Raw genomic sequence first — 288358 nt, forward strand, 5'->3', positions numbered from 1 at the left:
TACCTAATTGTTGATTGATGTTAAGTTTAAACCACACACAAACATGCTGTACAGACAGATGGGTGGCAAATTAAAGGAAAAGCCAACATAAAGTGTCTTAATAAGGTGTTGGGCCACCAGAACAGCATCAGTACACCTTGGCATTGATTCTACAAGTCTCTGAACTCTACTGGAGGGTATGAACACCATTTATCCAAAAGATATTCCCTCATTTGGTGTTTTGATGGTGGTGATGGAGAACGCTTTCCAACACATCAGTTCAAAATCTCCCATAGGTGTTCACATAGGTTGAGATCTGGTGACTGTAAAGGCCATAGCATATGATTCACCTCATTTTCATACTCATCAAAGCATTCAGTGACCCCTCGTGCCCTTTGAATGCGGGCATTGTCATTGAAATTGAAACATATACATAGACTTTATGATCTGCTTCCTGTATGAAAATGTTCCTAACAGGTACTGTCAAAGGTGAAGTACGGGACTCAGTCACTGTAACTTTAGAGGGAATGTCCAGGGAGGAAAGGCAGATAAGGATTTATCCTTCAACTCTTAATTCTAAGTGGAGACCGAAAGAAACTCCCTAGAGATATGGTGAATTAATTAAAAATAACTGTTAGTGTGATGACTATGGGATGATTGTGATGCATGTGGCTATATATGCAAGTACTAACACTGAACTTCATTCAATATCTCTTCAGCCTAGCAAACTGGGAGATCTGGACTTGCAAATGTGTATTCTGGATGTTGCAATAAAACTCTGAAAGACAACTTGCTCTCTGTGAATTCATCTTAAATTTCCACTACAGTCATCCTGGAAGAAACAACTCACATAAAGGTAGAAATGTTTCATCATAGGATAAAGCTGATCACTCAGAACAACTTTGTATTGATTCACAGTGACCCTTCCCTCTAAGGGGACAAGTTTTACTGAAAAGTATGAGTTTTTGCCTTTGTTAAATTGATGGCATTAATAAAGTTCAAAATTATCTCAATTTATCTTTATTAATTTATCTCTATTTGTTTGATTTTGTGTAATTTTTATATCAGTATTTAATGGTAACACTATTTACCCATTGATGGCTCAATTTACCCCATCCCCATGCTCATTTTACCCCTACCTTGGGGTAAGTTGTGCCATAGGACCAACTTTTTTTGATGGGTCATTGTTCTAAAACCATAATAAGTAGATAACTTGTTTTAATTTCCATGAGTACACAACAACCTGAGGTATATATAGTTACTATTATTTGAAACAAATACACTTTCATTTTGCAGTAAAATCATCTAATGTAAAAAGTGGCTCATGTTACCCTGTTCTCCCCTACTGTACACTAGGTTTAATACACAGTACAAACTTATTATATATTAAATACAAAACAGACATTGCTCCCTAAAGTAGAGTAAACTATACCATCTAAGGAAACATATTCCTTTAGCACTTAATTTAAAACAGCATGAACCATATGAGTTTACATTCTGGACACAGAGGTAACTTGCACAACTTTGCCAAATTCCGCCTACCATGGCTCTGACAAGCATCATTGCCAAGGTACAGTGCTCTACATGTGAAAATGTTCTACCTGTATTTGTGGTGCCATCATGCTTGTCTTTTGCTTGTTTTTTAAACGAGTATGATGGCAAGCTTGTTATTCACTACTACAAATTATGTAATATCAGAATAACTTGAAACTATCATTTTTGATTGTGGGTGTGTGGATGGGGGTGTGGGGGTAATGTAATGAATGCTGATATGTAACAATTGTGTGCATGTGTGTTTTAGACTTCACTATACTGTAATATACTTCCATAATTGTGATTACAGGTGGATATAGCTTCAGAAGGGGAAAACTTTGGTGTCTCCACCTAAACTGAAGGGACAACCCTAAAAGATTTCGCATTGCAGTTTAAAGGATTTGTGGACTCCTGCCCTGAGCTGAAGAACAAAATAAAAAAGACTACAAAGAAATGATGAACTCCTCCCACTAAAGTGGCGATGTAGAACATAAGAACAAAGTACCTGAAAATTGTTTTTTTTTGTTGTTGTTGTTGGTCTGTTACATTTACAATTTAAACATAGTTTCCTGTTTTGTTCTTGTTTTTTTGTTTTTTTTTTACTAAAATTAATCATTTTATAACTACATTTTGATAGATTAGTTAAGATAGATAGATTAGTTAAGAGTTATTTTGTTGTTTAAGTTTTATATATAGTTATTGCTAAGTTTTATATAGTACAATTTATATAGAATATTTATATTGTATCATAGTAGTTTATATAGTTATAAATGAAACATATTATATTTAATCATGTTCAATAATGTTTTCTCTTTGTCTGTTCAAAATGTTGGTCCGGTGTGTTGTTAATGACATGTTGCATGTTGTTAGATTGTGACATGAAAGGTAACGGAACTAAACAGCTAAGTAAGGATGAGAGAACATAATCCAGCGGGCACCCTGCTGTAACTATGTACTTATAGGGTAAGTAGTCTGTACTTACAGAGTAAGACTGGGAGAACAGCACATACGTTGTGGTTTCTGTGTAATTAAAGAATAAAATCATTTTTCATAACTTCCTGCATACCTCATTATTGTGTAATTAAAGATGTACTACGTATATTATTACATTACTGTATTGTTATTTTTTCATCCTCAGATGACAATACAAGCCTTCCATAGCTGTGCACATGAGAGAGGTAAGTTTGCTTGTTATGAGCTGCTGCAGTGCTGGACCAACATGCCTGCTAGGAGCTAATTTTCAAAAGTATAGACCCATTTCTCGACTTGTTCTATTCAAATTCATACAATGAAGCAGAAGACATAATCTCTGGAATGTGGATGAAGCTTGCCTGTCAAACACACATGAGCAAAAACATTAGATTTTAGTGCACATATACATATGTAACGTACTGATTCATACGAGGAAGTTACACTTTAAAACCCCAATTGTTACTCCCTTGTTTCTCATTGTTTTGTTTTCTTCCCCTGTACTTACATTTAAGTATCAGTGAGAACTTGTAAGTATTTTATATGTACGGATTCATACAAGGAAGTTACACCGTAAGTTCCGGGAAATTACACTGTAAAACGCGGGCTGTATTATAAAGTGTTACCGATTATTGTTTTAAAACGAGTCAGATAGAAACAATAAATCGTAAGCAGGGGACAATGTTATCAATCAACTCATGTAGCTTAAGTTAGCTTAATTGACTAGCTAGATACAGCTGATAAAATCTACCAGTGAGCAAAATCGACAGTCGCCGTCTAGAAATGAGAAGTCTGCTTTTATCCACTCTATCTGGAGTAAAAGACTTCTTTAAAAATACCTATAAGTTTTGAATGGTAAATGTGTCAGCATTTTGATTGCAAACTGTATCAGTACCTTGTCATATGGGATGAGGAAGTGTAGAAATAGTGACAAAGGAGGAAGGGGTTAGAGAATGGCCAACTGACACATGCCCTCTGTTGAAATTTAATAGTATGGGCTTAAAGTAGAGAGATTTGGAGAAGTGTAAGAGGTTGACCACAGTTTGACTCTGTACTCCATACAGATACACTGTAAGTTCCAGGAAATTACATGGTAAGTGATGAGAAGTTACACTGTAGAACACCGGCTGCATTATAAAGTGCTACCCAATAATCTCATAGAAAGGGGTCTTAAACATGTGCTTGGTGGCTACATACATGATATTCTGCTAAAAGACAGAGGCTAAAGCTGCATATTCCAGCATTCTCACCAGTTGATGATCCATGTAGAGGACATAAAAAGAAACAGCATTGTTGTAAAATGGCAGTGTAGAGCTAGTTAGCTCTAGTAGTATAAGCATAAAATGGAAAAATGCAAGATCAAATTGATAGATCTAGCATAACCCTGTTTGGCTGCTTAGCTTGCATACTTGTATTTTCAAACAGTATGTCTTCACTTTTAATGTTAAAAAAGAAATGGATTTTAGGATGAAGAAACCAATCTTGAGCAGTGTTGGCTGGGTTTTCTGAAGTGTAAAATGGCCTAAATCCATTCAAGAGCAAGACAGAGCTGATAATGGTACCCTAAGTGTAGATAGCATCCAGGATAATTACGGTTGCTATATGATTGGACAATAGCTTTTGGTGGGAGGGGTTAAGCAAACAGTCAGTTTCCTCCTCCCTCCCATTTCTGTCACCTGCTTTGGTGAATACTAGGCTGAACTTACCTTTGTGTTTGGCCAACTAAATTTGCAGTTGACTTGGCTGTCTGTCTCTCTGCCTCATTCCTTTATAGTCTTACTCATCCAAATCCAAATTAACCTAAACCTGACTGGGCAAATGCACCGCTCTGGGATTACAAACTGGAAAAAAAGTGCTGGCTGTTCTTGAAATCTCAAATTCAGTCTGATTAAATTTGAGGTGTGAAATACGTAGGCCTGTAATTGCTAAATCATCCTTCACTTCATATCTCCAATTTAAAAGTCTTTATCAAGGTTTGGGAGTTTGAATCTCAACGTTCAACACATAGTTAACAATGGGCAGCATAAATCTGACTGATTACCCTTTTCTAGATTAAAATCTTTGTACCAAAAAACTGAGCTCATGAAGTATGTAGTCTGTCTGGCTGTGTTAGGCTGTAAGGTGGACGTGTCCTGGCTTGAATGCTGTCCAAAGTATCCAGAGTCTGATCCAGCCAGGCAACATACCTCCAAGTGTGATCTATACTTGACAGTCTGCAATGAGTAAATTAGGTAACAAATCAATTTCTGTGACTTCTGGTTATAGAAGCATATAGAACTTACTGTGCAGTACCAACCTCCGCTCAATAGCTCACTAAAATTAGCCTTCTGACAATTCTTAACTGAAACAAATCGATACCACCCTTACTTTCATAAGTGAAGATACTGAAAGCGGCATTATGCCACTGAAAAAGAACGAAGGTACAACAACAAAGGTAGGCTAGTACTCCCACTGAATGCTAGCTACAATGGCAGCGGACCAACTGACAGACCTCCAAAATGGTTCATATCTGAGACAGAGGAAGGAATACAGAAGATTGAGTCCATGGTTGAGGGACATTTAACTAAACTTTCTGAAATTATGGAGAAAATGATCAGTGACAATGAAGCCATCAGGTATCGAGTCAAATGCATCGAGGAGAAAAATTAGTTTGATGACTCCTTAGCCGCCGTGCAGCTTGAGCTCGACTACAGAAAAGCAACAGATGGAGAACTGAGAGAGCTCTAAGGGAACAACTGGATGACCAAGAGAATAGAATCCGTAGACAAAATCTGAGGCTGGTTGGCTTTCCAGAAGGAGTGAAGCGGAAGAACACAGTGGCATTCATACAGGAATGGCTACCCAAAATACTCGGTTTAGAGGGGGAAACTTTTGAAGTAGGACATGCCCACAGGTCATTGCAACAGCACCCAGCAGACGGTGCCAGACCCCGTGCCATCGTGATCTGACTCCTCCGCCTTTCTGACTGTCAAAATCACTGATGCAGCCTGGAACAAAAACTCATTCATTACATTGTGGCAATTCGACTATCACAATCTTCAAAGATATATCTACAGCCCTGTACAATCAAAAGGAAAGCCTTTGCTCCACTGAAAAGGAAACTCAAAGAAAAAACGTCATTTCCAGGTTGCTTCATCCAACCACCTTTATTATGGATCTAGAGGGCAGCCGGTGCAACTGGACAACACCACAAGCTGCTGAAAACTACCTTAGGAAATATCTTTCAGACATGCTGCAACACGACTAACACCCTTGGCTAATTATCCATGTTTTGTTTCATGTTTCGCTATTGTAACTTTTCTCTCAGGAGAGAGGAAATAAAGACTTTTGATGGCCAGGAAGCTCTTCTCCCTCCTCCCATTTTTTCCCCCCTGCATACCGGAGCCGATATTTACCGTTTCATTGCGCCTGGTTAACATGGACCTGCATTGCCTGAGGACTTTGGTGTTTGCCCAGACTTAACTTGATTCTTCAACATGGGATTGTTGCTTTCTTGGGATACTGAGCATTGGTTTCTCTCATATTGGTATGGACGAGATGCCTGGACGATCGCTATTCTTTCTTTGGACACTGTTCGGAGTTGTTCATTATTTACATCATGTGTCCCAAATGTAAGTAGTTTACTGGTGGGGTGCTTAACATTTACAAATATGTGTTAAGAGAAATTCTTAGAAAATGTTCAGAAAGAGCCACAACATACACATACACCCTCTAGCCTCTTAAAATATGCTGCTAACTAATCTTCCCATGGTAAAACAAAACTGATCACTCTCTTTTCTACCCTGCTTAGGCACCTGTTTACTTTTAGCTATATTTATTTTCCTTTCTCTGATCATCTCTATAGATCAACATGATTTTCAACCATGTTTTATTCATCCTTTTGACTGTAAGATTATTTTGTGTGTTTGATGTTCAAGGTTTCTCACACCAGGCAATTAGCCAAATAGTTTCCCCTGGTGTTATTTTAGGGAACTGTTCTACATTGTAAAACACTTAAAGTGTGTTTTCACTTAAAGTGAGTGTAATTTTTTTTTTTTTTTTTTTTGTAAATTTGAGGTGATTGAAAATGCCATGGCTAGAACTAAACAACAGTACTACAAACACAGGGATAAAAGTGGTTCATTATTAGCCTGGCAGATCTTATACCCTTCTCAGGGTGTAAAATGAATAACTTCTTAGAGGGAAGTTCCATGGGTGGCTGCAGAGACACGGGAAAATCTAGAGGCTGACATTACTAAATAGGAAGTTCTAGATGCAATAGGAAAGCTTTCGGGAGGAAAATCAGCAGGACCAGATGGGTTCCCTATGGACTTCTACAAAGCTTTTGCATTTAGTCTGATTACGCCACTAATGAATATGTTTAAGCATGCAATTGAGATCTACCAGTTACCCAAAACTTTAGAACAGGCTCTGTTTACAGTTCTGCTAAAACCAGGCAAAGACCCAAAACTCTGTGGATCCTATTGGCCCAGTGCCCTCCTCTCATCAGAATATAAAGTGATTACCAAGGTTATAGCCACTAGACTATGATACCTAGCCTTATAAATAGAGGTCAGACAGGCTTCATTCAAAATCACTTTTCCTCTGATAATATCCAAAGGTTCCTCAACATAATCCATTGTGCCAAATCTTCAGTACCTTGGTTATTTAGAATGATCCATTCTTTTCGCAGTTTTACAAAAAATGAATTTTGGTCCATCCTTAGAGAATGTAAAATTCTTAATGCAAAGGTTAAATGGGAAGACTCATAGAATTGGAGTTACATCTAGGTAACTACTATTTATGCTAATTGTAACTTCACCCCCAGGTCTGAGCGTCATGGATGTGTGAGACAGGAAGCGAGAGTTGCTCAGCGACATCCCCTGGCCAGAGGAAAATGATAATAATAATAATGAGAGGAAGACAAACAGTGTGACAACATTTAAACAAGCCAGAAATCATTTTTAAATAAACCTGTCTGTGTTTAACCTGGTTTATTTTCACATGAAGACAGTTTTAGCTTCAGGAGCTAACAGCAGCACGGACCTGCTGGGGGGAAATCTCTGTCTGTGACTGTCCACATGAAGAAGAGCTGCTGGCAGTCACAAAAGCAACAGAAATCCTTTTCGCATTTCATCCTTTAGCTCTTTAATTCTTCAGCTGTCTGATCCTGCAGTTAATCAGCTGGTAAAATCTTGTTTTAAAAATATAATACAACACACTCGACTCACAATAATAACACAGGGTGTTGAATCCTTAATGTAGTGAAAATGAATAAAGACGGGCTAAGACAGCACACCTAGTTTACATATTTTTAATTGCCACCCTAACCCTAACCCTTTTTTTAATTCAAAATCTTGTTCTAAAACATTAAATCACGGTGTAACTGGAGCTCCACCGTTACTGAACCTGTCCAATGCAGAGCAAGCCTGCAGTCTGCTGCTGCTATATATAGAGTATATGTCTAGTATACTTACTAAATCCCCTTTGTTTTGGAGACACTAATATTATTTTCTTCCGAGCTTCATAGTTGAGATAGAAACTGACTGCTCAGTCCAAAAAGTTAATTCAAATAATGTGTCGGAACAACTGACATGACAAAACCGCTGTCGTGATCAGCGTGGCCTTTCAACTTTTGTTTGTTTTGACAGACAAAGAAGTCCTGCCACAAAGGTTTCACAGCCATAACACAAGGAGAGGGAAACATAAGCATCTGTGTGCACTGGAAGCTCCACCACCCAAATTCTCCCAATGGAAACAGTTGTACTCCTGTCATGCAGAGTTCTCAGTACGCAAATATCTTTTTCCCAGAACACAAGATCACGCACATCCAAAGAAGCGAGATAGAGAGAGCTCTAATGTGTTTAACCTGAGGTGAACCCACCTATCAGACAAATAAATTTTGAGACTGAAACTTAGGTAAAGAGGTCTCTCTCTCTCTCTCCATCTCTCTTTATACATTCTATCTCCTTTGGTTTTTGTCTTTCTTTTAACAATCACAAGTTGCAGGAACTAAATATCTTTCTTCACACACTGTACATGTTTTGTTTCTTTCTATTTTGAATATTTGCCCATTTGCAATTGTTTACTACAATAATAAAATGCACAATTTTGGTGCCAGAACCTAACTTCAGCTCTGTCAGGTCTGTGAAAAAATAAAAACAACAACAACAAAAAAAACAATTAAAATTTTTTTTTAAAAGAGAACAAGAGATCAGTTATTTCTAAGCTGTCTCTCTACTTCTTTCTCTCTCCCTATTTTTCACTGTAATCAATGGTTAATCCCATTTTGACCAGATGGACAGATAGGAGGTCTGGGCTTCCTTTCTAATCACCCATATATTTTTTTAATTCATATTTTATAATGGCTGTTGTGTTGTTTTCCAACACACTCATGTTAAGACAAGTTGGATTGGATAAAGACAAACTAGAATAATTTTTTGGAGACAGGGTTGATGATGGAGATTTGCAAAAAAAATAAACACTCTACGCAGTTTTCTCTCCTCTGGATGTTACTCCCACACACACAGGAATGTGTGTAGGAAATTACTAAGTTACAACAGCAGGAACAATGTGCACACAGTCCTTGATAATGCATTTTCTTTTTCTTTTTTTTTTTGAACTTATTTTATTTCCTTTTCTCAAGTGCAGTCATACAGTACAATCAGCTTTTCAAATATTTACATTAATACAGGTGTAAATGAAGCAATGTTAAGGGTCCATTCATGAGTTTTGACCTTCCATCATGTATCAATAATAAAAAGGTTAAAAAAAATTAATTAATTAAATAAATAAATAAATGAACACATTTTAAAAAACAAAGCAAAACAAAAAAAGTTACAAATACATACATATGTATATATATACACACACACAAAAAAAGTAAAACTTCAAGTAAAACTTGTTCACACTTAAATAAGAAGACAAATGGGAACATCATTCTCCTCAGAGGGAAAGAAAAGAAATAATAGGTGACCATTTCGTCAAGAACACCTCTGTCTTTAGTTGTAACCTTGGTGTTATGTTTTCCATATAATAGACATCCTTTATCCTCTCTCTCCATTGTGTCACTGTGGGGGGCTGAGGTTTGATAATGCATTTTCTAGATAAACAGGATCGAGGAGGAAAACATTAACAGTCCCCCATGTAATAAGGTCCATGCTATTAGTTAATAATAGTTCATTTATACAAAGTTTGTAAAAGGGTGTGTCAAGAATGCTAAAATATATGATTTACTAGACCACTGTTAAAAGAGAGTGAAACCTGAAAATTTGTGATTGATGGGACTGAAGTTTTGCACAATATACAAAGTTAACTGGCTAGCATGTAGTGTAGCCGTGTTAGCTCACAGCAGAGTTGATCACTGCGGCAGGTCTCTTTTTTTATAGCTTACTATTGGATTGTTAGCACACCATTCAAAACCTCAAGCAAATAAGATATGTTCATTGTCAAATTGTAAATGCACTTTACTCCTGACACACAAAACTTGTCGCTAATTTAATTTTGATCTTTTCATAGTTATTATAACACCTGAAATGTAACATAAACTTATTAATTGGTGCTTGGGGGCATCAGATGCACACACAATGTCACCCCTCAGTAATTCATTAATAAAATATTTTGCAGTTAATTGTCTACTCTTCATTATCTACTATGTTACTGAAAAAAATATTTGCTTTCAATTATGGATCCAGTCAGTTGAAGGAAAGAATGTATAATGATTAACCCTCGTGGTTTGAGGGGTAAGAGGATCCCAACAGTCACTCATTACCACACATCAAAGAGTCCTCTGTTTCAGCAGAATTCCAAGCAGCCATTCATATGCTGCCATCTTGAATAAGCAAATAGGAACAATCTGCTCTAACAAAGAGTAACTGGACCTTCTGTTAATTACCATATAACGAGCCAAAGGCCCAAATATTGTGTTTTAATTGGGGGCATTATCTGCAGTGGCAGGCTTTGGGAGAAGGGATTTGGGTTCACCAGTCAGGTTAATTGGATATTAACTGTACTTGGCAATTAATTCTCCTCTCTGATCATCAGATGAATACGGCAGTTTTGGGAGATCAGCCAAAGTATGACGTGTAGTTGAAGCTGAAACAAATCTAAAAGCTAGCGATCTGGATTGTGACATGTGATTACTCAAGAGGAAAAATGAGGTGTTCAGGGAGCACTGGATGATTGGCGTCCCGGCCCAGCCAGTCTCCTGGGAGTTGCTATGTTTTATCAGATCATAGAACAAATTGATGTTGAATCATGATGAAAAACACCCTGACACATTCTATAGTATGATTTCATGTAATGATTTCATCATTGGTGAAACCACTTTGCTGCTGTCACTCTCTCTCTTGATGTAAGATCCAACACTCCCATCTGACCAACACCCGGACAATGTCATGTGCAAGATTAAAAAGATGTCCCATTTTAGTAAAGCTGGATGAGACCAAAAGGTCACTCTATCTACACCAGATAAAACCACTGAGCCACAACCTATGGTGTGTTCATTCAGTTTTTTTTTAGTAATTCAAGACTGGAAGGAGAAGCGTGAGAATGTTGTATTGCCAGCAGGCATTCACTTCACTGCTGCCTGTCCCATCATGTGGCATAGGTGTACTGGAAAAACATGTTAGTTCATCTGTACAATATGGACAGTGTTTTATGTCTTTTACTCACCATTTCCATTCTGATTCTCATGTTACAGTTTATAGTTGCACTGAATTTATTGTACTGACATGGCTTGCAGCAGAATTGTGTTAATCTTTCTGAATTTTGTGAAAATCTCCAGTCTTCAGAGGGAGCTTTTGGTTACTTTGGCCCTGCTCTCTGGAACAAACCCCCAGATGACCTGAGATCAGTCGTCACTGTTTCCACTTTTAAAAGAAAAATTAAAGCCAGCTTTTTATCATTTTTATTTTTATTTTTATTTATTATTTGTGTGTGTGCGTGTGTGTGTGTGTGTGTGTGTGTGTGTGTGTGTGTGTGTGTGTGTGTGTGCTTGATTTGGTGTTTATTTTCTAAATCTAAAAGCTAGCAATCTGGATTGACATGGTATTACTCAAGAGGAAAAAGGAGGTGTTGAGGGAGCACTGGATGATTGGTTTCCTGGTCCAGCCAGAGAGTCGCTATATTTTATCAGTTCATAGAACAAATTAATGTTAAATCATGATGAAAAACACCCTAACACATTCTATAGTATGATTTCATGCAATGATTTCATCATTGGTGAAACCACCTTGCTGCTATCACTCTCTCTCTTAATGTTAGATCCAACAGTCCCATCTGACAAACACCCGGAAAATGTCATGTGCAAGATTAAAAAGATGTCCCATTTTAGTTGATCCTCTCTAGAACTCCCCAAAGGATTGTTACAGTAAAGCTGGATGAGACTAAAAGGTCACTCAATCTACACCAGATAAAACCACTGAGCCACAATCTACGGTGTGTTCATTCAATTGTTTTTTAGTAATTAAAGAGTGAAAGAAGTCAAGCGTGAGAATGTTGCAATACAACATTGTCATGCATGACATAGGCATTGATTTAACTGCTGCCTGTCCCATCATGTAGCATAGGTTTTAGTGGAAAAAACACATCAGTTCATCTGTACTATATTGATGTGTGTGGCTGGAAAACTGTTTTTCAAGTTTTTATTTTAATTTATTATTATTTGTGTGTATGTGTGTGTGTGTGTGTGTGTGTGTGTGTGTGTGTGTGCTTGATTTGTTCATTTTTTACTGTATTTCTTTGCTTTAAAACATTTTTTTATTATTATATTGATCAGTTGCTTTTATGCTGATCTTAAACACATTGAACTTCCACTGTGGATGAAAGGTGCTATACAAATAAAATTGACTTGACTTGCCTGGAAATCCTTCCTCCTGTGATTTGAGATTAGAGATTAGATTTCTATCTGTCCCGGTTAATCTTTTGCAGTGACTGCTTTCTGCCTTAAAAAGCTCATTAACAGTTAACTTGGCATCCTTTCCCCTACTGGGTTTTTAGAGCTACCCTTCATTGCTGTGTGGTTCAACTTATGCATGCAGCTGTGGAGGAGTCAAGACACTGGGCGGGGGAGGTGAGGAGGGCTAAAAGAAGAGGGCAGAGGGGATATGTGGGAGTCAAGAGACTACAAAAGAAATCAGCTCTCCTTCACTTCAAAGCTCTGTTCTTAGGAAATGTCAGAGGAAAAAAAGCTGGCGCAGAGGTGAAGCATACAAACCAAACAGTTCAGTTTAAAAAAATGGTATAGCAGTTTTGGAAATAATCATTGTCTAAAATTGACTGTTTAATATCGTCAAGATAAACCTTTATATTGATTGTTGTCATCAATTAAACACTTTATAGCCTACTAAAGAGAGTCAGTCAGTCCTTACCACTTTGGTCACATGGACTGTTCATTTCCTGTTATTTGCAAACTATCCGGATATGACAACCTTTCTGAGGAAATTTCTCTTCCTAAATTCACTGAACTGCATCAACTAATCAAGCCTGGTCTTGAAGGAAGATGACACATGGAAGACTTTAAAAAAAAAAAAGTCATCATGGCACAACTGCTGACTAACAAAACTTATTTACTGTCATTTCGCATCCAATGTATAAGAGAGGTGGAGTAAAAGATTGTTTTTTATTAGACACCGTGCACTATGTTAAGACTGGTGGTCTTGTTACAGCTAACAAGACCCTATTTTTTACTGTGTCTTTCCCTGGTGTTGTTGTTTTTTTTTTTGTATTAATTTATTTTTCATTTAGTTTTTTATGTCTGCAGGAAAGTTAAGAGTTAAGTTTTTAAAGCATAAAAAATAAACAAGATAGCACAGCATATACAAACAGAAAATTGTCAAGGCCTGTTTTTTTTTTTTTGGAATTGCTGCACTTTCATCAACTTGACTTGTGTGGTCCATAAGAACAACACCCAAATGTTTTGGCCCAATACAAGTTTCTCTTGAATCTTTATTCATTCAATTTTGTCCATGTGCGGTTGGCCACAAGGAAACTGTGGACAGTTTGTAAGTTTTGACACTCTTTAAACAGTCTTAATCACCCAATACCAGTCATCCTGAGCTTACAGTTCACAAGTTGAAGTTTGACCATCAAAAACACCCACCCACAAATTTACTGGATGGCCTTGAAAAAATCAGTTGTCATCAGGGATACTGCCTTAGACTGGTTTCAATCATATTTATCTAACAGGACCTTGGTCTTATTCTTATAGTTGTGTTTATTCTAACTGTAGTTCATGTCAGATTTGCACTTGGCACCTTTCTTGTAGACATCTAGCAATCACAACACAAGCGGAACTATATTGAGTCAAGGAGCATAATCAATATAAAGCTTTCCAAAACATGTCAAGTTTACATAAACAATTCAAAACAGCAAAGGTAAACATAAAACAGACCAACCAAAAGTAAACTCAGAAATTAGACCCTAGATGGTGTTGTGACAATGAACATAAGAATCTTCTTACAGGACAACTTGCCAGCTAACCAATTAGCTGCCTATTTATCTGTGCTTGCCAAGATAAGATGGTTTTAGCCTGCAAGGTTCTGAAAGGCAACCACAAGATACACACCATGCTCTTTTATGGCTGTTTTCTCTACAAATCGATCCATAATTCCAAAGGGGAGAGTGTATACGCATGTGTCAGCGTTGTCCGGCAGAAGCTCTGTCATAAATTGACTTTTCCTTCAGTTTTAAGCCACATTTTTGCAATACATTTTTTAGATCTTGGTTGTTTTTAAACCATATCTTTTAACCAGATAAAGGAATTTAGTCATCAGATGTCTTGATCTTAAGATATAAGAGAAAGTAGGCATGCTAACATGCCAAACTAATGTAGTTTTTGGTATTTTTGAGGTTTCCTCACTGAGTTTTGGAGATGAACTCTGGTCTTGACTTTTGGGTCTTTTTGACTGCCCTACAGTTTGGCTTTAGTCTCTGACTTGCTGGGCCAGCTAGCTGAGCTTACAGCTAACCTCCACGCTGTGTGAATGGGCTCCAGTATGCCACCGCTTACCTCTCCACCATCGTGTTACAGCTGTGTCCATCTAGGCAAGAAGATTGCCAAGCTGGAGGGTAGAATCTCTGTCCTTTATCAGATTAAGGATGACAAACAGCTCCTCGACTCTCTAGTAGCCCTGGGTCCCACTGCCAACGTTACAGCCTCCTCCTCCAGCTAAAGCTCCGTGGACTCGGTTGGGAGCCAAAGCAAAGATTTCTCCAGTTAATTCCACTCCATATCCCCCTATGGGTCAAATTGGGATTGCTGCTACCACCAATGGAGGTGAGCTCCACTTGACCGTGCCATGCTTCACTTCTGCCACTTCTTTTCCTACTACCGGAGAGGAAGAAAGCGCACCCAACATACCCTGCCCAGTCCTTCCACCAGCACAGCCAAATGGGTACAAATGGGGGCAAAACCCAAGGTTCCAGCCTGCTCTACCCCAACACCATCGAAATCCTGGTCTTCAGTCTGCAGAGCCAAATCTTTGTCCACCTCATCCTCCTCCTCCCGCTCCAATGCCGGTTCTCCAGCTATCAAACAGATTTGAAGTCCTTGACATGTCTCTCATGTAATCACTATTTGTGAGCCTCTTGGACACCCGTCTCGGCGGAACTCAAGGAATAATATGTCCTATAATGGCAGGAATATTAATTTTAATAATATTATCTATGTTACCTCAGAGTCTCCTCCTACTGCTGTGAACCCTACATTGTTTAGTCTAAATGCACCGCACATTCTCAAATCCAGGAAAGGTTTGGGATTTCTACATTTAAATACCAGACGTTTGTGTGGTATTGAAATGTAGCATCAGGATTTAGGTCATGAGAAGATATTAGTTATTGGTTCTTATTGAGTCAAGGTTAAAGAAGAGTAGTAGTGACTCTGATGTGGCAATAAATGATTATAGTTTATTCAGAATTGACAGAAGTGGGAGGGGGCGTAGCCGTATATATCAAATGCTGTTTTTCTGTGTTGTTCTGCCTTGATACATGCTGTTTCTGTGTCAAATTGTTTGTTCATCGCTCTCTTATTTTGGTGTCTAATGATTCTGTTGTCGTAGCTGGTATGTACAGTCCCCTTTCAGCTGTCACTAGCTCCATTAATGATCTGACGGATATACACTCTAGATATGTTCATAGTGAGGTAATTGTCATGGATGATTCTAACATTGATTAGCTTTCTGATGCCTCTGATTACTTTAAAGACATCTGTTGCAGTCTTAATCTGTCACAGCTAATCACTGAACCTACTAGACATAATCTACAAAAACCCTTTGAACTCAATGCTAATTGATTTTATCCTATCCAATGTAATTAATAAAAAATTTTCTGCTAGTGTATTTGATCTTGGGATTAGTGATCACTTTCTGGTGGCCTTTAAGAGATCACAATCCCTAATTATTGATAAGCATCACTTAAAAAAATTATTAAACAACTCTTTTTAAATTATTTCTATCATAGTGATATTCATCTTACATCCGACATTCTGGATATTGAGCTGGTTTTGGACCGTTTCACCAAGACCTTCCTCTCAGTCATAAACAAGCATGCCCCCTTTAAGAATTGCAAAGTAAAAAATAGATCAAACCGTTGGTTTACCAATGATCTATCAGACTTGTTAATCAAAAAAAACAAAGCTTGGTCCCTTCCCACTCTGGGTATAATTCCCATTGGACTGCTTTCAGAAAACTTAGAAACAGATGCACATCCATAGTGAGGAAAGCCAAATCGGAACAACTTCTGATTTAATCTCTCTTACTCAACCACTGCAAATTTTTGGAAGGCTGTAAATTCTAATGGAGCTTAGTGTAAATCCAAGCAGGAAGACTATTTATTAGTCGTCTCCCCCCACCTTTTCCTGCTCTCATATCAACTGAGTAGGGGCATTATTCTTAGTCAACAAATCAGATTCTGCCACCATATCTATCAGCCTATCATGTTAGCTGTTTGTTAGCTGCCAAACTTTAAATCTGTTCTTCTCTGTCACTGTCAGCTGCCATTTCAGCGCGAAACGTCGTGACCCTCCTCTACCCCATTCACCTTCATCACATCAGCTCCCAGGTCCGAGATCATGAGAAGCCTGCTCCTCTTCTCATCATCCAGATATATTATATATATATATATATATATATATATATATATATTCCCTTATTCATCACCCCACCAGTGTCTGGACATCGGGGGATATTCTATTGACATCACAATGGGCTCTAATCACCAAAGACTTCACATTTTCATCTTATTATGCATGTTCAATAAAATTATTATCACTTATAAAATTGAAGTCTCTCCTGATTGAAATAAAAATAACTTTTCCTCAGTTCCTAGGTCCTAAACCAGGTCAAAGTCAATGATTGTTAATTTTCTGACCATAAAGAGATAAACTTTTAATAAACATTTTGTAGTAGCTGGTCTGCTCTGTTTACCCTAGATCCTGTCTCTTCAAGTGTAGTCAAAAATGCTCTCCTTGCCATCGATCCCAGGAAGTGAACTGGAGAGGACAATTGGGATCCCTTTTTTCTTAGGCTCTTAGCGCAAATTATGTTAGAGCAAATAACTCATAACTCAAATTTTCTATCTTTCTATTTCCTCCGGTTTGGTTCCCAGTTTTAAAAATGGTTCATGTTATACTACTACACTAGGGAAGTGACAAGACCAATCTTAACAACTATAGACCAATATCCAAACTGCCTTGCCTGGCAAAGGTCCTTGAATCCTTAGTAAATTATCAAATAAAGGTATTTCTGTCTAGAGCTTCTGGGGTGCAGTACTGTAACTGCTGTTACTATGGTCCTAAATGACGTTGTATCAGCTTTGGGTTAAAAAAAGCACCATGCGGTACTTTTTGTTGATTTATCCAAAGCATTTGATACTGTAGACCATTGCCAGCTCTTTCAGAGGCTACATAATGTTGGATTTGATATCAGTGCATGTAATTTGTTTCAGTAACTACCTATCAGAGAGACAACAAACTGTTAAATTGGGAAGCTAACAAAAGTAGTAACAAAAGGTGTTCCACAGGGTTCAATTTTAGGTCCACTTCTTTTCACTATTTATCTCAACAATGTTGTTCATCCTTGGCAAACTGTGATGCCCATCTGAACACAGATGTCAGTTTTATGTTGCTGATTCTGTACATCTGGCAGTCAAAAATTTACAGCATTCCATTAACATTATGCAAGCTGCTCTTAACGACCTAAGATTTGTACTGAATGCGGATAAAAACAAAGTTCATGCCATTTTCCAGAGTCAGAGCTATAGACTATAATGATCTTAATGTTTCTACTATGAATGGACTTTGATGATTGAGATAGTCAAAGAATATAAACATCTCAGCATCTGGATTAATGAAAAACTCACATTCATATTTCATATAGATAATCTTGTATGCCAACTCAGGCAAAAGGTTGGCTATTTCTACAAAAATAAAACCATTTTTCCCACGTTTTGTAGAAAAAGGTTTGTTTAAGCACTTTTCATGTCAGTCTTGGACTATGATGATGGGATTCACAGATACGCATCCTCTTCCATTCTTAAACTCTGTCTATCACTCTGCTTTGATATTTTTTACTGGTGATGTCTATGGTACACATCATTGTATTTAATATGATAGGGTTGGGTGGTCTTCTCTCCAAGAGAGACGTGTTACTCACTGGTATCTTTTTTTATCTATAAAACCCTTATTGGAAAATTACCATATTACCTTTCAGATTGCTTTGTTATTCAGATGGGCTCTATCAGACCCACTCTACTGACCGGTTCTTGCTTTATGTTCCACAAGTTAGGTCTGAACTTGAAAAGACTGCTTTCAATTTCAGTGCACCTGATTCCTGGAACAAAATACAGCACCTCCTCAAAATTAATACACTTATACCTTTTGGACATTTTAGAAAGTTGATCTTAAACCCAAGGTTAATTGACTGAAACACCAGTACGTGTCAATGAACTCCACCTGACACGCTATTATGTATGTAGTGAGGGTTTCAAAAGGGATGACTAGATACACCCAGCTTTTCTAGTGGGTCAAGGAAAATGTAAAAACAGACAATCTATTACTCTTTATTCCGAATGTCTATGTACATGCAGAAGCCTTTCCAAAAATTGAAAACACATGAAGCTGATCTCAGATAGTAATTTGTGATGCTATCGATCGACTCTGCCTGAAGCTGCTCCAGTGACAGTAAATGGGAGACTGACTTTGCACACCCTGTTACAGTACATAAGAGACAGCAGAGCAGGGGGAAAAAAAGTGTCAATGGCAAACAGTTGGTGAACGTAGCTGATGAAATGAGGGGGAATCTTAGGCAGAAGTCGAAGTCACATTTACAGAGTGGAAATTATTACAAACATTATTACATCATCATAGGTCAGCTTAGGTTGCTGGGGACAAAATAAATGAGTAAGCCGCTGTGTCAGTGATTGTGCAATGGATCAGTTACACCATTACTTTTAAAGGATTCAAACTGGGTTTTTTTGTTTCTTGTGCTGAGGTAATTGGATAATGTGGGATGTTTTGTTAGAAGTTAAAAGCCTGGTTTCATATGCTTCTAATTAGTATGTATATTTGCTGAGCACGTCCCTCCCTGCATTTGTTGCAAATTTTTCCGTCCATAAAATTGACCACTACCGCTGGTCTCACTCTCTAGTTCATTCATTTCCCCGCATTCTTCAGTCACTGCACTTTTTGGGGGCATTTTAGGCCATTATATTCACGACTGTGAGGCTGTACGGAGGAGGAATGGTGAGACCAAATGGAAATATTTGCAGAAGTCAGGACCCAGGCCTGATTCCTTCTACCCTCATTAGCTGCAGAGGGATTAGCCCTCATGCTGGCTGCGCTCAGAGGGGTGATGGGAGCTGGGGGAGTGTAGAGAGAAAAGCGATTAGGACATGTTCACCTCTTCCCAGTAGTAAGTGACAGAGACTATGAGATTAAATGAAGAGGGCTAGAAAAGTGCAGAGGGAATGACAAAAGTACCTAGCATGGCTTCTAAAGAATTGGCTAGTGAATAACTAGAGGTAGAATACAAAATATGAGGTATGAGGTTTATTTCCTTGTTAAAAAAAAAAGAAATAATAATAGACTTCCTTTCACATTTTCAACTAGATTTTTTGCCCTGTGAATTCCTTTGTGGATCATTGTTCATTGGTTTTATGAAATGCACTCAACTGAACTAGATCACCCAAGGGGGCGGGGGTGCAAACTCCATTTGTGCCCAGAGGATCTCTGCTTTGAAAAGGGGAGAATTTGCATCTTCTTGCAGCCTCACTGCTCCTTTTATACAGCAGCCCTGGAGCTGTCAGCCTTGTCTTGCTTTCTCAGTTTGATCTGTCTGAGGCTCTGAATCCCAACACTTCAACCCCGCTCTCCCTTTTTTTTTTCTTCAATCATTCAACCATGCCCACAGCAAATCAAAGGGCTGGAGATCATGACACAGATTGAAGAGAGGGTCCCTGATATAGAGGCGGAGAGATTGATTGATATAATATATCATCACTCAAAGTAAAAGTGGGCAAATCAAAGAGTGGGTGAGAAATAGAGAACAGAGTGGGTGAAATGGAAAGCATCGAGCTGTCACAGCGCACTGTTCTGAGAGATCGAGTTGATGTGTTTGATGAGTGACTTGATGTCAGTCGTGTCAGGGCAAGTGACGCTTTGATGACACAGTCAGAACTTTTCAGGGTCAATCAAGATCTATATCGACAGCAGAACAGCCACAATTTTTTCCATTACATCCTGACTTTTGGTGAAAGCTCAAACTGATGCTCTGATATATAACTGACAAGGAAGAACTTCAAGAACAGAGAAAACTGTACTGTATCTTATATGGAAGCGGTATTTACATCATGATTAAAAGGGGTCAAAGTTACAAAGAAGCTTTATATATAAATACTTCACACACATTTTCAGACTGACATATTTGTTATCTTCTTCACAGCATGAGTTTGTAATTACTGGCCCAGTGGTGGGTCGGTTAGATTTAAAAGGCCATAACACTGAATTGTGTCATATTTCAGCCCTTTAACTGTAGATTATACATACTTTACATTTTTGGCAATCATTTTCAAATACAGTCTGTACAGTCAAATATTTCTGACCAACTTTCCAGAAAGCAATTGGTTATTTACTGCTTTACTGTATGATTTTGCTTGAGTTGTGTTACCATTCATCGTGAATAGCAAGTCTACATGACTTTTAGCCAATGTTTCATTACAGTAACATGTTACACATCATCTTAGATTTCAGATTAAACATTAGAAATTGATCATCAGCATTCCTCTCCAGACCTCTACAATAAGAGGATCTCTCTCCAATCAGATTTTGACCTCCTTTCCACTGATGAATCGGCTAAGATACTGCAGACCAGACATAGATTGTATGAGCAACATGAGAAGGCTGGGCACCTATTGGCTCATCAGATTCATCAAGCAGCCACATCAAGATTTCTAGAAGAAATTTGCACAGAATCTTGTGAAATTCTTACTGACCAACAGGAAAATAACAATGAATTTAAGTGACTTTCACTTATTCATTTATAAGTGACAACAAATTCCAATAATACAAGCAAGCCACAAGGCCAGTCTTGATGATACTCTCTTGCTTGAAGGCTTTACACACGCAATAAAAAGTATGCAAAGCTCTAAAACCCCTGGCCCTGATGGGTTTACCTCTGAATTCTTTAAGGCTTTCTCTGAATTAATCTCCCCTGTATTACTTGATGCCTTTAACGAAGGCTTTGCTGCTAAAACTCTTCCTCCTACATTTTATCAGGCATCCATGTACACTCAAAAAAAAAACAACCTTGTTTTTTCAGGAAAAAAAGTATTTCTGTAAAAAATATATTTAAAAAAAATGGTAAAAATGTAAACAACTTTATAGAACAACCTGTAAATCTTACAGTCTAAAACTGTTGTAATTTACAAAGAAATTATATTTTAAACTAGTAAACCCAACAGCCTTTTTCCGCTGAATTAGCATGACCACGCTGCTATTAAACTAATTCTTTCAGTGAGATTTAAAAGTTGTAACTTATTGTACATTGAATCCCATTCAATTTCACTGAAAAATAAATTTTACTCAAAAGTTCTTTATAATGTAGTGTCTTTTGCAGTATTGATGACAAGAGTTTTAATAATAATAATAATAAAACTTTACTTATATAGCACCTTTCACACAGGGGTGTAGCTCAAAGTGCTTTACAATAAACTGAAATCAACACCTAAATACTGCAGTTGAATTTTCTGTAAAATTTATTCATGAAAATTTAAAGGCATAAAATCCTGTTCTTTGACTCCTGTCATCCTATATCAATCTCAAATATAAACTGTAAAACTGTCTAAAAGTATTTTTCATTGCCTGTTAGGATTATTACTCAGTGAAAAATAGAAGCTGTTTCTATACATTACAGGCAGATTCAACACTTCCATCTTAGACGATTTCATTTAAACTGTACTGCTTTCTTATAGATGTTTGGCTTTCACCAGAAATGTGAAAAATGTATCCCAGTGTACACAGGTTAAGCATTTAAATCTGATAAGCAAAGCTAGATATACCTTAAGAGCTACTGTACTGAAAGATTAAAAAAATCCAATAATAACTTGCCTTTCCAAGAATTTATTAACCTCAAAGCAGTGAACAAAAACATCTGTCATTTCTCAACATACATATCCGTAATATGCACTTTGCAAACATCAGAATAGGGAGCATGTGACAGATTAGTGATCATCCTAATGGAACTGAAAGAGGAAAGATGGAGAGAAAGAAAGGGAAAGAAACAAAGATGAGAGAAAGAAAGTGAAAAAAAGAAAAATAGTGAAAGAAGGCAAGAAAGAGGGAAAAGACTTTCCTCTGAAAAATGTCTTAAGGACAATAAAGGGGTTATTTTTTATGAAAAATGTAAGAATTTTAACATCCTTTAAGGATTATTGCATTTCCTTATTAGAATATATAGAACAAATGTACCAGTATCTTCAAACAAGCTCTTTGAGTTGAGGTACAGGCATGCAAATGAGGAAATACAAGAGCAGTAAAACTCAGTAACAATTACATACCACCTCTGAAACTTTTACTTGCTTCTTAAACTTGAAGAACTGAGCAGATAATGAGCTGGAACAAACCTTCAAACTGTGAGTGAGGCATATCATCACATGCCATAAATCTTGCTGAGTTTAGTTCATATTCAGACATCATGCCACTCATAATCCGAAAGTTCCTGAATCAAAGAAAAGACTCTAGGGTTTACATGAAGACAGATGTGTTTGTTTTCCCTTCTTGGTAAATAGAAGGAAAACAGACAACTGTATTAATAAGAAACAAGCTCCATTCAGCATTTTTGTTTTATTCAAGCAATTATTTTAAAGCCACTTATAATAGTAAAAAGGTAAAATAACAAGTCCCCTAACCCCCAAGTCACTGCAGCAGCTACTTTAGATTTGTTTCAGTTAAATAAAGACAAAATGTTGGATAAAACCAATCCAAAAAAACAGGCCTGTGCAAAAACTCCAGGGTTGATGTCAGCTCTGATGACTAATGGATCACGCGCAAGGTGCAGGGTGTAAATCAAAACATTATACATGACATCTAACTTCCCCTTGTTTTGCATCAGTTTGCTGAGACATCATCTTCAGTTCTTCTTTCTTGTCTCTGTGGTCTCTCTAAGGGGCAGGAATTTTAAATCCCAGTAAATGCACCCAGAAGTGTCCTGGATTGCTGCTCTCTCCGTTCTGGAGGGACTTCATCTGTGTCAGACAGATCACTTCACATTCTCTCCCATTTTGCAATTGCTTGACTAGACCCTGGCCTAATCACGTCATTATGTCTTGCAGAGATTTTGGATTTTTTGGGGGGAATTTCAGTTGAGTTCTTTTTACTTATGCAAGAACTTTTTTCACATCATCTCACAAACCACAATCCAGACCATCTCCCTAGTCATTCGTGGGCTTGGTAATATTCCTCTCACCAATGACTGCATCAGTTTCTCTGAGAGCTTATCATATGATATCATAAAGATATCCACCCAGAGCTTTTGCAGCTGTTGGAAAAGAGGGTGAACTTCTGGGTAAAAGAGACTGCAAGGGTGCGGGAGGTCCTGGTGAGGCACCAACAAGAGTTATCAAGAAAACAATGTGAATGTTTCTTTATTACCGATTGATCTTTTATGCAGGGTACATTTGGCACTGGTTGCATCCTGTACTGTATTACTTGACTTACATCTCAGTATTCTTGCTAGTTAGCTAAGTGCCGGGGTCAGGAGGGAGAGTGGGGGGTGGAGGGGGTGGGTGACGTTAGCTAACAACTTGCCATTCAGTCAAAACTGTCATCAGGCTATTTGGAGCAAAACATAAAAAGCGCAAGTTCAGCTATACAGTAATTTGCATCGTCTTTGTTGTGCCATGAAATTTAAATTTGAGTAAACAACGTTAGACTAGTTTTGGTGTATTGTAGGGAGCTTTAGCCAGTGTTTGTGGTATAAGGTTAGCGTTAGCTCAGCTCAACTGGTGGCACTTGGAACCTGGAGGAATCTGAAAAAGTAGGATTGCGGTAAATTAAATTTATTTCACAGTTGTTCAAGGGTAGAAATTTTTTATCAATTTGCAGCTGCATCAATCTCATCCACACTTCTTGGATGTAACTATGTTGGAACATGACTTTCCATTTCTTAAATTCTTAAATAAGGTAAACAGACATCATTTGGCACAACATCAGAAATATCTGAGAAGAAGTATGCAGTGATTCAGATGTCCTGAACCAGAGATGACTTCCTGGAATGGTAGATAAAGTACAAAAAACAGCTCAGGAATGATTACTTGTGTTGTAAAGCAGATATGATTTGTAGTAAATGGGCTAAAATGTAAACTACTGGTGTGGTCCTTTAAACTGTTAACAGAGAAATGCTACAACTACAGTACACTAGCCAAGGACACAATGTACATACTGGCTGCAGAAAAGGATGGTCACATGGGGAGAGGCTTAAGACATAGAAAATTACAGTGTCTCTGGTATGCAGCATTACACATGGCTCCATAATATGAACTCACCAGAAACCATGGCTTGCTTGAGAAAATTGTACGTCTGGTGAGGCTGTCTCAAGCCTTTCTATAGACCTGACTCGCTTCCGGCTGAAAAAATGAGAGTGACAAGGGACAAAGACTTCAGCAGCTATAGTTCTTCACCTGAACTGCTTGCCTTTATGGTTGATGGATTGAGTAGCAAAGCTTTGGCAAGGTGACCACTTACAATACATACAAGATACCACCAAGGCCTTTTCCTGGTTTCATTTCATCAGCCATTTAATCATTTTAGAAAATAGTAGGTTTCATTATTCTGGAAAAAAAAAAACTCCACTGTGAGTCATGTACAAATGTATTTGAGAGGAAGAGGATGTTGGAGGTTGAAACCTCACTTGATTATTCATGCCATAAAATCTGATACCCAGTGCCATCTATCTCTAAATATAGAACACAAGAGATAAAACAGGGTTTACAGGAAATTGATATTTGGCTGCCAAGAGGAATGGAAGAAAAATCCTTATCAGCAAAGGAAGTTTACATAAAAGCATAAAGTTGGTCCCCCAAGGCCCTTACCAGACTCCAAGCAGCCATTATATATGCTGATACTGAGATTGTACAAGTGACAGTGTGGGGATTTCATTTCATACCAGTTTAAGATAAACCTCCCCTTTTCGTGCTTCAGCCACCATGTGTCCTCCTCTGTTTTCCCAGTGACCACATGATGCCAAGGAATGCTTCATTCCATTCACATTCTTCACAAGCCACAACAGAACAGATGGAAAAGTACAACATATGTTGTATGGCATGCTATTTAGTGCCATACAATATCAGATATTTCTGGGGAGAGGTGGGAGAAATCATAAATGTGTTTTCACTTTGACCATGTGATGACGTGTTATCTGTACAGTAGGTCAGTAGCCTTTAATTGGTCTCATATGTCAAAGACTCCTCTTTTTTCCCTTAATATTCAGTTCTTCTAACGTTTTGCTTCACTTATTTGTTTAGTATTGTTCTGCAGAATAGTCAGAGCACTAACACAAGAAATGTTTAAGGATAAGGAGAAATTGAGAGCAACTATGTATGCAGGGAATCAAAATAAAATCTCATAAATGTGCATTTTGGGGAAGTTGAAATGTTGCAGCAAAAAAGACAAAAGATTATCAGAAAACGAAGACATTTCCTTTATTGGTTAAGAGATTGTACAACTTCTGTTATTGGACACAGATGATGGTAGGTGGGCTTTTTCAGTGCTATTTGTAAGTATGCACAAGGTGTTTGACAAATTATCCATGATATCTTTTACTTTTGTGTCAATTGTACTGTACATTCAATTGCCTCTTGTTTCGGCACAAAATCTGTCCTTTGAAATATAATTTCTTTTTGAACACATCATAATTACATGAGAGATCTTTTGCAAGCTTATGAGGTAGATTTTGTTATCTGCACATTTTTAAAAATTGAAACGTAATCAAACATTTGCAAAGCCAATGTATCTATTCAAACCTAAAGGGTTTACATTAACAAAGAGGTTTAACAGGTCAAGTGCCTAAACAGTGGTCCCATGATGAAAAAGGTGTAGAGTAAATTAGAAGAACAGCAAAATCTGGAAATGTATGACTGGTTTAAACAGGGTTATTAACAGGATGAGGGCTGTTGGGGGAGGTCAGCACAGAATTCGGGTGACTGTGAGAAGGGCAACAATGGTAGAGAGGACGGGGCGTAAACCGGTTGTCCCATCCTGCAACATACAGTGTTCCCTGTTCTGGCCGATACAGGCTGCATATGCCATTACGTGGGGGATGTAGTTCTGCTCGTGGACCCCGTGTAGCAGGTGAGCCAGCGGACCTTTAGCAAACACGGCCACGTCCTCTCCTCCGTGAGTCTCCATGCTCAGAGGTACAGCTGACTGGGCCTGGTAGTTGTTTTCCTCTGAAAGGAAGGAACACAGGGAGATGATGTAAAGATATTATTGTTTTTAACTTCTGTGATTGTGATGTTATTTATATAGTTATGATGTCAGATATTGATGCTAAACAATGGTCAAAGTTCCAAAACGTGAGGTTAACATATGTAGAAATGCTCCCTGCAAGTTAAAAGCCAGGGCTTCAGCCTGCTCTGAATGCTTGTGACATTTTTTACTACCTTGTCGACAAGCTGACGTCAGATCACTGTACATGCCCATAAACGGCCGTCCATTCCGGAGCCTTGGTTGCTACAGTTGTTGCTAAGGTTTTTCCCATGCGTTGTTTGCATTGTCCATTTGCATATTTCAGATAGTAATCCTACTATTATATAGTTATTATAGTCCTACTATTCATAGTCTGTTGACGTCAAGCACACAGGAACAGTGCCGGGCTGTGAGGCCAATTTGACATAATGGCCAAACCATGTAATTACAACTTCCAGGTCCATCATGTGATGCACACTGGCCCAAAAGGAATCCCCCCCTTTAACACAATCATTGGAAAAAGAGCAGCTAAATCAATGAATACATTTTTTGAGAGTTAAACCCCTGCATATGAATTGTTTTACTGTCAGAATTTGATCCATTCGGTCCAATAACATTTGGAAAGTCTAGAAGAGCTGCATGACTAAATTATTTTATCCCCATTAAAATGAGCAGAGAGCCAACCGGAAGTTAGCCGCATCGGCCAGCGGAAGTCTCTAGTGCACATGCTCTATATGGGCCCAACAATCAGGAAGCATGAGCAACATCTGGGTAATTTCTTTACCGCGGGAAGTCGATTTTTTGGCTTCATGCGCCACTGAGCAACTTTCATAGGAATGATCAGACGCCATCTTTGAGTCCGGTATCTAGTTCTTCTTAATACATCCATGCTTGACATAGCCTCTGACGCAGGAAGCTAACCAATCAGAACAGAGTGGGCTTATCGCGAGGGGGGCCTTAAAGAGACAGGAGCTAAAAAGGCCTGTTTCACACCGAGGCCAAAATGAGGGGCTTCATAAAGGGTCAGTGTAAGATAAATAAGGAGGTTCTTTTTAACTGTAAATCCACCCTTTTAATCTTAGTTATGTAGCATTAATCCAAGACAAACCTCTCAAACTTATACTACAGTATAACTAACTCGTGACTACACAGTATAACTCCTGTACACGTTATTTTGTGATCTACTCTAGTTTGCTGTTAGTGTTCTCAGTTGTTTCCAATGAAAGATGCTTGTTTTACATGTGAAGGTGGTGCAATGCCTCTTATAGTGTCATATTCTTTACTAAAACTGTAGTATTGTCTATTGTATGGAATCTTATATCGTTCATAAAGGTGTGCTTGAAAACAGGATTTTGTGTCTGTAATCTTAGTTTGAGACCTTTACATTGAAGTTTCTGCCTGCACACTCAGTTTTGCAAGTCAATCATGTGACAATCAACAGCTAGCTGCTAGCTAATACCCCTTTTCGACCAAGGCAGTTCGAGGACCGGTTCAGAGCCAGTGCCTAATCTCATACCAGTTCTTTGCGTTTTGACAGCCAAAAGAACCGGCTCTTGGCCAGGAAAACTGGTTCCAGAGTGGCACCAACTCTTTGTTATTCCTGAAGAAAGAACCACTTACATCTGGGGCTGGGGGCGGGATTATCGTGACCAACCAAAAACAAATCTCAGCCATTGTGGTGGAGATATTGGGCCAGGCTAAAAATTATTAATATGTCACTTTATTAAGTTTTAATATTTTTTCAGGTTAGAAAGTAAGTATGTAGATTCCTAATATGTGGTCAGTTTATCCAAATAACACCTTTTGTGAAGGAGCTGCTGGCTGGTGTTACACCGCATTGGTGACCCATCAGATTGTGTGACCTGCAGAGTTGGAAGAAGTACTCAGATCCTTTACTTAAGTAAACTTATCTGATGTATTAAATACATTTAACAAAGTACATCATTAATACTGATGAGTATGAATGCATAAGCAGTATTTTAATATATCAGTCACAGCCTGATCTGAGTACTTCTTCCAATACTTCAGGTCACACAGTCTGATGGGTCCCCAAATATGGTGTAACACAGGGCGAGACAGCCGTCAGTCATGTGATACAGTCCTTCTTGCTTGAGTATACTTCAGTGTGATCAGTCTGCTGGTAATGGCATACTTAATCATTCATTTAATAGGCAGTATGCAGTATCTACCAGAGAAAATAAAGCTGTGATGTACATGGATGGTAATGTAGTCCACCATTGTTGTTGTGCTTGAAGTTCTGCTTTTTTCCATTTTATGGCGGGTGGCAACCACTGTTATGGTGCATTACCACCACCTACTATCTTAGAGTGTGAAGTGCTTGAAGTTAGTGTTGCTAGGAAACTGGAGGCGTGTACAGTTACATAATGGCTTGGCTCTCTAGCCCGTGGAAAAACAAAGCAGTTCTTAGAGCGTTCGTTAGTTGAACCAACAGCCAACCAGCACCAACACCAGCCCAGCACCAGCACTAGGTTCCAGTTGGTGGAAAGGGGGTATAGGAGGTCCCATCTGGACCTCAGACTTCACACCGATGGCTGCACAGCTAAAATGAATACTTCAACATTTAACATACTGATCTATATAAACCCTAGAACGGATAACGTTAAAGGTGGACAGAATTAAGATTATAGATGGTTTTTTTATTTATTTTTTTTATTTTAGATGCAACGACATAAAGGGTGAAAATCCACCATAAATGCCTTAACCCTGCTCCTGATAGAATATATCTAAATCTGGTAGTTAAATCATTTCACTTACGGTAGTCAATGGTGGAGACGTTCTCCCTTGCACTGTTGACAATTTTGTAACCAGGTCCGTTCCCATATAAAATGGAGGTGAAGGGCTTCTGGTCAACATCACTCAACATGGGGGCCAAACCTGTGGATGCAGACAGAGTATTTGGCTTTATTATCACAACTTAATGAAACTGAAAATGTACAAATATAAAGTATGTGACCTCCTATTACATCATCATTACATACCAAAAATTGTGTTTCCTCTGGCTGTGTAACCTCCAAAGTTGAACATATGAGAATGGTCAGCAGTAACTATGGTCATTGTATCATGGATACTGGTAATGAGATCTGCCCTGCCGATGGCCCGGTCCATTTCCACGGCTTCATGCAGAGCCTGCTTGGCTTTGCCCTCATGGTGTCCGTGGTCGATACGTCCTCCTGATAGAGAGGAAAACAATACCAGTCAGTGGTCTCATTCTCTCAGTCTGACTAAACAATCATTGACATACTTGCAGGTGTTTGTCAGTCCCTCCACAGCCATTGACTGTAACCGTGCTTCTTTCAACATACTCAAATACACATTGTTATCAATACCAAACTTCCTGCACCTACTCTAACATTCTGTTGACATCGGTCATTTACAGATTTTTCAGTACTTTTTCCAATAACAATGATGTAGGACGACAACCGCTTGTTCTTTGATTGTGTTAACTAATCTTTGATTCTTACGGAAAATAAGAGACAGACTCCCTGGATTCCTAAATTTGTATGAGCGCACCCTCGGCCTGCAGAACTGATCTTTGTAACCTTTTGAGTGGGGGTTTGATCAGTGATGCTCAACAGACTGACAGGAAAGACCTCCTAATGAACCATTTCGATAAGTTGAATTATGACACAAACTAAAAGCATGAACTGACCCTAGAGGCCACTTGGACCGGGGGAAAACTACTCCCACCTTAGAGGGAAGACAGACTCTTATCTACAACGCCATAATCTAACCCAAATTCCTGCAGACTTTGTGTATACTGTCTATTGACAAGAGTTAAATTCCCTTATGTGAAGAGTTAATGAATGTTTGATAACCATGTATTTGTATTTTAAGTGTTTAACCTGTGATCCATTAACCTCATAGACAATCATATTCTAGTAGTTAAATTAGACAAGTAGTTGTGTTGAAAGAATGAAGTTTCTAAAATAATGTAAAGATAATATTTGAAGGATGTGAGTTTAAAGTTTTCTCTTATTGTTAATAATAATCTTATCACATAAGTGTTGGCTAACTTTATTTCCTTTCACCATAGTTTTAAACTTTATTTCAGTAGATGGTTTAAGATGTGTAGGTAGTTTGAGAAAGTTGAATCAATGACGGTTGTATGCTTAGACATCATGAAGTGTTAATATGAAGGTTAATGTTTGTTATTAGAAGAACTGATTTATTATGAATCATGTAAACTGCTTAACTGTTTCTTGAATGGTTTTACAAATATGATACAAGCTGACAGGACCGTTATTAATCAGAAATATCATGAATGCTTGGACATTATGAAAAGAATGTGTTACAGCTTTTATGTGAAATAACAGGCAACAGTGACTTGAAGTGTGAGTTTTTGCATGTAAAAACTCAGAATAAGATTTCCCCAAATTCCTTTACTTCATGAGGCCCAACCACACCTAAAGCACCTAGAACAAAGAAATTGAATATTCATCAATAATTCGGTGCGAAATCCGTTAGAACACACCCAAAGCTCCTCCCGTGTTATTCTAACTTATAAAAACAGCCTCAGAGAGATTCCTCTTTGAGCTGGCCTCTAAGAACTCAAGAAAGCTCTTAAGACGTCTCTTTTATTTGTTTTTCAACCAAATATATCCGTGTTAACCTTTTATTGCAACAAGTTAATTTGTTTTGTTTTATTAGTAACATTAAGTCTCGTATTTCCATTTAATTTAATAAGTAATTTAATTTGAAGTAAACGCGTTCAGTATTTTATTTTGAAGTAGATGCCGCTGAAGACTTGAGTGTAGTCAGACTAAACTTTATTCGACATTCAACTTAAGTTACTACAAGACAACCAAAAGCCTGAATCTGCAACTTCAATTCTTGAAGAAGAAGAAGCAGAAAAAGAAGAAGAACACTTGAAACTGCTCTCTGAGAGCAAGACTGCAACCCAGAAGTGAAGCCGGCCTGAAGGCTCTGCCAGAGCAGCCTGAAACGGCTCGATTCTTTACCGGCATTCAATGCCTCTGCATCCACTGAGATGCGCCACAGCCCACAGCTGATCTGGGCTCTTTCACAGCAACATTGCTAGTGATGCTGCGTCAAACAACGTTGGACCTGCCAAGATGACGCCCTTACCACGACAAGACACCTCAACAGTTAGACATAAAATAATTTATTTAGAGAAGTTGAATTAGCTTTACCTTAGCATTCCCCGATGCAACACGTTAAGCCTCGAGTCGCGCACTTCGAGCCACTGAATAATTTTCTTTATTATTTTTATTATCATTCATAGACCTTATTTATTTATTTAATTTTATTTGTTATTTTATGTATATCATCTATGCTTTATCATGTATCCTCAAGACTTTTAGCTATTAATAAATGTCTTCATTTATCCTAAAAGTGTTTGGTTGTTTCTTTGAGCTGCAGTAAACAGAGGTCACTGTTTGGGACAAGAACTTACGATTATGAGGCTGATTCATTAATTAAATCGAACAAGGATTAGTGCTCCCTCCTGGCATTAACAAATCCTAACCAAAAAGGAGGTGGTGCCCCCAATAATGAGGTAATTAAATAATAAAGTATGAATACTCCAACAATCATGATGATAAGACCAACACTCTCCTACAAAGGCTGCCTAGAATAATAAACAGCAACAGATAATAAAAATTCCTTCATAGCAAAAAGTATTTTGCATAGCTGATATGTGCAGTTTTATATTCTGTGCCTCCAACATAGTTGTCCACTTCTCTCCTGCCTCTGAGTCATTGGCTGCTTTGATGTTTTCTGGCTTTTATGTTTTTCCCAATCTATTCTGCGTGAATGTTACCGAATGTTATATCTTTCTCATTGTATTTTATTAAGTGCTGCAAAATACATTTTCCCTTGAAGCGACAATTAAGTGAAGGGAAGTTGGCAGCATGGTAGAAGACTGGAGAAATACTTGCCTTTGAACTAACTCTAAATGCGGATGTTTTATTGAGTGTAAGTGCTACTCAGTGATATGTTGTAATATAGAGTTCCAGAGCTACGGAAATAATATTGAGTCATTCTATGATTCATTCATTCATTCATTCAGATTCATGCTGGCACTGTATTTGATGATAAGGTGTGCTCTCATTGTAGGTGTGCCCCAGTAACCGAAGGGTTACTGCGCCTGCAACATAACCACAACGTCTCTTGTTCGATTCCAGTCAGGGACCTTTGATGCACGTCATACCCATCTCTTTCTCCCCTTGTTTCCTGTCTGACTCTTCACTGCCCATTGTCCAATAAAGTCAAAAATGCCAAAAAATAATCTTAAAACTTGCACATTGTAAAAGAATTTAGAGGTCTGAAGGACAGTTTACTTGGAAACTGAATGATAAGTGTGCCAATGGATTCATGCTCAATAGCACTGTTAGTGAACCACAGCCTGTGTCATGTCTCCTTTGTCAGTCAGCAGTCATCCATGACCTTACTTTATTTTTGAGGAACTGTACAAGTCACATCAGACCTTTGTAACAGAACAACAGTAATCATGTCTTGTTGTGTTGGATCATGAATGCAGTCAGTTGAAAAGTGACACCAACATATTACAGTACTTAGCATCCTAGCCTGACTCTGTCCAAAGTGGAAAAAAACACTATCACCTCTAAAGCTCACTAATTAACACACTGTATCTTGTTTGTTCACTCTATATACAACTCTGTGACTGTTGCTGTACCTCTACAGAGACATACCAACCCCTGTGTTTGACAGAGCCAGGCTAGCTGTTTACCCCTGCTTCCAGTCTTTATGCTATGCTAAGCCAACTATATGTTCCAACTCCGGCTCTGTACACAAACTTGAGATTCGCCTAAATTTCATGTCACTTTCCGAAAGAAACTGTGTTTTTCCAAAAACAATTTAAATACTCCTTTAACAATCTAACCTAACACATAACAAGATTAGGTAGCAACTGTGTCAAAAGGCAAACAAGCCAAATCATTAAATACCACACACAGCTGTCAACACCAGCTGGCCCTAGACTGTAACAGACGCCGTCAAACAAACCATATAAAGTAATAACTATAAGACAAGTCGGTCATTGCAGATATATCAGTATCAGTGTGTATGTCTACCAATAAATAACTGGAAATTAAAGTATAGAAATGCCAAACATATGCCGTGTCACCATTCTATATTTTGTCTAAAGTTTATTATTATATATTTTTCAGCTGCCTAGTACATTCCTTAGTGGCAATTTAAAAAAAACAATTAAAGCGAACCTCATCCAAAAATGTTTATTTTATGTTAGTGGTTGTGTAAAAAAAAATAATACTGGAAGATATACAGTATTATACAGTATATCAGGTTTTTTAAACTCTCAAATATCAATATCAGTATCAAAAATCCTGTGCCAGTCAGGCTTTAATAACTATAATCGGCCCAACAATCTCAGTTTGTATTCGCACCTTAAGGGACATTCACTGTCCACATTGCGATGTCTAAGACACATACTAAGACTTAACTAACTCAGTAGACCTTACAGCTCTTTATAAAATCATCACGATAACAAAAGACGACTGTCCAACCATGACAGAGGTACCAACTCACCTTCTACCAGCAGATAAAATCCACTGGGGTTCTTCCTCAGGATCTTGATGGCAACATCCACCATGTCTGTAAGTGAAGGGTCAGTCTCAGAGTTCCTCTCCAAGTCATACACCATATCCCCAGGTTCAAAGAGACCTGATGCAACACAAAGCACGGTTCAGGGAGAAATAGGATGTTACACACAGAAAATAAGCCTACAGCAGATGCATACACACATGGCTCTTCATTTACACTTCAATGAGAGTTTCATAATGCCACAAGACTCAAGACTCACCCAGTAAGTAATTCACGTTGTTAGGGTTCAGTGATAAGAGCTGCTTCTTGTTCCATACATAATGGCCTTTCTGCACAGTTAGAGGTAGAAAAAAAAAAAGACACAAATGTAAAGCACAGTGCGACTTGTAACACTTTGAACTCCTAAATATGTAAATGTAATTGGAAAGATAAAAGAGCTTGCAGAGAAATGAAAAGAGCAAAGAGAGAGACGAGGGGGAGGAATTTACTTTATCCTTCATCCTGTCAATCCACTCCTGCACCAGGTTTCTTCCGTCTTTTCTTGTGCCGCTGTGCTTCGCCATGCCAGGGTACTCTTCATCCGACTGGTTTTTGGGGAACATATACTTCCTCCCTCCACCCATAATCACCTGTAAAGCAACAACAGAACAGAAACATACAACCTTAGTCATATATCTGTTTTAGGACCAAATGATCCTGTGTATTATAGAGCAACAATTTAAACAGAACATCATCATCAGCTTGAGTACTGGTTACACTATAAATCAGTGTTTGTATTTAGCAAGTGACAAGTAGATGTTCGACAAAGTATCTGTTACATATTTGTGCATCTTCTAGGTCACTACAAGCCAAATCACCTGATACTCTGAGCACTTTCCAGTGAAACCTCATTTTCATCATCAGAAAATTCCCATTTCTGATTTGCTGGAAAGTATGGATTAACTTTTAGGAACTGGACAGTATAATTGGAGTCCTGTAACTGTTTTTTTTTCTGGCTCTATGTTCCTAGCTGCCGTTCTCCACCAGTCCTCCAGTTTGTTTAGACTGGACTGTGTAGGAGAAGACTTGTTTGAGTTGGACTTTTAAAGGAGACGATCTGCCATGATAATTATTTAAGTTGCCTATATAAGTTAGTCTGTCTTTGTTTTCATTCTGGTCTGTACACACACAGCTTATACTCTGTCTCAGTTATTACAGTGCATGTAAAGCAATAATAAATATGTGTTCTGAGTTTTTCCACACCACAGAAAAATGTGTTATTAACCACCGAGCCAAATAAGAATGATTAAAAAAAATAGCCAAGTATATAAAATTAGGTTTCATAATCGTGAAAAACATGCAGTATTCTAAGCTCTGAAATGCTGGAGGCGCTGAAACCACACCCTGAACTTAACGCTCATGCCCAACTCCCTTAAAAAAAACAAAAAAAAACCTTGTTTGTAGGTGTAAGACAAGCAACATGGATGATATTTTAAAAAATAAAAGTAACGCTAGAAGCCACTGTTTAATTTGTGAAGAAATAACAGTTTTGACATTATGCCAAAGACCTATATGTATTGTGTTGCAAAGATATCTACTGAAGTTAGCATGCTAACCAGCTAGCTAGGTTTTCTGTTTATTACAGATGAGAGAGGTTGGAGTGTTGTCGGGTTATTATGAAGAGGATTGTGTTTCTGGGATTTTGGTTTTCTGTCGCTCTGTTTTTCCTCTTGTGTTCATATGCTCCTCTCCAGCCTGCTTTTCTCTCTGCCCCTCTACACACCTGTCCTGCATCAGTCTCGTCAGCCCTGCCCTGCTCCCCTTGTTTCCCTCAGCCCATCAGCTCCCTGCCTGTTCTCCTGTTCCAACATCTCATTCTACTCACCTGAGCTTCTCCGCCCATCTCCCTACCTGCACCTCATCTCCTCGTCAGTTCAAGGAAATCTTTATTATCCCCAATATGTACAATTTGTTGTACAGCCAGCAGTACCACACAACCATCACACAAAAGAATAAATACAACAAAACACGTGGAGTATTAAAGGCAATAAATACAACACAATAATGCATTGTTTAAAAGGCCAATGGCAGCCAGAACAAAAGAATTCCTAAGCCTATTGGTCCTGCATGTAGGCAGACTGTATCTGCAGCCAAACAGGAGCAACTCCCTGGACAGGGGATGGCTAAGATCAGCCAGGACTGACTTGGCCCTCCTCAAGTCCTAACCTGATACAAAAGAGTCAAATCATTAAGGGTTGTGCCTGCAATATTGCTGCACACTTTGACTATACTATGCAGCTTGTTTCTCTCTTTTTTTTTAAGGGCAAGTGACCCATACCAGCTGCTGAAGGAGAAAGTCAAGACGGATTCAATAAAACATTTTCATAAAAGTGTTGTTCACATTGAATCTACAAAGTTTACGATAAAAATACATCCGCTGGCGGGCTTTTTTGCATACAGCATCCACATGAAGATCGAAGGTCAGCTTATCATCAAATACAGTGCCAAGATATTTGTTCTGCTGCACAACCTCAACAGCCTGATCATTAATTAACACAGGGGAGATGACCATAGGATTCTTCCTGAAATCTATTGTCATCTCTTCAGTTTTAGACACATTGATGTTTTAAGGACGTGCTGTGCCATTCTGTGAATCCTGCCACTACAGGGTCATGATCAGGGTCATCACTGCTGAGGAGAGACACAATCACTGAATCATCTGCGAACTTGAGGATATGACGCCTCAAATATTGGCTTTGGCACTTTGTTTGTGTACAACACAAATAAAAGAGACGAGAGGATGCTCCCCTGTGGCGATCCGGGGGAGGAAAAAACAACATCAGATAAAACACTTAACTCTCACATGTTGTGACTTCTCAGTTAAAAAGTCCATAGGCTAACATATCAGGCCAGGATCAATGCTGTGGATTCTCCTTAACCTTTCTGCTTAAAATATGTGGTTGGATACAGTTAAAAGCTGAGGAGAAATCAATAAAAACTAGATGTACAAAAGTCTTTGCCAGAATCATGTTAAGTTGGGTGCCTGTCGCATCGCCAACACCCCCTGCCAGACCTGTAAGCAAATTGAAGCGGATCCAAATTTGCTAGCATTTTCTTCAGAAGTTCATCCTTCACAATCTTCTCAAGTGATTTGATAACCAGAGACGTTAAGTGCCACAGGCCTGTTGTCCTTAAGTGTCTTTGCAGAATTGTTTTGGCAAAGGTACAATAATGGATTTCTTCCAAACATAAAGGAACCCTGTGAAGATGGAAAGACAACTTGAAAATAAAACAGAATATACCTACCAACTGTTCGGCACAATTTTTAAGGATACGTAGGGATACAGACAAGAGTTCAATGTCGGGGGTCCACAGTGTCTCCCTAGCAATCACAGTGTTACACCAGTTTTTGTTGATAGAGACACAAGCCCCCACCGAGTGATTTACCAATCACTGTGGAGTCTCTGTCAAGATGAAATGGTATTCTAAAGCCCTCGATTTCCAGATTGGACTGTGAGTCTTGTTCCTCGAGTCACGTTTCCGTTAAAGCAAGATGACAAGTGCTCTTATACTCCATCAGGAACTTGACATTTGCCTGAAGCCTATCAACTTTTTTCGGAATAGCTGGACATTGGCAAGGATCCCCGTGGGAAGGGGCATCAGACAGCGGCCTTGTCCCCCACAGCAGGATCCAGCTGGGTGATCTACATGGGAAGGGCTGTCAAGAGATCTACGGTGCCCACACCAGAGTTGCAGGGAAGCAGGGGGGGACTCATGGCTATAGTGGAGAGGCTCCCGGTATTCACAAAGTCCGCACAAGAAGTTACATAAAAGCATTAAAATGAGGAGGAAGCCAGTCAAACAAAGGTGAGTCATTTTTGCTTCTGTCACATGCTGATCAGTTAAAAAAAAAATGTAGACAAGACAAATCAAACAAGTTAAAAACCACAGCACACACAGCACACCGCCCAACTGCTGCTACCTGTCACCATTACCAGCAGAGTCAGAGAGGTTTTCAGTTAGTATTTTAGTCCTGTGTTTCAGTTCAGCCTTGTTGGATCCTTTGTTCTGTTCTGTTTGGTTTTCAATGCCTGTAATCCTGTATCCTGTTCCTGAGTCTTGAATAAAGATTTATTCTTCAAGTTCCTGTTGCCTGCAGTCTCCTGCACTTGGGTCCATCTGCACCGCTTCACTCTTCATAACAGTTTGCAGTTATAAATCAACATACCAGTGCTAAACTCTATGTGGTGACGCATAAGAGCCTGGAACTGGTTGTAACCATCACCAATAACAACCAAAAAAAGATAGATAGATAAAGTAACCCTAATCCTAACCAGCTGCTAAGTCAGAACCATGCATGTTTAATTTAAAATGTGTTATTTGTGGGAATCTGAATGTCTGAATCAATGGCAGGAGGAGGAAAGAAAGGAGGTTTGCTGCAGTGAAGCTGGTAGCCTGCAGGTCTGAGCAGCTGTTGCAGAGGAGAGAGGACTGGAGAGAACATGTGACCGAAACTAAACAGAAAATAAAAAAAGGTGCGGAGAAGTTGCCAGTGAGAGAGAGAGACAGCAAAGGAGAGCTAATGTGTCTGTCTGTGTGAGACAGAGGGAGACGGGAGTAACATTAACTCCATGAAACAGGACGTCTACTGGTAAGATTGATAATAATACTGTGCAGTGAGGTAGGTTATGTTCAAGATTTGAGAGCAATCAGTAAAATACCTTTAGCTAATTATTTAGTTTAGCTAGATGTTGCCTAGGAACACAAATGGCAAGAATTTTGAGGCCCAGGTAAAGTGAAAATTAACAGATTGTATTTTTAGATGTGATTATATGGCATTTTGTTGGCAAGTGGCCGTGGTATAAACATGACTATTCCACAGAGTCCTTTCCTTTGTCCGGTTGTTCTGAGCCCCTGAGTCAAATCTTTACGAACAACCAACACTTAAACACCAAACAATATTGAGTTTACAATCATAAGACAAAGAAAAACAAAAAGGCAACAACTGAGAAGCTGGAACAAGGAAATGTTTGATTCACTTATGCCGATTATTTTTCTGTGGATCGTCTAATCAATCAAATCGTCGTTTCAGCGCTGATCACAATAAATACTTTTGACTCACATCGATGTTGGGAATGTTTTCGAAGAGTTGTCTGGCGATATCCCTGCAGCCGTCCTGCAGTGCTTCGGCTGGCATCTCGTTGTCAGAGTACCAGTCTCTGTCCACGCTGTGGGCATAAGCAGCACTGGGAGTGGCATGGTTGACACGAGTCGTAGTCACTATTCCCACTGACTTGCCTGCAGAGGACGGACACACACACACACACACACGCTCAGTTTTAGTGTTTCACCAGAAAGTGTATTCTTGCACAGCTGGATACAAAGACGGAATATTGTATTAAACCGTGGCTGTAACCTGGAAGATATTCAGACTGCTACCTCATTTTAGTTTTGGCTTAACTTGAGAGTGCGTCGTTGCATGGAACAAGAACAGCCAGTTATGACAGGAGGAATGCTTACAAACAAACAATAAATCTTTTATTGTACATGTGGGCATGATGTGAATATTGTGTATTGAAATAGAAAAAGTCTGAACCTATCCTTCAAATCATGTGAAAAAAAATCTCTACTTGCGTGTTGCGACTGCTCTCTGCTGGAATTCTAGGAAAATATAAAAAAAAAAATAAAAAACAACAGTAGTGGCTATGATTCAGGCAAATGTTTTGTCTTGGCAAATGTTAATCTTCAAATTTTAAGTTTTTTTGTTTTTAAAATCAGATGGTCTGTTTACTAATCAATTGTTTTTTTCCACTTAGGGATATCATAATATTATACATTTTGATTCGGTTGTGTAGTCAAATTCTCCACAAGAAAACGCTGAGACTGCTCAGCCCCGACCTGAATAACATTTCTATTGAATCATTTCTCCCAGTGACCTTTCTTATGTGTCTTGGAGGTGTCACAATAAATTAGGAACCAGCTGTCTTAAAATGTCATAAAATGATCACTTCTCCATTTCTGTTTGCTTCGTAAAGGAGGTCTGCCGCTGCCTGCCATATTCACTGAGAACTAACTGGATCTCTCATTATCTGTGACCCCTGAACCCCACACCCTGACCCTCACCCACCTCTAACTTATCCCCAACCTTTGCCCTCTGAAAATCCACTGTATTCATTCCTTCCATATCTCTGTCTCCTTTTCTTCTGTGCCTCTTGTTGTTTGGTCTTTAAAGAGTTACGTTACATGCACTTAAGCAGACAGCACAACAGCATGAAGTAGAAAAAGTAGAAGCACGTTCTTAAAGAAAATCAGACGTCATTCATTGGAACTCTTACAAAAAGGTAAGAGTTCAAGATTTTCATTGAAACTGTTTAAATGAGATGTAGGTGTGGGATGTATGTTGCCTTTTGGCTCCATGGAAACAACATTAAACTGATGAATTTAAAATTAAACACCTGTGTGCAACTGTTTTTATATGTACTAACAACACTACAAACCACTTGAATCAAGGATACAGACACATCAGGGTTCAGAAAGGTGAGAAAAAAAAAAAAAAAACCTGATGAAACTTCATAGCAAAGATGTGCAAAAAGTTTTGTTTTTTTTAAAATTAGTATTAAGTTTACTCCTTGTCGTCTCTAATGAGAATACATAAAAAGTAAACCTTTGGATCAGGTGAATGTCACTTACAAACTGCAGAAGATAACTTTGGTTCAAAGCTAAAAATTGGAATGAGCAGAGTGGAAAAAAAAAAAAAAAACACGTACTAAAAGCGCCGCTTTCAAAACCACTTCAAAGTCATTGCTTTGAGCGATTGAGACACCCCAGTGAGAATTCCCAATTTGCAGTAACACAGCATTAGCCACAGCCACAATTAGGCTTCCTCTGACTTGAAACGCACGCTACAATTTGCAAACAACTGTAAAAAATTACAGTTCTGCATCCCCATAGACAAAGACACAGCCTGGAAAACGGCTTGTGTTGTGTTATATCATCTCACTCTACCTGCGTCTTTCGCCCATCTGAGGATGGAGGTGACCTCATTGCCCTCTGTGGTGTTGCACTGGGATCGGACAGCAGCTGCGCTCACTCCCACCGTGCCCTCGTTGGCCTTGACCCCGCAGAGGTAAGCTGTGGCTGTCCCCGCGCTGTCCGGCACCTGTGCATTGGTGTTGTATGTCTGCAGAGATAAAGGCCGTTGACATGTCATTGGGATTCAAAAAAAGGATTGTGATCATTCTGATATGCTGGTGATGGGATGTTATTAGTTTACACATGACGCTGGGCTGATGCTTTCCATACAATATGTATGTAAAAGGTGTGAATGAGTTAAAGGACGAGGCTGGCAGTATTCTTTATTTTTCTTGTTGTCAGCAAATCCACAATCAAAACCAACTATGCATTTGTTTGTCTCTCAGTGCTTTTTGAAACCCATTTTACACTTCACGTGTCTTGCAGCAGACAAATTCCTGCAAGATGTTGAAAAGTTGTAAATGCAACCGTCTCTCTAAGACACATACGTGAGCGTTAAAACCTCCCACAGAGCACTGAACTGTGCAGGTGAGGGAGCGTCGTGAATGAGGAACCCATGATGATAAAACGTTTGGCTCGCTGATAGTTTATATATGTTTGTGTTAATTTATGTATGGTTGTTAGCTAGCTGACAGACCTGTTATTGTAACTAAACTGCTGGAGGGCATAAGACTTTGGCAGTTACCAAATAGCTTCAGCTGCAATGGAGTAGAGCCAGGAAATCAAGACGATTGGTTCAAAGGATGACAGATTTATCAGATCCGTTATCGTCTCTGTTGGCAGATTTATGATCTCCAAACAGAGATGCATATATGTGGTTAAGTGTGATTCAAAGTGTTTTAGATCTTATTTGGATTTGGGGACGCCCTGGTAACCGAATGCTTACTGTGTGATGCATGTCATACCCATCTCTCTCCCCTTGTTTCTTGTCTGCCTCCTCACTGCCCACTATCCAGTAAAGGCAAAGCAATTCCAAAAAAAAGTCTGATTTGGATTTTATCCAAATACGAGAAACTTTGGGGCTTTGACTTTCCACCCTTGTCTGTCTTTCAGTTCAACAACCCTTGGCTCCTACTGTAATAAATATTTAAAAAAAACACAACAACAACTGACAAATACTTGCCTGGATACAAGCCTGGAGCACGTGGATTGATTTTCAGCCCTTTGATAGTGTAAACAGACCGATGTTTCAACGCCACTGTGTTTTCAGAGTCAACGAGGGCATAAGGAGAAGAAGAAGCACCTGATTCAGCGGCATTTTGCTTGGAAGACATGTGGAGAAGCCCTTTCTATTTTTTGTTTTTTAAAAAAAGGCTCAGTTTATTTCCTAAAACAGCTGGCCACTGCAGTTTTCAGAAAACATTATGCAAACAGGAGTAAACAGAAGGGGTCGGAACTTTTTTTTCAACTGTGGATTAATATAGATTTGTTGCAGCAGCATTAGCCGTAAGGGGTATTTAGGCAGCAGGACAGTGTATGTAGGATTCAAAATAAACTAAAGTGCTTTTGTTCATTCAATAAGTTAGTCAATATGTTAAATCACGCAATGGCTACACAGCTAATAATCATTAGTAGGATCGATTCGTGTGTTGACAGTAAGAAAATCTAGAATATCAACTTGTACTTTTACTGATACGTATAAAGCCATAGTTGCTGATGTTTTGCAGACCTAAGGTATAAATAATAAAACTACTCTATGATGTCTGGTAGGCTTTTTCATCATTTCTGTAATATAATACACAGCCAGTATGGCATCACACTATGAATGACCTTGTTTACGGTCACAGACCTTGTCAGGAAGCCATTACTGGCAACAGTAAGATCAATACATTGCGCTATACTGTGTGACATAATAACCGACTCGGACCTTGGCCAAAGAGACAAAAGGGAACTTGTCCATCTCCAGCTGTGTCTCTTCTCCGCTCTGTCCGTTCAGCTGACCCTTCAGGATTCGAGCGGCCGTCACAGTGGGAACGCCCATCCCTTAACACCAAAAACAGGTCAACTGTTAGTATTGCATTAGTTTTCCCTCAAGGGGGGTTGACAGGATGAGCATTCACGTAACAAACAAACACTTTTCATTGTACTGATTCACTCAAATCGCGCAACACAAAAGATTTGCTTTCTTTGACATAGAAGGAGATGACTGCTGTTAGTCCAAACTAACAACTCAGTGCCAATCTGACTGACAACCTGAATGGGCCTTAAAAAAACTTCAGATACTGGCAGAACAACAAAAAGCAAAGATAAACAAAACGTTCACTTTCTAGGTCATGTAGTTAATCTATAACATGCCAGACTTGGATGATCTTAATTTACCATGACTTTCTGTTGTTTGGTTTTCTAGACTGAATGCTTTTTTTTTTTTTTATAATAAATTAGGAGAAAGCGTGTATTATACTTTTCATGTCTCGGGAAGCAATCTTTCCTCTGCCCCACGTGGGTGAATTTAATTTTCCTTGACTATTTGTTGTTTGGTTTTGTAAACTAAATGCTTGAAATTAAAGATGATCACAGGAAAGTATAAGAGCGGTAAACCACATCATTCTTGTATTGTACACAGGAAGAAAAACAAATGAGGGAACTATCCCTAAGCACATTTTTTTCCCCCCCTACGTCTTTCCTGGTAATTAATTGTTGAGAAACTTTTTTTTTTATTTTCCACTGAGACAATCATTTCCTGTTGTATCCACAGTTAAAAACAAATGTTTTTTTAAAAAAAAAAAAAATCATAAGATGCTGCCTGTTGTTCTCCAACTCCACTGACATGACCATGCATGCAGCACTGCGCAAGAATGTCATGTTGTGCCTATAGTCCAAACAGAGAGCAGGAGGCCCGATGGAGGATAAAAAGTTATTGTGCGACCAGTGAGCGACGAAGCACAAACACAAGCTCAGTGATGTGATGGCAGCACAGTTGTTTTGTGGCCCCATTATTCATTATTCACCTTGCGTGTTTGAAAAATCTCATTCATGTTCTCCTGAAATATATCCGTCCTCTATCGCATAGTTTCGGCTTAAATTAAACTGTTGGCTCTGCTGGTTTGTCCGTACTTAATCTTATCTAACAAAAACTGACAGGAAGTGCGGTCAAAGCTCTGCACTGACAATTTTTGGTCTTTAATGAGGAGCTTACTGAAAATCAAATCCCCCTGCAGCAAGGTTACCTTCTACCTTTAAGTGGACTTACGCAGCGTTTTGCTGGAATTTCATCATTTCTTGCCACACATTAGCATGTAGAGAACATGGTGTCGTGACTTACCGTCTCCAAGGAAGAGGATGAGATTCTTTGCTTTGTTTTTATTAAGATTTTGCAGGGTCAGAGCGTTCTTCAGGGTCCGCTGGGCCCACGCATTCCAAAATTTGGGATCCTTTTCTTGTTCTGTGTATTATAATAAACACGTCTCATTAGCTTTAGTTCAAGGAATCACCAGATAGATAAAGGTTTAGGTTTGTCTGTCAAAATGTAACATGTTCTATGTGAATTTGGACAGATTATGCATTGACACTGACTGTAATTTATTTAACATTTCAGTGTTTTGCAATGATCATACAAAAGTCTTATCCACTTGATCCCATATTGTGTACATAGAGGAAAAGTGTAAGCTGTATGTCACACTATGTGAGCTCTATGAACCACAGTAACAGAAACATACAATTCCACATCTACACATTTCACCAGGTTCATCTCTTGTATAGTCTTGAAAAAGGCGACGACACAAGTTGTTGCAAGACAAATCCACATCTACCTCCTGCAGGGAAGTAGGTTGAGCATTTTTTAAACAATGAATTCCTGTTATTTTCTGGTAACAATACCACCCAATGTTTTAAAAACAGGAAAACTCTTCTGAAGTTCCTGAAATGGTTCCAAGACTAACACAGGAACTTACCAGGGAATTGTGGCTTCCCCAAACTCTCCAAGAACAGACAGGCGCAAATGATGAGCAGGGCTGTCACCTTCATGTTGTCGTCTCTGCGTGGCTGACGTGTTTCTCTACACAGCCATAACATGCAACTCTGAGAAGCTGAGGAAGCCTGTCTGCCGTCGCCTCACGGCTACAAGAGGGAAAAAAAAGGACACTAGTAATTAAGTCTGTGTCATCTCGTCATACATTGACTCTGACACAGTGGTTTAATATTTATTTACTCTGTGATGGCTTGACTAAGCACACTTGATTCAGGCAAATAACACATTTCTTGCTCATGCTCTACAAATATTCACATTCTGTAAATGACCAGTATAACCGCAGGTTTGTCTTGTTGAATAGGAAACTCCACAGGAGTATTGGTTCTTTGCTTAGTGGGATCTCCTTGTGGACTTACTCCCCTCTCTCACGTCATAGGTTTCTCAAATATAGAAACAGGCCAAATAAGGTTGTTTAGGAATGGAGGCTAGAAAACAACCAACAGACTGTTTTCATGTTTTCAAAACTGTGTAGAGGAAAGACATGCCTCTGCATTATTGAACCTGGTCTCCCTTTTTAAAAGTGGATCTCTCAGCCCACCATCAGGCTTTGCATCGGAAACAAAAGCAAAGCTTCGTAAAGTTAAGCTGGAGGCCTTGCTGTGAATGTAAGTAGTCACAACGGGGGCTCCTTATGGGTCCTGGCCAGTCAGGCTTTCATCTATAATTATCCACACCCTCCTCCTTTCTTCCCCATGCTTATAGTCAAGGTCATTTTAATGGGATTGAGCTCCATAGCACCGAGAGGTTTAAGGGCCATAACAAAGCCGATTAACACTAAATGATTGACTGGACACATCCAACCATGAGAAAAGAAACTTAAGATACTGATACTTTTATCGCAAAAATCTTTTAATTCCGACAAGAGGCTTCTGATTCTTTTTTGCTGCGGTTGTGTGCAAATATTTGTGTTGTACTCTCCAAACCGCAAGCTAAGTACAACACTATATGATGATGAATGACAGCCTGTTTTGTTAGATGTGTTTACCATCAAGTCCCAGCCTGTTGTCATTTAACCAAACACGCATCATACCTTCCCAGTGCTCTTACTGACTATAATGAAACTCCTTGCAAAGATCACCTCATCATCAACACCTCCAACCGCTTGCTCAGGCTGCCAGGCTGCACCATCTGGTTTAATAAGAAACAGGTAAGACTGAACCAACCAGGACATAAAAAAAAGAAGCACCTCCACCAATCAGATAGACATTGATGGATATTACAACAAGGTACAGCATTAATTAAAAATGCCAGAAGCTACACGCTTTTACCATTCCTCAGATGCAGTGGGCCAGTTGTGCTCAGCGGCATCAGAAGTTGCCAGGTCCACCCAGAGGCAGTGAACCGGCCAGTCTGCAGGTGAAGAAGCAGAGAAGTGCCACCACCGCTACCAGCAGGATGGCAGACAGGGCAGTGGTCAGTAACACGTGAAGTCCCGCTTCAGTCATGGTGTCACCGAGCACTGGACTGCACCAGCGTGCCCAAACCAAACTGGTTTTTTAGATAGAGAGCAATAGTTTCAGCCCACCCTCCTCAGCTCTATCCTGAGCTGCTGTTTGAGCCTGAGGCAAGTGTTACTTCACTCGGGTCCTCTAGCAAGTAGACGCATTGGACGCAAGGATTAAGATTTTAAACTGTGCTCAGAGCTGTAGGGCTGACAGGCAGGCAGAGGCTCACCTCAGGTGATCCGGATTTCTGTGTGTTGAGTCTTAGTTATTGACTATGTTGTCTTCCACTGTGTGTGATAATTGGTTTGATAAGCCAATTATCACACATAGGAGTGTCATGTCTCATTCTGTTAGGTCGGTTAGTCAAGTTAATGTCTTGTTTTGTAAGCCTTTTTTTTTTCCAGTAGAGTTATGTTTTGTTGACCTCTTTTTAACTCTTTTGACCTCTTTCACTTAACTAAGTTATCTCTATTTATTTGTATTTCTTGAATCTTTGGGGGGAAAATAAAACCCAATTTTGAAATTTAAACCTGTGTTTCCTTGTGCTTTGATTGCTTGGCCAATGACACTACTGTTTGTGTGGATATTTATTAGCTAAAAAACTGAATTCATCATTACTCTTCCAACAACTGATTTCATGGGGTTGCACTACTATAAAGTAGAGTCTCCCAAAAGTTTTTCATGTCCAAAAGCCCTCAAATAGATCTGCAAAAGTCCACACCACGTCTGAAATTCTGTCCTTAAAAAAAACCCCATGTGAGATATACGTACAAACATGGCATTTATTGTAACTTCCAAAACATTAAGGGGTTAAAGGGAATTAAAGGAAAACTCATGAACCTAAAGAAAGCACGTGTACAATCTCCCACTTCCATGATTTACAGGTCACAATCAGGAATTTGCAACATCAAATCCTGTATAAATTAAATAAAACTATACTTCTGAATCCCATCAAGGACCAGTATTTAATCCCTACTGAAAAACAGGATTCACAAAAGACCTGCTCTCGGTGCAACAGTTGATCAAATACCCCTCTCTTCCAAAATCTACAGTTAAAGGATAAACTCGCAGGAATACTAAGAGCGGATGCTGAGAGGAAAGATGCCAAAAAAAAAAAAAAAAAAAAAATACAAAAAAAAATACACGATTCCGACGGCACGTTTCTCCAAAAGCAACCTGTTTTGTACAGAACAAGACAAAAAAAAGTTGTATTGTAGTTTTACTTACTACAAGTATCGTTCCGGAGCAGAAATCTAACTCCAAATGTGCGTGCAGTTCATTCAGTCCTTCACCTTGAAATGTGTGTCCTTGTCGCTGCTCTCTCGGTCCTTTTTATGAGGCCACAGTTGTTCGACTGTTGCTGCGGGGGCCTGAGAATAGAGGTCTGTATCCCACGAGGGAGAAAAAAAAAAAAAAAAAACCTTAGAAATAACGATGCTGTGCAGCTGCAAGTGGAGTACATGAACCGAGAGCTCCGCCTGCCTGACGACCGATGCACTGCTGCAAGGACAGTACTGAATACTGTGTCCATTGACTGTATAGAAGTATTTATATACAGAACAAAACAAAACTCCATTACAAAAAATACTAGTTTCAAATGTTTACTGAAGTTAAAAATAACGACACAATTGTTTACATTTAACATTTAATTTGCACATTAATAACATATCTGCAATTTGCACCATGCACATTTTACATTTAATTTATTAATTATTTTTATTTAGTATAGTAGTCTACCTATCTATAAAATGTGGCCTGCTTAAAGTAGGCTATCAAAAGTAAAAGTAGTCATTTTACAACATAATGTGTCCTCTATATGTCATAATGTGAAAAGGTTCACTAAGTCCTGGTTCCCAACATTAATATTGTTTTTGTGTGTTAAATCATTCATTTCAGTCTAATTTTTCTGTTAATTTCAGTCATGTTGCGCAAATGTAATACAGTTGAGTATGTTGTGTTTCACAGTGTTATACTTTGTTGAAAGGCTTCAGTCCTGTTTTTTTTGAGGGTTGTGATGGTAGCGCAGATCGTCTGATTAATCAGTGGTAGTGACAACAGGTGTGCATCATCAGCTGCGCTCAATAGTGAGTCACTAGGCTCTGGGAAGTTGAGGTGGAAAGGATAAAACTGTTCTGTAGTAAATGACATTGTGTATTTGGTGCACTCGTAGCTGTGTGTGTAATCATAGGAAATTGTGATTGTCAGCAGTAACAGAAGTTTAGAAGTTATATTTTAAGGCTTGATATCAGTCTTGCTCACTCGATGGTAACCTGAGCAAATGATACATTCCAGTTAGGTGAGGCTGAGAAGGTAAAAGGCCAGTCGCTGATCAGTTGAGATGGAGTAGGGAAGAGAGTAGGTGGCAGCTTGCTGTGAGGCTGCAGATTTTATTTGTTTGTTGGCATGGCTTTAAGTTATTTTTGTAAAAATTCCCAGAGTTCTCAGAGCTTCTGTTTCATTCATAGTTTTAATAATAAATATCACTTCTTGAGCCTGCTGACCTGCTTCTTGGTAACATCCCTTTAAATGTTTCCAGTGCCAAATACCATCCTCTGCCTTTTATATGGGGTGGTGGCATTACACATATATTATAACACTGGACTATAATTACTGATAACATGTAGTGCTATACATAGATTAAACAGTTTAAGGGAAATCAAACTTTAACTACCTTATATAAAACAGTTGCATGTAGTTTATTTTTTTAATTTAGTGTTTATTATATAAGGACAAGTACGTAGTATTTATAGCCTATACTACTTTGCAATACCAGTCCAGGGACTGGCCTTTAAAATACACAAAACTCAAGAAAATACATAGAGAACAACAAAATACAACATTTTGAAAAGAAATGTGTGTGAATGCTGACAACTGAAATAACTTGCAAAGCATTGCTGCAAATACAACACACTCGTTCAGCATCCCCATCTCTACAACTTTGCAGAATTTGGCTAACATGATATATTACATTTAAGAGATATGACAGTTAATAAGTAGTATGGTGGTGTTTTACTCATGACCACAAGGTGGGGGCATTGGTGCCATGATTCAGTATGTCGTACAGATTCTCATAGAGAACTTGTGTACCAAGTTTCATTTTATTAAAGACAACAGAATTGCAGAAATATCATGTTAAAATGTTACTTTACTGTGGGTATAATTATATCAAATGTTACACACTTGTGCAGTGTGGCTTTATGTACAACATTCCCAAATTTGGTTGCAATCCAATTTAGCATTAGAGAGTTCTGGCCCGTTGAGGGCATCATCCACACCTTCAAAAGTTTGGCAACCAATTACAGACAAACAGTAGGTGACACCCAGAAATGAACTCATAAGTTTTGTCCAGGGTCATCTAAATGTGGTATTTACCAAGTTTGGTGAAGATTACATGAAATATGTGCCAACAGAAGCAAAAAATCCTAAGTGGCAGATAATATTTCCAGGTGTAAATGGGCATGGCCTATATCAGTTGAATCAGCATTGTCCAAGGAACACACTCTGCAAATATTGTTTTGATACGCATCACGGTTTGTGAGTTATGTAAAAAACATAATAACTGACCACATGATGGCGCTGCTGGTCCATGTAGTATGAATATTTTAGCACTTAAAGTTTTTGAGATACCACCTTGCGAACATTCCTCCCATGGACTTTCTGTCATGGACTCTGTGTTTTCGGACTTTTTGTGTTTTGGGGTTTTTGGTTTTGTTTGTTGCAGATGAGAGATTACAATGTTGCTTAGGTATTTGAGTTGTATTCATGTTTATTCTGTGGTAGTTCTATGCAGGTCGGTTTATTATGAAGAGTTTTGTGTTTTCTGGGTTTGGGGTTTTTTGCCCATCTGCCCTGTATCATAAATAAACCTGTTAGCCTGATTGCTCGCAGTAATCACACTAATCATCAGCCTTGACCTACAGTATTATATACACACATGCTGACATTCACACAGTTTAGACATGGGGATGAAAGGATTGTTTTTAGTACAAAAGTTAAGAGACATTACAGCACCATAATGTAAAGCTGCCCGTTCTCTTCTACTCTGTATCTAGTGATCATTACTGTCTGTCTCTCACCCCTCCTCTCCCTTCCCCACTCTCATTTGGAGACCCACTAATGTTCTGTTCATTTTCTTATATGAATAGATAATGGGCAAAAAGCAAATCTCTTCATTTGCATGAAACACGATTAAAAAAATGTAAGTAAATTAAATTAAAACCTAGGATTTTGGGTCAAAAAGATGATTGATGAGATAGGAAACAAGACAAATGAAACATTTCTGTGACCCTTTCTGGCTTTTTACAATTATTTGCAGTTATATTGTAAAATAAAGTTTTACCTGTGAGGAATCTTTGCCAGAGTGTCAAGGAAGGTGATAAGAGACAGACTCAGAGACTACTAAATTAAATCAAGCATACTCAAACTCACCTTAACACAGCTACACTGACATCCTCTTTCATTTCTGCTTTTTCTCAAACCAACAGCTCTTCCTTTAAATAGGCCCTCCAATCTCTCTAGGCAGAACCATATTCCTAGGAAGGATGTCCTTTCCCTTATACCAACAACTGATATATAACAATGTCACTTGTATCAGTTAACATTGTTTACACACACATCAACACACAGCATAGCCATACCATAAACCAAAATAAATACAAATAACATAAATACAAAACCAAAGATTTAACTAAATGAAATTAATACCCCCATACTTGGTATAACCATAGACTGTATAAAAATATGGACGTAGTTACCATGACGTCACCCGTTGGTTTCTGAAGAGCGGTTTTGAGGTTCAAAGTGAGCCGCTCCGGCCGTCGCCATCTTGGCAGTACGTGACGCTGCCTAACTCCCAGCCAATCAAAAATGGACAAAGAGGCGGGCCGAATGGCTGAAACAAGCCACTTAGCGGCTGGCGGACCTGTCACTCAAAGCAGCCATGTCCTTCATTATGCATAAGTTTACGGCTTAATAAAATTTAAACGGGTGAGTTATAGTACAGTTGTCATGAAAGGGAAAATTAGCTATAGAGACCAAAACCATTTTTTGTACTAGGCTGTAAACATGTTTATTTCTGCTGTAAAGTTGGGCATTTTAACATGAGGGTCTATGGGGATTGACTCGCTTTTGGAGCCAGCCTCAAGTGGCCATTCAGGGAACTGCAGTTTTTGGTACTTCTGCATTGGCTTCATTTTTCAGCCCCAGAGGTTGCCGTTTGGGTATAACACATATATATTATTATTTATATTATATTATAATATATTCTCTTTATACGTCCATGGGTATAACCCATGACATCTCTGGCGATTTCAGCAAGTCTTAAAATCAGGAAGTGGTCCAGTGCCTCCCAAGCCTCCAGGAACAGCGCCGGGATGTGAAGTCAATTTGACATAGAGGCCAAACTGTGTAATTACAACGTCACGTGATGCTATTGGGCCCAGAAAGACTTTTCCCCAGAGACTTACATTGTGAAAGAGATGTCTGTAAATCAGCAGATTTTTTTGTTTCGTGAGCCGCACAATCAAATTGTTTCATCCCCATTCAAGTTAGCAGGAGGGCTAAACCGGAAGTAGCTGGCTCAGTCGGCAAAGTCACTAGTGTCCGTGCTCTATGGGGCCAACCATGGATGTATAAAGAGAACTGAATACAGCGTCAGAGGCGGGGCCCCGTTCATTCCTATGAAAGTTGCTCAGAAGAAGTGGAACTTCTTCTGCATTAAGAAGATGTATGAAGAGTTTTCTGTATACATCCATGGGCCCAACAAATGCAGAAGCAATGCAGAAGAAGTGGAACTTCTTCTGCATTAAGAAGATGTATGAAGAGTTCTCTGTATACATCCATGGGCCCAACAAATGCAGAAGCAATGCAGAAGAAGTGGAACTTTTTTGGCTTCATGCGCCACTGAGCAACTTTCATGGGAATGAACGGGGCCCCGCTTCTGACGGCTGACGCTGTATCCAGTTCTCTTTATACATCCATGGTGCTTCCCCCTGTTGTCTCCTGGAGAGCATGGTGGATATATGGTAAGTTACAACATAAGTGAATCTATCACTCAAGAAACTCAGCACTTAAATCAATAAACAATAAATAATGACTTAAATAATTTTCTGAAGGCCAAAGGGAACTTCTTCAAATGTTTTGTCCGATCAACAGTCCCAAATCCCAAGATATTCAATTCACAGTGATATAACATAAAGAAAAGCAGCAAATCCCCATATTTAAGAATCTGAAACCAACACATTTTTTGGCATTTTTTTCTTTAAAAAAATAGTGAAACAATTATATAAAATTAAAAAATAATTGCTGATTTATTTTCTTCCCATCAAGTTTATCAACTAAACATTGTAGCATTGTAGCTCTACTTCAAACCCTGCCCATATTACATTTTTGACATTTTTATTTGGCCATAAACTAATCAAAAGTTCATATTCATGTGTTTGGTGCAAATCTAGGACTAAAGAGGCCTAAATCACCTGACTCACCAGAAAGCAGCTATTGTATTGGTATGTCAGATAAATAGTTAAACTTCGTATTTAAAAAGTCACTTAAGCATTGTGAAGTCCTTGTTAACTGGAAATGGGTGAATACAGACAGCTGAAACGAATCACAAAGCATTGCTGAAAATGCAGAAATCTGAATTTTTAATTTTTTTTAAAAAAGCTGAAAGCTCAAATGCATTTTGTCAGCATTTACACTAATGACAAACCCCAGATCATCCATAATGCATCATATTTTACAAATTGATCTGTTTTGATGTTAAAGTCAAGTTAATATGGAAAGTAATTAAAACTGGGTTCCAGTAGTCAGATAAATGTAGTGAAGTACAATATTTCTGAAATATAGTGAGAGTAGCCTGAAATGTAAGTAAAGTAAAAGTAGCTAAACTTGCAATTAAATAGCCTAAAGTACTTGAGGAAAATGTACTTACTTCCACCACTGCTAACTAATTCACCAAATATATAGCCTATAGCATTGGGATTTGTTTTAAGTACCAGTAACTTATTTATGATAAAATAATTATTTTATATGACCACATTTTCTTTATTAAATCCTCAAAAAATTGGACAATATTAATGCAGTAATTTCATATTGTATGTAGGCTATATGGAGTGATTGGCAAACTGACTTATCTAAAATATAGGTTGTCTCCTGCTTACTTTGGATTCTTTGGATGTGACTGTACACCAAGAGCTGCTTTTGCTCCTCACAGTTGTAGGTTAAACTGAGATGAGCCTCCTCAAGTTAAACCATCATTATGTGGGCTGAAAATCTGTAACATTGTTTAATTAACTGATAGTTTTTCCTCCTTACGTTCCCACCCTACAACCTAAATGGCGAAATTAATCAATCAATCACCACTCTAATAACCTGGGGGTCTACTGTCTGCTTCTATACTGTCAATATTTGTTCAGAGCATTTAATGGTCTGCCTGCCTAGAAAATCAATATTTACAGAACAGAAGCAGAAAGTCCAAGAAAGGGCTGTGAGCAGAGTGGAGATTCAGATCCAATACAGTACCAATACAGCAATATAAACATTACAACTGCATTACAAGTAAAAGTCCTGTATGAAAAATCCTACTTCAGTAAAAGTACATAAGTATTAACAATATATATATATATTAAGTATATATATTGCAGTAAAAGTAGTAGTTTAGTCCCTCTGACTGATATATTATTATATATGACATCATTAGATTATTAATACTGAAACATCACTGTGTAAGCAGCATGTTACTGTTGTAGCTGCTGGAGGTGGAGCTAGTTTGAACTACTTTATATACATTTAGCTACTTTAGTCCAGTGGTTCCCAATGTAGGGGTCGGGCCTCTCCAAAGGGTCACCAGATAAATCTGAGGAGTCATGAGATGACTAATGGGAGAGGACAGAAGAAAAAACAAAATTCTGATACACAAATCTGTTTTCAGTTTTTGGACTTTTTCTCTGATCTTTGATTTTTGGTGAAATATTGGATCATTTTAACATTTATTGAAATGAAACCATGTGAGAGGTTTAGAGAGAAAAAATCACTATTTGGTAGAGCTGTTAACAACTCATGGACATCTGAAATGTGACCCGACTACACACTGCTTTCTGTAAGACGTCAAAAGCCAGAAAGGTTGGAAACCACTGGTTTCATCTTAATTTATTTATTTTTTATAATTTTGTTATTAATTATTTTGTCAAATATTCATCTGAAAAGTGACTAAAGCTGTCAAATAAATGTAGTAGAGTAGAAAGTACAATATTTCCCTCTGAAATGTAGTGGGGCGGAAGTATAAAGTAGCATAAATTAGAAATACTCAAGCAAAGTACAAGTACCTCAAACTGTACTTAAGTACAGTACTTGAGTAAAATAGGCTACTTTCCACCACACTGAAAAGCTAGCATTAACTGCTTTTCAGGTTAAAAGTTAAATTTGCAGTTAGTAACCGTTAGCAGCCGTTAGTATCCATACAATGGAAATATACAGTCAATGGGAAAAACCAGTGCTCAAGTAACGGTACCATGGTGCTAAAGGCTTTACTTTGATGACTAACCATATTTGACATATTGGGACATTAGCTGGCTAGCAGATCAGTTTATATTAATATCAGCAATTGAACACACACCATAGTAATTTTTCATTGTTTTCTTGGGGTGAGCGCCTGTAGGTTTAAACTGATTCTACCGTTAAGTGATGTGGTGTATATCAGTATTAAAAATACTAAACGTTGACTATAAAATGTACTACTCAGATTGTCATAATACTGCCCACTGCCTATATTTAGTGTTGTTTGGGGTTTTTTTTTAGAAACGTTTACACGAATACGAGGATTTCCGGTGTAGCGGTTAAGCGGAGAAAGTCTCAGTGGGACGTGAACTATCTTGACAGTGCAGCGGAGTCTCTTTGGTTGTTTTAGTTGAGGCTCAAACACTGTCCCCGGTCAGAAAGCACAGCGGAGTCACAGCAGCTGCGGCGGCGGCGGCTGAGGACCATCTGATTGCAGAGTAAGTACATTGTATGTCCTCTGATAGTAAACGTTAATCTCATTTACCGAAAAGAAAACCATTAAAAGTTAAAATAGCTTAAAACGTGTCATCTTTCTGGGACTGACACATCACATCATATGTAGTCAGTCCTACTGTACGCTGCAATGGATTACTACAGGTTTGTTTGCGGTTGTTGACATGAAAGTAAATGTTTTTTTTTCCCTAACTAAATTTCCCAGTAAACATCTGTAATTCTGTGGTTATATTTGTTATAAAACTACACTGTGCAACGTTGGCTATATAGGGACACTCACATGAAGTTCAGTGACCTTTGCAGCATTGTTTAATCTGTTTTATAACTCTATTTTCCAACCTTTAATTGAGGTTTTGCTGCTATACAGTAAGTCTGCCTTATGAAATATGTTTACTTTCCTGTCGTTTTTCACTTAGTCATATCCAGTAAGAATTTTGAAACTCATGAGGTTTCCTCATCTGAGCTGTTCACATTGACTCAGAGTGCTTTCAGTGAGCTTTATAGTCAACATCAAACTACCTCTACCACCTCACAGACTAATATTTCAATCATTTTCAGTGACCTGCATAACAATTTAGATTGCATGAAGAATAAACAATACACCAGCTGTAACCTACCACATCATAGCCAGGATTACACTGTTGCCGCAAAGCTGTGCATTGTTTGTTTTGCTTGATTTAATGTTTACAGTGGCATGAAATTAATGTTTACTTTCACTGTCAAAATGTTTGCCTGTGAGTTCATTTATCTTACAAGGTCTCAGAGAGGGGGGGGGAGGGGGGTTGTAAGCAATGACCTAAAAGAGATCATCAATAAAGAAAGTTTCCTGGAGCAAACAGTAGGTTTCAACATGACCCATGCAGCGTAGAAAACAGATAGCAGATGCAAAATGTCATCAACTGGTTTGTTAGAATAAATTTTTTTTCTGAAGTAAACAATTATGCTTGGCCACACAGGCCTTTCCCGAAAACACATAACAAGCTGTCATTTTGTTAAACTAATAAAAGGATGAAGAAAGAGAGGGGGGGAAATGTAAGGGAAACAAGATTTTATCCTGCTTTATTATGTGTGTATTCCATCTCATGAAGCCATTAAAATGCCAAAAGCGCGGTACTATAAATTGAAACCTATTGACCCTTTTTTACTGTGCATGCATGAAACATGAGGGACACCTATCGTCAATTGTACAAGCTACAGCCTGAGTGATGGATTAGTTTAATAATGTTACACAGCTCTGGATGGGTTGCACACAGGGAGCTCGGTCTACTCTGCAGTTATTCGTTACCCAGGTGTGAGTGTGCTGCAGGGCGCCATAACAAAAGCAGGAACAGGTAATCTCCTGTTATCTGCCTCTGCCTCGGCTGGAAACCTCATTGTAAGCAAGCTTCCAATGTGCCACTCCTTTAATTCTGACTTTCCATAGAGGAAAATCTCAATAGGAGCTCTTCTCATTATAATCTACAATTATTTTTAAATATCATTAAATGGCATACATTCCATCATGTCATATTTGACTGTACTGTGCGTGCCAGCTTGTGTGACTGATTAAGCATCAAACTTTGGCTGTTTTTGAGTAGATAGGGCGCATGACGCTGACACAAGACCTGACTGGATGATATTTGATCATTGCACATACGTCAGAGCGCCTGAAACGTGCACAGAAGAATGACTTAGAGTCCTCTGTCAATAAGGAATCTGAAGAATTTAAGAGCTGCAGCCTGTGTATTAATAACCACGCGAGAGAAAATGCATGCAACAGTGCACATGCATGACTAAAAATAAACCCAAAGTGTTATGATTTTGGTAAAAGTCTTTCAGCTTATTGTAACAATCCTACTCCAGAGCATGGTGGGAAAAAAAGTCGATTGCTTAGGAAAGTAGCTTTGTTGTTGGAACGCTTCTTTATCAGGGTGTTTTCTGCAAAGGAAACATCTCTGAGCTGTGAAAGGAAGAAGTATCCAGAGCTGTCTTGACGTCAGAGGTCAAGAGCTAAAGCCTGAGCCAACTCTGGTTTATCTGTAAACTTCAGGGAGCCCACACTGGGGGGACGAAAAATAACGTATAAGAGCTGAACTGTCTCCAGGCTGCATCATTGAATGCGTACACGTTGAGTCATCGTCCCAATTTATTTGCTTCATGTGATACGGGAACATACAGACAGCTTATATACACACACACACACACACACATAAGCACATACTGTACATGGCACAGGGTCAAAACCTCACATATAGGTCGAGGGGTGCAGTACATGCTAACAGATTGCACGTGTCCAGTAAACAGTCGCAGTGTGTGCAACCCAGTTTACCTTCAGGTGACGGTCTGTTTGTGCTGTGCTGGTTTAATCTTGTCGTGGGCAGAAGTGTGGTCGTGTTTGCATTTGGCATCATGGTATTCCTGGAATGTTTTGACAACCTCAGCAATCTCCACTGGGACTCACTTAAAAAAAATAACTGATAGTTTTAAGCCTTAAGAGGAAGTCTTGCTGTAGTTGCGATTTGTGGGTCATATTTATGTTACAGGAAGGTCACGAACGCGGTCAAAAGTGAAAAGCAGAAGTTAGGCGTACGTGTAGTCACACATGTATAGTAAATCGTCAGAAAGGATATAAAGCTCTTAATTGTCGGCTTGTGTTTTGCGTCAAATGTTTAATTACTGTTCTTCTGTGGTCTTAAACCACATCTAGAGCTGGAATCTGACTGGTTTACCATGGCGGTTGACTGAGCCTTTCTTCAGATGCAAAATGTGTTTACTGCCGGCTTACATCAAGCACGCCTGCAAATCACCTACAGTCTCCTTCCTTCCTCTACTGTACTTTATGTTTTGTCAGCATTATTATTTTTACACTACTCATCTTTTCTTTTCTTCTCTTTTTTTTTTTTTGCTCTACAAATTCTTGTCCTGTTCTCATTTTTCTCTTCAGAAATAAACCGTCAAACACTGTGCGCTACAGTACATGCAGCACCCAATCCCAAACACAAACACACTCCAGTTATTCTTGGAGGAATGCCTCCACGCTACAAATAATTGTCTGGTTTTGCAGGATCAGTGACGAATTACTGACGCATGTTTGTGGTTTACAGCCTCGCTCAAAGGCCGTGGCCTCCCGTCCTTCCAAGAATCGTGGGATACTAACCTCTCATAGTATTAGCTTTTCTTAAGGAATACTTGTTGGGACACAATGGTGAGATCTGCTACAAACTGTCCAGAACGGGCCTTGAACACCATTTAGAATGAGGTCTGAATCATTTTCTATTCTCAGATGGCTCCCGCTTGCCACTTAATGTGACTTGAAGAAAGTTCAGGACATCAACATGAATCCCTCAGCACTTGCAGGATACAGTTTTTGCTGATTACCTCACATTTAGATCATTTATAAATGAGTCATCACATCAAGGTACAAAGATTTGTAGGCTTATTTCCTTAAGAAATGGTTTATAGGCCTATTAGTCAGAGAATGTGATTAACAGGAAAGGGAAGGCGGTGTTGTCATTGAGCATTGATTCAGCTCCGGGGGGTGCCGGAGGGGGGTCAGTCTGTGTGGCAACATGTGCGATTTCTGCGAAGCACATCTGCACAGAACCCAATGCCAGGAAAGGGTTCAAAAAACAGTAAATGTGCGCTGAGGAATGTGTGTGTGTGTGTGACAACAACAACGTCTGTGCCAGCACCCTGCATTGTGAACCGAGGCGGACCATATCATTAAACGAAAAATATTTTGACCTCAGCTTTTCTGGAGCTCTTCCAGTTTGACAAACTCGGTAAATATCCGTTGTTTTGTTAAATGGAACAGCTGTAATCCTTTCATGAATTGTAGGTTAAATATTGATGATGATGAAATGGTGTTGAGGGAGAGAGAGAGAGAGAGAGAGAGAGAGAGAGAAGCAACCAAACATCAATATCTCCATTTGGTCCTGTTTGCTTCCAGCTATAGGTCATTTGACACCATTTATGTAATTGAAAGTGTCCTAAAAACATTTGGTGGCCTCCCCCTCCTCCTCCCTTTGTGTCTCTCTGCATCCCTCATCACTTAAGTTCTCCATCTTTTGTCCCATCGGGCCTTTTATAAGCTGATAATGTCACTCGGCTGCCGGCTGCTGGGCTTTAACAGAGTTTACCAAACACACTGGCGCAGGAAGGGTTTTTTCTGTAATGTTTGTTGTCGTTGTAGAGTTAAGGTAAGGATTAACAGCAGCTCTCTCTCCTCCTGGTGTTACTGCGTTCGATTTGCAGAATCTTGCCTATTAGAAAACAAGATTTAACAGGAATCTGTGCTCTTGGTTTGCCTGGAATTCTCTGGAATGCTTGTGGTGGGATGATGATTTTTCCTCTGTGGGATGTTTACATGAAACAAGGGTGAAATAAAATAAAGCGTGGGTCCACAACTGGGTTGCCTTCTGTCAGTGTTTACAGGAACATCTAATTTGTCTTTATCAAGTAAACATTTATATTCAGTCACATTGTGTTCAGTGGATTTTAAACATGGGAAGATGCAAGTCAGAGCATGACGTTAAATGTCCAGAATTACAGAGAATGAGGTACTGATAGAGCAACATGAGCTCCTCAGCTTCCCTTTTTAGCATCTGGCTACACATCTGATATAAGTTCATACTATTTAAGTTGGCAAAAATACAGTCGGGATTCTTTCTTTTCAGTTACCTCTGTGTGTGTATCACATTGTGTTGAGAATTCAGTCAGGAGTGCGCAGTGTCATGCTAACAGACAGGTTAATCATTGCCGTCCTCATGGTGCCGGCACTGGGGTGTAAGAAAATCAGATGCAAACTAGCCTCAAACAAGCGTCAAATGTCAGCTTTAACGATGCAGGTCAACTGGTGTCAAAGGGACATTTATTTTGTTTTAAGCCAAATCAGGAATTAGTTTCACAAGCACAGTAGATTATTTACAACTGAAGTTTGATGAGATGAAAAATATGAATTTTGTATTTATCGGTTGATTGTTCAATTTAAATACTTTCCTGTGTTTTAAACAAACAACATCAAAAAGCGTGAATACTGTACGTTGAGCTTGAAGGTTCGTTATACACGGTTCCTCAAAGTTCACACAGCAGTGTTGTAAGAACGTGGTGGTGTATCATGTGAGATTAAGTTGTTGTCTGTTGTTAGTCGATATTTTTGGTCAAGCCGCAGGTTTCGGTCTTTGTGTTTGGTTTGTTTCACATTCAGTTCACAGATTGTATCTTTAAATGCTTTACTGGAACAGGCCAGTTTCTGTATTAGTGTTATTTATTTTTTGAACTGAAAAGATAGGTCAGTTGTTTGGGTAGTTGATCACCTGAAAATTAATCAGAAACAATTCTGATGATCAATTAATCTTGTAAGTAAGTTTTTTTTTTAAAGCAAAATGCTAAACTTTAAATATTGGTTTGCATATTTGCAGTAAAACATTCTACTCTATGTGCATCTATGATAATACATCAGAAAATAAGATTGTTTTACACGAATTAACTTGAATTTTGAAAAGATACGTACATTTCTACATCGTCGGATGGATGTGAAAGTCACTATCGGTGACGTTTGGAAGTGTATGAATGCGTTGACTAATGTGAGGTTCGTGTTGTCAGTGTAAAACAAAACCAAAAAAGGTAATGCAAAAAAACACACAAGGCTCAGAGAGTGGGGAAGAGATCAGAGAACTGGAATCAAAGCAGGCGGCTTAACTAAGTTCTGGGACACTGGCCAGGTGTTCCCAGTTAGTACTCAATGGCACCTCGGCTCCACCCGTCCAAAGACCTGCTACGTACCAACACACACACACAACAGGACAAAAGGGAGAGAGAGAGCGAGACACTGGAGCTGTCATAAATGGATGTTTGCTTATTAATTGTAACATCTGGTGGTTTCTTATTAAACCTATAGCTTTTATATTAAATTAACTTTAAATACCTTTCAATAGTCTAACTCATTCTTGCTTTTAATAAAGAGAAAACAGTTTAAAATGCAGTGTTTGGGATGGTGTGTTAGTGGCCGTGCGGGTGAGGGGTTAAACAGGAGGGGAACTGACTGTCATGCCTATCAGGTAACGGTTACCATGGGCAGCGACTACAAGCATGTAGTAGGAGGAGGGTGTTTTTTTTGTTTTTTTTTTCTGGGCTCCTCCCCCGAGTGTATCATGTCCTATAGAAAAGACACAGGGTGTGAACTACAACTCTGAGGGCCCCTCCCTAAATCTAAGTGAAACCACATTTGGGAATGCATACACACACACACACACACACACACACACACACACACACACACACACATACGTAATCACACACATGTAAGTTGCTCAAGTCACTGCTCCTTCCTGTTTTTCACTACTTCCGTCTTCTCTCGTGCCGTGTTTGCATAGACTGGGCTGAGAAGGAAGTCCAGGAAAAAAAAAAAAAAAAAGAAGTTTGCCCACAAAAGAGGAAAAGAGGACCCATGAGGAGAACTTACAAGGATTTTCGTGAGGAGTGTGTTGTTGGTGTCGTGACGTTTGCCAGACGCCATGGGGGCTATTAGAGGTGTTGTTAGGGTTGAGGGGACCATAAAAGTGCCTTGGAAGGGAGAGGACTGACACATTCTTTGATAGTCAACTCAGTGTATGAGTGGAAGAGCTCCAACCAGACAAACCAGATTCCTCCTGATGGATTTTAGAGGGAAACCCTACCCTGAAGCCTCGGAGACTGCCGAGGAATAGACGTCACACACACACACACACAAACATTCTCTCACACACCTCAGTGGGAGAGCGGAGGGGCTAGAAGGAGCATGGAAGCACTGAGAGAGTCTTTTCTGCATTTGACTTTTCAGATGTCAACGTATAAGAGAGCCACGCTGGATGAGGAAGACCTGGTGGATTCCACCGGTGACGAGATCTACCCATCATCACCCATGCAGGTAAACAAGATAAACGCCCTGTGCTAAAAATAAACTAATGGCTTTGTGACTTTGCTGTAGTATTATTATTATTAGAAAATAAGTAAAGGCGTTTTAAGATTTCACTCCTTATGAAAACTGACACTGCTGTCAGGATTAAAGCTTGCCTTTGCAAAAAATGTCAACAGCTTGAACTGCAGATGAACTATTTTTGTGTTATCATGAGTGCCATCTTGAAAAGTGTTAATAAGACATTAGTCGATGAAACCAGCAAAACACATAAAGAAATAATTCAACTAAAAATGTGGCAATCAATAAAACCCTTCTCACAGCATTAAACCCATCAGATGGCGTTTTCTGCTGAAACATTTCACATTTTACATTCTTGTATGTCCATAATTTGTTGGTTTTGATCTGTTGGCTAATGTTTGCAGTATAATACAAAGTGTTTTGTTTCCTCTCGTTGAAAGACAACACGTTTCTTTGGACACCTAAATTTCAAAAAGCCTTCCTAATATGTTACAGAGGCCAACCTGCTAAACAGATGCTTCATGTTGAACAGTGAAGCTTGACATGCAGAGGCGAGCTAGTAGTAATAGTTGTAGTGTATTTGCTTTACTGCTAATGCATAATTAAGTGCTCACTTGGATAACAGAGGGATGAAAAAAATAAGCTATGGGATGATGATGTTAAGTGTTCTCCACACTGGTATAAGGGATAAAAACTACATTATTACAGTTAATGCAGTTATTTTTGTCTGTACCATTTACAATGATGTTACTCAACCGTCCTTTGTTTTACACGGCTTGTTTATTATCACTCATGCGGTGTACAATATGTGTGTCGATGTCTGTTGCTGCACAGTTTACAGACCCTACAATAAACCTCATTCTGTGGTTTGTGTAGAATCAAGCTCCTTGAATTAAACTCTTGTTTTGTCAGAGATGTAGGTCATTTTGCAGATGGTGGCACACAATCCACTATTTAAAAACATTGACATTTCTTTTAACAAAGGAATGGCTGTCACTGAATATAAGCCCAACACACGTAACTGTTGTTTAATGAGTCATTATACTGTAAGACCTTAATAATCTTAAATCCTTTATAATTGTGATGTTTCTGATCAAATAATCTGAATTTCTACTAATAAACCTGAGAATACAAATGCTTTGTTAAACATCAAACTGTACACATCCAGATGCACCAGGCTGCTATCATTTAATCCATCCTAGAATAAGTATTACATCAAAATTCATATTAAAACGTGCTTTAGTAATCTCTATTAAATTGTCTCACAGTGTTTTCTGTTAGTGTATCTGTTATTTAGGGTTGTAAAAGATGGCGCAGCAAAACAGTGTTCTCTAGAATCTCTGTTCAGTCTTTTAAAGGCGGTTTCTTCTACTTCTGAACGTCAGAACAAGGCGCTGAGACCCCTTAGCAAAGCCATTCCTTACATACTTTATTTGACCATAAATATACCTGAAGAGCTCAAACAGAGTGCTTGAATTCAAGACTTTGACATGAGTCTCCCTTCATCGTTTTGCAGTGGTTTTCGGAGTAATAAAATGCGGTTTCAAGAGACTGCAATGAAGTACAGATGGAAAGTGCAAAGGCTTGGCAGTGGGATTTTCTCAATTACACTTAGAAACAGGGTTTAGGTCCAAACCAACCCAAAAAGCTGAGCTCCTGGGATTAAGAAGCCACTGAGGCTTTGGCATTTGATTTGGTCACATTAAGTTTGACTGTTGAACTCTCATCTTAGCTAATAGCAGAAAACTGGATCCTTATATACACTTCAGGGGTAATTGACTTCCACAGGATATATGTGAGGTCTAAGATCTGGCATTTATTTACAGTGGGGATACTCAAAGAGTGGCCAGAGTGCTAAATGTGTCCTGTGAACGATTTGTGAGTGGCTCTTGGAATCATTCCTGTAGGAAATAAATTCCCTTGGCAGCTTTAGCTGAAACAGCATTCACTACAAAAAGTGCAGGAGCAGGGTGTGCTGGTTTGAATCACTGATTTAAAAAGAAAAAAAAAAAAGTATGGGCTGAAATTCTTGCATGCTGATGATCAAGGAGCTTTTATGATGTTGAATATCTGTAAACTGGCTACTTGTCTGTCCTTGGTTAGCTTCATCATCATTTACAGGTAAAACACAAAAGCAGCTGATATGGTTCAACGTGATCATTGTGTCTTTTTTCCATATCTGGAGCAAAAGGAAAATATCCTTTTTATGAGAGCATGTTAAACTAGAAGTTAGGGAACAATAGAAGAATGCATAACCTTTTCTGTGTATGAGGGTTGAAAGCACAGCGATTGAGAAGCCATTGTGCTTTGAAACCAAACCTGTCATCAGATCCCCCAAAAGCTGACTACACACCACATAATATTTTCCCACACTGTATTAGTTCAACAAAATATCATTATTAAGTGTCTTTATGTGTTTGTCAATTCATGTCTTGTCATATTTGACTAATGGATTAAATTAAGCACTTAAAGGTCGTTTTGTGTGTTTGCGTGTTTGCGCAGGTGACTCTTCTGCACGGCCGCGGTCCCTCGTGTTGGCCAGAGAGGACACAGAGAGAGAGGAGGCTGCTGTTTTTAGTGTGTGTGGTGTCTTTAGGCCTCTTCATATCCCTCATCACAACCGGTGTCTTCTACAAACAGAGTGAGTCTGAGGTTCTGTTTAAACTTGACATACACAGCAAAGAAAGATCTGCGGAGCCCAGATGAAAGCTCAGGTTTTTTTTTTCTTTTTATTATGATGTTTGTTAACTAAAAAAAATAATCAAAGAACAAAGTTTACCAAAAAGAGAAATATTTTAATGTAAAGATACAGTACATAAAAAGGAGAAGGGCTTAATTAACAATACTTTTGTTTATATTAGTATTAAAAAGCCATAAGTTTATCTTGTCTTAAGCTAGAGGTGCCAGAAATTGTGAAGGACATGTAGACTGACAATTCAAGTTTTTAAAAACGCTAAAATGGAATAAGGAGTAGAAATACAACTAATGAGTCTCCAAGTTTTTCCAAATGTTTTACAGAAATCATTTATTGTAACCATCTTTGGAAACAAAGTGGAATTGCTGTTTTCTTGTCTTGACGTTTGTCCTCCAAGCATTCAAAAATAACCAAGTATAATTATTTTGTATACATTATATACAGTCAAACATATTTAACTAAAATAAATATAACATGGGACACCCCCCCAAATAATCGGACGATAGTCACTAAGTATTGCCAGTTATTGTAACTGATATGATCACCAAAGTGTAGTTTTATCTGAAGAAAAAGACCAGTTAGAAAAAGATCTGTACGCCACGAGAGGGTGTTAATGTGGTGGTGTGATGTGGTTTATTTTTATGAAACCAAAGCCACACCTTAAGCTAAGCTGCCTAAAAACAACTCTAAATCTCTCCCTTGAGCTTGTTCATTACGGAAAAAGGGCTTGTGGATTTACCATCACAGCCAGGCGGCGTCTCATCTGTGTTGGTTTCCTCAAATTTACCATGGGAAACTTAATGCTACTTCCTCCCATTCAGACCTGCATGTCTGATCACACTTTGAAATAATAAAAGGAACAAGGATGAATTCTCCTTGGGGTAATAACCTTTTCACTGGTGATAACTTTGTCTCTGCCTCCTGCCTTATATGGGCTGACGGTGAAAGTCTTTACAGTATGTCAAGTGTTAGAGCTGAGTCGTCTCCTGGCATTGTGCTCTGTGCTATACAGGAATTACAATGACTAGCTCTTAAACTATTCAAAACACTTATAACATTTTCTAAAGCTCTTCCTGTGAAACAGCTGTTGTTCGAGTCAAGTATTCCTTATGTTAAGACTCTAAAAAAATAACACAGAGCAGTGAAAAGCCTCTGTGCTGATCCTCTAGTCACTTCTTAACAATATTCTAGAAAACACAAAATGTCCTTTTTCTGCAAAAAAAAGTATTTTTAGAAGCCATATTTAGGTCATTACCGAGGCCAAGGAGCAATGAGGTTTGTTCACTAGCCATGTTAAAAGAAAAGTGAGTCACCATCATCTGGGTATCTGTTGTCTATTCATTTATCAGTTACACGATTAAGTTGCCAATAATTAACTTGTGACATTCCTTCCTCTGAAGACATCACAGTTAATTATTTATAAAGGACTTCAACAAGGAGAAATATTCCCTCCAGGTTGTATATCTTGGCTTTTACCTCTTATAAAAATAATCCTTTCCAGATGCTCTGAAAACCAACACGCATATTTGGATGTCCTACTGTGAAATATTTTCACATTATCCACTGTGGCCCTCAAAAATGTTTTTTACAGAGAGAAAGCGTTTCCCACATTTGAGGGGTAATAAAGCTGAGGGTTTACAAGAGAAGTATCTGTGATGCAAACATCTTTTTTTTTTTTTAAAAAAAAGTCTCTTTTCTCTTGCAGCTCACCCAGGCGTGTGCCTAACAGAGCCCTGCATTACTGTGTCCAGCGCAGTCATGGGAGCCCTGGACCGCTCCGTAGACCCCTGCCATGACTTCTACAGCTTTGCCTGTGGGGGCTGGGTGAAGAACAATCCCCTCCCTGAGGGCAAGTCCCGCTGGGGACCTTTCAGCAACCTGTGGGAGCACAACATGCTTGTAATGAAGCATTTATTAGGTAAGGGTTCTTACTTGAGTGCTATTCAGTGTCCTCAGCTGCCTTTACTCCTTTTCCGGCTCATTTTACAGAGCTGAGGAAATCAGCTTGTTTTTCATTCAAGTCATTTATCTTTTTTATTTACTTGGGCAGAAAACACAACGATGAAAGGTTTGAGCAAAGCTGAGGAAAAGGCTCAGCGATATTATCAAGCCTGCATGAATGAGGCCAAGATTGAGGACTTAGGAGCTAAGCCACTACAGGAGCTAATCAGACAGGTATGCTTATTTCTTAAAGCGGTCAGACATCAAACATCACTAATTTCCAGTAAAAAAAAAAAAATCAAGTTTCCTTACCTCCAGCAGTCTCTGAGTGTCTACCCCCCAACACTGTCTGTTTCAGATAGGAGGGTGGGCCCTGACTGAAGACTGGGACAAGGACAACTTCCAGCAAGTTCTGCGTAAAGTGTCAGCAAACTATCGCACCTCGCCTTTCTTCACAGTGTTCGTCAGCACTGACTCCAAAAACTCCAACAGTAACATCATCCAGGTGAGAGGGTCAGAGATATTTGTATACAGGCTGCTTTTAAGGGCTTCTTCTGTTTGAATAACATATTCATCTGAAATCATCAGAAAATACATCCCAACAGACTTTTCACATTCACATTGAAATTCACTTCATAAGCAGCTTTTACAGGCAACACTAAGGTGACCGATTCTATCTCTATCGATATTCTGGGGACAATCCATTCATTATCGCAGTGCCCTTGGTTTCACGCTTCCTTTGTATGGTGTCATAAGACCGTAACAAGTGGTAGAGATATGATCTTTGTAGAGCATCTACTTTTAGCCCACATGCTGGCAGCGCAAAAATGAAAACAAAAGCTTGTTTGTGAGTGATGAAATGAGGGAGCGAGCTGAACGTCATAGGATGTTTCTTTTTACTTCTTTACTGTAGGTGGATCAGTCCAGCCTGGGACTACCTTCACGGGATTACTACCTCAATAAAACAGCAAATGAAAAGGTACTGTGGGGAATTTGTTCACAGCATTACACTGGTTCCACAGAGGCTAAAGTTGGAAAGTAGAAGTCATCATATTGAAGCTCAATCAGATCAGAAATCTAAGATGGCTTTGTAATGAAAATATAATTCAGTTAGAGTTTGAAAAAATACCCAAAGGCTCATTAAAAGAAAGTCAAGAAATATTAAAGAGAAATATTTCCCCCTCTGCATAGTAGCTTTTATTTGCATAGTTTAGGATTACTTTCCTAATTGAATTCTATCACACACACACTCCTCACTGCGCTGCTTTCTTGGACTTTGCAGTATCTGACAGCATACCTCAACTTCCTAATGGAGTTAGGGACTCTTCTCGGTGGCCCGAAGGAGAAGACTCGAGCGCTGATGGAGGAGATTGTGGACTTTGAAACCACCCTGGCCAACATAACAGTCCCTCAGGAGGAGAGAAGGGACGAGGAGCTCATCTACCATAAGATGCAGGCCAAAGACCTGACGGTGAGCGTCTCCTGGTTTGACTGTATCAGCGTTTTCTACACATCGTGACTGTTCCTACGCCTTTGCTGCTTTCCTTTAAAGAAACTCTACCTCTGTGTTTGTTTTGTGTGTCTGTGTTTTATCCGTGCCTTGGCAGACTCTGGCTCCTGCAGTGGACTGGATGCCGTACCTCACAGAAGTGTTCGCTCCCGTACCGCTCAACGAGTCAGAGCCGGTGGTTGTTTATGCCAAAGAATACCTCCAGAAAGTTTCTATCCTCATAAATAAAACAGATAAAAGGTCAGACACTTCATATGTAATAGTTTTTCCATTTATGTGTCAAATACAGACTATATACTACTATGTAAATGTAAATATGTGTTCACTCTTATGTATAATGAAAAACAATAAGATGGAAAGGAGGAGGTTTTTCTTGCCATAATCATTCCTCCTGTTCATACTGGCCACTAGAAGATCCCTTCATAATGCGCTTACAGTGTAAGTGATGGAGGCCAAAATCCACAAGCCTCCTTCTGTGCAAAAATGTATTTAAAAGTTTATCTGAAGCTAATATGAAGCTTCAGCCCTCCAGATTAGTCAACTCAAGTAGATATCCTTCAATGTTACAGTGTTTTTAGCGCCGAAGTTCCTCTTTTTGTTACTATTCTTCCACCACAGCTCAACAGGGAAACACTATCCGAGGAAACACAAAGAGGGAATTTGATGCTAAGAAGACTGTAAATGTATCAGATATCCACCTTGATATGATTAACTCAGACTGCTGAAGCCTCATATAAGTTTTAGATAAACTTTTACACGCATTTTTGCACAAAATGACTGTGTGGACACACTGTGGATTTTGGCTCCCATCACATTGAAAACACATTTAAAAGGGATCTCTTAAGAGCCAGTATGAATAAGAGGAATGATTACAGCGAGGAAAACCTCTCTCAATGCTCATTTGGGCACCTGACTGTTGTTTTAAGACAGACTTTTGTGAACCTATCCTGTAAGCAGTATAAGAGGAGAGTAAAAAAAAAAATAATTAAATGTTTTCTTTCCAGCCTACTCAACAACTACATGATAATGAAGGTGGTGAGGAAGATGGTCTCCATTTTGGATCAAAGGTTCCAGGATGCTGAGCAGCGCTTCCTCGAGGTCATGTACGGAACCAAGAAGGTGAGAGATGAACATTTAGACCTTTTACAATCACTATAATCCAGCGTGACACAGATTCAAACATAGCTGTAGGATTAAGCAGATGAAAAGTGAAATAAAAAAAAAAAACAGCAACGTACATGTTTTGACCTGCTGGCAGATTCTCATCCAGATACAGGAATGCATTTTTACCGAATAGAAACATCTAAGTTCACTCAAATGTTTTTTGAGTTGTTACCAGAAAAGAAAGACTAGAAGTAGAATTTTACTGAGAAGTCTCCAGTGACCCCAGCTCTTATCTGAGTAAGATCCTGTTCCTCCGGCCTTGTTTTCCACTGGGGTCAAGCTGTAATAACAAACGCAAACTTTCTACGTGTGTGTCTCTTTGTGTATCTGTTTTATGTGAGAGTGCAGCTGTGTCTCTTTTTCCATCTGTGCCTATGTGCACAGATTTACAACTTGCCGTCGCTTGCTCAGGACACTCCTCATTTCCTCACTCTGACCTTGTTCCTCTTTATCTACGTATACATGCAGCTCCATTTGTCTTTGTCCTTCCTTTCACCTGATAATAACTTTGTCATATAGGGACTGGTTTTTTTTTTAGCAGCTGTCAAGTGATTCGCCGGTTGAGCGTGAGATTTTGATTATGAGGTTAACATGTAGAATAATTGTTTTAAGATAGACGGAGAGATGGTTGCTGGACATTGAACGTATTTAACTTTTGTGAATATAATTAAAAAATTGTGATGAACATGCACATTTTCCTCAATAATTCTAGAAATTTTGTCCTAAAAAAAATCACATTTGATCATAAAAAGAGGGGAAAACTTTTCTGTTTGAACTTAATGAAAGTTTTAGTGTGAACAACTAAGATATTAGATGGTTTTTGTTGATTCAAATTTAGAAAATGGCCAAAAAAAAAAAGGCTTTTCAAGGCTTTTTGGTGGGTGGATGTCACTCAATAGTTCATCCCTAAGTGAAATGGACCTTTACGTATTAGGATGCAACTCGTTTCCCCAATGAAATCACTTCCATCCGCTATTCATTGCCACTGGTGTTCTGCTGTCTCTGTTACCTCCGTTTGCATCGCTTCAGTTCATTGTTAACAGGCCAAGAGTTGGTATGTCGGGAGTGTTGTTGTCATTTTGTCTTTAAAAAAAAAAGAAGAAAGAAAACCAAACACTTAGTCCTTTAGAGGGAACACTGTGTCTTTGAGTCTGCAGACAGATAACAGCTCTGCTTAGTCTCAAGAGCACTGAGCTCAGAGGTCACCAATTTCTCAACAACATCACCACTATTTTCTGTGTTTGACAAATGAGCTGCGCTATAGCTCCTAAGGGTTTTTTCAGAATGTTAATGGTAGAAGTTACAGCTTATGTTTCATGTATTGTATATATAACAAAAAACTTGCCGTAACCAAAAAAAGAGCATTATGTATGCTGGTATAGTTTTGTAATTCTATCACAAAGATGTGTCAATAGCGTAGGCGTTGGTTTACATGTTTCCTTCCTGTATAGAGATTGAAAAAAGTCTCTGCACACTTGAATATGTGATACATAAGTTGGAGGAAAGTGTCACTTGAATAAAAATGAGAACAGCTCAGTCAGAATAAAACTTTTTAAACTGATTAATACCCCAGCAGTAAGCAAGAGACAGTGTGTGTGAAGGTTTTTCTCGTTTTTAAACGACAAGTGTTAGAGATCTTTTTTTAAACTATAAAAAGAGAAATTCATCCATCCATCAGTTCTTTATACACACTCTTCCTCTTCAGGATTCACTCTCACAGGGCTATACAGAGAGACATAGTGGTGTATTATTAGAATAAGTACTCTCAATAGACATACTCTCACACTCTTGCTCTGCTACTGTCTCACTATCACTACTGTTCTCTCCACCTACACATTTTGCCCACAGCAGAAAGCAACAAGTCCACCCACGTTCTCTGCTCTTAGTCATCCAGTGTGGGAAATGTAGGAAGCGACTAAGTGAAGCAGAAAAAAATGGGTTGAACTAAATCTGACGTGACGTGATGATATCTAACATTGTAAGAAAATGTGGGGGATGTATTTATTCAACATGTCCTGATGTGTTTATTTGACGTTGCAGAGCTGCACTCCGCGCTGGAAGCTGTGCGTCAGCGACACCGACAGCGCCCTGGGCTTTGCTCTCGGAGCCATGTTTGTCAAAGCCACCTTTTCTGAGGACAGCAAGGCCATTGTACGCATCTCAAAGTCCTTCAATCACAATGGCTTGCTCCCACTGTGTGTGAAAATGTGTTTCTGACTTCACTCTCTTTTTTTGTCTGTGTTTAAGGCTGAAGATATGGTTGCAGACATCAAATGGGCGTTTGAGGACAGCCTGAAATATGTGAGCTGGATGGACTCTGAAACAAAAAAAGCAGCAAAAGAAAAGGTGGGAGAAAGATGTTGACAGACGTTTTCCTCCTCCTGCTTTATTCTGTTGAACTGTGCTGAAGTTACTGAGAAATACAGCAGTGCCACCTGGTGTGAAAATATTTCTTGGACAGTTTTTAAAAAAATTTTTAATCTCATTTTTCACAGGCAGATGCAATATACAACATGGTTGGATATCCAGAGTTCATCATGAACGCCACAAAGCTGGACAAAGTGTTCAATGATGTAGGTAAATGTGGAACTGGTCATATGTGCCAAATGTTATGTCACTCTTTTGTTTCATTAAAACACTTAACTCTATTTTTCTTTCTCTTTTGATTCCTTTTCTGTTAGTTTGAAGTGGTGTCAGAACTGTACTTCCAAAATGTCATGCAGTACTACAACTTCTCAGCCAGAGTGACGGCGGACCAGCTGAGGAAAACTCCAAACAGAAACCAGTGAGTTGCTCCCTGCAGCCCTCATCCCCCACCGTTCTGCTTGTCGGAGAGGAGGTTGCTCACTCTGACAGGGACAAATTCCCATTATACTGACTCAGCAGAATACTGCTGCCATCCACAAATGTTCCCAGGCAACCAACTTCTCTCCGCTGAACTGATCCTTGTCTCTAATTAGGCTATGGGGGGAGGGGACGGATCAGGGTTTCCCATGCCTTCCAAACTGATCTGCAGTCGGCATGGCACAGCAGACCAGGCAGAATCAATATTCTGAATTTGTTGTGGCCTCGATGTCAGCCTCATGTGGTGGCTCTGTGTTCCTTGTTTTTGCAGGTGGAGCATGACTCCTCCAACCGTGAACGCATATTACAACCCGACCAAGAATGAGATGGTTTTGCCAGCAGGAATCCTTCAAGCTCCATTCTATAGTCGTTCCTGGCCTAAGTATGTCTTCTACATTGTTTTTCAAGTTTATTAAATCATGTATTAATATTACATATATAATATTGAAACATATTACATATATAAATATATCCCCATAGAAATAAAAGCACACAAAAATGTAAAAGAGGCATAGAGCAAAGAGTATTAAAAAACCATTTAAGTATAAATCACAATAAAGAAATATAAATACACTGCATTCTACTTAAAGGATTAGTTCACAATTTTTCAAGTCTGTCTTAAAACAATAGTCAGGTACCCAAATGAACATTGAAACAGGTTTTTCTTGTCATGATCGTTCCTCCTGTTCATACTGCCCATTAGAAGATCCTTTCATAATACACTTACAGTGTAAGTGATGGGGGCCAAAATCCACAAGCCTCCTTCTGTGCAAAAATGTATTTAAAAGTTTATCTGAAGCTAATATGAAGCTTTTCCAGATTAGTCAAACCAAGTAGAAATCTTTCAACGTTACAGCCTTTTTCGTGCCAAAGTCCCTCTTTTTGTTACTACACTTCCGCTGCAGCTCAACAGGGAAACACAAAGGCTGAGGACTGAGGACACACTGTGGATTTTGGCCCCCATCATTGAAAGCACAGTTGAAGGGGATCTTTTAATAGCCAGTATGAACAGGAGGAATGATTACAGTGAGGAAAAACCTCTTTCAGTGTTCATTTGGGCACCTGACTGTTGTTTTAAGACAGACTTTTTGAGATTGTGAATCTTTCCTTTAAGATTACACAGGGAAGTTTTTGTTTTGTTTTTGTTTATTTTAATTAGACATGTGTCCTGTAGATATACCCTGATAATCTGACTGATCTAAATTGCCATTTTGTTTCACTTCATTCATTCATTTTATTTGAATATTCTATTGAAAAAAATTGAGATGTGGGCAGTAGTTCAGAGGTGTAAAACCAGGCTCCTGTAGATATAAAGGCCTAGTTGCTTGGCAAACTCACCATGACAACAAGACTCCAGGAAGTCAGCCAAGAAATAGTCCAAAACATGACTGCTCACAAAACCACAAATTGTATTTTTTTACACTTTGGTTTTTGTACAAAATAAACAAACAAGATACAACATTTGAATTAGTGAACTTTAGAGATACTGGTAGGTGGAATTTGTATTCTTGGACCGAGCCAGGCCAGCTGTTTCCCTCTGTTTCCAGTGTTTATGCTAAGCTAAGTGGCTGTAGCTTCATATTTACTGGACTGATATGTGAATGGTATTAATGGACTCATCTAACTCTCAAAAACAAAGCCAATAAGTGTATTTCCAAAAACGTCAAACTATTGTTTAAACAAAATTGCAGTCTATACACACAAATGGAATGTGATAGGATGTAATACATATAACTTTACTTGTCTGTTTCCCAGAGCTCTGAACTTTGGTGGAATTGGAGTAGTGATGGGACATGAACTGACTCATGCTTTTGATGACCAAGGTTAGGATTTTTTTTTTTTTTAATAATTAACATTTCAGGGGATGACAAATAACATCACTCTTCTGATACTAAATAATTGGACTAAATGTATCTTTCAGCATGACGTGGCAGGGAAAATAGTAATATTTCACAATGTCATTCAAAGGGAGGGAATATGACAAGGATGGAAACCTGCGTTCCTGGTGGAAGAACTCGTCTGTGGAGGCCTTCAAGAAGCAGACCCAGTGCATGGTGGAGCAGTACGGTAATTACAGTATCAACCAGGAGCCTCTGAATGGAAGACACACCCTGGGAGAAAACATCGCTGACAACGGTGGACTCAAGGCCGCCTACAAGGTCTGATGTCAGACAGGAAACATTACTCACCTTTCTGTTTGTGGTTGAGGAGAATTACTGTAAACATGGGGGGAAAAAAGCTTTCTGTCAGCAATGTAAACAAACAGCTAAATGCCGGTACAAGAAATTATTTACATTATTACGTAAAGGACAGGCAGTGTGAGCTGACATGTTTAATAAAATCGGGAAACTATCACACAGATCCGAGATAATCCGCTGCATTAGTTTATTTGTTGGGGCTGTTATGGGTCACGTCCATTAATCTGTATTGGAAAAAGCAGGTTGTCTGGTTTACTGTGAAGCCTGGAAATGCAACAGGTGGTTATGAGCGGCCTTGTCCGCCTCTGGTTACTTCTTCACATGCACACATTCTTTCCATGTAATGAAAGGTCATAAGCTATGAAGCAGATGAGCAAATCATATGGAAGTAAAAGCAGCTTCGATTCAATTTAGGTGAAAATAAAGCTGCGGAAGACCTAAAATTTATGGGTTGTTTTTTTTTCTCCTTGGTCTATATTGCTCTGTATCCATGTGGAGAGAAAAACATTGAATGCATGTGTGTAACATGATCATTTGTTGCTTTGAAGGCTTATGTGAACTGGATAAAAAAGAACGGAGAGGAGGCCACGCTGCCTGCACTGGGAATGACTAACCATCAGCTGTTTTTTGTGGGATTTGCACAGGTTTGTATCAGTAACAGTGTTTTCTTTCTTTCTGATTTGAACGTTCTGTCTTCATACTAATACAACTGTTCATTTGTTGGTTCTCACCATATTTCTGAAGTTGGCTATCAAACAAATAAATGCATGATGGACAGGAAATTTAAATTTTCCTAAAAAAAACAAACAAAAAAAACACTTACAGGACAGGTTCAAAGTTTTTCCAAGTCTGTCTTAAAACAAGTCAGGTGCCCAAATGAACATTGAAGGTTTTCCTTGCTGTAATCATTCCTCGTTAGATCCTTTTCAAATGTGCTTTCAATGTAAGTGATGGGAGCCAAAATCCACAGCGTGTCCACACAGTCGTTTTGTGCAAAAAAAAAATGCATTTAAAAGTTTATCAGAAGCTTATATGAGGCAGTCTGAGTTAGTCATATCAAGTGGATATCTGCCACATTTACAGTCTTTTTAGCATCAAATTCCCTCTTTGTGATTCCTCAGTGTTGAAGTATAGTAACAAAAAGAGGGACTTTGGTACTAAAACAACTCCAACATTGATAGATATCTACTTGATTTGACTCATTCTTCTTCAGATAAACTTTTAAATACATTTTTTGTGGATTTTGTCCCCCATCACTTACACTGTAAGTGCATTATGAAGGGATCTTCTAGTGGCCAGTATGAACAGGAGGAATGATTATAGCAAGAAAAACCTATTTTAATATTCCTTTGGGCACAAGACAGACTTGAAAAACCTATCCTTTTAAAGAGGTGTAATGACAAGAAATGAATACCAAGCACCTTAATAACACCTCATAATAATCTGCAAATTCTTTATTTGTGTCTCCTTCTCATTTACGTCTTTATTATGTTTGCAGGTATGGTGCTCTGTCAGGACTCCTGAAAGCTCACATGAGGGTGTCATCACAGATCCTCACAGTCCATCAAGATTCAGGGTCATCGGCACCATCTCCAATTCACATGAATTCTCAAAGCACTTTGGCTGCAAAGCAGATGCTCCTATGAACCCTAAACATAAATGTGAGCTTTGGTGATGCCTCACTGCTCAGTGCTGTTTATCAGCAAGGAGTGAAACTGTTTTTTGTCAAAGTGAGATGCTGACAAAGTCTCTCCAGACGAGGATCGCAAGAACCACTGACAATCCTACTGCCTTGCCACTCAATGCTTATCAGGCTGCTTATCAGGACAAAATGTGCCTGCTCTATACGGAGGATTGCAAACTTCAGTGCTTCTTGACAAGGACTTGTGGTTTAGCAAACTGCTTTCCCCAACTTCTGATGTTAAATGTAGCTATAAATGTGCTTTTTGAACACTGGAAACCCAACTTATGGTTGCAAAAAATGGGCGAACCACTCTCAAATTTTGTAAACCGCTTGTTTGTCACATAAAGTGATAAACAAAGTGACGTTTCTTTTTCTTGTAACTTTTCACTGTGCTTGGATCTGCTCCAGTTTACTTTTATTGTATTTTATTTATGTTCACAATTTTTATATGACATTGACAGTGAACCAGGAACCCGCAAGATGTTTAACTTGATGGGAAAAAATGAAAATCTGGTCTACGTTCAAAGACTTTTAAAGCCATGTTTTATGAATGGGTAGAAATGTTTTAATACTAGAGCAACAGCTTGTCTGTGAAGAACAGAAATACTTAAATATTTTGATATTTTGATTTGATACGTCTGTTTAAAGACAAAGTCATTTTTGGACCTGGTATCACATTGCTGGTATTTCATTTTTATAATGGAAGACCAATACAAATTCAAAAAAGATTGAAACAACTTAGAAATTCATACAAGGAATTAACTATTTTTTCATGCAGAAGCTATAAAGGCTAAACTATGATGTGTCATACCTCTTTTTATGAGTAAGAGTCTGTCACAAATTATTTTGTATAGTAAAACCAATCATAAAACATCTTTGTCTCATGTCCACAGTTTGTTCAGTTGGTGAGCTCTCACTTTCTAACACACACACACACAGTGTTTCAGAATATATTACATAAAGGACAGGTTCACAATTTTTTCAAGTCCGTCTTGAAACAACAATCAGGTGCCCATATGAACACTGAAAGAGATTTTCCTCGCTATAACCATTCCTCCTGTTCATATTGGCTATTAAAAGATCCCCTTCAAATGTTTTTACAATGTAAGTGATGGGGGCCAAAATCCACAGTGTGCCCTCACAGTCATTTTGTGCAAAAATGCATTAAAAAATTTAGCTGAAGCTTTATATCAGGCTTCATCAGTCTGAGTTAGTCATATCAAGTGGATTTATGCCACATTTACGGTCTTTTTAGCATCAAATTCCCTCCTTATGTTTCTCTGTTTAGTTACGGTGGAAGTATAGTAACAAAAAGTGGGACTGTCTGTCTTAAAACAACAGTCAGGTGCCCAAATGAACACTGAAAGAGGTTTTTCCTCACTGTAATCATTCCTCCTGTTCATACTGGCTATTAAAAGATCCCCTTCAAATGTGCTTTCAATGATGGGGGCCAAAATCCACAGTGTGTCCTCAGTCCTCAGCCTTTGTGTTTCCCTGTTGAGCTGCAGCGGAAGTGTAGTAACAAAAAGAGGGACTTTGGCACGAAAAAGACTGTAACATTGAAAGATATCTACTTGATTTGACTAATCTGGACTGCTAAAGCGTCATATTAGCTTCAGATAAACTTTTAAATACATTTTTGCACAGAAAGAGGACTGGATTTTGTCCCCCATCACTTACACCGTAAGAGCATTTATGAAGGGATCTTCTAATGGCCATTATGAACAGGAGGAATGATTATGGCAAGATAACCTTATTTCAATGTTCATATGGCACCTGACTGTTTTAAGACAGGCTTGAAAAATTGTGAACCTATCCTTTAAGCAATTACAGTAAATCGAATGTGGAAATTGTTGCTAACTCGCAAACCTGTGAATCAAGAATAAAAACAGTAGATGGCGCCACTAGCACACATGTCCACGTTACGATCCTGTTGCTGTTGCTGCAAAGTGCAGAGTACGAACCATTATAACTGTGTAAATAGCTGAATATTGGGTGTGAAGGCTTCTCGCCGTACCTACACGCGAATTTTTAGAAACATTTGAGCAACTTGATATAATTAATTATATATTTTTTTTCTTATTATTTTGTCTATCAAAATGTAAGGGCGCTGCACATGACGTGTTTTTTGGACTGTAATATTTTAAACTATATTTTAGACTTGGAAACGGCAAATTAAAAAAAAAATCGGAAAAAAAGTATTCAGACACTATAGGCTATAGAAACTTAGTATATGTGTGTCGGATTGTGTCTTGGTTTGATTAGCCGAGCGACTCCGTAACTGGCCGAGAATTGCCGAATCATCTGTCCTGCCCGGACTGCTGGAAGCGGCCGCAACGCCATGTTGGCGAAGTGTCTCATCTCTGTGAGAAAAAAATGATAGAAAACATACTTGTCGAGAAGAAAAGGTAGATTGCCGAAGGAGGCTGAAGATCGTGGCGATTATTTCTTTTGAAAGAAAGGAACCGAGCCGGATCCGCAGAGGTTCCGGACGGGCGAGGGAGGCTAAACCTCCCACCGTCCCCATGAATAGCACCGCTGATCCGAACAGCGACTTTCCATGAAAAAAAAGACGTTTGTATTGCTATTCGAGCTTCGTTATCCCAGTTCGTTAAAGGGATTTTGGGGCCTGCTTCAAGAATCTGCTTACGCTTGCTCCATGTATGCAAGCTAGGCGTTGTTTGTATCAGTATTTATTAAGGTATTGTTTTTATTTGTTGATTTTTTTGCGATGAGTTTGCCACCGAAAGTGGTCCCCAAACCCGCCGCTGTCGCAGTTAGCGGACCTGGAAGTGGCCCCTCTCCGTCGAGCCAACTGCGGGCTACCCTGACCTCCGTGTCTCTGCCGCCGGGAGCCCCGACAGCTCCTCAGCCCGGCGCTGTACCGCCATCTCAGTATCCTTTGACATGGGTAACGTGGAAATGACTTGTGATTTTTTTTTACACATTTCACCTCCCCATATGACAGAGCCATGCATTGATGTGTTATTAGTGATAGATAGTAGAGGTTAGATGCGGGGATGATGGTTTCAGCAGGGAGGGGAGGGGACAATTAGCTAGCTAGCTAAGTATGCTAACGTTAGCTTATCAAGCCGGTTTTTTAAAGCTAACGGAAATGTCAGTTAGGTTTTTGGTAGTTGACGCTTCACTACTGCTCCCAGCTACATTTCTTAGTAAATATGCATGTTAGTTGGGTTTTGTGGCATTGTATATTAACGATAAACGAACTGACATTATTTGGTGTAGGAAAGCTCCATCACCGGCGAGCTATCCGCCTTCCTACACCGGTAACCGGCTTTGTTCAGTTAACGTTAACGTTGGTGGCTAGCCAGGTGCATTAGCCTAGTGACTGTAAGTTATCAGCCAGCTAGATTAGCAAGTACACAACTCCGTGTAGGCAGCGTCGCAGAGCAGCAAGCTTCGCCCATTTCTGGGTGGTAACCTGTGGCTTAATAATGGGGCTAATGGTAGCCTGTACAAGGCCCAGCATTGAGGACATTGCACCTCCTGCCTATACATCCATGCTCCTGCCCCATTTCACATATCATGAGCTGTTTTCGGAGAGGGGGGGCTGGGGGGGAGGCCTGTCAGCACTTGGGCCGATCAGCTCTTAGGATAACAGCCTGCAGAAACTAGCTTTAAGAAAGTAAATGACCCAGCTAGTTTAATGACAGTTAATGAAGTATACTTTTGTCTGAACAGGTAGTTAAAGCATCATAATTTTATACACACGTGGTTAAATTGCTCCACTTATTTTACACTACCATCACTGTTTGTGTTTTGTCTTGTGTGTTCTTCCAAAACAAAATGTGTCTCCATATATTCAGCATGCAGGGTAGAGTTCTGCAGGCCTTTACTGTCATTGCATGCTGTCACTGCCTCCAAAATATACCTTTACCTGTGAGTTGACGCAGAGACTGACCGGTAACCTATACCCTTTCTACCACCTCTACCCTACTTTTGGTGGAGCGGAATCACTGTGGTTATGTCACCTCCTGTTTTATTTACAGCATGGTGGCAGTATAGTGTGAGAGAGAGAGGATTAGGTTGACATCTCCTGCCTGCCAGTGGCAGAGAGGTGTGTCTTTTGTGATCTGACAGCTTCTGTGGTGGCTTAGCTTTAGAGTTTGATGTCTCAACCTGATTTCCTGCCACCCACGATCACAGCCGCCCTGTGTCTTTGACATCTTCAAGGGGCAGTACATAGCTGGTTATGGCAGGTGGCAGTATGAAACGCTCCCTTGTTTTAAAGTGTGTTGTGATGCTTTTGAATTGTCTGTGAGTTAGATAAGTAAATCAAACGCAACAGAGAATATAATGGTCTCTTTATGTGTTGTGCAGTGTCCTCTTTTGACTCTCCTGACTTTTGAAATGACTGTTCAATTTGCTTAACCTACTTTCAGTCGAGTACAGAACTGCACCCTCTTCACTTACTCAATGCATGTCTTGTTTAAGGGATAGGGATTCATTATAATGACTAGGAAAAATCTGTTTTAAAGAAGTGACTGTCACACCTATTGAGCCAAATTGTTTTGTTTGCTTTTTCGGGATGTTGTGATCCTCTTGCATAGCGCAAGTGTTAGATCTACTAAAGCGATATGTCTGATTTGTATTACGTTAAGGAGTATCTGACCTCTCTTGACAAAGTTGTGGCTATTGATCCCACTGATGTAGTTGTACCTATGTCCCTGTTAAATATTCAGGGACAAACTTGTGGCTGGCAGTAATGTAGCGCAATAGCTGGTTACTCTCTTAAGGTCAAGTCAATTTTATTTGTATAACACAATATCACAAATTTGCCTCGCGGGCTTTACAGTCTGTACAGCAATACAACATCCTCTGTCCTTAGACCCTTGATTCAAATAAGGAAAAACTCCCTAAATTAAACCCTTTTAATAGGGAAAAAATTGGAAGAAACCTCAGAAAGAGCAAGAGAGGAGGGACCCCTCTCAGAATAGAGCACAAATTACAGAATACAGCATTGAACAGGATAACAAAATTATAATGATATATATGAAGAATGTGATGAAGAGGACACCAAGTGGCATTAGAGCAGAATAGGACCTGAGCCACGCGACCTCCATCACTATGAAGGCCTGGCTGGAGGAAAGACTACACATGCGCACAGGGGAGACTCACATCACAGCGTTCACATACACGGGAGAAAAGGCAAGAAAAGACATTATTCACAGAGGAGAGAGAGAGAGAGAAGGATAAAGACATCATTCAGATAGAGAGAGAGAGGGAGAGAGACATGAGGTGAGGCTGAACTCCTGCAGGATGGGGAACCAGATCCAAAACCTCAGGAAATGGCAGCGACAGCCAGGGAAGCAGAGCGGTTCCAGGATGGGTGCTGGTCCAGCAAGAGGTGCCTGAGACAAGAGAGGACAGGAGGAGAAAATAGGGAGAGAGAGAGGGAGAGAAGAGAGAAAAAGGGGCACACAGCTTGGACGCTCATGTGCTTGTGGAACAAACAAACAGAAGGTTAGCGAAGGTACATTATATTTTGTCCCAATCGGTATGCATATGGGGGTTGAGAAGGAATATTAGGTACAGTTGTTTGCCAGTTGATGAGGTACACCTAGCTACTGTACATCCAGTCCTGCAATAAATTCTACTTTTATGAAGCTTATATTAGTTTAGTTTATGGACAAAGAGGTGGTGTTCCAACTAAGTAGTCGTTTTGGACTCTAGTTTGCGGTGCAGTCGAATTTAATTGGATTGTATTGAATTGTTGAATGTCTCTTAGTGTAATGAAGTGTGATTTATTCTCGCATTGCATAACCATCTGTGCAGTAGGTGGGGAGTTAACTGTAAGAATAAATTTTACCGACATCAAATTGGAGAGTTCATAGGAAAATTGAACTAGTCTGTTTTGTGCTGGGACTTACATCCAACTACTAGAGTCCCCTTGATGCTATCTGGACCCTGTTGTTGTAAGCACGGCACTAACTAGACCGCACTGCATTTCATTTTCATGTCTACATGAAAGCAGACTATGTGAATGTCGCCATTTGTCTGACCTCTCACTCTCCCCAGACCTCTAAGGTCAGGAGTGTGGGAGCGTGTTACGCTCATGTCTGGCCGGGGCTCCTGGTGGATGGGAATTCCCACTTGAAAGATGGTGGCACTTGAAGAGAGACAGGATGGTGAGGTGTGTATGTGTGCAGCGCAGGGAGGTGGCAGTTTGTTTCTGTTCATGGTCGCCAGAGAAACACCCAGCGCATGCGTCTGCTGCTGCACTTGCCAGACAATGGCAGTGCTGCTTAGCATTCAGAGCGAGAGGCCAAGGTGGCGCTTCCCACCATCTGCCAACAAAGGCCCAGGTCACCCAGCCTGCCTCAGCCCTCCCTCATTTCCTTCCATCCCCCAACAACTCACCTCACCCCACTGCTGGCCCAGCTGAGAAAACTGTGGGCTTCTCCCCATTTTCCTCCTACTTGTCTCACATGCCACCCCCTCCAACCCCCTCAGCTTTCATGGTACAGTACTTCCATCAGTTTTTTTTTTTTTTTTTTTGAAGAGGCTCACTCCTTTTTCTGCCTTCCAACTTTGCTAGTTTTTGAAATTCTTTGTCCTCACGGTCTGTGTTCTTGTTTGGAGAAAAAGGATGTCAGCATTTGCCAATAAGGAGCAGTGAAGTTTAAATGTAACGTACAAGCCAGACATGCAGTTAACATTCAGTGTTGGTTATGAGGTATAGCTACGTAATGTGTGGACCCAACTTGTAGGTCACACAGCACAGTAGTCTTGTATTTCAGGACAGGTGTGTGCAGCCTGCATGTGAAGATATTCTCGTGAGCATACTCACTGTGGGATGTTATAAATAAACTGCTGAGTTGTTATGAGCCAGCATGCAGGACTGTTCTTTCCAGAGAGGGAGTGGCCTGGTGAAGAAGACATCCTGCTTACTGTCAGTGCTCCAACAGTTTTTTTTTTTTTTTTAAATTCTGAAGTAACATTTCCACATCATTGTGGACATTTTTGAATGTACGCCTCTATTTACTCAAACAAAAAGTGAAAGTGATGTTCAAATCAAACCAGTTAGTGGTTAGAAACTGACATTTTCTGATTACAGTCGCATCCATTCCAACAGTTCTTGCAATATTTGGTATCTACATTTAACTCTGGGTTTGTAGATCCATCCCGCCCACTCTATGATGCTGTCAAACCACTGGCCAGAGTTGGAAATGTTCACCTCTACTTGTCAGCAAGTAGAGCTACAACTTTAGCCAACACAATGTTAACGCAAGAATTTATGCTTTGCTTTAAATGTTCAAAAGCGATATTACATGTAGAATTTACTGTAGCAAAACAATAGCTTTATGTGCGTAGTTGGAAAGAGTCAGTAAGTACCTGAACTCTGGTAAATCGTTACTATAAACAGCTAAGCTACGCTAGTCATGTTTAGCACCAATTTCTGTCAGTCTCTTGTTCTTGTTGATGTATGTTTCAGTCCCATGTAGCCAAACGTTTATGAAGTCTTTATTTAAAATGTGAAACAGAATAAAAAATCAACCTCGCATAATGAAACTTACTGTAGGTTAGTAACTTGGTTCTGTTAGCTGGCACCATTTGCTGTTATTGTCTAAATTATTCCTGCAAGTGTGTTTTTTGCTGGCCGGGTCAGTCCTCATTGTTCAGGCTAGAGGTGCTGTTGGCTAAGTTCAATGCTGCTGCTATTTTTAAGGATAAACTATTAACCTTTTGATGATGTATTCGTGGATGCTGGTCTGTGTTGCTGCTCTTCGCATCAGTGTCTCCTGACAAATTATTAATTTCTTGGTCTGTGTAACTTGGCATCTCATATAATTTATCTTCTGTGTCTGACTCATGCAAGTCATCATCCTTTCTATTGGACTAATTAATATTTTCTGGAGTAAGCGTCTCCAGAGTTTATCAAATATAGCAGTTTTTCAGTAAATACTACAGATAAGAACAATATTGTGTCAACTATGGTCCGTGGCTATAAAACAGGAAGTAAGGGCTGTAGTTTATAGCCATGCTAGCGGTGTGGCTCTGTGAACGGCGAGCTTGTTGTGGTAATATTATTACTTTGGGTTTTACATTTGTTTCTGCTTTTTACCTTTTGAGAAGTGCAGACTGACTGTCCGTCCCCTTAGTTTAATACTAAAACCAAAGGCGGTCTGTGCTATAGACATCCAGAACAATTGTTGCTTAAGATTTGGTTTGTAAGAGTTCGAATCCACCAACCGACCACCTATTGTTGCTCATACTGCAGTGGAAGAGCAGTCTCAGCAACAGCAGGCGGGCAGTGAGAGCTTTGTGAGCTCTGCTTTTATCCAACTGTGTGTGTGTGTGTGTGTGTGTGTGTGTGTGTGTGTGTGTGTGTGTGTGTGTGTGTGTGTGTGTGTGTGTGTGTGTGTGTCTTTGGGAGAGAATGAGTGAGTATGTGAGTGAGTGGCCAGTGGGCCAGCAGGGAGAAGGAGGGTTTGTGTCTGCACCATCTGGGCCGTCTCCACTCACTTCCTGTGCCTCCACTCTGAACCCACTGCTCTGAGATTTCCAGGTAGCCTACATCACTGGAAGGAGACATGACAGGCTCTGTAGGTCTATTTGAAATGCATGCTTATATGTATGCCTGTGTATAATTATATGGCCCTGCAAACATCACTATTTGATTTAGGAACATTTAAGTTTCATGTGATTTATTCAGGGGATGAGGTATTGGTTGCACATTCATTCATTTATTCAGTAGATTACAGCTTATTGAGCTGTATCATTCTCTTATCACAGCTCTGCCCTATGTGAGGCTATATCTCCTCTTGTCCCCCCCCCCCTCACTTACTCACATACTCAGCACTTAAGTGGCTTTACAGGACTCTAATGATGAAGCAGGAGCCACAGCAGCTTTTCTCTCCTAAATGAGGCTTACAGGTCTCTGTGGGGTCAAGGGACGAGGAGGAGTGTCTGACGCTACTTTACGACGATCTCGGGGAAGAAGGATCAACATGTGTTTGTCGGAGGCTCTGTTGTTCAACCTGTTTTTGCTCAGGACCCAAATTTTGACCTTGTCAACAGTAAACTAGTTGCAGCCTGCAAGATATGGGGAGATAACACTCAGGTTTGTCATGTCAGCATCTTTTTGTGTACAAGCATATTGAAAAACAAACAAAAATGCGCAGTTCACATCACTCCATTTATGTAAAAAAATGAGAAATAAGAGGAGCTTGAACTGCCATAATTTATCCAGCATGAACCATCTTTTAGAAAAAAAAATCAGAAAGCTCCGGTGACACATAATACTCTTATGTATACATCAGTTTACACATGGCCTCACAGCGTCACATGACATCTGTGGTCGCTGTTTTCAGATGTACTTCCAGTTCGATTAGCCGGTTCCCTTAAGTATCCTCCCCCTCATCTGAATACCAGATTTTTATGAAGTATCTCGCCCATCGTGAGTATCTTCAAAGGTCAAATGTGAATCAGTCACCATCGGTGTCATTTTCAGCAGGTTCAATTAGCCGGATGTTGAAGCTAATTTTCCAGCAACGCTTGACACACTTATTTTCCGAAGCGGTATCCCTGTTGTAAGTCGTTAAGTTGACATTGTGCTCGCCCTCTCTCCTCTAGCAGAAAATTAATGGAGATCAAACTAATGACTAATGTCTAATTAGCGCGGTCAGCCGCTCGCATGGCGGTGCCTGATGCACGCAGCAGAGCTTGACTGTGAAGCGTCTGCATCCATCTGGTTACCTGGCCACCCACATGGAGAGTATAAATTATGTCATACCTCAGGACATTTTGTTTCCCCCAGCACGATCACCTGGATACGATGCTGTATAAATAATCAAGTCAAGCCATCAGACCAGCGGAATATTTTTTATCACAAGCAGTCAATCTTCAAACTAAGCTAATTTAATAAAAAAAAAAAAAAAAGAGGAGAAAGTGCGTCATATCACTCTGGGTATCCTGGACGTCTGTTTATGGTGTGGTGAACTCACACCGGGAACATGTAGCCAAACATCAGGTCTCCAATTAAATAAGCCTCTCGCTGTGTAGTTTAAATGTCAATATGCAGTGAAAATAAGTTTTCCTGTGTCAAGTTTAGACCGATGATTTCCCCTCAAAACATGACATGGAAAAAATGTTCCAGCTAAAGGACTTACGTAAGCGTTTCCCGTCAAAGAGTACACCTAGTTGAACAACATACTGCAGTGACTACAGGTGTTTGTCTTCCGAGATAACAGAAACATGTACGCTGGATTTGAGCCATTTATATAATCTCTTGTTTTTACAATTTGGCTGCAGTTATAAGAAAATCAGATCTGCTTAGATCTTTTGGTGGATTCAGCTGTCCCGTCTTGCCTCATTACTTTTGCCTTTCGCCGTCTCTGCTGCTGCCCTGTCGACAACAAACCATTACCTAAAAGTGGATTTGTTCCTTTTTTCTGCCCCACCGGGTTGAACCCTGGTTTCACCTGTCTACGTCTCGCTGCCTCCCCTTTTGTTTACAGTCCCCCCAACACAGTTGCCCTGACAACCAGCGGTCATGTAGAGCAGACAGATCAGGTTGCCTCACTGTTGATAGCCCCGCCTCCCCCCCCCCTCCTCCTTTCCTGTCTAGCTTCATAAAGAAGAAATATTTGCAAGTAATTACTGCTGTTCGTGTTTTTAACCCACTTGTGGTGTGGCATGGTTTGGATGCACTATATTATGGTTTTTCAGATCATGACAGGTAATCTGTCCTTCCGATACTGGTGTTATAAATGTTTCCTGTCTTGTGCTGGAAGGATACCAAAACAAAGACAAAAAAAAAATTGTCAATCCTGCGTCGCCCATAGTGGAGTTTTATTGTGCTTCTCCTCACCTAGACTGTCATGTCGGTGTGAAGAGACTGAGCCTGTAATTGCTCCTAATATCTGTGTGTGTTTATGTGTAGTCTGCGTGTGTGTGTGTGTGGTGGCGGCGGCGGGGGGGTGGGTTGGTTGTTTTTCCAAATTCCCCGGCAGTGAAAGTGATAATGCTTCCTGCTGCGCTTCTGCTTTTTGAATCGCGCAGCCCTTTTTTTTTTTTTTTTTTTTTTTTTTTTTTTTAAATGATTCTTTTCTCTCTCTATCTCCCTCTCTCTCTCTCCCTCTTGTGTTGTCGGTTACGGGTGGAGGTGCTGGCAGGTGGCCAAGAGAGATGACGGCCCCTGCAGGCAAGAGCGGAGTAAGGGAAGAGGGCTTAGGGGAAAGGGAGGTGTGATTTGGGTGAAAGGAAGAAAGCCAGACGTTTGGTTTCCCTTAAACCATGTGACCAGCAGTGTGTGAGCCTGTCTGTCACGGACAACTGCCTGAGCAGGTTACTAACCACAGGGCTTCCCTCTTCTGTGGCTATTACACATTCCCTCTTTTGTCTCCTCTAACATCTGAGTGATGTCTCCCAAGTGAGTCTCAATATTACACGTTTCAGCCGCTAAAAGAAAGTTATCGTTTGGTTTCTGTTAAAACAGCTCCTGAAGCATTCATAAATTCTGAAGTGTTAGAGGTTTTTACAAGTGTTAAGCCAGAAAGTTGTTTTTTTTTTGACCTATTATTCTGCCTTTGGTATAAGCAGAAGATGTTTAATATTGAATGCAGTTTGTACCTCTGCTATTCCCGTGTAAGGGCTGAGCAGTTGTCTAATCTTCTGCTCTGCCTGCCCCCTTGCCTGAAGTGGTCCAGAAATCCATTTCAGATTTTCCCTTTAACACTTGCAAAATGGTGAAGGTACATAGTGTACTCTGAGAGATGGGGCATTTTGGGCGGGGTGGGTTAGTTGGGGGATCTTTGAAATCAAACTAGGCGAGCTATTGAGGTTTGAGGAAAGCCCTCTGGATATGAATCAGTTAATGTATGGTATTAAGACATATATAGAACTGGATTTAATCTCAACAGAGTTATGTTAGTGTTTAAACATTAACTTCCCACTTATTATAACCTTTATTTAAACAGGGATGGCCATCTTTTGTAAGGACGCCCTGATAAGAGAACATATAAAAGCAATCAAAGCGCACCTAAGTTCCAGTATACATCAACAGATTATACACCAAACAGGCCAAAGACTTCAACATAAGGGGCCAACATCAATTCAAAGAAAACACACACACTCACTCCGCTCCGTGTCAGTCAAAAGAGATTTAAATTGATTAAAAGGGATTAGCTTGTCTAATTTTACAAGCCTCTGCAAATTGTTCCTCTTGTGTGGAGCATAGTATTTTAAAAGCCAGTTTTCCAATCTAACATGATGGTTTTTTCGAGGACCAAACAGTCACGGGACCTAGTGCAGTGTGACAATGATCTATAGTTAAAAAAGACATGTGAGATACCCAGGAAGTTCGCTAAGAAGTGCTTTGTAAGTAAATGCAGAGTCGTTCTCTTCTCACTGCAAACGACTGCCACCCAACTTTCTCATGTAGTATACAACAGTGTGTTCTGAAGCCACCTCCCCTTATGAACCTAAGGGCGGAACGATAGACTGCATCCAGAGGTTTAAGATTAGAGGCAGGAAAGTGTGTATAAATTACATCGCCATGGTCCATAACGGATAAAAAACGTTGACTGAACAATTTGCTTTCCGCAATTCTGGGTAACACATGCCTTATTTCCATAAAAGAATGCCAGATTTGCTTTTAAGGACTTAGTTCGTTAATGTTTTTTGAAGCACAGCTTGTCATCAAGCCAGAAACCAAGGGGGAGGATACTCTTTCAATTGGTGTCCCGTTAAGAGTAAGAGTTCACTTCAGTGGAACTGTTAAATGTGAGTTTTTTCTCTAGAAAACAGCTTTATCCAAGTTTAACAGTAATTTAAGATCAATTAAAGTTTGCTGTACACCACAGAAATCAAAATGCTTACAGTACATACAGTTTAGTCAGCAATATTTTGACTTAACAATGTCATGAATACCTAAAATACGATGGGAATCTTACCCGTTAAGCTGTCCAACGCTTCTCATCTTTCATGACACTTTTTTTTTTTTAGTCTCTAGTTGCCTTTAGAGTTTTCCTTAATACACAACTTTCCAGAATCCCACGGGTTCAGCCATCACTGGATGACCGAATCTTCCCCACACAGCCTGGAGTCGCTGCAGTCTACAGCGTGAGTCATCGCACGCAGCCCCTTTTCACAGACACATTCACACACACACACGCACCTGTACGTACAGTATGCAGCAGTGCATATTCACACATTTCACATTTCAGAATAAGAATACAAACACAAGACTCTTATGTACAGTATGGACTGTACATATATAGTTGCATTTACACTATGATACTCATGAATTACCATAACTGTGCCAAGAGCATATGTTCAGTTGGGATATGCTGTAGTGGTTTGGTGCCTTACAAGAGTCAATTCCCATAAAACTACTCAGCCTTTCATATTTAGATTTGTATGTAATAAGGATTACAAAACAGGTCTTTATACGGGGATGAATACATTTTATGACGCAGTAAACGTGTTTGTGTTTTTTTTTTACTACAAAAAGAGGAAGGCATACTTGTGAAGATGCTGTATGATGCTGTAATCTGACCACAAGAGGCATGCTGTGGAAATGTGTCACCTCAGGGAACCTCTGACTCCTTCAGGAGTTAATTAACATTTCTTGTATTTAGTCTTTATTATAATTGCTTTTTTTAAAATTTATTTTAACCTGCATGGAGCATCAACATGTCAGTGAGAGGCATCAAGTAGACAAATGAATTGAGTCACAGAAGGAAATCTCAAATGTACTCTCATTCTGTCCTCGGCTGAACTTTGGGCCATTTATTGTCTCGTCCTCAATGGCCAGCCGCACCTACTGCAGACGAAAACAAACCTGATATGGCATCATTCCATCCTTTTAGTATCTTGGCCTGATATGACCATCACCCTCTGCAATTACATTGTCGTGTACAACAATCCGTGTTGAGCAGTGCTGTTTGCACAACCTCAGTGCTCCGCTGCATCATTCTGTGCTTTTCCTCTTTTATGAACCAAATGTGCATTTACCTGGAAGGCAGTGATTTGTCCGACAGCTCGGTAGACTCTGTAATACACTGATTAGTAATAATCCTACCATTAAAGTCACAGATACCTCTATGTTTATGGTTACACGTCTTTATAAATCAATGTTTACTACAGAAATTAGAAGATAATAATATTGATTTTTGTTTTCCTCTCCACATTGTTTTTCATACACAAAAAAATACAAATGTGGCACTTGCTGAGACATCCTCAATGGTTTTATACCAACATTTTAGTGGTCATTTGTGGGAAAATATTGGCGTGTGTGTTTTGTTGCTCTTACTTCTGTAATATCTGGCTTTTACAAGCGTAGTCCACTTGGACATTGTTACTTCAGTAATTTGATATCACAAAGAACTGGGAGGTACATTAGGTAGATGCACATTGTAGGAAAACCGCCTCTTTATGCTTTAAGACTGGCTGTTCATCGATGAGCTTTTCTGTCCACTGTAAAATAACAGTAATGAAAACACTGAAGATTTTTCTAGCGCAGAAAGCTTGTTTTAGAGGGTTTAGGCTGCAACAATGATGACACTGGTGGAAATAAACCGTGCCCATGGCGTGAAACATTTGTTCTGTGCAGTGGATGCGGGGTTTGCACTCTTTTATTTTTCTCCTCCCCTCATGTACAGCTCCTATACAGCCGCTCGCCTCCCCTCCCCCATCCCATCACTCTGTATGTCCTCAGAATCAGTCACTCGCCTGAAGCAGAGTAGGCTCCTCCCCTGGCAACAGCAGCTAGATTAGTTGCTTTATCCCAGGTCATCTGAGGGAAGTGGGCCACACAGAGAAGATGGAGAGATGCAGAAAGGATTGATGTTGTAGAGGCTGCACAGCATATTGCCTGTAGTACTTAGTAGGTGTACAAATAATAGAAGTTTGGAGATGTTAGTCTTTAAATATTAGTGTCGGCAGCTGTCTCAAGGAGCTTTTACAGCTCTGATGGCAAGGTTGTGTTGAGAGAAAAGAGGCCCCTGAGAGAAGAGGTGGGTTTACCCAGCTTTTCAGGCTGTCTCGTTGCCTGCCTGCCGCTTTCTTCCTGCAGTATCCTGTCTCATTCCCTGGTGTGTCAGGCCTGCTGCAGGAACAAGCAGCACCTGCAGTGGTGCCAGCCCACAGCTGCAGCAGCCAAGGCCCATTCTGCCACACCACAGGCTAAGAGCTGAGTCAAATCTCATCCTTGCAAATTGCCTGATGCTGCTCACTTGGCCGGAGACTACCCCGCACCCTCCATCGGCCCATATTGACAAGTCTTGTTTAGCATGACTCAGTTGAATCCGTTGCACCAGGTGCTCTCTATCTATCACAGATGAGTGCGACTGTAATATGATTACTTGACCCAGTTTTTGCCATATGAGGCCTCCAGTAGCCCCAGACATCCTTGCACGGCATACTTTGGCACAGCGGGCCCGCGCAAGAGGCCAGAGCCCAGTCTTGGCCAACCCCAGCAGGCTACAACACCCATGCACAGCACAGGTCTTCACCTCTGCACACATACAGGGGCTAATCCTAGAGCTTCAGCGCTTAATTTACATTCCTCAGCAGGAGGGAGGACTAATGACCTGTGGAACTCTGCCACTGCTGTTCACTCTCAACATCAGTGTGTGTGTGTGTGTGTCTGTGTGTCTGTGTGTTCATCAGTCTGACATAATGTCTTGTAGTTTATCTGTCTAACGTCTCTGCTTTATATGATGCAGGTACCCAGGCATGCTGGCCCTCCTTACACTGCTCACGACATCACAAAGGGACACCCTAACTTGGCGGGCACCCCGCCCGGTCATGCCCACTCCCCGGCGCTCTCTCAGGTATCAGTACCCACAGCTTCCCCATATCGCTACCCTAAGGGCTGGGAGGCAGGCGGAGGGGTGAGTTTGTCACTGTCACTTAATTCTGCCCATATCGCCTACCCCTAACCTGTATTTGTCTTTTTTTTTTTTACATGTTTTAGTTCCCTTTTTGTCCCTTTTCTGTTCTTTTGTAATACAGCAGTAAACCATGTATGCATGAGTGTGTTTTTTTTAAATGAAATTCAGATGTATGAATGTATTAAGTTCAAATCTAATACAACAGTTCATGTGCACTACTCCCTATAGTCAAGCATGCATCTATTCCAAATACAGCATCTATTTAATCCTGTGAAGTGTTGTTCAGGGAGGAAAAACCCAGCCTTGTTGTTGTTAGGTATGGGTTAAAGATAAGTCGGGTATCTAAGGGGGACTTCTTCTCTGCCTGTAACTACAGTGGGATTCATACGCATGTGATGGGAACATGACGGGGCAATGACAAAATTCAGATGACCAGTTGATAGCAGAATGGAAAATAAATACATCAGGGCACAAATGGAAGAAAGAATTAGTCACGTCATCCCTCCACTTGAGATAAAAAAAAAAATATTATTAAAACCGATAAATCTCTGTGCAACATTTAATCATGAGGTAGAGTTACACGCCTGCTGTGATGCTGGCGTCTCCGACTGCGTTGCTGTTCTTGCTTACAAGTATGTTGACACTATGACTCAGCTTCCCTGGAAGTATGTGACAATGCTTGCGAGGAATCTAGTTGTTCCTCTTTACCGTTATAGCCTAATGGCCCATTGCCTCACCCTAAAGCAGATCTAGTCTCTTACCAGCCTTCTATAAATAGTATCGTCAGCCAGCACCAACTTAAATTATCACAACAATACCAGCAGCAGCGTGAAGAAGAGTAAGGGCGTGTGTCCATACAGCATTTTTTTTTTTTTTTTTTTTTTCTGGCAGAAAAGAGCTGGCAGGGTGCTGGGGAGCACTGAGATGAAGCACATGTGCAGTGAGGAAAAAAAACCCCCACTGCAATTGGGTTTTGTTTCTATGACAACAATATCCTGACAATTTAATAAGTGACAATATGTAAAAGGAAGCAGATTGACATTAGCTAACTTAACACTATGTTAACAGAGGGTTCACTACACAGCTAACAACATGCTTCAACACGTACGGTGATAAAAGCACAACACTGACCAGCAACATTCAGTCTCCTGTCGATCTGCTTCCACAAATGGGCTTTTCTGTCTTTATCATAGTTTCTGTCTGACAAAGCTCAAGATAGACAGACACAAGCTTCTCTCTGGGAAAAAAAGATGCTGGGTGCAGCACCTCCTCTCTAGGTGGCCACATGCCGCCGCATATGCTCTCTCTCCTCATTGGGAACAATTGAAAAAAGATGCTGGCGCTCAGGAAAAAACCCAAAACAAAACGCTATATGGAACCAAGCCCTAAGCAGATCTACTTAAACCCACCTCTGCCTAGCTTCACCGCACGCTAGATGAAGAATAAAGAAACACAGGATTTGCAGTCCTTCAGGGTACCAATTATCTTTGCACAGTACATAAACCCCAATCGAAAACATTTTCTCCCAACAGCATCCAAAGTAAGTTCCCAGTTAGTGTATGTCTGGTGTGTTGTTGTCTATGAAAGTGACTGATAATGTGCCTGGCGTGTATGTAACAAATTGTCTCCTGCTTTCCATTTCCTTTCTCGATAGTCTCCGTACAACCCTGGACAGAATGCTGGCTCCGCCCCACTAGTGTATGCTCCCCAGACACAGCCAATGAATGCACAGCCACAGAGTCGCCCGGTGAGTGGCCCCTCTGCCCCGAGGTTTACAGCACACCTACCTCCCTAACCCAAACAGTTCGCGGTCTATTGGCGTTTAGTTGAATCAGTGACGGAGAAAGATCTTCAGATGCCGCAAAGAGTCGCTCAAGTGTTGACTGACCTCAATCTGCTTATGGCAGTGAGGCACATTACCATAGGCGGTAGTTCTTTAATGAGGTCTCCCTCATTAGCCTCCTTAGAGGCTCCTTACAGGCTTGTTGTGGTTGGTTTGAACCGTATCAGGAAATTTTAGCAGAGGGTGCATGAGCTTACACGGGTGTCATTTCCTTCCTTCCATCTTTTCCGACATTCAGCTACTATCTGAAAACCCTAGCGCGCTCAGTAGGCCTCACTTACAGGCATTTAACACCATTTATAATTAATGAAGGTGAAAATGGTAGGAAAAAAAGGTGATAAACGCACAAAAAAAATAACATTAAGAGAAAGAATCAAATTGGTCCTATTTGGGTAATTAATGAGGAATAGCGACCTCCCTCAAACTGAATGTACATCTAGCCGATCTGGCTGAAATTGGTCTGGATTCTATGATTTGTGAGGCCAATTTACAACTTTGGATTCAGCGTTTAGCCAGCCGAAGTCTTTGTTGAGTGTTTAAGAGTTATTTAAGCTTTTGCGAGGCTTTTATTTGATTAAATCCCTATGGAGCCTAGACTCATAAGTCGAAGTGCATTATTAAACCTGTGGAGTCTATTTTGTACCGAGCTTATTTTATTTATCTTTATTTTTATTGTTTTCTCACAAGCTTTTAAATGGCTGGCTGTATTATTGTTGTTATCTTACATAGTTTAAGATATCTACACTATACTGTGTCTGTGAAATTTTAATGTGAAATCAAGCTGCTTCGTCTCATCATTTGTTCAGTGTAGCATAATGAAAGCCGTTTTAAAAATAGGCAACACCAGAATTGGCAGTTTTTACAACTGAAAATCTGCCACCACAACAAGTCTAGTAAGAAATATCCAAAAATTGTATTTCCTTTGCCAGCATTTTTGTATCCAAGTAGCTTTACTTAATAATCTCGCCTGGCTCCTGCCCAGCACCCATCAGGAGAGTAAAGCTGACCAGACCTCAGTCAAATTGTATTTACACACACAGCAAGGCTTGTTTTAAACTGTGTGGTAAATAACAACAGTGAGGTTTGCCACATAGGACACAGGAAATGATTTTAATTCCACTACATACGTCACAGCGTACAATTCATATCCTTTTCTGTGATTATGTATAATATACACATCCTCGAAATGCAGGAAACCCAAACTTTCTTTGCAAATACACACTTCGACTCAGGTCTGAGTACTGCGTTATGTCTCATGTGTCTGTTAAAGCTTCGTTGCTCTGTGGTTTTGTACTGTAATTTTCAAGCGTTTGCCTTCATCGCTCATCTTATCTCTGTGTCTCTCTCTCTCTCTCTTATGCCCTCTTTCTTCTCCCCGCTTTGCCATCACTGCTTCAATCTCCTTGCTGGACCTCTCCTCCCTCCCCTCGCCAGTTCGCTACGGGCCCTCGACCAACCCACCATCAGGTAATTTACCTCCGCTGAACGCCCCTCCCGCTCCCTCTCTCACAACAACAACATCATCATCATCATCATCATCAAACCAGTTCGCTGGTACCTGCTGGCAAAGAGCTGTCTGCGGGGCGTCTGCTGTTCCTTGAAATGTCTGAGATTTGAATGCCTTCAAGTATCTTGGATACAGTTAAAGAGATTTTGATTATCACAGGTTTTTTTTTTTTTCTGAGTGTGCTGCTATTTAATCAAGTTCATCCACAGAGCTGTGAGTGGAATATTCATGCTTATTTTTATGGTGAGATTGATCAGAGTTTAATCAAAGAATTTAAATTGGTATTTAATTGTCCTTTTATAAGGTTTAATTGTTATGAAATGTGGAACAAGTGAGCACTTTGATTCGATATAAACTGTCTTCCAGCCTTTCTTACCAAGTATATATTTGTCTAAGTGATTATGAAGCTTTTTAACACGATAGAAACTTGTCCTTCGTTACATTTAATCACATTTAACCAAGTGTTGCTCTGTGTCGTCTCTTGGTGAAAATCGCACTAGGTTTATTGTAAGGTATGCTCAAAATACTAATTGGCAACATGTCTAAATTTACATTGGCGTTGTGAGCCCTTTGTGTTTTGCTTATTGAGAGAAGAAAAGGCAAAAAAAATAAGGAGAGGCTACACTGTATGGATTCAATTACCGACACCCACTCAGAGAGCATTCTCTGTCAACTGCGTCCGCCACAATTCAACACGCTTAATCGGCCGCATAGTCGCCTAATGGCTGCTGGACACACCACAGGCCCGTACAAGCAGCTGTATTACTGCTTATCTGTACTGTGGTGTGGCGTCTTCAGTTAACTGTCCCGCGAAATAGCTGCAAGCACAGTTTTCCTGTTTTATTTTGACGTTTATGTGTGTCAAACAAGATAACGGCAGTGAATATCAGTTCTTTTTGTCACCAGCCTGTAATTTATTGACATTTTTGATGCAGGGGAGTTAATTTGACTTTTTTTTCTTCACTTTTTAGGCATTAGGTCTAGATCTAAGTGAAGGAGAGAGCAGGATGGGTCTTGCAGGATATTTTGCTTTTTGCCAGAAAGCTATTATTTCATTGTTTACTAAGCTAAATCTGTCTGACTTTTTGCAATGACAGCACCCTCAGGAGACCATGGTCTCATTCACCTCCAGTAATTACATGGAGGTACTGTGGTTAAGTTTTCTATATTTGTTTGGGTGAGAACGTTGTGGTCTTGATTGGTCTAGATTTCTTCACAACCACAACTTCGAGCCAAATTGTACACAGATGACCGTAATACTGTTGATTATATGACCTTGCTTATTTACTAGTAAACATTGTTAACTTGACAACTTAAATACTCAGGTGGTAATTATTGATTTTAGGGTAATAAAGAATGAAGTGATAAAGGGATATCACCCAGTGGTCAGGTAGGCTGTAGTCAAGGAAAGAGACAGTTTTTCTTGGATGACACTTCTATAATTTACATTCTTGATCCTGTTAGTTGACGGTTGACTCTCTGTGAACCAATGTCATTAGATTATGAAGGGCATGTTAATGAGTTCACGTCTGGCGGTGCACTATTTACGATGTTGTTTGTGTTTTTACTTGGTGGATACAGTCTCAGGCACGTCTGGGTGCTGATATTTGGTCCATGTGACTTCCTGTTTTCTTTGAGTTGATTTATGATTCATACAGCTACCCACTTTTAAGATTGATGTGTTATTCACACACACCCCCCGTTTCCCCCCCACAGTTGTACCCTGTGTAACTTGTTGTCTAACATCCTCACCTTCTGGACGGTTGGGTGTGAACAATTTTTTAACAGACTATAAATAGTATGTTGTCCAAGTGTGTCGGGTGTGTTCGCTGGCATTAGTGTGAACACACACACACACACACACACATACACACAAGTGCATGCTCTGGCTGTCACAAACTGGCGCTTGGCTCTCTTGTGCCACCACGGAAGTGGAGTCGGAAAGCAGATGAAGCCGAACAGTGGTCTTTTATACCGACGGAGAAAACGGCCATTGTCCCCTTGAAACGCACTCGATGCACAGCAAAGGGTACATAGAGATCAGAAAATTAATTCATTTGCTCAAAACATAAGTCTGTCCTCAAACAACCGTCATCATTGTTTCATATATTTCCTCCACTTATCCGTGTAACTAACTTCTTTGGATTTCAAATATAGCTTCTGTGTATGTGTGTGTGTGTGTGTGTGTGTGTGTGTGTGTGTGTGTGTGTGAGTGAACCAAAAGGTCAAAGCCAGTGGAAATCAAGTTAAACAGATAACTGTTGTTGTTTCCTTCAGAGAGCTCTTCACTGTGTAAATTACTCGATTAATCTGTAAGTTTTATCCCTGAGTGTCTCCTCTCTTTGTTTGTTGTTTAGGCAGTGGAAATGTTACATAATAGTTAGAACTGAACCTACTTTTTTTTGTTAATTTTTCCACCTTAACTTGCACCATACAGGGCATTATGATTCAAATCACAAGGACTGTTAGGCCACCGGTGACAAGTTCACTTTGTTTACACCGCACCACTAAAGTTCAGAAAGGGTGAAATGGTTCAAATCAACCGAAACACCAAACATTAGTCTGTTTTTTTTCTCTTCTGTACAATAAACCAACAAAATGTTTCCATAATTACCGTACGAGCCAAAATACCACCAATACTAGCAACTCAGTGACGTGACACCAATCAGCTCCATTAGACAGAAGGGTGTCTGTACTTCCTCTGTCAGCTCAGTCAGCGATGCAGTTGTCAGCCAGGTCTATCGGGGCTGGTAAACGCCAATTTGGCAAAGCAAGAGGTAGACTGGTGCGCTGGCTTAGGAGCACAATTTCAGAAAGGGAATACCTCTTGAAGTGTGTGTGTGTGTGTGGGTGAGAGAGGCTTGTGTACATGTGCTTACGTCAGTATGGCATACGGCCACGAATGACACGCTGATACATTTTAACTGTGACTGGTAAGCTTTTCCCACTCTAACCACCCACCGACAATAAACCAACACTCATTCTGGTGGTGCTTTTCTATTGTTCGAATCATTTTTTTTGTTTAAGTGGTTCAGGACCGGCCACCGTGTCAGTTAGATGGAAATAATTGGGTAGTTTCCTGCTTTTGATGTGTGTGGGTGAACGATTACCTGCTTATTTTGTATCGAGGCTTCAGTCTCCCATCGGCTTTTCTCTCTTTCCTGCTTTCAATACTCAAGGGAGGATTCAGGCCCATCCAGGTAACATTTACCTCTGTCTCTGCAGACCTGCATGGCATGATGAGGATCATCCTGAAACGATCCCTTCCCCTCTTAATGTTTAACCCCGCACAACCCCCCCCCCCCTCCTCATCGTCACTACAGTGAATGCTCAGTAGACGGGTCCTTTCTCATCATTTTATCCCTTTTGTCCTGTCTTATCTTGTAGAGGATCATTACTGGACTTTTCAGTTCATACTTTTAGTCATCTTTGCTTCATTCATTACTCATCTTTAATGAACTTTTGCACAGTTTAATGAACAGCATGCGGAATGAAAGAGATACAGTATATTCCTCCTAATAAGATGTGTTTTTTTTCAGTTCCATTTATATGTCCATGTGATAAGAAAGTGCCTGTTACCTACCTGTTACCTTTTTTTTGTAGATACCCATCGGATGCACAGTGATTGTTTTAAACTTAAGTTACAAAGCACTTCTTTTCATTGAGTGTTGAAAAGTTGTTTTGTCTGTTGACTCGTATTTCTTGCTATGCAAGTACTTTGCACTGAGACTCTCCTCGGACAGCTGCTAATGAACAGTTTCCTGGTAGTTTCCCAGATTTCCACAGAACCATTTACAACTAAGTCATTGAACCTGATTTATTATGTTGAGGGTGATTTCCCTCCTGGGTATTTTTAGATGGTTTTACAGCATTGTTGATTCTGCTCTCCTTCAGTGGAGCACACTGGGACTGTGGTTGGGTGTTCCCAGCTTGAGCCCTCGTTATTTGGATGTCGGTCACAGCTGTTGGTAGTGGTCTTTCTTCAGGCAGGGCACACAGTTAAATTGATGTGCTATTCACACGTAAAGCCCACCCAAAACCTTTAACTGATCGTGATATTTTCAGTGTAGAAGTCATCGTAACTGCAGGCATCACAAGTACAGTGTATTTTCAGTGTTTCTGTGCCTTTTGATGCACAAGAAAGGGCCGTGTCTCTGCTTAATGAACAGAGCCGTTCTGTGTGTCATACATTCGGCACAACTGTAAGGTTGACCAAGCAGCTCAGGCACAAGAAGAGGTCCCTGGTGTTTTTATTTTTTACAGCTGTGGAGCTGTACTAGTGCAGCATATTTACAGTGCAGTCAGACCAGCCAGAATGGAAAAAAAACAACAAATACTTGAAAATGGGGAAAATATATAAAAAACAAGAAGTAATGACAAATTTACACTTTGGCTGTGCCCCTTAAGTTTTGGGCCCCTGCAGGAAACATTAATCTGTCCCGTCTCTGCCAACACTCTCTGGTCTGCTTTGCTTTTAAAATAAGCTCCAAACTTTTTTATATGAGATAATGTTCATTCTACTACAGTAACATCATCACAGGAAGTCCTCATCTCTTATTAAATACTTACTATCAAAGTATCAATCCCCAAAATTGAAAAAACATTTAAAAACCCCAAAGTCCCACAGGCAAACAATACCATAAACCACTGGTGTGTGTGTGTGTGTGTGTATTGGAGTGGGATATCCCTATGGAAACCGTTCAATTTGAGTTCATCTCGTTACATGTCTGTTTGTGTTGGCAGCAGCGGCGTCTGGTTTCACTTGTCTAAGTAAATGTCAAATTTGTCAAAACCGAACTACAGTCTTGTAACCATCAAGGAAAACTAGCATGAAAAGTGAAACTATTGGTTAAATTACACAATATCTTGATTAAAACTAAACTTAAACTAGAGATGAACCACAAAACTAATGATAAATCTTCTTTAATATCTTTTAATGCAAACACACCCTGTTTTTTTTAAACTCTATGTTGCTAAACTGTTGTACAATCTTCACCATAGGAACCTTGTGCTGCGCCTGTGATGTACACAGGACATACAGCCGACGTCAGTGACAGTTCACTCTGTAGTGCACTGATTCCGGTCATGTGCCGTGGCTTTCTTTACTTGTGTTTTACTTTTTTAATATGAATCACTTCCTGCTTTTAAGGCTTCTGTTCAGTTACTCTCTAAATTGTAGATATCATTGTTTTCATTCCATATTATTGCTCGCCAATTACAGCATTAAATCCAAACTTCAGAGATGTTTGTTAATGTAATTCATGAAGATTATCAGTCGATTTGTAGATTTTTACAGTGTGTGTTCAGAGTATTCGGTGTGAGTTATGTTCTGAATGGTCAGGAGCAGTGATGAGAGTTCAGAGAAAGTCCTGCTGCTGGGCCTCCTGTTCTTCTTTTTTTTTTCAGTTGCTGATAAAAACAGGATTGGCTCACTGTGAGCAATGTGTAAGCCAAATGGTGAAGACATCTGAAAAACCCTACTTGTTTTTGTATTTTAGATAAAGCGTGACAGCATGCTGAAATGAGACCGCTGCCTCAGGGATAGAGCTTAATATCTTTTGTTGTTTCTCTCTCTCTCTCTCTGTCTCTCTCTCTCATATGTTTCTATCAGTTTTTCCAGAGGACTCAGATGCAGACCGCGAGGCCCACCATCCCTACAAACACACCCTCCATACGGCCCGGCTCACAGACTCCCACAGCGGCTGTTTACCCCACTAATCAAGCAATCATGATGACCATGGCACCTATGCCTTTTCCTTCCCCACAGGCTGCACAGTACTACATCCCACCGGTGAGACAGACACACAGAAATTGTTCACTCTAATTTAATAGAGCAGTGGATAACTTCAATTATCTGTCCATATTTCACTACCAGCTACATTACGAGAATTTTATATAGCTCTATTCTAGTCTTTGCCATGCAGGGTGCCAACCTACTCATCAGTATATCACTATATATTGATCCAAGGCGCTTTTTACAATGTTTCTAATGCTCACTCACCCGTTCACACACATACTCAGCAATTTGGGGGTCGTTTATCTTGCCCAAGGGCACTTCAACACGCCAGGGATCGAACCGCTGACCTTCCTAGTGGACGACCTGCTGAGCCACAGCCGCCCCTAAACGAACAATGATCTGAACATAAGATGTAACGCTTTGTCTTTTGTGAACATGAGCAAAAATATTTTAATTTTACATTTGCCTCAGCAGTTGTGACCATTTTTTTGTAGTGAATGATTACAAAGACTCTTTGGCTGCAGCTGGTACTGGTTAGATTGAACTGATTAAAGGAATAAGGATAACATTTTAGGAAAGGCACTAATTTGCTTTCTTGCTGAGAGTTAGATAAAAAGATCGATACCACCCATGTCTGTCGAATATGAGGCTGGAGCCAGTCCCTGGTTAGCTTAGCATAAAGACTGGAAACACATGGAAACAGCTAGACTCTGAGAAGTCACTGTGCTGGCCAAGAAAAAAAAAGTGCAGCACATAACCCCCCCCCCCCCCCCCCCCCCCCCCCCCACCTTAGTGTTGTTTCACTAAGGTTTTAATATGGATTAAACAAACAAGATATAACATGTTAATTAGTGAGCTGGTAGGCCGATTTTGTTACCTTTGGACAAGCTAGCTGGCTGCTGGCAGTAACACACTTACAGTAGATTTGGTGAGTGGTGTTGATTGACAAGAAAGTGAATATTTCCCAAAATGTCAACATATTGCTTTACTAGAAAGATAAAAGCAAAATGGTCTAGAGCAGATATAACAGGAGGCTGAACCAGAATCTGACTTTTCTTTCCCACATATAGCAAATAAATCTCAACATGTAAAAAAAAAATAGCTGATTGCACAAGTATACAGTATTTTTTTTTTAATGAATTGATATTAACTTGTCTTTTTTCTTCCTTATTCGCAGTATCGCCATAGTACGCCTTACGTGGGACCTCCTCAGCAGTATTCTGTACAGCCTCCAGGGTCTGGCACCTTCTATCCTGGTCCAGGGCCAGGGGAGTACCCTGCCCCATATCGTGAGTCATTAATCCAACACAGACACACATCACATGCTATTTCCACACCCATATCACATTTGGAATATGAACTCAATACACAGTTGCAAAAATACACACTACGTGTCATCCTTGTGTGCCCTGAGAGCAGGGACTTGTAACTGTGTTGTACTAAAACGTCTTCCTCTTCTCTTCTCTTCTCTTCTCTTCTGCTTTGTTTTTCTTTTTTTCTGGCAAACTCATTCAGATCCCCTCAGGTACCACCCACCTGTCTCACCCTCTGTCCCTGCTCCCGTTCCCACAGCTGGCCCACCCTACTACCCGGGACAGACTGTGTACCCCGCCTCACCCCCCATCATAGTGCCTACACCACAGCAACCTCCACCAGCCAAGCGTGAGAAGAAAACAGTGAGTATCTTAGTAGTTCCTCTTGTCTTGTTTTCTTTTTCTAAAAGGCAGAATTTGACATTAGATAATAAGATGCTTTTTAATATGATTTTTAATCTCAGTTAGCACATTAAACCTCTAGTAATAGTGGTTTTAATAGTTAGAATCTGATACGTTCATGTAGGGTTGTAGGATAAAAGGCAAAACCTGATCTGGAAATGCTAATCGTTGCTTTGAAAGTCACAATAAATTTAGCCAGGTCTAAGATATTTAATGTTTTGGGTAAATATATATATATATTACTAGCTTTTATGCTCTTGTATGAGGTTTTAAAACCTCACTATAGTACTCATACCACACACGTATAGGCTATATATAGCACGCCTAATTTTGAGCCTGTTTTAACACTGAAATACTTCTAGTTAGATGTCACTGACCTATTTCCTTTTCCTTTCGCACAAACATGTAGAGTGGAATTGTACTAGAAATAAATTGAATTTGGTGTGTTGTCAGAGCACTGCTGAATATAGTGAATTGGACAAACACCAGTACGCTCACTGCAACACCAGGTGTGTTTATTTAATGGCATCCATTAGAGATGACGGAGCTCGCGAGTCACTTTAGCAGCAGATGTGACTCCAAACGTTCCCAAAACCAGTCACATGACATTATTAGCGGTCTGTGATCAAGGCTCAAATTCGCTCCGTGCACCAACGCCGCATTTACAGCCAGATGTGCCGCTTTCATTTCACTCTTGACATCACACTTGAATTTGATTTTGTTCGATGGAGTATGACGCTCATTCCAGGACACACGAGAGATGTTTTAATTCCCAATCCAGACCTATCCAGACACTCAAACATGCATAAAATATGGGTTGCTCCGAGACTTGCGCGCTTTAGTGAGGTCTGGTGTTTTTTGTGCCATTGTCCTCCCAGATCCGTATCCGTGACCCCAATCAGGGTGGCAGGGATATCACCGAGGAGATCATGGCAGGGGGTTCAGGGAGCAGGAATTCAACGCCTCCTGTCGGTCCCCCCTCCTCCACCCCAACCCCACCACAGGTATGGCTCCGCAGGGCTGAATATTTTTTTATCCCTTCTTACACACCACTCACCTACAGTACTTACATTAAGAGCAGCTGATTAGACTCGATCTTTAGCTGAGGGGAGAGGAGGGAGCTCGGTATCGTATCAGTGTGAGCTCTCCTCCTTAATCCTTTCTGCTCTCCACCGTGTGTGTGACAGACAGTACACATCCTCTATCTTTGGTAATTTATTCTGCCATCTTGCCCTTTTCATAAGAAATTCATGATGGCTTTCCATCCAGAATGTTACATGTCTGTCATTCATTGCATAGGACTTACTGTATATATACTGTATAAATATGAATACATCTTTACATGATCTGAAATGCACTTTTGTATTAGTATGTCCTTCATGTACATAAACTGTTTCTCCAGTCATAAAGTCATGATTATTCAGGTCACAAAGGTTTATACAATAACAACAAAAAAAAAGAATCATTTCATAAACATCACATATGTTTAGATCTGCAGGTTATAAAAACCTTTTTACATTTAATTCTCATTACAGATGTAATGGATTCACCATGTAATCTTGTTCTCAGCTGTTTATATCTTACTCTCGCTTTCTTCCTGTCACTGTTTATATTCACTCACTATTTTTAACAGTAGATTGCATACATACTGTCTGTATTCTCCTGCTTCTTCTACAGAATCCACTCAGATTCTCTTATCTGTCAATTCCGCTATTAAAAAAGAATTTGGATTTGTTCTTTGCACCGCCGTAAAGTAAACATGGAAAGTCAAGAGTTCTTAGCTCTAATCTCTTGGACCATTTTAATAAATAAAAATGAGCCAAAAGCCCAAATAAGAGTTTTTCTGGATTCTGAAGAGTGATGTTGTGACTTCTTCCTCCCTGTGTCCTCTGTGGATGTTAACAGTGTCTTTCCTCTCTTTCTCTGTCTTTTTGTGCCCCTTTTGATTTTATTTCTTTACGTATCTGCATCTTTCCACTCTCCTTTACCCTGCATTGTTCTGAGCGTTTCCCCCTCCTCCCGCCATTCCCTCCCGCATCGATCATCATTCTCCCGTCTTGTTTCTCCCCGTCTCGCCATACATCGCTGTCTGCTAATGTGACCACACCCCATCGGACTCCTTTTTTTCCCGCTTAATTCTGCATTTGGGCTTGTTTGCTTGTGTGTACGCGCGTGCTTGCCAACATCTTTGTGCCTGTCTTTCTGGTTTTTCTGTGTTGCTAGTTTTTATGGCCGCACCCTCATTATCCTCACATTTTCTACCTCAAATCGCAGCAGCAGCTGAGCAGCAGCCAGACTCCAGAGCAGCAGCAGCAGCAGCAGCAGCAGCAGCAGTCGCAGCCTCCTCAGCCACAGCAAACCCACTCTGGAGGCTACACGTTGGAGCCCCCCCAGATACCACAGCCACCGCAGCCCCAACAGCCACAGCAGCCACAGCAACCACTGACAACTGGGGGTTCAGACACCAAACCAGGGCCAGGTCTGCCCCAACACCCCCTCTTCTTAAAAAAAAAAAAAAAAAAAACAGCTACAACTGCTAACAAATAGGGCTCCCGCTCTTTATATAACAATCTAACCAAGGCAGTTCTAACCCTATATTTATGTTCAAATTGTAAAAATATAACTCCTTTACTCCTGTGTTATTTCCTCCTGTGTCAGGCAATGGCATGGTTTTTATTGGGGTTTATTTTCCCACAAGATACTATCTGCTAAAACACTGATTTTGTAACACATTTTAGGTATCACTTTTCTTTCCACAGAACACACCAAATACTTTCACTTCCATTTCACTTACAAATTAGAGTGCAGCGTCAGCAGGGCTCTTTGCTTTTCTCTCACTTAGCTTTTTCCTTTGTGTAGAAATTGTTTATAAACTTCATACAGCAGTTTTAATCCTCCATAAGTGATACCTTCACGCAGATGTTGGAGAATGTTGTTTGGCTTGTTGGTTAACCCTCGGGCTGTCTCGGTGACAATCTCTTAATTGACATTAATTGCAGTAGGTGGCATAATTATAGGGATGGCCTCATTTTCAGTGAAAAGCTTATTAGTTTAAAGGCTACACAAAACCATGTCTCCATCCAAGCATCTTTAGATACATCATCTATTTAGAAAACCTATTATTACAGTATGTGATGCAAATATAAGCTGTACCTTAGCTGATTAAATTCGGAGGACATGTATTTATCTGCATTCTTCCTCTTCCTCCTTCCAGATGAAACGCCAAAATTGGAGCCAGTTGTCCAGAAGTCTTCCTCACCCGGGCTTGTGCAGCCTGAAGCCCCCGTGGAGAGACTGGAGGCCAACACTCCCGTAACTGAGCCCTCTCCTACAGTTGAACCAGAGCTTCCCTTCCCCGCCTCACTGACCGCCCCTGTCACTCTCCCACCTACAGTGGCCAACACCAGTGAACGTCCCTCAGCCAAGGAGTCCGCTGCCTCAGCGTCGTCTCCCTCCTCCTCCTCTGTCGGGGAACACAAACCGTCGTCTTTGGCACCACCTCAGACTCCCAACACAGACAAGCCTCTCTCAGAAGCCCCACGAACTCTGGCCGCCTCGCCAGCGCCAGCTCCCAAAGCTCTGAATGGCCTTGCAGACCCTGGGACTGAACTAGACACCCCAGCTCATGAGCCTTCTCTTCTGTCCACAGCTGCACTCCAGCCCCAGGCCTCTGCTCCTGCTTACAGACAGGCCTCCTCCTCTGAAACCTTGCCCTCTGACATAAGGCCGGAGGTGCCCATTGCTGCTGCGATCGCCCCCATGGCACCTGTGGCTGTGGTGCCAGTCACCCTGACCTCAAGCCCTGCTCCAGCTACGCCAGTTATGCTCCCACCTGGCCTTCCGCCTCTAGTGCAGGCCACAACAGAGGCCGATGAGCCGAGCAAGTCCTTGGACACTAAAGACCTCGTCCCCAGTGCAGGGACAGAGGCACACGGAGGCATTACTGACAGCAAAACAGAGTCCCAGCAACAAGCGCTCACCAGGAAGAGTCCCACTACAGGTAGCGGATCTGTTGCTTGTGACTGCATGTGAAGGCAAACCCAGATGTGACATTTTAAAAGTGTACTATAAAACATATTATTACCTTGATCATTTGTTTCAGTGTTACTTGAAGCAGCGGAGTAATTAACTGTTTGAGCTTTTTTTATGAGTCCAATAATGTTTTTATGGTATTATGCCTAAATAGCAAAATTAAGTAGATCTGACATGTCCTTGGATTTTAGGTTTTTATTAACGCACATACAGCACACACTGCACACACTGCAAATAATCTCTTATCAAACACTACACTGACACAGTTGATTCCCAGGAAGTAGGGATGCGTTCTTTTGATCCGGTTCCCTGTTGGCAGAATACCTGGATTTGTCAAGCTCCACTGCTAACAAATCTTTTATCAGATCTTTTATCTCTCCTCACTCTTAAAGATACATTTATGTAAGTTTAGACAAGCTAGAAGCGGGATTAGTAAAAAGAAATGGTAACATATTTCTTTTAAATGAGATTGGAAATGGGGAGTCTTTATGTCTTGGTTGTGATCTATGTTTGCTGCACTAGTTGTATATAATTGAAAATTATTATATTCTTCCCTTTCTGTTTTTTCAGATCAGATATTTACCATTATGGTTTGATTGTTTGCTGCCCGGCTGTGGCTGACTGCATGTTTCTGCTTTTATATTTCCCTTCAGTAAATCAAACTGCTTCTGCTATACCAAAGACCTGGAGAAAACCAAATGAAGGGATCTCTGCTGGAGATGCACCTCAAAAGGAGGACGAGGTAAGAAAAGACGCCCGTACTGCTCACCACGCAGGACGAGATGATAAGACTGAACCGGTTAGATTGAGTATTTAAAGGACTAGTGCATAAGATTTAGTGGCATCTAGTGGTGAGGTTGCAGATTGCAACCAAATAAATACACCTCCCCTCCCCCTCCCCTTCCAAGTGTGTTGGAGAACCTACGGTGGCCACAAAAAACGCAAAAAGCCCTCTCTAGAGCCAGTGTTCGGTTTGTCCATTCTTGGCTACCGTAGAAACATGGCGACCTCCGTGTAAGGGGACCCACTCCCTGTGTAGATATAAAGGGCCCATTTTAAGGTAATGAAAACACGATTCTTATTTTCAGGTGATAATACACTAATTAAAACATACTTTCTGCTGAGTCTGTTCTGCTAGATGCCACTAAATCTTACACACCGGACCTTTAAAGTCCTACACATACATTGAATTTGAATTATCTTAAATTTTAGATAATTTCACCTTCAAATTATACACAGTATATATCTATTTGTGTTCAGAGGTCATGTTTAGTCAAATAGGCGATAAATTATCATGTAAAACTGACCTACTTTTCAACTATTTCGTCAGATTTTTCACATGTTCGGTATCTCATTTTGTAAAGAGACTTCTTACAATGCCTACAAAGCATCAAAGAAGGGGGACAGAGATTGTGTGAGAGAGAAAAGGAAAAGGCACGATGTAGGCAATAGTTCAAGTGTAAAATGTTTCCACATGTGTGGTGGGGGAAAGCAGACATAAATGACTTCAGGGTGTCGTTATCGTCCGACAACGACGGCAAGGAGTTATCCATCATCCTTATTGCTCACCCAGCCCACTGTATGTATAATCAACTCTGGCCCTCTTTGGCTTCCTCTCCTTTATTGTTTATTGTATAGGGTCGCTGCTGTGGGACAATTCACAGGTCGAATCAGGAAGTTCACGTCCTGGCTTCAGAGTTTAACGTGACTAATAAAAAGTCTAAAAATATACAATTACAATGACTGAAAACTGGGCTTTACTGCAAGAATAGAATTAAAACAAATCCCTTTTTTACTGAGTGCAAATGGCGTTGCATGAACAGATAATATTTCACATAATAATAGTTAAATGACAATAGAAATGTAATAAATCAAACCAGAGTAAGTATGTCCGCTGTTACTGCTGCTCCTATTTCCTTTTTTTTGTTTGTACTTGACCCTTTCTGCCCTCTCTGCATTTCATCATTTTTCATCCCTGAGTCCCCTGCCTTCACTCGATGTTTATTCATTCCTTCCTCACTTTCTTTTCCTGCATTTTTTTTTTTTTTACCCTTTCTTCATGTGTCCATCTCTCTCTGCAGATGATGTCCTTATAGCTTTGCGAGTACTGTGTGGATAATTTGCGATGCTACTAGAGTTATATTTATTTTTCAATTAAGTGTCTTTTTTTGTCGTTTAAATCCTCACCATAAGCTCAACCGTTTAGCAGTTAGGAATGTATAATATCGCTTAAGGTTAATAAGCGGGACGTAATGCTCACTGACAGATATTAAGGAAATAAGTCATGCATCTGAAAGCTAAATCTCGCCTCCACACAGGACGAGCCCAGGCCAGTAGATCAGCCCGCCGGAGACCAGTCCCTGCAGTCAGCTCCACTGAGCAGCAGCCCTGTGCCCCTACCGTCAGGCTTCAGCTCCACCACTGCTCCGGCTCCCGCCAGCAGCCCCGACGCCGACGGGAAGCCGGCCGCCCCGGAGGAAAACGGCGAATCCGAGCTGGAGCCCATGAGGAACGGGGCGGGCCACACCTCGGAGACGGAGAGCAGCGACAGCGGGGTCACCCACGGAGACAAGGAGAACTCCACAGGGGCTCCACAGGACGTAGAAGGTTAGAAGGAGCCCGTTGTTTGGACAGATGTATTTGAAGCTACAATAGGAAAAAGCATGTTTTATCAGCAAAGTATCCTGCCCCTCCTTAATTATCTCTGTGTGTTTAAACTTTTTTTTTACACATGTTTCTCTCTCCTTCCTTCTCAAACCCTGCGCGGTGGTCCAGACCTGTCTGAGGCCAGCGGGAAGCGTCAGTATGACAGGGACTTCCTGTTGGGCTTCCAGTTCATGCCTGCCTGCATACAGAAGCCTGAGGGGCTCCCACCGATCAGCGATGTGGTGCTTGACAAGGTAAACAAGCTGCTTGTTGCAGAAAAACCTGCATGCACCTTAATTAAAAAAAAATGTTTTATTGTCTTTAAAGCTCTCAGGCAGTTGTAGGTAAATCGATGGCAAGAAATGTTATGTGTACTGTGAGTTTACATAGCAGGTAACCAACCACCTCATGGGGCCCTAAATGTGTCCTTTCACATGGCAATCGGCTCGTGTTTTTTCTGGATCTTTTGTCAATTATAGCCACAGTCTCAGTCTATATTTGCCTCTGTAAATAGAAATTATATGTGTGTTTATCAAGCAAAAATGCCAAACATCCAGTGGTTACAGCTTCTCAAAATAGATAAATTGTTCTGTGATGTAATTGCACATCACATATCTTCACGTTTAACATGTTGGACGGACAAAAAAAAAAACTTGAAAATGTCCCCTTGAGCTCTGGGAATCTGTGAAGGGCATTATTCACGCATTGCTGAGGTTTTTTAAAAGACTAATCAATTAAGCGATTAAAAGATAGATTCGATGAATGAAGATTTGTCGCAGCCCTAGTTTTGAATAAACCTTTTTTTATCTAACGGGGCTCCTCATTTTCGGCTCAAGTAAACACAGGCACCGTTTTAGATTTTGTGCATTGAATCAAAGATACACACACAGAGAGTTCGGTTCATTCCTCTGATCCGCACATACGTATGGGTGGAGCGTATGGCCCGCTGAAATGCTGTTTTGATTAAAATCACATTGCTATTATGTCACACTTGGCAGCGTTAAAAGAGTACATGCCCCACCCCCACCTCTCCAAAAAAGAACAACCAGACCGGCTGATGTACAATCCCATAGTCTCCTTTTTCTCTGTGGGAGAAAGTGAAATCTCACTGGAAAAGAGTAGCGAAGAAGTCAAGGACAGCTGAAAGACAATGAGCTGGATTTGTTCTTTTCTCTCCTCCCCCACAACTATCTCGCTCTCTCTCTCTCTCTCTCTCTCTCTGTCTCTCTCTCTCCCTCCTGCGTTCCTTTCTTCCTTCCTTCTCTTCCACATCTGGCTCTGACTTTCTCTCACTGAAACAGCCTGCTGAACTAGCCCAGCGTAATTTATCGCCTGTACAGTAAAAACACATAAACCAAAAGCTGGTAATGTAGTATGACCATCAGTTACAACGGGTCACCTTAAGGCACCACCGGGTTCAGAAACGCACACACACATTCTCACCAGGCTGACTCCTTTTACCCTGTTGCCAGTGTTATTAGAGTATCACTGCTCCCCCTGCTGTTCTGCTCATTGTCTGACTCTATGTGTGTGTGTGTGTGTGTGTGATGTCGTGTGCGTGTTATGTGTCGTACAGATGAACCAAAACAAGGTGCTGTCTCGAGTGGTGGATTCCAGGGTAATTTCCAGAGGACCTGACTTCACACCTGCCTTTGCAGATTTTGGCAGGCAGATGACCGGAGGAAGAGGCGCTGCAGTGAGTCACACATGCACACACACACACACATGCACACACACACACACACACAAGCTGCCACAATCATTCATAAAGACACACACACACACTCCCCTCACTGCACTTTCCATTATCTCAAAACTCTGGCACAACAGATCACTTTTTCCAAAATGTTGAATTAATCCTTTAACCTACTAGAGTGTAACAACATATTAGACAACTAGACGATATATCAGGTCAGTGATGAGGCTTTCCTGTACAAAAGGTGTGATATTTCACAAGATAATGAGCAAAGTTTCCTGGCAGAGAATCGTTTGCATTTTAAAATTAGAAGGACACACGAACTCAAAACAGTAACAGACGATATGTAATGTTGACAGATTTAAAGAAAAAAAGCTGTGTAATCATGGTGACCTGTTCTTTCGTTCACCTTCTCAGCTTATGAACATCGGCACGCGGCGGCCTCCGCCCAGGAAGATCATCATGAATGTGTCGGTGAACGACGATGTTCAGCTGAAAAAGTCCGAGAATGCCTGGAAACCTGGCATGAAGAGAGAGTCCCCCCCAGAGGATCCTGAGGCGCAGAAAACACAGGTAGGGCCAAAAAGTTACACACACAAAGGAAAACATGAGTATTATAAAGCATCAGCTATCAAAACCAGACTCGTTTCAAAATGATTGAAGAGAAGTCAATCGTTTAATTTAACCAACCACAGAATCCAATTACTTTGCATAATTAACACAGTGGTGAGAAAAAGAACCTATTTTATAAAAGTGGAACAGGAAGTGGTATTCTTAACAAAAACCTACCAGTAATAAGCAGCCCTACAAATGAGTTAGTTTGTCATGATCATTGCAAAATAGTCTCCAAACAGGCTGAACGTTTAATCGGTGACCTCTATCTTTTCCTGATCACTTCCTCTCAGGAGCTCTTCAGGAAGGTACGCAGCATCCTGAACAAGCTAACGCCTCAGAAGTTCAACCAGCTCATGAAGCAGGTGACGGACCTGACCATCGACACAGAAGAAAGGCTCAAAGGAGTCATCGACCTCGTCTTCGAGAAGGCCATCGATGAGCCCAGCTTCTCTGTCGCTTACGGAAACATGTGCCGCTGCCTCGCCACGGTGAGCGCTGACATTAAACAGTCATTGTTACCATCAGAGCAGAAGAGTGTGTAAAATTTTGGGTAAATAAACAGGCTGGTGTTTGTGAGGTCGCTGGTGTAAATCGACTTTACGGGAAGATGTCGGCGGGGGGAAAAGTATGAATACCAGATGGAAAAGATGACACAGGAATCGTTGTACGATAATGATTTAAAAAGGTTAAAAATTTCAGAATTCCAAACCAATGACTTGCAAAAGATGTAAACACCTACTATCTTCAGTAGTAGGAGAGGAAGAGAAAGCTGCTGTTGCCCTATTTGGAGTCACATTTGTTTGTAGTAAAACATAAAAACTGAACTCTCGCTGAACTCTAAATAAACTTAACAAATGGGTCAGTATTTATTAAAACTGCATACGCTTACTGAGATACTTCTAACAGCAATGTAGGACAAACATTTTATTATTCTTAAGAGAAACTGACTGCCATCAGTCGGTAACCTTATGAATAGCATATATACAAAAAATCCAAACTTGGAAATGATTCAATCTGTTTTTGCTGCTTTTGTGAAGTAATTTCTTTCAGTATAACTTGCAAAAAACCATTATTCTTGTGTCCTCGTCTGCAGCAGACCTGATTCACTGTTCAACATTAAACATAATTTGAAGGTTTTAGTTCATCACTTAAATCATCTTTATACTTCTGTTTCTTAACGACGTCCATTATGTCTACTGTTTATATGCAGCTTAAAGTGCAAATGACAGACAAACCCAACACCACAGTGAACTTTCGCAAGCTGCTGCTAAACCGCTGCCAGAAGGAGTTTGAGAAAGACAAGGTGGACGATGTGGTGTTTGAGAGGAAGCAGAAAGAGCTGGACTCTGCTGCATCGGTACGTGGTCTATGAATGACTCAAATGTGACACGCAATTCTATTCTGTTCCAAAATATTTTCAGTAACGGTTGACCCTGTAGAGAATCAAACCGCTAGCCCTGGATCACTTCATGTAGAGGGTGTCGTGAATAAGAAGTAACATCTTCTGTCCTCCCTCAGTCAACGGAGCGTGAGCGGCTTCAGGAAGAGCTGGAGGAAGCCAAGGACAAAGCCAGAAGGCGTTCCATCGGCAACATAAAGTTCATCGGCGAACTTTTCAAGCTCAAGATGTTGACGGAGGCCATCATGCACGACTGCGTGGTGAAGCTGCTGAAGAACCACGACGAGGAGTCTTTGGAGTGCCTGTGCAGGCTGCTAACCACCATCGGCAAGGATCTCGACTTCGAGAAGGCCAAGGTGAGACGGAAACGAAAGTTGCTTTACGGAGCGAGCGGTTAATGCTCAGTAATATTCTAGGTTTGTCAGTTATACGGCTGCATTCGGGTCAGGTCTGCAGACTTGTTTGGAAATCAGAATGGGCACAGCTGCGATTGTAATTCGGAGGAGATTGTAGTGGCTCAGACAGCCTCCAAAACAAGGTGTCTGAAGCCTCTGGTGTAGAAAATAAGTTTTTTAAATGTGAATATTTTCTGGTTTCTTTTAGTCCTCAAGGATCTTTAGGTTGTAGACTCTTGGTCAGGACAACATTTGAGGTTGCACCTCGGGCTTAAGGAAACATTTATCAACATTTTTCACCTTTTTCTGACATCTCATAGACCAAACGACTAATAGATTAATCGATAATGATAATAGTAATTATTTGCAGCCCTAACATATTCAGAAGAATAAAATGCAGTAGGTGATTTAGCAGATGTTTTTCTCTAAAAGATATTAAAAGTAATTGTGGACGTTACTGTCAGTTGGAGTTGTGTTATATTTTCATTGCGTCATACATACTGGAACAACCTCAAGGCTGTCGGCGTGATGAGCTACATGAGTTCGAGTTGTTGATAACATATTTCGAGGCTCACTGGCACAAGAATAAGACCTTGAACAAGCCCGATGTTTCGTCTACGTCTGCAGTAAAGACGAAAGTGAAGAAACTCAGAGATTGTTTGCAGAGCTGAAGTCATAAATTTAGCTTTATGCCCAGTAAGCAGCCCTTTGACGTCAGTGTGTCAGTATGCCTGGATGTGATTCCGATCTACAGCAACACAAGTTTTGGGAGACATGAAAGAGACGGTTCTGGTGGGGATCGGATCTCGAACCAGCTGGGCTACATTCGTTCCAGAGGCAGAGGGGGGAGATGCTGTGTATGTAGGTTATGAGGAAACAGGAATATCCTCATGTTCCCCCTGCAGTGGATGCTCTGCTTCGTTCTGTCTGACTGGCTCTCCTGTAGACATCAGCGACTCCCAGCTGGACACAGCGAGAGTCCTCAGATGCTTGGAGAGACACAACCGACCCGAGGGCCTCTCTGCTCTCTCTTCGCTGTACTGTGATATGTGGTTTGATCCTTATCAGCTACTAGTCACCCTGCAAAAGAAAAGCCCTCTGACCAGCAGAAAAAAAAGACCTATCAACTCCTTTTCTGTTGAGATTAATCAATCTGTAGTGGATTAAATCATACAGATTATGGTTAGAAAACATCCGTCTTGTCCTTTTGGTATATTTCATCCTGTTTAATGTGATAATTTCCTCAACAAGGCAGTTTTAATGTGAGGCCATTAATGTGAATTGCAGCTGTTCTTTTTAGGCTGTTACAGTTTTTGTTCTGCTGTCGCCCAAAATGTTCCAATTTAGTCTCGGGTGTTCAGGAACCGCTCCTGCTCCAAGTAATAAAGCGAACAATTGGTCAATTGAGCGAAATCATGTGGAAATCCCTAAAAACCTGCTGTCTAGAGACGTAGAGAACATAACCTTCACGTCTCAAAACTTAACCCTCTCTTTCTCTCTTCCCCGTCAGCCTCGGATGGATCAGTATTTCAATCAGATGGAGAAAATCGTCAAGGAGAGGAAGACGTCATCTCGCATACGGTTTATGTTGCAGGATGTTATAGACCTGAGATTGGTGAGTATGCGTGTGTGTGTGTGTGTGTTTGCGGTTCATTCATGTGATATTTATTTTATCCGCACAGTCGCACAGCTGAGTCCAAAGTCCAGCCTCATGTTCAGGCTATCTCTAGGTCACAATGTATTCTCCCACAGAGGTTTGTTTCATTGATCTTTCTGACCTTCTGGAACATGAAATTGGATATTCTGATTACATTCTGCTAAATGAACATCTACTACGTACTGCTCTTGTTATTGAGTTTGAACCTTTTAAGAGAGACTGATGGGAGAAAAAAAACTCTGTGGGAGAAGCAAAACAACCTGAGGCACACGCTGTACGCTTACCTGTATGTGCTTGATGACAGAGGAGCTAATCGACTCTTAAATCCCATGAAAACTTCAATATGCTTCTATAAGATTCAATTTACTCCAGTGAACAGTCGGCAAAGTTACAGTTTTGGGGAAAAAAAACATCATGTAGTATTATTATTAAGAGTGAAACTCTTCCTTGGGACTGTGAGGGTGTGGTAAGCAATCCCACAACTGCCTTCAGACTCTGATTCAGATATTGTTAAATCCTGATTGGTGCACAGAAGTACATGACATCACCTTTTTTTTTTTTTTAGTAAAGAAAGTAGGTTGTGAGGGCCTTTTTTAATGCTGGTCACACTGACTCATGATAAAAGCTCTGCATACTAATGCACTAAAATGTTGTAATGTTGTCTATGAACAGTTTAAAATAGTGAATGAAAACTGTAAAAAGACACTGCTGAAACACGATATTGAAGGGAAAAACACCATTAATGATATTAATGTCAAATGATTTCCTTTTTTTCATAGATATTATTAAAAAAAAAACAATTAAATTACTCACAGGAAAGAGAAATAAACAAAGAACAAATAACTTAACGTGAGACCTGTAATATCAGTCTTTTCTAATAGAAACATCTGCACTGATTAAACGTGATTCCCTCCTAACTCTTACCTAACACAAGCTGTTTAAGTCAATGTCACTGTCTCTTATTACCACACGTCGGAAACAGGGATTCGAGTCCTGCCGTGCTGCTCCTGTCAGATTTGAAATTAAAATCAGAAAGGCTACCGAGGCAGTGCAGCATTCCTCTCCGTTTCAAAACAAACCGGCACATTCAGCGCTACGGAGCCGCGGCTCAAATGAAGGATCAGGAACAGATGTTAACACGTATGCCTGTCGCATCCCTTGAATTTTGATACACCTCTGTGATCGACAGCTTCTTTTATTTTTGAACTGATGTAGCCGATATGATAAAATCCATTTATATTCTCAAGACATTTAAAGTTAAATCGAGAAAAAGAATCCGCTTGAAACTCGCTGAATCTGACGCCGCTGTTTGATTCATATCATTGTGGCTCTCAATTTTTCAACAGCACAACTGGGTGTCCAGAAGAGCCGATCAGGGCCCGAAAACTATCGAGCAGATCCACAAGGAGGCGAAGATTGAAGAGCAAGAGGAGCAGAGAAAAGTGCACCAGCAGCTGCTCTCCAAGGACAGCAAGAGACGGCCAGGTCAGGCCTGCAGTCTAAATCCTCTTTAAGGCTTAGCGTCACATCGGCACAACTACAGTGACTCAGGAAGCCTGCAAGCATACAGGCAGACTTCCTGTCCCTATAGCCTGCAGAGACGCTATTGTGCCCAACAGCAGACAGGAAGCCCCCCTGCCCCCCCCCTCTACCCTCCTGTCTGTTAGCTGACCTATAATATTTCATCAAATATGGCAGTCACAGTCAAAAACGTCACTCTTGACATCTCCTCGTTTGACTCCAATGAATGTAAAAATCACTGAGCTCATTTTAAATGTTCCCTGCTTGTGTGTGTGTGTGTGTGTGTGTGTGTGTGTGTGTGTGTGTGTTTGTGTGTGTGTGGGTGTGTCTCTCTTCGCTCCCGTAGATCCAAGAGAACAGAGAGAACAGAGAGATCAGCGCGTGCAGAGAGAAGAGACCTGGAACACTGTGCCCATGACAAAGAACAGCAGGACCATTGATCCCACCAAGATCCCAAAGATCTCAAAGGTGAGACATGATGCCAGGTCTGTTTTTAGGCGCAGAGGGTGGCTACACACTGACACCCAATGTGTGCGTTTTATTAAACCCACTCGCTACACCTTATACTGGAAGAAGTCTACAGGCACACCGCAGGCGGAAGGAAGTTCTGGCTTATTTTGAGATCCACACAGTTTGATTCGCTCACATCCCTCCATACAGATCATGTATACAGTGACATAAATAACCTGGTGGTTACTTATGTTACATGCATATATTATAAAAACCAAGATAAAACTCATAACCAAGATACTGTGCATGTGTGTGTGTGTGCAAAAACATCCTCACCTCCAGTCTCATAGTAATCTTATACCTCAGATCTGTACCCTGAAATTAAAGTGAACATAAAGACGTCCTTAGATCAGAGCCATTCCAGGCATGTTTGATAAATGTAGTCTAGGTTTTAGCTGTGACACCAACAGATCACACCTGGGAAAAAACACATCTGCTTGTGCTCCGTAACAGCACAATGTTTAGAGCAAACGACTCGCAGAGCCACAAAATAAATGAGCTGCTCTTGATGGTTACAATTAATATGAACTATTAGTATTTTGTTAATTGTGAGGTTGAAGAGTGTCTGTCTGAAACTCTTCCCGACCTTCCACAAAATACTCACACTGGCATAATCTGTCAAATATGACAGGACATTACAGTCAATTTTAAGTAAAGTATTTATATCCCTGTATGATGACATCATATCAATATGATTAAAACCACAATAATAAGTTTAGTTAAATAATTCATCCAATCATCAGAAGATCAATTCAGTGTTGCGGTGACATCAGGAACGATCACAGATTAGAAACTGATCACTCATCTTGTTTTGACCCCAAAAAAAAGCCTAAAAAGTTTTGTTGCAGCATTTTGTGTCAGGAGGTTGTTTTTTTTTACCCTCACTAAACCTCAGGTGAATATTATCAAGTCTACGTGATAATTAAAATACATTTGTGAGATTGTTCTTCATGTCATGACAAGTCCGTCTCACGTTCAAGTGTTTTTCCGCTTCAGTCAAAAAGCTCTCTCACAGATAGTTGTAGGTTTCAGTAGAAGGTTTCTGTACACAGGAGATAACTGTTTACACAGCACCGAGATGAATCCTGTGGCTCAACTTAAGCTGTGTACACAAACTTTCTCTGTCCTCATCTGATCTACATTATTGTGGTTTACATGTACAGTAGTACAAAGTCCCCCTGCTGGATCCATTCGGTTCTACTGTGTAGTAAAAACAAAAAAAATAGCAAGTTGTTGTTTTTTTTTCAGCGCTCCCCCTGCTGGAAGGACTCGGTCATGTTCTCAGTGTTAGTTGTGCAAGGAGACACTCATTTTACTAAACCTTATGGACAATTCATGTCATATACCACATGTTATATACTCAGTATTTCGTGTAGTACTTGTCCTCATTTAATCAATGAATTCCTGAGAGCCTGAATACAAATAAACTGATCAGCATTTACCTTTGTGACCTGTCAGCAAATTGTCATTCTTATATCAATAAAGACATGTGATTCTCCTCCTGCAGCCTCAAATGGATGAGAAGATCCAGCTCGGCCCTCGGGCTCAAGTCACGTGGGTGAAGGGCAGCAGTGGAGGAGCCAAAGCAAGCGACTCAGGTAAGATGACACTTTATTAACTGACCGACACCACAGCAGGTTGAAATATTATACATTTCTTTCCTCATCTTTTTTACCTTCGAGACACATCGTGGTACTAAATCAACAAAACCAACATGGAAGTGGAAAATGTATCTTCCAAACCTGTTTATATGAATCCTAATATTTATCAGCTCTCTGGGTGTCTCATGCTCCAGCTAGAGTTGATGGTAAAAGATTCAAATGCTTGATCCTGACAAACAACATCATTTGTGTTTAATGAGCAGCCAGATCTCAACGTTGACAATCGTGTTTCAGGGTCAGATCGTAGCTGCCACTGACTGAATGTCACACTTTTAATTTGAGCCTGAAGCCTGCAGGAGAATATCTGTTCTTCCTTTCGGTCAGCAATGAACTTTTGAAATATTAGTCTGTTGTTTGTTGCAAATATAGTGACTCAGAGAAACAGCGCTTCCAAATAAGGTCGAGGGAAGGGGAGAAATCTGGTTACTCATCTGCAGCGTGTTTACACAAATTTATAGTTCCCTGGTTACTACAGTCTGTGTTTAAAGAACTGCTTAACTCTTAAGGTCCAACATCTCTACAGTTGATCTGCTGCTAGTTTTTGTCATTCCTGTGTCTCTTTTTTTTTTCATAACAGAACTATCACGGACTGGCAGCAGCCTCAACCGTTACTCTGCGCTGCAGTCTACACCTTCACCTCAACCCTCCACCACTCCTCCACAGAACCCAGACTTTGACTCCAGGAGAACTCTGGGAAGGTAAAGAAACACTGGGTCTTATCTGTCTTTGTCAATAAAGTTATCTTTGTACTTCTGATTGTTAAATTGTCAGCAGGACTGCATTAGAGTCACATTTGTTTAAGAAATTGTCCTCATATTAAAGTGCTTCTCCATTCTGTGATGTAACGTCCTCATGAACTCTTGTTTATTTTGTTTGTTTGCTCAATCGTTTGCCTTTTTCCTCTTCCCCCAGCACTCGTAGCAGTACAGGGAGAGAACGCAGCGAGAAACCTCTGATCTCCGCGCCGCCATCGTCACGGCCCGGATCTTTCATCAGGGGAAGCAGTTCGAAGGAGCTGCTGGAGAGCCAAATCCCGGAAGAGCCGCGAAGAGACCGGGAGCGAGAGGGAGCCGAGCCGCGGAGACCGAGCGTCACCGAGGACAAAACGGAGCCGGAGCGCAGCAGAGTCAAGGAGCCTGGTGAGGAACGCCTGGCTAAAACTGTACCTTGAAAGCAGACTTTACCTAACGTGTGATTTATCAAAATTCAGAATAGAGTAGGTTTGTATTCATGTGGGGATTTAAATCAGAGAGGACAGACTCACACAGACCAGAGACACTGTTGTGACTGCTGTTTTTACGTCAACAGTGAAACCTGAGCCAGCGGCGCAGACACCGGACAGACCTGCCCTGTCTGAGGAGGAGATAGAGAGGAAGTCAAAGTCCATCATCGACGAGTTCCTCCACATAAATGATTACAAGGTACTTAGATTCACAAGAAAGTCAACAGTAGATGAGACTCGTGGTGTCTAAGATGTTTTAATGTACATCCACAAACTGTTGCACCTAATGATAAATGGATAATTGATCATTTTAATGTCTTTCTTTAAACTGCATTTAATGAAGTGTTATGTATAGATGTTTTTTATTGACAGGATTATGATGCTCGTAGTGTTTAACTTCCCCTTTTTGTTTCTAGTCTTGAGCGTATTTCTTTGTTCTCTGCAGGAGGCTATCCAGTGTGTGGAAGAGCTCGAGTTGGGCTCTCAGCTGCACATCTTCGTGCGCGTCGGGGTGGAGTCGACCCTGGAGCGCAGTCAGATCACACGGGACCACATGGGCCAGCTCCTCTTCCAGCTGGTGCAACAGGGAATCCTGCCCAAACCCCAGTTCTACAAAGGGTCAGTTCACCTGCCGGCTGTGCTCTGCCTTACATAAAAATAATCCCTTTTAAAAAAAAAAAAAAAAAAGCAGGGAGCTGATTGTCTCCTTTTTAGCACATCGTAGTCCTGCCTGCTTTTTGTAAATGTAACTTCTGTGTTTTCATAAAAGAATGAAGAACATGGAGTTTCATTTGTTCATCAATCAATCAAGTGCTGGATAGATTGATATTGTCCAACCAATATCAGCATACATCATATTTTAAAAGTTTATGTATATTCTGTTATGTATATAGTCAAGAAATGTAAAGAAGTCTGGAAAAAGAATGAATTCTGGGAAATTCTGAACATTTTGAAAATGTCAGAATCATGATAAACAAAGGAAGAAGTGATTTCTTTTTTTTTTTCAGGGACTTACAAGCAATTTCTTGCTCAGAACTGACAGGATTTAAATAATAAATTTCAGTATGAAATCACAGGTTTTTTGTTTCCTCTAAATTAGTTTAATATAAGCGGTTTAAGCAGCTCCAGGTTTTATACATGTTGACTCTTGTATTTGTGAGTGTGTGTATCACAGGAGTCATAATATCTTCATTTCTTCGTGGTCTCCTAATGGATAGTTTGTGTGTTTTTTTTTTTTTGTTTTTTTTTCAGGTTTGCAGAGACGCTGGAACAAGCGGACGACATGGCCATCGACATTCCCCATATCTGGCTGTACCTGGCCGAGCTGCTCAGCCCTGTGCTGAGAGAAGGGGGCTTCTCTATGAGAGAGCTCTTTAGGTACTGAGATGTCCACTCCTGAGTCATTCACTAAATGCTCAAATTGGCCACTAAAACAGCCGCCTCGTTACCGGTCGTATCTCGTTCACCTCATTTCACACACAGTGGCTGAACTAGCTTGAAACCTCTCTGTTTACAACCCCAGTAAACCACTTTTACTTGATCAAAAAAGCCACATAATCGTCGTCCTTTTGGACCACATTTTTCTAGTTTACATGATTTCCCTCTTTCTTCTGTTCATTTCCAAGATGAATTAATTTCAGACTATATTTTGACATCTGTGACAGCTGCTCAGGCGGCAGGCCGGATGAGGGGGCGTATGCCATATTTTGAGAAATTTGAAGAGTGAATAGTGCAGGAAAGTATTTCATAATGAAGCTGTGATTTCTGCAAACTCCCTCATCTGAGCAGATCTGAAGTAGCATAAAAAGTTGTTTGAGTAATTTGTATTTTCTCTCTCTCTCTCTCTGTATGATGAAAAACATTTGGGCAGACTTGCGTTTAATTTCTGTCGTTTCTGTTTGTTCACAGTGAATTAAGCAAACCTTTGCTTCCTGTGGGAAGAGCTGGGATCTTAATTTCTGAAATACTGTACATACTATGCAAACAAATGGTGAGCAACACTTTGATCTTCTATTGTGTTTGTATTCAGTCTGCACACATTTATATTACCTGCTCTCATTATGAAGCCAGGAGAGTATAATCAATCATCTGTGACCTGAGGGACGTACACAATGAATACATAATCAATCATTGATCATTCACTTAAATGTCTGTTAAGATCAACAATTGATTATTTTGGGGGTTATATAATGTGCAGCCGTGCACTATTCTGTCCTTTCGCTTTGTAATAGATATTTGATCATATGTCATAGGTATGTCAGAATAAGGACAAAATAACACACTTTCATTAAGCACTACAAAGGGTTTGATTATTCATTCACTACTATTATTAACATCAATCAGTTGTGTGAAATGTGCGTCCCAATAAAAAGTTATTTTGTTCTTTTGATTTGTAGCAAATGAATTAATATGTCAGACAGTTTTTATTAATTCATCAAATAATATATTTCCATTGCAAATTGGGAAACAGTCTCTTCAGTCTGTACTGCTCGTATTTTCTTTCCCACTGCTGGAAACTGAATAAAGATATTTCAGAGAAGCGAGGCGTGACATTGTGTCATCTTGTCTCCACAGAGCCATAGGACTGTGGGTTCTCTGTGGAGGGAATCTGGCCTCAACTGGACCGACTTCCTCCCAGAGGGAGAAGACGTCCAGGCTTTCATCTCACAACAGGTTGGTGAAGAAATATCATTATTATAGGAGAACTCAGTCTCCATCCATCGGCTTTCTTAACACTTCTTCAGCCCAACGAGTCGATAAAGACCACACTCTAACCTCTCCTCGTTCCTGTTTCATCATCTCTCCCTCATTTGTCACTCCCCCATCACATCGATGATACAAACAGAAACTCCAGTTCGTTCTGTCAGACGACTCCGGCCCTGAGACGACTCTGTCTAAAAGGATCTTGTCTCCTGAGGAGCTGAGCCGCCAACTGGAGAGACTCCTCCTGGAGGACATGGCCAGCGACGAGCAGATCTTCGACTGGGTCGAGGTATGAGAAGTGACGCACGTATACGCAGACAAATCATCATCCAAACTCTGCAAGCTGGTGGCTAAAACTCAGGGCAGCCTGTTTTTTTTATGACTTGCAGAACTCTGACACAGTTTATTTACATATTGAGTCACTAAAAAAATGTTGAAGCAACAATAGTAGTGAATAACTCAATATGATGTGATTAATATAGGAAGTTTAACTAACTAATAAACACTTTAGTGGCTCAGAAGCTGAAGCTGATGTTGCTCTCAGACCATTTCTGTTGGTTGATATATTTGTTGACTGCTGGTGAGGAGGTGTAGGATTCAGGGAACTGTGATACCAGTGAAATTGGCTTCTGCATAGTTTTCCTTAGTGTCATTTCTGCGGTTGCCATGGTCACACAGCGAGGCACCGTGCCAAGTTGAGAAAAGTTAAACCACCGTCGTGTTTACATGGGAAACAATGGAGATAGCGACTGCAGTCACTCTCTGTCTGAAAGTTACCTTTAGAGCTGAAGCTGACGTAAGCGTTTCATTTGCTGTCAGAGCATGATGCATCGACTACATCAGCACAATCAAGAGGTGCTCCTTACCACAAAATAACATGCAGTACAAGTCCAGTGGGCTGTTTATTCTGTTGTTAAACTACCTGAATGGCTGAGCTGACTCTACACAGACAACAACCATATGATACAACAGCTCTCACTAGCAAAAATGTAGAGGCGATGACTCATAAACTCACTGCAATTTGGCTAATAGTAGTACAGAGAAGCAGAACCAGCTGGGACAAGTAGTTTTTAAGTGACATGTAAGAGAAGATAATAGTAGGCTGTTACACTTGAAGTCAAGCGACAAAATTGTATTTTTAAAGGGGACATAACAGGCTTTCTGTTTGTTATGATGTCAGATGTTTGTGTTAAACATGGTCAAAAGCTTCAGCCTTCTCTGTGCGCTTCGTTTACCTCTACTTCCTCCTCGTGATGACATCAGATCGTTCGTGCGGTCGCTCATGTTGTCCGCTCGCTTATTTCGGATCAGATTTCGGCTCCAACGTGTACGGATTAATTTGAGAAGTTTCAATGTCGAGTAAAAGGACAAGAAAAAGAAGTGAAATCCTACTACTTCTGTTGTGTTTGTTTACGTAGCCTCCAGGGCTGGTGGATGTCTGCTGAGGGGCAGCTAACCAATCAGAACAGAGCGGGCTCATCATGAGACAGCAGCTAAAACGTCCTGTTTCAAGGACATTTTTTGAACTGTAAATCATGAAGATATTCCAGTCGAGCCCCAGAATATAAACACAGGCCGGGACATGTGCATGATACGTGTTTATGCAGAGAACATCCAAGAATCATCCAAGAAACACTAAATGATACAAACATATGTCTTTGCACCACAGTTCAGGTAAAATCATGCATCACTGCGAAGATGCGTTGTTGCCGTGTGAAACTGACATATTGTGTGTTTTTGTCCTCCTCCTCCTCCTCCTCCGTGCTGCGTTTCCCAGGCAAACCTAGATGAATCTCAGATGAGCTCGTCTCCCTTCCTGAGGGCTTTGATGACAGCTGTGTGTAAGGCAGCAGTGAAAGGTAAGCGCTCCGCCACCTGGAGGAGAGAGTCTTCTCTATTCTGTTAAAATCTCACCACTGATTACAATATTTACACACTTACAGATGATAACACCAACTGTCGAGTGGACACGGCCATCATCCAGAGGAGATTGCCTGTATTACTCAAATACCTTAACTCAGACACTGAGCGACAGCTGCAAGCACTTTATGCACTTCAGGCGCTGATAGTCGCCCTCGATCAGCCTCCAAGTAAGTGCTGCGTCACAGTTTCCTCTTCACAATGAAAGATTTATTTGTCTTTATGTCATTTTTTTTTCTTCATTTCTTATCAGAGAACATTAAGTTGTGAAATTTCTTAATTGTTTTTAAGTAATATTGTAAATAATCTCTCCACAAGGTCCATTTAGTAGCTGTTCTGGAGCTTTTTTATCATGTCACATAATCTTCATCAGCTGTTTCATTTTGCCCAGTTGTTTATAAAATTGCAGATGTTCAAATTTACATCTGATCTGAGCATTTCAAGGACTTTTTGTGTCCTGTTTGCTTAAAAGTTTAAATTCAAAGTTCATTCATTCTTGACCTTTGAAACCGCAGTTAACAGAACTTTGGATCTCAACGTTATTGAACTCGTCAACATTCACTTCATTTAGGTTCGGTCGTGTGAAGTAGTTATATGGACATTTTATTTTATTTATTTGATAGGGACTGAGCACAATAATGAACATCAGTATACAATACAAGATGTAAACATGCTGGAGTTAGCAAAAAATGCTAAAAAAAAGAAAAAGCCTGGATAATGGCTTTGATAGTCAGCAGTTACTGGAGCTTGGTGAGCCAGGCATTACAAAAAGTCTGAGTCCAAACTGCAATCTTGACAGATGCTCATATTCAAAGATGTCCTCATGTTTTTTACTGGTAGAAGCAGTAAAAGTAGTTTGATTACAGCAGCGAGTCCATCATGTTGCTCTAAAACGACAGAGTGAAACCACAAACTCGGCTGATGGGATTCAGTTTTATCTCTGCTCCCCTCACTCGCTCGAAGCAGGTGGAGCTCAGTCAAAGAAGCTGATGTCATGTATTTCCTGTGCACCAATCAGGATTTAGCAACATTCAAAAATTAAAACGTGATGACAGATGTGAGGTTTAGAGACTGTTGCCAAGCTGCTGTCAGATCTGATCAAAACCCCACATACACAGTTGTGATGAAGCAGACTTTTTAGAGAGTTAAACTTTAAATGAGCAGTACTTTTTTTATATAGAGAAATACTTATGATTTGAAAGTTTTCAAGCCTTTAATCTTATAAGATCACAACTTATCAAAACTGTCAACCTACTTTGGAGTCCGTGTGACTTGTTTACAAGCTCAGATTCACTCGTGATTATGAGTTTGTGTGAAGGTAAAAGAGCCAAACACAAAAATACGTTATCATCTGTAATGGAATTCATATTTAATCTTTAACATAACCACTAGGACATCCCCACTGAAACTTATAAATGAATTGTAATACTGTAATTAGTTGGGGGTCACTGCAGCAGGACAATAACAGTAGTGTCAGCTTTTTTTTGTCAGTCATATAAAACCTGGTTTAATTTGTAGATAGTTGGAAGTTTACCTGACTGCAGCACTTCACACATTTCACCTTAAAGCAGGATCTGTTTTCTTGTGCATAATTTCCACAATTTCTTAGACATGCTAGCAGCATGAGGTTGGAAAGGTTTGGCAATGGACCACTTTGCTCCAGACTGAAATATCTCTTAGATATTACTTACTTTAGTCATCGCCTGAACCTTTCAGAGCTGACAAAGATGAGTGTTGACGTGTATTTGCTTTCTCTCTCTCTGTCTCTGTCGTGTCTGCCAGACCTTCTCCGGATGTTCTTTGACTGTCTGTATGATGAGGACGTCATCTCGGAGGACGCTTTCTACAAGTGGGAGACGAGCAAAGACCCTGCCGAGCAGCAGGGTAAGGGTGTGGCCCTCAAGTCCGTCACAGCCTTCTTCACCTGGCTGCGGGAGGCGGAGGAGGAGTCTGAGGATAATTGATGAGGGAGACACCTCCGGGACACAGCATAGTAGAACTGCATCCTTACAGCAGAACAAACATTCAAAATGGGTGTGTGGGCAGGACGACATGTTAACGGCTGGAATTTTTTTCTGCGGTACGGTTCTGAAACATGCCGCCATTTTGAGTTTGGATTCCAACGGCGGAAGCACTAAATACCTGTATAATACATAGAAAATATTTTTGTTTTAAATTTTAACTTACTTTTTTTTTGTTACTTTTTAAGAAGAGACTTAAAAGATACATAGGTTCTGGACTCTTTAATTTATTATTTTTTTAAGGACTGCAAATATGAAAGTTATTTAACATTTGCAGATGCTCACAATGAGAAAATGACAACAGAAATAACAATATAATTAATTATAATAACAAAATAATAATTGTGAAATGAATAGCCTCCCTGGATTCCACGCTGTTTGGTTTAAAACAGGGTCAAACAAAATTATTTTGGGATGAAGGGGAAGCAAGAGATAAAAAAAAAAAGGAGTGGATGCACAGAAACTTATTAACGTTGTCCGTGAATGATGTTTGAGGTCAAAGGTTATCTCCTAATAACCAGGAAGTGTTCCCTCAGCCTTGGCTTGCTCCACATGATATGTACATACACCTCATGAGAGGTAGAGGTATGCATTCAAGAAGCGATGCAAGTCAGTCCACAGAACTGTCAAACAAACGCAGACGAACAAACAGGACACATTCAAATGACATGAGCAAAATGCAACTTTAAAAAGCAAATGGCCAGGGTCGCTGAACATGAAATGCTTGTAATACTTCAGACCTACAGAGCAGATTAAAAGCTTGTAAATACATTAAAGACAAAAAAGGTATTTAAAAAAAAAAAAAAAAAAAGCTGCTTCTCATGATTTGATCTTTTTGATGGCTGGTGTTTGGAAATGTGGGTTGTTTCTTCGGTGTGTGTGTGCGTGTGTGTTTGCACGTCCGAAATCACTCCCTTGTTCACTCGTTCACTCCTCCCTGTATAAATGTAGCGTACATGCCATGGACACAATGTCTTCATTAGTTTAAACTGAGGTCATTATATAGTGAATCAGAATTTGGACACTAATAAAATTGTGGAGGGTAAATGCAGTGCATTATTAAGTAAAGGAGTGATTTTGGACACAGCCAGTGTTTCAGTTTTTCTGTTTTGGACCACATCTTGACATCCTCCGAGGAAGAAGAAGAAGAAAAGCTGAGGGGACCGACTGGCACCCGGCCCAGGAGTCACTGGGAGCTTCGGATTTGGTCGGCCGAGCCATTCAAGCATGAAGAAGTGTTATGAATTAACTCGCAATCAGTGCCTTGGCTTTTGCCACATTCTTGATGTGATTTTGATTGTGTATAGTATGCCAATGTGGTTTCAGTACAATGTCTGTGTGGTCATATGTTTATCAAATCACCAAATGTGACTTGAGTGATTGGATCTCAATGGGTCTCTGATGTTTTCACCTGTCTTAAGAGCTGTTTATGGATCACCGAAAAAGCATTTTAGGCACCCAGTGTGAACAAACACAAGAGCTGAAATAATTAAGTGATCGACAGAAAATACTTAGCAACTAATTTGATTAATTAGAGTACTTTTTTCTCAACAAAATGCCAAACATTAATTGGACCCCAGCTTCTTAATTGTGTGGATTTTCTGTTTTATATCATTGTATCTTTGGGGTTTGGACTGTTTGGATAAAACAAGCATTTTGAAGAAGTCATCTTGGGTGTTTGGCCTGCAGGAAATTGTGACGGGCATTTTTTTTTTTTTTACTATTTTCAGACATGCCGTCACAGAGCCTTCCTTCTCCTTTTCTAGGTTAGCTTTGTTCTGCTAGCTTTCAGTTCTCAATCCCATAAAGGATTTCTTTCAATTTTGTGGTTGGCTGCATCACAATACTGGAGTTTTCCCATCTATACTCAAAGTATAAAACGTATCTACTTCTTTACTGTGCAGTAAAACATCTCTCCATTTAACCAAGATATAACTATTTTACCTTTAATAGCACTAGACAACTACAACTCCCATGAGTCTTAGCTATAACCCCCAACTCAAAATCCCTTCAGAGCTGTTGTTGTTGTTGTTGATGCCCCAATGGTAAGAATGGGTTTATCTTGTTTGAAATAATTAAGTGCTCAGGTTGTATTGGCCATAACGACGGTAAGTATCAAGTGAAATCAAATTATGGAAACGCTCAATGATATTTTGAGTCTTTTAGAAAGAAATTTGAAAGAAATACATCAAGGTTCTGAATTGGTTGCTAGCTAGTCTCTTTAAGGATAGCGTCGGCCGGCTAAACACCTGCGCTGACAACAGCTGAGTTAATTATCGGATATTATATTTACATTTATATTTCGTAAATCATAACGTTTCAAGAGAAAACAAAAAAAATCAACGTTTAACGGCGGCCATGACGGCGACAACCCGTCGGTCACGTGCCCCGTTACGCGGTGACGTCGCCAACGGTCCTAATGGGGCGGGGCTCGTAAACGGAAATCTAAATAAAGGATCGTGCAGAAATTTACTCCAAGTGTCCCACTTTTTCTCGATAAGTAAAAGGTAAGTTTGCGTTGCGTTGTGACAAGTTATCAGATAAATGCGTGGTTGCACGGATGCGTTGCTGGAAAAAACCCGCAGGTCGGCGGTTTTTACTCCATGCAACTGAAATGAATTTTTGTCTGCCTTGTGCGACGCCATCACTGTGTGTGTGTGTGTGTGTATGTGTGTGTGTGTGTGTATATGTGTGTATATAAACCAACGGACAAAATGGCGCAATTGCCGAAAATTTCTGGCAACTCATCTTTTGGCCCGTGCGAAAGTGATCGAAATTTATTGGCAAAGGCCGGCGGCGCTGTTGCGGTGCACCGGCTTGAAGGTGGTCTGCGTTTTCCGGAATAACTTAACAAGCGCACCTTTTCTTCTGCTTGAGGAGAATGGGCCTCAATGAATGAAGTGTGTTTGGCAGTGTCGCCGTTTTTAAATCGCGCACATACACACAAGGAGGGGAGGGGAGGGGGGGAGGTGGGGGGCTCAAGTCAGTGTTGTGATTTCCTGGTGCTCAGACGCGTGTTATTTTCTCCATCCAGGTAAATCTCGTGTGATGCCGATTCGCCGAGCGGTAGCGACTCCGACCCAGGAGAAGACCCCCTCCGCTGCAGCAGAGAAAGGTGAGGCCGGGTGGAGGGGATGAGAGGGGATGATGAGGAGGGGAGGGGGGCGTCCATCACCTGAACCAAAGCCCCCATGGACGCACCATAACCAGTGTGGTTTCAGAGCCCATCACAACCCACAACTGCACTCAAGTGTCTGTGTATGCAGCCTGTAGAAGTCTGTGTGTTTATGCCATGTTTGTTTATACAACCCTCCACACCACAGACACAAGCCTCCAAACTGGTTTCACAATCAATACCACAATATTTGACACTGTGTGAAGCATGACTATTGGTGTTTACATGCAGATCTTTACTAAAAATAATGTCTCTGAGAGAGACACTACTTTGCTTTTTGCTTTTCACAAGGTCATATAGTGTGCTACAGCATGGAAAGCAGACAAAACACAAGGAAAATCACATGCCTGAAAGGTGTAAAAGTCACCCAAGTAGCAGCGGCCTTTAAACTCTCAGTTCAGAAATCAGTTTTTAGAAGAAAATGCTACATAAATTAACTATGATTAGTCAATCGACATGAAATTAGAGGCCAACTGTTTTTTGCAATTGATTCGTTTAAGAAAAAACACGTACATTCTCTCGTTTCAGCTTTTTAAATGTGAATATTTTCTGTTTTCTATCACAGTAAACTGAATATCGTTGTGTTTTGGACTGTTGGTCAGGACAAAACAAGACATTTGAGGTTTCCCAAAGCCCAAGGGCTTTGGGAAACATTGATTGTCATTTTTCATCATTTTCTGGACCAAACAACTAATTAATTAATTTAATTAATTAATCAAAAACATCATAAACATGAACAACATACACATGAAAAAAGCATTGCGTTAGCTAACATGATATATGTAAGGGATGATGTACAGTGAGCAGGTCGTTATTGTGAAAAGAACGCTGACAGGGTGATGTACATCATCCCTTACTTGATCATTGATGAACGTGGACCTACTTGCATGTCATACCCCCCTCTTTCTCCGTCTGTCTCATGTTTCATTGCTATCTCTATGCTGTCAACTGCAAATAAAAGACATCGGCATTAATTTTTCCCGTATTCCCGAACCCCCTCTCAGAGCCCGAAGCCACCTCAGAGGAATCCCCTTCCGTTGACGAGGAGCAGGCCGCATCTTCAGCGGCGACGGCCGAGGGCAAGGCCGCCAGCGAGACGGAGCCCACAGAGAATGGAGAGAAGGCGGACGAGGGAGCCGCGGCCGAGAAGGGAGAAGAGGGGACGGAGAAGAAAGAGTGAGTATCACCGGAGAGCTAGGCTGCAACTCTGACAGCGATATTTCACTTTGATAGCACTTTTATCTGCTTTATATGATCCTTACCTCTGCTGGATGACAGTACTGCTCCTCTCATGGTTGCAGTGTTGCATTGCCAAAAGATGTGACCTGTCAGAGCCACATTCATTCCCACTTTACATGGTCATCAGACAGATGTTACCAGTCCCAGTGAATGCAGTCTTGGAGGAGTCCAGGAGGAGAGGACGTTAGCATCATGAAAGTCCGGTGATCATTTAGAAAGAGCAGCTTTAACTGCTCTTCACTACATACGTTTCAGAATAATATCCAGATAATGTTTTTGTTTTATCCACTTATTTAGAAATAAAATTAAACAAAACATCCTCTGAATTATAGAAAAAAAGCCTTCAAATTTTAGCTGTAGGTGACCAGATTGTTTGGGCGGTTCACATCCCTCAAGGATAAACTAAATGTTTTGTGACTTTTGTTTAGAGCGGTTGTCCAAAACATGTGTGGGAACCCAGCTAGTGGATAAGGAAACAAATAAAATAAAAAAATTTAAAAAGCCTTACATCTAGTTGTAGCAGATGGAAGTTAATAACTCTGATAATTTCTCCTCCTTCTCTTCTCCTAGACCTCGACAAAGCAAATAGTCAACATGAAGCTTAATAGAGGGAAAACATGCTCCGACACATAACCTCCTCTCTACAGACAGCACACTAGCATAGCAACTCCAGCTAACGTCAAAAATTCCTATGGTGGTCATTAAGACAGTTGTTCTCAAACTTCATTTTGTCTTTCCCGTCGGCGTCAAACGGACAAAGTGACAAATGCAAGGACTGCGCGGCTGGACAGTGCGCAACACACTGCTATGTTCTCCTACTAAGGTGAGGATGTGATAAAGATAAGGGTGGTAACAATCACAGTGAAATATCGCTTCTAAAGAAAACCAACCGCATAACTAAACTTGTGTCTCGCTCCTTTTTTTCTTTTTCTTTTTTTTTTTTTGGTGACAGGTTGAAGGATGGCTACAAGTATGAGAAAGCCAAAGTCAAGAAGGTGAAAAGGACTATTCCTGCGTGGGCTAGCGTCACCGCGAGCAAAAAGCTTCCCGTTACCAACTTCGCAGGCACTCAGCACAGAGTGGATAATATCCTCATCGAAGCCGTAACGGTGTGTACGAAACCCGTCCCTCAACACAGCCGGTTGCGTGTTTGTTTTGTCCTGTTTTTGTTTTAAATAACCTGTCATTTCTTGTCCGTTTTCTTTGCAGTCTTGTAACGATAGATCCGGGGTTTCGTACCAGTCCGTTATGAAATATATTGTGAAGAACTACCCCGGGATGGAGCTTGATAAGAAGAAGTTCCTCATCAAGAAATCAATGAAGAAACATTTGGAGAAGGGTACGATCAAACAGGTAAAGGATGTACGGATGGAAACGAAAAACACGGTCTCAAATCTCTCTTTAACATAACGTTCGTGCTTAATTAAAATGAATCTCACTGATCGTTAAAATGTGTTGGAGCCCGGTAAACACGTCCAGTCTGCTCACTCTTGTTTTTGTTTTCTCTCTCGCACAGCTGAAGGGTAAAGGCCTCTCAGGAACCTTCACCATTGGGAAGCAGTCCACCTCGTCTAAGGTATGTTAGAGCAGAGGAAGACAGTGATGTACAACAGTTTGATACTCGGTAGATTAATTTTAGCGTACTTTCTTAGTGGGGGGTTTGAATCTCAGTAGCTCAGGACTCGTGTTTATCGAGCATTTCAGAGAAGGAAAAATGGCCCTAAAATTCTCATTTTGTCTTTCTTAAATACAGGAAGAGAATTTTTTTTTTCAGCTTCCTGAACTTCCTGGAAATGAAGGTCATGTTACTTCTGTTTTCTCATAAAAGTGAAATAAAAATCACTTTTCAGACATTTTTTTTTAAGCTCCTCATCATGACCTTTTGTGACTCCAGTAATTCTTGGCATCCTGACACATTGGTAGAAACTTATGACTCATATTTAATTTACTAGTCAGGAATTAATTTTGTCTGTGGCAGCAAAACTCAGCGTAAGAAAAAGTGAAATATATTGTAAATAGTTTGTATTTTACTGCTTCGAGTGTCCTTCAGTGTGAATCATTCACATCAGGGTTTTAAAGTCCTGGCAGTGATTTAAAGGTGCTTTATAAATACAAGCCTGGCAAAATGAAACAACAACACAACAGCGAGTGACATTTTCAACTCTTAAGGTGCAAAACTGAAATCCTTGAGACAAATGGGCCTCAGTCGGTTTCTTTTTCTTTTGAGGCATTTTCTACAACGTCCCGATTCATAGATGAGTAAGAGGTTGTGCTCAGCACCAGAAAACATTCAGGAGATGACAGTAATACTATGTATTAGATCTAATCAACAGTTTTCTTTTCCCGTTTCTCCCATTGGGATGTGTTTTGGTTGTAATGGTCGTGTCTGTAAATGGGTGGTGTTTTTTAGAAAGCTGCTCAGAAGCAGGAGTCTCTGGGAGATGCTCTGCCTCTCATCATCACTCGGCTCTGTGAGCCCAAAGAGGCCTCCTACAACCTGATCAAGAAATACCTAGAGCAGCACTTCCCCAGTCTCAACATCGAGAGCAGGTACATGACGTTAAAATGATCGTTTCCCCGTTGATTGTTGATGTCAGATATGAATGAGAACTTTAACTGTAACTATGCGTGAGCTCCTGAAGCACATACTGTGTTACCAGTGACCTGGATTTCAGAGGCTCTTTAACTTACAAAAAAAGGGGGTCTGTAACATTGTGTTATTTGCTGGGATTATCGAATATATGAAGGATTTATTGACTCTGATTCGTCCTCAGGCCAGATGTCCTTAAGACAGCTCTGGTAAAGGCAGTAGAGAAAGGACAGCTGGAGCAAATCACTGGGAAAGGAGCCAGAGGGACTTTCCAGGTAAAGATGTTTTTTCATAACACCATTTTTTATCATTTCTTTTCTAAAATGAGTGATATTTCATGTTACAAATGACTGGCAGCACATGAAATGCTCAGTTCTTGGCAACATAAAATGAAATCCTCTACAGTGGCCAAAGATGTAGTGTTTGTCATCCACCACATGTCACACATTCTCCTCTCTTAACTATCATCTGTGTATTTGTAAGTTTTAAACGGTGAAAATGCTTATGAGAGCAACTCAAAAGCAGTTCCTGGATATTATTTATTGTCTCCTGGCCTATCAGGTTATTATCTTCTAACTTATTCACCTAACTTATTCAGTTTACACAAGTCCTGTCTCATGCAGGTGTCAGCAGTCGGTAACATCTTGCATGGTAACTTGGTCAGTCTGAAAAATGAGAAGCACCCACACTGAACCACCTCAGGAGCTGCTTTGTTTCCAGGCCAGACACAGGTCTACAGTGCCAATCAATCTGCCTGCTTGGGTATAGTTGTATTTTAGTATTTCAGTCCAATTGGATTTTTGCAAGCTTAAGATATTGCCAGGCAAGTATTCTTTATAAAACATTAAAACCAGGAGGAAACGAGAGAAAAGTGTTTGTCAAGTGCCAGTTAACAATATGATAGGCCTACTCTCTCTCTCACTCTGGCCGTGTGGGAAAGGAGAGGCAGGTGAATGAACTGTAAACCAAACCATGTGTCCTAAACAAAAATACGCGACTGTCTCGTCACAGCTGAAGCGTACCGGCAACCAGGTCCTGCTGAAAGGCGGCGCCTTGGAGGACGCCATCACAGCCGCCATCACAGCCATGAACGAACCTAAAACCTGCAGCACCACCACTCTACGCAAATACCTAGTAGACGCCAACAAGGATAGAAAGGAGTATCAGTTAGGTAAGTGAAGATAACTGTCAGTTGCAGCCGTAGACCCTGATCAGACCGAGTGCTCTTTGCTGGTTGCAGAATGAGAGGCGCACCGCACCTCCTTTTTTTTTTTTTGTTGAAGACTACAATTTATTTTTTAAAAAAAGAGCAGCTTGCTGCCTCTTTTTTGTTATTGTTGCTAGGCAACCACCAAATCACCTGTCCTTAGCCCAACCATTATTTTGCTGTGAAGTGAACTCACTCCAGGCTTGCTGTTTTCTGTTCAGACGGTTGTAACTATGGTCGGTGAAGTCATACAGCTCCATGCATCCAGCAACAGCCATCACTAGTTTGTCCTCCATGACCGTTATCTCCACTTGTTGTCATCAAACCCACAAAAGGCCCGCCTCTCAATTAATTCGTTTGGACAATGGGGGAGGAAAAAAAAGGCTAATGACGTCGGGTGCCTTTCCACTCTGAGTTTAACTTGAGGCATTCAGGGGGGTTCCTATAAAAACGGGAGGCGGATGGAGCAGAAAAACACGAGGTGCTCAGCAACGCAAAGCAGCGAGCAAAAAGCTTCACTGTCATTAAACAAGTACAAGAAGCCACCGTAGGCTGTTTTTTAAAAAGCGCTCTGTCTGATCAGGGCTCTTAAGTTTCCAAATGGGGGGAAAACCACAACAAAAGACCAACAACAAGACTGCCGTCGCCGTCCCCTAAAACTACGCCGCTAGATTTGGGTAACAATGTTTGTGCATCTAAAAAAAAAAAAATGGTGTTACTAAAAGGTGGTTTCTTTAGTGGCCAATCTGAGGAGGACCCTGACAAAGTGTAAAGTACTCGGCTGGATGGAGCAGATCACTGGTCATGGCTTCACAGGGACCTACCAGCTCTCGTTCCCCTTCTACCCGAGGTATATCAACCACATTTGGCGAAAGTAGTTCCATTTTATTTACACATTCACTCACTCAGAATACTGTTTCTTTATCACACTTTTATGAATGATTTAAGACACTGTGACGGTCGGCAACGCACAAATACCTGAAGATTGTTCTCCTACTTATGAGGATCTTGAAATGATGTCATCTTTATTTCTTAACTCTGAGATTCTAGGTGATTCATAATGAGACAACGTAGTCCATTTTTATTTATATAGTCCAATATCACAAATTTGCCTCAGGGAGCTTTACAATCTGTACAGCATACAACATCCTCTATCTTTAGATAGGTAAGTAATAATTAAAAGAAAAAGATCTCCAATTCTTTCCTTTGGTGAATGCAGTCTGCTCCCATAATCAATAGTTAAAATGTTTTAAAGCCAGCATCCAAAAACAAAACGTCCTGTCATCATGTCTTCAGGTATTTGGCAAACTGTAAATGGTTGTGTGATACCGCAGAGGATCACACAACCGATTCACTTGTTTTTGCACGCCTTCTCAGATCATTTTCATTTGAATCTTTCTCTTTTAGCCCCACTATCCTGTACCCAGACAAGTTCAAAGAGCCTCCGAAGACGAACCATCCACCGAAGCGGAAGCAGATGATCGAATCTTCTGACGAGGAAGAGTCTGAAGACGACGAGGAGGAGTCAGAGGACGAAGCTCCTTCCCGTAAGAGGTGGGTGTAAAAAGTTCTGATTTTGATCTGTAGTTGGTATTTATAACACAGTAAGCTGTAGTCTGCGGGGAGTTTCCCCCCATCATTTATAGTGACACTTAAGTAACTACTTCCATGAAAAGAGTAATGCCGGCGCGCTGACTCGGCACCCGAAGGTACATTAATCCCAAAAAGTGGGAATTCAGAGACAGTAATATCTCAAATATATCAAAAAACGTTGAAAGTTTTAAATTTAAAGTGCAGAAAATGTACGTGAAGGTGAAACACACTAACTTAAATATATGTTGAGACTTTGGACATAAATCGAAAATATATATATATTCATGGTGTCAGAATTTGAGGGGTAAAGCTGTCCCCTTTCCTCAGAGAAGAACACTATTAACGTCTCACCATTTTAAAATATTTGGAGCTGATGCAGCTGCAACTAGGATCTAAATAAATTGGTGGTTGTTTCATCACTGCTGTTTCTCCAAGAGCGTCACACCTACATGTGATGTCTGTATAATTACACTCCTCCTACTGAAGTAACTGCCGTCTTCTCACTCTTAGGAAATCGCAGAAGAGGCCTCCACCCAAGGCTCGCCGTCCTCCACCAACCAAGAAATCTCGGAGCGTCAGCCAGTCAAAAGCTAAAGGCAAGGGACGCGCTCTGGCAAAGAAATCCCCGGCCAAGAAAGCCGCGTCTTCAGCCAAGAGAACGGCGAGAAGAGAGTCTAAGAAGGAATCCACACCGCCGCCTAAAGCCACGCCCGTTAAGAGAGGAGCTCCCGCGAGAAAGCCCAAAACGCCAGCTGTCAAAAAGCTGAGCAAAAGCGGGTCCAAGCGACCAGCGTCTAGAGAGTCATCCCCAGAGGAGCCCGCAGTCACAAGGGAGACGGGGAGGAGCCTTTCTAAGAGATCAAAGCCCGAGGAGTTGTCCCCAGAGGAGCCCGCAGTTAAAAAACAAGCGACCAAAGGCGGGTCCAGACGGTCCGAGCCTGAAGAGTCCTCCTCCGAAGAGCCCGTAGTCGGAAAAGGTGGGAAGAGAAGCAAGCAGTCCACTCGCAAGTCCATGAGAGGGAAAAACTGAGCCCAGGAGCGCCTTCCATAAAACTGGGACGCTCTGAATATGCAGCAGTCTGCCGCTTTATTTCAGTGCCCTCTCTCTCTCTCTTTTTATCTTTTTTTTTTTTTCTTCTCCCTTTTTAACGGGGCAAGTAGTTTTGTTTTTTTTATTTCTATTGTAGAAATAAGAACGATATCCTACCAGTTAAGTTTACTGTACATTGAGAGTATCTGAATATCCTTTTTAAACACCATGTGTAGAAAAGTTCAGTTAGTGTTGCCGTTTAAAACAGATGTGTGACCAACTGCCAGGTTGGCAGCATAGCAAGATCCGACATACTGTTATTAGAGCCATGTAGTGACTTCTGTTTTTATAACTCTTCCTCATCCACTCTTTAAGTGTTGGCAGCACACATTCCTTAATATCAAATGAAGTGAGATATCAGTGTTTTCGAGGGTTGAAAAGACTGTGTCCTTTTTAAGTTAAAAACGGTGGGTTTAAATTTGAACTGATAGTAATATTATTAATCTTTTATGAAACACAGATTTTAAGGGTGTTGTCCTGTGTGTCCTGGGTATAAATTACCATATTTTTGCCATGCAGTTCTGCATTAGAATCTGAATTGTTATCCATATTTGTCTTTTTATATATAATCCCATATTTGTTTATTTGATAACAAAAAAAAAAAAAACAATTGCCCCTAGAAAAGATTAGGTCTGTGACAGGTTGAGGACTTAACAGAGGATAAAACACTATGTTAGTATTCATTCAAGAACAAGTCAAAAATGTCTTTTGATATGTGTGTTAACAAGCATATACATACATTGATTTTATTGCTGCACAGCTGTAATTCAGTACCAAACTCAGAAATGTGTGTTGTGAATAAGAAAAAGGAGGATAAAAGCTCATACATACCCTGCATGCATGTATTCCTTGTGTTGTTAAGCTTTTTTTCCAAGTCATTAATAAAATGGCTATATTTGTAGACTCTGTTTTTTTCAATTATCATTTAATTTACTATACAAGGATGAAAATATTAAATTTCTAAAAGTATACTGATTCCAGAAGAGAAAGTAAGATGAAGTATTTTATGTAACCTGATGATTCGCTGTAATGAATTATTAGTTTATGGGTTTCTTTGTCCTTTGTCCCTGCAAGTTTCCTTGAAGGAATTTCAAATTTAGAAACTGAACGATTAAATTAATCTTGATTGTCACTTCCTGAAGGTCATTGGCCAGAAAACCAAGTCATTAAAAATAACAAAAAAGAGGAGATGACTTTACATGAAAACATTAAAAAAACAGAGCACATCAGTTGTTTTGTATTGTTTGAAGAGGAGTGAGGTTTTTTTGTTTGTTTGTTTTAAATCTTTATTTAACCACGAAGTCCCTTGAGATTGAAATCTCTTTTCCGGCCACAGCACACCAATTACAGTTTCAATAGGGAATACAAACATCTAACACACGGGGACTAAATCCAGCTCATATAAGCAGTCGCATCTCTTTGTGACATTTACTTTCAACAGGGCTTTAATTTTTCCAAGGGGACTGGATTATTAAAATGTAGAAAGCTCTGCAGATTATTCTAAATCCAGAAACTCAGTGCAAACCCCTAATGAAGACTGCTGGAGGTCTGAGTCAGGTGGTTACAGTATGTATGAGGCCAGTTTACCCAGCATGGCCTTGTACACAAAAAATATACAAATGAAGTTGTCTACGTAGACTTAGTGACGGCTAGTCTATCAATTCATACAGCATACAATTACAAGTACAGGAACCAGAGTTGGTTATAAATCATAGAGCCCAAAATGTTAAAAGCAAGCCTTGTTTCAAAGATAAAACCTATACTTAGTTTCAGCTTCTTCACAGGATTTTCAGTGTAAACTCTGAAAGAAAGTTTGTCATCCAACCAGATATCTAAATACTCACAAGATGACGCTTTCGATTGAGTCCCCATTTAAAGTCTATAGGTTTGTGTCACCTGAGGGTTTGGAACGAGCCCTAGAAAAAGTCATGAATTTGGTTTTCTTTGCATTATGAACTAACTTGGGCCCGTGTAGTGAGACTTGAAGCTGTTGAAATGCGAATCTGAAGCTCATTAATAACTTGGCTCAGTGAAGAGGCAACTGAGTACGCTACAGTTTGCAAGTCCTTCCCGATGTTTATAAATATAGAAAATAAAATAGGATCTAAAACTGAGCCTTGGGGGACACCCTGTCTAAAAAAGTCTGATTTAAGACCATCTGTAAAAACACACTATGCGAAAGAAGGGTTTTGAATTTGCATATTAAAGTATGTGGATATGATCTTACATGGATATTAGTATTAAATTGATCAAATGAATATAGAACATCTGTCTGGGTGTGGAGAGGGGTACATTCATCTACTGAAGAGGGAAGTTCCTCTGTGTTCACCTTGAGTTTAACCTCATGGTACCTGTCAGCATCATTTGGGACATCATAACTATTTTGGAGCCAATCATGGTCCAGTATTCAACTTACACAAGTGTGATGTGGAAACCTGAAGTCTCCAGAATGGACTTTTCAGTGAAGTAGAGACATCTTGTATCCAGATGTTAAACCTCTGAAATCAAAAATATTTGAATATTCATAGATTCTGGATTTATTTTTATGAGGGAAAAGGATTATATGTTATTTTAAGGATTTTAAAGGGCTAATAATAATTTTTAAATGTTTGTTTACATGTCTGAGGGGATCTTTAATATTTTATATTTTAATCACAAGTTATCAAAACTCCATCAAACTACTTGGGAGTCCCAGATTCACTCGTCATTATGAAGTTTGTTTGTAATGATCCATGATGATAACTTTACTTATTTTTTGTGGCAAAAACATATTAGATTCAAATTATTATTCAAAGCAGAGTATTTATAAACATCTTAAAACATGTCTGGAGGGAATCTTTGAGAACGATTTCGAGATGAGATATATGAGTATATTTATTATATTCTGCTTTCTTACATAAGATGAAATGCATTGTTGAAGATTTTTTTAAAAAGTGCTATGAAACCTTTTTTGCCTTATGAGCCTTTAAAAACCTTTTAAGATGATTGTTTTGGTGCTTTTTACTCGAGTAAAAATGACTTCTTCCACTTCTGGATGCGTGACGTCACCGGGGCGAATTGCGCAATCACCAGGAATTTGAGGAGCTGGAAAAAAAAATGTTTGGATAGAGAGAGAGCAGGGGGAGGGTGGAGTGATCCAACGCCTTATCTTCCGCTTAGTTTGACATTATAGGAAGAGAAGTGTTTATATGTGTAAAGGCTTCCTCCGCCTCCTTCTCCTCCCCGGGTTCCTCTCCCTCGAGCCCCGCCTCGGGCCAGCAGCACACCTGGTCCTCGAAGAAGCAGCAGCAGGTAAGTTGAGGAGGTGTTGAGAGTCTTGTGTCCACTACGGTGTGTGAAGAAGACTCAGGCTGGGTGGAGGAGGAGGTGGTGGTGGAGACTCTCCGGTTCTGAAGAGTGAGTTTTCTTTTTTTTTTTCTGATTTTAAATCCTCGTCTCAACCTTTTGAGTTCAGGTTGAGACGGTGAACACAGGGCGGAACCGGCTCAGCCAGTGTTTGTCATGTTGCTTTCACTCACACAGTTTGCTTTTTGTTAACAGTCCGGGAAATGTCTTGACGGTAAACTTAGTAAAACAAATAAAAATGTCCCATGTGGCGGCAACTGTGACGCATTTACTACGCTGAAAAAAAGTGTGTTAAAGGGGGAAATTTGTTTACCTGCAAAATAGCACTTCCAAGGCCTGTATGAAAATCACATTTAATAGTCCTAAATCTGACTTCTGTCGTCCTTAAATATTACAAGATGGACGTCTAGTCTATAATACGGTGCTGAAACCTTGTTTTATTTAATTATTAACCTCCTGTAGCTCCACTATTGTGATTGTTTGACTCAAGAGTTTAGAGTTCCTTAAATTTTTGCACGTTTTGATATTTAAAATGAACTTTTTTTTACCTTCTTTTTAATCTTCTTTTTAATGTCCTGATATTTTCTTTGGTTTTACAGAGATAAACAGGCATCATGGGTGAGGCACCAGCCAGAGAAGATGGTACAGTGACACGATCAGCAGAGGTAACTTCAGTAATGTGATTTATTTTATTTTATTTATTTTTATCTGTGTTAGTTTCTTTTTTGTGTGTGTTTTGCCTGAAGTTATGTCTTTACTCTCTAGTATGTGGGCTCATTTCCTGTGGATGACTGCTGTTTGGATGACCAGATGGAGCAACTGCACACGCAGCTGAAGTCCCTTAAAGTGAGTCCTGAGACCCTCGAGGTTTCTTGAGAATTTTACGGAGAATATAATAACTAACATATTGTTTGTCTTCAATCAGGCATGCAAGAGAAGAAGGTCTGTATCCCTGAAATTCTCCAATAAAGGTGTGAAAATGTACAACGAGGATGAAACGGTAAGGACGGTGGTTTGTCTCTGACGAAAACATTATGAGAATATATAGACGGGTCGATCTGATGATTGTGTTTTAACCTGCCGACCTGGTCTGCAGACCCTCCTGATGGCTCATGCTCTGCGGAGAGTCTCTCTGTCCACCGCTCGGCCCGTTGACGCCCAGTTTGCCTTCGTCTCCCACAACCCCGGCAGCACTGACACCCAACTGTACTGCCATGTGTTCAAAGCGAGGCATGCCAGAGCTGTAAGAAATGAATCACAGACATGCACGCAAACAAATTCTTCATTTTGTTTTCACTTCTTTAACTTTTATCAAAGTTGATTTAATTTACAACCAAGTTAATGAAAAGATTTTACTCTTGCCTTTCATGCTTTAGTACAAAATAAGTTTACTAGTATTTAGAAAATGACAGTTCTAGTGACAAAAGATTACTTGCCCTAAACTTGAAAGTTTTGTAATCCCATTGTGGAAATATCTGTGGGAGTTTGACATGATTGTTGTCCTGTTGCTTCAAATGCATCAAAAGCTCTGGGCACAGATTGACAGTTTCCTACCTGAAAGCATTACGACCATCAAAGTTGAAATTAGTTGAACCTTTAATCACAGGTCATCGACTTACGTCCAGTGAAATTTGCACAAAAAGCTTTGACAGACTCTGAGACGCTGCCACAACACAACTGAGATGATTCCAACTACAGCTCGGACAATAACTGATGTAAACATACATCTTAATAGAAGATAGAAACACTTACTGTAAAATTTGGGGATTTATTATTATTTTTGAAATGACCTTCAGAGAACACAAGAAGGAGACTTGACTACACTAGATACAGTTGACAATATGCAATCCCAATCATCTCTTATTTTAAATTAACAAATAAATTCAGCTAATAAAACATAACCATTTATAATCTGTTCTGTTCTTTTGCCCACAACCCTTGTTGGATCTACTGTGAACTTATCGTGGCCTAAAGTGGAGGAGGCAATGTTTCATAGACAATCCCAGAATCTTCACAACATTTCTTCTTAGCTACCAAAGACAGTGGATGATAGCTGATACAAAGTACATTAATATTTAGATTTTGAATGGGATTTAGATCTTTTTACATTTTAGTGATTATCAAGATCATTTTGTTTAGAGCATTGTACAATGAAAGCTCCATTACGGCAAATCTTGAGTTTAAACTTTTCAGGGTTATAATAATCTTCCAAAGTGGATATTTGGACATTTTTGAGTGCAACCATTTGTTCTTTTTTTTTTCTCTGCTTTAGGCTCAGTTCCTGAACCTGCTGCTTTGCCGCTGTTTCCAGCTGTCTTACTTAGAGAAGCACCCAGAGGAGGCCCAGGAATACTCTGCCGGTTCAGCACCTCGTCGCAACCCCTCCTTGCTCAACCACGGCTTCCCTCTCAGCGTCAGTGCCCTGGTGTCCTTCAGAAGAGCCCCTTTTCGAGGGTTGTTACCAGGGACAAAGGTTTAGACTTTAACATCTTCCTCCATAAACTACAAGTTAATATTATTGCTTTACCCTCTTGAACCCTAGTATTTCCCTTCTAGTCACAGTTTACCCTGAAGTAGCCTTTTTACATGTTACATTTTTGTGTGATGGTGTCCTATTTAACCTAAATCATACTTCATGAAATATTAGGGGCACTAGGGGCACACTAGGGGCACTTTAAAGCGTCTATAATCTATATTTTCATATTAATAATTGATCAAATGACTCTGTATATGAAATGGGTTGCTTGTAGTGACAGATTATGGATTTAACAAAGGGCCAACAGGGAGAAAAATGCTAAACAAAATCAAGAGAATAGTGTGCTACTGAGTATCTCAAATAAAACAAAAAAAAAATCACAATTAACCAGCTCCACTAGTTTAGTGAATGAATAAGATTGTATTTTCTTTTCCTCATCTGTAGAAAAGTCAGAAGTCTTCTGATGACCCGCACAGCAGCCAAGATGAAGTCTTCCCCACCTCCTCCCCCTCCCTGACGCGCAAGAAAGCCATCCGCAACAAAGTACTGAGCTCTGGAGCCTACCGCTCCTTCACTTTCACACCGCTCAAACAGCGCAGTGTTCAGGAGCGACTGAGTGCGTCACAAGGTGGGCCGAGTGTTCACAGAGCGCTTTCAAGAGTCAGAGAGTTGATTAGGTAAAAGCAAACCCCTCAGTGTGAGGTGATGGGCAGTCACTCACTGTCTGTTTGTGGTGTCAGAATGCACTGCAGTAGTGGGATAATCAACGTTATAAGGTGATGGATAATCTTGTCTCACGTGGGTTATACATTTTCTTTAAAGCTTCTCACAGTTTAGAGCCTCTCCTCGATGTTCATTTGACTCTTTGTTTGAACAAGCTGGAACACGAGCTTTGTTTTTAGGGGTTAATTTCATCACCATTTGTTTTGTTCATCTCAGTCCTGCTATGTCTAAACCAAACACTCCCTTCACTGAGTTGGGATTACACTGGATGTGTTCCCAAGCAAACACGTCTGGTGGAATATCTCCACTTTTGGAGCGCTCTCGGAATGTAAACAAATCCCAAATTCATAATGATTCCCCCTCCTTTTTATATTTGAAACAGGAAAGGGCAAAGACAAGACACCAGCGAAGAGATCCCGCGCTCCGAGCTTGGCCGAAACAGAAGAAGCACTGGCTCAAGCGGTGTGGTGTTGGGCCGGTATCGCAACGTGAGTGTCACTCCAACATATCTCACATTAATCCGTCTCCTGGCCCTTATTTTCCCTTGAATATATTAGTGGGTTTCTAAGGGAGTGTTTTCTTTATTGCAGTGACAGCAGCTATTCCCTGCTCGCAGACGATGTTCTGGGATCATACCTCCTGTGCCAACATCCTAAAAAACCAAAATGTGGCTCTCTCATCATTCGCTTCCCGTCTGGCCTGATCACCCACCTCATAGAAAACACTCGTAAAGGGAAATTCCTGTTGGAGGTAATTATCTTGTCAAGACAGGTAAAATCTTGTACGTACTTTCAGGCTAATATTTTGCTTAGATTTGTAGTGACAACAAAATCAAAAGTAGACTCCGAACTACAGAGAAAAACTTTCCTCTCTTTAAATGTATGTTCGACTTTTTATTCTTTTCCACAAGTTCTATAACATTTTAGTCTAACATTGTAACTTTTTTCAAGGCTGATACCAACACCTCATATTTCACATGGATAGGCTGATCTTCCGTTAAGGTCGCTTGTTGATAATTTGATACGTATTTCACTGTAATTCAGTGTAAATTGAAGTATCTAGGCTAGAATTCAGTCATTATATTAAAAATCAAAAACAGTCTTTTGGCTAAATCTGACGTATTTGCATCATATTGATGTTAAATGGCCTCAAGGTCCATAAGATCAATGGCAGCACCCTGTGTGGCAGTGGCTACACTGGCTCCATCTTATTTATATTTAAAATGACCTAGTTGGCTTTTTGTATTGCTGTTTATTGTTTGTTGTCTGTGTGAACCAGGTAACACAATTTCATTCTGCTGTGCATCTCTAGAGGGTGCGATAAAGTTAACCCTGAACCTTAAATAACGTCTGTTGTCCAAGATAAATAAACCAATAAAGTGAAGTAAATCAGAGTAGCCATAGTTGTGACTTTTCAGTGTATCAATCTCTGTACTTTTTTACTTTTTTAGTGATTGTCTCTCTTTGTTTTTTCCTTGTGGCAGAAATGCAAGACTGAATTCGCTTCAATAGCAGAATTGATTGAACACTACACAGAGAACCGGGATGAGCTGCCGTGCCCGCTGAACTGTGCCCGAGTAAACCACTGCTATGAGTGGGAGGAAAGTACCAGCAAGCTACAGTCTGTAAAGCTACACAAGAGCCCGAACAAAGCCAAAATTAAAAGTACTCACAGAAGGGACTGGGTTTAAACCCTGTACTCTGGAGCTTGTGGATCGCCAACCTCTAAGACTTTAAAATATGTGACACCTTTTTTTTTTCTTTTTTTTTTTTGCACATATCTTACATTTTGAATCACATTTGAAGTTGTGGGGAAGCTTCACAAACTTTGTAAAACACAATGCACCTATTAGTGTGTTGGCACTTAATGTATATAGTATACAAGTTGTTTCGTCAGGATAAGGGTACTTCTATGTCAAAGATATAATATTTTGTACTTGCTGCTTTTATGTTTCTCAATATAATGTTTTAATATATGTGCCTGTAAGGCATCAGATGAGTTATTAATGTTTTTAAGACGTGAAACTTCTGAGTTCACAGTATTTACTCTATCAATATGGGTTTTGGGGCCCAGATTGTTGCACCTGATGGCAAAGCCATGACTGTTTTTTACCTTCCATTATCAAAATGTTATGCAAATATATTTGCTAAAATTTTATTGTTTGTCGGAATTTTTCTTTATTTCATGTTGTTCTATTTCTGTTAAGCTATTACAGCTGGGCAATATGTAAGTCAAAATACATATCAATGTGTCCTGATATGAGAAAATAATGGAAAATGTCGCCTATTCTTTTCTTTATCAGGACACCTCAGAGTGTATAATATGAATACACCATGGCTGCTTACAAAGAAAAAAGGTAGGCTGTGTTCAAATTGTTTTCTACCTTTTTTGGCTGGAACACAACAGCAGGGCTAGACCTATAAATGTCACTGACTAAGTGAGTCACTGAGTAATGAAGTGACACCATTGGTGATGACACCATGGAGGAGATTAAGCTGTTAAATTTAAATTAAATTTCGTTTTATTTTACTAAACTACATACCAGTTTGGATTTTGGTTATAGCTACATTACAGACTGAATAACATAATTTACTGCATCTCTCTGTCAATGAGGTTATTTTTTTGTGAAGGGAAAAAAAGTGTCAGTGAGCTTTGAGTTGAGATTATTTTGTCACAGTACAGTCAGGTAGCTGTGCTGAAGCTGAGCTGCAGCTGTCAGCAGGCAGAACGATCATACTGTCCTGAAAAGTTTGTACTCCTGAGTCCAACTTGTGAAGTCCAAACTAGCGAGTATGCAAGACTGAACTTGGTGTACTTGGTATTGAGAAAGGCTCTATGTCAAACTGGCTTCAGTCAAAGCCCGGCACACTTCCTGGAGGTTTGGTCGCCACATCCTGTATCTGTTGTTTCTAATGAAGAGTTTGAATTGTACCTAGGTTTGTTTCACTGGTATTATTGTATGAAGCATAATAATTACCTGCTATTGATATACCTTGCATACTAATTAAGATTAGAACATAGCCACAGTATAAACTGATATAAGTATGATGTGTCCTTTTGGGATTTTGGTTTACATTTTTATTGTATTCCTGGTCTCAGAGGCTGCACCACTTACAGTAATTAACACACCATACAATCTTTCCACATTACACCACATAATGATTTTTCTTAAAGTTCATATTTTTCACCTGTTAGTTTTAGATTAAATTATTGAGAAAAATACCACTTTCCTGCAGCAAATTACCTGATAACCTACACCGTAGAAAACAACCATTAGCCACATACTAAATATTGTCACATGAACAATATGTAGTTAAAAACCTAATGTTTGACTGTCAACTTTGCACAGCTCATTACCACTGAAACATGTATTGCATAGACAATCTTTGATTTGTCTAGAAAGAGCAGCTGATACACAGTTCATAAATGATGGGACAGGACCCCAAACATGTTACTTGATATGTGTCATATATATATGTATATATATACATATGGCTTTAGTGGTGTAGTCTATAACATCTGAAATCTATAGAAAAATTACCCATTTATCACCAAGAAGGAACATTATGTAAACAGTTAAACTATACTTGCTAGCTTTAATGTCACCAAGTGAGTTATTCTAAAAAAATTTTTAAAAAAAATCATATTTCATATTCATTGACAGGTAGACTTTTAAAGGGCTGACCAAAAGTAACTTTGACAAGGTGACTAAAAACAGTAACCTTAACCAAGAGGTAACGTTGTGTATGAGTGTAGAACTAAATTACTGTTTGCTAGCTTGCTAACGTCGACCTCACTACCTCCTCACTAAAATGGCCGTCGGACCGGGTTCGTGTCATCCCTCAACGGTTGTTTAGTGTTGCTAGGCAACTTCAAAACGCCGTGGGAAGAGGAGCGGAATGGCAGGGGACCTGTAGCGATTACTGAAGAGGGCAATTACCACAGTGTCTGGAAATATTTCCGCATATACTCAGTTTGTTTTCTCTTTCTTATCTTCTTTAAACATTTTTCGTGTATGATGTCATCTGGCCATCAGTTTCTCTCAGTGGACTTTAACCGATAAAAGTACTATTATTTAGCCGTTCGTCAGCAGAACATGTCTTCTGATTTGCGTTAACTAACTAGGTAACCCAGTTAACTGCCGGTTATAACATGTTTAAAGCTGCCAATGTGGAACCTGCTGCCTTTCAGCTCTTTAGAGATGTATTTATAGGGCAGAACTGAACTTTTTTTTCCTGCCCTGATCTTTTATACAAGACAACTGCTGCATAGTGTGTGAAGCTGAATGGTGAGAGATGGGGTCAGAGTCAGTGAAGGTGGTGGTCAGGTGCAGGCCCTTGAATGACAGGGAGAAGGCTCTCGGCTCTAAGATGGTGATGTGCATGGACCTGCACCGCTGCCAGTGCTTCATAGAGAAGCCTGGGGCAGTGGATGAGCCGCCCAAACAGTTCACCTTTGATGGGACCTACTTCATTGATCAAACCACTGAGCAGATGTACAACGAGATTGCCTATCCTTTGGTTGAGGTAGGCCTGAAAATAGTTTTTGTTTTACATGTCGATAGGAAGCAACAGTCTGGAGATCCAGACATTACAAGAGTACCACATTGGTCACTGGACACCCTTGGTTCAACATCAGTAGCCTATATCTTATTGCTAATGACTGCAGTCCTCATTATTTACTTAACAGTCTGCTGTCAGTCACTTGTAAAGGTCATCAGGGTGTTGATTTTTTTTTATAAGGAAGCGTCATGTTAAAGGTCACTGATGCCACATTTTTCACTTTTTACAGGGTGTCACTGAGGGATACAATGGCACAATTTTTGCCTATGGTCAAACTGGAAGCGGTAAGTCTTTCACCATGCAGGGGGTGTCCGAGCCTGCAGCCCAGAGGGGGGTTATTCCACGAGCCTTTGAACACGTCTTTGAGAGCATTCAGGTAGGTTGGGCATCTGTTGTCCATTATCCATTGTAAAAATTCATGGATTCCATGACAAATTGAAACATGCGGTCTCACCCAGTCCAGTATGTAGTTATAACTTTTGCCTGCTAGGGGAATACGGTATAGATGAATACTTGCTTTAGTCTGTTGGTTCTAGTCTCTGTCCTGGCTTGTCTCTGCTTTGTGAGTTCAGTGAGAAACATTTTATATGTTTGTGTGCATGTTAGTGTGCAGAAAATACAAAATTCCTGGTGAGGGCCTCTTATTTGGAGATTTACAATGAAGAAATCAGAGACCTTTTGGGAAATGACACCAAACAGAGATTGGAGGTAAGTCTCTTGAAACAATATAGTTTCAATTAACAAATCAGACTTTGCTGTGTAACATAAGAAGGCAAAGTGATGATTATGAAACCTGTTTCTGAAACTGTTCTCCGACAGTGAACACATTGTTTATGCTTTGTACACAATACTGTATATGTTGCCATAGTCACTTGAAAGCACATGATTCCTTGAAGGTCAAGGTGTTTCAGCAAGGTGACAGATATGGATTGTTTGTGTTTTCCGCATGTGTGTGGGTGATGAATGCCTAGTTGAAAGAGCACCCAGAGCATGGGGTGTATGTACGGGATCTCTCCATGCACACTGTGCACAGTGTGGGAGAGTGTGAGAGAATCATAGAGCAAGGCTGGAGGAACCGGGCAGTGGGCTACACCCTGATGAACAAAGACTCCTCCCGCTCCCACTCCATCTTCACCATCCACCTGGAGATTTGCAACACTGGTGAACACAAACACAACTATACAATACCTTTTAACATGTTGAAGCATATCTTTAATCTGTTTAGTGATAAATATGTCTTTGTTTGTTTGTTTGGTCCAATTATTTCACTAGTGTTTCAACGTTTGAGTGAATTTACTCTACATTCTCAGATGGAGCTGGGAAGGACCATCTACGAGCAGGTAAACTCAACCTTGTGGACCTGGCAGGAAGTGAGCGTCAGTCTAAAACCGGTGCAACTGGAGAGCGACTCCGGGAGGCCACCAAGATCAACCTGTCCCTTTCTGCTCTTGGCAATGTCATCTCTGCTCTGGTGGACGGACGCTCCAAATACATCCCCTACCGGGACTCCAAGCTGACTAGGCTGCTGCAGGACTCCCTGGGAGGGAACACACGAACCTTGATGATTGCCTGTCTCTCCCCTGCAGACAACAACTATGAGGAAAGCTTGAGCACTCTGCGTTACGCCAACCGGGCCAAGAGCATCCAGAACAGGCCTCGTATTAATGAGGACCCTAAGGATGCTCTGCTCCGAGAGTATCAGGAAGAGATCAAGAAGTTGCGGGCCCTCGTCTCAGGCCAGCTGGGCACTGCTAACCTTTCATGTACGTGACTTATTTTGTGGCTAGGCTTCTTTCTTGATATTAAAGAAACAATTTTTTTATGTGGGTATTGCCAAATGATTTAAAAGTAGATTTTATAAGAGTGATGTTTCATTCTAATTTTCTGGTTTGTTAAATCATTTTTATTACCTGTCTTGCTGCTTTTTCATGCAGCTCTACTGTCCGGCCAGTTGTCTGAGGCTTCTCCTGCTGTCCCTTCAAGGCCACAATCCAGCACCACAGAAGCAGAAAAGGAGAAGATTAAAGAGGTAATTCCAGTGTTCCCACACCAGTATATCACTTCACATCACTTAAACTGAATGAGATCCAGGTGATTTATTGCTCTGTATTCTGCTCTCTCCAAAGGAGTACGAGGAGAGGCTCGCCAAGTTGCAGGCTGAGTACAATGCAGAGCAGGAATCCAAGGCAAAGCTGCAGGAGGACATTGCTGCCCTGCGTTCCTCCTATGAATTTAAGCTGTCTTATCTGGAGAAAATCCGAGCCAGCAGGGGGAGCTCTGTCACAAAGAATGGTAACAAAATCATCTGGCCACAACTCTTTTGGCCTTGAAACAAGAAACCAACTAACACATTTTGAAAAATTGTTTCAAATTGTGTCCACCACCTGTATACTGCTTTGTGTTGTCTTGTTTCCCAACATCAGTGAGCTCCAGCTGTATGACACAGGTCGCTGAGGAAGAGCTGAGCAGCAGCACAACTGAGGAAACTTCCCTGACCGAGGTACTATCCACCACTATTTTCATTAGTCATCCAAAACATGTAGTTCCAAAATTAGGTATCACACCACCTAAAAAATAAAACTATGGATTATTAAAAATTTACTGGATGTTATTTTCTCATGTTGGTGAGCCAGTCCGCTGTACCATGTGCAGCTGTCAGTGTCCAAGAAGGTCCAGATGGAGATGGGCTCATAGACTCACCTGATGTCACCACGGCAGGGTCTCTGGACCAGAAACATGTTCTGGAAAGGTTTGTGGGCTTCAGGGGTAAACAACACACATTCTACATATATACTCTGGCACCGTCAAAGTCAGGGACCAAACATGTCGTCCTTACCATCAGCACTGCTTGTACTGCAATGCATCTTTCTTCATTGTATCTGGCAAATCATTCTGCACAGGATGTGAAACGTTGTGATGGAACCAACTGATTGAAGAAAAATACATGATAATATCATATGCTCACACCATTACTTTCTTCATAGAATTTGATTACACATTGTTGCATATATTTGCATATTAATTGCAAATATTTAATCTCTTTAAACTACTATAACATCTTTAAGTTTTAAGACATATATATTTGCCTATTAATGTATTATTTGTCTTGACCACATTCTAATGGTTAAATACCTAATTAGAAGAGCTGGTTATGTTTTTATACATGACAGTTGCTCCAGCTCCATTGCCTCTTAGCCACATAGTTTGATGTCATTATTCTACTTACCACCCATCCATGAAGTGTTCCTTTTCATCCATCTGCTCCCCAGGCTGCAGCAGCTAGAGCAGGAGGTGGTAGGAGGAGAGCAGGCCAGAAACAAAGAGTTACAGCAGAGACACCGACAGAGGAAGAACCTCGCTGATCAGAGAAAAGTCCAGCTCATCAGGGCCTTGTCAGAGAACAGCGAGGATAGTGAAAATGTGCTGTTAAATGTCTACAACTCCATCCAGGAAGAGGTCCATGCCAAAAGCCAGATGCTGGTCAAAGTCCAAGGCAAGGTCTGTCACAGCAGCTGTAGGATAAATGCAATAGGTTCTGTGGGATATGCAGTTTATTTGGAGCAAATTTCAAAAATAGAACTAGCCTTTGACAAAAAAAAGGAATCTGTGTTTTGGGTTTTCTGTAAAGCATTTTTTGTTGATATAATTGCTCCACTCTAAAATATCTTCATTATCGTAAAAATATCAAAACATCCATCGTCTATGTCACTACCAAAATTTCACTACTCCTTGTGATTGACACAGTAATGACTTAAATATACTCTACTACTTGATAGAAGCTGTTTTTATTTACCTGGTTTCATGTCAATAAGAACCTCAGAGAAGGAAATCAGTCCTAACTGGTCCAAAATTTTCAGGGTGATGCATATTTGCTCATACTATTAGGCTTAGGAGTACATTTTACTTTTTTTTTTTTTTTACATTTTATCAGCTTTCTCAATCTACAAAATTAGGCTACTTTTGTCTCCTCTTGGAGGGTAACAGCTGTTATTTTATTGCATGTCAATAACATGCATATTCTATAACTCAATTCAGGGTGTTTACAAAAAAAAAATCACATAAATTGACCCTTACTTAGTACCAAAAATCTTTGCACTAACTGATACTGGATAACGTGAAATCAAAAATACAGTGTCTTAAGCTTTCAGTGCTGAATCATATGCTCTGACATTCAACCATAAAATCAAATGAACCTCTTGTGGCAGCTGAAAGCAGCCAAACTGGAGATCCGTGACCTGCAGGCAGAGTTTGAGGTGGAAAGGGACGACTACCTGGCAACCATCCGCCGCCTGGAGAAGGAAGGCCAGTTACTACACAGCCTGCTGGAGCGTATGGTGCCCCTGGTGCGCCGTGACTGCAACTACAGCAACCTGGACCGCCTGAAGAAAGAAGCTGTCTGGGACGAGGACAGCGCCTCTTGGAGACTGCCAGATGTGATGGTGCAGAAAACAACACTGCCTTCAGGTGGGATGTATGAAAAGGGCATATAGAAAAAAGGCTGAATGAAAACTTATCAATGATGTTTCTTACAGAAATACACTTTCTTTCTCTCTTACAGCAGTGGCTCCAAAACTTCCAGCTCGCAGAAGCTCAGCTACTGATTTAGGAGATCCATTTACAGTCTGTTTATGTTCCATGCATTATCTTTTACTTACACCCACTGAAACACTGTCACAGAGTCTTACCTCCGTCTGTTTTTAGCAGGTGGAAGAGGACAGGTATAAGGAAATGCTGGACCGCAGTGACAGTGAAAATATCGCCAGCAGCTACTTCAAGTCAAAGAGGGCGAGCCAACTGCTGGGAGGTGAAGCCACCAAGGGACACGGTAAGATTAGCTGTACTTAACATCATTCTATATTTCTGGTTTCTCTTTTTTGTTGTCAGTGCACAAAAGTAATCATTTTTATATTGGAGAAAGTTAAGAACTTCTCAAAGTTAAACTACTTACTTATGAATACAGTTGCTCAGTATACATGCCAATATTTAATCTGAAAAACAAATAAAACTTTTCCATTTACAAGATATTAATTCTAAAGCATCAACCATCTGCAGCAGTCACAATACCAAACCAATTTATATTTGGCATTTTCTCTCATATGACGGTTTTACCCCACTGATGGAGTTCTTCTCCTACAGTCATCCACTCTCCTCCCCTTGTTAATGGGGCATCCCACCTTACTGTGAGCGGTTCCAACATGAACCTGCCTGTCAGCTCAGACTCCGTTCTGCCACGTCCCTTCCGCCTCGAGTCGTTGGGTGTCCCAGTGTCCAATGGTAAGGTGAAGCGTAAAAAAAGCAAGTCTCACATCCATAATGAGGGGAACTGAAAGGACTGAATTCACATGCCCTTTCTACTCTAACATATCTCACTGTCTTTTGTTTTTGACAGAGATTTTATACGCTGTGATTGATCCAATATTGAATAAAATAACCACTGCTAACAGAAATGTGTATATACAGTAGAAGACACTCTTTGTGGACAACATCAGTCCAGTTGTGACATTTTTAAAATCACATCTTAATGTTAATTTTGAACAAAATGCTACCTACAGTATCATACTACCCTTGAATATTTGCACTGTATTAAAAAAAATGTGATTCATGCACTGTGAGACTCAAAGTCCAGCTTCTCTATTTCACTTCTAATGTATTTTGCTGTCACTGATTGTAAACCAGTTTTAGCTTTTTCCATTTCAAACATTTGAAATTCTGCATATGCTGCTGAATAGAAATAAAATTCATTAAGTTATCCTTTTTTTTTACATTTTTGATTAATTTAATTGACCACAAACAGCTTTTTAAAGTTGGCTGGTTTAGAGTGCTACAGACAGTAATAAGAAAACTCAGCTAACAACATGTCAGACCAGGGGCCGGTTTCACAATAGTATTTTAGACTGGTCTGTAGTGTTAGGCCAATCTTAATTCTGCTCATAGATTAGTCTAATGCAAGTTAGACTCTTTCACAATAATTAAGACTGACTCATAAGCCAAAAAAATTAGACACCTTACCACCAGGCTAACTCAGGCCTAAGACCCATGTTACCATGGTAACTCTTATGCAATTTTCCATCTTTAGGGGTTACAAATTGGGTTACACTAGGTCAATCCTGGGCCTTGAGGTCACACTGTAATTCTTAAGCAGGAAGGAGGCATTCTCTCCTCTCCTTGAGACTCAAGCTGTCTGTGATGTTTTGGGGAAAGCAGAAACCTCTCTGATAGAGGGTAAATCAGCATTGCCATGGTCACCAAGGTTGGAGGAGGCTTTCCTAGACAACACAGATAGGTGGATGTATAGATTCTATTGACACAGTTAGACATTCAAACCAAAATGTGCTGACAGTGACCTGAAGTTTAATGCAACGTGACCTGAACTGACATGGGTAAAATGCAGTTCCTTGTTTAGAAACTAGTGAACCAATTAGACTAATTTTTCATATTGTAGGCTGATCTGCTTGGGTTAAAGACTAAGACTCAGACCTTCAGAGGCAGAACGGAAAGAGACAGCATCCGAGTTGCAGATGACTTCGATGTTCGCTATTTCAGTTCTCCTTGATAAAGTACTTAAATAAACTTTTTCAGCTTTAAGACATCAAAGGCTCATGTCCACCTTTCTCCACTGAGGTGCTGACCATCGCTCAAAATATCCACAACAGTAACAATCAGTGACACCAACTGACCAGTAGCACCCAACAAAAAAAGAGGAAAACATTTCTTTCTTTGCGTCTTGTACCATGTTTTAAATCTTTTTTGAATGTCTTTGATGCTCCTCTCAACTGTGGGATTAACACTGTTCACTGTCGCTGCATTTTATTTCCATATAAGTTTTTTTTTTTTATAGTTACACTCTTCACTAAGTTTTCCAAATAAAATGTCCCTGTTGAATTCCTCCAAAAGACATATTTTCTGCTGGGGTTGGAATTGGATGCGGTCACTTGGTCAGCCATTTTTTTTGTTTTGAAAAAGGTCTTAATTTACCCAGAATTCATTGTACCATAGTCCTACTTAAGATAGTCAAGAACTAAACTGCTTTGTGCAGTGGATGAATTTAGATGTCATAAGCCATAGTCAAAGTCTTATCTTTGTGAAACAGGCCCCAGTTTGTAGTGTCATAGCAAGTATATGACTCTACCATCACAAATGGGGAAGGGGGGCCGTTGTTATGGCAGCAGAGTGCTGACAGGTAGTGATCTCGTGTTACACGTGACCTTTTGGGTCAATTCACAGCTTGACAAGCATGAGCCGAATACAAATCTGTGAATTAAGAAAGAGAGTCTGTATCTGTACTGTAGGTGTCAGGTATTTAAAATTACAGAATATACATCAAATGCAACCTGCTGTTTTTTTTTCTTCAGACAGCAACAACTCAAACACCTGTGTTGCATTTGTATCTCCTATACGGATAAGCTCAATCCTTTCTACAGATCACTTTTCTGTCTGAGTATCTCATTTCTAATTTTGGCTATGGCCTGATTTCTTCATCCATTGTTTAATATTACTTGACCTGCAGAGAGCCGTGTCAGTTTCAAAATTTGACACCCTTTATTTGCCTGTGTGTAGACACACTAGACAGAGATCCTGGCCCATTAGTCGAGCCCCTTGCGCTACTGAGAGATAACACTACAGAAGGCAACTGTAATCGTCTCTTACAAAAATCAACCACACACTGAATCCGTGGCTTCAAGGCTGTTACATAACGAAATGCCAAGCTATTCAAATAAGTCAGTGGGAGGAATTAAAAGTCTTACATGGAAGGGATGGAGAGAAAATGGAGAAAGGAAAACACTGGTCTGCTAAGTTCACACGGAGGTGGGGCTCAAGATAATCGGATAATGGAAGAACAGCTGAGCAGGCTTTCTCATCACTCGAGTGGCGTGTAAGATGAGTATGACTGATAGTCATTCTGTAAGTGAAATGCTGGATGAAGCAGAGAGGCTTAGCCACTGTGCAGGTTTACAGGGATGAAGGTTTGACTGAATTGAAGGCTCTTTGCTTCTTTGTGCCACACTGACTCTGAAGGATGTAATTCAACAGCTCAGTCTGAAAAGGCAAACCATTAAATGCTCAAACTAATCACATTTCAAATCACAAGTCAAAAAGTCTTCAATGACTGGTTACAGTAAGCTACATACTTTAAAATGTTGGTTGTATTTTATCACTTGCACAGAAACAGATGGACTGATGTAAGGTGTTTAAATTAAATTGTGTGAGGATAGAGATAACTACACAATGTATTAAATGCAGACTTTTTTTATTTTCAATTATATCAACGGAAATGGTAAAGAGTAGGTAAAAATAATCACATGGGCATTGCTTTTCATTCTGGATAAACATTCCCAGTATTATGACTGAAGGCAGTTACATGAACACAGTTTGTCACATATTTTTGAGACCATCTAAACAATAGTTATGAAATGGTAAAAACAAATGGGTCATCTGTGGATAATTCAGATCTTAATATAATGTACTGCTGATAGCTGCTAAAGTTTGGAAAACACTGAAAAAAAATCACCTCAAAACACTTTCAAAATTTAGTTTTTCAATCATCATGAGCTGCATAAATGTATCTTCTGACTTGAGGCTTTGCTCCAGGAAATGTACTCAACAATCCACTTATAGGCACATCTGTGAGCTATGAAATTGACAAGTAATGTAAAAATCCTGTTGATTTGGGTTGATGTTTCCTTTAAGTAGAAGTACAACGTGTGTTATATACAGTGTACCTGTAATTAAAAAGAGGAGCAAGAGTAATGGAAATCCACTGTGTGATTTTCTTGTGATTCAAAATATTATCATCATTTTGAAATGTGATTTTATGCACACCAAGGTTTATTACTATATATTTTTCTGTTATTGAAATGAGATATAGAATAAACATAAGTATCTAGTGTATACAAAAATGTGTCTTAAACATTCAGCAACCCCATAATGCATCTAATTTGGAGATGAAGGGGTAAAGCTATTACTTAAACACAACATTGATGTTTTAATTTGCTTAATATAGTTCATATATAATGGTAGACTGATTTGGTTACCTTTGTAGTGTTGTGTCTTGTCAAGTCATACTTAACTGAAATCTGTTACAGCAAACACAATAAGACGTTGTGATTAGATATCATTATATTAGTGTGCCATTTTCATCAAATATGTAGAGAATCGGGGGTTTGTGTGAAAGTAGTCTCGTGATACCAGACAATTGGAGATCTCCGCCTACTGAAGTCTGGGGATTTCTAAATGCACGGCAGTTGCTTGAACAGCAATAAGAACAGCCGCTAACAAACCTACATCCCTTACATTTTGTCAAGGACAAGCCGTACTGGAAATTATGCTCTCCCCCCATTCTCCTCTGTAGTGAACTGCATGTCACCACCCCAATATGAAGGGCCACCCTAAAGACTTTGGATTGGTTTTGCAATGCAGGGTTTTTTAAAACTCTCTAATTGTTTCCAACCAGTTTTAACAATGAAACCTGAGAGGTTGTCCTCAATCTCTATGAGCGAAGCACTAGACCTGTGAGTCTAGTGTGTAAGGTGCATTTTCAGATATTCTTGAAACCTACAGCAGAACAATAGCAGAACAACTGCCCTCAAGCAAGACCAACATAACACCCAGAAATAAAAGTGCTGTATTGCCCTTTAAATTCTTCCTCCTCTTCTTCTTCTTCATCCGCTCCTTCTGCATTGGTTTGCCAAAGTGCCAAGTGCCAAGTTACTGCTTAATGCTCTAACTCTCTTTAAGCTGATGGTACTCTTGAACTCTTTCTGAGCACGGTATTTACGCAGGAAGACTTCTGTTGTTTACTTGTTTTAGTCTTTGAGCAGTCCCAGCTTTCTGAGAGCCTCTTTCCGATCAGCTCCCATCCCAGGCACCATCATCACAGTGTATCCGACAGAGTTTGAGGGTTTGTGGGGTACAGGCTGAGCTGCAGTTGTGGTTTTCACTGGTTCAGCTGCTGTGATGTGTTGTGGTTCAGGACAGTATCCACCGTTTCTGTGGTTGTCCAGGGTAGTACAGCGCTCTAGACCAGCTGCCTTCGATCCATTGGGTTGGGAGGGATATGATACAGACTCAGACTGTTGGTCACGTCTGGAGTAGTGGTGGAAACTGGCACTGCTCTGCAGAGGCTTGTTCTTGGGTTCTGTGGGCATTTGAGAATAACAAAAAGATGGGCTTCTTGATGGATTAATATTAGCTGGACCTCTTACAAATCTGTTGGGAGTTGGATCCAAAGAGGATTGAGATTTAGGGTGCGCCACTGCCTCATTTTCTGGCTGTTGGTCTTTCAGGAGGCCCAGTTTCTGCAAAGCTTCCAGTCTCACTACTTTAGGATCTGTTGCATGCTTGCTGCTGTATGAAGAGTCTGAAGTTATAGATGCTTCATTTTGTGTCATCACAGATATATTGGCAGGAATCATTTTGGGTTTCGGTGCCACAACTGGGGGACCCATCTTAGCCTTGGAAGCCTCTGAGTGTGATCTGTCAGATCTTGACAGATCTATAGTATGATCAACTGTGGGACATAAAGGGGTTTTCTTTGTGGAGGCACTCCTCCGCAGATGAACAAGTGCTTCATAGGACAGAGGCCCTCTAGGTAAAGGACCCTCAGCTGTCCTAGTTGAGTAGTCTCTGGGTTTGATGGGAGGAGGTATCACAACATTAACCTCTAAAGGTACTTGAGGAGGTTTCTGGTTGTATTGGTGACCAGATTTGTTGCTTGAAGGAGTGAGCTGAGGCTTAGAGCAGATGTTCTTGTCTGGGGAAACACCTGGTTTAGCACTGAATGCAGAAGAGCTGTTTGCCACAACAAGAGGTGTAGGAACCAAGTAGCTCTGCATGTGTTTGGTGTCACCCTTTTCCTTGATGGGTTCCTCAGAGGCATGTGTTTGTGAGCCTGAAAGACAAAGAAGCACGTTTGTCACTAGATATACAATTAGTCTCTTTTCAAAACATTTTATTGACTACTCCACAGCTAACCCTGCATCTGTCCCCAGAGATTAACTCACTGTTGAGCTTGCTTTTGCTCATTGAGGCTGACAGGTCAGCCAATATGGTAGCAAGGTTGCCAGGGTTGGGCAGTTGGTCAGGTTCGTCATTGGACAGTCCGCTATCCTCCTCAGTATCCAAAGACTCAATAGTCTCCTCCAAAAACATGAGACAGGCCTTCTCTTCAGCAGACAAGTACTCCAGACTATCATCACTCTGTATAAATAAAAACACGCCTTTCCTTTAGAAATGTAATTCCATATATTATTAGTGTATATATATATATATATATTGGTTTGTCATCATATGTCATGTTATTCAGTAAGTGGTATTATATGGTAAAGACAGTTACTTACAAAGCCAGAGTTGGCACTGACGACACTGTCACAGCTGCCAGCACTGTCCATGCCGGTCATCGTCTCCAATCCAATGCCACCTGGCCAGGTATCGCTTTTGGGCATCTTAGTGCTCTACTTATTCAAGGTTAGTGGTGCAGATTGTTGTATCTCAGTCTGTGAAAGGGGGGATAAATGGTGAGTTAAAAGCACAATTGAAAACAAAGATTTCTTTTGAAAACACACTCTTGATCAGCAAAGCACTGATCATATAGCCAGACAGCTGTTGCATTGTATCAGACCATAACATTCAGTAACAGAATGACCTTTTACATTAAACCTAGTATTTTTCTTCAATGAACTCTCTGTTAAAACAGTGACCAGGTAACGCTCTGAGCGGGTCTGATTTAACTGCCATAGGACAAAAAGTTGTAAAATAATTTAGACTTAAGCTTCTTCTATAATTGACAGTACAATTGATAAACAACATATGGCTTGGACAAGCCTTGGAGTCAAGCAAGCTGTACATTTGGTTCCCACAAATGCATGCAGGCATGGAGATGAAGGAAAATTAGCTGCTGTGCATGAACAGTAATCAGCACCACAGGGGCCTGGACAGCTCCATATCAGGCTGATCCGTGTTTACTTTTAGCTCAGGTTTAAATATAAACCATGTCAGTCAAACATGGAAAGATAGCCCGGAGTTCTGTCAACCCAAGATTAAAATGAGTCCAGGGTTACTTTAAAGTTATTAGTCTATACTGTAAACATGGTGTACAAACATGGTGGTTGGATCATGTAGGGTAGGACATTTTGATTAAACATGATATGTTTGGTCATATCATGTTTATAATATTCCAGCATGACTTGGACAAGACTGCACAATTATGGACTTCATACATCATCATCCCATCAAAGAACAATAAATGTGTCCAGTAGCCCTTTAGGGCCTCTGTAAAAAAAAATAATCTAAATAACCTCCTACATAGGTAATCCATTGTACTAAATAATATTTATAAATAAATAAATAAATAATATTTTTCTCTCCGTAAGTTATGTTTTCATCAAGTTAAAACTTCTCTACTCACAGGAGCAGTTTTAGCTAAGTTTTTTTATTGGTTCATTGAAGTTTTTGCAGGTAAGCACCTACACCCAAGACTTAAGAATCAATTGTTGCAGAACAGCAACCATTTGCAAGACAATAAGAAATTTGCATTATTATTTTCATAACATCCATATTTGCTTAGTGTTCATCTAGGTCTGATTGTCAAATAAAATCTTGTGTGAAGACAATTGTTTTCAACAGTTGACTCTTAAATCTAAGAGAATGTTGAAGCTCCCTGAAATACACCAACAAGGAGTTCTTAACACAATCCATGCTGACAACTGCCTTACCATCACAATTTTGAGAAAAACAATTGAAGGCAATTCGATGGATGGTTTATCTCAAGCAAGTCTTAGACTCTGGCTCCACTAATGGTTTGCAATAATGTAATACATAATCTATAGTTAATTGGCTTAAACCACTGCAATGGTCCTGTGTGTTTAGTTGAAAAAGTAATGTATGAACTATTAGGCTATTTTCTAGATTTCTAAATTGCTCCGTCTCTCATGTCATCTCATCAACATGTAATATCCTATGTAACCTTGTGGTGTCCTTCATATATACACCCATTAACTGATGACTAGACAGCCTTGCCGGTAGAGAATGACAGGCTATCATAGTTTGACAGATATCTAACTAGTCCTCTTACTGCATGTGACTCAGATTACAGCCCACATGCCACTCCTAATCTTCCTGAACCGGATCAGTTTCAGAGGGAGTGGAAGGCAGCAGAAATGATCTCCTGAAAGCTATATGATATCCAGTTTGATCATGTTGTCTTACTGTAACAGACTTGTATTAGAACATTTTTAATTTGGATGCATGTTCTTACTTAGAAAAGACCATTAGTTTCCTCTTGGGGATGCTAAAATAAATGGACCATTATGGCACTGCGTGTAAAAGCATTTTCTTAATGGTGCATTTACTCTATATTGCCATTACAAATTGAATGAACAGTTGTTTAACGGATATTTGAGCATGAGATTTCAACCAGGACCAATTTTAGAGAATAAGTATTTTACTTTTATAGTGGAATTGTAGAAATCGAGCTGGAAGTTTAGTATAAATGAACCCTTGTCTGATCCCAGTGAAAAGAAAATTCACTTCTGGATAAGTTTCAACACCTGAGACGGAAGGGCTGTGAGATAGGCCATCGAAGGCACAAAAGCACTCCTGTTCACAGTTCATGCATGTCATCTCAACCCTGTAAAAATTTAAAACCCACTTCCCCGGGCCAGCATGTAAATGTCCCCATCCGTCCTGTTGCATGCAGGTCAGGATATGAATCTGAAAAGCGGAAACTCTGAGATAGCGTTTATTGTGTTTTCAGCTGACGCAATCTGGCTTGATCACATGCAAATAACCAGAGCAGCTGCTGTTGCCTGGATATCAGAAGAGCATTTTAAACTCTAAAGCTATTTCTGGTAATCACATTTGCCCTCCCTATAAAGTATTATATAGTTAACGTGCTGTTCAGTGTGATGTTTGACTTGAGGTTACTCCCTTGTCATAACAAAACCAGTCTAATCAGACTGTAGTTAGACATTAACTGCAGTAGACAGTTTCCAGTGAAAGGACATCTAAAAGACCCATGAAAATAAATCCTAACGTTATCTCCATTTAGATACACCTATCAACACAGTAGCAAGTGCCATGAAAACCAGGATGAGTTTAGATGTTACAAAACAGTATGATGCACATGTAGAATGAGAGCAATAAATTTAATTGCCATGTCAAACTCCTTAGAACATTAAATTCTGGTCTAGTAACACAGTTGCTGTGTTGTTTTAATTGTGGCTATAAAAGAGGGCCTTGCCGAGATTATATTATCCATAGCGGATTCTATAGAGGGATTATGCAACCAGGTCAAATCATCACTGTTAATTTTTTTCAAGTTTGTTTTATTCCTCACTACCTGGCCTTCAACCCCGTGCATTCAGATTCCTCAGGGTCCAAGTTCATTTGGCTATATGTACTTTATGATAACATTGACACACTCTACAAAAATGTACATACATTCATTGAACAAAAATCCTTTTACTTCAGTCTCAAAATACCCCTGAAACCAGTCTGCAAATAATACAAAGGCTGATTAAATACTATTAAGAAAGACATCTAAGGTAGTCTCAACTTTAAAAAAACAGAGATTTTTGTCAGGAAATTAAAATAGTTCAAATCAACATAATTTATCTTAATATCAGTTCGATGCCATTTATTTGAATAGTTTCATCTCTTATATCAACGTCAGAAGAAAAAAACACGATTAAAACTAAATCTATACAACAAAAAGGCGTGTTAAAAACAAACTTGGAGTAGATTTAACTGACCACAGCGTCAAAGTTTCTCGATGAAAACGGCATTAGTTGACTACATACCTGTTTGAAACTCCGTATGTCAGTTATCCATCTTCTGCCTCCAGTGCAAGTGGAAGACACCTGTGAGCTGCTCGGTGATACCTTCATGAAGGACTTTGTGCCCTGTAAGCTTTTGGCCAATCATAGAGCAGCATTCTCCTTAAGACGCGCGAGCCGTCGTTGTCATAGCAGTGCAGTTCCCACAACTCCGGTAATCTGCTAATCATTAACCGTTAAGTATCTCTGCTTCAAACTCTACATCACGTTACTAGATCGTCTAAATTAGTCAGGTTTGTTACTCTAAAGTTACTCGTAACTAATTTACAAGCTAATTTAAATGGGCTACATTACTCCCTGTATAATTACTCGCATTTGGGAGCAGTATTTTCGTTACATTAACGTTACCTGCCGTTAGTTAGAAACTTTAGCCGCGTTAAATGACGAAAGTGAAAATAAATCGCTGTTAACCGTCACAAATGCACAGTGGTGGAAAGTAACTAAGTACATTTACTCAAGTACTGTACTTAACTACAAATTTGAGGTAAGCTACTTGTACTGTACTTGAGTAGGCTATTTCAATTTTAGGATTTTAGGCTACTTTGAGCAGGGAAATATTGTACTTTTTACTCCACCACATGTATTTACCACTTATAGTTACTAATATCTTTTCAGATTAAGATTGAACATAAAATAATACATTCTAATATTCTAACTGTTGTTTAAATTCTCTGCTCTTTTCAGTTTTTAAATTTGTTTTGCACTGTGTGTGAAAGGTGCTATATAAATAATGTGTACGCTAATATATGATGCAGTACTATTAACCAAAGTATCTACAATTGGCTCCACAACGATAAACTACACCATTAAAATGCTCTTACATGATAAAAACAAACAATATAATATAATAATATAACACTCAAAAAGAAGCCAGTCTACATAGTAATACTTCTGTACTTTTACTAAATTAACATTTTGAATTCAGGACTTTTACTTGTAATGGAGCATTTTTTAGACAACAGCATTTCTACTTTTTACTCTGACGGATCTGAATATTTCTTCCACCACTGCAAATGCAGTTCAGCTCTATCTGTCATTGTTCTTATCATTTTGCTTGGTAATTTCACCAAAAGCTGTCTTAATTCTAGACAATTAATTGTCTAGAATTAATTAGACAATTAATTGTCTAGAATTAATTCAAGACACTTTCTTTTTCTTTTCTTTCTTCTCTCTCTTCTTGTTTCTCAATTTGCTTTCTCTTTGTGCAGCTACTATTATTTCATTTCTGATTAACTCACTGATTATTTTCTCAAGTAATAGAATCATTGTTTGGTCCATGAAATGTCAGAAAAATGTAACATATGCCTATAGGGAAGAATTGACATTTTTGTTTGGATAAAATTATTTCTGTCAGTCAACTAATCAATTATTTGACAAATCTTTGATGTGTTAGCACATCATATTTTTTCTTCCATTTTTGTCATTATTGTATACTAAACGCAAAACAATATGCTATAACAATTCACATATAGTAAATACATACTGGATTTGGAACACAGCTAAATCTCACCACCAGATAAAATCAACTTTTCCAGCCTAAGTTAAGATGAGCCTTTTTCACTGCAGCCATGTTGACTAGGAGAAAAAGCACAGGTGTAACTTCTTACATTAATAACAGCTCCATCCCATGAGGTGTCCCTCTGAGCCAGCATAAACATGGGAGTGGAACTGGCACACCTAAATGTAATGCAGCCATTATTAACGTTATTTTGTTTTTCCCTTTATGAGGAAAATAAACGGTTGTCAAACAGTTCTTGAAAAATGTCTGCAGTATTAGAAGAAATTAATCCTTCAAGGTAAAATAGTCCACTATCACTCTAGACACAAACAATTTATGCATAAATACCAACTACAAAATTAAGAGTATCTAATTCCTTACATGACCATGTTCAGGTAAGTAGGGTTGGTTTAGTGACCTCTTTGTAGTGGCAGCAGTAGCTGCTACAGTTGGTCAAACAGTGAGTGATCCTATTAAGAGAGGGTAGATGTTCCTTAAAATAACATACTGCAGCTAGTGTAATCCCACTATTATGGCACAGGATCAGTAGTGTTTAGCCAACTGGAGTTTATTTCCAGTGGTCATGGATTTCAATTGGAGTTTTAAATACAGATGGGTGATAAGGACCAAATTAGTACCGTAATAGTTATCAGAGCATTATAAATATCTATGTTACTATCTGTTTAGTATAAAAATATATAAAACCACTTAATTACAGTTAAGCTCAAGTTTTTAAAGATTTCTATAAATGTCTAACATTCATTTAGACATAAGAACTGTGAACTATTATCTCAATATGAGTTGTCACAACACAATTATGTCTAAACAATATTTACCACCAAGTCCTGTAATAGTGAATTATAAGAAATACTACAGACATGAAACACAGAAAACAGCTTTGCAACTTGGGAGAGTAAAGTGAACAACAGGAAAAAGTTGATACAGAACGACTCATACACAAGACTGCCGGCAATAGCTTTTAATTGTGACACAACACTGAAAAAAATCAAGTAAATCCAGTTATTCTGTAGTGCTTTGTGTGCAACATTCATTGTTATTGTCCTTGAAGAGTCATGAGAACTTTGTAAATACAAAATACAACAAAGCCATTTCATAGTTTCACTTTTATGCAAGCCGTTTAAACCATAATCACTGTTAAAATAACTAAAAGATAACATGAGGAAAGAAATCTTAGTAATTCACATTCAAACAAAGAAATAATGACATTTTTGCTTTGCCTCTCCTTAACCCCCAAACACAATCTCAGAACCAATAATAAAAATCTGAAAAAAATCCCAGAAACAAGACCTCCATTGTTTAACTTAATTTTTTGGCAACAACTTAATACCAATATTGCAATCACAGGACTGTGAAATAGAAACACTGTTGCTGCACAAAGTGAGGCCGCGATGAACTGGGCAACTTCCGCATTTATCTTCGTGACCTCCAATGAAAAATTTGTGAGCTGATATTTAACATAAGTGCATGCTTCATCCTTACAGGTAGTGAATATCAAAGAAATGAGCTCAGAGATGAAATCTGACATCTGCTGAAAATATGAGAACATGCTCCAGTTGTGCGAAACATACAGTGGAACAAAGTGGTAATTTTTAGAGAACATGCACTCCATATTAAACCAAAATGGGCCTTTACTCAAAGTTCCCTAACACCCTGACTAGAGTTAAGTCTTGGTCTCCAAATGTGAGGTGAAAAATAATTGAAAAGGTAAACAGTTATGATGTTATTTAGCAAAGCACATAAATGTAAAGTACTATACCTGAACAGTAAATGCATTAAGTGAGAAGGTTTTATCTCATACAGCAAGTCTTATTTATGATTTCGAGTCGATAAACTAGCTCTCACCACACTCTCGTGTTCTGAAATAAATGCTTATACACTTCATCACACTTGAAGCGTTTCTCAAAATACATAGCAATATAAAACAAAACTGTATTTCTTTTTAAAAAGATTTGTTCTCACAGCATGGTGACATTTGAAAATGACACACTAGAATGAAAAAATTGCACTCCTGAAAAATTGTCGTACCCATGAAGGAAAAGTAAAACAGCTAAAGGTTTGTAAAACGTTTTGTTTTCAGCACCATTATTTATTTTTTGTCTAATTTAAAACAAGCAAACTGATAAACCATGTTGCAACATCAAAAAAAAAAAAGAAAGAAAAAACCCAAAACAATTAGGCTCATTATGGATCACAATTTGCAATATGATATTATATTTCAAAATGCATAACCTCGATCTCAGTGGCCTTTGCACAGTAAAGTCAAATAGCATGTTTGTATATAGATGAACCCAGCTTAGCATTCACACAGTCCGACCTGTGATGAACAATTCAGATTATCTAAAATTGGCCAAATTATCAGTTTTGAATATTGGAAGAGTTTCTGACATCTGTAAACAAGGGAAATAAAAAAAAAACATGCTACATAACCAACATTATGAATAACAGTCAAACTTGGTGTGCTGCTTAAGACAACAGTGAATATGGTCACATCATAGTGAAAATAATTCTTAGTGGTTGTTTTAAACTCTTCATAGAGACAGATAGTGGTGTTTGACCACACGTCAGTTTGAAAAGTCACAGGTAAGTAGTGACAGTTTGATTCTTTTTTTTTATCTAAATGAGGATACATTAGCCACTATTTGCTTTGTCTAACGCATAGAGAAATCATAACGGTTTAAAACAAATCCAAAGAATTGTTTTGCAAATTGTTCTTGACCCAGTTAAACAGAGCTGAAACCATCCCTAACAGACTAAAATGATGGTTTAATGACATCGGAGCACTGCAGTAGTGTTTCTGAATTTGAAAACTGACAGCAGTTAAAAAGGTAATACTGAACCGGTTCGAGGCTTAACACACAGTCTGCAAATTCTCCATAGATGTCACTGGACAATGTGAGGTAGAGGATCACACAAGCAGACAAATAGACCAACAGATTTGCCAGATGTGGGGCACAGGGTTGGTGGTTGTTTTTGTGAGAGGGAAAAAAAAAAAAGACTAAAGAACTTTCACACTTCGCCAAAATTGGTGTGGCCTGTCTCCTTGGCATGCTCTCGGGCTTCCTTTTGTCCCACCAGGCCCGTCTGGCACACCATACAGCGCAATGCAAAGCGGTTAACGTCCGTGAACTGCCGCTTGCGGCGAGCTTCGTCTGCCAACTCAAGGGCCTGAGCCAGGATTACATCATCTGTGGTGGAGAAGATAGTCTGGGGCGGGGCGTCAGCGCCGGGGGTCTCTTTCTGAAGCGGGTCATAGTGGATGCCGTCGTAGATGAGCAGCACACGTTTGTGGTAGCCGGCATCCTCCCCGAATCGATCCACTCGGACTGTCTGAGTGTCCACCACACAGATCTCACACTGGTAAAACTTGGACAGGATGGACACCTCGATGGCTCCGCCCCAGGTGTCATCACGTCTTATCCAAGAGCAGTACTCCTCGTTGGTCTTTCCCAGCACTGCTTCAGAGTATGCTGCCGGGTCACTCGACACTATCTGAGCGATGAGGCCGCGCATCTCAGGGGCACAAGCAAGGTCGTATACACCGCCTTCCACCACATAATACACACTGGTGAATAGGCAGGAGTTATCAGCTGGGACCACTCGACGTGCCAGAATGGGTGAGGCTTCTAGGCGCGGTGCTTTAGTCACAGTGGAATGATCCTGAGGCTTTGGCTTGTTTTTTTCTTCCTCAACAATGAGTGTGTCACCTATAAAGGATAACATACCAATGACATTCACTTATCAACTGAATGTTGTGTATATATATTTTTTTAAATGTCTCAAAAAAATAGTGTAAATGTAAATTAGGTATATTTACATGAGGTCAGTTCACCTAAATTATAAAAAACAGGTTTGTCAAGGTTTTGAGATTTACATCTGATATTTCTGACGCCACCCTAATACAATGAGGGTGAACTGAATTTCATCTGGTGTCTTCACAGCATTAAAGAAAGAAAAACACATTTTCAGAAACAGTGTCAGTTACTCTGGGTCATCCACAGAACGATTTCCTCTTCAACCTACTTAAATGTTGGCTCAATCATTGTAATTATAATGTTGTGTCTTCAAACAAAATTTAGAACATGTAATAAAAACAACAATATTCATCTAAACAATCCATGGTCCATGTTATCTGCACATTTTTGATGTTTAACATACCTGATTTGATGGGGTAGTCCTTGAGGTGAGCATCTCCGTTTCGAAGATCGAGACTGGAGGGAGGGTAACCAACCATAATTTTCTGCACGTCACAGGGGATACCAGTCAGCTCCTCCACCTTTCTCTTCAGCTCTTGCACACAGGACTGATGAGTCAAGCCTTGCATTATGTGGCTCCCATTTTTGGTCTTACAGCGAAGCCGCAACATCCTGCCTGCAAAACAATGTCACAATCATTGAACTTAAAGGTGCAGTGTGTTGAGTTTAGTAGCATTTAGCAGAACAGACTCAGCAGAAATGGAATATAATATTCATAAGTATGTCTTGATTAGTGTTAATCACCTGAAAATAAGAATCGTGTTTTTGTTAACTTAGAATGAGCCCATTATATCTACATAGAGAGCAGGTCCTCTTCTACGGAGCTGCTATGTTGCACCACCATGTTTCTACAGTAGCCAAGAATGGACAAACCAAATACTGGCTCTAGAGAGGACCTTTTGTGTTTTTTGTGAGTTTCACAGCCACCGTAGGTTCTTCTAAATGCTTGGAAGTGGAGGATGAGGGGAAGGGTATTCAGTTGGTTGCAATCTGCAAACTCACTGCTAGATGCCACTAAATTCTGCACACTGGTCCTTTAACTCAAATTTGCAACAGTGCAAGTATTTGGTATAAACTTCATCATACGTGAGGACAGAAGATAAGTTCTATAAGCTAAGAGGGCACTTTCTGGACATTTTCTGTCATACAAAATATTGAATCAACTTTGTAATCAAGTTTTACTTTAACAATAAAAACCTATATAGAGATCTTATTATTGTGTCTGCATCTTGATCAAGATTTGTTTTACAAATCCAGTTATATTCTAATTTCTGCTCCTGTCAATCGAATCCTTAATGGTAGATATGTAAACAAAAGACAACAACCACAGGCAGAAAAGTTTGTCAGTCACAGGTCTCAGCTTATTAAATTGTTTGAAATACCTTTGGCTTATGTGGCAGTCTTCTTCAAAGCAAATCTGGAGCTATTTACTGCTCATGATTAACTTTGGTGACTCTTTGGTGAGTGTAGTAAAAAAAGTATATATATTTTTTTAAATTATGAAAAGCAAAAAAAGCAAAACTTTTTAAATTTAAAATGGGTTGCATGGAAGGCACATCAATTAACAAAATGGCTGCTTCAAAGGAGCAAAAAGTGAAGATGGTCTGTGTATTGCTGTGAGTTCAGTGTTGTCATTTCTATGGTTCAACAGAAATGTTTAGTTTTCCAAACTGACTTTCCAATTTACCATTTTAGTAATGGTAACAGAATGTCAGCCAACCAGTTAGTGTTAGTCCAAATGTAAACAAAAAGGCAGTATGTCAGTATTGTTTACATTAGAATTACTGTATTTGAACAGTAACACTTAATTCAACTAGGGAGTGGCCTTTATTTGAGACAGGCCTTTAACAAACAACTTCTTTTAACAAGGTCAAAATGTCTTGACTCAAACACATATGGCAGCCAGACAAGAAAGCAGTATGGTTACAACTTCTGGTCACCATCTTTCTTATGATCAAAAAAATGGCAACTCACTTTGTGAAATGGATTAACATTTCACTTTAAGGACAATGTACACATCCTTTTGTAACAGCAACTGCAACTGTCAATTGGATGATTACCAGTGTTTCGAAAAAAAGCAAGGTTTGTTTAACAACTTGCTTTGTTTTTCAACGTTCCTATCATCTATTTGTCTGTCACTAAAACACAACATTAAAGGACGGGTTCACCATTATTCAAGTAAACTATAGTCAGGTGCCCAAATGAACATTGAAATAGGCTTTTTTTCTTGCCATAGTCAGCCTCAGATCAACATTTAAATTGATTTTTTTGCACAAATTGACTGTGTGGACACACTGTGGATTTCGGCCCCTAACACTTACATTGAAAGCACATTTGAAGGGGATCTTTTAATAGCCAGTATGAACAGGAGGAATGATTACAGTGAGGAAAACCTCTTTTAGTGTTCATATGGGCACCTAACTTGTTTTAAGACAGACTTGAAAATTTGTGAACCTATCCTTTAACACGAATTTAATTCTCAAAGCAAAAGTCTACTACAGTGATTATGGGGCACAATCTAGGCCTATAACTTGGCAACGTTTGTCAAGATACAATAATAGATTCATAACCTTATTGGGTGAGACTCATGTTAGCATCTGTGGGACACCATTGAGACTTTTAAACGACTTGTAAACAGTTAGACTACTAAATATTGTTTAGTCGAGCTGGTGCTGAACTTCACTTTATTCAGATCTTACTGTAGTAGTCCTCTACTGTTGGCTAAGTTAGCTCCAAACTTGGTGGCTATAACTATAGCTATATTAGCTGACTCAGGCTACTGGTAATTGTTAGCCAATCTTTTGAATGTCGGATATCACAACATGCTGAAAGTAGTGTCATAATATTGCTATACAGCTAGATGAAACCAGCATAACAATAAAAGTGCTGATGAATAGCGGTAGGAGAGTAAAACACCTGACAGCGACGTTGCTTTGTTTTACTTTTCTTTGTTCTGCCAGTTAACATTGACGAGTTACCATAACAAGCCAGTCAGATAAAAGAGGCTAAGCTAGCAACTCCCTGCCAAGCAAGGGAAAAAAAGCAACATCATGTGTTCCATTTGTCACATAACTTGTCATAGATGGTCAAGGCGTTACTGACAGTTATCCGGGAAATGTATGAAAGAAACATAGCGTTACTTGCCCGAATTCAGAGTCAAATTACCTTTAACCGTAGCTAACCGACATCATCTGCTAACGTTAGCATGCTAATCTACTTTGCGTTAACTGGACAGTTTTCCAAGCATTTCACGTTCAGGTTAACTTAAGTAAATTCTGTTACCTGTCTACTGACAATTCTATACACGACAGGATACACTGAGTGAGCTGACAACAAATTAATTTTGTTTTCTTACCTGCCGTTGACTGCAGCCCTTCCTCAAACAATAAACATCCAGTGAGAGACTGATGTGTAGAACGTCAGTCGACGTCTCTATGACCTCATGACGCTCTCTGTCCGCTAAAACCGTAAATTCTCTAGTAGATATACATTAACCGTGTGTGGCAGTTACTATAATCTTTGCAATATGTGTGCATGTTTTATGCACACATATACCAGTATATTTACACACATGTATGGCACAAGTAGGCACAAACTATAATTCAAGACAGGGCGGATTTCTTTATTTTGGCCCCTCTGTCTTTGTAGTGTGTGCCAAACAAACTGTAGATGACTTTAACTAACATTTAACATTGTTCAATCACAAAAACTCAGTGTTTCCATGTTGTAGCTACTATAAAATGAATAGAGATGTATAATGATGAAGGTAAATATGTATCCTGGTTATTACAGATTTACACAACTGACTAATATTAGGTTATGAATACTTCATCTTAGTTTAGGTTATGTCATGTCTATTATGACATGTTTGTAATTATATTTTTATATTTTGTTGTACACCACATCTGTCATATGATCATCTTAAAAATATTAGCTCACCATCTAATATTAGCTCTGAACATCTATAACCGTCTGATACATGACATTTCAGCAATGGGACAGTAACTGCAAGCTTCTTTGACAAATTATCACTGTTGTTTTCTACACTATGTGCATGCAGATAATAAAACATTAATTCAGTATTAGGTTATAATTTAGCATTTCTTTAAAAAAAAACACTTTATGATAAGTTTCTAACTCTTTGTTACCTTATTTACTGCAGTTATGGTTGAAGGGTGAGGCACAAACTCTATGTTTTTTTTTAGTTCTTTAATAGTATTTGAGACATTTGTGAATTAAACAACAGACAGTTAAATTAAGGTCACAAATACCTTGTAACAGCTCTGGATCACAGAGTTCACTCTGTTAGAAAACATGCTGCAACGACTTGTGTCTTTTGCCTATTTATAATGAAATTGTTTAAAAATCATGTCACTTCACCTTTATTGTCTGCTAGAAAGGCACAAATAGGCTTTAAGCAGGACATGAACTTATCAACAGTCAAACATCATATTGTCCTGAAAACTCATACCTCTGTCCATTTCATTACTCAATGAAATAAAGGATCTTTTGAGTCAGAAATGGCTGATGTAAGGAGGATGTAAGGGACAAAAGAAAGACACATTTTCAAGAAGTAATTAAAACAAATATTTAGACAGCATGATAATATGAACACAGGTGACACCTTAAAACATTAGATTTGCAAATTGCAGCATCTGACAGAAAAGCATGTTGTTTTTTTGTGGTGGTTTATCTGTTGTTGATATGCAGTATATCCAGCAATATGAAGTATATTTGTTAACAACACATGAAACATAAAATGCTTCTGAAACAGTACAAAGGAAGTTGATACATTATTTTAACATTCTTCAGTCCTTGATCGTCTACAGTACCTACTTTCAAATGTCAACTAAATCACTAATATAACATAACAGATGATGGCTTATAATTACATTTGATAAGAATCACAAGTACAGATAGTGCAGATGAATGGATTTGTATTATAAAAATATTTTTACAGCATCTACTTTATAACATTTTCTATTTGTCCTATGAACAGTGAAAACTAATTTTCATCATAATAATGCATAACTTGTTCTTATTACATTCAGTGGCATACAGAGCACCTAATTCTATCAATATATATGAAGGTCAGTAAGGCATTGTACAATCCACAATGAGGATTCTTTGCCAGCACTGAAATACAGTATGTTCTGTTGGTTGAACAACTGATTTTACTGCACATGCAGGAAGTGTTTATGACACTAATGATAAGACTTCCACTTCAAAGCCTCAGCATGCAGAGACAAACAAAGAGGTTGAGATAAATAGGACCAAAAATGACCTTGTGTCCAGAAAAAGTTCTTTGACTTCATCCTACATTTAATCTGCTTTTAAAAAATAAAATCAAAAAAACTTTTCTTTAGATCTTTTGATTCTTTAGAGCTGTTGTGCCATGACGAAAGAGGCTTTCATCTTCACTCAGAAGCGGACACAGCCACTAGTTTCTTCTGGACTGTCAAAGTCGATTCCTTCGCACAGGGACTCCTTCAAGAAAAAGAAAATATCACTGACATTCACAAATTAATGCCTTATAGCAGCAAATCCTATTCGAGGAAACTAATAGCTTCCCAGTCGGCCCAGGGGTCTTAAGATCCTATTTGAAAAATTAGGTCATTATGTGAAGTGTGGTAAAACAGCCACATCAGTGGAGACTCTTCTTTAGCACACTCTCAAAAAGTGATTAATTATTAATCACATTCTGACCCTATGTATGATTAGCTCCAAATTATAATCTAGTACATTTAATTTGATGCAATAAAAAGGAAATCAATACTTAATATATCAATAGTATGGCTACTTCTTTTCCATTTTATTACATATTGTGAAATATGTCTAGTTATGTAACAAATACTGTCATCAAACAGTATGATAGAGTGTTGTTGATAAGGCCGCTGAGATGAAACGAGGCTGATAACCGCTCTAATTTCAAAGTGCAAAGGTGATGAAAGGTTAGAGAAACCCAAAGACTGAAAAACCATAAAAAGAAACACCACTGTGATAACATATTGGCATGGATTACTATGACATGAGTTGAATTATGGGAAAGAAAATGAAGGGCTGGCAACATATAAGTCTCCAAAATACTCACAGACAACCGATTCCTATCCGAGGCTGTAAGACAGGTTTGGAGAAAAGTGGAGAAAGAGAGAGATAGATAGAAATGTGGAGAAGGGCTGAAGCAATGTACCCACAAGGCAAGGCCAACAAACACAACACGTACAAATATGAATATGCATTTTAAAAATTTCTAGATCTGAATGTTTGTCACAACCTTTATAATGAGAATACCTGTATTGTTAGGGGGAAACAAATGTTCTCAAATTGTTTTAACTTTATTAAATGGAATCATCACTTTGGGTTTATAATGGTTATGTGCAGATTATGATGTGTACTATGAGTGTACATTTTTATGACTTGCAACAAAATACAGTATGAGATATCTTTAAGATGTTTGTGTGTCTTTTGTATCCCAGGAGGACGACTCATAAGGAGCTTTCCTCAGAAAAAGAGTAGGCATGCTTTTCTGCATATTCAAGCTGGAGACAGCCCAGTGGTGAAGCAGAGGTCATGCAAAACAAACGTCTGGCTTTGAGAACAGACAGCCACAACATTAAAAGAGGGAAGTCCCCAATTCAGAACTCAAAACATGCCCTGGGAGAGAAAGAGAAAGAGAGAAAGAGATGGACTCCATGTACGTCATTTTTCAACACAGACACTAAATCATCGAGAGGATCCAAAACTGAGGCGAGGGAATGCCAAACACAGGGTTACAACTGGGGTGGGAGGTGACTGATTACAGCTGACGGTGACTGATTTAGAGAGGGAGCCTATGATTCTGTCACTAACTTGGCTTTGCCGTCCCTCTGGCATCAGAGCCGGTGGGGTGGGGGCAAGCGGTAGCCAGGGCTGGTTGCCCGCGCTGTAGAGCCTGGGACGCTTGACCTGGTCGTGACTGCACAAGGGAGTGTAACTATTCCGCCGCAGTATGAGAGCAGAGTCCTTCGGGATTTTACCCTGGTAGGAGATGAGGGGAAATACCGCAAGTGTTAAGGAAAAAGATCTGCGAACACACAACAGCTGGGACACCTGACCAGACACAGCCAAGCAAACTTGCTGTCTTCTCCACGTGGATCCACAGCAACAGGTTAAGACAACTAAAGCCTTTTTCCAACCATGTTACTCCACCACACGACACACAACAGTAATGAACAGTAACAGTTCAAACCCTGATCGCACAGGGCAGACAGATTAGCACCTGCTTCAATCAAGATAGTAAACTTTGTAACAGGAAAAAGATTTAGGTGTGCTATATTTCAAAGCTCAAATATGTAAGCCTTTCATAAAGTATGTACATAATCTTTGAGCATAATATCAAGATGCAACCAGAGCAGTGGTAATGATTATATCAGCCAAGCAGGGTAGCATGATCAGCCACGGCTTCCATCAAGGTAAAATATTATAAAAAGTAAAAAATAAAAAAACTCACTTAACATTCAGTAGCTCACAGGTCAAGCTTTGCTGATTAGTTAAGGTTAAAGATTAAAGGAACAATAACAAAACAGGGATATAAGGAGAGGAGTCAAGAAAGCAAAGCCTCACATACAGGGAGGGGATGAAGATTGATTGCATCACAATTGCCTTGAACTAGCAGACACAACAAACAACAGCTTGTCAGACTTTAGATTAGATAAGACACTTTAGATTTTCGATGTAAGTGATTACAATGAAAGTGAACAATAAACAAATATTTTGCACATACAGTCAGATTTAACTGAACAATGCTGAATGTACATTAATGCAGAAATTAATTTTATTCAGCACAATTCAGAGCAACTTACAAGAGGTCGGTCTCGATGTGTGTTTACTGCCTCCACATTAAGATAAAACATTTCCACTTTACAACCTAGAGAAAAAAAAACATAGAATCATTTTTTTAAAAATGAAACTATGAGATGGAGTAAATTCAAGCTTCCTCTAAGGTAACGACCTACCATACGCAACAGGAGTGAGTTTGAGCACTGTGTGAAGCGGACATTTCAGGTAGGGTAGATCTTCTGGGGTGAGATGAAAAAGAGAATATAACATATCAGCTTCTACCTTGTGCTGTGTGTGTACTGAATAGATGTACATCTTGTTTTAATACCTGCACTTTTGTCCAGGAAGTAAGCGAGCAGACAGCGCATCACAGCCTGGTGGCAGATGACCAACACGTTGCCTTGTCTCTCTAACTCCATGATGACTGGCTCCAAACGCTGAACAAGATCCTGGTAAGACTAGAGAACCGTAAGAGACAAATTGAGCCCCACTATAGAGGGCTTTTCTTAAAAGAGTGTAAAGTAATCCATGATTACAACTTCTAATGGTAGCTAAAAGGATCTGCAACAACACTGAAAGAGGGATGAAATAATTGCTGTTGAAGAAAACTGCTGGTCTGATGAAATGAATTGTCCAAAGTTTTAGCCTGACTAGACCGCTGACTAAGAATTTTTTTTTAAAAAAAAAAAGGTAATTGTGCAAAACGGTGCAAGGGGTGGAGTGGGTTGGGTCACCTCTCCCCCTGGGTAGCGATAGTGGTACTTGTCCTGGTCCCTCAAAGCAAACTCTTCAGGGAATGTGTTCTGGATCATCTCATAGCTCATCTCCTCACACACACCCTGGAAAAGGATGACAAAACATTCAACTTATATGTAAAAAAAAAAAAAAAAGCTTCAATACCATGAATGCACAATTTGCTTATAGCCAACAAAGAGTTGATAAAACCATAAAACCAGTAGTACTTTGTTTTTTTCCAGGCCTTTCATTTTCTTACCAGAGTCTTTTTTTAAGTTACTTGATAAAATAATATCTGCTTTTATCTTGAACAACAGATAAAAAAAAATCCTCAAAACAAATCTTGAGAGTTTGATAATTGATGATGACGCTATCATTGGATGGCAAACATTGTTGTTTTGCCAATTTGGCTATCCACATTTCAGGATGTTGAAGGTTGTCTGGTCCTACACTCAATCTCTCCTTACCGCTGAATTTAAATATTCATCTAATCAATCCTAATGTTCAGAATTCTGTAACAATTTCAATGTAGGCATCACCGATTTCATTTGGTTCATTTGGTAAAAATTACAACATTTCACAATCTAATTTTTTTAGATACTTACAAGCCAGATGTTTTGTCAGGAAACATTATACTTCATTTCCGCTTTTCCCACTAAACTGCCCTTTAGAGGACTGTTTAAGTCCTGAAACAAACCTTAACGATCATATCTCAAGGTTATATGATATTATTCAACACATGTATAATACTATTAATAATAATAACACAAAACTATAATAAAGATTAAAGTCATAAATAAAAGCCATATAAATATAAAATCTTTGAGGGTTTATTTTGCCCAGATGTCCTTGAGAGTACACAGACATCCTCCAGAATCAGCTGGAGAAAGTTTCTAGTTAAAAAGTTATATTTACTGCTCTGCTGCACTGTTGTCACCATGACACTGGCTAGAAAAAATAATCTTGATCAATGCATGGTTAATCAAGCAGTGATGTGACAAATCGAGAGAAACTTTTCATTCCTTTTTTTTTCATAGTGTAACCACAAGTGAAATGTGGGACGTCAGGGTACTGACAGCATCGATCTCGTTGAGTATCTTCCACTGCTCATAAGGAACACCCAGCTCCTCCGCTGTCTGGATGGTTCTTCTCAGTTGGCTTGTCCACACCTTCAAATCTGACAGATTGTGCTCCTCAATGAAATTGCGCAGAGCATGTGCAAACTGGGATGTGAGAGAGACAGAGAGAGGTTTCCAATCATCATCTGTTCATCATTTATGCATCAATCATTTTCATGGCATTTCAAGCTTTGTTAGATTCATGTTCAGTTGATAGAGACAAGAAAATGGGAAATGGAGGCGATTAAATGTGATAAAGGTCAGGACTCAGGTGTTCATAATATTTCAGTTACATCTCCCTGAGAGAGGTTTGTAATTGGGTTTTGAGAAGACACTGGCTTTGCAGTTCATAAAATGAAGATTAATAAAATCGTACCTGTTTGCCGCGAGGAGAAAGTTCTGAGTCTCCTCCGATGCGGCCTTCGACGTTGTGGTTGCTCTCTCCGTGCCGACACAGGTAGATGGAGTGAGAGTGCACATGGATGTTCATGAGGTAGTAGACAATCTTGCTCTGGATGTAGTCCTGCACCCGGTTCACCAAAAAACGCCGGCCCACATTCATCACCTTGATAAAAGACAGGTCCCTGCAGGTGCCAATGAATCATGTCGGTGACTCAAATGGTTGCTTACTGTCACCATCTAGTGTTTATTTTCTGAATTGCAAGCTGTAGTTCCCCAAAAAACATTATGTGACAATAACTGCTTGGTTTACAAGTAATGGAGTGATCCAGTAATAAATGAGGGTAATAATGGATTTTTTTTCTATAACATCCATAAAGAGAAGCAGTAAGATTTGATCAAGTCTTACTTGTCATAATCATCAGGATCTAATGGTTGGTAAGTAACCTTGTAGCACTCGATTCGTTTGAGGAAGTCATCCATGACTCTCTCTCTGTGCCTCTCGGGGTAATCTGGACTTGACACTTTCACTTCCTGTCACAGTTATTCAACACATTCAAACAATGTGAGCAAGCATTACATAACACTGTCGAGAGCGTGGATATTAATAGATTATGGGTTTGACCCAGACAATAAGTCATAGTCAAACCTTAAAGTCCCATAGGTTACATAAGGTCATACCAGAATGTTTGCAGCAATGACTTCTGGGTCGTCACACACAGACTCCACAAAGAACACCTGTTATAGAGAGAGAGAGCCGCTCAGTTAGAGAAGAAAATATGCTGAAGCTTACTGAAACCACAACACAACACACCATCATGCAGTTTCCTAGACAGAGATTAAAGATACGCTGTGGAGTTTTCTTGTAAGCAAAGTTATGTTTGCATTCAAAGTTGAACACAAAAACACACTGTGTGTATTCTAGACACCTAAAAAACATGTTGAGTGCATTTTCTTCCTCATGAAACCTGCACTGTTTACATGTTTGCTAGCTAGCAGTCATCTGCAAACTGTCAAACAGTAGAATAGCATACCACTGGCAGCAAGAAAGTGTGTGTTGTATATCTAAATCTACTTTTGCATGAAAAATCATGAATCTTCAAAAACCAGCAAGACTTACTAGTTTCTGATGAAGTAAATCAGCTTCATGCAAAAGAAAAGTTGATGCCATAATGCATTGTTGTCTAGTACATCAAAATGTTTTGCCACTACAGTCTTAATTGATCTGGTATCGTCATTAGCTTATGGTGGCTAAGGTTAGCAAATTTTAGATTAACACTTTGTAACTGACATTAATGAGCATGTTCACTGACTTTATGAATCTTTTTCGACTTATACTCCTGTTAGACTACACTTAAGTATATCACAGATACACAGCAGCAAAGTAGCTGCCTAAAAGAATTCAATGTGCCGCTTTCTTCTAAGTACCACTTGTGGCCACTGTGGCCGCTGTTCAGCAAAAGTTATGAAGACTCACTTTAAATAAAGACATGTATGTTTAAATATCAAAGTCCATTTTCCACCAAAGCCCAAGAAAGAACAGGTAAAATAACAAACGATGACATACATTTTGAAAAAAAACTCACCTTGAATGCATTCTCCTTCACAAAAGCTTGAATAAGATCTCGCCGCTCTCTTGTTGTGTTTGTTGCATCAAAAACCTAAAACATAAAGAAAATATTTCCATGATTTATGATGAAATGTTTTTAGGACAGTTCCGGATTAAGACTGTCCTTATGCCAGATGTGTTTCTGATCCGGATATTTGAAAGCTTTTGTGAATGAGCCGATACAGAGACACACGGGCACAGACAAGAGAGACAGATGGACAGAGAGGCAGAGAGAGGACTCACTGCAATCTGACCTCCCTCCACCGTCAGGTACGCCCTCACATCCTGCAGAGCTACCAGAGCGCACTGCCTGCAGGAGAGAAAGGAAACACGGCAATAGTCTTAGAGCCTCTGTTTGCTCTTATTCACTGAAATTTACATCATGTGTGTATTGTATGTGATGGAAAATGTAACTAATTAAACAGTATTACAAGTATTATATTGCAGTTTGTATTGAAGTCCTTGATTCTGACGATGTTTTACAGTAGCAGTGGTTACAATGATCCATAGACCTGATCAGGACTATTTCTTTGGTAGAAAAGTGATATATTTTGGTTGTTTTAGTGTAACTGGAGAGCAGATGAGTGGGATTTACTGAACAGAACAACACAACATTGTGCCAAGTCTAAATGTTCCCATTAAATAAGCCTTCTTGCCAACAGTAAGATGAGAAGATTGATACCACTCTACTATTTGAGAGTGACATCAATCTCTTCTAATCTCTGCAAGAAAGCATTAAAGTGTATTTCACAAAATGTCGATCTATGCCTTTAACTCCTCCCAGCTGCTACTTCAAAAAGTGAAAAGACAAACTTTTTGAAGCCTATTTAGAGCTTCTGTTTGACCCAGGTTGGATACTCATGCAACACCCTGGAGGGCTTGAATCAGTTTCGGAGTGACAGCGGCAGCTTGTTTTAATATCTAGGTCAGAATTCAACACTGAGAAGCTGTCAAAAGCCTGTCACGATTTTCATAATAGCTGTGCACCACAAGCAACCTTTCACTTACAACAGCTGGACAAGATATGAGGTTAAGAGACAGTTATATTCTTTATTCATCTTTTTGGAGAGCTCAGCACTGATTAACACTTGATCTGAATGCAAACCTGGTAACCACAAAGATTCGGTGGTAATACCTTGCCATGTTTCAGTGTGTGCACATGAACTACAGATCAATACCAGTCTAAGGTAGGATAAGCACTGTGCTGACCCAGGCTGAGTAAAAACCGTTGGCCCAAAAACAGCTTTGTCACTGATGCAGGAGTGGAGGCTGTAGAATACCAAACAGACCCATGTTGACTGGGAGAAATGGGAGACACTCGTAGAGAAGGGATGCTACTGCTTCCCGTACTGTTAGATAGGTGATATGTGATGATGATGTGTGATGATATATGAACGTCCTGTATAATGACTGTACAAGTGGAAAACTTACTTCCTTATTTTCATGGCCTCCTCGTTGTCGTGGCGGAAGAAATCATAGGACTTATAAGCTCTGACAGCCTCTCTGCGGTACACGCCCAAGTTAAACACTGCAAAATGACCAAATGACATTAAAACTCTGCCCTGTCATTAGTCAAATAGGTTTATAAAGATCTTACAAGCAATTGTAACGACTATAATTCAACCGCTCCTAAGTTAAGCCGCCTTTTCTGAGATACTCTTTCAAATACTTTCCAGGGATGTTATGGTGTACATGTATATTCAAATGTATTTACTGTATATCAAATACAAATATATAAATGTAATATACAATATCACACTATCACTACGCTCTGATTTCATAACTCTCATCCATTTTATACTCCAAGCAGGTTAAAGCCAACAGTAACAAATGATTGCCAATTTATTTGTTTTGGACCAAAGCCAAGCTCTAAATATAACAACAAATTCTTCTCCAGATATCTATAAGCTTGTTTGAATGTCCTTTAAATAAACTGCTAAATAAAGTAATACAGTTTGTAGACCACAACATACTGTACTGCCATTTGAAATAAGACAAAGTAAACTTCTGAGTAACCTTTTCTTCCGCTAAACATTTTCCAGATGTACAGTTGGGTTAAATTGAAGGACACTGAGAAGGAAATAAAGGATTTTTCACATGTGTCACATGTTCTACCTTTGGTTGGGACTCCTATCCAATTGAGGTAACGTGTGAGTTTCTTTGACATGTAGGTCTTCCCTCTCGCAGGCAGGCCTATCATTACGATCATTGTTGGAGAATTTGTCATATAGGAAGCCCATGCTACACAGGAGACAGACTTATATTAGTTATGCACATAGCTAAAAGTAATACAGAGTTGGATGAAAATAATGTCTGGCCGGCCGATGTTAATCACCTGCATTTAAAAAAAAAAAGACAGAAACAAAGTAATAAGTTATGTGGAGACTAGTAAAATTAAGCAGATGTAAATTTACTGCGTCTTGTACAATCTCAGTGGAAAGTCAGGCTGTATTTCAACATAACCAATGAAAACACTGCATCAAAAGTTCATTTTGACATTAAGACAACATGACAACTGGGCCGTGTGTGAGCTGGACAAGAATAATTCTCTTTTTAGACAAAAATAATGTAATCTTTGTATTGGGATCAAAGGGATAATGAGAAGAAGAAATGTCCTGGGAGAAAAGAGTCATTTTCCTAATAACAGTGGAAGTGCCAAACCACAGAAGGGGTCACACTGTGTATTTTTGTATCAACTGGTCATACTTTATGTTATTATTTCCCTAGAGAGTTTCACTCTTGTGGAAACTGTCTTTCATATATTGGAGCCTAAATAAAGGAGCTGCTGAGTCACTCACAGATGTGATTTAGCAACAACTTGTGAAGTCAGTACACAAAGATCTTATGTTACAAGTGCACCTGTGGGTCCCTTAAAGCAGCCATGCAGAAGAACAAATCTAATTGTGGGGAGGCTTGGACTTTACTTACAGCATTTCTTCTCATTCATTCTCAGGTCTGTTTTCTTGGCTTCTGCTGAGTTTGCAGAACCATTGTCTCTCTGAGTGCTGGACATGTTGAAAGCCTTGTTTGAGCCTTTAAGTCAAAATCAACTCTCCCTCTCTCAGAGGGACATTGTCCAAGCTGGTCTGAAACAAGAGACATCAAACATACATGCAGCGTGTTATCTCTCCATTATGCGTCTGACAGAACTGGATCTTGCGCACAAATCTGTGGCTTTTCTATAAAAAAAAACAAAAAAACCCCCAAAAAACAAAAAACGTGTTATGGATATAGATATGTATGTATCCCTGGCAACATCGACTGCACTCCAAGAATGAGGAGAGAAGACGCTGCCACATCATCTGTTCATTCATGAAAGGAAAAAAAAAACAAAAAAACACGCACCTTGGCATAACGCGCAATATTTACAAAGCCGCATATGAGTATGAGCAAGACAGGCGATGCAACACTAAATCAGAGATGACATTTAATAACATAATCCACATGAAACACAATCCATACAGCACGCATTGTCACAGCATCACATTCAGCTGTTTTATTCATTTTTTTTTTTTTTTTTACCTAGTCAGGGGGCAAAAGAGGAGTCTTGACAGCCAGAAATGTCTCAGCGGACGCCGTCGGACACCGAGCCCGCAGCGATCTCCAGATCAAGCCGGACCGTGAATTTGCGTCCGCAGCTGCGGCCGGAGGAGCCAGTGTGGTCGGCCTGTCCTTGGCGCGGAGGTGCCTCGGCCGGCTGGTGTCCTTCCAAGTTGGAGGTGTGCCTCTACGTCATTTTTTTCCTTACCGTAACGTTGATAATAGATGTAGCATGCGTCAATTCACAGCCCATTACCACTAATGGAAAGTCCCTGAATACAAAAACACAAGAGCTCTGCAGAAGTCTATGTACAAACCAGCGTGTAATGTGAGAAGCATGATAAAAACTGATGTAAACATATATGGATGAAAAACATGTTTTATTCACCTCTATCAAACATTTCCTTTAAGCATAACTATACCCTCTTTGCATAGTTATTTTATTCGACAATGGTCCGCAATACAAAAAGGCAGATAGTGGTCAAAGAGTCATGATACAAGTTTAAGCGCTAAAACAGAACGCCAAATAAATAAAGACAATCTTGCAACTTACAATGTTTCCTCTTTAAATTGTACAAAAAGGTTGAAATCAGGGTTGAGTCCTATGGAAATTAATTTAATACAGCCGGTCACCCAGTTTGATTTACTGGCTTTGATAACACATATCTTGTTTTACAGTTAATTGTACTACACTGATGAGAAACATCAGTGAATAAGACTAAATAAAACTATCTACATTATTGACATTAACTAATTTACATCTCACTTTTGTGTCCAAACATCTGTACAAGACACACTTAGGAATCAAGATGCCACAGAAGCCTCGCTGCTATATTTAACCACATACTGAGGAACATTCAGGGGTCAAAGGTTAGGCACTGGGTTAGTGGCTGATGGAAACTGTGTGTTGATACACCAGCTGAGCAGCCAGTAATGGTGTGTGAGCGATTGTCAGAGCACCTCAGGCTTATGACCGACAGATGAAACTCAGAGACAGTTGGAAGGCACAAACATTGAATACACTGTCAGTAGGTTTGCACACTTTTTGTAGATGAGAGGCTGTCTGTAGCAGACACAGGGAGCTTCTGGTCTCCGTGTGTCCGACTGTTTAGTGGTTTTCGCTGTATTCACATTAAGACTTGATCTTCCACAGCTGGGGGAAATAAACAGAGGAGATAAAACTTTAATTAGAGAAAGTTCACAGACATTTTACAGAACACAAACACATAATCACAGTGCACCATTGCCTACATTGGTACATCTGTCACTAAATATTAAAAAATACCACTACCATAAGCTCTAAAGCTCACTAATTAACATGTGATATATCTCTTCTGTTTAATCCGTCTCCAGCAGAAATGTATAAATGACAAGTTGTGATTAATTAGTCAGCTTTAGAGGTTCAGATTTTTTTAACTTTGGGGAGAATCACTGTCTTTACTGAGGGAACGTTGATGCTTGTCAGTGTACAGTACTTATAATTTGAGGTACCACTGAAAGGCACTTTTTAGTTGAAGCATCTTCTCTCCTTTCAAGTCTCAATATGCACGATGCCAGCTTGTCTGCCAGATGGCCCCCGACCAAAGCAAGAAAATCAGGCTACTAACGACCCCGACACCTAGAGGGTAACATGCAACTATAAATGGAAAATCTCATAAGCAGCATTTAAGGGCCACTCGAGCGATTTATTTTTATTGCAGTTCCACGGCAGAGAGACTCACTCTGATGTTGAAGCCGAGTACGTCGCTGACCACGGCGGACACGGCGGAGAGGATGACCACTCTGGTGATGTTATAGATCAGAGGGTTCACGGTCAGACCCAGAAGTCTGAATGGAGTATCCAGCTCCTGGAGGAGGGAGGAGGGAATACACTGTTCAGCTCACACCAACATAAAGCATCATTTTTATGTGGAACTGTAATTTAAATGTTATTCTTTTGAGATTCTTTTTGTATTTGTAAGAGCAATCTTATATTTTTTGTTTATTTTGCAATTTTCTTGAATTAAAAACTACAAATGGACAACTGTTACACAGGACATTTGGAGTAGCTTTACATTAATGAGCTTATTACATGCACTGTGCAGCTGTATTATGCAGTAAGGTATAAATATAGGGTCAAGACTTTGTAGTTGTTAATACTTAGATGACCTGGTTTAGGATCTGGGCAAAAACTTGATTGTCAAAACTCTAAAATATGTGCTTAATCAAATCTAGAGTGAATTCAACTTATTAAAATGTGCTAAATGTTCATTACATTACACTCAGAGACACTTAAGACAGAGAATTTGGGGGATAAATCCCAAAGCAAATTGACAGTAATAACAACATAACTGTATGAGATAATTTCATTTTCAACTGGGAAACCAGGCAGTAAAACAGCAAAGTTATATTCATGCTTACCTTCATCAGTTTTGTAGCTAGTTTCAAAACATTGTTAACGATGTTGAGTTCTTCTTTCTTATTGGGCTTTTTCTCCATCTTCAGATACAAGTTGATCTGAAACCAAGAAAAGTTTTACATGATTTTACAGTAATTTATTTAAGCCTGCATTAAATTATAATTTGATACTAACTGAATCAGCTGACAGTGTAATGTCAGAGGGAACCCACTGAAAAAAACATGTGTTTTACAAACCTACCTGCTCAGTGAGCAGCACTGAGGAGTTACTGTATTTGTAGTTGGTCTCTGAGCCCAGCGTGGCCAGCCGCAACAGAAAGAGGATGAGGGAGGAGCACCACACCAGCAGCTCCCAGTTTGTCAGAGACTCTAGGAATGTCTTGTGGCTGTGAAGAAGCTGTGGTAGAGCAAAACCAACAGTCTTTATACTCCGGCGGCACTTTGCTTTTTATTTGAGTTTGTGTTTTTATCTTGATCCAGGTTGCTGTCTGCACAACATTATTTAATGTTCTCTAAACAGACCCGATCTGTTCCAGCAGATATGACTGACCTGGGCACAAATGATGAATGAAATGGAAAGCGCTAAAAGGAAGATAGTGGAGACAATGACATCGACGGATCGCTGCGGCCCTCGTCTCTGCAATGAACAAGCGACACGCTGTTACAGACAAAAGGCAAGTCCATGACAACCCTCTAGTGGTGAAACAATGTACAGTAATAAATTCACAAGGGGAATGTTTGTAACAGCAGGAGAATACAAACCCTGAGAAAGGAGCGTAGCGACAACCACATCTTTATGTTCTGCACCTTCTTCAGTCTGAAATGAGGGACCTCAGATTTCTTGGCCTTGCGAGCTGAAGTGAGGTGACTGAAATACTTGGCGAATAAGAGTCTCTGTTGGGAAAACATGGACGTACATTGTTACACATGCAAAACACTTGACAGAGTTCATTAGTCCTGCAAAGAAGGAACTCGAGTGAATGAATGGATGGAATGAGTGTGAGTATCTGGATTTATTTAAGCATTGTGAATCTTTTTTAATAATAGAAATGATCCATGAAGTCTAAACAGTTTTGAAAGTATCAGCTCTTAGTGCTTATATGATTATCATCCTATCAGCTCTTCATACAAAACAAAGTCACCGCTCACCTGTTTGTATGTTCTCTCAGCCACACACATCATGAAGAAGAACAGTCCTGTGAGACAGACTCTTTGCACTGTCGTGATGAAGAAGAAGATGTAAGCCTGGGCATCAGGCGGCCCCACCGCCATTTCTAACAGTTCCGTCGGGGACAGGGAGCTGACGTTGGACCTGTCCAGATGCTGAGCCAAGTGGAAGGCGAAGGGAAGCAACGCCAGTGTTGCGGTCACCAGCCCACCAAACATGAGGTAACCCATACCCTGCTCCACTAACTTCACCTGTCAACAAGAGACAAGAGAGAGACAAAGATGGAGACAGATGGACACATCTTGTCACACTGAGACGTTTTTATGCTGATGGAAGTATCAGTCTAAAAGTGTTTCTTGACTACTCAGTCAGTCAGGCTGGGTAGACTGTGTATAATTTTGCAGTTGTCTACAAGTGATTATGTCTGTCAGTCACCTGAATGTTCCACAGAACAACTCGGTATCTTGGTCATTGTCACGGTCACAGGGTTGTCATTTGTCAGATTGATTTGTTGTCAAACAGCAAGAGGGTGGGTCTTATCTTAAATGAGCCTGTCAGAGGGTAGATTGTCAGGGAGACAAAGAGAAGAGGAAGAGAGTAGAGACAGGAACCCATGAGTGGCGTGCTGCTGACAGAGAGAAGCCCTTTTGTAAAACAGTTTCTGTCTCCGTCTCTTTGTTAGCATAGACCAACTCCGAACTCTGTGTCACTCTGGCCCCCCGACCACATGGAGAATGAGAGAAGTGCTGCAGAAAGCAAGTTGAGATCACAGTGATGTTTTCACATGCATCCTTTCTTGTTATTGGCAACTGAATAAAGACAATGTTATGGACTGTTAGCAGTTGCTACATCTGTATGGAGTGATAATTAAACCTGTATCGTGACATTATCCTGTAAAATGTGACATCCTATTTTTATCTTTATCCGCTTTAGTTTGTCTTTCAAGATTGCAGACTTTGTAATTACAATATTTATTTATGTATTTAAAAGTCAGCACTGCAGTGCTTCAGCTGTGACAATAGTTTGCTTTCAAACACCTGTATTATGCTGCACAAGCTGTTTAATACAAGACAACAGTCTTTATCCTGAAAATCTACTCTGACATAAAAAAAGAAAATATGTACCCGTGTAAGGATGATCCCACTGATCTCCAACACTGACATGTCTGCTTTTTTACACTCGCCCTGCTCCCATATTATAGCGCTGACACGGTCCTTGGATGGGTGACACGCCTGAAGCCAAGACAGCTGGTGCTGCAATCAAACACAATCGATAACATTCAATTATTTGGTGGTTTCTATGTGTAAAAAATGAGCTAAAATCTGATTATGGGAGAGGATTATGAATCTGAAACACAAAATCATGCCAGCAACAAGTTGTATCTCCTTTGAATTTAATAACATCTTCTGAGATTTTCTCTCTCTCTTTTTTTTTTTTTTAAAGAAGATTGATTGTAAATCCAAAGACAAAACAAGTTGAAGGTGATTATTAAAGATTTCTGGTGATCTTACTCCCGTGATTCCTTGCTGCAGGCTCTCATCATCACTACTCGGAGTGATGGTTTGCGGGAGGGTCATGCCGGCGTTGTACCTCCCGTTCCCCTCGCTGTCACTGCTCCCCGTGGAGGCGGAGTCAGGTCCTTGGAGAAGCTCCTCCCACATCGTGTCATCAGTGTCAGAGGCTGGACGGGAGCCCACGCTCGGCCTGAGACGCTCCACCTCACGTGGTTTCATCTTGATGGAAGCCCCGCTCCCTTCCTTTTTTCCAAACACCATTAAAAAAAAAAGAAAAACACAACATATGGAAATTACATATCTTTCTCTAGTTTTATCTGTTTGTACTATTAACATACAGTGAAACATTAAGGTCTACCTGAGGTCTTATTGTGGCTTTGGGGCTTGACTTTATATTTCTATTTCTAACAGATGGTGCAGATGCTGGCTGGGTTGTAGCAGGGTGTCTCTCTTGATGAGGTAGTGGACGAATCACTTCCACTGGTTGCATCATCTCCTCTTCCTCACTCGACAGCTCGTCTGATGCGCCAAACCCTGACTTTCTTTTGTTCTGCGAGAGAATATCAAGAGACACGTATTTCTTACAAATATACTCCAAAATGTGCACAAATATGACAGATTTTCAAGACTATACTATGGTGTTATATGATGCAACCTTTACAAATGTGTCTCAAGCCTGTTTATTATTGATGCTTTTTTCAAATTAGCTGTAACTCTTAAAGAAATGGTCATGAAATTAATAAACTACATATCAACACTTAAAATGTCTTTTCCAAAAGTTGAATGACATTTTGTTTTTCTAGTCCAACATTTTTTTTTAAATTTCCATTGTCCTACACATCTCCCAGCAGGCCAACAGACCTACTTAATAAAAAAAGTTGCTGAGATGTACATGTTGTTCAAACCAGCAGTTAGAGTAGAAAGACCTTGAGGCTAGAACAGCTATGAACACTATTTTGGACGACAGGAGGTTGACAAAATAGCAAAACCATCTGAGAATCTACTGAATTCCAATACAACAACACTGTAAGTAAGTACTAGCTTTATAAAGGTTCTAATATTTATTATAAGCTCTAATCACAGTCGCGGAGTCATGAACTTCATTAAAGACATAGGTGTTCGTCTTTATCTTTGCTATATTGGTGCCATTTATCAGCCAACACTGAGATATATTAATATTTGAGTCAATCTGTCTTTCAAAAGATGACACAGCAAACAAAAAAACACTTTTGAAGATATTAAAAACCAGCAGTTGTTTTAACTGTCGAGAACGACATTTAAAATCTACGATTCACAGCATGTGACTGACAAGTTTGTTTCATTCGGCGGCACTGAGATTGACTAGTGAGACTGTACCCTCCTCTCCTCGTTTCTGTATAATCGCTGGCTTTCTTCAAACTGCCAGGGCCCCTGCTGTTCTGTGTCCCCGCTGTCATTCTTCTCTTCAGTTTTTTTCTGCCCTCTGCCCTTCCTTGGCCTGAAGGAGACAGAAAGACAAGAGATGGTAGGTACAGCAGACACTGTAAAATCAGCTAAAATCACAGGAGTGGCAGCATTATTAAAAATACCAGAGATGCTTTATAGCAGAAGTTGATTAAAAGTCTTTGGGTCTATCTTGTGTGCTTGATGTAGGAGTTTACGCATGTGCCAAGAAGGTGAGAGTGTGTTAGTGAAAGCAAATGTGTAGTGCCTAACAATGAGAGAACCACCTCCTTCTGCGTGCAGGGCTGGTGGAGGTGCTGCTGGCAGCTGGACTGCCTGAGGGCCACCGGCTGGACTCAGTCGACACAATCTGGCAGTGCACAGTACCCAGCAGCAGCATCAGACACATGGGCCCGAACACCTCGCTGGCACTCGCCCCAGGGACCTCCAAGTACAGCACCACTGCTGCCACTGAGGGGAGCAAAACATTTGGCAACAGCAAACAAAACGGGTCTCTCAGGGGAGACATTATAACAGAATTTATGCCTTCTAAATGAGGTCTTTCTGTGTTGCTCAGCTGTGATGGGATATTTATTATGTAAACTGACAAATGGAGACACTGCAAGGATTAAAGCTGTATGAATGTTTTTAATTATTTATATTTAAGTAAAATTGGAAAAACATAGAATTTGAACAGCATCCTGCCCACTGAATATATCAAGAACCATGATATATTTATTTCCTTTAGAAAATCTACAAATCATTTAGCACCTGTTTGAAGGACTTTTACTGCAAGAGCGGCAGCAGTAGTAATGTTTTAATCTCTTTATATATAGTCTGAGGTATTATTTGAAGAACTACACACACTCAAAACATCACTGTTGCAATAAAAGTATTTTTAAGGAACTGCTCTGTTTAAAGTGTGCAGCTTCTCTTTCTACTTTATTAGTTAGTTTTAAAACCATAACTAAATGTGCATGTCATGGTTGTTAAATCACATGCATGCTTGCTAAAAGCATCACAGATTTGGCTTGTTAGGAGATGTTTTTTCCTTCCTAACCTCTTTTCCAAGAGATGTTTTAATGACATCTTCAGAAAAAGACAAGAATGAGCAGAGCTGAATGAAAAATGTCAAGACATAACATTAGGAGTCAACTTTACCTTAAACTCTCACTTACACTATGTATACAACGTGTATCCTCTACCCTGTACTTGCACCCCGATTCATGTGTCTTTATGTAAATGTTTAAACTAATAGTCAAATTTAGGGCCGATCAAATTTAACGTATTTAAATTTTCAGCACAAGTGTGAATGAAACTTAGAAATGGTGATCAAACCTTGCATGAAGTAGAGCACGAGGATACATGAGGAGATGGACTTGGAGGTCACATGGATCCACCACTGGAAGAAGAACGGGAACAGCAGCACTCGGACCAGACCTTTACGAGTCAGAGCTGTCCAGGGACTCTCTGGTTTGGCTTTGCTGAATGTGGATCCTGTGGGGAGGAATGAGACCATCTCTCTTACACAGGTTCGTTGAAACTATTGTAAATATGACCATGAAGACTGAAATATGTAGACTTTCATGTTATTTTACTTGCATTGAAGCAAGACGGGAAATTTGACTGAAGTAAACAAAACATACAAATGGAACATTACAGGAAATATGGGCTTATATAGCTCATGCGTGAGGTGAATTGATATCACAGAGGAGGCAGACAATTCACTGTTTTGCTGTATGTTTGCAGATGTTGGCGAATGTATTTGCTACTAAACAAAGTCACGACAGGTGGAGAACTACTCTTCGTTCACTCTCACCTCTTACTAAATCGACATCGATGAGGTCTGACTTGATGTGACCTGTCTTTTTTGGTTTGCTGTCCAAACCCTACATGAATGACAGGGAGTACTTCGATTTAGTAATAATGCACAGCATAAATACAAAAACATTGATTTCTTTGCAGAGATTTTTTAAGTGTCTTACATTCAGATCCGCCTGCCCCAGAGACTTCTCCCAGACTTGTTGATCGTAGGCCCCGATCTGTAACAACAACATCACTTAAAATCCTTTAAATTAAGCACCACAGAGGATTTTACTAAGAATTTACAGCCCCTATTTATGAACTATTACTGTTTTCCTGTGCAAAATATGGGAGGAGGGAATGGAAATGTATAGGAATAGCTGCAGCACCTGATGACTGACCACTGCAGCACAGAAAACTGCATTTAAAATTTAACATCTGAGAAAAGCAAGTGTAAAATCTATGAGCTGTTTTATCAGACACACACAGAGAGACTATCAAGGTCAAAACAGAGAGAGAGAGAGAGAGAAATGGAGAGACTTTGAGTTCAGGCAATAAAAACACTTTGCTGCAGCAAATTAAAAAGATATATTATAAAGTTACTTTACAGGAGCATCGCATTCAACACACGGTTGTACGTGCTTTTACCTCTCTGTTTCCCTCAGTGGCCCTCTGCTCATAGCAGCTCAAATCTACAGTATGATTGAAGCAGTTCAGATAGGGTCTTTTATATTATTGCTTATCTGTTTGCAGCAATAATCTAGACAAAGGAGTTTAAAAGCTTTAACAAAAATCTCCCACATTGCTCAACAATCTTTTACTTGAGCAACTTGAGACTATTTATCTTCCCTTGCAGGATGAGTACACACCTGCAGCTCCAAAAGTGTTTTCTTTGTTAAACAAATATTGCAAGTTCAGCAACAGAAAAAAAAACAACTTTCTTTTGCACTGCACTGATTTCCAGACATGTCAAACAGGTCGTGTTCAAGACACGTATTGACTTGTGCCAGGCATCGGAACATATTGGCAGTATATGCACATCAGATGAACTGGGGTTGGGCTCGTAAAACTGATTTTTAAAAATCGCAGTGAGGCAAAAAATTTCACCGCCCCGGCAGTAGGCATAGTAAATATCCTCCTATGTTTCCACCGGTCTTACCTTCTCTTGATACCAGGCTATTCTGGCCATTGTCATTTGATGCTGGAACCAGTGAACCCAGAGTCAGGTCATTTCACAGAGAGCACAGGAAAGGGAGAGGAGGACTGGGCAGAAATCCAGTTTTGTTCACTAAACAGAAAGAAGCACAGCCACACTGACATAACATATAACATAAAAAAAAAACTATACTCAACAAAGGAGACTACATGTTACACGTAGCTGCAACAACATAGCTGTTAAGTAACCTGAAGAAAAATCTTAAAAAGGTAAACGGTAGCAAACGGTAACCGTTAGCTTCCCCCGTTAGCAAGTAATCAAAGTAACGGTAGTTAACTTACCTGAAATGAGAAAGTACGGCTCGTTTTGGCACAAATTGGAAGACACTTTTAGGTAATCATCACAAAAACGATGACTGGTCGATAAATACTTTTTTGTCATCAGTTTCAGGGGCGTTGCAGCGTCTTGTTGTCAGATGGGGCTAACTACTGGTTAGCCGCTGTGTGCTTCACCTCAACTGACACTTTTTGACGCGAATAAAATCTTACAAATGTTGCATTTATAGACGATTTTCTTCATACGTATATGGCTAATTACCGATATGTTTACTTCTGGTATTCTGAATCTCACTAACTTCACTTTTGTTTAACATTTGGCTCAATCTTCCGCTTCCCTTTTCCGGGATTTGTGATTTTACTTATGATGTTTTTTCCCTGAGCGATGTTTTTCAGGCAGCGTTTGTGCTCACCCGGGCTGCGTCTGTGCTCTAAAGCCTTCTCTCTTGGGTAAGATTGTTAGAAAATAAACTGCTACCATTACCCAGAACATCACATCAACAATTTAACCTCTACATTTTCACGTAAACAGTTGACTGTGAAAGCCTACAGCGCAGTAATGGAGGGAAAGTGCTGCCTGAGAGGCTTTACTCAGGACGAAAAAAATACATGTAAATCTGGCTAACATTTCAGCCAATCAGAGAGAAGTATGATAAAGACCGATAGAGATGAGATAGTGATGACTATAGCGCTTCAACTAATCATTATTATTTTTTATTATCGATTAATCTGCCGATTATTTTCTTGATTAATTGGTCAAAATATAGTGAAAAATGCTTATCACATTTGCCTAAAGGCCAAGGTGACACCTTCACATGGCTTGTTTCGTGGCTACCAACAGTCCAAAAAACGAAAAATATTAAATTTATAATCACAAAACACAAACAACATCGTGAAAATACTCAATACCATAATTAAGGAGCTGGAATATGACCATAACTATTAATTGATAATCAAAATGCTTGATGGTATTGATCCTCAATAATTTTCTGATTGACTAATTGTGTCAGCTCTACTGATGATGAAGATGAAGATGAAGACAATGTGTTTTGCTGCTGGTATACAGAATGACCACGCTGCAGTTACATACACCACTATATTTATGATTTTGATGGAAATATACTGTATATATCAGAAAACCCCCTGTAACACCATTACAAGATACTACTTTCTAAAGGGTCCATTGCTTAGCTAAATGACAGTGATCCGTGCACCAGTGTTCAAAATGACATGGTCTGATCGGTTGACAGCCTGTCAAGATGGTGAAAGAGTCATTTGTCATTCGACTCCTGAGTGTCCGCTGATGGTTGGTCTTGCTCAGCTGCACACGCGATCTTCGCCTTGACCTTCTTGTTAGAGGAAATGATAAAGTAGGGGCTGAGAGAGGCATAACAGGAGGAGAAGAACACTCGCATATCAGCCACAACCGGTGACACCTTGGCCACCGTGAGCATGTAGATCCAGATCACGTTGTCAATCCCAAAGAAGACCACATATAGAACTACCAGGGTGACCACTGTTTTGGCTGCTCTGGTCTCTGCCCCACCACCCTGAGAGCGACGGATGCTTCTCACCTGGCGGCTGTGGCGGTGGAGAAGCAACAGGATGTAACCACTGGAGCCCACCATCAGGGCAACAAAGACAAAATCCCTTCCAGAGACTGCCACCCCATTAATCACATAGGACAGGTTGTCTCTGAAGTCCACATGACAGAAGCCCAGGTTGAGAGTAAAGGCAGGGACGGTGCCATTACGTGGAGCCATAGAGAAAAAAGGGGCTGCGATACAGATGGCCATGTTGAGGAGCCACAGTCCTGCAAAGGTGGGGAGGACCAAGGAGGGGAGTGCAGGCTTCAGCCTGGACAAATGGGGCCCAGCAGGGGCGATGGTCACTGCCTGAAACACGCTGAGCATGCAGGTGATGCAGACTGACAAAGCCCGGCCAATACGGTAGGCGTAGATCACGACCTTGCAGCCCGGATCATTCAGCAGGTCCCTCAGCCCAAACACAGTCATGGTCTGGGGGACGCAGCGGGTCAGCAGCAGCATCAGGTTGGCAAAGGCCAGGTGGCACAGGATCATGTCCACAGGAAGGAGCTTGGGCTCAGTATAAATGATGTGGGCATACGCCATCAGCACCACAGTGTTCCCCAAGATGCCCATACCTGTTTGTAAGAGGAAGGAGACCCCTTTGATGGTCACACACAGATCCATGACACCAAGGCCTGCACCGCATCATGTTTTGCAAAGCAGACAGAGAATCAAATCTGTTATAAATACACACCACATAACAAAAATCTTCCATGTTGGTCACATTAAGTTACATGAACACCTTATTCAACCAGATAGCCTAAATATAATCCATTGTTTCTTGGATGTCAGTGGAAATGATGCTCACCTGAAAGTTGCAGATGACATGTAAAGTCTGTTGCGTTAATAGCCCACTTTATACAATTTATAGTCTTCGATGCCCTTGGAGATCATTGGCCAACATTGCTGTGTTCAGAGTTTGGAAAATTAAAGCTACAAAATAATAGTCTCAGAGGGCAAGCACAGCACAGCACAGGGAATACCATTGAATTCCAGCTTTTTAATGTGACATCCTGATCATCTTCACAATATTCACCACTTTTTCTTCAAGGACAGAAACAAAGGAGTAATGTTTTTGCCACATGGATTTCCAGCTCAATATATAAATAGCAAGAAAAGATGACTGTAGCGGGATGATCTAGACCTAGAGTGGATTTTCTGTACATTTGCGATGTCAAATTTCAGACAATTGAGTCTGCAAATTAACCTTGTTTTTGTTTTTCTTAATATGAATGAAGGTGTTCCAAGCTGTACATCAACACAGCATTCCAGATTAGTTTTAGGCTTTAGTTTTGGGAAGTTTTTCATCATCATAAATAGTAATTGAGCCGCCTTAGGTCACATGAATAACATATGTGAATTCTTGTGTGTATTCTCAACTTGAGTGGTATTTCCATTTACTTAAATTCCACATGTCAGTCTTCAGTTTCTAAAGAAGGAAACACGTCACGTCAGTCTTCTTAAGTATTATAATGCTATTTCCCTGTGGAGTTAAGAAATAGAGTTTAAGCAACCCCTGCAGAGACAACCGTATGCGGTTATTGTTGATGCAAGAGCAGCCTGATGATGCCTTGAATGAGCCATCAAGAGGCTTTTACATGCACAGCTGGTGCTTTAGTTTGCACTCATTTTCTCCTTCATGTCCTGAGAGCATGTTAAAAGACACAGAGGAGCAAGACAATTAACCATATAACAATGCATGTCTGTGCTAATTGGCAGCATAGGGACAACCAGCCATTATTCATTTACAATCTTAACTCTCAGGGCTGACATATGCTACAACAGAAGTTTGCAGTTCTTACCCATGCAGGTTTCCCAGCACTATCTACAATATAAATTGTGATGTGTCTCACATTAAAAACACTCTATAGGTCAGTTATGATAAATTGGCTCAACTGCAGAATTCAGATTAGGTCTTTGTGATGAAACTGTTGTTTGAGAAGCTTGATTTCTCTTGGGAATGGGCCTTGGAATAAAGCATCATGAGATGTGTTATTTCCCTATGTGTGTTTTTTTTTTTTTTTACATGTTTACATGTTCAGAGAGCTAATTAAAATGGCAAGTTCAAGCATGTCCTTCCCAGGGGATTGCATCATGTACAGTATGGTGCATTGCAAGTTTGAGAATCCAGGCTTATTCCCTCCTGTCATGAGATGTGTTGATTTTTTTTTTGTAGTTGATGTAAATAATTTTTTTTTTATCATTACGCTGATACAATTTTAATTTTAAATGAACTAATTCTATTACAATAGCACCCTTAAGGGTGAATCTAATACAAGTCATGCCAGAAAAAATATAGGCACAATGCTATCAATGTTTTTTTTTCTGTGCATGCAATAACATAGAGGATAAGACATTTGATGTTGTGTTTCTGATCAGAGAATGTCTATACAGAGAAAATCTTATAAATTATTAATTTTTATGTGTAATAAAAGACTTTTCACAATATGCTTTACTGTAATGGGATATCAACACTTCCATACTGGTGATAACATTGTTTGAAATACGTTGCCAAATTTAAACAATCATGTATAACACATATTTTACTTGGTGACTGCTTTAATGTTGCATCATTATATACAATATTATCCTATACTTCTGCTCAGGTATTACTTTAAGTTAGCTGTTTACAGTGCAACTCAAGTTAGTTCAGATAAATGTCACTTTTTAACCCTTTGCACCTTTAAGCATGCTGTTGAGGGCACCAGCTCTGGTTGGCAAAGAGGGAATATTTGATGCATTCCTCACTTTGGCAGTTAATCTGTCCTCTAGCAAAAATGTGGTTTAAGAGGCTTTCGGCTCAGCAGTCTCTCAGTCTGTTATTGATGGGCCTCAGACTTCTTATTTGCATGCAAGGAGAGGGGAGCAAAAGTGACCTCCAAGGACCTTGGATTTTATTTGTCTCTGTATGTACACTTAAATTTATAAGATTGGCCAGTGCAACATATAATTTCTGATGTATCTTTAAGACACAGGCAAAATAACTGAATCATGCATAATGCTCAGTCGAAAAACACAAACTGAGCTTTAAAATCTATTTTTATTTCACTGTCAGAGTGCATTTGCCTGTATCACATCAAATCTATCTAAGCACAAACTTGCCTCAGAGGACTTTAAAATCTTGTGACACCCTCTATCTTTAGACCCTTGGTTCAGATAAGGAAAAAGTCCAACTAAACAAAACAAAACACATTCCTTTAAATAAAAATGAGAAGAGCAACATCCCACTCTTGGATGGACGCACATGCAATAAATGTCATATATTCAAAGGAGGCAGAAATAGCAGTTAGAATGCGGGGAAACAGAATAACAACAACAGGCAAATTAAGTGCAAACATATACTGTAATATGAAGAATTTGGATCAGAGAAGATGCCTAGAAAGCATCCCAGGGCCAATCAAGCACTGGTGAGACCTAGACCACAAAAAAATAAATGATTAAGGTCAAAGAAATGAAAAGAAAAGAAAAGAGAAGAAAGATACAGACATATAAGTATATAATATATTGTTTATGCTCTATATTTCACCTGGCTACAAGGCTAGTTCCCCTTTGGAGACAATAAAGTCAACATTTTTCTAACTTGTAAATGTGCAAAGTAATAAGAAAACGCAACCCTATCAATACCTGCACAATTCATAAATGGTGTTCAAAACATACAATTGATGAGGATATCATACATGTAATTAATCTCGTAAATGGTTAGTGTTTTCTCTTTTAATATAAGTAGGAGGGCATGTCTCATCATGTACTTAAGAGAAATGGGCTTAATACTCATTACCAATTCCCTGCTGTGGGATGTGGGATGTTGCAATTAAATCATGTAGCACTGATTTGCCTTTACAACATCCTCACAGTTTAGTTTTAATTCTATTTTTAGACATTTTACTGCTTTGGATGAATTATACAATCATAAAATCGGATGCTATGTCACACTCTACAAATGAAACTGTGGGTGATCTATCATGTAGACTGAGCTAGGATGTCCTCTGGCTTTTCATTTTCTTCCACTGGAGGACACTGTGGTGTTTCTATCTGACTTACCAACACAAGAACGGTCTCTTTTATAGGTAGTGCCTTTTAAAATTGATTGCAGAAATGAAAAACACAAAAGTAATGTGAGAGGTCTGATTAGGGGAATCTAAACATAGTATCAGTAATTAGAAAAAAGTATTAAACAGTGACATTGAGAAATGGTTTTAATCTTTTTTTGAGTATAAACATTAGGCTGATAGATACTACTGCGCCATTAACACCATTTTCTCTGCCTATTGGCTATACCCTGTAAATGAATCCTAACACAGCTTCCTCTGTGTTATCCTGTCTGTTTGACACCCAGTGACGGGACAGAAGCAGTCATCTGAATTGATCTCAAGTAATTGGACGCTGTGGTAAGAGAAGTCTAGAGTCAATGGACCATGCAAAACCGATCCAACAACCGTTAACTGTTTGCAAGTATAAGCACACAAACAACCTGACTACTTCAGGAGAGAGAGATCACAAGGTCCTCTTCAGACCTTGTTATGTTTGACTGTTCTCAAGTAGTATCAGCAGTTGCTCTTTGAATGCTAGGTATCACATAACATTCAGAAGGGCATTATAGCTAATACCAAGACAATGTCTGTGGTTTTACTTAATTGATAGAGTTTTCTTGTGCTGTTTTCTATCCCTACAGGAATGCCATCAGAGGAGTTTGTCCGTGGGATGCTCTATCTGTCCCTCACTGTTGTGGGAGTCCCGGGTAACGCCGCTGTCATCCTGGCATTTCTCCTCTTGCTCTACCACGAGAACCAGCTCCTCCCAGCTGATGCCATCGTGCTTCACCTGGCCTGTGTCAACCTGCTGGTGGTGGGTGTACGCTGTTTGCTAGAGACCCTGGCTTCCTTCCACCTGGCCAACATCTTCGGAGACATAGGTTGTAAAGCTGTGATCTTTGTCTACCGAACTTCACGCTCCCTCTCAATTTGGCTCACCTTCGTCCTGAGTGCCTACCAGTGCCTGAGCATTGCCCCTCCTGGATCACACTGGGCCTCAGTCCGTGCCTTGGTAGCCCACTATTTGGGGTTTGTGTTCCTCTTCCTCTGGCTCCTCAACACCTGCATGAGCTCGGCGGCCGTACTCTTCTCCTTTGGCACTCAGAATGACTCCAGCCCAGCAAACCATGGCATCAATGTACAATTTTGCTACGTGCACTTCCCTTCTAAGTTGTCCAAAGAGGCCAACGGGGCAGCCCAGGTGGGCAGAGACGTGGTGCCCATGGCTCTTATGACCCTAGCTAGTTTGATCATCCTGGTCTTTCTTTACAGGCACAGCCGGCAGGTGAAGGGACTCCGTTGCAGCAGCGGTGGCAGTGGGGGAAGTGGTGGGGCTGAGCAACGAGCTGCCAAAGCTGTGGTAGCTCTTGTTACTTTGTATGTGGTTCTCTACGGGGTAGATAATGGGCTTTGGGTGTACACTCTAACTGTGAGGAAGACCATGAGATCCTCACTGATCTCTGACCTACGTATATTCTTCTCCTCACTCTATGCGGCGCTAAGCCCCCTGGTTATCATTGCATCTAACAGGAAGGTAAATGGCAGACTGGGGTGCGTAGTGCAGGAGAAGCCTGTTCAGTAGAAAGCGACAAGTCTTTCTACTATGTGATGCCTGCTGGGATCGTTGATTACTCGCGGGGCATCAGGGCAAGCCAAGATGATGAGGACTGAATTTTTCTGATGTCTGGGTCATGCATGGGTCATTCTGTCTTTGTATATATTGGATAAATTATGTTTTGTGATAGGAATGGCAGGAGACTCGCTCTTCTTTCATCTGTAGTGGCTTTAATGTACTCTAATGATAACATATTCTACATTGCCTTTTTCCCTTATATTTTATAAAATATCTTGTTTTATGAAACACTTCAGATATAATATAACTGAGTTTAGTACCTGTAGCTTTGTATGAGATGGTGTACCTGTATGCAGGAGAAACCTATATATCATACTGTCTATAATTAAAGAGAAAAACTGTCATAACAGCCCACCAGCTTAATACTAGTCTGTATTAACCTCTGCTGATCTGGCACTATGCTGCTTTGTTTGTTTATTCGTTATGTTCCCTCCATCGTAATTGGATGGAAGAATTATACCCGGTTACTCAGGGCTCAATGTAGCTGTCAAATGACTTCCAGCTGCCCATTTAGCTATAATTAAGGCGTTGAATAGAACCTGGGAAATGTCTTGTGCTAATGAGGCAGGTTAATTGTCCCACAGAGAATTGGTTAGAACCTGATGGAAAAACTATATTCTTAAGAAAAAAAAAAAGATGAACAGGGTGTTCATTACTCTACACTAAATTACTCAGTACAAAAGTCAGTGCAATGCTGACAATGTATGCCTGAGTTCTACTGTTGCACATATAGGATGAGGAGACTTTAGGGACACAAAGCTATGTCTCGGTTGAAGCCCTGACAGTTTGCTTTGAATGTGGCGACATGGGAATTTAGGAGTCATTATGTAATTGCCATGTCTTGGAGAAGCAAGGGCAGAGAGACAAGGGTGAGGACATAACAACCTCTGTGAGTGACAGTCCAAAAGACGTAAAATGGGGCTGCCAGCACTCTGTGATCCTGCAATAACTCTCAAGTGCAATCAGCGCAGTGCTATTCAACTGCTGTCGCAATGCAGGTGAGGAGGCGTCCTCTTTCTGTGCTTGTGCAGAACTGTTGCTTTCACCACCAGGTTGACATCAAAGGATATTAAAAGGCCATACAATAAAATTTAAAACAGCAAAATTCATTTTTATTCTAAAAGTTTCAACCATTAAAACGTTCCATAATGTGATTGTATTTCTTGCAAAGCTCTCTCCAGATGACAAATTCCATGTGTCTTACTCTTCAAACCACTGAAATCTGATTGACACTTTACACAGACTCCGGTGGAATGAAGGATAGAATACATGGATGGTTTCATTAGGCGGCGAGCGTGCTGGCTGCCTCCGGTGAGGAATCACTGGGAATGAAGCAGTTGACACGGCTGATTCCCTTCAATGCTTTTAGTGATGTCATTCTTTCTTTTTCTGTTGGGAAAGAAGTGGCAGATTAGTTAAAAGGAACAAATACATGAAAAACAGGTTCCATCCGTGCACATATTCGTGTCTCTTTCTATGGGCGCATGTCAGTGCGTGTGAAGGGTGTGCCAGGCAGGCCTCTCCCTGCACAAGACAGGACCTGTTTTCACTGTTTTCCATCCTTCTGGAGTCTTTTGAGCCCAATGAAAGCAGGTTGTTAAACACGCAGAGACCAAACACACATAAATGTAACCGTCTATTACTGCCCCGATCCCCTGTCTCCAACAACCTTCAGCTCATACATTTCCCCTCCAAAACTATTCTGCATATAAAACAGAACTTGTAATAGCCTGATAAATGTGCACTGTCATCATCTGTTCAACCTACAACCTCAACTTACCTGGCTGACAAAGCAAAATGTGTGACATGCACAAGCTATCTAGAAAAAAAAACACAATAAAGCATCAGTAACTGACATTTACCAAAGAAATAAGCCAAAAAAAAGCTAACTTTTCTGTTTCTTTGTCTGTAGTTAGACAAAACACAAACCTGTACAAAAGCCACAAACAAAAAAAGCTGTCGAGTTGTCTAGAGTGGCTGGTTAAAAGAAGTCTAAGGGTTGCAGTAAATCCCGCCAGTCGATCCACCCTTGCTGTGCCTGATGTCAATCTGTTTACCTGCACCAGGTAGAGGCATTTTTGTCCCTCATTTCCACCAATGGCGATGCAGCAATGGGGTTAAACCTCGCCCCCTTTCTGCCTGGAAGCCTGTCCACACCCAAATATAGCCTTTTTACTCAGGAACTGAATCTCTAACCAAACCCCTCTCCTCCCCCGCACAAAGCTTTTGAAACTACACAAACATCAGAATCTGAATCTCTGGAATCACAAAGTGCATCATGCAGGAATTTGTGTTGGTTATAGTGATGCAGGGGCATGTTGACAACTCGTGGTAATTCGTGGAAACAGTGGCAATAAACATGATTGATTAGCACATCAACATCCCCATATCAATTCTAAATAATTTGATAATGATACAGGAAGTCATTTGGAAATCACCATCAACCTTTACTTCTAAATTTTCTTTTGTTAATACCATAAAAATCTTCCTGTTTCCTCCAGTTAAGAGAAGTTCTGACTGACGATAGCAACTGGAAACTTTGGGACTTATTACTGTGGTGAAAATATATCAGTAATAAACACATCCTGTGGTACTTTCAAAACCCAAATTTTATGGAAATGACAGACGTAATAAGCCCTTTTTAACTTTGCTGATACCGTCTTTGCCTTTCCTTCAAAGGGATGTTTTTTTAGGCATGTTGTTTAGAGGATTTATTCCCTGTTTGAGTGTGGCTGCTGATGGAGAATGTCATAGAAAAACTGTACTTTTATGTAAATCAGCTCATTTATTTATTTATTTTAAAGTGCATGACTGATTGTAAAGAGGAAAAAAAAAAGCTCTTTCTTTTCTTGTAGTGCACATTTGGCATTCTTCTGGGCACAAATAAAAAAAAGATTATTATTATTATTATGTGAAAGTAACATACTCTAAGCTCTACCTCAGAATACCTGCCAGGAGGTGTCCCATGCTTAGCACCATTTTTATTTGATTTTTGCACTCTTAAGTTACAGAGTTGCATGGTGTCACCAGGTTCCTTCAATCCACCCAGTTTAACTGATTCCCTCAGACAGGGAACACACACTGTCATGTCTCAACTTGTCTGGAATGCTGCACTGCACGAAAGCAAGCAGCTCTACAGTCAATATGGTAAGAAGAAGTTTTACAGAGACAAGGTGAAAGTTTGTCCTGTTTTGTCTCGACAAACAATACGTCTTGATTCATTGTGATTATAAGCCATTTTGTGAAAAAGGCTCTGGGATGCCAGATTTAATATCCACGTAAATCTGCAGGTTCTTAGGTTCAGTGGTTGACTTTATAGTTCTGACTGCCTCATTTTATTAGGCAATACAGAGGTATCACAGTAAATGTAATCTACAATCAGAGTAGTTTATTGAAAAGCTACAAGACAAAGCTTCTTTTAATTCACAATCAAGTGAAAACCCTCTCAAAAGACAGAAAACACTCCATGGACAGAGCTGAATCTATCAAACGTGAATGTGCAAATAAGCATGAGCAGTGAAACTACTACACTACAGGCTATATAACAGATTACGCCTGTTTTCAGTGTACCAGCAAGGACACAGACCACACTGAAAGGGCTGGGGCGGGGTTGTATGCTTTGAGGCCTTGGGGCAGCAGCTTGCTGCAACTCCACCACTCTCAGGTAAGATATGCACTGCTGTGCCAAGACTTGAAAGACATTCAAGATGCACTGCTCCTTATCCAGCAGTGTATCACTACAGGGAAAATAAAAAGATAAAGAGAGGAAAGAGTGGAAGAGAAAAGGTTGAGTTGCTGAGTCGGAGACAAACTGTTTAAACAGTCATGAGAGTGTTGTCATATGAACTTCTGAGAATTAATTGAATAATAATAATCTTTTATCAGAAAAGTAGGAGTTTCAGCTTGAATTGCCTGAACTAAAAGCTGAGACCTGCCCTGACGTAAACCAAGTATGTGCTACGTCAGTATTCACTCAATATGTGGCTTATAATTTATTACTCCAGGGTGAATTAGTTTTTGTTTTATCTTTATTCAGGTAGTCTCACTGAGATCAAGATCTCTTTTTAAAGAGAAAGACACATTCCAAGGGAGGACTAAATGTATATCAGGGAGGAATGGGTTTCATTGACGTGTCAGTTTGCAGAGATTTATCCTTTGATGAGCCAATCCAGTGTCCCTCAGGGATGCTGATTCATGCTGAATGCTGTGTGAATGCATAAACCCAGCGCCCAGATTTTAATCTCTTTAAATGATTGCGGTTAAAAGGCAGCTAACACAGCAGGGCTCAAACTGAAGGTTCGATAGTTGAATTAAACTCCGGGAATAATAGTGAAGCTGCATCTGCAACTGCCAGCTCAGTATGTTATTTTTTAAAAATTCTGAATAAAATGCCTGAAAACTGAACCCAATGCACTTCACTCAAAAACCCCACTGACATTACTGAATCTCATGCAACACTCTGACATCAAAGCCTGGTTTCTACAAACCCTAGTCAATCACACGAAAACAGCTCAAATATTTAACCTACATCCTGTATACGAATAAATGCAGATTTTGAATTATATACATGTACTATGTTTTTGTGTTGTGTATTTGTGGATGCTATTTTTTAGCTGAATTTGGGTGCTTACTGTTGCAGATGAGAAAGTAAATTAAACATGTTAGACCTTGAGGCAAAAATACAACACAAACTGTACCTGTGAGAACAGGTTAAAGGAATACTTTTAATATTTTTGGAATTGCGCTAATTAATTGAAACGACTCATGTCTGCGCGGTAAATATAAAGCTACCACCAGCGGCTTGTTAGCTTAGCTCAGCATAAAGATTGTAAACAGGAGGAAACAAGTCGTTGTTTGTTTAATCTGTATGAAGTGTAAAACAGACAAGGTGTGGTTTTGGGAGCGTTTACGTGCCTGACTTCCTGAAATCTTGTCGTCACTGTAAGGTCGCCAGGCAACCAGTGGAGACCCTAGGCTAGGTTTCCACTCTTTGTGCTAAGCTAAACTAACGGACTTCTGGCGGTAACTTAATAGTTATTGTACAAATATGAGAATTGTATCAATTTTCTCATCTGACTCTCAGCAAGAAAGCAAATAAGCATATTTCCCAAAATGTCAAGCTATGCCTTTAATGGTAAATATCTGAAGTGTTACTTTCTGAAATGCTGTGTATATTTAGGTATTAGTTTCTCCAGCACACACTGATTGGTTGGAATTGGTTGCAAATCAACCAGCATATCCAACAAAATACCTTTAATATAAATATAACTTGTTCTGTCTTACACTGTAGCAGTAGTCAGAATCCTGCCCTTTATCTTTCCTATCTTCCCACCTAAATGCCACAAAGGTGGAATTTTCCACAAGCCACTTCCCTGAGTTCACTGTGGAATGCAGACAAGATGGAGCAAGCCTGCAGAGGACGGCATCATGGCAGTAACAGTATGTTGAGGTGCTTAGCTTGTGCACATCATGTCCATCTCCTTAATTCTCCCTTCAGGGGGTGAGCTATTACTCAAAGTGTAGCTCTATCCTGTAGTGTTGATGGCTGTTGCAGTTGGTTGTCATGAGGCTCATGCAGGGGGCTACTGAAGGTTTATAACCACTGATTTTGACAGTCTGTATTCTCTGATTTGGCTCAGTAACCAATTCATATAGCCTGAATATTGTTATCATTTATGTTGCTTAAGTAGTTTGACACATTAAGTAATTTCAGTGCATCATTCAATATGTTAGTCCACTTAAGTGACTCTCACAAAAACCCTAAAACCAGCAGGATGCTTTGACACAACTCTAAATTCAAAACTGTTGGAGACATTTACGACTGCGCTATTAAACAGCCATAGATTGCTATCTGCGCCTCAGAGCAACAGACCCTGTAAAGTTATACAACGTGGGCATGTGCTGACATAACAGCCACACATATCTCATCTTGCTATTACCACCCTTCACACAGGTGATGGAAGTGCACAATAAGGTGTGTGAAGAGAATGATGAGAACACCATGCCTCTTTAGAGCCAAACTTACCATCTGTGACAGAGTGTAACAGGAGGATGTCTGAGAATCAAAATACATTTCTATATACACTTTATATACATTTACAGAACACTTAAATGAGTCACACAGTCTTACACTTTTAATGGGATATATGAAAGATGACAAATTGACTCGAATGGGGAGTTGTTGGCATGTGAGTATGATGATAAGGAGCGTTACTCCAACAAATACTATGAAAAATTGAGTCTCCTTGTGCTTTTTGAGAACAAGTGGCGTCTCTCCACCCACTTAAAGCTGAATAATAGATCTGATGGATCCTCTGTGTATCATACAGCTGCTGTCAGAGTAATTACAATAGACATGAGTGGAGCTCTCAAACGACCATATCAGGGTTTATATGAGTTAAGCTTATCACACTGACTCTCAGGCTGAAACGATTTCACTTTCCACGGTCCGCTGAAGGTGGACCACTGCACGAATTAAAGACACACTCGCTGGTTTCGAAAATAGCTGACCCATTATGCCGCTTAACCCCAAAATGTTCACCCAGCTCATTTTTGACTTTTGTGTCAACTTTCAAAACATTAAGCATGAGCTGAGAGGAGGACATTTTGGGATTGGGAGGACTGTTGGGTGTAACAACTACATCAGGCAGTACACCTTTAAGGTTTTAAAAATGGGGGGGAGAGAGTGCCACCTGTTGATTTTTTATGTTATTACAATTAAGGGGCAACTTCCATAAAGCAGTGTTGACAAGATGGAATCCTGTAATTCTGGACAATATGGATGAAATCAATATGACAGTATTATTACAATTTTTTGTGAAATATGCAAAATTACAGATAAAATAATGTTGAGTACAATAATCAGTATTATGCATAACATGAGACAAAAATGTTTCAAAGCAAAAAAACTTAAAACCTTTTGCAGGTTTTTAAGTACAACTTGATTGAATTTGATGATTTGGACATCAGAATTTTGTTAAAGACCCAAAAAATCCTGCACACTGTGAATCCCTTTCACTTTATTTGTGACATTTTATTATTTATTAGGTAAAATAATTAGGTAAAATAAACAGGTACAATATATATACATTTATAAATATAGCCCAGGAAAGAAAAATCCTATTGACCATATTGACATTAATTTGTATGAGGGATGCACCGATCTGATACACTTCATTGGTATTGGCTCCAATACTGACTTTATTTTTGTGATTAAGTATTATTCCTGAGATGACTGATGGATATTTAACACAGGTTCTGTGTCTATGTCATTATAAAATGAAATATCTCTGTTATTAATTACATTTCTTTTAGTCATACCAAGCTACCGACAATTATCCCTTACCTCACACAAAAGAGTTTCATGCAGTTGATGTATCACTATTGAAAGAGAAAAGGTTGGATCAGTGCATCACTAATTGGTATGGATGCCAGAGAGGTGCTGCTGTTGCTCACTGATTGGTGCTTTTACCCCCAGGCAATGTTTACAATACTGGTTCTGTTTGTCGATCCGAATTTTACAGGATGAGGGTCTGAAGACTGAAACATCATTAATAAAGTGAGTACAAGGGGTCAGCAGTGTGCAGGAGTTTTTTGTTCTTTCACAGTCAACAAAGTTTTGATCTGACACACTTTTCTTTAAGACTTTCTGGTATCAAATAACTTTGTAGTAATTATTTACAGCTGAAGTTCAAGACAAAACTAGTAACTACTTCACCTGAGCTATCCCTTAGATACCCACTAACCTGGCAGAACAGGTTTCAGGTACTATGTACCTCTTACATGGAATGAACTGCAAACTACCCTCAAACTAGATTCTTTCATTCACCTTTGAGATTTTAAAACTTTGTTTTCTGATGTTTTTTATAACTCTTGTAATTGTTTTCATGAATTATTTGTTGGTTGTGGCTGTCTGGTTCACCCAGACACCAAACAGCACATCTGGAAATTCCATCTGGCCCAATGTTTCAAGCGTGTCAGTTATGTTGTGGTAGTTTGATTAAACACGACTTAATTTATGCACCATGTGAACACAATATAAACTTAGATAATAGAGGTTTTTGAACTAGATTTTGTGCATTGCCCTTTTACAAGATTGGGCCACAGGATTACATGATAATACAGGACCAGGTTGATATTGCACTTTAATGGTGCAACTTCCCGAGCAAATCTGCAAGTCACCGAATGACCAAAATCCAACTGACACAAAATGAAGCTTCTGTGGCCCCTGGAGGTCTGAGGCCCTGGGGCAGTTGCCAACTTTGCCTAGCAGGTAATCCAGCCTAAGTATGCCATATTATGGTACAAGCGTTGAGTTTGGATCAATTTTGGTAATCAATGTCTGTATACTTGTGCCTACATAAAACAGTCTGTGTATCCAGCTAGAAATTAACAAAATAGATTCATTTTTTGAATTTCTCTCACTTAGAGGAGCTTAAAAGTTTGAGGGACTGATTTAATATGGTCCTACTTACGGAAAGTGAACTTTTTCTGTCTTCCATATTAAACTTTGACAAACTGTTTCACATTTACTCTGGTCACGACTAGACTTAGCTCTAATTGGTCTCCCTCACCAAACAAATCCTAAAATACTTCCAGTCACACAGTTACAGTTTGCAGCCTTGTCACTGACACACTTCAGTAATAATGGAGGGACAATATTACTATGGGAAAAAGACAAAAAACATGTCATGTCATATTGACCACTTAAGAATCTTATATTAAAGAAAACGGAGAACATCACAGCTGTTCAAGGATTTTTACAACAAACGGAACAACTGATGAACTTGTCGACTGAATGTTTATGTCATTATGTCTTGTTGTTACCATATATGTCCATTTATCTAGTTACACACACTGAATTCAATTAACTTGTGGGCTGACTTTAAAATGTATCAGATGAAAAGAAGGAAAGAACCTACAGAAAATTAATCAAAGTAAAGATAATGGCACAAAACCAGCAGTGTACAATAAACTTACAGTGTATTGGACTGTTGAACAGAAGCACACAAATAAACCCTGGCTTAAGAAAGACACAGCAGTATCTCTCTAAGGTTTATGAACAAATGCTTACAGTGTATTGATGTATGACATCTACCTTCATGGACCCGTAACACATCTGTGAAGCCAATCCATTACAAATGTAAGGAAACTGACACGTATGAAAAAGACAGCTGAAGTGAAAATTTATGGTTCCATTTATGATAATAAAGACATTTTGGGTAAGAAGCCAGCTGAGGCAGCTGAGGCCAGTAGCTCTCCAGTGTCACAGGTTTTGTAGGTGTCTCAATGCACTGAATAATGTATTGACTCATTTGTCTGGAGGAGTGCCACAGTAAGCCAGACAATCAATGGCACAGCAGCAGTGCCAGATCTTTATAGAACTGCCTGTGTGTTTTTTTTTTTCCTTCAACAGAGTCTTTTTAGTCGCAGCATTAGAAAACAGTTTTTATAATAATTTACCAATTCATGTCCTGGTAGGGAGCTGATGCACTGGCAGGTGCTCGTCAGCAACAGTGTCTCAGTTCTCAGTTTGCAAAAGCAGATAAAAGCCATTCTTAAAATGAATAAACAAACACCTGTTTGAAAAAAACATGATTTAGGATAATAAATGCATTTATTATGCTAACTCATGTTTTTTTGTGTGTGCACTCCAGGGAGTATCAATCAAACAGGTGCTTGTTTATCCATTTTAAGAATGGCTTTTATCTGTTTTTGCAAACGAATTCTATTATATATCTGCGGGATATATCTGCTACTACATTATTAGTAGCCTGTTTATTTGTCACTACAGGTTAGCATGAATTGTAAGGATAGTGTTTGTCTCACGAAAACAATATAGAGGTTTCCATTCCTCTTCTGCACCATGGCAATACATCTGGAAAAGCATGATGCAAATTTCTCTGAGGTAAAGAGCACACAATCATCTGGATTGATAAATCTCACATGAAGAAAGGGAGAAGATTTTTTTTCTATTGCAATGTAATGAAATATGAAGCTTTCTGTGTTTGGCTCAAATAGCCATGCTACAGGCCTGCACAACAGTCCTTTGAACAAAATGATAACATCAACATGCTCATATGCTCACAATGACATGCTAATGCTAATGTTTAGCAGGTATACTGTTAACCATGTTCACTATCTTAGCTTAGTGTGTTAGCATGCTAACATCTGCTAATTAGCACTAAACACGTAGTACAGCTGAGACTCATTGTAATGTCTTTAGTTTTGTTGGTATTTGATAAAATATAGAACAAACTGAAATTTTGACCTCATGAAGGCGCTAGATGAAAAGTTAGGCGATCAACAAAGTGATTACAATTGTGAGGAATGTGTATTTTGCCCTAAATTTAATGGCAATTCATCCACTTAATTTTGTTTTGTTAAGATATTTCAGTCTTGACCGTAGTGGTGGACCGACTGACCGACATCCAGCTGGGGAACTGAAAATCAAAGTTTTCTATTTGAAATAGACTGACATTTAAACAGTTGCCGGGCCTTACAGACGTTACTCAAAATACTCATTCTCAGGTGTTTTAATGGGTTCCCCTCTGGTTGTGATATTGATGCATGGACCTTGGCTTCTTAGGTACAGTATCAAGGTTCATAGGTTGTATAGCATGGACTTATGTCAAAATATCTGAACTATCCCTTTAATACTGTACAACCACACCAAACACCAGTTTCTTTTAAATGGGCTCCTCTTTTCTTTTATTCTTTTGACACATTTCAATGCAGTGCCTTCATTCACTTTAATGGTGAAGATTAGAGAGAAAAGATGATGAAAAAATGATGAATAGATAACCTATCCATCTCACTCCATTTAAATCAATAAATCCAGCAATAATTGCATATGGGTTTGTCCTAACTGACATGCATTTAGCAGCTATGCAACAACAACAACATTAAAATTCTACTTCTACTGTACATGTCCTCCACCACCAACCTCCCTTCAGCCTTCAACACACACACACATCTGGCCACTTCGGTGGATGGTGTGAGATACTCTTAAATCACGCTTTCTGCCTTACCTCTAACCCCCTATGGTCCTTCAAGGTATTCTCATTAACAGTAGAGGGCATTGGACACATCACCTCATCACCTCCCCACAGGATCGAGGCTCTCCACCTGACCTTGGAAAACGTCCAAGACAGCAGCACATCGGTCCTCAGGAGGGGAAAGAGGTTTAGGTTGTGGGCTGAAGGTCAGCATATCGCAGCCTCACTGCATGCTGAAGAGCTCTGCAGCTGCTTTCGAGGCAGGATGAGTTTTCTGTAGTGTCTCTCTTTCTATCTGTAACGGAAAAGGTGACCTCTGATAAATCCCTGACACTCTGATGGGTCACACTTTTTGTATTCAAATCTTCAGAGTACTTTTCAAGCTTGTGTTTCAGCCCGGGTTTATAATTTATGGACTTCTTATGAGATATCATACAAAATGTAATGTGACATTGAGTGCTGTTGTGTTTCCCTCGAGATGCTCTGAAACATAAAAAGGTTTGTAGCTGGCTGTACCTATGAAACTCCATCCGGCAGCCAAAGCAGACCTCCGAGCAGCATGGCCACTATTCACTCATACTTTCATATGAAAATACAACCCTGCTCTCTTGAAACACAGAGTAGGCAGAGGCAGAAAAAGAAAAGTCCATTAATAGGGAAGATGGACTCTAATGTGGAATCGACCAGAGGGTCTAATGATTACTAGCCGTTCATTGATCAAGCACTCCAAGACAAGAACAAAGAACGCTTTGAGGGGGATGAATCCTCTGCTCCTGCTGCTACTCCAGAAATCAGTAATCAAACCTCTGAGCCTCAGATGTCTGTTCTTGGTTTAAAATAAATACTTAAACTCAGATTTGCTAAAATATTCAAACATTTAATAGTTTATATATTACACTAGAAAATCCATTTGTTGCATTATTCATACTATTTAAAATGTTTTAGCTATGAAAGCAACGTGGCCTTTGGGACAGCAATGTTGGTCGGTCTACCAGTTTGGTCTGGATTAAAAAATAGCTTCTACTGGATTGGCATCAAATTTTGTAAAGACATCCATAGTTTTCAGACAGTGGTTCAGACTGAAATATCTCATCAACTATGGTTGAATTGCAATGACATATGTGTATTTGTACAGAGGTTTATAGTGTTAATGGTATTAATGGGGATTCCCTTTTCCTCTAGCGCCCTCATTAGGCCAAAATTTCAAATTATCCAATGATTTTGACCAAAAACCTGCTAAACTAAGCCTCAGCCTTCTTTAAGTTTCAGCTGAACATTGTGTTTTGTACTAAATAGTAAATGTTCATATGCTAACATGCTAAACTAAGAAGATGAACATTGCAAACATCTGCGTGCTAGAATGCTAATATGCTAACATGCTAACATGGCTCTATCATCTATCTATCATTCTCTTGTTTACTTACATTTAAATATGTTTTTAAAGCTATTTATGTACCTGACTCAAGGCTTTTTCATTTAATCATAGCACATGCATACTTATTTATTTTCCTTTTTCCTCAGTCTGTCATGTGTTATTGCTCTGACTTTGTAAAGAGAGCGATTGTGGCTAAAAAGATAATCTTTGACTTTAATGGTTAATCATCAAAGTTTAATGAAACTGCACAAGTCAAATCATTATGGAAAAACAAATTTTCATCAGGCTGCCCTAACAGTTTTTCACAAATAGGTACAGATGCAGCATGGGAATAGCAGCTATTTGTTTGAACAGGAAACAAGTCCTTTGGATTCTTGCTAGGTCTGCCTCTAAATTTGTATCCCCATGTGCAAAATGCCAGTGTTTACTTATTTTTGACCTCCAGATTTGCTGTTGTTTTGCTGCTCCAACTTTCTTTTAAGAAAAGGGTTCACAGTTTGAAAAGAAGGCAAGCAACAGGAAAATAACCTACAAAATTGTAATAATTTTGAAAATTTTCCTCCCTGGAGTGAATCAAGGCCAAGACACATCAGGAGAAACCAAGGATGTATTATAAGAGCTGTCTTAATAGAAGCTAATGGTAGCAACACATTTTTAGTCGATACAGACAGACATATTCTTATTGATGTTTTGCACAGATTTGAAGAGATTTCAGGAGACTTGTCAGATATCAACATTAAATTCATATTGATGACGTTGTGTGAAGGAATCTACAGAATGTGTGTACATTCAAGAGCGCAAAACCAATCTCAGAATTCATAATACTGCTGTTTTTGAACACAAAAAGGGTCAAAATCAGCTAAGAAAGCATAATGGATTGCAGAACAGCACAAAAGTGACACCTGCCAAATTTGAATGTACAGTATATTCTCTACTCTGTCTACAATATGTCACACTTGCAATATATTACATCGTTCAGCGTCGGCCCTCCCTGAGAAAAACATGCTGTTCCTTGCTACAGTGCATTATGATTATGAAAGGTTGCAAATGGGCTAATTTGCAGCTTTGACAGCGCCAGCCTCAGCAAAGGCGGGTAGTAATAGGTTTTGAGGTGCCGCTTCAGCGACTGCTGTGATGGGAACGCTGTGGCTGAAAGTAGGCATAGGTCAGGCTTCTCTAGAAACTCTGACAAATTAAAAACAGAAAACCTTTGACATTTATCATGCTAGGAGTCTGCAAAGGTCATTGCCTGTACTTGCTGCTTTCATTTTCCTTCCCCATCCCCTCTGGACATGTTTTGCTGTGATTGCTTATAGCCTGCTGGAGCCGCAGAAAGGGGAATCAGGCGCTGTAATTTCAGGGAAATACTCACACCGCGACAACATTTCTCACACAAGAAGCAGATATATGGAGTACACAGAAATGTAAACTTATGGAGTCTCTCTGCTGCTTCTTTCCTCTTTACCCTTATTTATTTGCCACGCTGATATACCTGTTGTTAATAGGCCTATCATGATGATTAGTTATCACACCAGTTTCATCAGGATGCTATTTAGAAGTAAGCTGCTGTTGTGTAAACAACCACAGGCATGTAATAACACACTAAAATTCATTCCTGATTTCCTTGCGATACATCATTCCACACCATAAACACTGAAAACTTGTAATCCCACTGTACCATGACTGTCTCATTTAAATGTTAATATAATTCCCATCATTCATAATTTAATGTGCTCCGTGGCATTTTCCGTTCATCTCGGTAATGCTATCTTATGTGACAAGCCAATTTACTGCTGGAGTTGACCAAATTGCTTTAGCATTGTAATGCTAACACCATAATAAATCCTTGACACACAGTCCCTCCTCAGGTAATAAAAAAATAATAGAAAGTTATGCACGTTCACCACAAAATCCATTTTCATTGATTTCCCCGGCGTTACACACACCACCAAGATTGTGCCCTTACGTCGGATACGATGCAGCTGGAGAAACATTACCGCGGAGGAATGTGACAGAGATGGCCCTTTTTACCCTCTCGTTGTCAGAGGTGGCATTAGTGGGGCTGAAAGCAGTGTGAGAGATGACACAAGCAGTGCTAGGAAGACGAATCAGACAGATTATAGCTCTGAAGAGAGAGAGGAGAGAGAGCAGGGCTAGGCTTAATGCCGGTAGGTGTCATTTTGTGTGACCTTTCTGGGAATTACCACTGTGCATGACCCAGAGCATGTCTGCTTGTTGCTGAGACAGTATGGGACTTCTGCTGCTGTTTCCCCCTCGTCCTATAACCCCCCCCCTCCAGTTGCAGCCATCCTCACTCTGGCAGACATCATGGCCCAACTCAGCCTCCTGATGCCTCACTACCTTCCAATTGAACCAATCATTGCCAATAACTCTGATAATCCCCCGGTTCTCATTAGCTCCCTCGCACAACTTAAACTGAAATTTGAATTCTATGGACTCCTTCTGTGTCTGTGAGGTAGCTTAACCTTCGATAATATGTCGGCATGTCTTAGGAGAAAGAAACCTGGGATTAGTCGACTTGTGGAAGCTATTGTGGGAGAAAAGCGGCATCAGAAGTTGATCATTGTTTAGGTGGGGGGGGGGATATGAATGTGGATTCACCAAGATATAGGCAGTCGAAGCTTGAAATCCTGTGATTAGGTATGTAATCCTATGTTAATTATGGAATTGCAGCATATGTTGGTGATCACTCACTGGGACATACCTATTATTTCAAGCCAAGCATATCAAATGTGCTTTACAGGATGAATCTGGTGTTATTCTTTACATCCTATGAAAAGACAAAAAAAACCTCTCAATATTTTCAAACTTCTGTTTTCTGTTTTTGTGGCACCAGCAAATTTGTTCCCACTGAAGACAAACATCATCACTGTAGGACTATTTTCAGCTGCGTATTAATACACATTAGTGCTCCAGGCAAGGTAAGTTTATTTGTGTGGCATATTTCATACACAAGAGAAATTCAAAGTGCTTTACATAATACATTAAAAACATTACAAAAAGAGAAGGGGGGGGGGGTTGTCTATTAAGATGTCCCATTGAGCAGGGCTGCGGCAAAATCAGTTTGAGGTGCAGCCGATGTGTTCGCAGGACGCCATCGTCACAAGCAACAATAAAATCACTCAGCTTGCAAGGAACAATGTGCAAATACTTCAAGGTGCCAATTAAAATAAATTAACCCAAAAATGAGAAGGGAGAGAAAAAGACACAGAGGAAGAGACAAAGAGGGAACAGTGTTACAAAGTTAAATTGTCATTTTAGTTGAAATAATGTCTGTAGGCTTCCATCAATTCCCCCACAGAAAAAAAAAAAAATCTTTGAAGTCCATTTGTCTTTCCCTCAACATGTTTCTCCCTGAAGAGGTTTTTTATATATTCATGATGACAGCACTGTGTCTATGTTTTCCCCTCTCTCTCTCTCTTCACATCCCTTTCTGTATTTGATGTTCTCCACAATCCAGCCTTTGGACACTGTGTTTTGAGAGACAGATGAGAGGAAATGATTCATTCATCAGACAAGGCCCAGGCTTCAAATTCCGACTGACCTGCGGATCCAACTGGCGTGATACTGGGCTGGCTGATCAGATGGTTGATATTGCAGATCTTCCTTGGGGCGTGTGCCGGGCTACGCTTATTAGGGCTTTCAGTGGAGCATGGTGCGCGGGTCATCATCTCTCCCGTGGTGACTCTGTGTGACAGCAAACACAAGCTGGCCTCACCTCTGAAAATGCGCACATTGCACCACCTAATTCAAGCGTCAAACCAGATAAGGAACTGTGGGGATGATAGTGTAATATGAGGGCTGGACAAACCTGTCAGAGCGGTGATTATTTTCCACCAAGAGGAAATATGGATTTGGCCCCAGGTGTGTGTTTTCTTGTTTCTGTGGACATTCTGTGGGTAAATGTGTCACATCAGAACTTTGCGGAGGCAGATATATACCCATCAAAACTTTTATGATTGCTTTGGCCTGGCAATTTCGAAACGCAGCACAGTGGAAGATGCCTGAGTGCAGCTGTCAACGGTGCTGAAATTGATGTGCTAAGACTTGTGTTTGTGTTTGCTTTTCCTATCTATAGGTTTGACACTAACATACATTACATTACATCAAATAAAATAATTATTAATTTTAGGGTGATTTTTTAATAAAAGCCCGATCAACACAGTGTCCATCACAGGCATTTTATCTTGACACACATTCATGGAAAAGTGCCCAACGAAGATTAGAGGATGAAAAACATCTGCAATTATGTTTTTGATGAATTTTATAAAATCTTTTTTTTTTTCATTTGAGATCTATCAGCGCACAGAGACGTGTTGCATGATGTGCATGTACACATGATAAGAGATTGTTATTCCTTTTCCCCTCTAGTGTTTCTTTAATTCCTGCTACACCTGCAGCAGACGGGGGGAGATTCATGATTTAGAGGACAGGTTTTTATTTGGGTGCATTTGCTCATATCATGAGGATTTTTTTCTAAGCTAATTAAAATGCCATTTTGTCTAACTGGATGCCTCTCTCACATCAGAGCTTTTTATTGTTATCATGATTAAGCGAGTGAGGGAAAAACATCATTCTTAGACCTCATTTCATCCCAACTTTTAAGTCAAACTTCGTTTTAAATGATTAAGTTTATAGTTACTGGCAGGCTTTATTTTAGATAATAATACTTATGAGGTGACCAACAAATCCTTTCCAAAATCAGGGATGGATGCTGAAGCATACACTCTTCCTCTGTCTCGCTTCCCTTTATTTGCTCGAACACTGTGCAATGATTTCCTGTGCCAAGGTAGAGCCACCACACATTAAACTCTATTCCAAGCACAGGCTTCATCCTCTCGGTGTATTGTGAAAGAATCCAATAATAAGGCTGAAAGTGAGAGAAACCCTGCAGAGATCTAATCAGCACCACACATTGTACTGAGCCAGTGTCCAATGTAGGCTTGAGACGGGCTCATCAGCAGCTATTTTCAGAAGCCAATTTAAGAATTATTATCACTCAAGGTCTGTTGTACATTTCTTATACTGCAAATTAAACTGAAATCTTCTGTGACATTTGTGCAGAGGTTTCAATAGGCGACCCCCGAAACATCTGCAGAGGGGCAAAAAAAAAAAACCCTCTGCCCCCTTTTTGACCACACCAACCATCTCCATCTTATAACTAAAAGAAGCCAATTTCATATTTCGCCACATTAATTTGCAGCTCCAGGGAAGGTTTCTGTCAATTTCTGCTGAATATTTACACATGCGGTATCTTCCTCTGACAAGAAAATGCCAATTTATGTGGCACACAAAATTGCTTTCATCCAATAAGCCAAATGCAAATTAATTCCACTAAAGAAGGTCAAACATATTCAAGAGTTTCCAAGCCCTCTTTAATGAAAAGGGTCTGATGTTGGTCTAAATATGGAAGTGCACACTGCCCTGAGCGCTGGCTTGTAATAAATTCCTAATAGCCTTTGACTTGCCTGCTAGATAACAAAATATGTGATCTGTTAAGCTTACTATAAATTAATAAAACTCTAATTCATTTGCTTCAGAAAGACATTTTTCAGAAGACCTAATGCGTTCACAGGGCTCAAATGTGTGCAGTGGGCAGGTTACCAGAGCGATTTGGCTTAAAGAGTGCATCCTGCTCTACAGGATATGGGGGAAATGCTGAGTTGGCTAATCAAGTTCTGTCCACCTGTTCGCAGAGGGAATGACCTCCAGGAACAGGTAGACATCGCAGCAGGGTAAGTTCACACTCAAGCCAAGCATGCAGGTGATGCACAGTCGAGCGATGAAGCCATAAAGGCTGTGTGGAGAAGAGGAGTAAACTAAAATCAGACTGAAATTTAAGCAAGAAGCAAAAAGTGAGACGGATTAAAAACACCATGAAACCTTGGAAGTGAAATGTGCATCATCTATATAACAGAGTGCCTCAAGGACAGTAAATTTGATTAGAGAGATTAGATGTTTTGACAAAATGTGCATTAAATATTGTTAACCCTTCAGGCCCTGTGAGACACCGGCATCATGCCCCCTTTTTAAAGGATGGGTTCACAGTTGATCAAGTCTGTCTTAAAACAACAGTCAGGTGCCCAAATGAACATTGAATTAGGTTTTTCTTGCTATAATCATTCCTCCTGTTCATACTGACCATTAGAAGATCCCTTCATAATGCACTTACAATGTAAGTAATGGGGGACAAAATCCACAAACTTCCTTCTGTGCAAAAATGCATTTTTTGTTTAAAGTTTATCTGAAGCTAATCTTTTTCGTGCCTCTTTTTGTTACTATACTTCCACTGCAGCTCAACAGGGAAACACTGTCTGAGGAAACACAAAGAGGCAACTTGATGTTAAAAAGACTTTGAATGTGGCAGATATCCACCTTGATATGACTAACTCAGACTGCTGAAGCCTCATATAAGCTTCAGTTAAACTTTTAAATGCATTTATGCACAAAGTTTGAGGAAGTTGTAGATTTTGGCTCCCATCACTTACATTCAAAACACATTTGAAGTAGATCTTTTAGTAGCCAGTATGAGTAGGATGAATGATTATAGCAAGGAAAACCTCTTTCAGTGGTCATTTGGTCACCCGACTGTTGTTTTAAGACAGACTTGAAAAACTGTGAACCTGTCCTTTAAGTGAGGCTTGCACATGAACCGGTGTTTCTCTCTATTAGTCAACATATCAGTAGTCCTTGCAAGCAAAATGAGCGATCAAGTTCGGTTGTGTCCCATTTTCCTTAATGGGGGAAGAAGTTACGAATTCACTTAATAGCTGCCTTTTGTAAACTATTTACTCTTTAGATGTTGACCTCAGACCCCTATGAAGTCAGGAGGATTAGTAAAACTTTACTTAAAAAGTTACTTTGAGTAATTTCTTTTGTTGCACTTCATCAATTTACCAGTAAATACCTGCATTATTTATTGTCTCTCATGCTTGAATGTTTTGAGGCCATAGTTGCTGTTGGTTACACCAAAAACCTCACAGATTTGAATGATTTGTTGGATTATTGTTTTGTACTGAGCTATCACATTTGGCACCTTCAGGATTTTAATAAAATGCCTCTTTTCAAACAGAATTTTTCCAGTCAAACCTAAATTCTACATATATGTAATCATATATTGTAAAAGACTTGCAAGATAAATCTGAGGGGCTGCTTTCCTCTAATCTTTACTATTTTCACGTGAATTACTGGATAATTTTACCTCTTTGCATTAAAAAATAAATAATAAAAGATTACAACCGGTGATGAGGGGTCGTAATTAGACACTGATTTGTTTTAAGGGGTCACAAGCTAAAAAATTTGAGAACCACTAAGGGGTAAACTGTAACGTCCCTGGTTCATGTCAGGCTAGGGACATTTGTTGCATGTAATTTCCCATCTCATTCTCTTCTCATTTCCTGTCAACTCTCTACTGTGTCTCTAATAAAAAGTATTTTTGTATACAAAATCTAATTCATTTTCAAATAGCTCTGGTCATTCTGAAAAATATTTCCATATTTGAAGCTAGTGACAGAGGAAGATAAATGGAAGAGGGACAAAAAAAAGTTAATATGAATAAGGGATCAGAAAACATAAATACCAGTATCTCAAAGGGACTCTGAATGTGGCTGGAGACATTTAATTCCACATTATTGCTCTAAAAGTTTAGACTAGATTAATATGAAACCCAACATAATTACAAAACTATTCTAGTCTCCCACTCCTGCTTCGTTTTCTCAATATTTACAGTATTGATTTGTAGCATTATAAACAGTGGAATAAATGGGAAGCCACAAAATGTCAGCAAATGTCAGCTGATGAAAATGCATGACTGATGGGCGAACTGCGTGTTTTCACATCATATTCACACACAATTTGCTCTCACTGTCTGCCTCCTCTCTTCCCGCTACGGGATGCAGCATCCCGCAAAATACCTTCAGAGACAAAGAGGGTAATAAAGCGATAATAAACACTGTGCTCACATAAACAGATCAGAGAACTTCATTTACACACTGTTGTAACTGAGGAAAGGGTCAATTTATTTTCAATTCAATCAACAGAGGAGGTGGATTGTTAAAAAATTCAGAAAGTCTTTTCTTCTATTTCTAGTCTGCCAAGAACTTGTGACTAAGGTCTCTGTCATTAGTTTGTAATTTGCAGTTTAATTAAATTTGTGAGTGGAGAGAGCTGAAAATGAACAGAACATAAAGCTGTGAATGCATGATACCTGAGCGCTGTTTGACCTAAAGCTTGACATATCCTTTCCTGCAAAGGCTCTTAAAATATTAATATTTCTTTTTCAATTCACTACTTTCTTTCACCAATGTGTTTTACCTTTTTTATTTTTATTTTTTAAAGCATGAGAACTGAAAATGTGGTTTAAATCTGACTGATACAGTGTCAGTTTGGGGATTGTTCAAGGTAATTATAGTATTGGGTAAGCAGGCTGTAATATGTACCTATTCCCTGTACTTTCCATGTACCTAACAAGGAAACTAGCAACCATTTTGTTTGTATGCCCTATGCACAAAAAATTTACACTGTAATTTGCTGGCTGACATTTAAATTTATTGTATAATGTTAACCTCCATTCTACGGTCTATAAAGAATAACAAGTGTAATCAATGAATGGAGACCCTGTGAGGTTGAGACCAGTAAACTATTTTAAAACATTATGTCGGATTACATAAAGGCACATTTACATAAATATATTAATTTATATTTTCTCCTTGTTCAGTTTTCTTTTCTGTGACCAGTTTTTCTATCGTCCAGAACACCTTAAAGTTCGGACTTACTGCATGTGAAACTATTCTCTGCTGTCAGATAAAATTATCAACAGAAGAAAAACTTAGTTTGTATGAAAAGCAACAGCAGTGTTGTTTCAATTCAAACTTCACGAATAGAAGCCAAAGAAAAAGTTCACATAGCATCAACTGTTTGATTATCCTGCAATTTTCTAAAGTTGTGTAATACAAAAATGCCAAAGAAATGAGCGCAAAGACACGTTTAAAGTATGAGAAAAATAAAAACTAAACAAACAAAAAGACAACAACAACAACCTGACACTGTTTTGTGTGAGTTGATACTTGTGTGTCTGTGTATTGCTGGAAGGTGAATTTGAAACAATACTTATAAATAATTAATTGTTCATCTAAACGTATCAAGTCAGTGTTGTTGAACAAGGAAATTGATTGATGTAATGAGATTGTGTGGAGGGATCAGTGCTTGTACTCTCAACACAAATTTCCCATGAGGAATAATAAAAGGTAGACTGTCAAGGATTTCCATTTGAAAAATCAGAACTAATAGTTCTACAAAACAGAAGATTATACCTTTAATTGTAGTAATATTGCATAATTTATACGAATTGCTTTAATACTTCTCTGTGTGAAGTGTGTTGTTAAAGAACTGGATGTCAGTTGTGAATGTAACTCTGTTCTGCAGCTCCAGTAAAAGATAATTTCTACCATGTTTTTTAAATATTTTTTTTTTTATCAGAAAACAATATAAAATATACAGGAGGTGGAGAAAACATCAAACACCTAGCAGCTTAATTTTGGATCTACTTTCACTCTCATAAGTTTATGTGGAAACATAAACATAAACATCTTGAAACATGAGAATATCTGTTCGAACCTCAGGTGCATCTGGTCATACGAAATGTGGCGTTCATCCTTAAACGCTCCGACATGATCATGTGACCCAGCGACCTCTATCATATGGCTGCTCAGGTAATCACAGATGCACCATTTTCAGTGTTTGAAGGCATCTCTTGGCTTTCTTTAAAAGTAAAACTGATCAAAAGGAATTTAACATCCTTTTTACTTTTTCCAATTTCTCACGGTTAACGTTTTTTTTCCCTCTTTGCTACGATGCTATAAATAACAACTTCCTGAAGCCTACAACAGATTGCATTTGTAGAAACTCTGACACAAAAAGTGTAGGAGGCTATACCTTTGGGATCTTTAGCTACTATCAGAGTTGTTCTCTGGCTGTCGGTGCTGTTCTTGTTTGCAACGCCGTCTGTCTGGCAGATATGATAGCTTCCATTGTTGCATCATGCAACACTGCAGGTTTTGTGGTTGATACACCTGCAGTTCAGGTAACAATTGTATTTATCCTCTTTTAGATACTGTTGGTTGCCTCATACAGTATAAAGGTAATGCTAATGCTTAATAAAGTTGGTGTTGCAGTTATTATTCTGGCTACATTTCTGTATATTGTAAATTTAGACCTTATGGACCATTTTCTGTTTCACTTTTTAGATACACTGAAGTTCTGTCTGTGATCACAGGTTGTTTTACACATTTTGAAATTAAATATGTAGTCAGAAGTTTTGTTGTTTTGCTTCCAAAGTGACCACAGAATGATCAGACATCTTTTAAATCTTTACCTATCTGGAGAGTGTTTTGGTACTTGAAGGTAAAGTTGGATTAACTTTTTATTTTTGTTTGTACAAATCCTGTGAAAAGACCAAAGCCAACTATGTGTTAGTCCATCTGTCAGTACTTTCTGAGTTCCTCTTCCTGGCTGTGACTCTCAATCCCAAGACCATTTGTTCCTACTGATGACGCAAATCTTTACAAATGTGTCTGAAAATATAGAATATAATTTTAAAAAAAGATCAAATAATCTCCTCAAATAACTGGGCACTGTAGTTTTGGACAAATGTTACTCAAAGAGGAGCAATCAGTGCATTTGTTGCAGACTGTTTTTAGCCACTGATTCGATGCTCATGTGAATATTTCTGGCAGCAGGACTGTGTTTTGTGGCATTGGCTCAAAATAAACTACAGTTCCCATGTTCATCATAATGAAGGAATATGTCACCCAGTATTTTTAATAGTTTTGGACAACAATGGAGCTCTATTGCACAGAGGAATATAAGGATTTGGTTACACAGGTAACACTTCTAAGTCAGATGAATTTCATTGTTGGTTTTGGTCTTTTCATTGGATTTATTGACAATAAGAAAAATATAAGGTTAAGTTAAATTCTATGATCAAAGGCAACACAGTAGCAGGTGAGAAACTAACATTTTTAATTTTGCATTTACAGACATTCCTAGCTACACTGGGAAAACTGTGAAACTGCAAAATGTGAAACTGCCAGAGAAACACATTAATCTGTAAACTAACGATCAGTCTAACCTGTAAAATAACACTTAGTCTTACTTTTCTTTTGGATGAAAATGTTTATATGGACAACAGAAAGCTGGAACAAATGACAGGGGGATACGTAGGTGGGTCATTTTTTCCAGCAGAAGACTCCTTTTGATGAACGTCTCATTATAATCTGGAGATGATGGATGTGAGTTGAGTAAAGCCTGGCGTGTGTGTATATGTGACTGTTTAGGCAAAATGAGGGGTATGAGGACCTCTCAGTCGTATTCTTTGCACAGTGAGGTGTAACGGTTTGGAGTGAAAGGTTTTAATGGCTTTCAGTTGTTATTATTCCGCGTGTTATGACAGCTTGATTGGGCCTGCGGTCTTCTTTCAGTGCTGTTCCATTTGCATGCACCTCCCTTTTCCTCCCTCCTCAGCTTTGTGTTGTTATGGTAATTTTCATGAAGTAGATTGCATCTAGCTGGCTGCTCCACTTGGGTCCTGTCTATGAGAGAAGCCCGGAGCAAGAGCATAATAATCATAATGAACACATCAGAACAATGCCACAGCAAAATACCACGCACACCAGACACACTAGAGCCGTTTCAATGACCACCGCAGTTAACAAAGTAACTAATTACAAACACTGATGAAGCTGTAGATCTCTCTCTACTTTGACTCATCTCATTTTTGCCCGTTGGCGTGCAAAGACTCTACTGTGTGAAAGGTTGCAGTTTCAACCAATTAAAACGTTCCTCTGTCTAATGGAGGTGCCTCAGTTGTGTGACATTAAGGCAAAAATAAAGCACGGAAGTGTCCCATTAAGGCACAGTCATATCCGTGCTAAATATAAGTTAAAAAGCAAATGGTACTTAAGTAACCATAGAAAGTCACAGAGCAAACTATTGATTTTACCCAAGAGTGCTTTCAGTGCAAGTGCTACATAGCAATTTAACATGAATAAGTCATTAACATCAGCACAATTACTGTTAACAACACAACTGAGGCAGGGGAAGACCCTTAACTGGCCTTTACACTACATCTTTCACTGTGCGTCACTTAAATTGGATTTTAAGAAAATCTGCTGGGTTGCTTTACTGCACACAGAAAAATTGCTTTATGACGCAAACGCAGGTAGCAGTTTACTTTGCTTAACTTAACCTTTAAGTAACTAAGTTTACTTAACTTTGCGTCCTTATATAAGTAATCACATAACAAAATTACTTCAGATTAAAGGGAGAAATGGCTAATTTGTATGTTGCTTTGGACAAAAGAAGTTGCCAAATAAATGCATAAATTTAAATGAAATGTAATGATGTAATGTAATGACTAGAGCTGACTGATACTTGATTTTTAAGGCCAATGCCAATAAATATCTGATAACAATATATTGGCAAATCTTTATTTATCTTACATAATTACATAGCATAACCAAACATTTGTGGTGAGAACTGTGACCACTATGTGTACTGATTGAAAAATTTGTAAAAAATAAACCCCAATAAGCCACAGCCTGGTACCCAAGGAATTAAGTTGGACAGCTCCGCATGTCAGGATTTATGTTGAATGCCAACATTCAGAGCCCAAACAGGAAGTAGTGTGTCCTTTATTAGGTGGGAAGTAAGACGTAGAGGTCAGAGTGGTGGATGGATATGTGATGAGTTCAACTTTCATGCATGAGGTTGGAGTTTGAGTGCTGTCACAGACCTGCAATTTATTAACTCTAATCATTATCTTTCCCTAACATTAACCATACTCTAGCTGTCATAATCAGAAAAGGAAAGTTTTTAATTTTAAAAACGTTGGGACTGGATGTAAGAAGTCATTAAACATGATCTGGGGTTTTGCAGAGTCATCAATATGTTCTGTGGTGACAAGGTTGATAAGCCAATATATCGATATATTCCCTGGCCAATTTCTTTAGTCAGGCTCTAGGACTGACTCTTTAAGTCAGTAGCTACAATAATTCATCTGAATACCAATCAATAAACAAATACAGTCAGTCAATTCCAAGTGCCTAGTTTTAAGATAGCTTATCTTGCTAGAATGCATATTTGCCATTATCAATGTAGAGGAAATGGAGACATGCAGAAACATCCTCTTTGCTGCAGTGAGTGACACATTTTATAGGAAATTCAAATATGGTTTTAATTTGATGGAAAACAAGATCAGTGCCTTTCAGTAACAATGATATAATGAGGTGTTTCAAAGAGAATTCTGCAGCAGTCTCCTTCAGATGTTCTTCCTTTGAGCAGCTAACCTGTGGCTTTTCCTCTCTCCAGTCTTCTCCAAACTCTTGAACGCACAAGTGCTGCTGTTGAACGATGATACACGTGTTTGTGCGACAGGTTGAAACTAATTCACAACTGCAACTGCCCTTGAATTAGACAATGGCGATTGATTCAACCAGTGGAGTGCGTATAACAATCTTCTTCACTCAGTTACACTCTGCACATCACTGACTTCGCCAACGCTAAAAAACAACACAACACCTGTGTGTCAGTCATACAAGTGTGAATCATCATTCCTACCAAGCTTGGTATTTCCTTAACTCATACATCATGTCCTCTCCAGCACAACGGACAGCTCCTTGACTGACGGAGCTGTCACAAAGCAGACACAAAGACTAAAGAGTAGGTTAGTGTTTCAATTCATACAGAGGGGTATTTTAAACAATTATGATTGAATTAAGACCAAATTCTCATAATCAAAAAAATCTGAAAGCTTATTCAACACACACGTCCGCAAAAATCTGTCTTCATTCTGAGCTTTTCTATATGAACAGCAGTATCTTCTCAGCCCTATTTCCAGCTCTGTGAATGTGCCTCCAGTGTACACACAGCATTTGTGTTTGTTTTTATGTCTGCAGGCTTGTGTGTTTTTGCGTTACAGTAAAGGTTTGTGTAACAAGGGCTTATGACCTCAGCACCTGACGTGGAGCCAGTGAGGAGTAGCTGCCATCTGTTCAGCCCTGGGGGAGTCCGCCGGCCACCCAGAGCTGCTCAGCCCTAGACAGGTAGCCCGTCTGACATCTCCAACTCATCTCCAACACACCAAACGGCAGATAATGAGGGGCAGACAGCTGGCCAATGGACCCTATGTGCCCCCCCCCCCCACCACCACCAATACCAGGAAAACTGCCTACTGAGCTTTTCAGCAAACAGTTGTGTTGTGGTAGTGGATTTCATCTGGCTGTATGCAGGGTTTCCTTTCAAAGGCAAGGCTATCATACAATACACCCTCTTTCTCTATAGTCACAGTGGGGTGTGTTTTGAACTTCTACCTGAGGTAACAAACATGAACATGACTCAAGTAATGAGTCTTCCAGTAAAACAAAGGCTCTAGATTACAGCTTTTGTGTACAGAGCTATGTGGTTACATTATTCAGCCTACAGATGGCAGTGCTTCAAAGGAAACTTGGAGTGCAGCTGCTGAGTGCATCTGACATCTGTATAAAACTACACATCTGAATTCATTGTCAAACATGTGAAAGGCTATATTCTTTTTCTTTATAACGGTTGAAATAGGCCTGACTGTCTGTCTCTATCTGACTGAGTGAGTGGGCGGAACCAGCGGGTAAGATGCTGTTGCAACATCATTTCCTTTCAAATTTTTTCCAAACCACATTTTTCATTTTATTTGACAGAGGATGTGTGGATACATGTTTCAAAAAATAAAAAATTTAAAAAAATTCAACAACACATTTCCACTTTTTTTTTTTTTTACATGTGGGAGGCTGTGATTTAACCAATGCATGTAGATTGCATGTAGAATAATTTGACAAATAGGTCTATTTTTGACACTGACATTATCTTCATCCTGTGTGCTGCTGATAACAGGCAAGACAGGTCAATTTATATCTTATATATACATATAATTCTGAATATATTTCAGTTGAATCTCTATTTAATGTGTTAAATTAATTGAATATTTCTGCATGTTAGTAATGATTAATATTCATCTGCCTTTATGCGTAAACGTACAAACACCTTGAAGGATCCACCTTATGTCTAAAAGACATCAAATGTGATTGCAATGCGCTAAGTTGTGCCAAAGAATGACGCGACGGAGGTTGGGTCTAACAGCGCACACTGTACGTGAGGTGCAAGTGAACTGATGTGTGACTTCATGTAGCACCGGCACATCCACACACCGAGGGAGAGAGAGAGAGAGAGAGAGAGGAGGAGGAGGAAGAGAGAGAGAGAGAGAGAGAGAGAGAGAGAGAGAGAGAGAGAGAGAGAGAGAGGTTATGTGGCAGCCTGTTACAGAAAATGATCAATCCCTGAACGAGGCGGGAGGGTCACTTGATACCGTCTCCTTCTCAGCGGCTGACAGGGAGATGCCCATTGCTGTCCAGATGACTTCACAGGCAGCGCGTAGTCTAAATTAACCGGCAGTTTATCTCGGTACATTTGGCATTCACACACATTCACTGACTGACTGAGATACTGACTGAGACGCGGGACGTTCCCGCCCCAAAAATCCCAACGAAATAACCGGATCTGCGCTACTCATGAATGAGTCTCCTCTTATTTCAAGGTGAGTAGTCTATCCTTCACTGTTTGTGGCTGAGCAGCAGCCTGTAGTGCAGCACAGCACTGTACAGAAAGGTAAAGTTGGGTAGACTTTGCGCGCCTCGGACGCAGTGAAAGACGTTCAGTGACATTGTACACGCTGTGTCAAGGTGTGATTTAGGATGTTGCATGAGTTAAGTATCAATATGTGTCTCCACCAGCCACCTGTAATAACGAACAGATGCGAACTGATGCTCAGAGGACTGTAAATGCCTCAGCCTCAGTACCAATGAGGTTCGTGGACAGGAGGCAGAGCAGCAATGTGTTAGTTTTGGTGCAAATAATTGCATTATCACTGGGATAAATTTCATTATACTTTAGACAAAGCCTGCTGTAGCAGCCTGTTTGTGCAGATTTTCCAGAACTCTTAACACGTGTGGATTATTCTGGGCAGTGCATCAGATCACTGGTCATCAGGAGAATACCAGTGTGAAGGATTTAGCCTGGAGATAGTCAGTCCTCCACTGCTGCCCTGCCTGCCTCCTGCAGCCTTGGCAGCAGGGGCAGAGCAGAAGCCACTGGGATGGTGATAAGGCTGAGCCTGAAAAGAACTAAAGCACACGCAGCTGTAGCAGTGCCAACCTCAACAATGCTGTTGACCAAGTGAATCTTTGTTCGAGCCCCAGTCTGTGTATGTGTGTGTGTGTATGTTTGGGTGTTGGTAGTGGGGGTGGGTGAGGAGGGTTGGTTGTTGGATTCACGGCTCTTTGACTCTCACCTCTCATGCAAACCAGATGAACCCCTATTCTGTCTGTATGCTCTCTCTGGTCTGGCTTATCTGGCCGGCCAGTTGGACTAGCTTTTATTCTCCAGGCCCCTCCAGAGTGGGTAAAGCCTCTCATGGAGAGAGAGAGAGAGAGATTGGCTTCTCTCTTGGTGTGTTCATGCCAGTCATCAGCTCCGGCACTTTATCAGTTGCCTGCTAATTTTAGAATTTAAATGAGTCTCCATATTAGTTCTGTTTCTCTCTTTTGCAGCATTTGACAGCATTAAATAAAACCGAGATTTAAGTTGTGATGATCGCTTATCATCTAAGGAGTCAATATAAACGCCTAAGTAGACTTATTTTTAAAGGGTCAATTCACCCAAATTATAAAAAGACTATTTTTTCCCCTTATTCCTTGAGGTTTCAAGCCATGCAGATCGTCTCTGAGATTTCTGCTGCCACCACAATACAAGAGAATATGTTTAAATGACTTACTCTGGGTTATCCACGGACCTCATTATGATCAGTTGCCACTGGAACTATGAAGAAATTATTCTTACTCTCGATAAATGTCATGAATTATCCAGTGTAAGTGGGGCATTAGTTTCTGGACAGACAAGTTGCCGTTGAGTTTATTAAATGTCATTTTCAGTGCTTTGAGGTGCACAAACAGAATTCCATTCACCTTCATTGTTTTTGGCAGCGACTGAGGTTTCAGAGGCAGATATATTAGTTGAATGACTAAACACTAGTAGGGGTAGGAGAGAAAAAACTTTTTTTTAAAAATCCGGCTAAACAGACCCTTTAAAATCGTACAAATCTATACTATTTTCCACAACAGAGTCAGACTGATGCACAGTATATCAGATAAAAGTAGGACACATCCAACTCCATGAAGCATAAAAATGGGATTCTGTTGGATTGTTCATTGATTTCTATTTGCTGAGGGTTGTAATTCCTTCACCTCTACCAGTTTTTGTAACAGTAGTTTTGAATGTAGAGAGATTGCAGTTGAAACTGCATCATTTTGGAGTCTTTTGACCCTGGAGCCAACGCCAGACCAGTGTAGGTGAAGTAATTTAGAACATCTGTCTCTGTCATTTTCACCCACAAGCCAGGAGTTAAGTGTTATCTCAGACTTCTACAGAGATTAATGAGCTATACTGAATGTTTGAGAAGATAGAAAAAAAAGAAAAAGAAATCAGGAACACAGCACTACACTGCGAAAAACAGCTTTTGATTCAAATGACCACCAGTTCAATCCGTGACATTGATTTTGAAGTAATTTGAATATCAGGGAGCGCGATGTGGGTCAGGGGCAAAGGCGACGCACAGTCACTGCAATAGTACATCAGGCAAATTAGTGTATGTAACACAATTACACGGTGTGTGAGTGCACAGCAGCTCACTGCTACTACCCATAGCTGGAGACCCCCCACTTCCAAACCCTCCCACCCTCCCCCCACCGCTACCCCGTTGCCCACAGAGACACTGATTAAACACGACTGTTCAGATGCTACAGCCCGAGGAGGAAGAAGGAGAGCCCCCAGTGTGTGCATTGTGTGTGTTAGTGTTTGCGTATACATGCATGTACTGTATGTGTGTGCGTTCACACATGTGTGCTTATTATATGTGTGTGCATTTACTAGCAAGCCTTTGCATAGGAGTGCATACAATAGAGTGCAGGACTGAAAGTGATAAAAAGAGAAGAGACACAAACATTGATATGAAACGAACAGTGATGGGAGAGAGGAAGAAAGAAACAGAGAGAGAAAGCAAAATACTGCAGATCACCAAGCACTGCTGATATGCCGTTGTCCTTACTTATTTCTCTCCTTCATCCCCCTTTCAATCTTCATGCTGCTGCTTATTTCAGTGTGTGATTCCAGGCCTGGAGGGAGCTGGATGCACAGGTTGATAATGGTGGAAAAAGATATGTAGCGTGAGTGAGAAAGACTAATAAAGACCGGAACAGACAGACAGATCATAGAGAGAGAGAGAGAGAGAGAGTGAGAGAGAGAGAGAGAGAGAGAGAGAGAGAGAGGTGGTGACAAACAGTGAAGGAGAGAAGTGAGAGGGAGGAGAGGTACAAGTGGAAAGGGTGCAACTCACCTGCCAGATGGCAGCTTTAGCAGTACTCAGCATGCAGTGATGGCGGTCTTGCAATATGGTGCATCGCCTCCAGATTGTCACACCGTTGTAGATACAAACAGTGTAATAACTTTGCTGATGTGTGTGTTTTGCATGATTTTCTTTGTCACTGGTGTGTGTCTCAAGGTAAGCAGGCAACATATGGTTATAAAAAAAAAAAAAGTGACAAAGTTCAAAGACATTAGATGTGTGTTTTTCTTGGAAAAAGTGTTAACGTGTCTTTTAAATTTGAAAAGTTTGTAGTCTTTTATTTCTTACAAGGGTAGTCCAATGATTTTACACATGAGTTTACTCATTTCGAGGAGTATTACTCAGCCTATTGTTCATGTACTCTGTGGCTCTGGAGGAGATTTCTAATGTCTGAGGAAATAACTGTAAAAATACAAATTTGTAACAGAAACTGTGCTCCACAAATGTGAGACGTGGAGTTTGGAAGACATGGACATTCACCAGGCAGAGAGGATCTAACAAAAAATGCCCTCAAGCTGCATAATGAAAAGTGAGGGATCCTGTGTTTTTGGAGCTTGACTCATATTACAGACCAACAGTCAGGATGTCTCTGCCTCTGCTGCATGAATTGTGACCATGCTTTTTAAAAAATATATATCTCCTGTAAGTCTCCAACTTTATGGAAGTGTAATATTAAATTTCCGCAGTAGCCCTTTAACTACTCCCTTGTGTCAGGTTTGGATGATTGCAGCCTTTGAAAATATAATTTTGGACTTCATACATCTTATGATGAGGGAGCTAAAAAAATATGAGACTTGGAACATTCAAATTAGCTATTAATTAAAATGTGACATTTTAATATAGAGAAAGAAATGCAAATGTTGGTCATGGAAAATGTGTTTTATGACATGAGATATTCAGAGAAAATGTATGGAAATTGGACTTAATGTGGTAAAGCCATGGCAAATCTGTGTCCCTTCACTTAAAATCTTCCATTTCCCTCAATTTCAGCTAATGCCTTAAACTCAAGTAATTTTCCATTTCTTGAAAATGACATCTTTGTACTACTTTAATGGGATGTAGGTAAGAATAGTTGAAATTCCCAATAAATAATAACATCAAAAACTTTTGAACAATCTCTGCACCCATCCCTTCCATTATAGAAAACCTGCAACTTCAAAGCTTCAAAGCATACAAGAAAATAGCATTTGTGACAGTTTGAGATTATGACAAAAAAAAGTGTTGAATTGCAGAAGCCATCAAATTGCTTTTCCCTTGTGACTTTGAATGACAGAGCCTCTGGGACAATGTTTAAGTCACAGTTTGGCATGTAGACACCTGCTGAATAAGATGCGTGGGCTAGTCTTACAATGAAAGTAAGTCATCAGTTCCATTATAAACGCCCAGTGTGGTTGCTTAGTTGGAACATCTGCAAACTGGTCCCCATCAGGTTATCTAAAACATGTCCCAGAATCCCAGAGCACCTGGACTACATCTCAGACTGCTTGAGTGTTCAGCCCTTGGCAGCCACAAACCAGGTGGGACTGGACTTACTTAATAGACTTAGAAAATTCAATTTTAATTTGAGAATCAAATCCTATCAAGAGGGACGAGTTAAAGTGATGGGAAGAGTTCTCATCTGTGTGTTCGCTGTAAATTCTTTAACGTTTTCCCCTGTATGTGCTTTTTGAAAAAAGATTTCAAAAACTTGCACCTCGTTTGCCCTCCAGTGACTTTCTATTTCTGTCAAATTCACCTGTGTTTGCAATCCTAGTAGACCTCTGGCCCACTAGGGTACTGTACTCTTAACCAGGCTATTTCTATTTCTGAACATTGGGGATATTTCTATGCATTTGCCCACAATCGCTGTCAGAGACTTTGGAAGTAGGATAGAGTTTCAGAGTGGGTTAGAATTGGGGACAAGCCGGGTTGAGCCGACCATAGAGACAGACTGAGATAATCTGGGCAGATGCTTGTATTTGTACAGCTTTTGGGTGAATGGCCACCAAGGCCTTATTTGCACTGCGGATTAAATGTTAAATGGGTTTTGGTGCAGCAGATACTTAGAGGGAAAGTTGTCGAATAGTACAACATGCACCATCTCTCCTCCTCTTTCCTGTTTGTCTCTCTCTTGCTCGCTGTCTATCTCTGTCTCCTCTTGCTCACAGTGATTTGTCAGCAGTGGAGGTAGCAGCTGTTCCTTTTGCATTGTAATTTCTTTGATCGTAATTATTCGTGCCAGCTACCTCCAACCTTGGCATCCTCCACCCCACGAAGCCATATGGGCGAAGAGGGAGGAAGCCGAGGAAACATACAGGCTTCTTTGGAATAAGTTCTTTGATTTCTGTGTGCAGTGGTGTGGGAATTATGGACATATGTGCTTCACAGCTTCACATGGATCCACTGCATCACCGTGTTTGATTATTTTTCTCATTCATACACTCGCTGGGGTCTAGACTCTGCCAAATGTAATGCATTTTCCCTGTCAGGTCTCAATGATTTATGCATGCAAAAGCAATATAGCCCTGCACATCTGTAACCGAATCAGTCTGAGCAGAAATATAGCTTTGTTCTACAGAATGAGCAATGTCAACTCGGACAAAAAAAAATGCAGAAACTCAGAAGATGGGAGCAGACAATAAAATTATAGCCAAGCAGCTGAATATCAGGCGGGTAGCTATTGAGCCAAATAAAAATGGCTAAGAGAGAGTGGTCCTACAGTACAAAAAAACACAAGTGGAGAGCTGTTCCGTACTCATCTTCAGACTAGTGAGTAAAGCCCACATTTTATCACCCTCATTCTCTGTTCCCTTCAGTTGTACCATCAAGAGATCACTCCCAGCCTCGGTCAGACTCTTCTGTTTACTCCTTGTTCTTCTTCTTGCACTTAAGCGATGTTAAGGATGAGGGGTGCTGGGCAGCCAATGCAGCACGGCTCACACGCACATGCTGCGTGGCTCCAAAGAAAACGCAGCACGCTCTGTCTTCTTCTGCGGTCGCTAAATTATAGAAGACCCTCTTTTGCACCCAGGCTGCATGGGTTTTCATCACAGCGCCAGAGGTCACTTTGACTTTCCCCTCTCTGCTCATCATATATGCAACATGAGGGCTTCAGCAGTTGAGAGAAGCCTGCTTGAGGTCACCATTAACCAGGGAAGACCGACAATGAGATTTATGGAATAGAAGACAGAACTGAGAAGAGGGAAGGGAGGAGAAAGGCATGCATGGTTAAATCTGACTGTGGCAGCATTGCCCTTGATCTGGTCCCTGCTCTTAACAGCAATTTCAGATATAGTACTGTATCTGCATGTATAATGCATACACCCTGAGATAATGGCATGCATCGCAAAAGAGGCTGCTGACTGTGTTGTGGTGATGTGTTGGAATTGGTCCCCCATGTCACATTTGCCTCTGCCCAGGTCTCTCACAGCGTCCTGCAGTTATTAGGAGTAGAGCGTGTTGCAATGACATAGTGCTGTTTTACTGTTCCCACAAGACATCCTCCGCTACTCTACCATCAAGATTAGTGGCTGGCTGGAGAGTCCTAAAGCCTGCAATATCTGTGCTGACCAATAAACTAAACAAGTATGGAAAAAGGCAATTACTGTTTGGTTTTGTTCATGTAAAATCATGCCAGGAAAACCAGACATACCAGAAGACCTCCAAACTTAACTAAATTAATTCACAGCAATTCTCATTGTTTCCAGCAAATACTCACAAATTGTTGGTTGTATGACTTTTTTTCCTCCTCACTGAGAGAAATGTCTGGGGGAAACACTGCTGTTTGAATTAACATTGTAGAACATAATGATGAAAATTAACCACAGGCCAACTGTCACAAAATTTCACTGCGCGGCATCAAAGTGAAGATATCCTGTGGGTATCTGCAGTGTGAGCATCCAGACTACACATTATGCCTTCTGAGGGCCTAGTCTGTGTTTCTGTCACGGGGTCTTATGAGGCGGGAGCCCATCGCCCTGGGCTGCCCCCTCTACAACGCAGCCACAGATAAAACACGGTGGACTGATCACAAAACACTGCTTTTTCTAATAAACCCCACCGGTCCCTTGTGATTCAATATGACATTCATTTAAAAGTCATCGTTAATAAAGACGGCATTTTCATGTCCTAATTCCCCTACTCATCACTGTAGGTACCAGCGACAGCCCCTGGCTCTGGCTTGCTGGCTCCCTCCTCCCTCCTGTCTCTGCCACGTTTGACCTACTTCTGTCTCCACAACATTGTAAACAGATCTACTAATTGCCTTCATTTATTCATTTGGAAGTCAAGTTCTGTTGCGGCTGGCGCCCTCCCAGCTCATTCATGTGTAATGTGTACAACGCTGGCCCTCCCCCCAATGACTCGCCCATGTGAATTTACAGGAAACCCCAGACAAAAGTATCCAATCAGGCCTTGTGAGTTTACATATTGTAAGTATTGTGTAGACACCATAATGACAGTGCAGTACCAAAAAGTGCTGCAGCCAAAACTTAATTTTCATGCAATAACTTTATAGAAAGACTTTCAACTTTCATCAGCAGCCCTGTCTTGGAAAACCTACTGACACCAAAAACCCTGCGCCTTTCTGCCCAGTCGGCTTGTAATCATGAGGACAAAAGCTGATATGACTATTGTAGTTCAGACACTTGCCGCTGTGGTCTTATACTGTTATTGCTCTATGCAGCCTTATAAATCTAAACCGTAAAAAACAACATCAACAAAAACATGTTTTTATCACTTCTGATGCCAGTGACAATGACTCCCATTGTTGACTAAGTGTAAGAACTGGGATGAATCTTCTGACCTTTAGAGAGATCATGACACAGTCTGTCGACAGTGTTGCTGATCTCTCACAAATCTATAATCCAAAACCTAAACAAGATAAACTTGAACACCAAGTTGTTCATGCTGAATCTGTCCTTTTAAAAGAAAATATTATATTGTACCAACCTCTTGCTGGTGTTTAAAAAAAACAACACATAGCTCCAAAATTTAAATGCTTCAAAAACACAGATATTTTTAATTTAATTACAGTGCTTTTTGACATTATCCTCTGGGTTTTACCAGGCTTTTATAAACTAAATATGTCTCTGCTCACAAAGGTGAAAATCTCCACTACAACAGAAAATGTGCAAATCATCAAAAAAACTCAAGTCGTGACATTTTCATATACCATCAGTGACAAGTGTTCGCATCAGATCATTTGAATTTATACTAAACTAACTACAATTTGTAAATTTACCTTAAAAATGACTTTTTGTTAGTCACAGCTTCATGCTATAAAACTTGAGCGAGCAGGGAAAATGATACACATGGACAGCCTAACAAAGAAATATCCCATATGAACATTTTACTTCATCTCTGATGGCAGATGGGTCAAACAAACACGAGGAAGAAGAAAAAAAAAAAAAGCTAACCATCCCTTCTGTCCCATGAGTCATGCCTTACAGGGTGCTACAGAAGCTATGACAGCATTTCACCCCAATAAAAGCTGAACTCAAAGCATGGATTTGGTTCTACTGATCTCGATCCAGGTCAAAGGGTCGTGTTTATGGAGCACAAGAGGCTGACTTCTCCCTACTCCGCACTGTGATTGGTGCCTGCTGAGAGGCCTCATCCCCAGAGGCCTCAGCAAACCATGTTCCTGTGTGTGAGTGTGAATGAGTCACGTCTGGGCTGGAGCGTGTCTGAGTGGCGAGGCGGAGTATTCAGCAGGGAGGACTGCGCAGGGTGAAGAGCTGTCTCTATAATCCAGGGTAAACACTGAGCAGCATGACTGCACGCCTTAGACGTGACCAAAGCCGGCAGAACAGAAATGGATGAAACGATGAGGCTGCTGCTTGCCTGCCTGGCTCCGTTTGCCACCAGCACTTCCTATTTTCTCTTCCTGTTTTTCTCCCCTGTTTTGTAATTCTTCAGAGGGTTTGACCAGAGACTCTCAACACTGAATTAACATCTGGGTGGCACAGCTGTTGTTTAAGGTCATACCAGACTCAAACCTGACTTTGCAAAACCATTTGGTCTGCTATTTGCAGTCAGACCTCAAGAGCGCTGTCTTATTTATTATTTCTAGTTGAATAGGACGACGCTTGAGGCTCTGATGAGATTACAAGCAATTTCCAACAAAGGTCTCCACCTGGAAGTCTGTAGTTTGATTTGAACAAAAGAAATTCAAAGTAATGAGATTTTGTTGGACTCCACAAAATAGAGACAACCCCGGTTTATTTGGTAAACTAGGAAGGTAAACACAAAATCACTTTTCTGCTCCTTTTTGTGGCAGCTCAACAACAGACACAAAGGACTGAATCAGATTTTTCTGTTCTAACCCGCCCACTTTCAAACAGCCTTGTGCTGCATTATGTCCCATTCCAAGAACTCCTTTCACACCAAAACAACCTACATCAAAAAAGTAGAAGAAAGCCCTTGAAAAAGGTTTGTATTGCAGCAAGTAAAGCTTTCTGGTGACCACTGGTTTAGACGATTTGGTTTACTGAGAACAAATGCATGACAGCTGTAAAGAGTTTATTTTCATGATACTTTACTCATAGGCCATCAAAATACAGAAATGACTCTGCTTCCGCTGAAATGTTTCAAAATGCCTGAATACCCTTTTCATCGTGTTTCTACATAAAAAAAGTGACAAATGATAGAAAATCGTGGTGACATCAATACAGAAACTGATTCAGGGACCCATCAGCTTGCAAAGCAGATGATTTGAGGGACTTTCAGAAGGAATTTGTTGAACACAATTTTGCCCAAAATAAAGAAGCTGAAAATATTAGTGCCAACATGTTCTGCCAAGTCTCTGCTCTCTGAGAACTAATAAAAGCAAACAGTTTTTGTATTCAGTCAGGCAAAAAATGGTCAAGAAAAGAAAGGAAGCTTCTGTCATCTAATATTTAAAGCAGCATTTAAAGATAGAGATAAGCAGAGTGTGACTAAGATTGATCCGTATAGATCTGTGTAAATGTCATGCGTTATAAATACAGAAAAGCAAACAGAACTTTTAAGAAAGATTTAAACACAGCGAAACAGTGTGTCAAAGATATTAGTCTTCGATGGCCAATTACTGTTAGAATTGCTCACACAGAGTCTGCCAAATTGAGCAGAGTTGGTCGAGACACTTCAGTGACTTCTCCTCTGGAGTGAACGTGGAGGGACAGATGGACAGGAGATGCTGGAGTGGAGCTGGAGTCAGCCCAGCCAGCTCAGTGTCAGTCCATCCGCTCCATCCTTGGCTCTCGCTCAACTCAGCCGGACGTCCTGTTAGTCAGCCAATGGAGAGCACCCACCGCATCATGACCCCCGCATTAGGATCTGACATGGCTGTCTTCATTTAACCTTTACTTATACCAGGAAGTCTCACTGAGAAAACACCCTGTTTACTTTAGCTCCGGCCAAGAAAGACAGTTGCCTTTGAGCTAAAGCCTTCTAGCGTTTGGCAAGATATCTTTAGAGGAAATTTAGAGGCATTTTTTCTGGTGGGGGTTGAATGATTTTTAAAAAAAGAAATTATTAGAAGAGTGTGAAGGGGCTGCTGGCATAGTAATGGAGAGGACAAAGGGGAAGATAGAAAGGGGGTTTTATAGTCGTTGGGAGCAAGATTGGAGAAGCTTCTGGTGAGACATAGAAAGGATTTAGGGTGATGTAGGTGTCTTAATTCATGGTCCGTCCTCCTATGCAGGCAGTTTTATTACCCCATTAATGGACTTCGATGAAGCAACTGTGTATGTGAAGCCACTTTATCTACAATGCTTTCTACAATGCCACTAAAATGTGTCTTTATTTTGAGATTTAAAAAAAAATTAGCTTATTTTGCCTCATCTGCAGCAGAAACACCTTGCATTAGACAAAAACATACATCGCATGATAGTTATGACAAGAAAACAGTAAAACACATCAACCATTCTTTGCCATGTGTCTAACTCATCCATCCTTCAGTCCATCATGTGTTTGAGGGACGTTGTTTGTCCCCTGAAATATCTACATAAAATATGCTAATGAAATTAAACAGGGAAGTGTGAGGGTTGATGCTGCCTGGCTCTGAATCTCTAATGACTCTCTGCCATCCCTGGAAAAAGCCTGATTAATTTGGGAATGTCGGCCGCAGTGGAGAGTGATTAATTCCTCCTGGATTCAACCATTTAAACGAACAAGACGGAGGGGAGAAAGGAAAACAGGGGGCCCAAAATATGGACGCATAATTAATACATTTAGATCATTTAATTAGCCACCCAAACAGAGGGAAGGCACAGTTACATTGTGTCACTGCTTTGTTCAAGTAATAAGCCATAGTTAGTTCTCTTTTACAAAGAGGCGAATATAATGAGCCCCCCTGTTAATAGTGGGAACATTGGACCATCTCTGGTAAATATGGGGAGACAGTTTGAACAAATGATTACTTGTTTCTTTGATGTTTCATGTGTCTGACTAAGCAGAGATAGAGAGGAAAACAAGCACATATACTGTATTTCTAGGTTTTTAGTTGAAGTATCTAATGGTACCCTGAAATTGTTTTTTCACCCTCAAAAGAATCAAGAATCTTTTGAGTCTTAAAACAAATGTCTCTCTCTTCTCTTTCAGAATGATGTGAAGAACGAGACCGCACTTCAGCTCATCTTCTCCAGTGCAATCCTGCTCCTGGCTAACATACAATCTCAGGTGTTTTGTCTGAGCTCGGTATCTTTCTGAGCCCTGTGGGGATGGGAACGTGCTTGGATAAAGGATGGACTTACTGCAGCCTCACTAAAGGTCACGGTCCTCTAAAGGTCATGTCATGGCCCGTGGCGCTTTGGCTATTGACTCTAATCTCTGTGAATCAAAAGACGACTGTCGGACAGACTCTGAACAACTTCCAATCAGAGAGGAAGGAGTGGTCGCTGAACCACCTGACTGTGCATCAGTCCACTGGGGCTCTGTACGTCGGAGCTGTCAACCGAATATACAAGTTGTCGGCTAACCTCACCCTCCTGGTGTCCCATGATACAGGGCCAGAATATGACAACAAAGCATGTTACCCTCCACTCATTGTCCAGCCCTGCTCTGAGCCTCTAGCCTCCACTGACAACGTAAATAAACTGTTGCTCATCGACTACTCTCACAACCGGCTGCTGGCCTGCGGCAGCCTCTACCAGGGTGTCTGCAAGCTGATGAGGCTCGACGACTTGTTCATTCTTGTGGAGCCCACACATAAGAAAGAACACTACCTGTCGAGTGACAACCAGACGGGGACGATGTACGGGGTTGTTGTGCACTCGCAGGGTCAAGATGCCACTCTGTACATTGGCACGGCTGTCGGAGGGAAACAAGACTACTTCCCAACTATCTCTAGTCGCAAGCTGCCTCGTGACCCAGAATCCTCTGCCATGCTGGACTATGAGCTTCACACTGACTTCGTTTCATCGCTCATTAAAATCCCCTCGGACACACTGGCTCTCGTTCCACACTTTGACATCTACTACATCTACGGCTTCGCTAGCGGCAGCTTCGTTTACTTCATGACCGTCCAGCCGGAGACACCAGAGAATGGGATGCCCGCTGGTGGCTCCCCTGGCGACCTGTTTTACACCTCGCGCATCATTCGCCTCTGCAAAGGTGACAAGAAGTTTCACTCCTACGTGTCACTTCCTGTGGGGTGCGTTCACAGAGGCGAGGAGTACCGTCTGCTGCAGGCAGCTTACCTGTCCAAGGCTGGCAGAGTTCTGGCAAAGTCACTGAACATCAGCGCCCAGGAGGACGTGCTCTTTGCTGTGTTCTCCAAGGGACAGAAGCAGTACCATGACCCTCCAGATCACTCCGCTCTCTGCATCTTCACCATTCAAGACATCAACACGCGCATCAAGGAGCGGCTGCAGTCGTGCTACCAGGGAGAGGGAAACCTGGAGCTGCACTGGCTGCTGGGAAAGGACGTGCAGTGCACCAAGGCGGTAGGTGGATTGCAGGGAGAGAAAGGCGAACCATGTCCTCATCACCATCATTGGTTAACCCTCTGATTTTGCCTCATATAATACACACATTTAGACCACACACATGGGAACAAGCAGCATTGATACAGATTTACTGAAAGTTTGATTATCCCACAACCATGATAGCAGCATAAATAGCTGATAGGCAGGCAGCCAGAGCTGTGCTCAAGACACCATTCAGGTTTTCAGGATCCCACAAGAGCAGAAGAGCTGGAGGAGATTAATTCCCCACTGCTAATCAGAGGAGTTTTGTATGGAGCTTTGATTTCATTCAGGGGTTTGGGCACTGACTCCCGCCTTCTTCTCCTCCCCTTTCTCTCCCTCTCTCCCCTCATTTCCTTCCCTCTACTCTTGTCGCTGTCAGCAGTATTTGAACCCTCTGAGACCTGTTCTTGATCTTGAGAAAAAAGGATTTTCTTGTAAATGTCCAAGTCTATGCCTTTGTGAAAGCTATAATTCTGCATAATGAGTGGTTTTTATGGAAACAAGTTGAAAGTAAACCATGAAAACAATGATATTCATCACATCCATCGCTCTGGTGGTTCCTAACATGTGCTTTGATTCCATCATGCCATCAAACAAATAAGATGTAATGTTATTCATAAAAACAACTGAGAGAGGAAAGAGATACATAATAATGCAATAATTAATTCTCACTGCAGTTAACCAAAGGGCTTTCTATCTAAAATAGACTGTAAATGAAACACAGTGGTCAGTTGAGATGGTCACAATCAGCCCTGTTAAGATGTGATTAGATCCTGTGTTTCTGTGGTTTTTGATTAACTCAACAAACAAGTGTTGCTAGAGATGCACAGATATGGATTTTTGAGGTCGATACTGATATTATTTTTCTACATGCGTTACGATTTTAGACATGCTTATCTTAAGATCATAGCATGAAATGACCAAGATAAATTTATTCTGTTGCTTTAGTGACACTTGTTAAGTTTTTGGATCCTAGAAAAAAGTTACATAAATGCAAATTTCACAATCTCCCAATTACTGAGGTAACAAAACAAAGAGTCTACAGCCACACTAGTGACTCTAGACTGGCACAGCAGTTACAATGCAAACGGTAAGTCTCTAATGTTTAACAGGTATAATGTTTACTATTTTAGTTTAGAGAGCTAATTAGAGCTAAACACCAATTAGAGCAATTAGGGTGATGAAATGAAATTAGTTTTTCAGATATTTGATGATGGCACTACATGAAAAGTCAGGGATTCACCAAAATGATTACAGTTCATCCTTTGGGGACCATTAATGTCCATCCAATAGTTGTTGAGACATTTTACTTAAAATCACAAATGTCAACATTGGTTGCACTACAGGTCAGGGGATCACCAAAGTCATTAAGACACATCTGAAAACCACAAATGTCTGTACAAAAACATTGAGCCAATCCGTCTAGCAGATGTTGAGATACTTCATTGAATAAGTGAAAACTTTGATCTGATGATGGAGCTAGAGCAAAAGTCAGGGCATCACCAAAGTCACTATAGGATTAATCCTGTACAAAACATTGTGACTGACAATCCATCCAATAAGTGTTGAGATGTTTCAGTCTGGACCAAAGTGGTGGAAGAACAACGTTGCCATCCAGAGAGCTGCACTGTCAGCGTGGCTAAAATTAATATTTTCCAATGCTTCCTTTATAATTGGTATGAAAATTATTAAAAATTCAGCAGCAGGCAATTTTGCAGTCCCTAGTAAAGAATGCAACTATTAAAACAAATATAAATATATATTACATAATAACAATGTAAAATATTTATATACTGTATGTGTTCAAGATTTAAGTTCAAAAGAGAGCAGATATGGGTTCACCTAGCAGGCAGACAGGAACTGGCTCATTTTATTTTATTCATATCATAAGACTGGAGGTCAGGTTTAAGCAGTCGGGTGGGGTGAGATGAAGCTTGTTTACTTTACGCTGAGTACACTTCACTGATCACATTCAGTAAAGCTCAGGTATATTGCTTAGTGGAAGGAAAAGCACAGCGAGGGCTGATATGTGCATAAGAAGTAGCGGATGTGAAATAAGAAATTATCTGCCCTAAAAAGGTAGATTTATATACTGAGTGACGGGCAATTAGCAAAAGGTTTGAGGTGCATGTTAGTAGATGTAACAGGACTGCTTAGCGTGCAGCTCTCTTTGATGCTTAATCAAAACCTGACATCTCTTGTGCTGTGTGTTTGTGTGATGTCAGATCAAGCGATCTAAAAATCACAGAAACAGGCGCAAAATACACAGCGCTTCTCGTGTTTGCCATCAGCAATTAGTCCGCTCCGCAAATTCACCCGCTCTGAGGCTTGTTGATAAACGCAGCAGCCTAAACCCTTTTGAAGTAACAATTTTTAACCCTGAAAATCGTGCGTTTAATGCATGTTAGGCTTACCGGAAGTCAGTCTGAGTTCTCTTCTTATATTCGCATGTGTCTGCAGCGATCTCCATCATTTCTCTGTCTCCCGTTTATGCTCTTCCCTCTGTCTCATTATCTCCACCTCCCTTCCTTATATCTGTCATCCTCACTCCTCCTTCTTTTTCACTCTCTCCCCTTTTCCATCCTTTCCTCCATTCATCTGTTCTCCTCTTTTCTTCCTCACAAAAACACCTTACCGCCTTCATACTCTTAATTCTCTCCTGATCTCGCCATCTCTCTGTCTCTCCGTGCAGCCTGTTCCCATCGATGATCACTTCTGCGGCCTGGATATAAACCAGCCTCTGGGGGGTTCCCAGCTGGTGTCGGGTCGGACGGTGTTCACCGAGAGCAGGGACAGACTGACCTCCATCACCTCCTATGTCTACAACGGACACAGCGTGGTCTTCCTGGGCACCAGGAATGGACGGCTGAAGAAGGTGAGAGCAGCGATACACTGACAGACACTGGCAAGCGTGACACACTGAACTCAGACACTCAGGGACTGTCTGGTTGTCAGTGAATTGCTGACTCTTAAGAGATGCAGTATCCACATTTAAAATACAACGATGATTTCTTCAGGTTTCTGTTGGTGAACTAGTATCTCTGCCTCTTCTGACAGTTATCTTCCTGTTTCAGTTTTTGAACATCAATGCAATTATAGCGTCATCCTTGACCTCTGAATCGCAGTACACATCTCAGATTTGTTCAGTAATTCAAATAGGTCTGGTGTGCTAATTGACAGCTATTTCCGCTGGTTGGAAATCAACCAATCAGATCTTAGTATACAGATTTAAGAACTGGCATGTCATTTCCCTACAAAGCTAGTTAGCTCTCTAGCTACATCCATGAAAGAGCAGCAAGAGAAAACGGTGTGGATGACACTGACAGCTTTACAAGTTGTTGCAAGTCCACAGGCAGAAATTACAAGTCTTAAATCAGCATATTTCTTTGATCATTGTGAAAAATGTTAACAGCTCCTAGCAACCGCTACAGCAGCTACACTCACTTGCTACTAATTGATTTGGGCAAAGCAAAACAAAATAATCCCACCTCCTTTTAACACAATGTCAGGTTGAATTAATGTGTCTATTAATGAGTGTAAAGAGAATCTGTTGCTCCTGCACTCTGAGGGACTGATAACAAAACCGGATATATTCAACATTAAAAGTGTACTCCAGTGATATAGTATTGCACTTCTGCAAAGTTTGGGGACTTGCAAGTGACAGACTATCAGAAGAATAGTGCAGCAGAGGTCAAGATATGCTGATTTTTGCTTCCTAGTGGCAAGTCAGGCTCCAAAAAAGTCGGATCTACACTTGACATCATGCAACTTGATATCATCTTTTCATTATACACTCTCTGTCTCATAAATGTTCATGTCTTTCAAAATCCATGCCAGTAGTTTATAATGCAAGCTTTCTGCCAAAGCCAAGATAACCCTGATGACATCATTGTGACATAATCTGGGTTACTTTCTGAGACTTAAAGCTCTTACAGACACACAGGAGACATAATATAACTGCTTTTACAGGCTGTGAACTACCCCTCGATGACCAGTAAACTGAAATTCAAGTGCAAAATTTGTGGAATGCCCCTTTAATGTTTTACATCACATGAAAGGTTTCTGCTACCAAACTAAATGTAACACTATTCATCAGGTGAGAAATACACCACTGAGATACATCACCCATAGTTTTTATGTCTTACCACCATGGCACATTTGTGTAATAATGATCTTTAATCCATTAACACCAATTAATGCAATAATCTCCTCAATTAATGCTCTAATTAGCATAACTGGTTTTGTTTAATATATCATGGTGATTATGCAGCTGGATAAAGGTGCAGCAATCACGAAGCACTACTTCTTGTGCCTCAGCCTTTGGTCTGGAGCTCCCAGACAAAGACAAACAGATGTAAATTTCCATCACACTACTTGAACCAGACGAGCACATTTCTGTTTCTTTGTATTGGTTGTAAGTAACATTATGCAGCTCTAGTAGCCTGCCTCTTGTTTCACGCTGTCCCGCTGGATTTTAGTTTCAATGGCTTTTAGCATTACAAAGTACTTAAAGGACCACTTCCCAGACTTTGAACTTCAACCTCATCGCTGTGTCCTTGACATGAATTTTTACATGCTGATTAAAATCATTAGACTTTTAAATCTGTAGTATCTTCTATCTGTATCTTTTAGACTGATTCAGGTTACTTCCCTAAATGTTTCACCTGATGAGGCATGAGAAAATAATATACAACCTCAAAGTATAATCTAGTCTTCCTGTTTTAAAAGTCTTGACTTGTGTTGTCCTCATTTCAAAGTGTGACATTACTTTTCCTCTTATTTTAAAGCCTACAATTTATAGTTAAATGGATTTTTTGAGCCTATGTTACATTTTGTGGGTTTGAAAATGGGTGCTAACTTTTGTTTTCCTTGTTTCAAAGTCAGAACTAGATTTCCTTTTGTTCAAAGTTTAAGTTTGGTCCTCCTATTTGAAGTCTAAATTAATCTGGTTAAGAGATAGTTTAGATTATTTTTCTGCTGCTGCTCAGCCTGTGCTGCATCATCAGATGCCGGCATTGGGAGGACGAAGGCCGAGGTACACTTGAAATGAATTATTTCATACAATGTGTTGCCTGACACTGTCTCAGGGCTAAAGTGCTTATAGCTGTTCCAAACAGCCACACTTAAAGGGGATCAGTGTTTTCCCTTTCATTGCTCTCTGTGTCGGTGTTTGACCGAGGGTAGGACTCAGCTCCTCCACACACACACACACACACACACACACACACACACACACACACACACACACACACACAGAGTGGACAGTAGAGAGGTGGAGACGATAAACCAGGTGAAGATAACGTTTTACTTGAGCTGACGACAACTATGCTCATTACTGTGAGTGCAATAAAAGCTTTACAAGTAAAAATCCAATAAGAACTTTATCAAAACACCTGTTCAACAAGCATAAACGTGTAGAAAAGTGATATTTTCATCTGCTTTGCCCTCAGTCTCCCATCTACCGCCAGTATGTCTCAAAGGGCCACAGTGCGCTGGTTAGGCTAATAGTAAATTGCTATAAAACAAGCTAAAAATGAAAGTTGCCTGCATGTAGCTGAACTGTTTTAGCTTAGTTTGCCATGTATCATAAAACTAGTCAAATTCTTGTAGCTTAACTACAGACTAAGGTGGCAATGAGATATTACTGAGTTTATAGAGTGACTTTGATGTTGTAAACATTACTATTGCTGTTCTAGAAACAATATTTAGTTATATTCAAAATATTAATCAATTCTAATCCTTTTTGTGATTTCCTGTCATTAATATACTATTATGATGTTGAATATCTATGCTAACATGGTCAAAGTTCTAAAACTTGAGGTTAACATATGTAGAAATGCTCCCTGCAAGTCAAAAACCAGGGCTTCAACTTGCTCTGAATAGTGCGTTTGCAATGTTTTTTTCTACCTTGCTGATGAGCTGCCCGCAAATGGCCATCTGCTCTGTAGCCGTGGATTTCGGCTTGAACGTGTACGGATGTATTTGAGAAGTTGACATTTCAAGTAAAGAACGGGAAAAAAGTAGTGAAATGCTACTACTATAGTTTGTGTATGGTTTGTTGATTTGGTTTGTAGCCTCCAGAGCCGGTGGAAATCTCCTGAGCGGCAGCTTCTAAGAGCTGGCTGAATATTTAGCTGATTTTGAAAATAACTCAACTCTTGCAAGATTTCAGAACGAGACTTCTGCTTGAGAGAGATTTGGTTAGACACAAACAGGCAACAAACAGACCGGATCAAGCAAAAGATAAAGAAAAATATTTTATTTCTTTGTAGGGATCCTTTTCCATAATGTTGTCAGACACTTATTTACAATCTGAGCCTTGTCAGTGGCAAAAACAACCACTTTTATTGGGCGTACACCTTTGGGGTGCTATTGCCTCATCGGATTACATTGCAGCCCGTTTCACAGCTGCTGGCTGAAGCGATTTCGCTCAATACTGGACCAATTTCAAAATTGTTGTCCCCATTAGTCACTTGGACACAAAATGATGGGAAATAAGGTCCAGGTCGAAAAATACCACAGCTTTCCTTTAATTGATTTTATATCCAGCACCTATCCCACCGAGGTTTTGTTGATGTGCACACAACTATGGAGCTCTGATTTAATCTATGGGAATGTATCATCCACTGAAATCCTCCCTACTGATTTTTTTCACCCTGTAATATCCCTTATATCAGGCCCACAGACAGAAGGTGACCTCTTTCTGAGAGGCTCATGAAGTTGATTTACCCCATTGTCCATCATATTTCATTTCAATATATACTGTAATGATTTATTATAATCATGTTTCTATAGGGCTCATTCTTTGATCGAACTGGATTGACTTGATACCACCGCGGGCTCTATTACTGCACAGTCCTACAACACGCAGCTGACTGAGGAAATGTGTGAGAGGACTGTTGTGACATTAGCCTGGGGGCTTCAGTCTTATGAGGAGCAATCTGTCTGACACACACACAATACACATACGCACACATACACACACACACACACATACACACACACATACACACACAGGTCCAGACCGGGAGCACAGATAGCATCACTGCAGCTCTTTCATTGGATGAGCCATCGGGGGAAAAAGACAAGATAGCTTGGGTGAGACAGGGACAAAGAGGGAGGAAAAGAAAAAACGGAACTGAGACAGAAGAATGACAAAGGGAAGAAAGAGACGGAGGTAGAAAGACAAATATTAAATGTGAGAGAGAAAGAGGGACAAAGAAAAGTATGTTCTGCATGTGTTCAGGAAGTGAGCAGTACAGGCTTGGGTGAGCAGAGTGAAAAAATCCATCATTACTGCTTGAAGTGCTGAGTGTCTAAAGGCCAGAGTTTGTCATTACACTGACACAACATACAGCCGTGACTCAGACTCCCAGGAGCCTCTGAGGAGCACGGGGTCACCTCTCCAATCCTATTCCATCACCCCCCAAATGGACAGACTGAGTGGAAATGGGGCATGACAATAAATGCCATCAGCAGATCACTCTGGCAGCGGGGTCATTACAAAGGTCAAGCCAGCAACAGAAAGGGTGTAACCAGGGTGAAAGGTCACAGGGATAACCAACAGTCTAACCATCCAGGCTCCGTGCAGCATATGGATGTGTCCATCATCATCTCATGATTAGGCTACTCCTGTTCCAGATATAACAGGACATTTCTATCATCATCTGCCACTGTTTTGTTGTCTTAGGTGGTTGATTTTAGCTGAGTAATATGACCCGGTGGGTAACTCTGGGCTAAATACAAAAGGTGCTTTTACACTTTGCATGTGGTGAATCCAGGTAAAAGCCATTATCTCTCACCCATCTGTATTTAAATGTATTCCAGTCTCAAGGCAGGAGGCGTAGATAGATGCAACTTTCAGTAGCACTGATGGCACAGTTTCCACTCATTAGCAAAATGCTAGCAGGACCCAGTGGGGGCAAGATTAGCATTTCAGTCAGTACAGTCACATCAAGATTTTAACCATTTATTTGAACAGTAACGCACGTTTTTTTACGGTGTGGCTCTGCTCATAATGATCTGAAACAAATCTGAAGCAGATTTACAAAGAATGTCCCTAAGCTATGAAACCTTCCGGCAGTGCCTGAGTTACAAAACTTTTAAATGAACATGAACACATATGGAAAGAAATTCACATACCTGAACCTGTACATGCTCATACAGGAAGCAGTTTGGGAAGGTGCTAGAGAGTAGAAATTTGGCTGGAAATGACTTCGCTAGATGTGGTTGACTGATAAGGATTTCTGAGGCTTTCTTCAACTTGCTTCACGTTGTCTTCACTATCAGCTATCTCCACTGGCATCGGGAACTTGCAGGAGAAAATACAGGCAGCCCAAGCTGACATATCATAGGTCTGGTGGTGTCTTGTCTCTTGTGGTATTGTGTGGATGTGTAGTAACCTTTGTAAGGGGGTGAACACCGGCTGAGTGCCAATTTTAGTGGAGTACCTAGTGATAGAGGACAGATTTGTTGTAGTGTTTGTTTTTTGATTTGTACTGCCTTTTCTTTTTACTACAGTAGGGCTTTTGATGGTGTAGGTTTTGCATAACGTTAGCTTTGTACCAGTTCAATCACTCAATAAATCAATCAGTATCATTAAGCCAATTCCAAACACAATATGAGTACCGACACATTCCCCTAAATTCTATATTCTGTACTACTTTTTGTAGGAGGAACCACAACAAAGATTTTTGTCTCTGTGCTACTGAAGTCTAGCATGCAAGTAAACAGCAAACACACTGTAGAATGACATTATACTTTTACCCTGTGGCAGCTTCAAACACATAACAGGTGTTGAGTGGAATTGATTTTCTGAGGAAATGTTTCTGCCTAGCACTGTAATGCTCAGAAGGATTACAAAGGCATACAGAGTGGAACTGGATGCTCCTCTGACATACAGTGAGTATATTAAGGTGTGGGTTGTCAAGATGTTCCTAGTGTAACATTTTGTGTGTTTAGTGTGTGTTTTCCAGTTCTGAGGGAAAATCAAGGGTGTCACAACCACCCCAGAGGAACTTTAGCAAAATTTTAATATGATTAAACAATTTAATGTGTGCCAGAGGACTTAATCTTAGGGAGACAATACTCTTGACAGACTGGGAGGGTGGAGTCTGGCAGTGCATTATCTCAGCTGCAGGAACTTAGCAGCAGTATTTCCCCAGAAATGGTTGAAAATGTTAAGCTCACAGCAAATAATGCCTTAGTCAAATACTCTCATGTGCAAATAGTGGATTCATTATGGCTTATTGAGAGTTGACGGGGTAGGGAAATTCTCCAGTGCATGGCTAAATGACTTGGACTTTTCAAAGTCACAGTTTCTAAGGGGTCCAGGAAGGGGGAGATTTAGTGATTGAAATCATTAGAATGGAGTTTCAGAGGTGGGGATGACAGAATAGGTGTGTTTGAGGCTAAATTGAAAGGATTTTCATAACTGCATGAACAGAGCTGAACCTGAGGGTAAAAGTCTTCAGAGCGTATCACCATTAGATGACTCAGTGCAGTTGAAAAAGTAAATGGTATTAAGAGAGGCAATTTTGTGATAACACGGAAAAGTGTCCATCTTTCTGCCTTTCCTGACTGCAGTTTTATTTAGAAGCTCCGTCTCTCTATCCGGCTCTCTTTGTCCTGTCCTCACTCTTATTTCTTTTCTTTCTCCTGCTCGGTCACACAAATGGAAAACACACGAGAGGACTGTGACTGCATTGCGGTCAGGAAAATGAAGAACATACGAGTGCCATGAATTGTTCCAATGTCCCCCTCCCACTGCTTTTGTTGATGGGCCATGGGAACCTGACAAACAATGGGAATGATTTGAGGGACGGGGGCAGTATGGAGGAGGACAGGAAACAGAGAACAGGAAACCATGTCCTCAAGGAGAGAGAAAAGAAGTGAACATGCAGAGACTGAGAGGAGACTGTGGTCAAGTTGTAGAAAATGTGGTATGAAGACTTGGAAGCTCGCCATGCAGCTGAAGGTTAGGGCGAACTGAAAAAGTCTGCTGCTGAAACTGGAAGGCTTTTAACAATAACCTAAAAAAACACACACACACACACACACCGTGACCTCTCTTCCGACCCAGTTGGTAATCGTGTTTAGGGTATGGGCACTTGCCAACATGCAGCGTATCCAATGGATGTGATCAATACGCCTCTCTTTGTGACTGTAGTTAATGTGATGGCTGAATGATTAGTCCTGTCCTGTAATACACATCTCCACCTCAGTGACCCCCCTCCTCCTCTGTACACTCTTCGTTTTCATTAGCCGCTGCAGCTCGGCTCTACCCTGAGTTTCCTCTCATTAGCATTCACAGTGCGATGATGGATATATGGGCTAATCAATGCCCGCTCTCCTCGGCTGTCATCCACGATTGGACCATATGCACAGCCACTCAACCTTAAAGGTGGCCAGTTGTCTGGCCCTTATGTCGCTGCATGCCCCGTGTCACAATATTGAGTCAAGCCTGGGAGCATCGACTGCGAATTCTGTGCCAAAATCTGTCTTGCTTACAGTCTGTGTACATCTTTAGATCTAGTCTAGCGTGTTTTTTCAGTCTGGGCCATTTTTTCCCATAAAGAAATGGAAGATTTATGTGAGGTTTCCTGCCAAATTGTAACTTTTTTTACACTTTTATATGAAAAACAATACTCTAGTGTAAGTCAGATGTTTGCACTCGGTGAGAAAATGCAATGATTTCCAGCATAATGTCAAATAAAGACTGAAGAGGAGAAGTTTGTTGTGGAGCAAATGAATCAACCTCCTCATGTCTGGTTCAAAGCAAGTTGGATGGGCTGGTCTTCAGAGACAGATGAAACCTTGTCAGAGAAGCAGATTGGGAATGATTGGTTGAACAGAGTGCTCTTCGCCTCCTGGGTCATCATCCATATGTTTAGGTTAGCTGGGTGAATTTTCAGGCCACATATGGACACACTTTTTTAGGATTGAACAGCCATCACCACATAAACACAGTAATCATATGTTTTGCATGGTTTCCCGATCTGAAGAGGAAAAGCAGGGGTCCTGGGATATTTACATGTATACTTTCTCTCAGCATGAATCAAATAATCGGCTGAAATGAATCACAGAATCAATCCCATATGTAAATACTCACGGGAGAGACATTTGGGAGGGTGTATTGCTCATGAAAAGGTCTGGCAGCTTTACAACCGAGCAAGCCCTGCTCAGGCCAAGTGACATCTTAGAAGTTGTTTTTTTTTTTGTTTCCTTTGGCTTTCGCAGGAAGACAGCAGCTGAGCATTTAAGATGCAAACCCAGCCATGAGAAAGGGAGGCTGTTGTTTGTTAAGCGCACTTGGGCTCAGGTTGCATATCTGTTTGTGGGAGCCATACTAAGCTTAGTTGTTTATATCCATTGCAGGTTTTGCATGGGAATTTCAGCAGCAAGGAAGGATATTGCTGTTATTGGCTTAAATATTATTCATGGGTTAAATATATATCCTCATCAGCTGTGAGGCGCTGGGAAGACAGAATGAAATGAAGAGCTCACTGAGGTCATATGAACATGTGGTATTAATGGCAAGTCAGTTCTGTTCTCCTGTTACATGACACGGACCACACAGGGGGAATCTTCTTAAAACTTTGAAAGATGCTTACTTAGGGTTTTTGAAAGATGTGCAGCTTTGATCTTGACCTTGAAACAATATAGTTCTAAGTACTTATAGACTGTTTTTATTATTGAACAATATGGACTTTTGTATGTTTTGTGTGTGTTCCTGATATGCTACAATCCATTATAATATATACTGGTCAAAAGAAGTGATCATACGCATGATTTACAAGTACAAACTTAACAAAAGCAGCCATCAAAACAGTGAATTCTCAGTGTGTACGTGGTGAATGTTTGTGTGCACATGTCTTTGTTTGCATGCCTGCATAGGTGAGTATGTGCATGTGTGTGTGTGAGTTTGTGTGTTACTTCCTACAAGCAGGCTCATTATAAAACCAATTAAACCCGCCTTACTCTCATTATGGAGCTGTGGGGCTTAAGGAGAGATTGAGGACCTGTTGTACTCCCAAAGGGCTTCTGCCTGGTCAGCCCTGTTTCAAATGATAAAACCTCTTTTAAATCCGCTGAAATCAAACACCACGGATCAGTCAGCGTGGGTCAGTATTTGCCTGAGCTCATCCCTGCACCTCTGGCCCTCAGTCAATCTCATCATACCCAACAAAAAAACACTTGGCTCGGTATCTGTCCTTCTCTCCACAGTTGTTTGTTGTTTTTTTTTTTAAATGCATGGTTTCACCGCAGAAATGCGTCCATGCTCTGGTTTCTATCTGTGCTATTTGTGAAATGAGGAGTGTGGGAAAAAAATAATGTAAACTGGCTCCATTACTGCATGGGATTGTGGTAAAAGAAAGAAGGAACAAGAAAAGGAGGAGGAACAAGAGAAGACAGGGCAAGAGAAAGAAAACAGACAATGAGCTAGAGAGAGGGTTTAACTCTGAGATAGATCTGTCTATGAATGGACTATTTAAAGGATGGGATTGTGCACGGTGTCGAGGTAATGACATTCTCACCGGTGTGAGACAGACAGTGTCCTCGTATGATCTGGAATCAGCGGATGATCCCACATCACTCTTGTCTCTCTGCTAGGCTTTGGAGTTTTTGTATGTGGAAGATGATGCCTTGCCTACCCTCTCTGTACCCCCTATATGCACCCTCCCACTGATATAAACTAACACACACACACGCACACACACACACACACATACACACACATATTTCTCTCCCTCATTCTTGGCTGGCGGAGCTGACGGTTGGAGAGGAACAGCTGCCTGGAAGGTGGAGGCATGATTGATTGATGAAGTTTTGGTGCCCAGGGGATCCAATCATGTAATCAGTTTGTATTGATTGACTGTCCCCAGTGAGAGACTGCTGAGGCTCTGCCACCATGTGTGCAAGCTACTGTAGCCTGGCACGCATTCAAATTTGATTTGGTGGTGGGGAGGTCGCCTAGGTCTACGTGTCAGGATGCATGCAGGGAAGAATGGCATAATCGCACTGCAGACGTTTCGCAACACTTTGCCACAATTCGCTGCTCCGATTCCTTACTATCTTTCATTTATTTCATTAATCAGCTTTACTGTAATTGCATCACATGGTTAATGATCCAGTCTCCCGGGAATTTAAATAGGGCTTCAACCTGGGTTTGCATAGCTAATGAGGATTTTTTTTTTTCTCCAGATATCGTACTTAATTCAGACTTGTATCTCTCATTTCACATTTCTGACTTGTATTTCAAGTGTCATGTTACCATTACTGTATGATGCAACTGATGATGCAATTTACATCATTTCTGCTCCAGTGGTGAAAGATCTGTCTTTATGAGCGCACATGAAGGTATTTCTGTGAAACAAACAAAAAAAAAAATAGAAGAAGCACTGCTTATTTTGTTGTTGTGCAAAACATACTGAGCAATGACTATGCAATCCAAACGAGATAAACAAGGAGTTTTGTATTGTTTGGATTGATTGTTTGGATTGCGGATTGATGAAAAGTTAAAACACTTTCATTATGTAGTGGGAAGTAAAGGGTAGTTTATACCTGTGTCTCACAGCTTACTCGCTACTTTACATCTTTACAAGCATTTTCAAGTCCTCACAAGGCTCCCTTTTGACAGCTCCAGCATCCATAAGCCACTTATTACAAAGATAGACCTGCTTATTTGTTTGCTTCACTGCAACAACACATCTTGTTGGTAGACAGAGGTGTGAGAAAAGAATCGAAAAACCCTTCACCAGTGGGCATCTGTTCTCTATGCTTGCATTTAATGAGCCCCAAAAGATTGCTGCCTGAAAGTCATTCCAAAGTCAAATTAAGGCTGAGCTCAGTGAACACGTCTCAAAACTCAACTGCGTCACGGCTATAACCTCAGGGGTGGATTTGGGTCAAAAGTCTCACTGGCTGATTGGACTACTGAATGAGTAGCAGCGGATCCATCTTTCCTTTCCCTTTCCATCTGTTCTCTCAGTCTTGATTTCTTCTCAGATTTCTTCTCAGTCTTGATTTACAATGAATGTACCTTGTCTGGGTTGTACTAATGCAGTACATGTCCAGAGTGACAACATGCTAGCACAAGTCAACGAGATGCTTGATGAAAACGAATGAAGTAAATGAAAAGAAGTCGAGAATCCACACACTTATCTCCACTGTGAACAGACAGTTTATTGTCTAATCTTGCGGTCACACAGACCTGCATCATAGCATAATGCTATGCTATAACACATATTAGGAAACCACAGAAACTGTTCAACTGTGAACTAAACTGAACTCATTTGAGGGACTTTAAAGGAATAGTCAGACATTTGGGAAATGCTTATATGCTGTATGAGCGATAGAAAGAAAAAGATCAATTTCATAGTTGTGTGAGCCAGTATTTTGTGACATTTTTAGCCTAACGTTAGCTTAGCACAAAGACTACATGCAAGCAAGGGGAAGCAACTAATGTTAACCTATCTACCTGTAAGGTGTCTCTAACAACTGCAATGTTGTCTTATTGATACATTATATGTGTATATTTACAGTAACATGTAGAAATAGAACGTTATCAGTTATGCATTGGAGCTATTTTCTAACATACAACAGTCCTCAATCCTTTCCTCAAATTACTGGCTTTGCACACATTTATACTTCTGAACTAAACCTTGGTGATTTCGAGAGAGTGTGATGCCAAAGCAAAGGGTTGTCTGACAGCAAGGTAAAGTGGTGAAATTTTTCTAAATATAGCGTACACTTAAATTGATATTGATCTTTTTAGGTGGGCCTTTTTTTAGGTGGCTAAAATACATTTTGCTGCTGCCTCCGTCCACAACAGTACACAGCAGTACATCATTTAGCCTCTTTGCCAGAACTCCCACCTGCTTCTCCAAACTGGGGGAGTGCTGACCCCCATCTACTGTGAGTAATACACTGACTATGGATAAGTACCTCATACAACCCCACTGCGAAAAATCCAAACTATCCCTTTAACTTTCTTTTCCTGTTGTTTGATATACCATCTGCTTCTAAAAATGTGTACGATACGTTTCCATTAAGAATCAATTGTTTCATTTTCAGTGATTAATTTCTACTTTCTTTATTATACACAAATGAACCAGCTGTTTTGTGTATTATTTCACATAAGCAGCTTCTGTTGATAAGCTAATGTTCTTATTAACTGCAATAGTGGAAAAGAGTTTATTTACAACTGATTAGTGTCTATCAGATACAGTAGCCTAAGTGTATTCGTCAAGAACAGAACGTAAACGGCTTGTACAAGAAGTCAGTTGGTGTTGCTAGAAAAATGTTTCAACTAATGTGAATACACTTCTCATAGCTTTTGCTTCACAACGTGCTGAAATGACCAGAAATGCTTGTCACTGAGCTCACAAACCCCTGAGATACACAGCGTTCAATGAACACGAACACAAAATATTCAAAATTCACACATCTAAATGTTAATACAGGCGGAGGAGGCTGGGGAGGTGGAGGGAGTTAAATTTCTGAAATCAGGCAGCAGTGTAGCAGCGAGGATGCAGAGCTCAGCGTAGTTGTATGAAATTTTTATACGGACCGCCTATTGAGAGAGACAGGTGGTGAACATGTGTAATTGGAGGGTGTATGAAACATGTGACTATAAAATGACTTCTCTGTCTGAGCTCCATCAGTTTTCTAACAATTTGAAGCAAGAAAACTTCATAAAAGTAAAAATGGGTGGTGATCAAACTGAAAACAAAGCGTGTTTTCTTATTTCTTGCAACTGAAAGTATATTTTCTTATAACACCAATCTTTTTGAAGGACAGCGGGACCTCACAGATACAAAGGAAGCGTACAAATTATACGATATACTGTAGAGGACAGATGTCACTCTACAAATGTACAGTAACCATTCAGTCACTGTGTCCTGCAGCGCGGCATTCACTGTCTATGTTTGTCTGTGTCTCTGCAGATCAGGGTGGACGGTCTTCTGGAGGGAGGAGTGCTGTACGAGACAGTGACTGTGATGAAGGATAGCAGCCCCATCCTCCGGGACATGGCCTTCTCCCTGGACAGGAACTATCTCTATGTCATGTCTGACAATCAGGTGAGGAAACGCCCTCGTTTTGCTGCTGCTGTCAAGGAGAAACACTAAGCGGCAGGGTGATGTAGCGAGTAGCGAGACCGTCCTTCAGCTGGAAGCCTGCGGGTTCAAGCCCCTTTGACAGCAAGAGTTCGCTGTGCTGACACGTCCTTGAGCGACTTGCTATATGTGTAGCATGAAATTCAAAATTCAATCGAAATTAATTTGATTATTTAAGCCATTAGGTTCATGAAAAGTCTAAAAAACAGACAGAAAAATATTATTTACATGTGTATTTAGGTATAAAACTAATTAGTAATTCTTATTTCTTGAGGAATCTAATTTAATTTAGCAGGATATAGGAAAAAGAAATGCCTGAGCTTTATCTGAACAGATCATAGCATTACATTTAGCATTGCTATTGTGCACAGTTTGGGACTTAGCAGTAAGACAGTTTAGAATCAAAAACTTTAATTTATGTTAATGTTAAAATAATGCAATTTATTTAGAATCCTAGCAGATGATTATGACTTATCTCCAAGTCAATGTGGCAATTCACAAACATTCACAAACTGTATGCGTACAGTGGGGATTGTTAAATATGCAGGCTGTGTGTAAAGGGATGGACCGCTGTTCTAATTACTTATCCATGCAAATCGACTTACAGCACATGCATCTTTTCAACGCGACACACGCGCACGTCCAATAGAAAACCATTAGCGGCTTTTTTCTGTGTGGTTGTATCCCCCCTCGTCTGCTCCTCACTTGGCCCGGCATGATCACACAGGCGAGCAGTTGTTGTTGTTGTTTGACAATATTCTCTGCACTCATTGCAGATAAGAGTGAACAGTGGTAATCACTTTCAACTCCCATCAAGTGATTATTTTGGCGCGGCTGCATGGCACTGTGAAATGGGATTAGGTTTCATTGCGGCCAAAAAAAAAAAAAAAGCCCCTATCACTGCTCTCACTTGTCTTCTGACTGCTGGAATGTATTGAGCCAGAGTCACAGGACAGAGAGGAAAAGGGCACTGGGACAATTGCAGTTGTGTCAGTTATTTCAGAGTGCTTCCAAACTCTCTTCTGGAAGCTTGAAAAACAGTCCGAAACCTATAAAAGCACCAAGTTTAAGAAAACAAGCGATGTCATATGAGGAGCAAGGGAGAATAGAGACAGCATTGTGTTTGGTGCTGTCTTCTAAAAGGCAGCTCTTCCTTCTGTGTGATAGACTGGAAGAGACAGGACATCACTTATTGATGAGCTCTGGTCGTTCGAGGAGAGACACATGCTTCCTTCAAGGAGATAGCCAGCTACTCTCTTCAGTCCACATAATAACCGAGCAAAAACCAAGCCCAGCTTGGCCAGGCCTTTTCTCTCAATATTAGAAAAGCTTTGGCTTTGTAGCCCTCAGGAGCTTGGAGCAGCTCCTGTCTCTCTCTCCATCTTTGCTCAGCTTTCCCCTTCAGACTTTCCTGAAGCTAGGGTAAGGAATCCCCCTGGGAGAGGGCTTCACTCACAGATTTCCCACATTTCCAGTAGATCCCAGAGATGAGAGATTTTTGGATTCCTGGGAGCCAAACAATACAGGAATGATGTGGAATGAGGAGCGAGGCACAGACAGATTTGGCTGAGCTCAGCCGACCCTTGTGGAATAACAATGAGCCTCTCTGTCTCCTGCCGAGTGAAACACGCAGGGTTAGCATGATGATGAAGAGTGAGGAGAGAGAAAAGAGAATCAGTGTGTGGATATATGTGTTTGTGTGTGTGTGTGTATGTATCTGTATCTGCTCCAAAACATCATTTGGGAACCATTATTGATATAAAAAAAAAAAATTTCACAGCAGTTAATCTTTTCTCTCACTGCGTGCCTTTAGTTTGATCATTTCTAAGAATAGAAATTCTCAGTATCCAAACACACAATAACCTCACTGAATGTCACTTGTCAGTCTGTGAAATGATGGCTAAGGCTTTAAACCTTAGAGAAGGGGGGAAACTGCTACAAGGTTTTTCCAGGGCAATCTCTCAAAGTGCCACTCTGTAAAATGTAAAATCAGTGCTTGAAATCCAACCCACCCACTTCTTTGTTTCTCTGTAGCTCTGTCTGTCTGTCTGCCTTCCCTACCTTTCATGAACTGTATGTGAGTACTGTGTACAGAACAGCAGGGGTTCCCAACCTTTTTTTTGATCTGACGTACCGCCACAACTCTATCAGATGAGCTCGAGTACCCCTTTATCAACAACATCTGTCACATTCAGAGTGTGCCCGTTTAAATGGATTTTTAACTGGATATTAATTAACACTATTAATTATATAAAAGTGAATATTTTTACAAAAACGTTGTCATACATGACATTCAGTCAATTTTTGTATTCATAGTTCTACCACTTGTGGCAGAAGCTAGAACTATTTATCAACACTTTTAGCTGCATATCTACTGTATTTACACTAGTCTGCTCTCAGGTGTAGAAGGTGGTTTTCAAATGTTAATGTACCGTTGGCTCAGGTTGGTAGATGTGTCCAAGCAGCAACTACTACAGCTTGAGGATGAAGCCAAAGTGGAAGTATCTTACGGTACAAAGCCACTGATGGCCGCTAGATCCTGGCTCCAACTGACTCCCATTCAAAAAGCGTCAACCTCTCTCTAGAAATACTAGGTCAATTGTTTTTTTCAATGAGTCATTATAGTCTCAATCACTAAATTTTTGCCCTCTAATAAGTGTGCTGATGTTCATTTGGGAAATCATTGCTCCAGTAATAAGATTTGAAGACTGATAGTAGACTTTGATCTCATTCTTGTGGCCGTTCACTGACAGCTGTGATTGACTCAACTGCTGCTCTCCCTGGCTCACGGACTCATACAGAGTTGGACCATTGTCACAATATTTCGGAGAGTTTAATGTTACCTAATTACGATACCTGGCCTGTTAGCACAATTTAGTTAAAATAGCCAATGTTAGCACAAGAGTGCACTGCTCAGTGTTCCCAGTAAGCTAATATTCCCTTCGGTCTAAGGTAGCAGGGCGTGTTTCCAGAGCGTGAAAGGCAAAACCCCGCACTCCTCATTTCTAAAGTCTTGGCTCCAAACAGAAAAGATGACGAGAATCACTGGCATATAGCATGTGTGCTGAATAAGCTAAGTGAAAGTGCTTATATAACATGATGGCAGTATGGATATTAGCTTAAAACTGGAGCCACTGTCTATAAACTGAATTATGAACTGTGTGGGAATACAGTCAGTGCTGCTAACAGTCATAAAATTGAGGAACTGATTTCTAAAATGCCACATTATGGTAGTTTTTTATGCCTTGTGCACTGCAGTACACTTCACAGCTTCAAGTCAAAACAGAACAAAAGTCCATAGAAAGAGGACTTTAAAATAGGCAGCAAACTATTTTACGTGATTTACTCTGTAGAAATGTTAATATTCAGTCAAGCAATTCATTCATTATTATTGGTATCACAAGTCTTAAGTTTCATTTTAATTCTTTTATGAGTTTCAATTCCAATTTTAATTTCAAATTGTGATTCTCTTATTGCAGAACATTAGCCCTCAGTTCTTTCTCACGCTGTAGAACGTAATTAGGTCTGGAAGCACAATACAAATGGGAATAATAAACTTGTGGTATAACAATTTGTGGAAACAAGTTATTAATTTCCTGTTATGCTGAATTCTAAAAACACAAAATGCTGCATATGACCTGAAATCCCCTGAAATCTCTAGCTGTCACATGATGCAAACAGTCATGTGACGGCTGTGGATTTCCCAGAGCCACACTGAGGATACAGGATGACAGCAGTGCAGAGGTCTAAAAGCCGGTTTGCTCATCTGACAGTGTTTATAAAGTTCTAGTAAATCCGGATGAAAGTGTTAAAACGATAGCGAACTGGTAAAATGATAAGATCAAGCATTAGTGTAAGGGAATCCCAGATGTTGTGGAAAGATAAAGATTTAGTAATTCCCAAAGCTGAAATAGTACGTGATCATCCGGCCTTGCCATGATACAATACTGAAAAACATTAAAAACCAGCCAGACTGAAATTGCCTCTGGAACAGAGGATTTTCATTGGTTTTCTGCATTTGCTTTATCAGTTTCTCCTGAAATTATCTCAGAGTGGAGAAGGCAAACAAAAGCTTGATAAGAAATGCTAAATACTGTGACTCATAGCCTCTAGAGTACATTAAACATGAAATGACTGTAAAGGTTTAACTGATGTACGATCGTATATAGAGGATGAGAGTGCATATAGTATGTAGTAGACTAAATAACATAAATACCATACAATTTAATTAAGAAAGAGGGAGACTGATGCTAATCCACATATTGAGCTGCTATCATTTTAAGACCTTGTGAAAATAAAACCTAAGGACATGTCTTTTGATCTTATTTGGATTCAACACGGTGTGTTCTTGTTCAGGTCAGTTCCACTAAACAAATCAACCCTGATGTGCAGCCAGAGCTTCACATTTGATTCTTAGTCGGGCAGCAGAAAGCAGAAGATGCAGCTTTCTCCTTGTAAAGGTCACGCTGTCTAAACGGCCACAGACCAACTTTGTTAGTTTAGACGAGCTCCAGTCCACAACAATTCATGGATTATTCCTACTGCGTCAGATATGGACTTAGAGCCCTCACCCCTCCCGCGCTACAAAATCATTTTGCTAATGGAATGCACCGAATGGGCTCTGAACTGCAGGAAAAAAAAGAGAGAAAGTTATTTCATAGGGAGCAGTAGATAATCCATTTTGCCAACACAGACCTGAGAGAGCACCCACTCATGCTATCAAGAGCACCGGAGACACTCTAATCCATAATCCACTCTTCATTTGTGATTGCTTACATCAGGAAATTGCTTGCATCATACGTCCAGTCCTAGAATAATAACAAAGTATAAAATAGGCAGGCTCAGGCTGCAGCTCTAACCTGGTTTTGTATTCAGGGGTGGTGCTGGCTGCGCGACAGAAGTGACTCTCACAGCAGCTAATGGAGAGCTTATGCTTTGCCAGACATTCATGCATGGAAGTGGCGGCAGAAGTTGAGTGTGTGGTTGTCTGTCTGTCAGTGTGAACACATCTTTTTGCTTATGTGTGCTCCTGTGTGTGTAAAAAGTGTAGTAATGACAGCATAAATCTATACTGTGTGCTCACGGAGTGAATACCGATGCAGAAGTACAACAATCATCATGCTTCGAGAGGGAAGAATATGTTATAAAGAAAAGCTAAATACAAAAATTGCTGCAAAAATGCTCGTCAATTAGCTGTGGTGTCATTTAATGTGCTTTCTGGCATCTGAGAAATAAAAATCAGACAGTTCCTCATGTGGGCAGAGCCATAAAACTGCATGTTGCAAATTTGTCTCAGCAGCAAGAAGTAGAAAAAAAGGGATTTTCTTCTGGGATATTCAACAAAGGTCTGTATGTGATAAGGACGTACCGTATATATGTAGGCCATATATTGAAAAGTAGACATGATGAAATGAGCTTTGGTCCCTCCTCATCAGAGCTGCTTATTATTATATCAGAATGTTTTGGTTGCTCCCCTTTGTTGACTGGAACTCCCTAAAAACTCGGTATTTCACCCGGATGGGCGTGGTTTTTCAGGACGTAGCAGCGCACACTTCGGCGAGCTCTGTGACTGTCTCAGCCTGTGCTCTGAGTGCACGTTCATGAATTTTCCACGATGGAGGGTGAGTTAGGTTCGTTTTGTACAAATAATGTAGGTTACTACTTTTAATTTGCTTTTCGTTTTGTCTCTCACAAATGGGTGAAATGCTGCAGCAGTATGAGAGAGAGACATGCACATACGCAAAGTGAAATCTTCATACAGGCATGGTGTGAAATATGAAGGGTCTCAGGGTGATCAGAGAAACTACACTGAATAATACATGCATTGAATGTGAGAGGGGTTATATATGAACATATAGGCTACATAATATTCTATTAAAGTATTCCTATAATTAGTATATTTGGTGTCACATCTGTATACATGGAAATAATTCTTGTGTGCCTTGTAAGCCCATATGGGCTGAGCATCTTGATGTAAGATAGGGTTACTTTTAATGACATGTTTTGACAAACACTATTATATCCAAATTATGAGACTCAAGGAGTTGCAGCATGCACTGCCTCTGGAGATTGCACCAACAGAAATGTAGTTTGGTGAGGAGTTCCCAAACTTCTCCATGCTAAGGACCCTAAAATAGTTAGAACAATAACCTTTTGGTGTGGGACCCTACGCTATGTCCACTGGCATTAGAAGTACGTAAGTGAGGAAGGTAGAGTGTATTTAGTCTGTGACCTGTGGGAGATGATGAAAAAAAATTGCACTTACATTTATTGTAGTCTACTTCATGATAATCTGAATTATTTTGGTTTGATGAAAATGAGAAGTTGGACTGAGTGGCAAAGTATGCGCTAGTTTTATTTCTAAAGCTTGGAAAATAAGGCAAACTAGACTGAATAATACATGCATAGAATATGAGATCAGTTTATTTGGTGCATGTCAAGTATGAAGGCATACACAATATACTATTCATGTTTTCCTATAATTTGTATATTTTTTCTCACACTTATGTACATGGAAATTGACAGCCTGCCTTGTAAACCCCTTTGAGCCAGGCATCTATTGATGCAAGATACTACATTGATATCAGAATACAGACCCCCCATCTGAGTAGATTTTTGTTGTCGGACATAATTTAGTCCATCTAAATGTCAATACCTTTTAGCTCAGTTTAGTTGTACATATTTTCCAGTATAACATTATGATGGTCAATTTGAGAATTTATCAACAGTCAGGTAAAAGTCATTCGAAAATCTGCAGGGAAGTCTAGTCACGGTTGCAGCCGTGCCAGCAGTACAAGGAGCAAAAATTGTATCTTTGTTAATCGATGATCACAACAAAATAAAAAATCATCTCTGTTTGAAGTTACAGTTAGGCGTGAGGTCTCCTTTAGATTTAATCTTGGCGTTAAGGCAAATATTAGGTTAATAAACAACTTTTTTGCTGGCATATCCAAAAAGTCACAAGATGACCCAATGCGATCAGCCGAGAATGCGCATCGGGCACATGACATTGTGATGCAAGGCACCGCCCCCGGGTGAAATACCAAGTTTTTAGGAGTCCCTTCGTTGACCTTATTTCCACTTCTTGGCAGCCATTTTTAACTTTTGTCACACTGAGGGTTGGAAACTCAAAGCAAGAGATTTGCATTTGCATAAAAGTAGTGTTAAAAATCCAGAGACCTCTGCCCAGCAGTATAATTTAAACCTGTGCTGGTCAAACAAAATGAAAGTGAGTCTTACTGTACTTCTGTCTAGTTCTTTTTGGATTACAAGTGTATTTTGTGGGTGAAATTGTACAGTAGATTTGCATAGCCTGCATGTATATTTGATTTCCAGCATATAATTATATTTATTGAAATTTTTAAGACGGCAGACTGTGTGGCAATTTGCTTATTATTGTGTTTCTCCACACTATGTAATGTATGTGGAGCATGTGATCCCAGTTGAGTCCCATACATCACACCTGGGATTTGTTCTACTAACTAACAAGTGAGTCTGAAGAAGCATTCGCAAAATGCTTTGCTCACTCTTTCACTAGCATAAAGTGTATAAATAATGAATACCAATCAGGGAGGAATAAACGGTTATTTTCATTGTTGAGTAATTTTCTCGATGGACTAATTAAATTTTGTAAGTTTTGTCTGCAAAATGTCAGCCAAGGAGCCCGAGGTGGAATCTTTAAATGTTTTGTTTTAACCGACCAACAGTCCAAAACCCACAAATGTTCAAGTTACACTGATATAAAACAAAGAAAAGCAGTAAATACTCTCATTAGAGGAGCTGGAACCAGAACATGTTTGACATTTTTGCTTGAGAAATGACTGAAATAATGGACAAAATACTTGCTGATTCATTTTCTGTTGATTGTCTGGTTAGTGGGTTAAACCCAAGATATTTTAAGTTGGTCCAGAGCAGAGCTTTCTGGTGTCCAGAGTTTCCTTCCTCATTGATAAAATTAGTGTTACTTTAGAGGGAAAGTGAGGACTTCAGTCATATCTCTTTATATCTTCTCCTCCTTCTTCTCCTGTGATTATTATTTCAGACACTCCTAACCCAGCACCTCTTTTATAATCATCAAATGAACTTCAGATCCTGGGAACAGTCAATACAACCGCTCCTTGAAAGTTGCAGGACAGTTATGTAACTTTCATTGTACTACCTAACTTATACTGTATTCAGGTACCTGCAATGGCTCTTATACTTAAAATCTGTCTGGATTCATGGATCCATGAATCACGTCTATTTGTTTCTAATACATTTGTGGTGAAGAATTTGTGAATTGCTAAATGTTCGCATATTCTTTTAAGACTGCAAAATATGGATCATGTTACACAACACAAGTTCTAAATTGGGTTGATGTAAACTCAAGCATGATGCCAAAAATGTTGTTGAAATGATATATATTGAGAGATGGATGCAATATTTATTTTCTCTTTGAAAACCTTCTAACCTTTTGTGCTGAGACTGTCTGATTTCATTTATACTGGTTCATCTTTTTCACTATATGCTATTTCAACATTTTAACACTATGATTCCTTTGGTTTAGGTGGCCCAGGTCCCCGTGGAGGCCTGCGAGCAGTACGGCACATGTGCAGAATGTCTGAGCTCTGGTGACCCCCACTGTGGCTGGTGTGTCCTGTATAACATGTGAGTCAGCTCCTTCCTCTCCTCCTCACATTCACACATCACATCACAAGAGATTAAAAAAAAACAACATTACTGTTTACCAAACAGCTAGTAGGAGGCTATAAATAAGGCTAAGCACATGGTCATATGATTTGTGCAGTTTAACATAAAAGAATGATTGTGCTCCCAAGAGTTCACCATTATCAACAGCTGGCGGGAAAAACAGAAAAGCAGGAAGTGGTTGTTGGACAGTGTGATCCCTCTTAAATAGCGCTATTTAGGACAGCAGAAGCTGCATGCCCACCAGATTTTATTGTTTGTTAGGCGAGAGGACAACTGGTGTAAATGGAGGAGGGAGGGATTAGCCTGGCAGTCGCAGCGGGTCTACCAACTGCACCTCTACATACCAGGGGAGCATTTTGGAAATGGCGGAGCAAGCTTATCTCTTCCATCTTAATTATCTGACCCCCAGGTTAGCTTGCATAATACCTCGATATGGAGCAAAGGGGATTCAGGAGATTAAAACCCTGTGTTTCTTAACCAGCCTGCTGTGTTTGAAGCTGACCTCAGCGAGGGATTTACCCCTGTCTCATCGTATGACGTCTGCATTTCAGCAAGCAATATCTTGATGATAATCAGCATTATTTAAATTGCAGCTCTTGCCGGTGAAGTGTGAAGAAAAAAAAATGTTTTTTTAATCTAAATTACCTAATTAAACAGTTGTTTTCCCCTTTTTCCTGAGTGCTGACTTTGTCTGCGAGTCCCATTGCGCAGTTTATTTAAATTAATGTCTTACACTTATCAGTGAAGAGATGCTGCTGTTCCCTCAAGTAACCCAAAGTGAATCATGATCTCTCACACAGAAGAATGAGGCTACTTTATTTTTCTGTCTATTAAATCCAGATTGGGGTCTTTTTCTTGCCTCTGAATGAGTCTCACAGAGTGTCATGAAGGATCTCTTTTAGGATCTCACTTTCCCACCCCTGGCACAGTGCACCAAAAAGCACCTATCTGACAGAGTGTGTGTGTTTGGGGGGGTATTGCTGAACATGTAAAAAGCCTGAAGGAAAAGGGAACGAATGGGTCCTTCAGACAAAACACGATGAATAAAAGAGGTAAAATAAAAGGCAATGAAAGACAGCCCAAGAAGAAAGGCGTCCATTTTTTTTTTGGAGGCACTTCAGCTGATGAGCGGTCAGAAGGTGACCGTCTATACTCCTGTGGCTCTGGTCTGCCTCAAGGAGGCGAGCCAGCAACAGCTGTCACCGCGTTTCCATTCCGCCTTTATATTGTGCTGTAATTACAGCAGAGGCCTCGGTGCTCTTTGAGCTCTCTCAGGAGGTGCCACCCCCTCAGCGGTATCTGCGAGTGTATTAAATACTGTCTCCCCTCGCTGTGCGCATTACACATTTAAAAGAAAGAGACCATGGTGCACGTCCAAAATACTCTCCGAGTTCGCTATAATGATTCAACAGTACAGATGAGAGACTCTCAATCTTTTTAATGCAGTGTTTGTGTTTAAGTACAGCCAGCCTGTTACTATCTGAGCCTGCAACTCCCGTAATGCCTCTTTCAAAGGAATCAGTATCAGTACAACCACATTAAAACCAGTCTCAACAACAAATCCCCATTTCTAAAGCTGAACAAATTTCTAAAAGTTAAAAAAATCCACTCTTCCTCTTCCTCTAAATGTACTTTTCTTTGTACCTCCCTCTTAAAAGATAACACCAGGGTCACTATGGTGCCAGCCTTTTCACTTCTTACTTTTAATTGCCCGTTGGGATGGAGTTGAAGCTTATTCTACTGCTGTACTCAGGTTAATTTGCTCTGCAGAAATGCATAGTTAAAATGTAAAGGGAATTGCAAGGGGATTGCTCAAGAACCTGACCGGCAGCCATGTGCAGTAGACAACCATGTTCAGTAACAATCTATTCATGCACAATTCTATAGTATGTAAAGAAAGTATATTAGTATTGCTTTGAATTGATATCACCGGAATATTTCTGTCCTGATTTCATAATATGATGCAGGGAGCAGTTATTGTTGACTACAGATATCACCTTAACTTTGACTCTGACAGTATTTGCGCCGTTATTCCTGCAGGTTGTACAAACATAAATATCACTGTCAGAGTTTGACGTATTCATCAGTAAACTTGCTGCACTATTTGACACATTTTTAATCACGAGTTACTCTTGCTCTACAGGTGCTCGAGGAGGGATCGGTGTCAGAGGGCGGATGAGATCTTCCGTTTTGCTACTGACATTGACCGCTGTGTGAAGGTTATCGCTCACCCGGACAGCATTGCCGTATCAGCACATAGTGTCCCTGTGAGTCTGCTTATCATACTACCAATCACTGTGCTGTCACTCCACTCACAATGCCCATGTTTATGAGCAATCACTGTGAGTAGCCTTGTACAGCCACATGTACAGTAAGTATAAGCCTGGGAGAGAAGATTAGTTTGGCAAGAGGTGAAGTGAGAGAATAGAGATTCTCCCTGTAGGGCATCCACTCTGCTTATTTTGGTTATAACACATGTTCTGTGGGATGGGAAACAAATGTGGAAAAAAAAAATAGGTGGGAGTTGTTTTTGTAGCAGTGAGCAACCCTGTCTGCATCTCTGATGCATCTGCCAAAAGGTTGATTACATTTCCTAAAAGCTTAATTCAGCTGTTTTTGTACAGAAGCAAGAGCACAGAGGAGCAAAGCACAGTAGGAGCTGAGGATCATTATGTTAAAGAAACATTTTGGGAAATACGCTGAAGAAATGAGAAGATCGATATCACTCCCATGTCAATCCGTTAAACATGAAGCTGGAGCCAGGAGATGGTTAGTGGTCTTTATGTAGGTTAGATTGGAAACAGATTGGAAAAAAGGAGAAAAAGCTAGCCTGGCATTGTCAACAGATGATGCCTACCAGCACCTCTAAAACTCATTAATTTACACGTTATATATCTTGTTTTTTAATCCGTACCAAAACAACGACTGACAAGTTGAGGTTTTATTGGGTTTTGTGTGCCGGATTATTTCTTTGCCGGGCACAGTGACTTCCTGGAGTCAGTTTTGTTGTTTTTACGCAGATTACCCCAACGAGATATAAGATATTAATTAGTGAGCTTTAGAGGTGCCGATTTTGTTACCCTTGGACTGAGCCAGGCTAGCTGTTTCTCCCTGTTTCCAGTCTTTATGGCAAACTAAGCTAATTGTCTCCTAGTTGGAACTTCACATTTAACCGACAAATATGAGAGTGGTATCAATCTTATCTCATCTAACTTATAGTAAGATAAGCATATTTCCCAAAAAACACAACTATTTCTTTAAGTCAGTGATAAAATAAACATACAGTAAAATGTTTTGTTGTACCAAGTCAGTTTCTAGTTCGGTCTATGAAATTCTGTCCCTCTGCTTTCCTTTCTTAGCTGCTGCTAGAGGTGAATAATGTTCCAGACCTTTCTGCCGGGATCACCTGTTCATTTGGCCAGCAGGCCGAAGTGGAGGGTCACGTCAACGGGAACAGGGTTATGTGTCTGTCCCCGGCTGGGAAGGAGGTCCCTCAGATACCAGAGGGACAAGGTGAGCTCTGATACAAAACTAAATAAAAAATAAAGTAAGATAGTACAGTAAATTTGTACGGCATGAATGCACAAATAGAGGATGTTGCCAATGTCAAGTGGAAAACCTCCAAAATATCAATATTCCAGACACCAACAAAATCAGTCTTCTTTCAGACTGACCAACTTGCATTTTTTGTTTATCCAAAGAATTAGATAAGTACCGAGACGCTGTAGAAATCCCTCTGAGCATATACCATAATCCCTCAATTGAAGTTTCTGACTGAAGGTTTTCACACGACAACAGCAATGTGCTCTTGTAGAAACACAGGCACCAGGTGGCTCTTTACAGTAGTGAGATAAAAGTATTAACATTTTGTTTCTCATTTTGACCTCTTCTTTTCGCTCATTGTTTTCATTCTTTCACCCATCCTTTCTCTCTCTCTCTCTCTCTCTCTTACCTCTCTTTCATGCTGCTCTCCACATTTTTTCACTCTTTTTTGCTCTTGCGGTTTTTGTCTCTGCCCTCCCCCCTCCCTCCCTCCCTCCCTTCATCTCTCTCTCAGATTGGGCTGGCGTGGAGCTTCGTCTGAACTCAAAGGAGACAGGTCAAATAGTCGCCAGCACAGAGGTGAAGTTCTACAACTGCAGCACACATCAAACGTGAGTCCAGCTGCCACTACCCCCTCCCTCTTCCCCCACAGCTGATTTGTTCAATAGATAGTAGAGCACAACTTAATTTAGGACAATGATGTACGGATGCTCACAACCCCACTTAAGATCGGGCTGTTAGATAACCTCTGAGTTCAATTTATCTGTCAGGTTTCATTTAAATCAACATGATGCATTTGCTATGGCCTGTCTGTTTCGACTTTACTTAAACTGGCAGTTTGTGGGCTCATTGCCTACAGAAATAAATACAACTACACTACAGTTTTTTGCCTGCTATTATAAAACATCTCAATTATCTTCAAAAAAAAAATATCCATCAAAGATTTGGTGCTCTTTTTATGCATTACCCCACACATATTCACACCTGGAGGCTAACTAATAAACCACAGTGTTCATCATGATGGAGCAGCTTCACTAGTGTAGCTGGGTGTGTGTCGCTGTAGGCCAGCAGCTCCCAAAGGACCCATGAATAGATAAGCATTGACTCAGAGACCACTTTTTAGCTTGGTTTTGTCCTTCAGGGCCCCATCAGAGAATTGTGTTTGTTGTAAGATATGAGATTTTTTTAGCCATGCTCTGGTGCCTTGAGGGTAGATAAAATAATGTAAATTAAAGAGGACTTTATTTAAATGCTCATCTGTTGTACCCTGCCAATATAAGCTTCCTGACTGGGCAGGGAAGATTATGAATGATTTGACTTTGAGCCATTATGCTAATGTCAACTGCATTTACCGAAATAGCAAACTTTGACAAGAGCGGGTCTGCCTGAATAACAATTACAAACACTGCGACAAAGGTGGATCTTATTAGGATGAATGCCAATTAGCAGCATTTGTCAGCTCAAAAGTCTCAAAATCAGCCCTTCATGGGTTTTCACAGCAACACAGGACAATTACGAAAGCTGCAAGGAGGGCAAATCACCCAATTTTGAACTAATTACTTCAAAGTCCTTTATCGTGGAATTTTTGTCCACTTTCTATGAGTGGTACAGTAACAACCGAGAGAAGGGAAAGTAGTACTTTCTTCCCCTTTTTGAAGTGTTACTGCAATTTGAACTGACAGCCCTAAATGCACACTTCACTAAACTTCAACTGTGCCGTGAATTATACTGAACCATGAGAACACAAAAGCTGGATTCAGGAATAAGGTCACTCTGGGAGGGTGCATTTGATTGATGGAGTATTCATAGTTAAACACAGGAAATTAGCCCACAGTGGATACACATCCCATCTATTCAAAATGCTCTTTGACTGCAACATGAATGCCCCGATATAACCATATTAAGCCATTAGCGAGAAACAGTCGGAAGCTCATCACATCCGCCCCACACCAATACGGCCTCCATTAGCTGGGGAGTGACCCTGTGAACTCCTCTGATTATTATTTCAGACCAACACACTCCTAACCCAGCACCTCTTAGTCCACCTCCCCCACTACCTCAGCATCACAACACCCTCCATAATTAATTATCCAGTGATTGCAGCACCCTGCTCATCCAGTTCTATTAATACCCCACCTCCAAAATTTCTTTCGCTCTCTCACACACATACACACAAGTACACATTGTTATGTCCATATTGGCCCTGGGCAGATAATTAACATCAAAATTTAATGATGCTGCACTACATTTATTGACATTTGTAGCATGCTATAAGCCACAGTATTGGAAAGCTGATAGTGGTTTAAAAGTTTCCTCATGATTTCATCTTATTTCACGACTAAATTCAGGAGCAGACTTCGATAGTGCATGGATCTGTTTTCTGCACAGTGGTACACCTCTAATACACACAATAAAGCCTACAGTTAGCCCGCCAGGAAAATAGGACATGTTCACTTTTCTGCTCTCCAATTGTTGGTATATCAACAGCTGTGCATCATCCATCTCTGTTCTCTCATCACTTCACCCCTCACTTCTCGCCCTGAAGTTGTATCATCATCACCTCCCTGTTTGCCGACCGAAATGTGATTAAATCCAGTCCAACAGGGTTGTTTCAGCCTGATTTTAATCCACAACTGACTGCTGGCTGCATCAACTGAATCTGAGCCAAATATGTTGTGCAGTTCTACCCATCAAATATCCAGTTATCACTTTCATTCCAGATTTTGCATATAATCCGGAGTTGGACGGGTGACTCTAAAATGTGCTGTATTCCTCACGGCTACTTCATCAAAAGTTAGAGACATAATGCAAGGAACTGCAAAGATCTCTGAATTATAAAATGAAAATCCAGGTTGTTGAAATGCGTAGTTGACATATCCATGCCACTGTATGCCCTTGTTGGATATACTACATCTTTTTATATAACACTGCTTATAGAGCACTTTAAGTGACAGTGACACTTGAGTAGTTATTCTCCTGCCAAGACTTCATGCTCAAGGTCATTTATTGTCATCTACATGAAAAAGGCTACCATTCATGCTGTCTGCATAGAAACTGGGGACATCTGATCTTTACATGTAACAGACTGACAAGATAAATTCAGCAGAAAGCTATAATCCTTTATCAGGCACCCATTTTCAATCCTCTTTACTCGGGAGAGGAAGATGTAGAAAATAAAAAAAGGGATCTGCTCTGCATTTAGTAGACAGAAAGTCTTTTTTTTTTAAATTGTACAGGCTTAGTGTACATGTATGATTAATGTGTTCATTTTGTCCTGCAGGTGCCTGTCCTGTGTAAACAGTACTTTTCGCTGCCACTGGTGTAAATATCGCAACCTGTGTACCCACGACCCAAGCAGCTGTTCTTTCCAAGAGGGACGAGTCAATGCCTCAGAGGTAAACGCACATTCACACAGAGATACTGCAGTTACAGTTTCATTAGCTGATAAAGTGTAGCATTCAAGAGCACCGTTTATAAGTTACTATGTGACACCTTTGCTTTAAAAGGCAAAAATCCAAATGCAAGTACAAAACTTGCTATCACAGGCCAGACTAACTTTGTTATTAACATCTTATTAATACTTTCTATGCTGTAAAAGGTGTGTTTACATCAGTCATGTTTTAAACGTTGCACTGAAACAGGCCTACATCCAAAACAAAGCAGATTTTCCCAGCTATAACTAAAACTGTAGAGTATTTGAATATAACCTGACATTCACAGTATAAAATATGGTAGAAGAAAATAAGAATTGAGCCAATTAAGAAGCATAAAAATATGCTCCACAGAGAAAATAACTATCATAATAATATTATCAAAAATAAATTAGAGAACCAAAGATTCAATAAATAAATACACTGACAAACAGTACAGAAAAATATGGTCCTAAAGGATCTAATGTGCAGTATAATATTTAAAAACAGACCATAGTCCTACCATGGTGGAAAGTATAACACATAGCATATGAATGCAAATTATATTCGGATTAGCAATCTATTTGCCCCTTTAATCCCTGTGCTACATTAGTCCTTCGTGTTTATATAACACATTCATATGTATTAATACAGATTACAACATACAGCTAGATAGACAGATACAGTATATGCATAGTGGGCTTTATTAATCTCCAGAGGGGAAGCTAGTAATGTAAATACTGCTCATGTATTATGCATGGAGAATATTAAGACCTAACAGGATGGACAACAGGGAGATATGCGTGTTTTCCTCACTCAACAGTACGATGACAACGTTTCTGCATGCGTATTTTTGTTTTCATAGGACTGCCCTCAGCTCCTTCACTCTGGTGAAATTCTTATTCCGGCCGGCGAGGTCCGACCCATCACCCTGAGGGCCCGAAACCTTCCTCAGCCACAGTCGGGACAGCGGGGCTACGAGTGCGTAGTGCACGTGCAGGGTGTCAGCCACCGTGTCACGGCGCTGCGCTTCAACAGCACCAGCGTGCAGTGCCAGAACAGCTCGGTATGACCTCAAACACTCCCAGTGGGAGTCTCACAGCTGTCAAATGAGGCAGACAGCTTGGATGCTGTGTAGGCAAGGCACATAGGGTACATCACTGAATACCGCCTGAGGTGTTGAGCATACTGAGGAGAAAGTGGAGGAAAGTAAAAGTGATGAGGAAAAGTGCAAAGCATGTGAGGGAAAGGAGGAGAGTGACAAAGGAAGAATGAAAGGAAAATTGCTATATATGGAAGCCTATTGGCGACTATATTAAAAAACTTGTACATGAACAAACAAATCGATTCATTTTGACACCATAAGAGCGTGATGACATGTAAATGTGAATGCAATAGACTGGGGGTGCTGTTTTGCTTATTGCATTTGAATATTGTCCTCTTTACAACAGGTTAAGTCTTTGAAAATGAAATGTCAATGCCGTTTTCATTTTCAAATTCTGAGAAAATTGCATTTTAATTTTAATTGACTTAAATATTGCTTGCATAAATGGAAAATCAGGTTACATTGTTTATATTGCATTTGAATATTGTTCACTGTACAGCAGGGAACCACTTTGAAAATTAAATATCAAACAGTTTTTCCATTTTCATTTTAATATGGTCATAGAACACCCATAAGAGTATGTGAAAATGAAAATGATATTTGGATTATTGCATTTTTATTTTAATTTTTACTCAAATAACATACATATGTGGGAAATTATAATGCTATTATGCTATTACATGTTCATTTTCAAGTTTACATTATCATTTTAATGTAGTCCCCTGTAGGCTTCCATAGAGGTATGGCTAAAGTGAAAATGGAAACCAGGTAAATACATTCAGCATGACTTCAATCTTACCTCGCCTTGTAAACTGGAAATTGTCAGACTAACATCTAGGTGCTCACAGAGTGTAAATGTGTTGTTCCCGACAGAAAGTCGTAGGTTTGGGATGAATACAGGAGATTTCTTTGAGGTTTTGTTGCACAATGCAAATCACAGGCCAAATTTCAATGCAAAGCATACCTTGCTACTCCATGACAATGAATGAAAAGGCCATTTTCTTCAGATGTGGATGATCGGCCACCCCATCCAGGGGTTGCGTCCCTACATGTCAAAGAGGAGAGAAGCAGACAACCATGGCAGAAATGACAGATGGTTAAAAGCCTCGTCTCTCTGCTACCCTTTCATCCTCTCATTTTCTCCCACTTTCTCTGTATCTTTTTTTTTTTTTTTTAACTTTATCCTCCGTCTCTCTTTGACTTTCTTTCTCCTTGTATCAACTTTCCACACACTCCCTCACTCTCTGTTTCTGCTTTTCAGTACATGTACGAGGGTGTGAAGATCAGTGACCTGGCAGTGGACCTCTCCATCGTATGGAACGGCAATTTCATCATCGACAATCCCGAGAAGATTAAAGGTGCCTCTGCCATCCATCACTGCCAAGCCAGAGAAGTGTAAAGCACTCAATCCACAGGGGATAGATGGGTCATAGAGAGCACTTCAAGGCTCTCAAAAGAGAAAGTTCACAATAGCAGGGAGTGTTATCAAAAAAGCACCCAATCACTCGTATGCCAGAGGGGTGAAGGGTGAATCTTCATATTTGCTCAGTTTCGCTCTCACGGCTGCTCTTGGTTTCCTTTCCATCATCATGCAAAAAAAATAGGTGTTTGTCAGTAGTCATTGTAGATTTTCCATTAAATGTCTCCATGTAGTCAAGGATAGAGTCAGTGATGGCCATGAATTTTAACAGGTCTTGTCATTATTTATTTACTTAATAAGTTACTTAATATGGGCATAAACATAGGCTACTTACAGGAGAGAGGATGTAAGAGACAGACTTCAAAGAAAGGTTTATTGGATTACTTCTGCATCTTTTCGCTTAATACTTCGAAGAAGGATTTTATACCAACACTTTTTTTTAAGGTATTTTATGGAGTTCACATGTTGACTGTTGGCATTATTGCAGTCAGTTATTTTTAGAGATGACTATAAATACCAACTGTTGATTCAATTTATTTGGTTGATCGAGTTTTGATCATTTGCTTCTATAAACTAATAATAGCAGTGATTATGTTTTCCAGTAGTCTCAGAAACCTCAGTGCTGGTATGTGGAATGCCTTCCCATTTAAAAAAAAAAAAATGACTAGATGTCCTCTGTGTTTTCCCACAGTGCACCTCTACAAATGCAGTGCCCAGCGGGACAGCTGTGGCATGTGTCTGCGTGCAGAGAGGAAGTTCCAGTGTGGCTGGTGTAGCGGCGAAGGCCGTTGCACCATGAAGCAGCACTGTCCTCCCATCTCCCCCTACGCCAGCCGCTGGCTAGACCTCTCTGCCAGGAATGTCAAGTGTACCAACCCACGCATTACTGAGGTTTGTTGTTTATTTGGGTTGTTGCCCAGTCAGTCAGTCAATAAGTCAAGCCACCAAGAATAAAAGTATAGTGTCTTTGAATTATACAAACACAATGTGTAGCCTTCTTTAGGCAAGTAAGTACTTAAGAATGTAGTTTCACTTTGAATAAGCAGTTTCTCGGGTAGGGAATCAAGACTGAGAAACACAGAGCAATAAAGGTTTTAAGACTTTAACACGGCGATGCAGAGATATTAGCGTCTGAATAAATTACACTGTAGTAATTAGTTCAGAGACACTGATATCTCAGAAACCTTGAAGCTGGAGATGTCACATGCATTTAGCAATGTCCTGTTTGAGGTATAAAGTGTTTTGTTAACAATAACAAGCCAAGATCATTGACTAGGGTGTGTGGCATATCTAAATGGGTACAGGTTGTAACTGTCACTGTGACTCTGTTATTTCACTCTGTTCTGGCTGCCAACTGAGCAAATAGAGAGTGTAGTTAACATCACCATGTGACAGTGATGTCTGATTGGTGGACTTCAGTTTAGGATTGTAGAAAATATGTTCAAATTGTACTATTTTATGATTTAGAGGACTGTATACTATATTTTCATTGCTATACATATATACACATATATATATACATATATTATGACTAAAAATCAAAGTTCATATGGGGATTATGATTGTTTTTAGGCTCCAGGGATGGCAACTTTGGTCCAGACTGGAATATCTCAACAAGTATTAGATAGATTGCCATGATATTTTGTGACCTTTGCGGTGCCTAGAGGATGAATCCTAATGAATTTGGATATCCCTTGAATTTTTTCTCTTGCACCACCATGGGGTTCACATTTATAGTTTTGAGTGAAATGTCTCAACAAATATTGGATGGATCCCCATAGAATTCGAAACACACGTTCATATCCCCACCGGGATGAATTGTAATAACTTGATCCCTCGATTTTTTATCTAGCACTGTCATCAGATCAAAAATTCTAGTTGTCCAATACTTTGGTTTATAAATAAATAACTGCAAAACGAACAGCATTCCCATCAGCCTCAGCTGCACTTTGAGCTCATGTGCTAATTAACAAATGCTAGCACACTAACACACTAAACTAAGAGGGTGAGTATAGTAAACATACCTGCTAAACATTAGCATGTTAGCTTTGTCATTGTGTGCATTATGCTGATGTTAGCATTTAGCTCAAAGCACTGCTGTACCTAAGTACATCTTCACAGAGCTGCCAGTACGGCTGTAGACTCTTGTTTCTTACTGAAACATTTATACTGTTTTTTTCTTTACTGGCAGATATAGAGGCTGAGGGCTTTGAACAAACGCATAGCCCATAAATGTCTAGTCACAAACATGTTTCTTCAACTGTACATCCATCTGTACCTCTTAATACAGTATCAGGATACAGTACGCCAGCACACGGTGTTGCATATACTAGGTAGTCTGTGAATATCAACAACAAACACTAATTTTATCTGTGGCTGCCTTCCAACCATCCAAGTGTCTGTTTACCTGAGACTATCTCACATTTTATTCCATGCTGGCTGAATACCTTAAGTGCTTGACAGCTAAACGAATTCAGCCTGTTTAGAGAGTGGTGATGGATCTTTTATGTCACAAACTCCTGTTCATTCTCTTGAATGAGGCACAGTGGGTCAGGCACAGAGATGCAAGGCTCTCCCACTTCAAAGAGCCGGGAGCCTTTGATGTCCCTGTCACATTATTAGTGTTTCTGAAGGAGCTGCAGCAGAATGAATCAACCACCGAGTGCTGCTCGGGATTGGTGGGAGTGTTGCTCTGGCATTGCTCTTGTTCTGCTCTGCAGGTCCAAAGGTTTCCTGCTGGGATGGTTAACTTTACATTGAAAAGGACTGTGAATAGGTTTCTCAAAGCGTTGTTATTCACTGCATTATTCATTAAAGTTTGTTTTGAATTATTGCGTATTTCAATGCCTTTTGAATAAAGCCAGTCAGGACCAGTTATGTATTTCACACAGACTCAAGACAAATTTACTTAATGTTTGCTTTCTAAGATTAAAGAGAAATTACACAGACGCTGCGCTTAGAGTGTGTGTGAAGATTCTCAGTTATCCGGGTCATGGTACAATATATCTAGAAGTGCTAAAAACAAGTGGATTTGCTTTAAGATGCTCAAAAACCCCAAAAGAGTCAAGAATCCAGTTGCATTCGATTTAGCATTTTCTAGAAAGATTGTGCTAAGGTTTTGACCAATATGACACATACCATATCACACATTTTGAGGACCAATCTTTTCGTACTGAAGCAGCCAACAGTCGATATTTTGTGACAGAACTTAAAAATTTTCAGTCACATCTCTAACCAGGACTTATCAGGAATTAGTGTTTCACCATAATCGTATTCCTCTGGAGCTGGAAAGACTTTGCATAACTGTTACAACCACATGATTCTCCTAAACAACTGAGACTAATTACATGGTTTTGGAGATAAACTCTCTTAATGCCACATTACTCTCCAAAATGGGAAACACTGGGTACATAATTGCATTTGACTTAAAAATCTATTTACAAACAACTATTAAACAATGAAATTGAAATCTGAAGCAAGCTAATGTGTAAAAAAAATAAACATGCATATCAGTTCTTACAGTCTTCAGTATGAAGTTAATACTATGAAGCTGTGGTCAGAGAGGAACCTTAGTCAGTTTGGTGGTGGAAAAAACTGACTAGATGGTAGCTGTGGATACGAGTCAAATCTTTCTTATCTTACTATGACTTCCTTCTACCTCTTATGTAGGTGAGCCCAGTTGCTGGACCTCTGGAAGGGGGCACACTGATCACCATCCAGGGCCTGAACCTGGGTCTGTCCTTCTCTGAGCTGGAGGGCAACGTGAAGGTGGCGGGAGTGCAGTGCACCCCACAGGAGGAGGGATACATCACTGCAGAACAGTAAGAGAGACGAGTCCCCTCTCCTGCCTAGAAATGCATGGATCCATACTCTACTGTACAGACACATATGGTGGAGATGCAAGCACGCACACACAATAAAATAAACAAATGCATTCTCTCTTTCTCCCTCACACTATTTTTTTCTCACATGCACAAGCACAGTCTGTGAATAAGACGGAGCCCAGTGATGCCTCATCAGGTTGTAGGATTGTGTGGGGGGCTTTGCATTGCTCTGGTGCAGTCAGAGCCAAAGGAAGAGACAGTCTTTGTGTCGTTGTCGTTATGAGGCTGTCGGCACAGATGTAATTGAAATGCGCTGCGTGTCGCTGACTGGAGGGACAATCTGTTAGCCATGTGTTTCTCTCACAGTCATGTAATGCGATTGGGCTCAGGCTGCAGGGACTTTATTTATATCCTTGTAAAAAAAAAAAAGAAAAAAGGAAAAGAACATACCAGCAGAAAATTGGAAAACTCTCGTGATGTATGAATGGAAGGGCTGGGCAGGGACGATTCTTTGGGTGCTCTTCTTGTATGGGGGAACGCAGTGTTTCTTGCAGAGAGCAGTGCATTCGGCAGGGCCATTCATTTGGCACACACAGTGCTTTAAAACATGGCATTACAGCTGTTACAACCATTAATTTCAGCATGGGGTCAGTTGCTATAATGACTTATTCATGGAGCACTTTATCTTATTGACCTGACAGGCAATACTGATTTATTGAAGAAACCCGCATGTTGTCATGGCAACCGGAGGTAATGGTGGGTGGCAATCGTGCTGGAGATGGGGAGGGGTGTAGTTTATCATTTGAGTTATATTGCTGTTATAGGTTTCCCATTAGGAAGAAAGATGGCCCTCTATATTGACCCACAACTTCTATGAAAGTCTGCCTCAATCACACTGGCCAGCAGAGGCCATTTTCCACCAGTGCAATTCATATCAAATGTGATACAGTGCAGTGACATTTCTGTGTGTGTGCCTGGCTGTGGTGTTATTACTTGTATGCATGATGATCTGTTCCGTGCCTGTGTTTTTGTGCACCCACATTCATCAGGATTTCAGTGACTGAAGGGATGATAGAAGATTGTTTTTTCCTATTCTGATATTAAGGCGATTTTAACTAACTTACTATCAGAACTAAAATGCGTAGTACCTTAAAGGGATAGCTCAGCTGTGTGTTCTGGCCGTGGGGCGGGGAAGGGCAGATGCAAATCTATATGAATTGGTCGTGTACAGGCCCCACAGTAATTTTTTGAATTTGTCCCGCCCTCTTGTCCCACTGCCAGCTTGGTCCATGGCGCCAGGTATCCCAGCATGCTCTGTGCACCGAATTTGTCATTTCCCATAGATAATGAATGAGTTCGGATTTTGTTGCCAGTCAGTTCACATACAGTGGGGCAGCACTGTGAAGGTGAGGCTGACGACTGGAGCACAGAGTATGAAGTTAGCAGTATAGCTGTGAACAGGGGCTATTTGACAATCAATAAATGCTACAATTCCTCAAGACCCAAGCCAAGTTGTCTTGCTTGCCACCTACTGATTAAAGTGAGGGGGGTTGGCCACGAAGTTAGCGTGGCTGCATTGCATTCTGGCTGCAAAACGAAACACAAACACCCTGTGTCACACCCACGTTATAACCTGTGGCACCAGGCCAGAAGTCAACCGGTCAGAGGATATTTGTCACCATGGACGACGAGAGGTTCATCTTGGAAGTGAAAAACCACAAGATTTTATATGACACCACTGCTGCCAAGACTGCTCCGGTCCCTGGCTTCCTCTCCAGGTAGAGGGGTGGCTGTCTTCTCTCAAAACACTCGCAGTCAGAATGCAACATAGCCATACATGGTTGAATCAAGGCGTAACCTGATCAGGCTCACTTAAGGTGGACTGATCTTTAAGGTGGACCACCTATTCTCATTGTAGTGACATTCTCAGCCGTTCCTAAACAGAGAACGGAGAAATGTACAGCTGATGAGTCTCACCTGAGTTTTGCTCATCCTCTCCCAGAATTATTGGTATTTTTTGTGTTTCTGAAAGGGTGTTAAAATGTAGGAATATTTCTGCAAATTTAGGGTAATATGTTTCCATTATCTTGTCATATTTTGGACATGAGAGAAGGAAGTGCATTTCAGTCTCTGTTTCTAAGAGGTCACAATGTTGACACAGTCTCTGGTTGCTGGATTACCAGGTTTTTGAGTGTCTTCATTTTTTTGTCTCAAGACTATGGTCCCCAAGTCTGTACTTTATTACAATTTTTCTTTGTTTGGTTTCTGGAGTGGTCAGGTATTTGGCCAGTTCAATCTCTCTGTTTAGTGTTTGATAACATTGAAGCTTATTCTGGTTTTTAATTTCAGTTCTCCGATTATCAGCGTAGTTTCTTTTCAATTGAAGGTCAATGCATTAGTTGTCATTGTTTTGGTGATGTACTATATCATGAAGTTCCAATACTAGTGGACCCAGTGTGTCTGATTCAAAATCAATCTCTCTCTCTCTCTCTTTTTCACCCCTGATGAGTTTGCATCCCTGATTCATGTATTTGTGTCTTTTGTTTCAACAGGATTGTATGCGAGATGGCTGCTGCTCCCACAGGAAGTGCACCAGGTCCAGTTAAGCTGTGTGTTGGCGAATGCAGACCAGAACTACGTGCTCAGTCCTCCCAGCTCTACTCTTTTGTGGTAATTCCAACACTGAAACATTTTTTTTTCTCCATTGGTTCTGAAACAAACATCAAGTGCTTGCAGTGAATTAGGCTGAATGTGTCATTGCAGGTGAAAGCTAACATCACATATTAGCTTGATCCATTCAAGCCGCTGCAGTCATTAACTGGAGAGGAAGAATGACAGATAAAATTGAATACGAGACTTGAAGAAGGGTTTTTTTGTACAACAAAGATTGTGCATATGAGAGTTTAAAACATAATTATGAAGGTCTTTTCTAATGGTTTGTTCAATGTGTTTTCACTTTATGGCTAATAAGAAGATGGGCGTACTGTACTGCACTTGAGCCGAGAGCTATTTTTGTTTGCTTTTGATAATGTGCTGTTTTATTAGTATTTTTTACAGTCCTTTTCAATAGGGGTCTTTCTTTATCAACTATATTTTTCTCTCTTCAAAGAAGTGTTTTGGTCTACCTTTTTTTTTTTTTAAACATTTTTGGAGTTTACTTTTTTGTTGGTTTATTCAGCCAAGGGCAGTTTTTCAGAATCAGACAAATAACAAGACATACTGCACTCTGTGTTTGTCCAATATTGGATAAAGTATTAATGAATTTTGGTTCTCGACAGACCCCTTCAATGCTGGCACTGACCCCAGGCAGAGGACCTGAGTCTGGGGGCACCAAGGTCACCATTGTCGGAGAGAACCTGGGCGCTGGCAGCACTGTTTATGTGTACTTTGGTAATCAGACCTGTGAGCTATACAGGTGAGTCAGAAGACAACTATCTTTACTCAAGTTCTTTAAGACTCCAGATTCACAAGTGAGACTGCCTCCACAATATTAAACATTTAACTTTCTCTGTGCTCAATGAAGCACAGTAAGAGATCACTCTATTTAAAGAAACCCACTTTAGATACAATTAAGTGTCAGTAAAATAAAATGAAAAGTCTTGTGATGAAACCCACAGTGGTAGGTATTGTTCTCTGTGTATTTATAGATATCTATTTAAAGTTCAAAATGCCTCACATGTTATGAGTCAGGAGGGTTAGGCGAGCAAGCCATTAGCTAGAGCACCCTCTAATTACAGCGTTCCATCCCTAATGTGTCTGTAACGACGAAGAGATGGGACAGACTATAATGAATCCTTTCCCCTCATGGTAATGTGCATGGCTCATAACTGTGTGAAGCCAGGGATTTGCCGCTGTAGCAGCGACTGGGCAGAGTCACAATCAAAGGGATGAATAAATCCCTCTTTTGGTACTCCCACCAGGAGGACCATGTCAGAGATTGTATGCTTCTCTGCACCGTCGGTGACTGGAGCAGGACCAGTGCAAGTTAGTCTGAGTGTTGACCGGGCCAAGCTTCCTGGGAGTCTGGCCTTTGAGTACATAGAAGACCCCACGGTCCAGCGCATTGAACCCCTTTGGAGCATCACCAGGTAACACTAAACAATACAGTACTGCACATACACCGACACCAGCCAGATGTACAGTTGTTGAGATCACTTCAACACATCCAAGTCAAAAAGACATGCAAGTCTGGGCACTGTTTCACAAGTGATTTGCAAGCACTGCTTACTGGCAAATTGCAAATATTAGCAGTGTTAAGTTTCACAAATGATTGTCGTTTGCAAATTGCAGAAAATTTGAGAGTCCCCCAGGGCTCTCACATGCTCATGCGTGGGTCACAAGTATGGTGTTTGTTTTAATTTGAGAAACATGCCCAAATTAATGTGAGACGAAATGAAATGCATGGCCCTAGGTTGATTTGAGACTCAGAATAAGCGTGAATGGGCGTCTGAGCTTCTCTTCACAGGGCACTATTTACAGTTTTTCTGTATTTCTGATTGTCACAAAGTAATGTCATCTGAAGTGTCTAAATGTCCAAACATATCCAATATTGCATGCAGGTTAAAAACAAACCATTTCTACAAGTGCCTCTTTTCAATGTGTTTTTCTCAAAGGAGGTATGACACAAGTTTAGTAGTATAATTTTCAATAAAAATCTAATCTTATAAAAAAAATCTGCTTGAATATGGCTTTCTGCCTAGTGCAGATTATCACATTGTCAGGCAATCTGTGAGTTAGCCAGCAGAGTTAGGATTACAGAGAGAGTGATGCAAAGAACTGAGGTGATCGGTAGTCGCCGATAACAAGGTTATTAAATGACAAAATCTAATCTGTAATCACAACAAGGCGACTAATATAAGGAAAAGAAAATCTGTGTTCAAAGAAGTACTTTTATTTATGCTGCATTTCATCACAGATTTGACATGAATAAGTGTGATGCTGCTAAATTTACAGTGCAGGAGAATTTGCCGCATAAACATTTCTATCACACTTGAAAGGTGCATTACCTGTATTCCACTAAATAAAAGATGGCACTTAATTTGGGTTCGGGTGGGATTACCCAGCACTACGTCCCTGCAGATTAGACTTCAGAGAAACACCCTGGCCCTCAGCCTAGTGACAGGAGGAGCTTTGTGGAGCTGCAATCAAGAGCCCTCATCACGAATGTGCAGTCCCACTATGTGGCCCTACAAGCTTAGGTAGCCTTTGAAGTGTGAGAAGAGAAGGATTGGCACTCTGTCAGGCTGACTAGACTGGCCAGTTTTTTTTTTTCCTTTTACACCATTTTTCACTTGTTCTCTCTCATATTATCCCCTCCTTTGTCTCTCCCTCTCTACTTCCCAATTCCATACTCATATAGTGTTTTAAACTCACACTGCAGCACAGGTTATGCAAAGATTAGAGAGTGTTGTTTATTTTAATCACATCTAGCGCAGATATGTAAACAAGCAGCACCTGTATTCATGCTATGCCAGCCTCACAGTCGTGGATGAATATAAAATAGCAGCCAGCTGGTTCGCCGTTTGATCTGGCTCTTCTGCCCAATAACAAAGAACGAGCTGCCATGCCAGCTATACCTCCTCAAACCTGCATTAATGCAGTTTCTCTCTAAAATGTTGGGTTTGCAAGTTAAAAAGATTGATCTCTCTGCAGTCGTCACTCTAATTAAATCATGTTGAAAAGGCAATTTGAGTTTTACATATGAGCCTACCTGGAGCTAGGGTAGTGCACTTGCATGTGTTATTGACCAATAATTCTTGTTACTAAAGCAATAAAAATGTTCCTTCCTTCTTAACAGCGGACACACCACCCTGACAGTGACTGGAACCAACCTGGATGTAGTTCAGGAGCCGCGGGTCAGAGTAAAATATGCCGGCCACGAATCTGTCAATGTGAGTGTGACATCTGCTAATATACTGCACTCAACCTTTATTGACATTGCTTACTCAAGCTGATAGAAAATGGCACGTTAAAGTTGTTCTTTATTGATGGTTTGCTCTGATGTAACAAGGTAGATTCAGTGCTGTGGTTCATTTACTACTTTCTGTCTTTGCATACTGATCTATACTGACTCATTTTTAAACATGTAGCCTCAAGTGTTTATGCAGTTTAATACACAAAAATGTGTTTTTTTGAACTCATGACAGGGTGACAGGTTAGTTTAGTTTTGAGAACTAAATATTGTATATATATATATATAGACCTGCCAAAGTGTGAAGTCAGAAAAACATACTGTCTAGTTACCAAGCAGCCTGGAGGATGGATAGCAAATTAACTAACAGTAGCTTGACCTACGTCGGAAAAATATAATGGGGCAACAGTTTGTAAAATGTCATTGTTGCTGTGGCTGTAATAATAAAGCCATACATAAACAAAGGGGTTAGAAAGAGGTTGCATATAGAATGGTTCATTCCAAAATGACATTTTGAAAACTGACATGGAAGTACAATTCAGTTTCGGCAGGTGATTTATGGTGCTGATTCTGCTTGCCTGAGCTCCTCGGGCAGGTTGCTTCAGATTGATTGATTGTTCCAAAGTGTTGGAGCCCCGATGGCAAGTCACCTTTAGCCCCAAGTTTTCCACTTTGGACCAGTCAGGGATAATGCCTGAGGATCTGAGACTGCACACTGGCTGAAGGAGGGTTGAAATTTATGGAGGGAACTTTTAGCTAGACCTTGAAATAGGTCAATATAATCTTAAAATCTATTCTAAACAGGTATCAAATGAGGACATTTAATGGAGGAGAATATTAAACTTTTAACAGATGACAGAAATAGAATGATATGATTGTGTGCTAGTACCAGTTGCAGATTTTCAAGACATTTTTTATTTATGCTAAAATAAGAACAGAAAACAAGGTAAATATGTAAGGGATAATGTATAGCGAGCGGGTCATTACTGTGAAAAGAACCCCGACAGGGCGATGCAGGACCCCTAACCCTAACCCTAACCCTATCCCTTACATAGTGTTACTAGATCAACTAATTATATATATCTCAGTTTGGGAAAAAATATTCTCAGTTTATAAACTTGTAAACATTTCTCATTTTTCCTTTGAACAACAGAGAACGTATACTGCATATCACAGAGGCTTTCCTTAAAAGGGGCAAGGCCGTTTGTGTCTCTGTTTCAGCAGGTATATCTGTATTGTTGGCATAAATGAAAGAAAAGCTGTATTTAAAAATATTAACAGGTGGAGACATGTAAAAGAAAAACAAGATAAGGCAACTGACAATTTAAGAACTTTAAATGTAATTTGTGTTGAGGAGGGGTTTTTTTCAGTAGCCAATGTTGTGTGTGTGAGGGGTAAGCCCTAAGCCAATTAAATGGTGTGTTAATGATGCCTGCCCAGAATTTGAGCCAGTCAATTAAAACTGCATGTTCTACAGTGTCACTGGCAGCGCTGAGCTCTAAAGGGATTAAAGCTGAACTTTGACCTGAATCAGCTGCTAAAAGAGGGCCATTGGCAAATTTAATGAGGGCAGTCACTTTATCCACATATCTCCAAAACATAACTTGAATTGCTAAAAAAAAAAAATGTTTTGAATTACAAAAGCAGTTAATTGACTTGAAACAACTTTCTGTGAAACCTTAGATAAAAAGAGAAGCTTAGAAACTGGCCTGGAGCTAGCTGAATTTAAGGGATCTGCTTGATTTTGAGGAGGAGATTGAAGAACTGCAGAAGAGAAAGGAAGGCAACATGCCAATTTCAAAGAGCTATTCGTTAATGACAAATTACCAAAACACAACAGCGGCGACGATGACCTCTTTTAGGAATTTGGTATTCATCAAGCGAGTGACAGCTAATGTGGATAGCTTCATATGACACACAGTTTCTGGTAGATATGCCTGAAAAATGGATTCAAAACAGATAAAAACATTGCCTCTCAACATATGACCCAGCTAAGGATTGATTTTAAGTCCTTTCACGGTTAAGTATAGTGTCATATTACTGAAAATAGTAACTCTATTACATCTGTTCAGAAAATTCTTAAAGATCCCCTCCAGACATGTATTAAGACATATAAAAATATTCTGCTTGGAACAATAATGTGTGGCTGATATATTTTTTTTCTA

The 288358-nt window shown here is 40.0% G+C and overlaps 13 protein-coding genes and 1 long non-coding RNA gene across 44 annotated transcripts in view; 7 read left to right on the forward strand and 7 right to left on the reverse strand.

Moving 5' to 3' along the window:
• Positions 1-25625: 25625 nt before the first annotated feature.
• Positions 25626-47808, reverse strand: alpl (alkaline phosphatase, biomineralization associated). 3 transcript variants are annotated; one of them, XM_067586515.1, is made up of 12 exons: positions 47630-47808; positions 44881-45046; positions 44253-44372; positions 42858-42973; positions 40964-41138; positions 39081-39256; positions 34468-34608; positions 34239-34308; positions 33965-34099; positions 29416-29607; positions 29192-29311; positions 25626-26397 (listed from the first exon to the last, which is right to left on the reverse strand). In XM_067586515.1, the coding sequence occupies exons 2-12, from the start codon at positions 44999-45001 to the stop codon at positions 26132-26134; spliced, it is 1632 nt and encodes a 543-aa protein (XP_067442616.1). In that variant the 5' UTR covers positions 45002-45046; positions 47630-47808; the 3' UTR covers positions 25626-26131. The 3 variants fall into 3 exon arrangements, with proteins under 3 accessions (XP_067442616.1, XP_067442617.1, XP_067442618.1); XM_067586516.1 differs by having other exon boundaries at positions 47695-47804; XM_067586517.1 differs by lacking the exon at positions 47630-47808 and adding an exon at positions 46036-46054.
• A 13923-nt stretch (positions 47809-61731) lies between these two features.
• On the forward strand, positions 61732-77212 carry ece1 (endothelin converting enzyme 1). The gene is made up of 18 exons (XM_067586537.1): positions 61732-62294; positions 64806-64944; positions 66704-66916; positions 67049-67173; positions 67298-67444; positions 67853-67918; positions 68222-68410; positions 68547-68689; positions 69454-69568; positions 71654-71764; positions 71861-71959; positions 72109-72186; positions 72295-72398; positions 72729-72839; positions 74213-74280; positions 74426-74616; positions 75204-75299; positions 76154-77212. The coding sequence occupies exons 1-18, from the start codon at positions 62166-62168 to the stop codon at positions 76328-76330; spliced, it is 2301 nt and encodes a 766-aa protein (XP_067442638.1). The 5' UTR covers positions 61732-62165; the 3' UTR covers positions 76331-77212.
• A 1391-nt stretch (positions 77213-78603) lies between these two features.
• Positions 78604-127353, forward strand: eif4g3a (eukaryotic translation initiation factor 4 gamma, 3a). Of its 12 annotated transcripts, none has more exons than XM_067586518.1 (34): positions 78604-79234; positions 89353-89425; positions 92032-92199; positions 93854-93946; positions 95477-95509; positions 101161-101340; positions 102464-102575; positions 102802-102962; positions 103871-104005; positions 105276-105480; positions 106216-107001; positions 107687-107775; positions 109352-109640; positions 109809-109933; positions 111256-111375; positions 111793-111948; positions 112281-112478; positions 113201-113347; positions 113509-113745; positions 115295-115399; positions 116788-116926; positions 117309-117430; positions 118980-119070; positions 119711-119831; positions 120046-120272; positions 120442-120554; positions 120801-120973; positions 121607-121732; positions 122264-122345; positions 122930-123028; positions 123201-123347; positions 124836-124917; positions 125002-125148; positions 126761-127353. In XM_067586518.1, the coding sequence occupies exons 1-34, from the start codon at positions 79071-79073 to the stop codon at positions 126940-126942; spliced, it is 5427 nt and encodes a 1808-aa protein (XP_067442619.1). In that variant the 5' UTR covers positions 78604-79070; the 3' UTR covers positions 126943-127353. The 12 variants fall into 12 exon arrangements, with proteins under 12 accessions (XP_067442619.1, XP_067442621.1, XP_067442625.1 ...); XM_067586520.1 differs by having other exon boundaries at positions 105279-105480; XM_067586524.1 differs by having other exon boundaries at positions 102859-102962.
• Positions 127354-128976: 1623 nt separating this feature from the next.
• hp1bp3 (heterochromatin protein 1, binding protein 3) lies at positions 128977-138794 on the forward strand. 5 transcript variants are annotated; one of them, XM_067586539.1, is made up of 13 exons: positions 128977-129044; positions 130034-130114; positions 131179-131350; positions 132174-132236; positions 132366-132522; positions 132623-132766; positions 132930-132989; positions 133824-133963; positions 134188-134278; positions 135015-135174; positions 135949-136060; positions 136618-136764; positions 137314-138794. In XM_067586539.1, exons 2-13 carry the CDS (start codon positions 130048-130050, stop codon positions 137831-137833), a joined length of 1833 nt encoding a protein of 610 aa, XP_067442640.1. In that variant the 5' UTR covers positions 128977-129044; positions 130034-130047; the 3' UTR covers positions 137834-138794. The 5 variants fall into 5 exon arrangements, with proteins under 5 accessions (XP_067442640.1, XP_067442639.1, XP_067442642.1 ...); XM_067586538.1 differs by lacking the exon at positions 128977-129044 and adding an exon at positions 129366-129506; XM_067586540.1 differs by lacking the exon at positions 128977-129044 and adding an exon at positions 129880-129899.
• A 2209-nt stretch (positions 138795-141003) lies between these two features.
• On the forward strand, positions 141004-146594 carry sh2d5 (SH2 domain containing 5). 3 transcript variants are annotated; one of them, XM_067586544.1, is made up of 10 exons: positions 141006-141289; positions 141838-141903; positions 142004-142084; positions 142164-142238; positions 142335-142481; positions 143511-143711; positions 144159-144342; positions 144820-144925; positions 145028-145187; positions 145921-146594. In XM_067586544.1, the coding sequence occupies exons 2-10, from the start codon at positions 141853-141855 to the stop codon at positions 146125-146127; spliced, it is 1212 nt and encodes a 403-aa protein (XP_067442645.1). In that variant the 5' UTR covers positions 141006-141289; positions 141838-141852; the 3' UTR covers positions 146128-146594. The 3 variants fall into 3 exon arrangements, with proteins under 3 accessions (XP_067442647.1, XP_067442645.1, XP_067442646.1); XM_067586545.1 differs by having other exon boundaries at positions 141006-141184; XM_067586546.1 differs by lacking the exon at positions 145921-146594 and having other exon boundaries at positions 141004-141289; positions 144159-144391; positions 145028-145103.
• Positions 146595-148263: 1669 nt separating this feature from the next.
• Positions 148264-155711, forward strand: kif17 (kinesin family member 17). Of its 5 annotated transcripts, XM_067586531.1 has the most exons (16): positions 148264-148562; positions 148695-148963; positions 149229-149375; positions 149606-149707; positions 149971-150160; positions 150310-150762; positions 150934-151028; positions 151126-151291; positions 151423-151499; positions 151633-151748; positions 152269-152497; positions 153205-153463; positions 153558-153619; positions 153701-153824; positions 154136-154273; positions 154389-154748. In XM_067586531.1, exons 2-16 carry the CDS (start codon positions 148733-148735, stop codon positions 154460-154462), a joined length of 2463 nt encoding a protein of 820 aa, XP_067442632.1. In that variant the 5' UTR covers positions 148264-148562; positions 148695-148732; the 3' UTR covers positions 154463-154748. The 5 variants fall into 5 exon arrangements, with proteins under 5 accessions (XP_067442632.1, XP_067442636.1, XP_067442633.1 ...); XM_067586535.1 differs by lacking the exon at positions 154389-154748 and adding an exon at positions 155442-155711 and having other exon boundaries at positions 148265-148963; XM_067586532.1 differs by having other exon boundaries at positions 148265-148963; positions 153704-153824.
• Positions 155712-157230: 1519 nt separating this feature from the next.
• zgc:158258 (uncharacterized protein LOC791186 homolog) lies at positions 157231-164393 on the reverse strand. Its single transcript, XM_067586543.1, has 4 exons — positions 163795-164393; positions 160336-160491; positions 160000-160195; positions 157231-159887 (listed from the first exon to the last, which is right to left on the reverse strand). Exons 2-4 carry the CDS (start codon positions 160438-160440, stop codon positions 158803-158805), a joined length of 1386 nt encoding a protein of 461 aa, XP_067442644.1. The 5' UTR covers positions 160441-160491; positions 163795-164393; the 3' UTR covers positions 157231-158802.
• Positions 164394-166292: 1899 nt separating this feature from the next.
• Positions 166293-172594, reverse strand: yod1 (YOD1 deubiquitinase). The gene is made up of 3 exons (XM_067586547.1): positions 172457-172594; positions 169505-169717; positions 166293-169053 (listed from the first exon to the last, which is right to left on the reverse strand). Exons 2-3 carry the CDS (start codon positions 169710-169712, stop codon positions 168356-168358), a joined length of 906 nt encoding a protein of 301 aa, XP_067442648.1. The 5' UTR covers positions 169713-169717; positions 172457-172594; the 3' UTR covers positions 166293-168355.
• Positions 172595-173622: 1028 nt separating this feature from the next.
• On the reverse strand, positions 173623-184557 carry pfkfb2b (6-phosphofructo-2-kinase/fructose-2,6-biphosphatase 2b). 5 transcript variants are annotated; one of them, XM_067586552.1, is made up of 17 exons: positions 184303-184557; positions 183709-183866; positions 182896-183021; positions 182212-182308; positions 181024-181090; positions 180758-180832; positions 179853-179909; positions 179581-179705; positions 179149-179356; positions 178731-178877; positions 177654-177758; positions 177248-177377; positions 177096-177158; positions 176943-177007; positions 175951-176118; positions 175193-175215; positions 173623-174588 (listed from the first exon to the last, which is right to left on the reverse strand). In XM_067586552.1, the coding sequence occupies exons 2-17, from the start codon at positions 183791-183793 to the stop codon at positions 174519-174521; spliced, it is 1611 nt and encodes a 536-aa protein (XP_067442653.1). In that variant the 5' UTR covers positions 183794-183866; positions 184303-184557; the 3' UTR covers positions 173623-174518. The 5 variants fall into 5 exon arrangements, 4 of the variants coding, with proteins under 4 accessions (XP_067442653.1, XP_067442654.1, XP_067442655.1 ...); XR_010928118.1 differs by having other exon boundaries at positions 175193-176118; XM_067586553.1 differs by lacking the exon at positions 175193-175215.
• Positions 184558-184683: 126 nt separating this feature from the next.
• Positions 184684-194546, reverse strand: phtf1 (putative homeodomain transcription factor 1). Its single transcript, XM_067586550.1, has 17 exons — positions 194122-194546; positions 193784-193912; positions 192807-192863; positions 192641-192710; positions 192160-192318; positions 191109-191292; positions 190756-190876; positions 189758-189949; positions 189397-189642; positions 189010-189138; positions 187867-188136; positions 187480-187611; positions 187268-187354; positions 186959-187114; positions 186721-186816; positions 186042-186167; positions 184684-185473 (listed from the first exon to the last, which is right to left on the reverse strand). Exons 2-17 carry the CDS (start codon positions 193817-193819, stop codon positions 185453-185455), a joined length of 2082 nt encoding a protein of 693 aa, XP_067442651.1. The 5' UTR covers positions 193820-193912; positions 194122-194546; the 3' UTR covers positions 184684-185452.
• A 630-nt stretch (positions 194547-195176) lies between these two features.
• LOC137182243 (olfactory receptor class A-like protein 1) lies at positions 195177-196432 on the reverse strand. Its single transcript, XM_067588571.1, has one exon. It carries the CDS (start codon positions 196326-196328, stop codon positions 195387-195389), a length of 942 nt encoding a protein of 313 aa, XP_067444672.1. The 5' UTR covers positions 196329-196432; the 3' UTR covers positions 195177-195386.
• A 2666-nt stretch (positions 196433-199098) lies between these two features.
• ora2 (olfactory receptor class A related 2) lies at positions 199099-202186 on the forward strand. The gene has a single exon (XM_067586555.1). The coding sequence runs from the start codon at positions 200379-200381 to the stop codon at positions 201315-201317; it is 939 nt and encodes a 312-aa protein (XP_067442656.1). The 5' UTR covers positions 199099-200378; the 3' UTR covers positions 201318-202186.
• Positions 202187-226214: 24028 nt separating this feature from the next.
• LOC137181141 (uncharacterized) overlaps positions 226215-288358 on the reverse strand; it is a 113060-nt gene continuing 50916 nt past the window's right edge. Inside the window, exons 6-7 of one of the 3 annotated variants that reach the window (XR_010928122.1) lie at positions 276003-276083; positions 275025-275121 (exon numbers count right to left, since the gene is read on the reverse strand). This is a non-coding gene — a long non-coding RNA (uncharacterized lncRNA). Of the gene's footprint in view, positions 227318-270422; positions 270512-275024; positions 275122-276002; positions 276084-288358 lie in introns of those variants that run through there. The other 2 variants (XR_010928121.1, XR_010928123.1) reach the window with 2 other exon arrangements.
• Positions 228786-288358, forward strand: part of LOC137181136 (plexin-A2-like) — a 78831-nt gene continuing 19258 nt past the window's right edge. The window contains exons 1-17 of one of the 2 annotated variants that reach the window (XM_067586556.1): positions 228786-229383; positions 240808-242150; positions 244867-245049; positions 258122-258256; positions 266838-266938; positions 269124-269247; positions 270340-270493; positions 271038-271134; positions 273804-273918; positions 274799-274999; positions 276300-276396; positions 277150-277349; positions 280128-280279; positions 282835-282952; positions 283561-283697; positions 284203-284370; positions 286080-286173. In XM_067586556.1, the coding sequence (XP_067442657.1) occupies positions 240927-242150; positions 244867-245049; positions 258122-258256; positions 266838-266938; positions 269124-269247; positions 270340-270493; positions 271038-271134; positions 273804-273918; positions 274799-274999; positions 276300-276396; positions 277150-277349; positions 280128-280279; positions 282835-282952; positions 283561-283697; positions 284203-284370; positions 286080-286173 (3300 nt within the window). In that variant the 5' untranslated portion in view covers positions 228786-229383; positions 240808-240926. Of the gene's footprint in view, positions 229384-239073; positions 242151-244866; positions 245050-258121; positions 258257-266837; positions 266939-269123; positions 269248-270339; positions 270494-271037; positions 271135-273803; positions 273919-274798; positions 275000-276299; positions 276397-277149; positions 277350-280127; positions 280280-282834; positions 282953-283560; positions 283698-284202; positions 284371-286079; positions 286174-288358 lie in introns of those variants that run through there. The other variant, XM_067586557.1, reaches the window with a different exon arrangement.

Source organism: Thunnus thynnus, chromosome 4 (assembly GCF_963924715.1).
Source record: "Thunnus thynnus chromosome 4, fThuThy2.1, whole genome shotgun sequence".
NCBI classification, from domain to species: Eukaryota; Metazoa; Chordata; class Actinopteri; order Scombriformes; family Scombridae; genus Thunnus; species Thunnus thynnus.

Excerpts from the sequence above, each read along its gene's own strand:
- zgc:158258 (XM_067586543.1), bottom strand. The coding sequence starts at position 160,440 with ATGCCCAAAAGCGATACCTGGCCAGGTGGCATTGGATTGGAGACGATG. Across the intron at positions 160,196-160,335 it reads TCAGTGCCAACTCTGGCTTT|AGTGATGATAGTCTGGAGTA; the intron begins GTAAGTAACTGT and ends TTATTTATACAG. Across the intron at positions 159,888-159,999 it reads GAGCAAAAGCAAGCTCAACA|GCTCACAAACACATGCCTCT; the intron begins GTGAGTTAATCT and ends TTTGTCTTTCAG.
- kif17 (XM_067586531.1), top strand. The coding sequence starts at position 148,733 with ATGGGGTCAGAGTCAGTGAAGGTGGTGGTCAGGTGCAGGCCCTTGAAT. Across the intron at positions 151,500-151,632 it reads AGGAAACTTCCCTGACCGAG|TCCGCTGTACCATGTGCAGC; the intron begins GTACTATCCACC and ends TTGGTGAGCCAG. Across the intron at positions 153,620-153,700 it reads ATTTAGGAGATCCATTTACA|CAGGTGGAAGAGGACAGGTA; the intron begins GTCTGTTTATGT and ends GTCTGTTTTTAG.
- yod1 (XM_067586547.1), bottom strand. The coding sequence starts at position 169,712 with ATGTTGCGGCTTCGCTGTAAGACCAAAAATGGGAGCCACATAATGCAA. Across the intron at positions 169,054-169,504 it reads GGACTACCCCATCAAATCAG|GTGACACACTCATTGTTGAG; the intron begins GTATGTTAAACA and ends TATCCTTTATAG.
- LOC137182243 (XM_067588571.1), bottom strand. The coding sequence starts at position 196,328 with ATGGATCTGTGTGTGACCATCAAAGGGGTCTCCTTCCTCTTACAAACA.
- ora2 (XM_067586555.1), top strand. The coding sequence starts at position 200,379 with ATGCCATCAGAGGAGTTTGTCCGTGGGATGCTCTATCTGTCCCTCACT.
- sh2d5 (XM_067586544.1), top strand. The coding sequence starts at position 141,853 with ATGGGTGAGGCACCAGCCAGAGAAGATGGTACAGTGACACGATCAGCA. Across the intron at positions 142,482-143,510 it reads AAGCGAGGCATGCCAGAGCT|GCTCAGTTCCTGAACCTGCT; the intron begins GTAAGAAATGAA and ends TCTCTGCTTTAG. Across the intron at positions 143,712-144,158 it reads GGTTGTTACCAGGGACAAAG|AAAAGTCAGAAGTCTTCTGA; the intron begins GTTTAGACTTTA and ends CCTCATCTGTAG.
- pfkfb2b (XM_067586551.1), bottom strand. The coding sequence starts at position 183,793 with ATGTCCAGCACTCAGAGAGACAATGGTTCTGCAAACTCAGCAGAAGCC. Across the intron at positions 183,022-183,708 it reads AATGAATGAGAAGAAATGCT|CATGGGCTTCCTATATGACA; the intron begins GTAAGTAAAGTC and ends TCTCCTGTGTAG. Across the intron at positions 176,119-176,942 it reads CACATCGAGACCGACCTCTT|GGTAAAATCCCGAAGGACTC; the intron begins GTAAGTTGCTCT and ends ATCTCCTACCAG.
- alpl (XM_067586515.1), bottom strand. The coding sequence starts at position 45,001 with ATGTTATGGCTGTGTAGAGAAACACGTCAGCCACGCAGAGACGACAAC. Across the intron at positions 34,100-34,238 it reads CAACGTGAATTACTTACTGG|GTCTCTTTGAACCTGGGGAT; the intron begins GTGAGTCTTGAG and ends GTGTTGCATCAG. Across the intron at positions 26,398-29,191 it reads CGTCTCCACCATTGACTACC|AGGAAAACAACTACCAGGCC; the intron begins GTAAGTGAAATG and ends CCTTCCTTTCAG.
- ece1 (XM_067586537.1), top strand. The coding sequence starts at position 62,166 with ATGGAAGCACTGAGAGAGTCTTTTCTGCATTTGACTTTTCAGATGTCA. Across the intron at positions 67,445-67,852 it reads CCAACAGTAACATCATCCAG|GTGGATCAGTCCAGCCTGGG; the intron begins GTGAGAGGGTCA and ends TCTTTACTGTAG. Across the intron at positions 74,281-74,425 it reads TCATGCTTTTGATGACCAAG|GGAGGGAATATGACAAGGAT; the intron begins GTTAGGATTTTT and ends TGTCATTCAAAG.
- phtf1 (XM_067586550.1), bottom strand. The coding sequence starts at position 193,819 with ATGACAATGGCCAGAATAGCCTGGTATCAAGAGAAG. Across the intron at positions 192,864-193,783 it reads TAGCCTGGTATCAAGAGAAG|ATCGGGGCCTACGATCAACA; the intron begins GTAAGACCGGTG and ends TTGTTGTTACAG. Across the intron at positions 190,877-191,108 it reads AGCCCTGCACGCAGAAGGAG|GCCAAGGAAGGGCAGAGGGC; the intron begins GTGGTTCTCTCA and ends TGTCTCCTTCAG.
- eif4g3a (XM_067586518.1), top strand. The coding sequence starts at position 79,071 with ATGAGTTTGCCACCGAAAGTGGTCCCCAAACCCGCCGCTGTCGCAGTT. Across the intron at positions 102,576-102,801 it reads GGAGTACCCTGCCCCATATC|ATCCCCTCAGGTACCACCCA; the intron begins GTGAGTCATTAA and ends AAACTCATTCAG. Across the intron at positions 120,555-120,800 it reads TCCACATAAATGATTACAAG|GAGGCTATCCAGTGTGTGGA; the intron begins GTACTTAGATTC and ends TGTTCTCTGCAG.
- hp1bp3 (XM_067586539.1), top strand. The coding sequence starts at position 130,048 with ATGCCGATTCGCCGAGCGGTAGCGACTCCGACCCAGGAGAAGACCCCC. Across the intron at positions 132,237-132,365 it reads TGCTATGTTCTCCTACTAAG|GTTGAAGGATGGCTACAAGT; the intron begins GTGAGGATGTGA and ends TTTTGGTGACAG. Across the intron at positions 135,175-135,948 it reads TAGAAAGGAGTATCAGTTAG|TGGCCAATCTGAGGAGGACC; the intron begins GTAAGTGAAGAT and ends TGGTTTCTTTAG.